This window comes from Rhopalosiphum padi, chromosome 2, assembly GCF_020882245.1.
Source record: "Rhopalosiphum padi isolate XX-2018 chromosome 2, ASM2088224v1, whole genome shotgun sequence".
In the NCBI taxonomy this organism is placed as follows: Eukaryota; Metazoa; Arthropoda; class Insecta; order Hemiptera; family Aphididae; genus Rhopalosiphum; species Rhopalosiphum padi.
The window spans coordinates 57,675,342-57,888,470 of record NC_083598.1 but is presented as its reverse complement, the minus strand read 5'-3'; the positions used below and the strand labels follow the sequence as shown (position 1 = coordinate 57,888,470).

At 30.3% G+C, this 213,129-nt stretch overlaps 2 protein-coding genes and 1 long non-coding RNA gene across 3 annotated transcripts; 1 reads left to right on the top strand and 2 right to left on the bottom strand.

The window, feature by feature from the left end:
* The first annotated feature begins 16,006 nt into the window (after positions 1 to 16,006).
* On the top strand, positions 16,007 to 170,972 carry LOC132923415 (autophagy-related protein 16-1). Its single transcript, XM_060987397.1, has 12 exons — positions 16,007 to 16,523; positions 16,614 to 16,866; positions 19,356 to 19,518; positions 24,269 to 24,357; positions 27,499 to 27,652; positions 27,995 to 28,100; positions 28,170 to 28,312; positions 153,712 to 153,832; positions 154,395 to 154,574; positions 167,711 to 167,795; positions 169,845 to 169,997; positions 170,552 to 170,972. Exons 1-12 carry the CDS (start codon positions 16,439 to 16,441, stop codon positions 170,643 to 170,645), a joined length of 1,626 nt encoding a protein of 541 aa, XP_060843380.1. The 5' UTR covers positions 16,007 to 16,438; the 3' UTR covers positions 170,646 to 170,972.
* Positions 28,379 to 62,516, bottom strand: LOC132923414 (uncharacterized). The gene is made up of 6 exons (XM_060987396.1): positions 62,102 to 62,516; positions 40,396 to 40,668; positions 37,135 to 37,336; positions 32,584 to 32,920; positions 30,398 to 31,069; positions 28,379 to 30,252 (listed from the first exon to the last, which is right to left on the bottom strand). The coding sequence occupies exons 1-6, from the start codon at positions 62,103 to 62,105 to the stop codon at positions 29,704 to 29,706; spliced, it is 2,037 nt and encodes a 678-aa protein (XP_060843379.1). The 5' UTR covers positions 62,106 to 62,516; the 3' UTR covers positions 28,379 to 29,703.
* Positions 89,696 to 127,893, bottom strand: LOC132923416 (uncharacterized). The gene is made up of 3 exons (XR_009661172.1): positions 127,645 to 127,893; positions 104,515 to 104,675; positions 89,696 to 90,020 (listed from the first exon to the last, which is right to left on the bottom strand). It is a non-coding gene; the product is annotated as an uncharacterized LOC132923416 (long non-coding RNA).
* Positions 170,973 to 213,129: the final 42,157 nt, after the last annotated feature.

The window sequence follows — 213,129 nt, the reverse complement described above, 5'->3', positions numbered from 1 at the left end:
ATTGTGTGCCTACAATTTATAGTGATTTAATATTTTTTTTGTGTATACTTTTTAATTTAAGTTGAATTAACTACTGTAAATAATTATTTTTAAGTGATTTGTATAAATACAACAAATATAATAACTAGACGGTGACCATTAAAATACATTAATAATAGGTACGCTTAAATCATCATAACTACCTACTACTTTTCATTAAAAGAAAAAACCGTCTCATAGATAGCGTAATAATATAAAACGGCTCAAGATTGACTTATTCCCGTTTACCCATGCACTATCCGATTTAATTTATTATCTATAATAATCTCGGAACCACTTTAAAAAAAAAAAAACAAACATAAAAGTGAAGGTATGAATACAGAAATAATAGTAACATATATAATTGCCATTATTTGTTTTCGTAGGTAAAATTTTATTTGTTTTTTATAGTTTATGATTTCGTCTCAAGATCTAAGGTCATCCTTAGATGCATATACGTATATACTGACGGGGCAATTGGGGACTGTATCCTGGAGATTTGTTGTCTTGTAAAATATAAAACGAAGACTTTTTTTTTATCTCTAAATCGTTAAAATAGTTAGTGATTGCAAAAAATCGAATCTTATTGTTATATCGTTACTACAATAGTAAAAACACTCATAGAATGCTGTGCAAACGATAAATAGCTATAATGTTATGCTAAAAGTGATCTAAAACAATGATTTTTGACTCCGGTGTAATGTAAATTCGTGTACGTCTGCTGCAGCACTGGACGCCCGCACGTACATAAATTTTTAAATGAACTCTGCGAGCAGACACTATTATATAATGGTTTTAGATAAGCACTAGACAAAACGACATCAACATAATATGCATTATATTAAACCGGAACAACAAATCACTGTATTCTGTGTATCAATATTGTATAATCCAACGTTGCATTGGCGTACGTTGCGTCAGTGACGGCCGCATAATCGGCATAGTCTAGAGTCTAGACAATGCGATTTAGAGCACCGGCGATGGACGTCAGATAGACTATTGTTACTCTAATTGGAAAATAGTATACATACATATCATATTATATGTATTATTTTTTTTTTTTTCGAGATGCATACAAATAATAGGTCTACCGGATGAAATGCGAGACGACGCGAGCGGACAATCGTTTCGATCGATATATTGAATACGTTGTGAAAAAAATTAATATTAATATTTAAAAAAAAAAAAAACAATATCACCAAGCTAGACAACGAAGTGGAAAAAAAAATAAAAACACGAATTATTACTATGAAATATAGGCGCTGAGATATTTTGCCCATTGACATCTAGACAACCTTGTCTGTTTACTTTCCATGACACTATTAAGATTTCAGTACAATAGTTTCTCTAGTCTGTATGGAACGCAGCAAATCTAATACATGCATTCCGCCACTGCCGTCATTTTGTTTGTCAGCAAGATCAAAACAATAAACAAATGATTATGAGAACTTTGAATATTATACTCATTCAAATGCATACTACCTGTAGTGGTATTATTTTTCAGCCGTGCTCTCGAGATCCACAAAGCGTCGTAGAAGAATTATTGATTACCGGTCTTATGAAATTGTTCCATCTGCGTCAAGATCTAGATATGAATCGAAACTTGCGAAACTTCTACTTTACACATGCATTTTAAATTTGTCTATAAATTATTCAAAAAGTATAATATAAGTATTATAATAGCATCTAGTACAATACTGCCACAGAACCACAATGTAGATAAGTGTAGCATGTTTATTATACAAAACTTATCTATATATTCTATATATTATTCTTTACGATACATTTTAATTATAATTTATTGTATGCAATATTATATTTACATGTAAGTGTTGGTTTCGCAATGATAAATTAAAAAATATTCAATTTTGTGATTATTTTTAATATTCTCGGAAAATTGAACGTCATTAACGCACCAAAACTAAAATTATTGAAGCGAGACGAATATCTTACCCACTATCTGCAGTCTAGCTATAATTATATTTCCACTGTTTTTTGGTCGCAAAAAATTAAAAATAATGATTATTATTAGTTACACGTCATACACTGTCATACACTATGGCACTGATTAAAACTATATATTATAATATAATATAATAGTCGGTTTATTAATATTTCACTAGACTGGAAAAAGTAAAATGGAAAACGAATCCCTTACCAATAAATTTAAAATATAAAATATAAGCTGCGTACGAGTTGAGTGACATTCCGAAAGATTATTATATTTTATGGTGATAACTTGTCCGGCAGGATATTATAGCATGGCCGAGTAATAATAATAATAATTGTAATATTATTAACTACTATGAAAATCTCAGTTTATTTCTAAGAATAAAATAATTTGTTTAATATTAAAAATCTTGATCTGACTTCAACTAAAAGTGTTTTCGTATAAAGCTCTGTTACTTTCCAATTAATATTTAGTATCAACCACGAGACCATGCATGACAGCTGTACATGATTAAGAGAAAAACGAGTATATAAGTATACGTATGAGTATATATTGTTATTTTTGTAAACATCAAAGGGCTATTAATATTTCTTTCGGCTAATACGGTCAAAGTATAAAACACGGAGACGTAGAGAAGAATTGAACATTATTTTATTTGGCTTTATTTTTAATAAAAGGATTTTATTTTTACTCTGTATGAGTTTTTATAAATAGCTTTATAACAAAAAGTAATACTATATTTTATGGATAATATAGGTGGTCGTTATTATAGTCTGTAACAATAACGTGAGTATAAATAATAGGTCATTTTTAATACAAATAAATATGCCGTGGCAGCGAGATCAAAAATTGGATAAATGGAGAGACAATTCATAATATGGTTACGAAATGCATATTGCATTTTATGACCTTATCAGAGATTTAGCTGCATTATACTATACTATGTGTGTTTTTTACCTTCCCCTTGCACAATACGTCTTAAATAATCAAAGTGTTAAGGACATAAGTACATATTTTGTTTTTAAAAGTATTGAATGATAGGATAAAAAAAAATGGAAAATAATTTTTAAGCCTGAATAATATTATATGAGTACGTTTATATATATAAATGTAAGCGCACGTGTGTACTATACAGTACTTATCTAAATACAATATTATAATTATTAATAATTTTAAGTTATAAATAATTATTATATTGTGATTCACCAAGTATGCTTAACAAGTCGTTATTCAAATTTCAAAATCAAATTTTTCGTATCTTTAAACACATTTAAAATTTTAATGATAATATTTTCAAATTCTTGAGAAATTTTTGTGTTTCTTAAAGAGTGCGCATGGAGATCTAAATTTACAAATGAAAGTCCCCATTTCTGCTGCCAATTATTATTTAGCGGATAGTTTTTTGTGAAGTTAATAGTTTTATATCAAAACCAAAATTCGAACGACTAGTTTAAAACAGAAATTGTTATCGCCATAGGACACTATATTGTTATGTTGTACCAACAATTTCAATTTCATATTTGAAAAGATAACTATTAAGTATGTTTCAAAAATTAATTTGAATTAATTCATAATTAGAGGTGAAAATGGGGATATGAACATACTTGGTTAATCACTCTGTATAAGACACATTTACATGTACGAATTATTATCACTTTTAAATCTGTTTATTCTATTTCCAGCTTATTCAAGCTTATTTTAATTAGTGAAATTTTATTATTTCCTTCATTGTATACTTTTAGACGTACATATAAGTTATAAAAATATGAATACATATGTCGTAAGCATATTATAGTCAAAGAATTTAATTTTTATTCTAAACGTTTAGTTAAATGCCTAATTTAAGTCAGAAAAATAATAAAAATGAAGAAATTTGTATTATTTTAAAAATGTAACTATATTTTCTTATTAATTATTTATTGCCAACTATTCTATAAAAAAAAACTATATATTATTTAAATATATCAATAAATAAAGGTAGTTACTATAGGACATAGGTTAACTGATCGGTATTTTTGTTTAAAATTTTTTTTTAAATATTCCAGAAAATGTCACCAAAGAATAATATGTTGTTATATGTTAATATACCTAACAACAAGTAAAAAATAAAAATGAACAAAATATTGTAGTTAAATATAACCTTTTTGTTCATTTATTATATTCGTACTATCACACTTAATTAGTTATAACCTATATTTATTTATAATTCAAGTTTTAAAACAATAGTAACGAAGGACACTAAATTAAAAATATTTCATAACCTACGTGTTTTACATAAATAAATAATAATTCATGATTTTTTTATATACATAGAATAGCAATAAATAATAAATAAGAAAATATTATAGTTAAATTTTTAAAATAATACAAAATGTTTCATTTGTTTAACTTGAAATAGGTATGTATTTAGTTAAATAACTAGACTTTGAACTACATGTCTAGGTGAATAGTAAAATTGCATAAAAATTGAATTCCTTGACTATCCACCTAAATATTTAGTAAAATGTCTGATTTGATTGTATGGCCTACGGCATATTATATAAAAGAAAAAAATCAAAAATTAAACAATAGTATGACAATACATTTTTTTTTAAATAAATCAAAATATAACTACAAAATTAGATTTTAATTTTTTGATTTATTGTACATATAAGCTTTAGGTATAGAATAATTAAAAGCTAATTTATATTATAATACACAACAAATACACTAAAAAAGCTTACCAAGCACTATATTCCACTGCAAAAATATTTCTTACATTATGCAAAATGTGTGGAGTAAACAATTGAAAATCTCTTATCAAAAATAAATCGTATCGATCGTAAAAGGTCAATAAATTATAGGAACATTGTTTAACACTATGAAATATAAAACAATTATTAATTATCAGCATTTTCGATTAAAATGTATTTAACACATAAAGAGCCAAAATGTATGAGATTTTTAAATGTATGTAAAACAAAACGATTGCAGTCAATTACAATTTTTTTTTTTTGAATCAAACCGAATAAAGTCGAAAATATTTTTCGACGAAATTTTAATATTTTTTTCCATGAAAAATGCTGAGGTTGATTAAAATCGAGACAGACTTTAAATTTGCATCCGGTGTTCGGGACGTCCTTGGTTGATCGGGTTTCTTGAACCAAAAATTTAAAATTCAATATAATAATAATTCTTTCTAACCAAACCAATATTACTCTAATTATTCATATTTAATCAGTTTTAACATTTATTAATGGCTATCTGAACATGTGTAATAAACATTTATTAAATAAATTTTTGTTTAATACAGATAGTGTTTTCTCCCAATACTGATGACTTCTTACACATATTTATTATAATAGTTAAATTATTGTAATGTTACCCAATGAATAATGACTATTAAAATAAAAAAAAATATATATAGTTGAAGTATTTAAAATTGTTTTATTAAATTAATAACGTATAAAAGTATAGTATTTGAATAGTTTTGAATTAATATAGCAATAATACTCGTTATACTAAAACACATTACACATTAGATATTAAACCATGGGTGATGGGTGTTGGAAATTAATAACTTGAATGAATCCAAGTGTAGATGACACTGTAAAATTATAGTAATACAACTATTATATGTTAAAGTTTAAAATCGAAATCAGACATACGAGTATTGTACATTTGTTGTATTCCTATTTTATAATGTAAACTTAATTTAAAAATATTAATAGGTGACGAAGTTATCTTCACAACTCTTAATAAGACTCTATACAAATTATTAAAACTTATTAAAACTGAATTTATTTTTAAACTGTACGTTAATTTTATGATCCAAATACGGAGATTACTTAGGTATATTATTTATGAAAAAGCTAATTATATTTAATGAAATTTAGTTGTATGTTAATTTAATTAATCAAAATGTTATATATTTTGATTTTAAAGGGAGCAAGAAAAATACTATTCGTTATATTCAATGATACGATTTTGTAACACGTATTATTATAGGTACTAAATGTAGCAAGATTTCATACAGATCTTGTTAAGTTATGAGTTAGTATATCGAAACTGAACATGCTTATGTACACTCGTATGGAATGATTCATTTAACGTAACACGCTCATTGTTAATTCAGAGAACAATATTTGTCTTATATAATCATTTCAAATCGTTACAAAACAATATTTTTAATATTTTTTATCTTTATCTTTTTTAAAGATTTATACCCCTTTGAATGAGAACATATTATATTTTTATTTTTATAATTATGTAAAAAAAAAATTATTTTTAAAAAAGTTAATAGTTTGTATATAAATAATTTAGTTAATATATAAATGTATAAGCTATTATATCCTTATTAAAAATTAACTTTTTTTAAATGCACCTTGTTAAGTTTTGAATAAACGAATAACCCAAGTTTAATAAATGTAATGAATATTATTATTTTTATTTATAATATTTAAAATTTAAAATAATTTTACACCATATTATTAACTGTTGATAATAACTGACCATCAAAAAGTTGTATACTCATTAGATAGAATGTTTATAAATATAAAGAACCTATCGTAGCCGGTAAATCACATAATTTGAGTATAATTTTGGAATTTTAAGGAATTAATACTTGTCTTGTCTTTGTCTTGTCTTTTATTATAACAATTTAATTTTTGATAAAATAACCTAAAAATTAATGTGGTAATAAGACTCTGCTTTGAATTTCATCCAGTAGTTATGCTGGAAATGAAGACCTGTCTTGAATGGACATTATTTTTTTTTAGTCCTGTCTCAGTGTTCGGTTAATGGTGGGTTTCCTGTATAGTTTCCTGTATAAAAATATACAATGCAATATATTATCGGGCTTTTCTTGGGAAAGAGAAATCACAATTGAATAAATAAGTTCAGATTTTAGGTAGATAATAATATGTGTACATCATCTGTACAGCATTCAGTTAATTTTGAATAATATCACTAAATTAACATAAAAAAAATGTCGTTTCGCAGTACTAGCATACAGTAACAGACAGTGAAAGACTATTTTTATTTTTTATGCACCGTGTAAATGTAAATATGATAATAAATCATTGATTCATATACAGTCATAAGTGTATTAATGTATAGTAATTTAAAATATTAAAATAAGTATAAATGTATAATATTAATACTTATACAATATTATTATAAGTACAAGGTGATTCACCAAGTATGTCCGACTCCATTTTTTCTTAAGTATAGTTTGGTAGTGTTACCGAGCTATAAAAAAACTTCCGGTGTTTAATTAGTTCTTTAATATTGTAGAAAAATTAAATATTATATACCATATGAGTGTGTATACATTTTAATTTGTTTATTTTTGATATTGACCAAATTACTTTGGATAGTGTCAAACTTGGGACAGTCACTCAACTATTACATATAATATTATATACGTATATTATAAATGTTCATAACTAACTATCAATGGCTATAATTAATCTATTGCTCTATTTATAGCAATATTTAATTTTAATTTTTTTTTTTATTTGTATAATTTATATGTGAATATGTGATACAACTTTTATTTGGAAATTAAAAAGTGATAATACATTTAATATAATAACATTCCTTGTAATATTTTCATAAATCACTACAAAAAATATCTAAAATACATATTAAGCACAATATTATTTTCATTCATGATTTTTCATTGAATGATATTAGTAATTTTGTTGATATTCAATAAATCTTTAGATGTAGCCATTAGCAGAAACTTGTAACCTTTTTTTAACGTAAACTATAATTTTCTTTGAACAACTAATTTTTTTTTTTAATATATAGACATATACGTGTAACAATAATATGCAAACACATATCTTATACTTTATAGTTTATTCAATGTTTTTAGAAAAATTAGTTTAACATAATATTGTATTATCAATAAAAAATAAATTACCAATAATAATATTAAAAAAAATATAAAATATCTTTATAAATAGACAATAAAATATTTTTGCCTCAGAATTGATTTTCGTATAGGTACAATATTATAATTTATCATTGAATTCAAATTTAACACATAAATAAATTATAGTGACCTACTCAATGGTGACGAGGTATATTCAACACAAATTATACAGCAGAGTAAGTTGACCGATTTTTTTTAGTGACTGTGTATTTAAGAACTTTTTGTGAGAATATACGTATATATAGCATTTTCATTCATAGATATAATATAGGTTATCCTATTTATGTACTTATAAAAATTATAAATCGAATTATTATTATTATATTATTACCAATGGGTGGTGATGAATACATTATTCAACTCGATATAAATTATTGTAATTTAATGTTCAATTCCTTATGAAAATAGGACACAGGTGCATAGTGCATTCATAAGTCATAACTAATATTGTGTTCTAATATCATTCATATATTATAACTTCCTGTTTCTATATTTTATATTTATGAAGTACATTTAAGAATAAATGACCCACCTAACAATGAATACAACTATAAGATATTGATTTATTTTGAACATAAATATACGATTTGTAAAAGTAAAATACACTAATTTTCATTAAATTTATAAAATAAAATATGATTAAGAAATTATAGAAAATTTTTAGTAACTTGGAAATTAGAACTAAACAAATAACCAAGTGTGGTTGATAAATGAAAATATATACTTAATCGAACTGTGCAAATCGAAAATATTCATCAACCTAAATCATACCATTGAAGTTTAAGTATCGAGAGAAAAAATTGAAAAAACTTGATAAGTTATTTTGGTGTCTACGTGTGAAATTTAGAATTATTCTTCATTAAAATATGTTTCACCATATTCTCATACAAATGGAAACATTATTGTCGAGAAGTGAAATATATTTATAGTGGATAAATGAAAAGTACTATTATGTATATTGTATATTATGCTGTCTGTTCATGGGTCGAGAACTCGAGAATCTCCTCAAAAAATTTTATCTTAAAAAATATACCAAAATATATTTTAATGATAAACAACACAGAAATAATTTATCAAGTGATATTGATTATAATTGTATAATAAAAATTGTTTTCCTTGAGATATTTTTTAAGCTTTTTAAAAATTGATATTAAGTTGACATTATTATGAATTTATTTTATTCGAAAATTTATTTTAACATAATAATTATTTAGTAATTACATTAATAAGACATTAAATAAGTATATTACATTGAACATAATGTTTAAACTTAGAGAATGTTTTATTGCTAGCTTTAAAATTAAAATCTACTTTATATACTGTATGTTTTATTGTGTTGATGATTTGTAGCGCAATGCTTTTAAAAAATCACAGTTACATTTGTTTTAATATTATAAAAATAAATAGTTATAGTTATATATTATTGTGTATTTATATTTATTTATTTATAATAATAATTAACGATTTATAATTGCGGTCATATAGCTAAATAATAATTATAGTCTATAGGTACTGTATTAATTTAAATATTGACCCTAAATTGCCTACCCGGAGCGCCGTCTTCAATTATTACATTTTTTGGTATTGTACAGAATGTTGAATTAATGATTATTTATTATAATTATTATTATTATATATAATATATATACATAAAAAAATAGTTGCAATATATATCTGAAAGTCTAAAATAATATATTTAAACTATAGTGAATAAAAATAAAAATGAATAATAATGAAATGCATTACAAATATTATAGCAATATAGCCTATTGGTATTATAGTTAACATATGTATGTACAATATATATATTGTTACATCATTGGTTGTAATCTTGTAGATAGTATTATAAACAACTGTGATTATAATCAATAATGAAATAATATTTTATATCATGTAGTAGTATTTGCTATAATTTTAGTTTATATAAAAAGATGTCAACTGTAATCAGTTTAATGATTTTAATTTAAATTAAAATATAATAGGTAGGTATATGAGTTAATTATTTACTTTATATTAATATTGTGAAAATAAATCATTAGTAGATCACATATGCACATACGACTAGATATAGTATTTGAAATTGATTAAAATAATAAATATAATTTAACACTTTTTACGTGTAAAATACATGTTTTTTATTTAACATATAGTATATATATTATATAATATATTTATTATAATTATTATTGATATCGTATATTATTGTACATTGATATAATAAGTAATACTTACCTAGGAACATTTATTGTTTGATAAATAATGTTATTATATTAGTTATTACATCATACCTACATGTATATATTCAAAATTTAAATAGGTCATATTATTCTCCATGTATACGATAAGATTAAACATTAAATATGAAAAATATTTCAGAGAATAGTATTTGACATTTTCTTGGAATATTGGTCTCCCATTCACAATTATCGTGTTAAAAAGAATAATACAAATCAAAATTATTGAAAACTAATTAAGTTTTTAATAAATATTATTAAACGTTTTATGATGTAACCACGTGCGTAGTGTTTGAATACATACATTTTTAATACTCATTATAATATAAAATGCATTTTATCTTTGTATACACATTAAATATAGGTTTTTTGCCTATATGTAGCTTATAATTATTTATGTGCAAATTTTTTCTACAAATATTGAAATAATCATTAAAAATCAAAACATTACTTAATAGTTTGATTATTATTTTGAGCATCACTTAAAAAAAGACAATACAGAATATTTATTGAGTAAATAATAATATGAGAATAAGTAAATTTAATAAATTAATATAAATAACATATTGTAAATGATTAGTATAAGACTTAAGTTATTATAATATGCAATTTTGAATACATTTTAAATCTGAAAGCTATAAAAGATAAACTATCTTATAACTCATATGAGTTAATTAATTAATAATATTTTGTACATATTAAATAAATTTAAAATTATCATTATCACAAATATATGTTATCTTTTCATCATTAAGTATTGTTTAAATTACATTGCAATACATTTCCATTTCAAATAGCCTATTGATTAATAATTAATTTAATTTACATTATTAAAATAAAACATACTCAATGTATTGTGCATTAATACAATTTATAGATACCAATGATACCATAACATATTAATATATATTATTAAATTTAACAATTTTATTCAAGTAATAAATATTTAATTTTTTACTTACATATACTTTTTACTTTAAATCTCAAGAAAAAAAGATAAAAGTACCCGTGTTATTACAGTTACTTCTTATAATCTATATTATTATTAAAAGTACATAATATAATAACAAACTAATAATTAATTTAAGTTCTAAGTGGAGCAAAGAAGGAATTGATTTTATAATGGTCTGTGTTTTATTCTGTTCATCGTCATTTTTCAGGGCAGTAAAAATGCTTGGATTTTCAATTTTGGAGGTAGTTTTTTATGGAAAATATATCTACTTAAATTTGGTGGATCAAAAATAAAAATTTTCTTTAATAATCAGGGGGAAAAAATTAAAAATTAACGAAAAATTCAAAGTTTTACGCTAAACTAGATTACAACAAATTTAATTAATTTATTTTGTCATAATAAATTCAAAAACAAATGAACAGAAAAACTTAAAATTTTCAAAAAAAAATATCTATATTATAATTTAATATAGGTATATGGTATTATTTTAAAATAAAAACTTTTTTTGAGCTATTTATAAACAATTGGAATTTTCGATATTATTTTTAGTTTTTTTTTTTATATAAATACTAATAAAAAAATAATCATGGGTCATAGTTCTCGTAAATGTAATAAAAGATCTCACATAAGTTGTTCATATATTTATATAAAATTGTTAAAAATAAATTGTGACAATTTCACTTTATATTTATTTGAAGTTGAAATGCTTACAAAATTCGTAACAAAATACTAATAACAAAATATTACTATATAGTATTTCGTAGTCAAAAATATAAAAAATCATAAATTTATATAACTCAGGTATAGCAATTTAATAAAATATTCCTTAAAGTATAGGATATACTAGAACTAGAACTAAATATAAAAAATATAAAAAAAATTATTTTTTTATACTTATTTGTAGTTTATTTTGGACTAAATTACATTTTTAACAAAGAATAACAATGTTAATTAGTTTGTTATAATTAAAAAAAAATATTCGTGGGAACTTAAAACGTTTATGCATATTATGAATTTTATACTTACGCAATGAAATACTCTAAATATATAGATTAATTTTAAGATATGACCTATTTATAGTTTTATAGTATAAATGATGTACCTTTTCACAACATTTTACAATAAAGCTATGTTGACTTAAAAGTTAATAACAATAATATAACACATGGTATAAAAAATATATATTATTATAATAATTAAAATACGAATGATAAAATAAACTAATGGTTTTGGGTAAGACCACAGATATGTATAATTATACATATCTGTGGGTAAGACTTAATCAACCTATCATAATAACAAATGTAAAATAATAACTACTATAATAACTATATAAAAAAAAAGAACATATTAATATTATACTAGTAATATGAGCTTATTGACCGTCTCCGCTTAAAATAGTTTTACTTAAAAATATAATGATATATCATTAAATTAAAATTTAATACGTTCATTACAGTGTCCCCTTGACACCTTATGTACAATAAAACAGTATACTTGTCTATTATTTTAATAAAACATATTATATTAGCACTATTACTTATAAATTAGATATTATTTTACTACACATAATATTTAATTAGCTATAGATTTTATTATTACTAAATAGAGTTTATTAAAATATATTATATTAATACAATAAATGAAAAAATAATATATTAATATTTTAGCGGTTATTTTTAAACACTACAGAATAATAAAATAATAAAATCAACGGTTAGCGTGACACAACAACGACGGATACAAGTAAACTGATAAAAAAAGATAAGTAGGTACCTATTAACTTTGTTAGTTATACCTCTATAAATATATATTTAGATATTTAATAATTTAGCGGCAGTTCAATATTAGATAAGAATTAATATCTACGTTTCACGAAAAACATAAGTAATAAAGTAAAATACAGATAAACTTTAAATTTTTATAAAATAATTAAAAAATTTTCCACGGGCCAGATAAAAAAAGATACACAGATTGCCAGTTGCTCATCTTTGATATATATATATATAATTACATAAAATTGTGTCTACTAAAAAACAATGAACTGTAATAGTGTATAATGTAATCTACTATTTTAATTTTAAGCTTAACATTTTACATTTTTTGGTATTATTTCTAATGGCCGTTGATGACACTAATGAATATTTAATAATAATCATTTTTTGAATGTTTTAAGGAATATTATAAATTGTATAAATGACTTACAAGTTACTTGTGTTATAGAATTTTTTATTGATAAAATAATAATTAATACGATATGCAGTCATACAACCGATAACGCAATATTATACAATATATAAAATATATTACATATTATAACAAAATTGAATGACCCTAAATTGCCTATACAATACGCCGTTCGATAAGTACTTAAAACAGTTATAACTATAATACATTTGACGTTACATGTGTAAAGAGGAATAAACAAAAAATGGTCTATACAAAAATTAAAAAAAAACTGTTTATGTACAATAACATTCAGCTAAAAATGTTTCAAACAGAGTTAATGATTTTTTTTCTGTTCTGTCCGTTTAAAGTACATTTTTATTTTAAATTTACATAGGATATTTGTCACACATTACGAATTAATATTTGCAGTAGTCCACACTCACATATCTTGTACATGGTTTAAGCCAAGATAAAACCACTCTTGTTTGGAGTGTATAATGTCGTTTAAACTATAATAATATACTATGTAAGCACTTTGGTACTTATTGTTGTTTCATTTTGCACACACATATATTATATAATGTATATATGGTATATTAATATGGATATTACGAATTTACAATTGCGTAGGAATACCGAATAACCTATGATATTTCAGTGTTACGCTGTCATAATATGGGAAATGTTTATAGGTACATATTGTAATACATATAGTGTAAATATGAAAAAAAGTTGCAGTTTATTCTGTTGTTGGGTACTTAGGCACGCGTTAAACAATTGCGATAAAATTTGTATTATTTATACGTATATTAAATAGTAGGTATAGTAGGTACTTACCTTTATATTATGACTGAATAAAATTGGATTTATGTATGAAGGCTATTGTTTGAAACGTGTAGTTTGCTACTGGACGCCGAGAACTTAACCGTTTATATTAAAAACTACATAAATCCGTAACTGACTTCTTTGGTTCTTGTATTTCATATACTAATAATACATAATTTTACATTTTAGTCCTTACTACCATAGCGATGAAAATCGTGTTTTAAACTAATAAATACACCAATACCATTTTTTTTTATTATTCCAAATCGCTGTTTATTTTATTGCATTGAAAACAATTTGAAACAACGAACATATTTTAAAATTTTTGATTTTCATGAATTGTCGTAATTGTTAGAATTACCTACTCACGTGTTTGTGAATCGATAAAAAACAAACATAAAATAGTACATTTATGTATAAAATATGACTTTATTGCTGAAATATTTAAAAATATTTATTTATTCTAAAATATTTAAAAATATTTAAAATAAAATGTAGGCATGCCAATTTATTCATAATTTTATGAAACATATCCAACTGTATGATAAACTTTTTGATATTCGAACTACATAAAAATATTTATTTAAATAAAAATTCGTCTCATACTAATACGTTTTACTTGGAAAAAATACTTGTTAATTTGCGGGTAGACATCATTCATGTCGCATGATAATAATATGGCATTGAACAAATCAAATGACTTTCACAAGAATAAATTATATTAATAATACAAATTGGTTAATGGTTCTCTGTTTATAATAATTAATGCGACCCGTGAAAATAAAATAATTTAAAAAACACAAAATTAATTTATACATATTAAATAATAATAATAATTATAAGTTATTATTAGTTAAAAGTTCGGTATGATTTTAATATAGATTTCGACAGCCCACTCATTAATCCAATTATGGAAATCACTAACGATTGACGTGAGAAAAAAAACGGAACATTATATCAACATTAATTTTCAAACATTACGATGTAAACTTATTTATAATACCGATTTTACAGTTTACATTTTTTATCGTTTGAGTGGTATATTATTGTATCGCATGTTGTAAAATATACGAAATGTGTTGTGTATAATAAAATAGTAATATTAAACTCGATACTTGTTTTATAATGTGAAGGTAATCCGCGACGATGGCTTAATGCCAAAACCGGTGGCTATCACTTATCAAACAATAATATTATTATTACTCTCATGTCTTATCGACGTGAATCGTACTTACGTTACGCGTTTCTACTACACCTATAAATACCATTACATTTTAAATATTAATATTAATATAATACATACTTATATTTAATGATTATTTAGATATTCCGATCGCCGGATGATAAGAAACAAAAGAATCGTAATCGTTGGCGGGGGAAACTACATATTAAACCCTATAGGCTACATCATTAAGTCAAAGACTAATGATCAATAAATATTTACCTACCTACTTTATTTTTCAAACACAACATCGTAATATTATAAAAACAACGATGGGCGGGGGCGCGCGGTTCTTCTCCGCAAACTGCGAGAACAGAAAAATTGCATTCGCGACGTCGTAACAGAAAATAAAACGCAAATACAAATTTACAGTATGATAGTAGGAGGTACTCGTGAAATTCTACACATAACATAATAATACTATCATAATATTATTTTACAATATATTGTATTAATTATAGCAGACTCATTGAAGTACCCGCTGGCCGTTGTGTATTGTGGCCACTGGCCATTGTGCAACACGTTTTGAGATAGCGTCGCGCAGTGCGTTATCACGCCATGTAAACGCGGTAACTGTACAAAAGGTAAATCGATCGGATGAAGGTTATCGCGCGCACTGGCCGTTGCTGTTACTATCTCAGTTGGTAACGGTGCGCGGTATAAACCGCCGTAGACCATCCACGGTACCTATGGCTGGTCTGCCATCGCGGACACAAACGGCTCTTATCATTTATCATTTTTTTTTTTTTCAAAAATTTAATAATATTATTATTGTTCACTACCTGTTACTATTTTACTAATATTATTGTTATTATTCGTTATTAATTATTATTTATCGAGATTTATACAAATCTTCGAGGACCTCGGTCAGCCGCGTTCAACGACGATAGTACACGACGACGTCAAAGAACGTACTAAATTAGCAAATCGCTTCGTTTTGTCTATCCAACACATTGATTAAATTACAAAAGCATTAATTTCCCACGTTCAGGGTTTTCGGGATTGATATACGCCATGTACAGGCGGTGGTGACGTGTTTAGGTCGGATGCTGGGACGATATAGTCTCTATCATAATTATTTGTCCGGTGGCTGCTCGTTGATCGAGGTTTGCACAAAAGGTTTTGTTTGAATTGGATACTGACCGTCATGGATTGGAAGGCAGTCATATTCCAACAATTGGAGAGCAGAAACTCCAGGGAGACAACTAGCTTTCAAAACTTGATCAATTTCTGTGAGTTTCCCAGTTCTAACTTGATTTTGTTGCAATTGTTATAAACAAAAATTCTTTAATGTTTTTTTTTGCCATTTTGGCCATTTTCAGATAACAAAATCTATGACAGTTCACTTTTGTTAAGAGCACAAAATATTCAGCTTGAATCTCAAATTATACGTGGTAATACTGGTGGTGATTTTGTTTACTCTGAAAAAATATCAGCTTTAGAACAAAAATTGCTTGTGCAACAAGAAGAATTGACTGAATTACATCGTAGACGTGGAGAAAATGCTCAAATGATTATAGATTTAAATGCAAAATTACAATTGACTGAGCAAACACTTGCAAGCAAAAACCACAGGTCTGTGATCGTGTATCAAATTATTCAATACTGAAATATTAACTGATAGTTGAAATATTGGTCTAACCTAACTGAAATTTATTTTTATAACTTAACAGTTGGTTTTTAATTGAAGATTATTTTATCTAAATTATTTTTTATAGTAGTAGGATGATATTATAGTAGCTATAAAACTATATTTATATGATGTTTTTAACTGATGTATAGTAACTATGTCCTTAAATTAGTGTAATATAATTTAAGTTAGTAAACATAAAATATATTAAATTCATGTTATAGAATTTATATTATAATTTAATATATCTAGTGTTCTATAAGTGGTGATTGAAAATTAATTTAAATAATAATTTCTGTTAATACAAAAAAAAAAGTCTAAATTAATGATAAAAAACATTTTTTTTTTTTTTAAAACTACCTAAGTTATTGATATTTACCTTCAATATACCAGTCATAATATAATGTATTTTTATTTGAGTGCCATATTTTATATTTTTAAAAATAATACAAGACTATCATAATAATTTATTTTACTGATTTTAATAGTTATCTACCTATTACTCTATAAATTTTGTTTTATTCTATACTACTATTATTTAAAACTTTAAAAATTAGAAACTCAATAATTTTCCAAAGTATAATGTCAAGTTAGTTAATTATATATATAAGTTAATTCTGTAATCAAATATTATTTTAAAGTGCTCACGGTTATTATTTTATTTTATAACAGTGGATATATTCTATGATTGTTAATAATTATAAGAATTATGTTTATAATTATATAGTTCTTTATTTAAATTTAAATATTATATAATAAATATTTTATTACAATTCTTATTTATGGAAACCAAATGTTATTGTAGTTAATATTATTCTTCATTTAGTTAAAACTAAGTTTTTAGTTCAAATAAATTGAAAATATTTTGCTTATTTAACTATTTTTTTTTTTTTTTTTTTTAAATTAAATCAAACTAAAATTGCAAACTTAAGGTGTGAATATATTAATTAATTATTATTACATAATAATAAAGCAATTTTTAAATAAATTTATGTTTTAAGAATAATCTTTTAAAATATTTTAAGTATGGTTTTATAGAATCTTGTGAAACATTTCACTAATATAATTTATGTACTATTTTATTTAATACATTTAAGTATGAGATATTTTTGTATAATTTTTTAGAATTTAGATTTCTTTAGTTAATTATAATTTGAAAAAAGTTAAGTTATTTATTTTTCAAAACTGTATAAATAATATAAATATAATTTTATTTATATTTTGTAAATTTTTGTATGTATAGTTGATAATTTTTTTTTATAGGTTTAATGAAACTGTATACTTTAAATTTTAAAATATTTAGAAATTTGTTTGTTTTTAATATGATGATACTTTAAAGCAACATTTTATATTTATTTAAATTTTTTTTTAAATATTTGTAATTAATATTTCATTAGGTATATAATTTGTTTAATGTCGCTGTTAAATTAAACCAAAATACAATGTTATAAATATAAACTAAGAAATTAATTTTCTATCAGTAACTTTTAATATAATATTTTCTGTTAAATAATCATGAGAAACTCAGGAGATTGAAATTATATATAAATAAATTTACATTGAAAATTCATAAATATGTTAAATATTCTAATTATAACTTATTTATTATAATTAATTCATTTGTAGTTTTATTTTATATAGCATATTAAAAATATTGTAAATATTATAAATAAAACTCTATAGAAAAACATTATTTAATCGACACATAAATAAATTATTAAGTATACCATTTAACTTAGATTGAAATTAGAGATTAAAAATAATTAGTATTTAACTAAAATGATAAATACTTAAAAAAATAGTATAATAACTTTACTGCTATTATAATAATTTAATATTAGTATTAAAAAGTAATTATTAATTTGTTAACATCAAGATTTTTTTTTAAATTTACTTTTGATATATCAAATTTTTACACAATATATTTTTATCAAATTTAGAAATATTTTTATAATTTTAAAGTCACATACTTCTTCTTTAGTTATAACTCAATTAAAAATCAAGAACTTCTCATTCATTTACATACTCTTAAAAATATATTATATTTGTTGTATACTGTTGTTAAAAATTTTTTAGTAATTTTAATATAATTATTATCGTTATAAATTTGCATTATATAAATTGAGTACTATGTTTTGATGACCAAGTCAAGGTAAATTTAAAAATAATGTTTAAATTTAAAATGTGTTTTAATATTTTCAGTTTGTTGTTAAATTTTTAATAATATAGTTGTAAATATTTATATAATTATATTTAATTTACAATATTATGTATGTATAAGTTTAACTTTTAGTTAAAATTATAATGGTACAATTGTTTCTAAAAATGTATATTTATCAAATATTTTTATGAAAAAAAACAAGTTTCTTTATAGTACTTTTAATTGTTATATGATTTATACCATTAAAAATTGTGTAATATTTTATGATTGCAGTTTGACTGAACATATGAAGTTAGTTGCTAGTTTGCGAGCTGAAATATCTTTATACCAGAAAAATAACTCTGAACTAAAACAATTAAATCAAGTTCTCAAAGATGAACACCAAGCACTGCAGTTGGCTTTTACTAAACTTGAAGAAAAATTACGGGCATTTCAAGTAATTGTTTATTATTATATTATAGTTATTAATATATTATTTTTTTAAGATTTAGTAATTTAGTAAATTTAAATTTAAATTAAACTAATACATTTCAATAAATTTGTTTTATATTTTTATATACTATTTCTTTTATTTAGAACATTTGGATTTTATATTCATAGGTATAATTGATAAGAATTATAATTTTTTTCTAATACTATCCATTCCTATTGAGTAACAATTTATTAAAAATTGTTACTTTTACAAACATAACTTTATAACAAAAGTAATTTAATACTATTTAAATAATGTACCTAATTCTATTTTATTAAATTAAATTTGTATGATTTATTTGTTATACATGTGAAAAAAAAACATTTTATAATAACTATTTACGTATTATATTATAAAAAACAATGAACTATTTAAGGCTATTCAGAAGTATTAGAAAGAGCATATTTGCTTATTTATGAATACTATTCTAAAATCTAAGGTTCTAGTATATCTAGGCACTCTTCTTACATATAATAAAACAATATTTTCAGTAAAAATTACATTTTTATTCAACAGTGTGATAATAATTAGTTATATTAGCTAGTTCTATTTATATATTGCACATTTTTTAGTTGTAAAATATTTAAATGGCAGTTCAAATAATTATTATAGTCCCATGTTTTAGTGTTAGTAAGGAATATATTATATATGAGTATAAATTTATATGTGTTGTAGTTTCTGTGTTCTCTCTGTATAATAATATGTACTCTTAAAAAACTAGTTGATCATAAATCAGGAAATATGACATAAAGTATTACATTTTTATGTGAAAATAGACTTTATTACAGTTGCTCAAATGCAGTTGAATTACAACATAATACTTAGTATTTTTTATTCAAAATTTTTATTTGATTTTTACTTAAGAAAACAAGTATAAAGATGACCCTGACAAAATGTGTTACATCGTGATACTACGTCATTTCAAATGAATAAATGTAAATATTATCCGAAATAAATGTGTAAAGGAAATCATTCAGCCTATTTTTAACTTAAAACAAACAAACATACATTTGATTCACGTATACCGCGTGTTGAATGACATAATAAAGTACCTACCGTAAATTAAAATGTTTAAATATTATGTCGGTGATTATCAACTGCCTGCCTATATGGTTTTTATGGAAACGAATTAATACCTACACAATTATGTGTGTAGGTATTATAGGTATTTGTAGGTATGTGTGTATTATATGTGTATTATATATAATTTTTTTTTCTAAGTTCCTAATATTGTTTTAGAATACCTACAATTTTTTTAAAAATTATATGTTAATAATATTATCGCTCATTATTCTAAGAAATCCCACAATGATTATGTCTTATCATTAATTATTCTCACGTCATTTTAAAATTAATATATAATTTTTATAATAGATAGATTACGTTTTCTTTTTATTTTAATATGTATAATAAATTATATACATGATATAGGACACAGGTGTTATGTATTATTATAGTAGTGCAGTATATAATTTACTAGCATTACTTTAGTTAAAAGGTACCTAATAAATAACCCTAACAGTGGTCTTCAACCTTTTTGGACTCGTGACCCACTTTTTAGGCCTATATTTTTCGCGACCTACGTAAGCTTTGTAAAATAGCTAAAATTGCTTAATGCTTTACAGTAGTACTATAAAACATTTCTAACTGACTAAATAAAAATTACATTTTAGTAGGTATTTTCATTTATTAATTTTCTAAGTTTAATAATTATAAAATTATTTTTCTTATCGCAACCCAATTTTAAAGCTTAGGCGACCCAAAAATGGGTCACGACCCACCGGTTGTAGACGACTGCTATAGAATATAATGAACTGATATATAGAACTACGCGGTAGATAGGTACTTTATATGATGACTAATGGGTGATAGTTTTATTGTGCGGAATCGGGATCTATTTTACTGTAATACCTAAATTTTCTCACCGATTACTATGTAAATTATTTTATTATTTTTTTTGCACATAAATATAGCTAGTAATACTAATGTGGAATATCCAAGTATAAGATTATAATTGTATGTTAAAAACGTTAGGTTTAAGCTAAAAATGTAATTCAACTATCACATATTCACATATTGGTACTTCCATCGTTATTTTATTATACATGCTTAAATACTATAATTTCATGTTTAAAATCATTTTTACTGACATTTGATTATTTTATTAAACCCCAAAACATATAGACGAGCAACATACAATTTATAAAATTATGTTCTATTTATATTCCTTTACATCTCGTCATTTGTACATGTTTAATTATTTTCAATATATTATAATATTTGTTTGCATTCATATGTAAAAATTTGTCTCGGTTTGTGTAAACAATAGACATTTTATTTAATGTATATACAGATGCGACTGTAGAGCAAATAGCGATGATAGTATATGGCCGTTTACATCATAAAATGATAAAAAAAATGTATTACACTATGCATTTATGATAAATTGTAATTTATATGAATATGAAGACCAAGTTAAATGAAATTGCCAGCAGTAACACATTTTACGTTAAAATTTTATTAAAATTAAAAATTTAAAAATTAAACTATAATATAAAACTTAAAAATTTTTATAAAATTTTATTTTATACTAGGTTTTTATACCTGTTTCTCTTTAGCCTTCTTTAAAGGATTTTCTGGTATATTTTTGTAGTTAAGAACTAGAATCAGCGAGTGAATGATTTACATGTAAATACAAACAACTAAGACATAATCATAACTATTTATTTTGGTTTAATAATGAAAAATTATATAGATCGGTTTAATGAAAATGTGTTTCTAATGAATGGTTTTATCATTATGTTATTATGAATTGTATTAATCTTAAAAATAATCATCGAATCAACTTTTGTTATCTCATTAAAATTATTCTAAATTGTTTTTGTTTTAAATAATAATAAGAAGAACGGTGTCATTGAAATTAATACAAATTATTTTTTTTTTTTTTTAATGGATGCCGAAAACATTTTTGAATTTAACTTTTCCTCTACATTTTATAATTGCTATTTAATAATTAGCTATAGCCTATAGGATAACAAATAATGCGTGTAAAACTATTTATTATGAGATTGCAATTTAATTTTTGTTTTAATGTTTACACTAATTTTCACTCATGAGTAATTCGCGTTATTTGAATCTAGCTTCAAATCCATTCATAATATCATGTTTTTCAATCAAATTTTAACTGCTTTGTTTTTTGGTTATTTTTTTGTCTCTATAGTTACATAAAATATTTTATTTTTGCACTAAGAACATTGCAATTTTTTGTGTAGATACATTATACAATATGCCATGAACATTATATATTATTTTCTTCTGTAATATTTATGTACAATATACCTAAGCTCGAATACAAATATCTACATAAAAAATATTTTTGTTCAAATAATATTCTTAACTTCTTGTATAACATGTAAATACAGATTTTAAATATATTAAATTATGTTTCAATAAAAAAAAAAAAAAAACTTCTTGTATTAAAAATTATGTTATATCAGGTTATTGTAGTTTATCAGTTTATTAGGTACTTACCTATAAACTTTATTTCATTAATTCTGAGCATTATATTTTTAATCAAATTTTCATTTTAAATATTTATCATACGATAATGTACTATGTATATTATATTGGATATTAAATAAAATGGAGTTCTTAAAAAAACATATAGAAAATATTCATTTATTTATAAAAAACTTAAGGTTGGTTTTTTATAAACTATTCAAATATATAATTTATATTATGCAATTAATAATCAATAGATTATGGTACTTTTCACTTTCATTATTGTACTGTTATGATAACCAAACTGCTTTTCTTAAGTATTTTAATTTAATTTAATTTATGATCCAAGAACAGGCTTGTTATGAATATTTATCTATACTTCTGCTAAATGTATTGAATATACAGTGAAACTTCCATGTAACGAACTTCCATTTTACGAAAATTTCTGTTTAACGAAATATTTTTAAGAACTATGACCTTCATTGATAATAAATAGGTACGTAATTTTATTGAATGAATTCATCTATATTACACATTTTTTTTTTTGCTTATTCTACTTCGTTACATGGAAGTTTTACTGTAATTGGAAATAGCAAAGTTACCCTAAATAATATTATCGTTAACTGTAAAAACCATTCACTTATGGGTTTTTAAAATTATCTATTTGTTTGGAATAACGTCTGTCCATTCATTGCCTTTCTGGTATTAATGATGATGTGTTCAATAATTTAAAAGTTGTATTTATATCGTCAGGGCGGACATATTTCATAACAGATTATTTATATAATTATTTATTATTATCGGGATCTTCAAATATTACCCGTATCGGTTATGTCCCATCACATTTTAATTAATCAATAGTTGATTTTTATTATTATGGTTTGGTAAGTAGGTATAGCATATAGTTGTGTTGCATAGTCTAATGCTTACCTTGACTCTAGTGAGTTCGGAAAATATTTGCACTACAACAATTTTACTTATTGTAAATACTTTTAAAGATTGTAAAAATTAAAATTAAATAAATAAAAATAAAAAAAAATAAAAAAAATTCTCTGTAATGCCAATTAAAGACCTAAACCGTGGCGCTTTGAGACGGGTCTATTTATAATATTGCATGAGAATATGCCCCCACTGGCGTGCCAGTCAGTTGACACACGCACTGTACAATCACAAAATGTTCGCTAAGCTAACTCGTCGTCGATTTTCATTACAGGATGAAAACAGAGAACTCGTGGTCAGGTTAATGACTTATAAATCTAAGGACGCCGAGAAGTTGAATGAGGAAAACGACCATCTAGTCAGGTAACAATTAGCACTTGGTGCATTTAATGTTTGCGCAGGGTACCTATATTAATTAATTAGATGCAGAAACATTATTATGGTTGTTTGTACGATGATAAAACTACATTAACATGCATGCCGTAGTATGACTATTACTATAATGGTCTATTACAATGATGCTTCATATATTTAGAATTCGGACTGCAGCATGTCGAAATACTAACTTATAATTAATTTAATTGAAGGATACATATTATTTTTAACATTAACATATTGTTATTAAATAAATATATTGAAATACTCGATGATAATAATAAACTTATTTATTTATTTAGATACAGTTGTATTATTTTTAAGTACTTCAAAACAATGTGCTACAAGAATTAACAAAAACAAAAAAAGGCGTTTAATTGTCTTTAAATATATCACGACAGTGTTATTTATCTAAATTATAAGGCTCTAATATTTTTTTTTTTTTTGTATACAAGTTTGAACATAATATTTTTCTAGAAAACAAAAATCTATATTGAGGGTTTTTAACCGAGGCCATCAAAAGCTGAACATTTACTATAAGACGTGTTAAATGATAATTATAAAGATAGGTAACTTATTAGGTATCAGAAGAAGAGTTTGTTTTTAAATATTTACTTTTAGTCCATTTAATTAGATAACGTGATTAAAAAACACATTTAAATTATCATATCCTATTATTTATTTGATACAATTATGTATCATAAAGGTTTCATTATACTTGAAAGTGTATAGTTTTAAATTATTTAACTTTATATTTAAGTAATATTTTTGGTATATTTAATTTTTGTAATTTATAAAATAATAATTAAATAAACTGGAAAATCGTACAATCGTATAATTTTTGAAAAAACTTTTTTTGTTGTAGTAACTATACATTAACATTAATTAATTATAGACAGGTATTATTCTAACTGTACAATTTTAAAGTATAAAATACCTACTAATGCAATATGATATATATATATATATATAATTAGTTTCTAAAATATCTATTAAATTTAATTGTAATAATTTGCATTAATTGTTAAAATAAATAACTGTGGTCTGATGGTTGATAATAATTTATACCTTAGGTTAGGTTAGGTATGTATTGGTTTTCCAATGGTGTATATTTATTTAGTCAGCTGTTTTTTGAAGCAAATATTTCATACATACTTCAATCTTTAATTTTGGCGGTAGTTTCTGGGGACGTCACCTAATTGTGACACAAAGTAACCTTTTTACCTATTCACCTATTGCGGACCGTACATAATAGGTAGGAAATACTATTTAAGTGTTTATCAAAACTAAATAAATATCCCGATTTCGTCCGATACGTATTTTGATATAAATATAACTTTCAACTATACACGATTCACACACCAAAGTTTGGCGTAGTAATTCGGTGCTTCCATAGATTTAGCTTCTATATAACCTTCAACGACTAAAATACAAACATTTTGTGATTATTTAGTAGACATTTTTATTGATGATGATTCTGATTTCCCCCCTGAATATAGGCTACTATTGTAGTTCCAGTATGTTTTTGACAACGATTGTGTCTGAAAGTTTCTATTCGAAATTCAATTCACTATTTTATACTTCACATCCAAGTATATTTCAATTTTTGGAAATTATGAAATAATGCCAAACAGATGCTAAAATAAAATTTCAATCTATAGTTTTTACTCTTTGGGAAACAACTAAAAAAATTAATAGAAAAAAAATTATATAAACCCTAATTACAAAATTAAACAACTTATACCTAATTTTAATTTTAAAAAATAATGAGTTTTAAAAATTTACCTTTAACACTATTACTATTTTACTATTTATTGACATATTAATTGTATTTCATATTTTTATAATTTCAATTATAAATACATCCAATACAGTATTTAAAATATTTACTATATTTTATTAATCATAAGCTATTTTGTGAACTAATGTATGTTTGGAGTATTTGGACGCAATCGGGATACCTTTATTAAATACAACTAACTGAATTCGGGCCGTAATCGGGCTGGTAGTATGTTATATATTGTAGGTACTTTTAGAGTAATGGGATGGGTACCAATTTCCAAGTACCAAAGAAACAAACGAAACAACACTAAAAAAGATCACGGAAAAGGGGAATAATATGCAATTGCAAAAACAGATTTAAAAAAAGTCGATTTTGTTTTTTATTTTATTTAAAATAATTAATTACTGTTGAATCTTAATATTTTCACAAAATATTTATATCATCATTTTTTAAAAATTGTATACATCGTTTAAAAATATTTTGGTTTTTTATGCAATTTATTAGCATTTAAAATTTTTGAATTTTTATTTTCTATTCACAATTAAATTTCAAAGTATTTAGACTAATTTTCAGCTATATGCACTATTTACACCGTTTTACAATACATTTGTATTGATTTATAAGTAATAACAACAATAATAATATGTGATGTATAATTTTATAATAATTAATAACATAAAATATATGATATTTTTACCAGAAATTAGTTCAACTTACCATAATTTCAATAGAAAAATAAATAAATTATAAAATATCCTTAGATATAGTAGCTTACGTTTTCGCTAAGAATCGTTTTTTATATGTGATGTTTATTATTGAACTCATATTTAAGTACTTAACTCATTTATTCCAGTGATGAAGGTACACAATGCCAAGGGACCTTCGAAATCTATGTACTATGCACGCAGCAGAGCTACTTTAACGGTTTTTAATTTAATTCTGCATATAATAGATTATAATTTTAGTATTTTAATTTTTAATACATAGAATATTTTATCATTGCTTTCAAAAAATTAATATTATTTATAATATTCTTTCGTGATAAATTAAGTGGGTTGTTATTAGTACCTAAAAATTTAGTCAATACATGCTTTTACTTTAGTTTTTACCTGAATATTGCATCACAATTATTTTTTTTTGATTAATTATTTGGAATTATGTCATTTTTTTATAGTAGGTAATATTTATCGATCTTTCAATTTCTTAGCATCTAAAGATAATATAATTTTATTTATTTAATATTGTACCATTAATTGTATATAATTAATAGCCAATAGTTATTATTGTTTTATAGAAGAATAAGTATACCTATTATTAATTATCACCTATGTTATTTTATTTTATAGAAAACGAAATGCTATTATGCAAAATGAACTTAAAGAAGCAGCTAATGACATGCGTGGTGTAACCGCAGAATGCTTGACAACTGCTGTAAGCAATAGTATTGGCCCAATTATGACATCTCCGTGTGCCATGCCTAGCAAAGCTACCATTCGATTTGTAAGTATTTCAAAATACATAAATCACATAATATTGTACTCATTGAATTTTAGAATGTTTATTGATCATTGAATGCCTATTATTAATATATTAATCTGTTATATTAGAGTTACTGTATAATAATTTTTGAATAAATACTTTAAATCCCTAACTAATAAGTAATAAATATGAAAAAAAAACAATTTTTAATTACAGTTATTTTAAGTTATTTCGTGAAAATTTGATTATTTTAATTTTTTTATTATTTATCAAGATAACTAAGTTTAATAGTGTTAGAAAAAAAAATATATCTTTTTTTAAGTAGTTTCTATTAATAAAGTATATATTCAAAATATAATTTAGGACGCTCATGATGGTGTTGTAAGCGCTGTGAAGTGGAGTCCAGTAGATCGAATGGTAGCAACTGGTGGAGAAGACCGTAAGGTGAAGCTGTGGGATGTGTCTAAAGGTATATAATAAATAGTTAAATATTTTGGTAAATCTTAAAATTGTATAATTGAGCAATTTATTTTAATAGGTGTTGCTGAGTGCAAAGGGATGTTGATTGGAAGCAATGCAGGTGTTATGTCAGTTGAGTTTGACAGCACAGGTGGGCAAATTGTAGCAGCATCTAATGATTTGGCATCGCGTGTTTGGACAGTAAATGATCAACGACTTAGGGTAAGTAAATACGATTACGATTATTTGGTAAATGAGTGACTATTCAAAAATAATAACACAACATAATAATGTTTGTTCATTTTTTTTAAATTTAATTTCACATTATTTTTTATTACCATATAAATATTACTTAAAGCTATTATCAATATATATATATATTATAATTATAATTAATAAATAGAAGACTATATAAGACTATATTATATAATATTTATATGTATATATTATTTTAATAATATTTTAAGTAAAAAAATCTTAATTTATAAACGAGTAGTTACATCTCAAAAGTACTACTTAATATTAGTACTCATCTTTGACTTAATATTCCCGTTTCTTGGTTAATTATCACTATGGTTATTGGTTAATTTAATCATATATGGTAAAAATATGAAAGATGAATTATAAATAAAAGCTATTGAATACATTTTATGCCACAAGAAAGGGAAAGTTGTCATAATTTAGCTTTGAGAAACGTAGACAAGACTCCAACAATTTTGAGTATTATATAAATTTTGTTTGAATGATTTCAAACATACATATTATGTTCATCGTAGGAAAAATCGTCTACGTTTCAGCTCAATAAATACTTACATGTTAATTAATTCTAAAATAAATTAAATTGGTTGGCTAAACCGTATTATTGATTATTAAAATTAATCTTCAAAAAATAAAAAAATAAATATTTAGAATTGCAATAATTTATAGTGAAAACTAGTGAATACTATCATGTTAAACGGTTGTAAAGTACCTATTTTTTATTATTATACAATTGAATAATTAAAATGAACAATTTTGCTAGAAATAATTCAATAAATTATACGTATTATTTATTTATAATACAAATTTTTTATTATTAGTTGGTACCTAATTAAAATATTGAGATAATTTGAATTTATTAATTAATTTAAAACCTAGTTTTTATTAAAATTAGTTTTTATTAGGTAGAAAAAAATAAATATTATTTCAATATTTTATTTGAAATATTTCTATTTTAATTTCTTAAAAAGTATTGAATAATCGTTATGATATTTATACATATCATTGTACGTATATAAATAGAATTGTTACTAGTATAAGACTTTTTAATTTCTTATTTCTTATAAGTGATCGAAAAATTAATTAAAAATTTTTTTTTTGATTATAATTATAATCAGATAAAAAGTTTAAACTTAAAGTCGAACTGTCTAGCCTAAATATAAGTTAACGGTCTTATAGATACTAACATTTTTTCTATTTATTTTGACCGTTAAGGCTATTTGAGCGCGATGTCACTTTAAAAAGATTGTTTATCAATATGATTAACAAATTTATAATTTGTATCTTAGCTAATCTAGGTTAAAAAAATCTGTCATGGCAAACTATCTCATTATGGATCATTAAAAGTTGATCACTCAGTATCGTTTTGCGTACCCCGTATCGTACAGCTTGCACATGCTGTCCGTTCGTCCTACTGGTATGCTCATACTCACAGACAGCCCATCTTGTTGATGGTACTTGTCAACGTGTCTTTTTTTGTTCCAAACGTACGCCCATGCTATTAGCACGGCAACTTGAACGGCCAGAAAAACTAGGCATGATATTATAACACCGAATAAATTAACGCATAAACTATCGATGTTGTAGTCGTGGTGTTTTATGCTGAAAGCAGTTGTGTCCGTAGGATTCATTTCCGGTGATGCTTGTTGCGCGCCGAATCCGAACTTATCGGTGATTTGAATGCTTTGCACGAGCAGCATGTCGTCTCTGGCGTCCGATGTACTTTTGGTGGACCTTCGCCGCCTTCTTTTTCCAAATGAGTTTACGGACCTCAGTTCTCCAGAAGCGTCTTCTTGGTCGCACTGAACAGGTTCGCAGGTTGGCATGCAAGGTGTAACTAGAGCTCTAAATTGGACCACCTCGGATGACGGGAATTTGAACGCATCAAAATATGATAAGAGAATCTGAAAAAACGAAAAAAAAAAAATGAAATCGATTATTCCATAAGTTTGATTTGACATGCTCGTTGTAGAACATATTAATCACATGTATATTACATTTTTTAATATTGTATAATATTATTTAACGAACGTAGATTGAAAGCATTACCTTTCCACTTCCCGAGTCTGATGATTTGTAAAGAGGACCCATGATAAAGTGGTCAGTTGGACATCCATCAGCGTCAATTAGCACTATTTCACTTGAGTCCACTCCGTCCATAGCTACCAATTCTCTGACAAATATCTCGTACGGGCTGTTTGGGTCCAATATTTCGAATCGGAGTGCCAGCGGATCTCCCACTTCGGCCGTAGGCTTAACGTCAGCCCCTTGCCGGTCCGTAATCTTCATGGCGACATTCGGGGAGTCCACAATAACTTCCTCCGTCATGGCTGGCTTCAAATCACCCTGTATTCCTAGATCTACTTCGTTTGAAACTGTTTTATTTGTCAAGTCGTACTGACATGTAATGGCCACACCAAGATCGGAACTAGTGATTATGGTGTCGTGGTGTTGAATAATCACGTCGTTCATGTATCTACCTAGACCTTGTTGTTTTACGTTGCACTCCACATCATCATAAGCCATTTCGAGTTCGAAGTCCAAACTTCCGCGTACATCTTGAACACACGAGTTTGGATTTCCTTTCGCATAAATTTTGCCATTGAATAATTTGCTGGTTTTAATCCTAGCCACCATGTCACCTGAACGACACTCGATGCTTATGTTGTAACAAGAATTGAGCTCATAAGTTGAAGCTTCTGGAACTTCTAAGTAGGGGTCCTGAAACATTTTAAATGATTTTATTGTATTAGATTATGAATAAATTAGTATTATTTGCGCCCGTAGATTTAGAATGATGTGTACATATGTCATGTAATGTCGTTGACCTGCATGCGGGTCGATAGGTTTTTTTTAAATATTTTAAACGATTCAAAAAGTACTGTTAAACTTATTATTGTTATTATAGAATTTAAAACAATCTACTTAAATATTTTTAACGTAAAATGTATGTGTTTTTATTAAATTACTATTTTGTGTGGGTATGAAAAAAAATCGAAGTGAAAACAATTGCGTTTAGAATGACGGGAAGTTAATACGTATTATTATGTTTTGAATATTAAAATTAACATAACCTGACAAATATTATTGTCACATTCATAAACTGGGTCCTATATTTTCCGGAAACTTCCTATCATCAACTGTCTGGACATATCATACCTAATAACAATATTAGAATGTTCTATCAAAAACCGCGAAATTGGAGTTAGTTGGCTGTGACTTTTTTATAATTCAGATGTTATGTGCTAAATCCGTTTTGAATGAAAGTACTTATTTCCTCTGCTCATAAATCCATGTACAACGTTCAAGGTTAATATAATATAGAGAAATCGTTGAAAAATGAAAATACTGTGATTCATCATCAGTCGGCTGGGTACTTAGCGGCGGACACCTTTAGAAAAGGATAATATTTTAGAATTCTTTTCGGAAAATAGCAATATCAAAAATAAATGTTCGTGTCATAATTTTCATCGGCACACCGATTCTAATCAACCGAAAACTGGGTCGACATGTATAGAAGGCCCTCACAACACCGACATCCCGGGGATAACGTACCGTGGCGTTGGTTTGTTATTATTACAATTATTATTAGTATTATTGTGTGTACGATGTGTTTGTGTGTGGAAGGATTCCGTTTTTGGCACCACTCGAATGTGGGTTACAACAACTAAACGTGTTTGGGAAAGGATACGGCACACAGTAACACACACACAAATAATAATAATAAAAAAAATATATATATTTATGTGTTTTCTCATTATTGAAGTTCACTCAACAATCGAATCTTATTTTTCATTTTCATAGAGTACCTACATTTTACACGGATGTAAGAATAATATTACTGTGAAAAATAGACCTGACGTTGTAGTCGCCGTCTTTTGTATTTTTCTACGGAAAACAGACATTTATTGATAAATACGATAAAGTCTATATCAGTACGTAGATCGTTAGTTTATTACAGCTTATGCGTCAAGATACTATACTATACAACATCATATTTTTTATTATTATTTATAGATTCGATAGTAGTGGTTTTTATGGTAACTGTCTAAAAAATATCTTACGCAATTATCGAGATTATATTATAATATTAATCTTATGGACGTAATGATTTCCGATTGCAATTATTCGCGTTATGAAGTGTGAAATAATGCTTTAATATAACGCAAAAACCAAATACACGATCTACCTATGTAATATATTTTATATAATTTATAATATTTGTCTATCGTCACCTGTATGTCTGCTAATGTAGCCCTGGAATGATGGCTGAGCCGGCACACGAGTTCGCCGGTATCGCCGTAATCGTACGAATGACACCTATACGGTGAGTTAAGGCACAGCTCCCGACAGTCATCTAGAGAACCCACGTCCTGGTACACCGAATCGACGGTCTTAAGTATGCGGCCTGGGAACTTTTTAAACTCGCACAGCTTGACCGGCTCATCTACGCAGTTGTTTTCCAAATAGTCAATGCCGGTGGCCGGTTCGAATGCCCCCTGACCGGCCACTGTCAGTCTGTCCATGTCAGACATATCGCATTCCGCCGTACCGTTGTTGTAGTTAGCTGATCTATAATACATAATAAAGTTGGCGACTTAATATTATAATAAATATAATGTTGTATTAATATATGTTTGGATTGGTGTCGTCGTTAATAAGTGTCTGTGTGTGCATGTGGTAGCATGTAGGTCGTAGAGGGGAAGAGTATTTTTGCCAATCGAAGTAATTGATTTTCCTCTAAAGTGACAAGCAAGTTATAAGTAAGACAAACTTTAATTTTCACTTAAAAGCTAGTTAAGACCTGAAACAATGAAAATGAGGCTACTTAGTTGAATACCTATGTATATATAATATCGAATTTACTATATTGGTTTAGTAGGTAGGTACAGTTTGTTATAATTATTTTCTCTTGATGATTACAAAAAATAATATTTTTTATACTGAATCTACTTTCCACACGTCATATCACGACCCCATAATTTGTATAATATATAATTATTAGAAACATAATGTTTAAAAAAAAAAACCTCGGTTTTTCTAGTCGTGAACTATACGTCCATCTTCGTTGTGGTGAACTTAACATACCGGTCGGACTCTGGAAACTAAACGATCTATCTAACCTACGATCTAAACTATCTATAAAATATATTATATATAATTATATAATACACTACATCAATTGAAGATAAGTGCTACTGTTCGCTGTATCAAACTGAATGTAGGGAATAGTGGAAAACACGATCGTATAAACAAGAAAATTATACACTGTGCCTGCTGGTTCTGTTGACGTATACGTTAGAAATTTCGAATTTATTAAGTGTGGTATGATATAAACCTACCTAATATGGACGACATTATTAACGTTGCATAATATATACCTATACCATGTTTTAAATTATTCCATTAGCGCGACGGACGTTTAGTTTAGCTATTGGTCGTTTTTTTTCAATATAACATATTATAATATATGTCATAAATATATTTTATTGAGCCATCGCAATCTACTGCAGCGTGTGCATGTCGACGGTTCGTTATCTGACGATGGCAATGGTCCATTTTTTTTGTTGCAACTACTTGGACGGCTGCCATACTAGGAGTTTGCCTATATTATTAAAATGTAGTGGCGTATGCTTATCATTCATATACTATATTATAATAATGATATGTGTCTAATTATGTGATGACTTTGCAATATAATATAATAACATGTTTCTATATATACGCACTTATTATTATATAATTAATATTTCAAATATATATTTTATCATTCGGCATGATTTAATTCCGTAAATAGAATTGCAGGCGTATTGAATTATCCAAATTGTTGCCATCCATAAACTAGTTGACATGGATTTATCGAGATTGGTCGTGCATACTATTAGGCGTTTGGTATAGGCTTGTATTAAAATTTGGATTTGTTTTAAAAAATTTGATTATTTAGACGTATAGGTCGTACTAGTTCTAGCATTTTTTTACATTCATAATTCTGCATTTTTAATGCGAAAAAAATGGAAATTATTTTTTATGACAGCTGCCTAATTGGTCTGAAAAATGATGAATACTAATGAATGGTTCACGAAGTTGTAAGACATTGAGTAAGAACACTATAAATGTCGACGATATTTCTGAGTAATTGTTTAAAAAAGAGTAGGTAGGTAGGTAATAATAAATAAATTATTAACATCTTTAGTGGTGAATCACATGGTATGTATACACAGATAATTGGCTTCCACATAATAATGCCGTCGGATGGACGTAACGGTTAAATAATAACCCTATATAAGTTTTTGTTATGCGGAACTGCTATAAAAATATCATTGAACAGTCTGCCATTCATTGAAGTATTCCGACACCTCGGCGGCCAAGGAGTGATCGTAACAACGAATTACCGTTGAAAATTCGTGTTGTCGTTAATTTACAGACGAATCGTACTCCTACACGCGTGACGTAGGCCTACTATCTACTATGTATTTATAAGTTTGCCGTGATCAGACGATTGTGATTTTAAACGTAAACGATAAACATTCCGATGAATTGAATTAAAACCATCTTGGAAATTCGTGTTGAACTTATGCATATATGCGTAAGCTGTGAATAATGAAAAAGGAAGAAAACGACATTCCAAAAATTCCGGTTTACAGTAAAATCGAATTTTCGCAAAACACTTAAAATGTCAGAGGATATATTACAATACTATAATAATAATATTATCATACTGCAGCACGATATTAAAATGTGCGCCAGTAGGGCAGCAGAGGTAGCACCAGTAGGTGAACAAGCTCCGACGACCACGCAGATTACGATTAACCGGTTTGCGGCAACGGTCGTCGTGTCGCCCCGAGAAGACCGTCGACGCAAACCGTTCCGTTCCGTGCAAATCCATCGTTGTGCATATCACCGGCAGTCGTCGTGTTTTGTAGGCCGATAAACTCATTAATATAATAATATTATACACCCAACACAACGGCGGCAAATCGGTTGTAGCGAAACACTATCACACACGCGGCATATGACGCAACTCACGTGTATATAGTAAAGTATAATATGTGAATACGAATCGAATACGCAGAAATGTATTATAATAATATAAAATGATGTTATGTGATATTATTTATTTGAATTTTCTATTGGATTTGTCATGCGGACGTCCCGGCGAGTCAATGACACGTTTTAATTTCCATTATCCGCACGGACGGCTGCAGGATGGGACGGTTTTTTCACTCCTTATGATCCGATTCGGATACTTAGGTATATATAGTATATGTTATTATCATAATATGAGAATACCACACGCTACAGGTGAATCGTAAATGTATAAAATATGTACGCGACATCAACTACAACTACAATAATAATAATAATCCGTCTTCATTTTCATATACTATTCGGTCGGAGACACATTTATTTTTTTTATTCACACATACAAATATATGTGCGTATAACAATATGTCCGTGAATATTATATACACGTATTAAAGTGACCGTCGTCGTACCTATAGTCATCACATAGGTGTATTGGAATGTTTCCAACAGACATTATTCCCGTTTTAGTCGTTTTACACGTATTCGTTACATTTTATTTTTTATTCCCAGTGGATTGCAAATTCAGTACAGCGATAATAATAATTAAATTAAATCGTGCATGGTGGAAATCGATAGGGTTAATGTGACACAATCGGGACTGATGGGTGGTAGATAGTGGTACACACGATACACCTGTGCATATTATATCGACCTGATGGAATGTCAATTATTGCCTTTTCGGATAAACGTCGTGTACGTCTATAGACCTATATGTGTGTGGGTGAATGGACTGTTATATTATAGTCATACTGTTTGTAGAGTAAAATATACTGTTATTATAATAGATATGATAATGTTATTAGTTTATCGTGTAAAATGTACCTATATACATTATACACGTTATTTGTTTTTTATCTCGCATAAACTTACGGAATTGTTATTATAGGACCGTTAAAATAATAATATAAATATTTTTAAATTTGTAACACGTGACTAATCCTATCACTTTTATATTTTTACGTGCAAAACGATTCGTTTCAAAACTATTGTTGAATATGTGTGCAGGTGTACGCGTGAAAAGAAAAACGATATTCGTTGGTCCATGATATAAGTGTAAGATCTATAATACCTTCTTTTCATTGATTTGAATACCGTTAAAGAAATGCTTGCACGTAAAGAACTTTAAGTGTTGTTTTAAACGTTCATTGTTTGTCGATCGTGATCGCGGAAAACAATGCGATCCCGTCCGTAGTTGATTAAGCGAACTAAGTAAATTATAAAAGAACTTTTTAAAGATCAATTAATATAAAAACGTATTTTTCATACGACAATAAAACGAAATGAGGAGGTGCTATAGTTTTATTGTGCGTAGTTAATGTTGGTTTGACGTATTATATTACACTCGTAAAATAGACTTAATCAACAGTCAGAATACAATATGTTTGCAGGTTTTAATTATAAATTTACTTAAATTTTAACGTTTTGTAAAAGTTTGAACAGCAGATAAATTTTTAATTAATTTGGGTTTTTTTTTTGTAGTTTGAATTTGTATTATTATTTTGAAGAAAATAATATTTAAAAATTCTAAGTTATTTTATACTGATTAAGAACATCATTAAATTTATTTGAAATTTAAAGAATGTTTTTAAGATTTTTCACAAGTTTATATTTCTAAAGGTGTATTAATAAATTGATCTAATATCAAAGTAAGGTTACAGTAATTGTTTTTAAGATAATGTATTATTTTGAATTGTACTTACCGACAAGAGAATTCTCTTTCTCCCAGACATAACTCCAAGCAGTCTTGCCTAGATGTTGCGGATAATTTCTTCTTGCCAAACCCTTTGAGCTTGTAACCTTGCACTCGGTCGAAACACCAGGCTCGTTCACATGGCTTTATGCCCAAACACGTTTTTTGTGCGTATATCGTAAACACCGGAAACTGTGACTTGCTTAACGCTCCTGCAAAAATAAAGCGAAAATGTAAATAAAAAAAATCGTGCGCATTAAGTATAATAGCATGGGTACTGAATATAGCTTTTCACTGGCATATCTGAATGCGCATCTTCGGGGCTCATAAACGTGACGCGTATTTTAATGTAAAATATCAGTTGTTTGGAAAGCTCCGTGAGGCACCACCTATCATTACAATATTATATAGGTAGTTATGAATAATGGTGTATCGAATAAACGTGATGTGCGGATTAGCCGAGAAAATTCCACGGAAGACAGAATAAACACACACATGGCTTCGATTTATACTTTGCGTAGTATAATTGAATTATATAATTAATATAATATCGACTTTAATATTAATATAGGGCGGCATCTCTTTTTTTACGATGTATCGTAATTTGTTATAGCGTTTTTTTTTTTTTTTTTATAAATTAATTTGAATTATGAAAATAAGTCAATGATCGTGCGGCGTTTTGGATAGGCTATTCAGGTACATCACTGTCCCAAACCTTCATTTTTGATATCTCGTTTAGTATACATTTTTTGTGCAATCTATTATAAAATAAATTATGATAATATTTTTCTATGTGCGTAAATACCTAAACTAACGTTAGTTAGGTCTAAAGTTATAGTTACATCCAAAACATAATTGCATACCGGTTAGTATACAACTTGAATTATTTTTTATTAATTTTTGTTAATTATTTTTTATTAATTTTTTTTTTTATTAATAATATTATGAGATGTCTCTGCACGCGATACCACCCATGTTTGTCGTTGTAACATAATTGAATCGTTCGTATAGTATTCGTTGGTCTGTGAGATGGGTGGGGAGGCACCGATTATCTCGCCTATAATCGGCTGCGCCTGAGGTACACCGCGCGGCGTTTAGGTAATAATCAATGATTGGGCAAAGGACACGTACAATTGATAAAGAAAATCCGCGCCTGAATACACTGAGCCGTGTATAAATATTCGTTTATATTTATAGGTATATATAATAATAATAATAATAATAACAAAATATCGTGATAATAATAATAATAATCGCTTCGGTTTAAAGCGTGTCCGAACATGACCGTCGGCCGATTATCGCGTTATCCCGTTTTTCGCGCATCTCGCGGTCGTCGACATCCTACAAAAATAACGAAATATTATCGAAAGAGCGAAAAAACCCCTCGACGGCCAATGTCATAAATCGCCTGTTCCGCTAAGATGCATAAGGCCAAATACCGCTCCGCCCACTGTTGCAGTTACTCTGTGGTCGCGCATTTATCATCACCAAACTTGCCAAAATCCCATCTGTTTACATTTTTTGTTGCCCAATCATCGCATTTTATATGCGAATATACCTCCTAAACATAACGTGCTTACTGCTTAATGTATTTTTACAGTTATTATATTATTTTCTGAATTTATACAATTATTACTATTAATATTTTATTTATTACATTTGGTCTACCAATGTCTGTGTGATAATAATGAGAGATTGTCACATTGTGATATGTGATATTGGGAAATTGTTTATTTATTTATTTGAAAGTGAAATAAGTCTAATTCGTATAATCTTAAAACCATTTTTGTAAAAAATAATATTTTGAAAAACTTGTATATCACTACTCTGGGAGGTTATAGTTGCCGTATATATAATATAGTAAAGTTTAAATTCGTCTGATCTGCAAACGTTAACGACATTGACAATAATTCAACTGTTCGTAGCTTCAAGAATTTTGTGAAATAAATCCGTTTTGTTTTCCCGTAGGAAAAATATTTGTTCGTTTATTTTAATGTAGTTAAGTATTCATTCCATGAAATTGAGTCATTTGTATGAAGTTCAATGTCAGAAAAAATGTACCACCCGTAACGTATATTTAGTTTATTTCAATCACGACCCAGTAAATGTTTCGCCGTGCTCCGTCATCACTGATAGTTCGCGTCGAAGAACCGTTTTATGTCTGGAGAACGCGAAGAGTACGAGTATATAAATGTATTACACTGCTTATCGTTTAATCGAATATATGACCCAATACCGGGTTATAGCCGTGCACCTATATACAATATATGTATATACATACGGATTTTTGGTTTTTACAGAGACTTACAGCGAAGGAAATATTTGAATTGGTATTATTGGAACCGATAGAGGGTATACTTCCACTGAGAAAATGCTCGTAATATACTATTTTATGCATATTTTGTATAAAAAGCTCGTGGGGTTAAGATGACTTTGGTGCATCACGACGTCACGCCACTATCTATTATGTATAATATATATGGCGCACGTTCTTGCTACCGACCTATAACCGGAAAGAAGCAGCATCGCAACACTCCCACGATATCCACGCCCGCGCACCTTCTATTTCCACTCCACACCCTCGGCCATATCGCCTCAGAAGATACATCCCAGACACGCACCGCGCAATGTTTGCGTGTACTCCTATATTTATATATGCATCATGTGTATGATATCGTGTTGTTATTATTATGCGTGTAATTATCGTAATACTTGATATTATTATCATTATTATAAGCTTAATATAATAATATAATAGGCTTCTGGCTTATACAGGCTAATTTTCTTAATACGGAATACTCGTAGCAAAAACTTTTCGTGTGTGTTTTCTCTGCATAAACTTGTACGCTTACTATATATTATGATATTATATAGCCATTTCAGAAAAATTTAATTTTTGTAATTGTGACGAATTGTTTAGGGTTTTTTTTCAACGAAAATGATTCGTTATTTTAATTTTTAACATTGGAGCTATTTTCGTTATGTACATAATGAATATTGAATTGAAGTTGTATTTTTATTTAAAATTACGGCATGGGTATAGTAGTAAAATCTATATGGTTTAAGATACGAAGTAAAAATGTATTTATCTTTAGTAAAAACGAAACAAAAATATTTATTTATCTATTGTAATAAGTTATAACTTAAAAGGAACAGTAAAAGAATTGTTTATTGTCGTGAATAAAAGTCTAGTGTTTGATATAATGTGGCATTTATTGGGAGGTAACTTTTTAAATATTTTTCCAAAAATGTCAATCATTTATTATCTTACCTGGATATGCGTCAGCGTTGGACGAGAACATCACACACAGACCGGTCTCGTAGTTGACCGATTCGCATGTGTCGTTAGCGTGGCAAGCCTCCAGGCAATCGGTCAACATCAGCGTGCCGGGTATGCTGTCCAGCAAGTCATCGGGTGCTGTGAACACGTACCCGGTAACCAGCTCGAATCCCGTCATGTCAGCCTCGCAGTCTTGTAAAGACGTGGCCGATGCTACCGTCAGTATCATGATGCACGCATATAGCGCGCTCACGCTGGTCTTGTCTGAAAAAAAAGAAAAAAATGTTTTTGTAAAAACTGTAAAATAGGCAGTACTGGAGTGTATTATAGGTTATCGTCGTTGCGGTCGGCGGCCCACACATGTCGGTATATTAAAAAATAAAAACCCATCCCGGTTTAATAATGATACTATCACGCTGTGTATGCGGGTGTATAGAAAACAAAATTCAAACGCAAATTGGTACCGCACGAAAAACGGAAATACGAGCGCAAAATTAAGCCATATATTACTGTATTATATATTATATCCAAACCCATATACTATAATATGTAATTTATATAGAATAATATATTATAATATACGTTTCGTTTTCTATGTACAATCCAAGCGAGAACGTTTATTACATGCCTTCATACGTATTTACTGTACTGCAGTTTCATGCACTATTTACCTGTGCAATATATGGTTTAAAATAATATATATAAATAAAATATTTATTTTAGAGGGAAACGGAAGATTACAAAGTGATGTATAATACAAATCTGATGAATATTAAAACCTCTAGAACCACTACTGTCGTTTTCTCGTGTGTTTCATTTACATACGTTACACGCCATATATATATTGGATTTACCAAAATTAAAATAATAATAAAACAATCTGGAAACAAAAATGTTGTATCCATAATAATGGTGGTGATGTGTTTACGGAGATACTACACCCGGGGGTAATACTTGACCCGTTTTTGGGAGGAGGGGTGAAAAACAAAGGTTTAAAGTCGATCTTTGTATACGTATACTTTTGAATTGATTATTGTAAAATATATATTTTTTTTTCAATGAGCTAGAGTTTGATGAAGACTTAAACCACGAGGTTTACATAATCGGTTCATGAACAGAGGGTTTTTACTATATATTAAGACAACAAAATATAATATACCTACTACCTACATTTTATTAAAATTTAACCTTTTGTATTACTTATTAATTAGAGTGCATAATAAATTCATATACATTCAATTCTATTAATATATTTATGTATATCAACGAAAATTGTGTAGTTACAGATCAATTAACTATGAAATTTACTTGGCCTTTTATCCCTCTCCTTCTAAGACGCCTCTAATTGTATTGGATAAAGCTACAGCTTATTATTTTTAGTAGGTTCAATAATGATCTAATGTATGATTGTGTCGTTGATTTTCAGCAGTATATAATTTATTGCAGCAGTGGGCGTTTTGGCTCTAGTAAATCGCTTTCCGCGATCATTGTTATGAACTCGTTTTTGTCGCGTATTCACCTCTGCGTGTCGCGTATTGCGCGAAAATAGCTGATTTAGTGTGATATATATATACTTGGTCACCGCGCTATCCATCGGTAGCTGTCGATGTAACTCGTGCGAATCGACTAATATCTTTCCCTCACTCCACCGTCTTAGTAAACACATAATAATAATAACATAAGGATTTGTGATATACGGACATACCATACTCATTATGACATTATATATATTCATGTCGCCATCCGGAGAAATGGTCGATTAACACGTGTTCACCGCCTCTGTCGCTTACGCCCTTCGACCGTGCACCGGTGCATAACTCTATATCGCAAGGAAATTTTTGTGGTCAAACCATGTGACACATATATTTTTACACACATAAACAAATAAAATAAATAAATATACACATATATATATATATAATATGCGTATAACGGGGATTTCGTAAAATAATAACAATAATGTAATGAGGATGCTTTATCGTGTTCAGCGGCCCGTTTTAATATGCACTTCGATGTTAATACGAACACTAAAACATTAACCAAACGACGGATATGATATTATTATTTACGTACGAAACGATGTATCGTATTATTTATAGTATTGTTTGGTGCACGAGGAATTGAAATTATATTAATGCGTAATTATAATTAGAGCTTGTTAATAATCCACTTATGCACTAAAAATCTAAAATTATAAATTTTAAATGTGTGCAGTATAATTTTAAAAATCAGATTTTGAAATAACAAGAAATATCTATTCATTTTTAAGTTTTATTTTATTTCCTGTGATTTTATTTGATAGTTTGTTTTCATGATATTGTCGTAAAACAAATAAAACTCATCTAGACATCTAGTCATACATTAGAAAGATAATGTATCTAAATAAATATATCTCAATAAAATAAAATGAAAATTAGATAATACAATATGTGCTAATCACTCCAAAAAATCTACTTATATTAAACCAAAATGTAAATAAATATGTACTTTTGAAATTTACACTCTTATTACTTTTGTTACGAAACATATTGTACTTCATTCAACTCATTTTCCTATGTAGCAAAAACAATATGTAAATGCATAAATTTACAAGCCCTAAATTAATAAATATGTGTCTGTGTGTGTGGGTACAAAAATCCACCGTATACGTTTTATAGTTAATAAAACACGTAGAAAAAAATATTGTACCTAATAATGCAAAATAAATAGCTTGCAACTACTATAAACGTCCAATACCTCAGCTACAGTTTTCGTATAATCAAAGAGATGTTTTTAATATTTTTTTTCATATTTTACGTTAGAGAATTTTTAAAAAACCGCAGTATTCAATTTCACCGACGGTGTCCTCTATTATATTTTATTACATATATTTTATTTATTATTATTGCATAATAATATATATTATACTACATAGGTTACGCGGATACGTGGAATATATAATACGATGCAAATATTGTTAAAAAATAACCAATAACCGAATTCTGTTATAATTTATAATTATCATTTCTCGGACATAATAAAAAAAACCGCGTACAGAAAAAAATATTCGCTTTACCTATTCTATTGTAGTATGTTTAATTTCATTAATTGCATATTTGAGACATAATTACGTTGAAAACTTATAAGTGTAGTAGGTACACGTACAGTGTACACATATATTTTTATATAATATATACATTTTAATTATATTTGCATTTTTTTATAAGCTTACATTATTTAAGTGTTGGTAATTGTTAAAAAATGCATTAGAACTGTGTAGAATTTTCGAATCTTAAAAAACTATACATTTAACGACACTTTACATTTACATTTACTTTTGACGATACGTCAAGGTTCTTTGATAAAAGTGATTCCGGATTAAATGTGATGATTATCAGTTTCAGTTATTTTTTATGACACGAGCATAATAAAACTGCCGTTATTAAATATTTCAGTTTCGAGTACCTAATATTCAAATTATTTGTAAAATATCCCCTAAATATTAATAATTATATTTTGTATAATAATTAGTTGGCCATATCATACATAATAATTGTTTATTGATTTTTTTTTTAAATTAGACTTTACCCGAGAGTACAATATTATATTGGCACAGTACAACGGTGTATGCGAGCGACATATTAAATTATACTCTTTATGTTCGTTGAAAAATAGCTGCGATATATACGTGCGTTGTATGGTGAAGGGGAGATATCTAGGAGCGCGGTACAATAATAATAAAAAAAAAAGTTTAACTAAATTTAACAGTTTACACAAATTCATGTATATATTATAATATGTATATACGTATAGTAGATATAGTAGTGTATAATTTGTAATAGTTTACGGTTTAATGTATGTATATCAGTAAAACCGAACGCGTTTTTAGTTCGGTTTGAGATATTATTATAATATATATTATATATCGTTTGCGGTCCGCTAGATTCCAAGCAATCCTGCGAGATTGATTAAAATTTTGTATTTTTGGTTCATGAAACATGACGTATTATTATATTGAATTATGTTACGGTACTGTAGATAATCGCTTGTCTTGATAAGTATACACATTAATGGACAGTCGACGTATATTTAACGAATGTTCTTAGAAAATTTGTTTTTACCCATTTCTGTTAACATTTTTTTCTTCCGAGAATTGTTCTTCAACATGGACATCGAATAATTATACCGACTTTAGTCCTCTTCCTCCAGAAAATTGTATTATGTGACGTGACGTTTTAATTTTTTGTAACAACTTGGATTCTCTGTTTCTCTGTTTCACATAATAATGCAAGAAACTATTCGAATGACCTGACAACTAATTGTATTACGTGGTTTGTGTTTGTTATGGAAAAAATTAATACTAAAAAAATTGTATTTATTAATATTTCAAATTTCTTATTATATTTTATGAATGCACATGATGGTGTACTCATAATAGGTATAGGTAGTAGGAGCTTGGTGAGTTTTTGATCACAAAACGAATTCTATGTACCTGCAGCTATGAATACTCGTTTTTCACAACGTTTGCATAATATATTATAGTTTTTCCTCGCGGATTTTTATTCGCCTATCGAACCCACTATAAATATTTTATTATTAGTCATCGCTACTTCGGGAGTGCACGTTTATATATTATATTATTTATACCATAAACGATCAATAAGAATAACACAGCATAATATTATGTTATAAAGTAATATATTTATACCGCGTAACGGCAAGTTTGCGCCAGAGGCGCACGCTATGTCTCTTGCATCTGTATATATTTTATAATATTATTATCGTTCGTGTGTGCGTCAAACCAGTTTTTTGTCGGATTTTTTCTATTCTGAATATGTGTTTTATTTCATACATATATGATATTATATTCCGATTTTAATGAGACGCGCGCTTCTCGCGAACGGCGACGACCTGATCGTGTTCAACACGGCCCACTACAAATAGGTACTTCATAGGTGGATACTATGTAACTACTGCTGGTTGGCGGAAACAGAGGATATTCAGGAGTCGGCGGCGGCGGTGTGCCGTACAGCTATTCCTGACCTACATTATTATATTCGTGGCCCCATGCATAGGACGATTGTTAATCGGATCATGTGTTTCTGTGTCCAAAGTATAACGTAATAATTGAAAAAAAAATAATAATAATGAAAAACGTGAAACAATCCGTTGCTCTCCTGGTCGCGACGAAAATAATAATGGACGGGTTAAAAAAAAAATATGTATAAAAACCGTCCGTCTCCGACACGTATATTGTGTCCCGGCCTATATTATATTATATATATATTATAAGTAATAACGAAAATGCAATTAAATAAATCGTGGTCATCCTCTGTTTTCGCGCTGTGTGTTTTCGTGCGCACCCGCCGCTGTTTTATTATTATTACTGTTGACTTTTTATATAATAAAATATATTTTCTATACGTTTTTTTCTAATTTTATTTACGATCACAGCTGCTCGGCCCGCTTTCCTATAATTATATATTCCGGGAAGATGCCATTGTTGCGGACGGAGACATTCGTGCATTATATATCTTCGCGATCGGTTCAACAATATAATATTATATATTATAATAATAATGAGATGATCTCGCTCCGGTTTAAGAAACGGACGAGAATTATGTCCAAGGAAACGATGTATTTCGTTTTATTTTCACGGTGAAGACGACGTCACTGTTGTGTTATGACAAAAGTATTTATACATGATTATGTGTGTATACGTTTCCATATCATATTGATGGGTCGAAATATTGTACAATTGTTGGATTTCATCGAACGTTTCGTCGATATTGGTCACCTATTTTGTCGTGATGGCGTGATGCTGTATGTATAAATAAACACTGTGTTTGAAGTAGGTTTTCTACGTATTAATTATTTTCTATTTGTATTCTTAAAATTCATTTTGTTCGCGAATTTTAAAAACATACACGGGTTTTCCATTCAAAGTTGTTGAAAGCCTGGCGTGAATATGACTTTGCAGAATTAATTTATACATGTACTGTATTTTTAAAATATCCACTAAAAACGTGCATTATCAATCTCCAGTCTACGTATATTGAGTGCGAAAATTGTTGGATATCGTTGGCGGTTTTCATCGAAATTTTTTTTGCATCATTTATAGATACTGATGAGTTACGATACATATCTATGATAATGAATCATACTATTTTGGCAGACAACCGACTTGCACGTTCTGTTTTATTTAGCGAAATGTCATTTTGATAAAATATTCTATTATAATATTATATTATGTTCACAACAACGATGATAATTGTTTTATGACGGTTCTCCCGTGACCGTCCATGCGGCGTCCGTGGGAAATGAGTTTTACTCGGATTACACCTAATAATAACTGTGAAACAGTTATAATAATAATTAATAACAAACAGATAGCCGTCGACCAGTTGATTCACCCACAGGCGACAGTATTTTGACGTTGAACTGCGATATGCGCAGATATGTTTATTTTTCCGTTTATGGGTATGCACAATACTTATATATTATACCCTAAGATTCGATTTTGAAGAAAAATATTATAAATTATAAAATTATACATTTGCGAAAACAATACGTTTGTCGCCAATAATAATAATAAAATAATAATGTGTTTTCTGACCGGAAATATTTCGTTTTTCCACAACCTAATCAAAACGGCATTCCATTATAGAAGGGAGATTTCTCTGGTGCACTAGAACGTGTTCGATTCGTTCCGAGAAGAGAAACAAAAACGGTGCGGAAACAAAAACGGGTGCACGAAAAATAAATAAGAAATGCTTCTTTTTACATTATTATCGAGCAACAAAAGGAAAATTGGCGCGCGATGAACACAATGAGTCGCTGCTGCCGTAAGTGTAAAAAAAACAAAACGTACATACTCTCAAACTTCTGCAACACGCACGTTGTATACTGCACAGGTACACGTATAATAATATTTAAAGAAAAAACTATGTATTAATATGTAGACGCGCTGTGCATCTGACTACAATTTATAATAGTGTGTATCGCAAGAAAAAGTCGACGCGTGTGCCTAAAAAAAAAAACTATTTCTACAGTCACCTATTCAATTCGTTGAAATTAATTTTCAAAACTTCCGGATTGTCAAAATCAAATCGTCCTAATACTTATAATATGGTACGTCATCGGCATTTATTGACGTTTATCGGTAATAGTATTTCTAATCACGTTAATGCAGTGCATATGCAATCCAGTGGATGCAGTTATAGTTGTCGGATCGACTTTAACTGTAGTAATTGTTAATTGATGATAATATAATAGATCCCAAGTCACCGTGATTGTATAACTGTAGTCTGCAGTGATTATTGTTTATAGTATAATATATATTTTTATATCTGAATTGTCTTGTATTATCATTGTAATTTGCATTACCTTCATGCTTAGCCGATTATATTTGTCACCATGTAGTTCTTTATGTACATATTATTTAAAATTATGATATATTTTTAATTTTTAGGTTTTGAGTGCTAATTGATACATTATAGACAATAATACTATTTAAAGTTTAGTTAATGGTACTTATAAATTATGTTTTATACTATGACATAAATTGTTGGTTAAACAAACAATATCTAATAAATATTCAAATTTGTTCTTATGTATGAGTTGTGATTGACTTTTTTTTAGCTCTTCTGTGGTTGTTAATAATGGTAGTTTATACAATCTTCAATATATGCCTAAAATACGTAGTCATATATTTTAATTTTAAAATTAAATTGACAAGGTGTGTACCTATTACAACGATAATATATTTTATATATTATTATTATCATATCGACTATCTGTGCTTTCGCGTAAGTCGTAAAAACGGTTCGTCCGCCACGACTGGTCTCGCAGTATGTAGGTACATTCGGTGTATAAAATCGCGCGCTCGCGACCGGAAAACACGGATCGCGGAGAAAAAGACATCGCACAAAATATGGGTCATTATTACGTTATTATAAATTTTATTATAACCATCTTGTTATTATTATTATCATTATTATTACTATGTATATTTTTGTATATTTTCGACGTTTGTGAAGGAGGCTTGCAGTGGTCATGTCGGCGGGCGCGTCGTGCTTCGGCGCGGTCGTGACAGCGGCGGCGCGCGCGCACAACGTCCTATTGTACACGCCAACGGCAAACAATGACGACAACGACGATGATTTTATCGTACAGCCGTTCTAAACTAGACGTCTCACTATAATGTATCGTATTATTGTGTATATGTGTTGGCGGTGGCGGTTCAGTGATGATGTCGGCCAGACGATCGCCACCGCCGCAGCAGCAGAATATATAGACTCATCGTCTCTGATCGTCTCTGGATAGGTTGGATATAGAAACAATAACACAAATAACACGACACATACACACACTATCGTACACGGTGGCGTGAGTGATCGGAGTCGATCCTGCGACAACGCCCATCTATGTGTATTTGACTGATTAATTAGGACAAATGTCTTGGATGCCTAAAGTATGTCTATTTAAAGTTCCGAAGTTCTGGACGTCAGAAGTAATTATATATGTAACATTATCGGAATAATATACGCGAAACTATTCGTAATCTTCGCGGAAAACGATTACATTTATGCACCGACGACGTGACGTTCATTTCATCCATCGTTTTAATAATACGATATACCGTTAGAATAATTCTACGATGTCGTTTTCGTCACCTATAATACCTACAAACGATATTAAATACACAACTTAAATTGTGTGGCCACGTGAGTACGTGCGCTAAGAGAGCTCTTTTGTATTTTTCATTTTAATATTTTGAGTTCATTTCTGTATTAATTATTTGTATATCAACTAGTGTTTTACGAAATTTTTTTTAACATGGGTACATATTTATTTTTGTTATTTTGTTGACACAAAATTGTATTGGATAATGAATTAATGAGATATTAAAATTTAATGCTTTGAACTATATAACTTATTTGTTTTATGATAATGCATATAATAGTCGTGAAATATAATTAATTTACAATTTAAAGGGTATGAATAAATTAATATAGCTGGTTTACTTCATGTATAATTAATTAAAATCATTTTTAATGTGAATAAATGCCCTTTTCCAGAAGTATTTATTTTAATTACTTATAAGTATATATAATTGTTACTTGAATTAATGCTTGTATATTTTATGTATTAGTTGATGATTTATGTTTGGAGGGAAGCTATATTTTTTAAGTCCAAGAGACTCTATTTTTTATTTTTATTTTTTTTTACGAGAACTGCAGACGCCAGACATATATATATTATATAATCATAGTATATTTAATATGCATATAATGCACCTAGGTGACGCGTATGATACAAATAGCATGCTAGTATTATAATAGAATATTGTATTTGGTCGAATATCGTCATTACTGCTGAAGTGTGTGTGATGATCCGACGCGTCGCGGCGATCCACGACGGCGTATCGACCTACCGTCGACGATCTACAGTTATGCGCTCTCTGCTCCTCCTCCATACGCTCGTCCAGCAGGCTGGTCGGTCGGTCGGTCCGCCGTCATACGTGACGATATGTACGAAACGTTTTTCACGTGTGTGTGTGTGTGTGTGTGTGTGTGCGCGCGCGCGTATAAACGTCCAACATCTTCGTTGAACAAAAAACGGGGAAAAAATTACACAGATCGATAAAACGAAAGAAAGAAGGAAAGAAATACAGAAATAAAATACGTTGTGTGTCATTTATACATACGTATATATAATAGATGTGTGTTGTACGTCCTCTCAAAGGTTTTGACTGTGAGAACCGTATACCACCACTATAGGTATATACCGCACTATTACCACCATATACCACGAATACATATATATATACTGTTACAACAATATAGTATCTATGGCACAGATGCATGTATTATACCATCTATACGTCTCGACTTCAAAGGGAGATGTAATATATTGCATCGTTAAACGTTTTCTGTGTGGGCAAACGGCGGGTCCCGTCGTCGGCCGCCCACGGTAATTCGCACGGTGCGCGAACAGCACGCTCACAGTCTACGCATTATACTATAATATGTTGTGTGTATATATTATGGTAATATATTATGGCTCGTCGGCCGATGAGCACTGAGCGCAACGGTATAACATAATCTAATATACACATTGTATCTACCCGTACAATACTGACAGCAATAAGTAAATACAAGTGGAGAGTATATATACATATATTTGGTGGGAAGTACCTACGCCTTATACGGAAAAAACGACGATCCGAAGTCGCGCAATCGCGGTTTTTGTAATTTTTTTTTCCAATTCGCGTCTGTAATAATCACACAATATTATTGTATATGTCATGTATAACACGCGCGTATCGTATCATCTGCGCGCGATAGTAGGCATATCATGTTCTATGTATGCGGAGGACGCTTTTTTTCCGTGATCGAACACCACGCACAAACCGGTCGCCTATAGATACATGTATAATGCGTATCAGCTGCGGATGATGCAACCGGTTTTTCGTGTACGGTTTGCTCCAAATCGCGATTATCTGTAACCGTCGTAATACTACGTCTATTCTGCACTGCAATAAATGCACTATCGTATTCGTAATACTAATAATAATAATATATTATTGTGTGTCATAAAACGTTACGATCGTCTCTTCTGTGTGTGTATGTGTGTACCTACATATTATTATTATATTACACGTATGTATACGAAATTCGGTTAATCGCCCGTGAGAAACGCACAACGATATTGTACGCGATACTACCATCAAGCCATATTATAACAATCATAATAATAATAATATATAATTGAACGGCGGCGGCGGAGTGTTCGCGACGAATGGAATCTCGATTAGGTTCTGTCCGATTCACACATATAATATATACGTGTATGTGCGCGCGCGACCACTACCGACCGTATGTATACACCGTTATTATAGTATAAACCATCGCGGCCGACCTTCTGAGGACTACGTTATTTTCCGTATACTCAACAGATGGTTTTCCTGTTTATTTTTCCAGTATATATAGTCCATCTATTATTATTATTATTATTATTATCATCGTCATAATATATTGTAACAGCATTCGATGACGAGTTGCAGCGGTAGGATGCATTAATGAGATAGCGGTGGTGATTATCTCCCCTGCGACGGTTTCTCATAATATAATATGGATAATTATTTATTAGGTATATTGGATATTTTAATATATGCTAACTAACTACCGTTGAAACGATGTTTTCCGGTATGTATATCAGTCTCGAATAAGGTCTTTTAAAAACAATTTAAAACCATTTATTCTATGCTCGTATCATCATAATATTATCCCGGTTCGTCCGGTTCACTCTCAGAAATCGACCGTACGATAATTTTAAACAGATTAAGCGGTGCGCACATACTTGTCGAATTGTAGTTTGAAGGTTCTTGTTGTGGATGGTTGGGTAGGGGGAAACCTCGGTCGAGTCCTTATCCCGTTTACTTATTATCGTAGTAGGTATATAATGTTCATATATTATGTGTACGGACCTGGTAGATAAATGCCATCATGATGTGAACTTATCTGCCGCGCACACACGTGTTAAACTCGTGGATTAAACTGCGTGAGATAATTATAGGTGTAATGGATTATTCTTATTTAATTTATTATGAAACATGTATACATATATATATATATATATATAGGGCACGGGTGTACTACTAGAATATATATAATTGTTATTATAAAATCGCGAGAACAGACGACCGAGAACGGCAGCAACGGACAAATTGAATATACCTAACGTAATCACAGTAATCAATATACTATCTTATAGAGACTATATTATAATATGTTATAAGATACATGAACGCATTCTCATCGTGCAGATGCACGTGTATAAAATAATATATACAACAGCTCCACGATGATTATCCGAAAGCGGTATTTTCTTTGTAAAATAATTGTAATTTCTTAGTGATTTTTTTCTGTCAAAAACATTCTTGTCTAATTCAGTAGACTGTGGGAAGTATTATTATGAATTTTTGCAGTGGACGGAGTAAAAAACCTCTTGTAGAGCCAAAAATAAACAAAAATATGCAGTTAATTTACTAGATAGAAATATCGCGTGTAAATAATTAACTTGCAGTGTAGATATAAATTATATATATTATTATATTACATAAATAGATAAGAGTTTTCAAAAAAAGTTGTGGAGATCTGAAAATATATATGTTGTTTATATATTATTTCAAAGGATAAGAACGCCGAAATAATGAATGCAATATCGAAACACGAAGTTCAAGTTTGCAAATACGGCGCTGCCGTTACCGCCGTAGCATGTTACACCTGTAGTGCACATGCCGAGGTGTTAATGTGACGTTGATTAATAGTTGCGACTGATTATCTGACAAACGATAGTCGTCAGCTGGTATACATACACACGGTAATGATGATAATGATAATGTACACGCTAATTATTGTTTACCGATCATTAATCATAACGCGTGAAACCGAGTAGGCATCTAATATTGTGCATCTATAGTGAGTAGCACGAGTTGTCGACGAGTATCTTCTTATAAATATTATATCCACCCATGCGCCTACCCGTGTGTGTCATGTCGTATTTACAGATCTCACTAGGAAATATAATAATATATAGTTGTAAGATAGTCTTTCGCAGTATATGTATCGCTGTTTAGATTTTGGTCAGTGGTGGTCTGTCATGAGTCTAATAATAATATGTTGAAAAGCGCATTCGGGGCGTAAAAAACGGTAGTTCGTGCAAATCGTTATATTTATCATCTGTTGTCATAGTTATTTTATTCGTACTCCAGTGTATGGAATAACGAGTGAAATAACAAATGAAAATCATAAAGCGACTAAGTGAATTCGTGTTATGTGCTCGCAGGCACGTAGCCAGGAAAGGTGTTATTCCACCCGCTACCGGGTGTTATTCAAAATTAATTGACAAAATTATATACATAAAATTAATAACTTTACGTATAATTTATTGTACAAACGCATTACAAGTAAATGGATAATGGTTTATGAGAAAAAATGTAAATATTATTATTATAAAAAAAAAAAATGTAAATCTATGAGTATACCATGTCTGAGAGGGCTACGCGGCTGTGTTCTCGTGTTAGTTATAAAACGTTCACGTATAAATATATTTTATAATATATTGGTATCGGAAAAATTTGGAAAGAACAAACCGAGATTCTTCTTCATTTTCGTTCAAAATGTTTATGTTTGTATCGTGAATGCATAGATGTGTGGTTAATATTTAAACAAGCATGCATATTAATATATTATGCTGTATAATATTTTGTTATTTTGAAAAAAATCTACGCAATCTAATCACCAAGAAATTGTAAAATATTTTTCATCTAAAATTTAAAAACTGACTAACCATGTAATGATGAATAGTTCAGGTTCAAAAAATCATCTCGTATACATAATATTATATGACCTAATTAGTTTGTTGATTATATACAAATTGCCGTGCATCGTATATATAGTGTAATGATATTAATAATTACGACAATCGATCTGTCAATCTTGGTCGGTATAGGTAATTGGTATTATAATTTGGCGAGTACCTACAATTTCAGCTCGTATGTTCACCGTTATCACGCAACGATCGATACTGTTTTTTTTAAAAATTTTTTTCTTACCGCTAAAACGTTTCAGAAATGTCGTTTTTTAACGCCGTAACGGAGTTGCGTACGCGTGAGCGCAAGTATATATCGTAATATATGTATATATTGTTATTATTATTCACGACAGAGTCAGCCACGCGACCGCGGTCGTCAATTGACTGTGGGTCAATACGGAATTGGGTATTGTTCGATCTACTGGCCGTACGGTAAATCGTTAATGTAAAATAAAAAAAAAATAAAATCTTAAAGAACGAAATTCAATTTCCATACCACCGCACATTGCGCGCTCGTACACACATATTATAACATGATGCAGAGTCGAAATAAATTGCCAGCACGTGCATCAGAAGAGACGGCGAATATATCGTTATTATATCGAGCAGCATCGAAGACAATTATTTAACGTCGTCGTCATTTTTTTCATTCTTATTTTTTTCTCCGTAAAAACATTCACAAAGAGCAACGGGACTCGCGGACAGCGCGGAATTCATTTCATTCCAGCTATATAAGTGTATATATAATAATAATATATACAGAGTGCGTGGCGGCGGAGTCTCCACTCTGGATGGCCAAATTAGTATCATGTATATATAGGTAGGTACCTAACCTACCTACCTATACTACGTAGCCGGTGGTGCGTAAACGTTTTTAATTGTTGGTCCGTTATGTACGGCCACTTTTGCACTATTTTTATAATGTTTATATATATAATAAATATATGTGTTAGTGTAGATTCCATCTGTTCGTTTAGGAATTATTACGTCATGTAGTACAATATCCAAGTGTTATGCGTACATTTTTGATAAAAATATTGTGAATTAAAAAAAACCAATAAATAGAAAATGTACGAAACGAGACGAGTGCTGTGTATACTTTATTATTTTATGCGGACGGTCGTTATCGTACAAAATGGTTATAACCTATGTGTGCATATAATATTATATCGGTTATTAATAAGTCATCATATGGCCGTTGTATCGGCACGTTTGTTGCCTAGCGTTAAAGTTACCGGTGACGCTGCGTGCCGACAACGGACGTCTGCGAAGATTGACCGTGAGACCAATGGGGGGGCCCGCTGATGTACATTTAACAGGCTCTCGCGTGCTTTTTCTCACGCGAGTTGTATGTATAGTATTTAGGCGTCCGGATGTATCGTCGAAATCGGTGTTATAGAAATTGAATTTGTGACCCTAATTGAAAACGTCTAATATACACTATATAGCTATAGTTGCGTGCTTTCATACTTATAGTAACCGACCGATGTGCGTATGTTTTGTGTGCGTACGAGGAACCTTTTGTAAACTATCGATAAAGATGTAATCGGTGAAATGATTACCGCAGGGAATAAATTGGACGTTTATACACTCCCTCATGTCTATATCGATTTTCTTCCATTTCACGTGGAGATCGGTCACGCTATAATATAGTTTATATATAAAATAATCACATGATTATGATATTGTAAAGGTATATTAAAAATGTCCGTCCGCATGCAAATTTTCCGTCACCAACACATACTTGCCATATAATAAAGATAGGTATACGTGCACGCTGCACGCGATGAGAATGAAAACGAAAATCGGTGACGGAGGTATCTACTTCGGCGACTAAGGACGAGCATCATCTGTCCGCATCTACATATAATAATAATATAATATGAAATTTATTCCATCATGAATACCGCCGTTTTGTTTTCGATCGGCCGACCACGGGTCATTATATAACTAGATAATAACATTATCTCTGCAGGAAACTGGAGTCCGAATGTTCGCAATTCGTATTAAAACAGTTTACATCCGCTGTTCGTCGTATACGCTGCATAACGCGTATCAATGTATAACGGATACAACTACTTTATGGACCATGCAAAAATAAATTAATGTACCAGAGACATAACATATATATATTTATTTAGGTATATGATATTTTCTCTCTTCATGAAAAGTATAAACGTACAAAACATACAAATATATTATGTTTAACAATGCGGCCTTCGCGTGAACATAATTTAATTATTATTCGTTTTTTTCTTCTTTTACGCATCGATATTAACACAGAGTAAATTCAAACATAATGGTGTTTTTTGTGTACATCTCGTCGTGTCGAGGTCGAAACTGCACGTATTCGGGAGAATAAATATCGATTTATCATCAATATATTAGTATTAATTAATAATTATACATTTATATACTGCGATTACATTGAATAATTGCAATTTTCATGGTACAATTAAAAATTTACTGCGGAGGTGCTGCAAGCTTGTCGTTGATGAAAATATAAACGCGTTGTGTGAATAACTATATATTATAATCCGCAATAATTTCATATATTATGCAGATGACCACCGTATCGATTTGGACGTGAAGGTCGACTCAAGGAATTAGCCACCGCCTGGTGAAAAATTAATAACCTTCGGCACTTAGGAAAACTGTGCATTATTAGTATATATTTATAAATGCAATATGTATAATTTGTATAATTGTGGGGGAATACAGTTGTTTAGAGGATAATCCGAGTGCACCTTCCTAATAATTTTGACTTTAATTTACAAATTATCATTCAGACTAAACGAAAATATGAATCTAGGTACTATTATGTACTAAGTACGATATATTATTATTCTACAAAATACAACCAGAACACACATATTCTTAAAATGTGTATATTTTTTTTGGTCTAGTGACTGACGCATTTTATTATTAAATTACCTAGCGGATATAGTCAGATCACTTAATCTATAGATTATATTTTATCTCGTTATGTAATAATTATACATTGTATATATAACATCAAAATAAATAAATAAAACTAGGAATTGGTCGCTTTGATTTTTATTGATAACATGATTTGTCGAAGATTTTTGAGTTTTTCGTAATTTTTAGCAAAATCATTCTTATTTTTGCATCCTACGACATATGCGAACGTTCATTCCGTAGTATAGGAATATGCGATGAATCACTCTTATAATCGTACCCCACGGTCGTAGGTCAGTCACGCGATCACTATTATTATTGTTGTTTAATCATGTATTATTTTGGAAAACGACGTGCGTGTACAGTCAAGTGGACGAGAGTGACTGTGTGAGAATCGGATCAGTTGACGACTACGAGGAACCTCGTTGACACACATATTATCGGCATGTGTTTGGCCTTGACGACGATCTGTTTGCCATTACAGTTTTATTCGTTATTATTATCATTGTAGTATTATTGTTATTATTACTACTATATTTCGGTCGGACGTGCAGTCGTCATGTGATACATTCGTTAATGGAACGTAATGACACTCATTATACGCCGCACTGCCGATCTCGTTCAATTGTCTACGCCGGGTCGTCCCTCGACGATATATTTTTATTATATCAGGTGAACGTATCAATTACAAACCGGCTCCAACTCTTCGGTCCACTCGGTTTTTTTTTGCTGATTTTTTTTTTTTGAACAATTCCTGTCAAAAAGTTACTTGTCGTCGCGTTCACCGTTTCGCATCTCGATATAACAATTGTATATGTTCACATTGGATTATCTTCTATATAATTTTATTATTTATTTACACAGACCAAACTTCTGGCCAATAATACATTATCCGATAAGAAAAAATAATAAAAACTAAAATGTTGAATACTTCTTGACACTTATTTATTATAACTACAAATAAGTAGGTACTTCTAAATTTAAGAAACAATTTTGAAACATACCAGTTTTTGATAATTTTGTATACGTTGTATCGATCAAAATAACGTTAATAGCAGAACCTATTAGCACAGTATTCCTACGAACTGCGATCAGTGATCACCAATTAGGTATACCTTCGCCATTTTTTTCTACATTTTTCACATAATCAATCTCGAAACCAAGTCTAATAACCAATTACCAATTTTTCGTAACTAAAATTTCCTGTTTCAATGCACCGCGATTAGTGTTAAACAAATTGAAAGCATAAACAAACACTTAAACATCATTAAACATTTAAAATATATATTAGTCTTGCAGTGGCATATAAAATGATAGTAGGAAATATTTTCATGATTCGTTCATACAAATAAACATCTTACTAACTCAGTATTTTTTATATACCAAGATAGTAAGAGTTTTAATAATCCCTTTGTGAAGTTTAAGCCTTTGCCTATAATATTTATACCTACACTTACTGTAGAAATTTATAATATTATGTTATTATTTTTAATCTTTTAAAATATTTACCGTTTGCGTATAGGTAGGTAGTATATAGTATATACTTGCCGTATATAGTTATATGACCATGTACTAGAAGATCGTATTATGACTATAACGGTAGACTTCACCGCGTATTTTAATCGTCGTCAATAATTATTGGTTTATATGTGCGCGCGTAAAATATCATAAAATGCTGTGACGTCGGCGTGTCATTACAAGTATATTATGTGTGTACTATCTATATACGTGTAATAATAATTATATTTGATATTGTGTATAATATATTATAGTATGCATGTAAAAAAAACGTAAAATACAACGATGACTTTAACTGCGTTAATTTTTTTTTTTAAATGACTAGGTAACTGGTTTATTTTTAGTATAAGAAACAAATAATATTATCGAGATGAAAACAAACATTAAAATAACATTGGGTGTATCTGCCTCAGGTTTGTCATTAAATGCAAAATAAAATAAATTTTGTAACGACTAAGTCTATCTCATAATATTTTACTAGATCATATCATACTCTTTTTAGTAGATAAGTATTAAGTATGTAATTACAATTCAATTTTCATGAAAATTGATATAGTTGTTAAATTTAAAAATTAATCTGATGATTGGATAAAAATACGTTGTCATAGGTATACTTACAGTTACTAAAAAGGTTCATTTTTTAAAGTAATTTTAAAAATGTAAAACTTTATGTTACATTTCAATAGCTACACTTTAATATTGTGCTAACAATGTTTATATTACATTTAATTACTATCATTTTATTACTTAATTCCTAACAACACTATCTAAGATGATTAAATACTTTCTAGTGTTGATTGTATGCTGTAACATAATGATAATTGTATCATTTAAATGAAAACGAAGTTTAAAACAAAATTTGACAATGATTTAAGAAACTACAGTTCTCACTTTTCAGTGCTAATATTGATCCTTACAGTTATTCCTACACTAACCACTAAACAGTAAGCTTATAACGTATATAATTAATAATGTTACGAACATTTTTATTATTATTATAGTTTGCATGTTTGCGAGAGGGTCTAACCCGTCGGCTTCTGCGATATTTTGGTGCTTTATTAAATCGGTGACAAAACGATAAGTGACTTTTATATAATTGTTGTTGTTAATATTATTACCTAAAGTGCTTATTATAATCATATCATACCTCGACCGTGAATGATTTGTAGGTATGGGTACTGTCGCGAGAATAACTATTATTATTGACGGTGATAAATTCTATCGATTTTTCCTCGTGAATCTACCTATACCTGTTATATGCACACTGCGCAGCAATGAAACACAACTCCCGTTATTAGGAAGTTACGAATAAAAATAATAATTAATAATGAATATTCATGCCGTTTTATTTTCGCATATATTACCTGTACTTGAATATAATATATATGTATGTCTTATAACGCGTTTTCGCAATCGTTGTAATAATATGATTATAATATAATACGTACGCGGGCAATTAAATAACGTTACGTGTGGCGTTTTAAATGCCTATTATTATTAGGTATGACATCTTTGAGAGATTACAGTTTGTACAAATCTCGAAGCACGTTGAACCTAATAAACGTATAACAGCGTGCGAAACACTTCGATTTATTATAATTCTGTGTGTGTGTGTGTGTGTGTGTATTTGTGGGGTATATAGGTAATATAAATTAAAATAGTATATAATGTGCGTTGTGTTGTGTTTAAAACTAGTTCCGCGTGTCGGATAACTCTAAAAGATATACAATATGTATCCTGTAAGGCTCGCTGTTTTATATTATGAATTTTTTTTGGTTATGTATTTTAAATTAATTCCTCGCAAAAAATCGCGTCCGTCTTAAATAAAACGGTATTAGCCAAGGGAAATCAAGAGAGCGAACATGTTTTCTCGGTATAACGGCGTGGTCGTTCAGCACATGACGTAAAACAAATGAACGCCACGCGAAAAAAACTCATGAGGATAATCAAAACATAAACACTGTGATGAATTGATCAGTTGGCGGAAGAATAAATCCGCGCCCGAGCTCGAAAATACTTCTGATTATTATTTTTGTCATCGCCTATATATGTATTATATATTTAAAAATAATTTAATCGATGTAATTACGATACGATGTAAGAGCCACAGCATCGCTTTCGCTGGGCGTGAAGACTTCGAGGAAACGAACCCGTGTAAAAAATCGCGTGATTTTCACCATCTTTTTCATTTGCCGGCCACGATTATTTCTATAACTGCGTTTTCGAAACGATCGCATTTTATATGTTCCGTTTATTATTTATATATTACATATATATTGTTTACTTAATATATTGTAGTAATATTCATTATATGTTATAGTGTTATACACTATTGTGGTGCTGTGCAGCAATTCGTTTATCAGCCTCCGTTGTACGCCCCCTTAATTATTATTCATAAACTTTGCACTGATCCATATTCATACATAGTGTTATAATAATATAATGTGTGTAACTAAAACGATGATAATTTATCTACCGAAATTCCACGCCAAAATCTATACTTCGCGATGCGAGTTGTTTGGTGACCGAGATAACCCCGAAGTTGAAAACGTTTGTCGATATTATAGGTACTATTATACGTATATTATAGAACAGCCACACGTTTCTGAACCCGAGTGTTACTCCGCACGTCTCATCGCATACCTCCCATATAGGACGAATATTATAGACATCGCAGACTGACTGACGGACGGGTCACGTATATTATTATGACGTGTTCGATTGTTATCCGCGGCGCGCGCGCGTAGACTGCAGCTGCACCGGCAGCAGCGACGCCCGTGTATCGTGTGTGCATAATATTATTCCATATTATTATTATTATTATTATAGGTATATACTGTTATATATGACGGTTGTTCTCGTCAAAGCGGTCGGTTTGAGTAGGCTTTTTTTTCTCTTTACGCTGTACGCCGCCTAAAAACCGAAATACGGAAACGTAATTTGACGCGGACTATATAATTATTAACACACGAATAGCGTACTTGATTTTTTCAAGTGTATATAACGCCGTACCGCCATACAATTAATACGAATATTTCGGACGATGCCTATGGTTTGCGCATATACAGCTTATAGATACGGTCTTGATACGTTTGTATATCATATTTTTAATTATGCACTACATCAGTATAAACAGACATGTGCAGTTTTACATTATATACTTGGTAGTGATTTATATGCGATTTATACAATCTATTATTACGGCGTGTATCTTTTTTAGATTACGAGTGAAGCGGAGACGCGTTGACAATTGGAATTACTATACCAAGAGGTTTTGAATAGGTAGCCAAAACTATATATCTATCGAAAGTCGTGTCCACTGCAGTTACACGTATTTCAAAGTGCCCATTTTCCGATTTTATCAGTACCCGAGAGCGAGGAAAAAATACAGAATGCGATGGGTCTTGACCAAAGTTAAAATAGGTTTTTAAATTCAATATTACACTATGTATATATTGGATTTAAAAACTATTCAAACTATATATACTACACTATTTGTATACTACTGTACTGTGGTGAGTGAAACGAAATGAGCGTTCCCGACATCAGTTCTCAGCTGTACGGCTTTATTTTTTTTCGAAACATAATATTTGCCACTGATGAAATATATAATTTTATTGAAAAAAAAAAATACATATTATATATACAAATATACTTATATGTATATTATTTCATGTAACGGAACAATATCGGAGGAGAAAGAGAGAGAAAAAGCTATAAATATTGTTATTACTATACTACGTGTATTGACCGTTTCTGTAATAATATATTTGAACGATCGAAAAACCGCAAAATGGCACGTAAGATGATGTTGCAGTGAGATAAAGATTTGAAAATTCGCAAAACAAAAAAAAAATTCTTTTTAAAGAGTAAGGTCAAAGACCTGTCAACAAGTTCTTACCCATTTGAAACGGCGGTAGTCTTCGTGAAATGACGTCAGAAGATGGTGCTTCCGTGTAGGCGGTGTGGTGTTGTAGCGCGGCGAACTGGACCGCTCCGCGGCTGGATACAAATACGGCGCACAACAAAAAAGATTAAAAAAAAACGAATTTTGGTTCAAAATTTAATTTAAATTTTTTTTACGCAAAAAACTGCACTCGCGCGGATGAGGTGTGCGCGGCAATTGGGGAACGACGGCGATGAAATGTGAGCAATTTTTAAAAACTGTCGGAAGAAATTTTATAGTGGTGTTTCGTCGGAAATATAAAATATAATTTTAATGTTTATGTTTTACGGTGTGCAAATGTACGAAAGAAAAATATCAGACCTTGGCCTTCGCCAGTCCACTGGCAACGGACTATTGAAGAACCGATCGGAGACACCGTTGGCCGGCGGTCCATCCGGAGCCCAGGTGCCCCCTTCCACGCGACCGCGGTGGCCACTTCCGACGGCGGTGGCGGCGGCGGTTCTGTGACGTCACGCTGCGAGAAACGCTTCCGCGTGGAACGGAGTGGTATGGCAATCGCCGACGACTTCTTCTTTCCCCGCCGCCACTGCGTCCTATATATACAGTATAGGCGACGGCACACGACACGACGACCGTCTCCCATAGTTTCATAGTATAAACAATATTATATTTTATAAATATGTTTATTTATCTATTATATTTTTTTAAACCACCGTAAAGTCATAATATTTTATTAAAAATGCCCCCGACAGACTTTATCGGATACGATTCACGCACCTACATAAGATATATTATTATAACATATAATAACAATACTATATAAACATAAATCCGATACAATTCATATACCATACCCGTTTACGGCGTTGCTTTGCAGTAAAAAGACTTCCGACGTAGTGTCTCCAGATTTATATTAAGACTATGTGTATTATCAGTTATCACGTATACTTTACTAAATCGTAGGGCTTCGGTGGTTGAAGACGTCAGAATTATTTTCCTTATTATTTATTGGTTATTTATTAAAAACATATGGTTGTTTATAATATGTATATTATAAACTAAAATATTCATTATAATATGTTTATATAGTTTCATTTAATAAAGCTAATATAAAATATGGATAAAAATATCATATATAATAGGTATTTATAAAAATGTATTTGATATAACATACATTTAACATAATATAACACAATAATATATGAATTGAAGTTATAGAAAATTTTATGATTTAAGACTATCTTCCGAAAGTAATGCTTTGTCTAAGTTACTTGTTATAGCCCTATAATATGGTATAGCTATAGGTAGTATAGTGTGAATTTTTTTGAATTACAAAATATATTGTGCATTTGTGCTGTAGTATCTACTTGACATATACTTTAAACGACTCATTAAAAATCAAAATGCAGTTTGGTGAAACCATGCAAGCCCGTTGAAATCTGCCCCTGTAGGTTAGGTCGGATTAGGTTTTATAATTGTGATCTATTGCCGGCCTTGATTAAGTAACCATATTTATATTTATTAATTTAAATGACGATGATGCTTATATGTCCGTGTAAGACAATGTTGTCAGTGGATAACGACTACATGTATATATGATGGTTCGATGAGACTGTTGTTGTTGTAGTGATCCTATTGGCTATTGGCTGCTAAGCTGTGCGCACTGAAGTCAACGACTTAGTTTTCTACAGTATAAGACTTTAGTCCCGTTGTTTTATTTATGGAGACACCGCGGCTTATGAGTAAAGGTAACTATCGAAAGGAATAGATAGTTGACGACAGAGACAATATAAGGTTAGGTTATATAATGTATAAATATAAATGTATATAGTATTATGTATATATTGTAAATATTATATATATTATATATATTTGCGCGAGTATATTATGTATGCAGTCTGTCGCCTTCTATATTTGTATTGTTTATAAGGTGTGTTAGGGTGTAAGCATGTATGAGTGTGTGTTTTAGTCGAGATCGGCTCCGGATTCGTCAGCAGTCAAAATAAATGAATGAACGTCCGTCACCGCGCGCCCAGAGGTCTACCCGGAGGTCGTGACCAAAGTGGGTGATCTGAGTTTCGACCCACCTATACCTACATGTATATTCTGATCCAAATTGTTTTCACATGTATTATGATAATATGATATTATATTATTATTATTATTATGCGTGCGACGGCTAAGTACGCAATTACAGTTGTGAAGTTACGCAATAATAATATTATATTATATTATATTATATTATATTATAAGACAACGCGCGGTGCTACGTTTGGTTTGAACCCGAGAGTGATTTTTTTCTTTCGATGAATTTTTTAGAATTGTAAATCCTATCCATCTTACGTGCCATTCTTTTAAACGTAATTTGTGTACCCACTTATCAATTTTTTTTATTTCGGAACGTAATTCGTGTTTAACCACGCATGTATAATATTATATTATGATGTTAAATCGTATAATTTTCTACACGTTCTTAAGGTGCGTGGGTAGGATACGGGAAGTATTTCCGGAGTTCCGGACGACTCTTTTTGCCAGAATATATAATATCATGATTAGTAATATTAATAAAAAATAAGATTAATTAACCTTTATTATGGTTTTATTGTGATTATTGAGATCTTATCTTATTTAATAATAACGAGGAATTTATTTTTACTAAATACATATTAAACGTTTAATTTATTTATATTTAATAATTTATGTATACTTTTTAAGTTATGGCTATTGATTATCTACTACTGCATATTAAAATTTAGTAAATAAATATCTATATGATATACAATATATATAGGTCATAAAAATAAAATATAATATATATTATATACCTACCATAAAATATATAAAATACTTCAGGTCCAACTACCCTCTCCTTTGTAGGGAAACTGTAAGTAACTGTTCGTTTTTCTTTGTCTTATTTATTTTTTTATTTAATTATATGTAAATCAACATAATATTACGTTAAAAAATGTTTTACAGCAAAAAGTTACGTTTAAGAGAATTTAAGGAGGGGTAAAAAAATTAACACCGGGTGCCGAAATTCTAAATAAGTCTCTGTTTGTGCGTTCATTCGAATTCAAAGATGCGCGTGTATGTTTGTTCTCTCCATATCTTCAAGCCGGTTTGACATTGAATTTTTGACTTTGAAGAGTTTTAAAGCAGTCTGCGATCGCGTTTCTCGCGTGGGAAGTTATATATTTTAAACCTCGCCCAGAAATTTGCACACATATTATATATTTCTATAGGTATTGTGTATACTTTGTCATACCACCGCCACCACCACAGCGTTTAATTGCTCTAACACAATGCGCAGGTGTTTTGCTTTGTGCTGCAAATAGTTTTCGATACCATAATGGAACTTCCTATAAATGACCGACAATATCAAGGATATTGATCGGATCTCGCCAAGAGCTTGGCCAACTATCTACGTAGTCTTACAGTGGTTTATCATTTTAGATGTTCTTGATGAAATTCAATATGACGTATTTCTACGCTGCCATGATTAGAATGCAGTTGGATTGAGTTTTGAAGTAATGCATAGGTCGAGAGAGTAGGCATAATATTTTCCGATGAATTATTTTTGGTGTTAAAAAAAACAAGTAGCGTAGTAAAAATCATTGTGAGACTAATGATATCGTTGTCTTACTTGTAAGTTTTAACATAATATCCAATTTACAAAAATAATCATCGAACGAAATTATGCTATACCTATTATTATATTGTACGTTTACGAAATTGTTTTCTGTCAAAAACTTTATTTATTATACCTTTAAGTTCACTATTTTTTTCATATATGTATAGCGACTACGCAGATGATCATTATTTTATAACGATAATAATTATCAATTATTTTTGTTAAGAACTATAATTATTTTCAAAAAAGAGGCGGATATACGTTCGGAGATCGCGTGTTTCCAAAAAAAAATAAATAAATGTAATATATTCATAATTTAGACAGGCTACTATTTTTATTTTATTTTATTTTTTTTTTTGATGAAGAACACCAAAACCCGAAATGTGAATACTTATATTAACTATCGATGATTGCTTTTAAAAACAGAAAGTGGGTATAATTATGATTATTAATACTTGTATATATATTATATATTTATTATTTATTATTATACTCGTGGGTACGTAAGCGATTATGGCGGGTAGGTACCTACTAACCTACCTTTTGTTTGTACATGTAATGGTATGGTATCTACAGACTACAACATGATAAATAATGACAGTACAATCCAAATTAACTTTTAAAGAAGTTAACAATTCAGAGGATTGGGGTGTAAACGCCTACAACTACGTGATTGTCCGCAAAACATCGAAAGTAATAGAAAATTACGAACAACTACAACTACATTACCTAGCTACTATAGGTATACCACCTGCAAGTACACGATATATTTATGTATATTCTGACAGACACACACACACACCAATATATATATATATATAATATATCAGTACGATCATATGCGCAGAACAATCAACACTGGATTTCCGCGTATTTTTATATTGTTTCGTGTCAAGTGGAATGTCCAAAATGATTGCAGATCGAAAGGGTCAATTGTTACTATTATTTTCTATTCTCTTCCTTACCCCCTCCTCCAAACGTCATATATTATATAGGTCTGTCGTGATTTTTGGACAATGTATATAACACGAATAACGCGGCCGCCGTGTCTTTACACGAGTGGGATATATTATTTGTTTTGTTTTCTTCAAGTTGACCAACATTCGTCTCGTATAGGTGATATTTACAGCGTTATTCTGCTCGCCATGGCAGCATTTCCGGGCGTATCAATACGCAGTAGGCAAATAATCCCAAATGAATTAGAACAAAAACATGTATCATGCACTTAAACGCACGAAAAACACCGGTCCGCCTGCACATCCACCTCGGCGTGTGATCGGGCACAAAAGAGTTGCGGTGACTATATATTACATAGTACATGTATAGCATATTGGTACTCGTTTCCCGTATATTATAATGTATGTACGGGCCGAGGTCCGTTATACTCATATAATGTACCTATCAGCGACACCGGCGCATTGTCTTAAAGGGCTTTCGAGTATCTCTACGCATGCGATATACATAGCGCCGCGCACACATACATATATTATACGTATATGTACACTGTCAGCTCGTATTGTAATTATTGTTGTTTCGACACATTTTAATTGTAAATCGGAATTTAATATATACGTATACGCCACACATATATATTAGACGTATGTGTCGTGCACCGTTAACCGATTGTGTACTTAAATGTGTTTGTGTGTGTGTGTGATGTGTCCGCCGAAGAAACACTTAACGTAAATCGTGTTGCCCACCCCCGTTCGTCGTATATCAAAATACACATGCATGGTGTTCAATAGAGCGCTCTCGCGACCGACTCACAAACCGCCTCGGTAGGTACATGTAATATATATTACCCATAAGCAAACACTGCGTCAGCACGATATATACATCTTTATAACATGTTTAGCCCTCTTGAGGATACCTCACAATGACTATTTATGTATAGAGACAATTTGATGTAAGACGTTATAGCGCATCTGCAGTGGTCAAACGAACGGCGGTTGGTTTTTATACATATGAATTATTGTCTTCACTGTGGTTTTACAAAGAAGTTCTGTTATACTTCGGTAAAATGTTTTGTTTTTGCCAATATCGTTTCATTCGTTGTGTATAAAAAACAAAGAATGCTGTTCAGTTTAAATATTTGTTCGAAACTTTTTAAATAGGTAGTCAAAAGATAACATACTACGAGTAACATAATATTATATCGTATTATTGGAAATCATTAAGTTTAGATCATTAGTTATTTCACTAGGATGCATCAACAAAGTACATGACATGTATTTGGTCTGAAGTTTTTAACGTTTAAAGTTTTTGTCACATTTTTTGGACAATTTGATCTATGATGAGCAAGTTAAAAAAAAAAATGTTTTGACAAGCATCAAAAGGTGAAAGGTTACCGGTCGATCGAATGTCGCCAAAATAGGACTGACTCATCATTTCTACCACATTAACGACATATTTATGGTATAGAATCATATTCATCATGGTCACGCGACAAGTGGAAATGGACTATAGTACTATACACACAATATTATATTTACATGTACTCATTTTGTATGCTACCTGCCGCATCGCCGTTAGTGCAATGTGTGTTGTCAACCAACAAATTATAAATCGTGACTTATAATTCTAACTAGACAAAAATCTTCATTTGTATTTTTACTACGTAATTAATTATTGGTTGTTAAGATAAATATCGTCAGAGTATAACCACAGCTATATTCTAAGTTCTAGAACTCTATCGACATTATATAAAGCAAATAACTGAACAAATTCATTAAGTGCATTGTGCACAGCATAGCATATTGAATGTTTATAGATTTTATGTTTTTGAATTGCACTGTAGCGGATTTCTTCTTCGCAATATGATAATAAATAATAATAATAATATGATACTCTCGCTGACATTATAACGTCTCATAAATTATATTTATTGTTTATCACATCAATACACCCTACAATATAGGACTTACTTTGTTTTTCGTTCAGTGTTAGATCTGAGCCATAGAAAGCCGGGGAGTAACTAATCTACCGACGACTGCGACACGTACTATGGTGATGATATACGCTGTAACGTTCGCAAAGATTAATAATTTTCACGACCGACCCGGTTTTTAAAGTTGTGTATGACCGGAGTGCGTCCACGATCTGCTACAGCACAAGCCCTTCCATCACGCCTCGTGGACTGCGGCACGTCCGTCGTGGCGTTTGATATTTATTTTTTCTCTTTTCCCGCGATCCATCTACAAAAGTCGGCTCGACACGCGCGGAACTTCCTTCGTACAGGGAACACAACACGCGTTCCCGTGTTGGCGACCATGGGAGAATACAATATAAGATTTCAATGCACGAACAGGCTAGAGAGTATATTATGGGCAGTGATTCGGCGGCCGGCACAGCAGCTCCTATTCACGTTTATACATTTTACAAGCAAATACGTATATATATATAAAAGCCTATCGTGTGTATGCGTATTTATTTTTTTTTATTGACAAGGAAATCGTTTGTGTACAAGTGCAGTGTGTGAGTGCGTGTAACGACGACAATATGTCCGCGAGGCCTATGGGATCTAGGACGTGCTTAATAATCCGTTCGTATGGTAATTACCTTCGTACACACACACACATACACACAAACACACACTCGTTGCAGACTGGCGTTCGCGTACACTACTGACCCATAATATTGTATACAACACGGTGTACCGACCGTATTATAGATAATATATTATGTGTAATACATGTATTATTATTATCATCGTGTGCATATTATAATAATATAGGTACGTATTATATCCGATGTGCGGCGAAGAATGTGTCGTGGCGGGTGCGCGCCGCACAATGAGATCCTATTACGTATTCACGTTCGGGTTTAGGCGCGGGGAAAACCGCGGTCGGGTTACTGGCGGCGGCGAGATATTAATATGATGATATAAAATCCCCGATTTGCTCATGTCGTCTGCTGTTATACGCGCATAATTATATATATTCTTCGCCAATTAGCGTACGTGATGTAATATTGTAAATGTAATTTAATATATATAATTTATAATATCGCGTTTCGCGACGCCGCCGCGCACCGGTAAACCGACGACCGATTGTGTTCGCGACAAAAATACGACGCGTTTACAGCTAGAACAGAGATCATGATGGCAGACAGTGACTTTAACGTTCTTATATTATGTATATAATAACATGTACCCTGTGCATCCGATTAAATCTTCCCGTCCACTTCCCGTGACTCTCCGGCGTCTCGACGTGGACTTTTCCAGCCCTTATGTATTCGCCTCTCGCGAATGCGCCATATGGCTCGTCGGCGACTCTACCATACTATTGTAGATATCATATTATTATTGTTGCTGTTGTTGTCATTGTCTCCGCGTATAGCGGACTCAAACGTTCGATAATGGTCGCGGTCACTATATTATTATTATCGTCGTCGTCATCGTGGTTTAGTCTTTCGCGCTCGGTCGGACGCCTCGTATATGGGGTTCTATGTGTACTTATAAATAAATATGTACACAGTATACACCGTCTAAGTTGGGTATACTATGGATATTATAATATACTTTTTGTGATTTATAGCGTTTCGCAGGACGACGACTGTTGTAAAATCGCAATCGGCGACGGTGGATGATAAATTATCCATATATATGCATACAGGCAACATTTTAAGTTTAATACCACAAAAAATAATAGAAACTGTTCTCTCATGTGATATTGTAACGGACAACTATTGCCTATCTGATTTTAATCATCGGTTTACTTTAAATTTCATATCCAAAATGGTTAGTTCAGTATTTGGAAAATTAAGTTAAAACGGAAAATGGCAATTACATAGTTAATGGATATTTAGAAAGTTGAATGTATGATGTACATTTTATATTATATTTAATTTTATTATATTTATATATTCAATTCAAATCATGTCTGTATCAGATAATAATATGATTAGTTTAAACGATTAGGAAATTTCATCTCAGTTTACCCGCACTCGGCGAATGTCAAGTGAATCGAAACGAACTTGAATCGTAAACATTATAGAAAAAAGGTTAAAGATTCCAAATACTGCACACGCACGTCGTATATGGGCTGCAGTACGTTTCGGCTCCCGCGGGGATAAAGACCCGCGCATTAAATATACTGTGTAGTGTATATATATATAGGCTAGACACGATAAACTATTTATACACGCGTATAAGGTTCCTATAGGTGTCTACAACGCACGAAACCATTTTAAATGGCGCAGCGTTTAAATTTCATACAGACCATTATATTGTATAATTCATATTATATGCGCGCGTCGCCCATGGCGTACGGTTTGTAGTACACATTATAGATACATAGTACCTATATAAACCCCGTCTATAAACGACTGTTTATGTACCCATACATTTTATTAAGTGATGATGATTATATAACTGTGTTTATGTGTATGTTTATACACACCCGGCCGAGACTAGCATTTCGTGTGATAATTCGTGATTATAATATGTATACAAATGTATATCTGGCAATTATCGCAATTGTTGCTAATAAAATATGCGCTATATATCCCGTTATAATTCCCTGCAGTCTACTTGTATTATATAGAAGTCATCGTTTTCTTTTTTTTCTTTTTTAGGGGAGCAGTGGACGCATTTATCCTGTACGGGATTTTTTGTGTGTATAGTAGTTCTCCTAAAACCTTTTTTGTTGCAAATAGAGGGGATGTGTTACTCACGCGTGGTGACATGTGACTACCAATTTACTGGTTGATACATATTATTATTATACGGAGCCACGGAGGAGGTATGATCGATGATATTAATGTTATGATAGTGTGATTATTTAATAACTGGTCAAATAAACTATGTTAGGTAGGTATACCTACACTCAGGTCGTGAGGATGATTTGGTGGCAGTCAGGTCGTGTCGTGTTTATTCGTATACGGTTTTTAGTTTCCTCGGTGTGTTGATCGTCGGGGACACCGGGAAACGGTCCGAAAATCGGTCGGAATTGGGTCAGTACTCTTTGACAACAACTACGACGACGAAAAAGGGAAAAAATAGCGGTCAGCGCGCCGAACAATGGCCGGAAGAAGACACACTCGGTCGGCAGCGGCGGCGGACGCGTATTCGTTGTTAACGCGCGCCCGACAGACATGAGCTCTACATACCAATATATATATATATATATATATATATATATATATATATATACGTGGTCTGCACTATCCGTCGACCACCCCGCACCACACCGCGAGTACGACTCTCGCCACTGATTTATCGGTTTGTTGGTCGCAATTATTAAACGGTAATATGTACGAACATACATAAATATACATCGTGGAAATGTTTATTTTTTTATTTTTATATATAATTTAGTTCGTTGCCTGTTGCACTTACTGCGACGTGTATTACGTTTTGCCGAGAACTGTGCAGAAACGAAAAAAAAATGCCATACGCATATTATATGTATGTGTAAGAATAGCGTGTCCTCGCGTCGAACCACTTACAAGAAAATATCTGTTAAGTTAATCTCAAAACGTAAATTATTTGCGTGTCTTTATTTTCAAAAGCTATATTATACGCATGCATAGTTACAATTAGCTATGTCTAGTTTACTGTAGTGTGTAAATATTAATATTCCATTTCGTATTTCACTGTTGAATTATTTAATGCGGTAGTGATTTTCATTGATCGTTTCTGAATAATTAGTTAAATTTTACGTATTTCGCACAAGTAATTTCTATCTCATCCCATAAGAGGAGTATAGTACACATTTTACTTTCCTCGCCAAGTCTACAATAATATCGTATCGTATTAGTTTTAGAAGATTTCACAGAAATGTATATAAAATAATTGGTTTTTTCAAAATGTTGAAAGTGTCCTAAGATCTGATACAATTATAATCACGTTCGAATACAATTTCTATTATGTAGAAATTGTCAATCGTCCGGTCTGCGTCAGACTTAATATCAGATATTGTAAATATATTTTCTCATATTTGGCGGACAATGAAATAATCACAATATTGAATTTTAAGTTTTTGGTGGTGAATTATTAATACACAGTGTGTATGGAATTCCTCTTGGATTCGTCTCTAAAATTAAATTAAAAATTGATCTTTGTGCGCGTGTCTTACATAATATGGGAACATCAATGCACTAGGTCGAGTTAGAAACAGTATGGTTTTTTATTTGTGCCACAATTCCCGAGCCCTGCAGCGAATAACGTATTTCATATCACGAGCGGGTATTTAAATAATTATACAACTCTTATTATTATATTATAATACCCGAGTAGAACAACACTATAAATACGTGCACTTATTGTATACTATACGGCGTTTGGTGCTAAACTCTTTTATAATATATATATATATATATATATATATATACAATACGACGCTTAACAGTACTAACCCAACAGTCGTACACAGTATATATTATATATAACTTAAACGCACGCGGGTTGTCCAGGTGATAATTTAATTTCGACATGTGTCTTTGTGCGATAAACACTGGACGTGTGCGTGTATCTGTGGACACGGCAGCAGTAGCACACATACACAGACACACACAGACACACACACACACACACACTCACACTTACACATAATATATATTATATTCATGCTTCACAGATTCGTTTAATGCCATTATTATCGTCTCATGCATTAGGTACATAAACGTGCGTATATAGTATATCAATATAAATATATATATTATAATATAGGTATACTTACGACTGTCGAACGACGCGATCCGTTATACTTTAACGTGTATTTTTGTTGAACTATTGAATGGAATAATCTGTTATATTAAAAAATCGATATAATAATAATAATAATAATATGCATGTACTGAGTATTCAACGCAACTCTGCAGACATCGGAAGACGTGTCGAGTCCATAAGTAAACAAAATAGGTGTAAGTTAGAAAATGCTTAAATAATTTATGTCACACAGATCCACTGAGGCTTGCGCTCTCATCAACTCGTATACTAATTATATACACGCATTAATAATAATATAATAATTTATTGGCGATTTAAAAGTGCATTTAAGTAAAAACTACAAAAAAATATTAACAATTATACTCCAAATTTACTAATTTAATAGACTATTAAAAGTCTATTATAATAGACTTACTTGATTTCGACATTCGGATAGGAGGAATCTCCGTGTTTTTTCCTGCTGTATATTTCTAGTATGTTTGTTTAAAATTAAATAAATTCAATTTATATGTAAAATAAAATAAATTTCCATGAAATATTTGTTGTACAGAGAGAACAAAATTTACTATTTGGATTCATATCCAATTTTGAAAGACGTTTTAAGCTGGAAAACTAGTAAAGTGAGAAAGTCGTTATCATCATCAGAGTTCAAATATCGTTATTAACGATGTAAGTAAATCTGCGCGTGTTCGCGAAAAACATTCTGCCGTACGCACTATCATCAATTTACACAGTCTATGTATATATATATACACAAGTAATAATTTAGAGTTAGTAGTATACGTATAATATTTTGTATTTATAACATTCCACGCTGAAGCTAAGAATACCGCTGGAACGCTAAATTTTTATATTAATTATATATCGGCATAGACTGTTTGTTTTGTAACCATACGTCTATTATTTTTATTTATATTTATATATATATATATATATAATTTAATACGTATATAATAGAGACGAATATATGTATTTTAGAAGAAGGAAAAATTAATAAGACCTAACGATGTAGATAATAATATAAAAAAAAAAAAAAAACGGCTGTGGTAAGAATGAAAAATCATTAACTCGGTTGACGCGGATGAGTCGATAATTGATAATAATATAATAATACACAACTACGATGTGTTGGGTGGGGGAAGGGCGGTAACGAGAAAAAAAAACGTATCACGACGGTGTTTGTAAAATATTGTTTCGACCAGAAGAAAACTCGCACTCATTAACGGTATTTATCATTATGTATATATATTATACATATATATATATATACATGTATTGAAACTAGGAAGATTTATTCGTGGACCGTGCGCCGATTAGTGGAAAAAGTTTTTATTCAAATTGACAGCTAGTGTGTTAAATTTGCGCGATATTATTCATCGTCGGGCACTTGGGAAATACATACACATGTTTATCGTGTAATGTATACCATTATATATCATTATTGTAGATGCGTTGTGGCATTGCGTTCGGCGCAGGTTCGAGCTCCGTGCATGCGTGAGCTCGGGGCGCGGGTTAACGGACTCATCGGAAACGGAACGAGCGCGCTTATTACTAGACGCGTACCTTTCTGTGCGTTGTGTGCGCGTGTGTGTGACGTCCGAATCTGCAGTAGGTCCGTGCACCGACGACGGTGAAACAGCAATAATTCAAAAACCATAAAGGTGTACATAATAATAACATTATTATTATTATTATTATTGTTGTTGTCGTTATCATTTCTAAATCGAATATTATATACCTACGAGTTTGTAAAAAATCGATAAACAAAAAAAATCTTCATGCGTCTGATGCGAACTATATGACGTACACCATCGTGTTATATCATATTGTGTAGCATATGGCTTGGGTTCAACCATATTTGAAAAAATTCTCCGCTCACGCCCATTCGTCTGTCTATATTACATTTTTAGATCTATTTATACACATGATAGATGTGTGTACCTATATTACACTTCTGTACATATTATAATATTATTATGTTTGTGCGCGTGGTATATACACTTGGCATGATTGTATTGTTGTCGGGTTTCTTTTCGCGTCATTCCAGCAAATTAAAATCGAATTTTCTTCGATTATCACTGCACAGTTTTTTTTCATTTTCATTCGATTTTCATAATATATTCTATACGATATCATTAAATTCGTAGAATCACCGCAAGTTTAATTTAACTTCCTGTGTTTTTTTCTCATTCTGTTGTATGTATATCTACTGCTTTCGCTGCAGTCAATTTTAGTTAGTTTAGTTTTTTTTCGTGTTTTATTGCTTTCCTAGGTATAATGAAAAACCGGTAGCGCGCACCTCTCGTTTTTTTCTCTCGGGCATTTTGGATTAGTGTGCTGATGCATATTTCACAGCGTCATCTCAGCTCTGGTTTTTATTTTCCTCTTCATTTGTCGTCGACCGGTAATCTTCATCTCTCTCTCTGTCTCTCTCTAACTCTTTTTTTTTTGTTTTTAATATCAGTGTACAGTATATAAACGCAAATATAGCGGTCGGTTGTATAACAAATATTATATCAGCGTATACCGACAGTTTAATGGAGATGACTACGAATACGAAGCAAATAAACAAATGGTTCGAAAACAATTGATGAAAAGACACTGTTCGTCGCTTATTTTATCTCCTACACTCGTCGGTTTGAGCCAACGAGGTATCCATAAGATTTAGTTGATGATGAGGTATTTAGTATTATATATCATATTATAAATACCCCTCATTATAGCAGAGGAGGTGACATATATTTTTATTGTTCCATTTTCCATCGAGAAATTTGCGTTTCATTGTTTGAATGAGCTCGTTGACATTGCTACGAGATTTAACCAAGAATTTTTGATATCCCCTGGCTGCAGCGTCTGTTATATTTTTTAGCTAGGCTTTGATTTTAATCAATGCCTGTCATTTTTTTATTTCGGATTTTTTCCTCGTTTCTACCACCGCCGGAAGTACTCGCATCATATATAATACATATTATTATATCCGTATGCTTGCAGTAGGTATAGTGGGTATAACCTCTCTGTAGTTTTCGATGACCTGTAATTCGATTTTCTATCGTCCTTAAGATGTTCACTCAGCCACGGTTTTGCGAACGTTTATTATATATTATATCGCCCGCGCGCGTTTGTGTTTCCGAGTCATGGTCATTAAAATGCTTGAACATTGTGACGGCGCGCGGCATGGATGTGATGCAGCAGCGCGGCGGCGGCAGTATGTTTGTGGCTAATCCTCTTCTCCGTCACAATATATCAGCGTCAGTTTTATTCTGTCTAAATATGTATACACAAACATACAAATATATACAGAATCATTTGTAAATATGTGTCATCGTATAGGCAATTTGGAAAATTGGTCTTTTTGGTAACCGCGAGGAGTTTGTTCAACTCTTTCTATTCTTATACGGAATTTATAAAACAGCTATTAGTATTGACGAAATAAGTATAAATTAAAGTTCATAAAAATAATAAAGGAACTTAAAAGTATTTTTTATTACATTATGTTATAATAGCTGCGTAGGTATATAGATTTTCAAGCTGAACGTTTAGTTCTAAAAATCGGGAAAATTTTCGTTCAAATTCAGTAAAAAAAAAAATAATAATCTTGCAGTGTTGCGATCTTACGACGACAGAGAAAACTGAAAACCAAATTAAGGTTGTTATAAATTATTACTTATACTATATAAATATTTTAAGGTTATAATAAATTATAAGGAAGACGAAGACCTATTCAATTATTGTACTCTTGTTGTATAATAACTAGTTATCTGAACAAATCTGTAGGAAATATACACATTTATAGCTGTATATGCACACGTTGCGATGTCGGGTGGAACGGGATCTACTTCCGCAGAGTACCTACTGCAAGATAAAATGCAATTGTACCTATGACCAGATTATAAGCACGAGGACACGGACTTCTTGCTCTATGACTTTATAACATTAAGTTATATTAAATTATATTATACGCTTGAATGGTTAATTTGTAAGACATTGTGTAAATCGTAAAACGATATTATATATGTATATTATAATATTGCTATTGAATAACGACGCTGCACATTAAAAGTGGATTTTAATTATTCGTTCATTGAATCATCTCGACGAAGCCGGTTTACGAGCACATCGTCGCCGTCCACAACAGACTTACATATTATTATAGAGGTACACGAGTTGTACTCGACGGTTAGGTTGTGTTGTCTTGACGAGATATACGGTTTATATCTAAGCAGTGTTTTGCGCGTACTATGTATATGTACGCGATGCATTCAATTGCTATACATAATGTAATATAATATATATAAATTAAATAATATACACGTGTTTTTAATGTCATATTGTACATTACATTAATCATCATTTTTTATGTTTTATTTAATGTCCAAAAGTATTTTAACTAATGCAAAATTGTAGGTATCATCAGAATTCCGATCGATTTTCATCAAGCCTTTTCAGCCGCTGTTTTTACGGTTTATCGCGCGAACGCGCGCGTGAATTTGATTTCGCGTAATTTATTATTCGCATACTTCGCTACTATTAATCATACAAAATAAGTAACTTCGAAACAAGTCATTATTATATACTATTTCGCACGAATTTGCGGAAACAAATATTTAAACCTTTCAGCGTATAGCGATTTTAAAGTTATACTCGAGCATTATAAAAGTTATACCGTCCAAATAAAATACAAGCACGCACATGCGTACACACACACACACACACACACATAGACACATAAACTTATACATACAGTATAGGGGGCGGAGGTTAAAACTTATCACGTCGGGTGGTAAAAGTTTTCCCGTACACAATGTCTCCCGTCGACGAGCTCGTGTTTTAGTCGCTCGCGTTTATAATCGCGTTGCAAAACTTTTCCTGGCCTGGCCGAGTCGAACGTGCGGTTTAATAAATACGACTTAAACAATGTTACTGTTGCGCTGTGTATATACGCTCGACGGGTTGATGACGATTGGAGTTTATTAATTAAAAATAAAACTAAGACTATATAATAGATACATATATGAATGGCGCGATTTGCGGACCGGCAAATCTTCACCCCCGCCGCCGTCACACTTATACTAGGTACTCGTGTACAAGATATGATGGTATCATTAAATAGGTATTTGTGTGTGTGTGTGTGTTTTTTAGACGCTTTTTGCCCGGCGGTAATTTTTTCCCCTATTTATTATTTTTTTTTTTTGCATCGTCGTGTCGGTCAACGGTTCCTCGGCGGGTCGTGGTTGTCGTCGCTTTATAACAATATATCTATATATACGAGTCGAAATCACGTGTCCTACTTGTGTACGCACGTCCCAAATGCCGCCATTGCCTCTTCCACCGCTGCCGCATTGTTGTGTTGTAATTACCGTTTATATATTTTATATACACTCGATGGTTGTCGTAGTCGTCGCCAGTATGGAACCTTCGTCGTATAATATATCGTCACGACCGTGACCCTTTGCCGTTGCCGAAGAGTGTGTGTACGCGCGTGTATGTAGGTTTTCTCAAAACGAAAGAATGGTAGAAATAAATAAATAAAGGCAGTCGTCGTGCTACAAACTCTTCCGGGGGCATACCCCTCAACCCATCCCCCAGTGTTATTATTCGTGTATATGTGCGCCTATTTATGCGGATAATATAAATCTATTATTATAAATACGCGTCTGCCCTCGTGTGCGAGTGTGTGTGTCCCGGCTATACATATTCTCTATAAATTATTTGGTCTCCGTATTGCAACGTTCAATATACATGCGATTGAATGCATTTATAAAAAATAATAATGCGATATTCGTATATATACGTATATAATCATAATATTATTTATACACAGAGACGGTACAGTTGTATGTATGTAGAGAATTAAACTGAATTCTCGATCAACGCGCGAGCACGCAGAGTATGATGATAGTAATGAGGAGGGAATGTCACCACTTTTATTGTCGTTTGTCTTATCTACCGAATACACTTCTCTAACTATTTGACGTTCAAAGTTCATTATATATACATATATTAGCGCCCAAAAAAATCCAACTGAAAAATATCCGTCATTAAGTACGCAACAATGAAAAAAAAAAATATCACAATTTGAGTTTTTCATATCGTCTACGGATTTGTATTATTATATCGCGTCCGTACGCAAAACGGTTAAAAAAAAAAAAACTAAAAATTCCAACTCTCGGTTACTCTCGCGAGCATCAATAGTGCCATATACGTATAGAAACTGCACGCGCCCGCGGTGTGTCTTAAGAGAACGGAGACGTATAAATTATTTATTATTAATACCTAGGTTTGTCTCTATTTTTTTTTTCGACCATATAAAAATATACGATAACAGCGTGCGTGTATGTATACATTGTTGTTGTCGTTACTGGCCGCGTTTCGTATTAGGTATAATATACACTGCGTGCATTATATACGTATACTATATGATGTACCTACCGATGATACACGGCGTATATTATTATTATTATTATTTATATTCTTTCCGTTGTTTTTTTTCATCCCGTCTAATAATACCCCCTCCCACACGCGGGCACCGCGAAAGAAACGCCGTGATGTGGTACAGATACACGCGGTGTATATAATACAGGTATATATTGTCTTCTGTGTAATATATAAGAAAAAAAATCGATTTCCACCGGAGAGCTGTCATCACCATATTTGATCTAAACTGCGGCGCGCGTAAACTCATGTGGGAACTCAGCAGCAGCAGCAGCGTCGCACAACGACGACCATAAACACGCCTTTAATTGCGCTTACGTGTTTAATGCGTTCCGATCTGATATTGAGCGAGCGCGCGCGAGCGTATTGCAAAGAGAGGATAAGCCTCGTGGAAAATAAAAAAAATATATATAATAAACGTCGTATGTAAGAGTCGGAGAATGAGAAAAAAATACGTACATATAATACCGTATAGCGCGTTTTAGCGAACGACTATTATATTCGTACACGACGACGATAGACCGTGTCGTCGTCTTCGTATGGTATTTATGCGAATTTTCGATATCGTCCGAGTTCGTGCTCCCGTATAAAATATCTTCAGCCATATGTGCGCGTATGAGTAATCGCGAAACGAGAGAAACGGTACTTAAAGAGCGGCGGCGGTGTTGTGTACTTTAATCTCGCATTATACTATAGCCAAAGCTGCGGACACTTGCACAGCACCTTTGGCCGCAGCGCAAATCTATAATGTATAAATATGTATACGGTCATCTGCGACGTATATTATAATAGCGTAAAGGAAAACAGCAGCAACGGACACAGTAAAGGACACTGCAGTTTCATGACCACCGGCGGCGACGGCGGCAATGTCGTCTACAAATATAATGTATATTATACAAATATGGTAGTGGTATATTGGTCGCCCGGTATAAACCATATATTTATATGCGTACGTGGCGTGTACGTTACCCGTTCGCGCCTTCTCCGTGTACAGTCGTGTGTAGTGTATAGGTACCTATCCATGTACAATATAATATACATAAAACGTACGTGTAATGCACCTATATCGATCCGGAGTTTTTTTTCCCGAACGTTTTTCGCCCAGTTTTTATTTGTCGCGGTCGTATAAATTATGTAAATCGATTATCGCTAGACCCCTCAAGCCATCTGAGTGCGCACGACCGGTCAACCCTTCGGCGAAGTGGATGCAGTGTACTTACATTCACTTATGATTAAAATGTCTAGATGTGCCTACTATGTATGCTTACTCAAGTGCAGGTCGACCCGGAGGAGAATTGTAGTCCAGAAAAGTGTCTGCTATAAATATACTATATATATATATACATATCGCCGTTTTCGCTGTATAATTATTTTCGCACTTATCGTACTCTACGATTCGTTTAAAAACATTTTATATAAAAATTTTAGTAATTCTTATTTAGTAACAATTTATTTTAATTATATATTAAATAAATTAATAAACTATAGAGGTCTGGTCCGTCATCGCGCACTCTTTCCACCTTCCTCTTCGTCTCAATTATGTACGCCTGCGAATCGGCCGGATGCCGCCTGAATTGACATTTTTCCTTTTTTATATCCTGATAATGGCTTGTAAAAAGTACGAGTAAATATTGATTATTGTGGTTTTTAAAGGTTAAAATTAAATAAATACAATGATAGCGTTTTACATAATATTATTTATATGTAATATGTATCACATTCGCACAATCGAACACTATAATATGAATAACAGCTAATGCCTACTTATAAGCAATAAACTAAACAATATCTTATCAAATTTAAAATTTAAAAACTTAATTATAGATTTTTACTATTGAGTTTACGAAAATATTCATAAAATATAATATTGTTTTAAATGTATGCCATTTTACTTATTTTGCCATATTATATACATAATACAGTAGGACGGTATATAATGCATTATAAATCTTTTATACTTTGCTCCACAAAAATGCATTTAAAATTTTAACCATCATATTACTGTATTATTTTTATTATTTAATTTATCTCTAAATCTTCTAAGATTAACTAAAATTTTATAAACTGATGTTTTGTGCAATGCAATTAATAAATATTATGTTTTATTTATACGTTATCTTCTGAACCAAACATCATGCAATTGGGCATCTCCGGTACGCGCTACAGTAGCAGCTCATATACATTTTTAAATCAGTGCATTCATAAATGTTGGCGCTTATATATATATATACATATATTATTTATTATTTTTGTCGTTGTATATTGTTACTCCGCAGAGCGAGGATTTAATAAATTGAATATTTTTGAAGAAAAAAAAATCACATTTCATGGTTATTTTAAACTCTGCCGGTTGCGTCTACTATAGATCTGGTCATCATATCGCAGCAGCTGCCTGCGATGATTGGCCGTGACGGTCAGGCGCGCGTTTTTAACAGTAAATGTATAATTTGATTTGCCCGTGAACACCACAGCGGCGCGATAGTGGGATGCATGCGTTTCGGGGCAAAGAATCCGTGTATAATATAATTTCGTTTTGCTCGCATCTCGATATCGACGGTGACGTGAGAAACGCGAATTCGTCTTCGCTGCAACGAGCGCACTCCGTATAGTCGGTCGACATATAATAATAATAATAATAATATTGTGCCACTCGGCGACCACCGCGGGAAGTCGCCCGTATCGGGATGTAAACCCGCGCGCGCGCGCGATTTATAATACATCACGACACCAGACGACGAATGGATATTATATGCGCGCCGCATTAAATTATATCTACAACGTATATTATATATATAATATTTGTATGGTATTGAACTTATTTCACATATATGTTTATATAAACAGTGTACCTACGATACCTATACCTACGTCGTCGTTATATAGTTAGTTTTATCATCGTGAACATGTTCGGTCGTACGTGGTCTATAGTAATCCGGATATACGTAACAAACTATATATTATTGTATATTACGTATATAAATGTACGACTATTGTTAAAATCAACACGCGTGTTGCTCAGTTAACACCCAAGAATTACGAGACCAAATAATAAACCGAGCGTACTAGCAGTCTCGCGTCGTCAGAAGACATTATGGTCGTGCCGCCGATTGTGTAATGAAAACAGAGTTTTATAAATAATAATGAAAAATACATACTGACGGTGATAGATATAAAAGCTTGGGCGGGGACTGTTATTCTCTTCCGCATGGAAAAACCGATAAGCATCACTTAACTTTTTCTGATAATTTTAAGTTATGAAGCGATTCCTGTTCCGAATCTTTTTTAAAATGAGATATATATTTGTTAAACAGCGATATATTTTATGTATTATGACATGTATAGTTACTATAGATCTAAAACTACATAATAATAATATATATAATACGTATTCACGTGTCTTACCGAGTAAAGATTAATGAGCGGGACTGTGGCTCAATATTTTGCGGGGTACTTCTGCGTCGTTTCACTGTTAGATCATCTAAACATCATCAAATACTTAAAACGATAGTCATCTGAATTTGTATATACTGAAATACTCCAAATAACATTTTATTTTGAATCAAGAAATTAAAAATGTATTGTCACTAAGAAAAAAGAAAGTAAAACACACAAATAAATATAGTGAATTATAATTTGTAAGTGCTATTTTTTTTAATTTTTTTTTAATTGTATTCGGACGAATTAAAATCACGTAAAAAATATATTTTTATAAACGTCAATAGTCTTTGAAATAATAAGTGTTCTTCGGTAAATGAATCACCCGGTAGGAAAATAAATATATTTATCTATATTATAGTGATCCCTGACTAGACAGCTCTTTTTTACTGTGTGAATTAATAGTGATGCTCGTACGTGGATTTATTTTATTTTCAAACGTACGCATATAGTATATCGTTTATATAAAAGAAATAGTTACTTTTTATATTATATTATATGATTATAATATATTACTAAGTATTTATTCACGCAAGATTTGGCTCAATAACCGAGTGACGGGTACATCGAACCCATGAAATCTATTCAATAGTTTTGGAGGATTTTCTAATTGGTCAACGTCAAGTTGATTCCCGACAAAACCGTTGTATACGAATCAAATTATTATGGCTAAGTATAATATCATAACAAAATATCGTTAAGTATATAATTAAATTATCATTTGTTGGTTTTATACTTTTTGTTGTCCCCTTATCTTTGTATTTGTCAAAAAAAAAAAGTTTCCTTTATCTGCCCCGAAAACTATGATTGCATTTTAAAGGATTCGCAACGATAATGTTGCTTTCACAACTGTTTTAGTTTGTTATAAACTATTATTATAACTATTTACCAAATCAAATGGTATAAATACTATTTAATATAAACATCGGTGTATTTATCTATTAAAGTTATTAGAAAACCCAACCCGGAATATTTATGGCATCTAGTATAATGTTCAAATAATTCATAGACGCGGATGGAGATTATTAGAATAAATTATATAACATTATTATTGGAAAAGAGGATAAAACCGCGAGCATCGGTATTGTTCTGGAGGTTTATTAATCAGCTCGTGGACTAACAGTCCCGCGGAGACTTAGCGGAACTAAGTAGTATTTGGCCACGCATAATACGCCCTGCAGTGTTAAGGCATGGTCGGAAATGGTATACAAACTTTGCGAAATGTTGGTTAACAGGAAACTCTGCCAGTCATTATATAGGTATCCGACAAAATAATATCATCAGATATACCGCTTCGGGACTAAAATATAGATAGTACATAATATAATATTCATCGTCCATAAGATAGTATCTGATTCGGTCAGCAATATGCGAATTTTCGACCGTTATACGATATAATAGTAGTTACTCACTCACATATTTATGCCGCAATATTACTTGTGTTAAGTTTTATCGTAATAACGACTTGTTCGCTATTGATACTTTATATTTTCATTAACGATTTACGATTTATTTTTTTTTGCCAGTACACGATTGTCACACGAATTATAATAATAATTATAATACGTTCATATGCCACGGTTACGTCATTTTCAGCGCGTTTTAGTCGTATAGTATAATATAATAAAAGTATAAAAAAAATTGTTTATAATGACGTTCATTAAGGACAAATATATCATAACGACCATAATTTAAAAAAAAGGTAGTATAAATCAGTAGATGCAAAACATTTTATTAGATTTTAATCACAAGATGTGAACTTTAATTATCTATATTTAAAAAAAAAATAATTTGTTTTTAATTATTTCCATTTTTTCAAAAGTCATTTTTGTACTTATAATATTAATAACCCAATTTGACACTGATTGTTAAATATTTAGCCTCAGGTATTTTAAAATGTATTCTTATCATAACTCATAATCCGTCGATAATCTGACTATGTATGTAAACGGTTATTACTCATTATAGATACAATATTTTGTCTAAATTCATAAAAAAATAAACATGATTATATTCGTATAGTAATATAGTATCATAACAACCTATATAAAGCATATAACACATAAGACAAGAACATAATCTAGACCTTAAATTGTAGATCATTAAACCCGATATGTCACTACAACCGATGCCATTAAAACGATTTATATCTGAATACTAGCTATATAGTGTTAACCCAATTTATATTATTATACACTCCGTGTTTGTTTTATAAATATTTTCATATAATTTAAATTAATTTCATAACGGTTCGATAGATTATAACTACGGGGTGACGATATTATCAGGAAACGGGCGTTTATGTACTATGCTTTGAGTATTATTATTATATGCAATTTTAAGTAAAATATCAAACAGCAAAATTAGATAAAAAATGTTTTTTAATTTATTTTTTTTTATCACATTAATATTTTATGATTTGGAAATTTTTCTGCAGGAATTCCTATTATACTTACCTGTTTTTATATATAAATATCGTTTTATCAAAATACTTTTCATATTATATTTAATGAAATCATGATCTTATATCACTATTTTGAAACCTAATGTTATTTCATTTTTATCTTGATGAGAAATTAATAAGTATATTCTCATTATTCAGTCTAAGTAATTTTTAATTTATTTTTGTATATTATATCTGCAATGCTTGTTATTTAGTAGTTCTTTTATTGTCTGTTTCATATAAATCGAGGGTTTTTGTTGTCATCACAGTCACGACAAACGTTTTATATTATTTTATAATCGGTAGTTATATATATACATGTGTGTGTTTGTGTGTTTACATAATATTATGAATATTACCTATATTTTTATAATTGATAAAATTATTTATTTTCAGTATTTTTATAGACCTTCAAACGTCAGTCATACCATTTATCAATCGACCTTTGTTCATTGAAATTTTTGCAATTTTTATTGCGTATTTCACGATAATTAAGGTCTAATAATTATTTAATATAAGATTTGTACACATTTTAAAATTGCTACAAAACATTAATTTCTGGTTAGAATTAATGAGAAAAATTGTTAAAATGACGTTTTCTTGAAATAAAAATAACTTGTCGTAATCAAACTCGTGGGCGGAAGGAAAATTCGATAACAATTATTCAATTAAAATCTCCGCAGAAAAAAAGCGTTCGCCGATGTAACAAATGTTAAGCTTATAATATAATAATAAATAATATTATTATAATAATAATTATTATTATATAATATTATAATATTATGCAGATATTATTATTCTCATTGATTGGATTGGTCATTGGTTTAATTGGTTATTAAACCGACGGCCGAGTCACAACGCATTAGTTTTTGACAACGAAACGAAAATAATACAAAAAAAAAAAACCTCAATGTATTATATATACCTATGCATGTGTACACTGTCATAGTGTAAGTATATATTTTATGCGCGTGTATATATATGATTGACGTATCTACCTATAGAATTTTCATCTGTCGAAAGGTAAAATAAAATTTGAAGACATTTAACGTAGAATTTTGTTTTCTTTTGTTGAAAACGGTATGGACGATGTGGAACAATTGTAAAAAGTAACACGCGCGTCACATACCTATATATATATTACGCACACTTACATTTATATGTCCGTTCCATTTCAGTGTATATATGCGGGTATATGTATGTATATTCTCTATTCATCGAGTGGTTAGTGTGCAGAAAAAAATATCATGTCCATTGTGAAATGCTCCTAGAAGATGATATTACTATATTTATATACTTCATACAAAGGTCGTGTATTTCTATATATGTGTGATTGACAATTTATCTAAATGAAACGCAAGCGATTCGTTTTTAAATTTTTTTTTTTCGTTAACCTTATTAAAAAAATAAAAACGAACAAGCTAAAATGATAATAGTAAGGAAACCTAAGAGAAATTTGTTTTATCCTTTAATATATATTTAACTTAAACAAAATTTTTGTTTTATGAATCAGTTTTTTACATGTTACTCAAGTGTCCACAATATTTTCATTGATTATTAATTACCTTTTATTTTTATTAAAAAATAAAAATTTGTTTTGCCCCATTTGAGCCCCATTGTTTGGTAAACCGATGTAATCGGTTGGATAAAATTATGGGGTAAATTATATAATACCGATTGTTATAACGCGACTTTTTATAATAATTCGAGGCAAAATTGTTATTAAAAGATTACAGTGTGACTTGATAATGACTGAAAAACGTTTTGCCAGGCTACTCTATTCTACTCACCTCTTCACTATGTAATTATAATGTTGCAGTGGAAGTGTTGGAACATACGTTTATGATTACACTGTAACTATACTTTCATTCAAACGTTTATTATATGATATATTATGCATTAAATATATATTAATTAATACAATTATACCTGTATTATAATATTATGTTTATTCATGGATACTGAATTTACTTTATATACAAATCATATTGGCATTTCAAATTGATCTGCGACACGAACACCAAATTTGGTTCAAGCATGTTTTGTCCTATAGTGCGTTTTTTTGCATGTATATTAAAAATGCTAATATGATGCAATTGATACACTAATACTATCTTTACCTACAATTTGTGTATACATATAAATGTCTTGTAATCGTTAGTAAGTTACAGTGTTACACTAAAAATTATAAATAATAATAACTTTCAATTATGAAATTGTTATTCAGATTACAAAAAATAATATCGTTTAATGAATTTAAAAAAAATATTTATTTTTTATTGGTGCGCATACTTAGCTATTTTTGGCTTGGGCATTTGCATCATATTAAATTTTTAGTACACATAACTCCGGTTGCATTGAGAAACGGATTTACGAGCTATTGCGCTGTACATATCGTTATAATAGTTATAATAAATGACACAATGTCGGTTGAAAAGCCGCTGCCGCGTTGGACTCGTGCCAGAAAACCGTACAATAATAGAGTAGATTTTCGTAGGCGTGTGTGTGTGTTCAACAAAAGTTCGGGATGATATTATTATTATATCAACGCGGTCCGTAATACATACTATTATGTAATTTGTAATAATTATTACGCGTTTTTAATATAGTAATTTGAAACATTTCAACCGGATGACCTTAGGTTAAAATGGAACCAAAAAATATTTTTTATCCACAAGAGTTACGCTAAATGTTAAAGCATTAATCAACCGAATTCATACGGATACATTTTGTAAGGCCATGAAGTGCACGGGATAGCTAATACATTTTATAAATTGCAACACACATTATTAGTTTTATTATTACCAGAATGTATCAATAATTTACCCCTACTCTTTTTAAGAAACTTTGACGAGTAAACTTTTTTTTATATCAATGATTGACTGGCTTACAGTTCTATTGAAAAATTCTGCTTTTATTCTATATAAAAACAAATAATGAAGAGCCAACGACAAAATATAATGGTCATTTAAACTGTTTAAACATTTTTAAAAAAAGTCATACTTTTTTAACCTTAAATTACTGTAAGTTTGTTACTTTTTTATATTCTTGAAGTAATAAATATTAGCTCTCCATTTTATCATAGTTACGCTCGAAAAAGATATAAAGCTAAATTTGTAAGTAAATGTGAGTTGATTGTCTAGCATAATTTTAGTGGGAAGAGCAGAGAATTGTTTAGTTAGCTCCCAGTTAATTTGGTCCATAGCTTGAAACCGACAAACTTACAAACTTCGAAAACCCAATAAAAATTAATTGTACATTTATCTCCAATATCACTAACCATTTATTCGGTGTGATTTGGATTAAGTGAAAGAGAGGTATGCACAGGCATGTCAATATTATCGCATGTGTTCTATTGAAAATGTGGTATTAGTTTATATTTCATCGCGGTAGCGCTACCAGTGATTTGTATACCTAGGTACAATATTATTTTATATCCGGTTGTGGAAAACGACCGACGAGTTATACAGATATTCTGGCTGTCGTACATCATTCCTCGTCGCAAAAATAATAATATAACACAAAATATGTATTTCGTTTTATTTTTAAGTCACTGGAGCCATCTATATGATTTCGTCAGGTACCCGTATAATAGTCGTATATTATTATTATATACGTTTTGTATATGGTTCGTGACAGTATTTTTACACATAAATATAATAAATATATATATTGCATGGGATGAGAAAGGAAACGTTGCGTCGGTACAGAGATATGTATAGGAATGTCGAGCGGAACAATAGTAGGTACGTCGTAGTCTGTATGTACGACCGCGTGTGTATATGTGTATACATACATAGACATCGTATAGTAATATAAATTACACGATACATAATAATTAAGAAATACGAGAAAAACGGAAAGACAAAATTGTGTCAAACTCGCGATGGATGAGAATTACAGTGAAAACGCGAGAAAAAAAAAACTACAAACGAGTATACAACAATATTATTTTATAGGCATTATATATTATTCGCATACGACGGGTACGCGTCGCAAATTACTTTTTTACCAACACAGATATATATATATATATATTGTATTATGAGGATACGACAACAGTATAATATAGTATGTACCTACGCGTATAATTATAATTGACGTGAAACTACATATCGTATATAATGCACATAATAATATTACACACGTGTATATTATTGTGTATAGCGTTCATTTCGATGGTCGTTGGCGAATATCGAAGAACAATATAATTGAACAATTTTTAATAGTTTTTCGCATCGTCGGGAATTTGCTGTCACTAATGTTGTTATCACTTGTCAGCATATGTGTTGCAGTCCATCATCTGAAACACCACGAAACTCGTTGATTCAACGTAGTGGTGGTATAATATAATTACAATAAAATCGTTTTAATTTTTTTTTAAATATTCATCATTGTCTTGACCATTCTATATAATCGATCGCGGAAACTGTCATATGATGTGTAGCAACAAGCGGGTATAAAAAATTACGTTAAAATGTTGAAACCGGTGAAGTGTATATGTATACGGTATATTTTATTGTGTTACCGATAACAACGAGAAAAAAATGGAAAAAAGAAAATAATCGAATACAATATAATATATATTAATAGGTTTTAATTTTATTACGTAGTTAGAATCCTTTGAATAAAATATATTATAGAGTAGGTTACTGGACATTGAAGCGTAGGTACCTATATAACGGAATAGTCAACCAACTTCTATTGTTCGGCCTGAAAAAAAATTGTAATCGGTTTTTAACTATTTTTGGGATTTAATTAAGAGAGCTCTAAATATTGTAGTGATATCATACACCGTATATAGTATATATATGTACGATTCAGGTACGTGTTATTTGATAGAAAAGCTGATGTCTATCAATTAATGTTTACCTCGTTTAATTGCATTTTTTTTTTTTTTTTTGTAATATCAGCTTATACTAAATTATAATAATATATCATTATAATATGCTTATTCGATGTCCTAAATATCGTTATTGTAATTGGTGGGAGCCAATCCAAAAAACATTGAAATATATTTTTATGTAACCCTGCATGCCCCGTATAAAATGCATATTAAGGTCCGTTTAGTGTACACATCTCCGCAAAAAAATCGATTAACCGGCCGATGAGATCTCAGCGGTTTCAGATAATATTGTCGTAGAATTAAGGAAACTCGCGTTTCAGGCGCGACGGTACATCGCGATTGAGATGATAATAATAGTATACCTATATATTAGATAGGCGTACATAAAAAATGTGTATACGCGCCAGTGACCTTTTTACGATGGGCGCGGGCGAGCGTGTGCTCGACGACATCGCGTTGATGGCGGCCATCCACGAGGCCCAAATCGTCGTCGCCGTCGTCTTTGACGGTCAGTTTACCTAATTACGTTTCCGAAACACGCGCGGCGGTGGCCTCGTCAACGACCTCAACGGTGAGCGCGCGCGCGATAGTTCGACTAATAGACCACCAACGCCATATCGCCTGCGCGACGATGATAACTATCGGGTATTTATACCATCATCGTCGATCAACAGTCTTAGCCCGAGACGCCTGTGGCGCGAGATCGACGGATCTCTTTGCCGTATATAGACCTATACACTGAAATCGGGACGTGTCAATATTTTTAAGCGAAAATCTGGCCGAACCACGCTGTGCTGTTCAACTGTGCACGGTTGAATTTCCGGCGAGACAGATATTATATATACATTAAACCGTCTACCGTTGCAGACGAGTGGACGGATGGTGTTCGAATTTCGAAAAGACGACTCGCGTCATAAAACTTGGATTTTTAAACGGCACTATAATATACAATATACATGCATTCACAATCACTGCTGCAGAGCTGCAGTTTTTTTTCCCGTTCCTGTCGCTGGACGTTTTGTACATTTAAATAATAGTGTTGGTATAAATATACCGTTGTTGTTGGTAAAAAATAAAATAAAAAACGAAATCGAATAAAAAAAAACGACCACCGGACCTTGGATATTGCTGGACGATTGAGCGCACAACGGGAGGCGAGAAAACAATTAAAACCATTTTGTCGGTTATTAAATGTTTTCCGCGAGAGTATAATATTATTGTCTGGGAGCGTCGCGGCGGGGTACGTGCCTGAGATCTTATCAGCAAACGGCATTCGCTGTCTTTATGAAAAAAAAAAAATCGTAATTAAAAACGAAAATACCTAGAACTAAGTAGTTGTATTATGGTATACGTGTTGGCAACGCGCCGTTATATAATTGACCGATAAAATGAGATGTAACTTTTTTTCCCGCGTCAACAGTCGTCGGAGACTTTAACGCCTTTTTTATTTTTTTTTTTATTTTGGTATCTCGAGAATTGCTGTTGGCTACCGCGCCCCATTACGCCTACACCTAAACGGCCAACGTTTATACTAGTATAAGTACATTATACAATTGTATTACTTGCATAGCTTGCTAAGACAGTAACGCATAACACGGACGCTTATTACGTGTACGCTGTGAGACCGACAACGTCGTCTCCCAAAATATGCTCATCAAACTTAAACCCCAAAACTATACGTCTACACCACTTTTTGATTTTACGTCTGATTTCGGCGTACGGATACGCATGACGTTATAAAGTGTAATCTAAATTTTATTTATTTGACTTGGATTTTTTGAGTGAACATTTCGATGGCGTGTAATTACCGACCTATTACGCAGCTATACCAAGATGAGTTTCGATTCTCGGAGACTCAATCAGCTATCGAACTCATGATTCTCTCGTCATCAAACGACCGTCGGCGGTAAATACCTCATCGATTGCGCTCGCGCCACCGGAATGCTGTTCGACCATCTACAGCTATAAGAATACCGGCAAAAATAAAAACGTTACATCGTGATACTGCCTGCGTGTAAATGTACATATATATATTGCAAAAAAAAAAATAATAATAATAAAAATTGCAATCAAACTCGGACGAACAAATAGGATCTTACAACTCCTCTCCGTGCCCATGCGCATCGTCTTTTTTTATCCTGAGTTGATTTTCATGCGTCCTTCGGGCGATCGATGATCGATCGTTCGATTTGCAGCCATTACTTATACAGCAATTTGTTTCGTGTCACCGTTGCGCGTGTCGTCTTCGTCGTCGTCGTCGGATAAGACGTTTACAAGAAAGAATTATATTATTATAATTAGACATATAATATAGTTTATACTTATACATAATTACCGGTGAAGATAAATTTAGTGATTATTATTTCTTTTTGTTTCTATACATCTTTCTTTAGTCATGACTTTACCACCGGACATCCATATTTTTCTCGTCTGTCGCTATATTGCACGTATATGAATTACTACACATAATAATAATAAATATAATATCGTTTGTTCTTTAAATTATCCTGTTTTACGCGGCCACCGTCCCGCGGACAGTTGCAGTCTACACTCATCTATAAACATTATATATGTATAGATATATATAGGCGGGTTATTCATATTATTGCGGTTTGTCGGTCGAAAGTGAAAAAAAAAACGATGATCGATGTACACAGGTATACATATACGTACACCGTCTAGCGCATCACATTGCTGTGCACTTTCCACTGAATAATAATATAATGATACGTATAATAATAAGAATATTTTTTCGTACGCACTACAATACAAAATCTCGCTGCGTGCGGCGTGCTGCGATCTTCGCGTTTTCGTTATATTGTCGTCGTGGCGCGCTTATCGCCTTTAAATTTTTATCATCTCGGACGAGCGCGTGGAAATTGTTTTGTTTTCGCACGCTCTAAGACAAAAATAAAGTACCTACATATATGCTGAACCTCTGCAGCACGATCGTCCTGTGCCGACGGCCTGCCATTGTGCGTGTACCGTTATCCCACGTCGCCTGCCCTATAGGTACTGCTGTAATGATAACCGCCGCCTATTATTTTATTTGCTTTTTATTGCGTTTAAGTGTTATTAAATTTCCACGCGATAATCGTACGCAGGACTTACACGGTTATTGCTATTATTTTTTATTATTTTTATTATTATTATGATACGCACCTCCTGCGCGGGTCTGGCATCGGGACTGCAATCGGTCGACAGAATCTTTCGGATTCGTGTGCGCTATCCGATTCGATCGACTCGCCGGTCGGTTGTTCGTTTCGGCCGAAGGGTGTAGAAATTAAAACCAATCACTTAAACCCTCGCGGTCTACAATATATCATAATACGAATATTTATTCGTGAGTTATATCTTGCAATACCTACAAATATACGTATAATAATATATACATATTTATGTGTCTATTTTTATTTCTGCTACATTATTTTGTCGTGTTGCATAGACCATATTATCGCTAAACATTTAATGAATTAATTGTGAACTTCATATGTTATTTTTTTCTCTAAAACGTGTTTTAATGGCTAACAGTTGGTTTATTATACATGGTAATAAATATTTTATAGATTTTTTTCCTTGGCATTCTTTCTTCATATCGATTTAAGATGCATTTGTTATATTATTATTCTAATTGTTTTCAATTGGGCTAACACGTCTTCCCACATTTTTAGATATATAATGATGAATGTGTATACTATATATATATAGTACACATCATATAGATAGGTACTCAAACTATCGTACGTAATACATATTGAAATTGAATTAGTTTAATGTCTTGTTTACATGCATTCATATTGGTGCATATAATATCGTACAGACCATTTCAAGACCATTCAAATACGTATATATGAATTATGCGATGAAAACGTTCCGGTTTTCTCTTACTCTGTGTGTAAGAAAAACGAAATCTAATACAATAACAATAATACAACACGCCCATGTATGTATATATTATATTATATATCAATATGTGTTATTGTTCGTCACACTTATTAGCATACGACTTTTCAATTATTATTCTCCGCGTACACAATCCTTTCGTTGTGCACTGGTTATGTGCAAACAAAAATGTATTTTCTACGGGTCACCCCCATATGGCGTGCACTATATTATATTATTATTTTATTATAATATATATATATATGTGCGCGCGTGTGTGCGTACTACAGACGTCGCCGCCGCGTACTACTATTGCAGGACGTCGATAAAAGCCAGTTTGTCGATGTATACCGCGCCCGAGGGCATGCTGTGATATACATTTGTGTACACGCTCATTAGTGTCATGGATACATAGATTTCGTTTTTCATTCGACGAAAAAAAAACAATAAGCGATACTTTGTGCATATATATATTATATAACGACAATCGTCTCAACAGCAGTTGTCCGGCATCCTATTGGTGCCTTTCGATATTGTATATGCATAGTCGTCACTGCTGTCATAGCTATAATATATACATTCAAATAATATACCGAGTGTTTTTTTTTAACAGTAAACACTAAACACTCATTTCCTGAAAAAGTATTATAAAATATAATACAGTTTTCGATTTTGAAAAAAATTATAATTCTTATTAATACCAATTTCCTAAATAAATTTATTTTTTATTTTTGATTAATAACATATTACATAATATACATTTTGAAATATATATTATGAAAGCCTAACTTTCGTCACTCGTAGTTTGTTGGTATAACGTATTTTAAGTTTTAATTAGCAAAGTAGCGGATCAACATTTTACGGGTCACCACTATACTCAGCTTATTTAGTCCTTAATTAATCCTTTGAAGTTATTCTTTTAAATATAAATTTATAGAATAATATTCTACTTTAGGTCATGAAATTAAAAGTATTTATTCAAAAAAGTATATAGCCTTTATTATTTTACAAATAACGATAAAAATAATAGAAAATATAAGTTTTTCCAAAAATGTTGTTTTGAAGATTTTGTGCCGTCTGACTAATATAGGGTTATTATAATCATACGTGCAGTACAATATTACCTGATTATACTTCATAAAATAATTATTATGTAACGACTAATGTTGGAATAATGCAATTTAAAAAACAAATCATTTTGACAGTTGAAATTATTTTTCAGCTTCACCGTGTGTAAAGTGTATATTGTAAAAAAAAATATGTATAAAAACAAAACTTATAATATATTGCATTATTACTTTACCATGCGATTATGGTTATTACTGCAATTGAAGATTACGCGCACGCGTAAATAGCTAATTGCGATTTGTTAATTACACACATATATGCTTAAACCTAGGCGGTACCTTCGTAAATAGACTGACCGAGAACGATAAAATAGGTTTTTACATGTCATATTATATGTTATTTTATTAATAATATATTCACTTATATTAGACTAGTCATTTCTATTATATTTTTTTTACATTGTATTTTATGATTTCCTGAATATAAATACAATAAAAATAGATCACTTCTCATCGAATGAATGCCAGGATGATTCCAGTTTCGTATAAATAAAGTTTGAAATTAGTAAATAAGACCTACCTATTAGTTTTCCTTTAAAAAAAAAATGGTAATAAAGTGGATACCGGTCGGCTTTACATTAGGTACCTATTGAGTGAAACTTATTATTATTGAGTAAATCAATATAATGGATTTTAATAAATTTGAATTCAATGATAATAACCCATTAATATTTATATATATATATATACGTCAAAAACGATTTTGAACCAAAACTGTCTAAATTTTAGATTTACGTAACAATTTCTGTTTTTTCTCAATTTTTTGTTTATTTTTCCCAATTATAAAAGACTAAAATACTGGGAATTTTGAATTTTTATCTCTCCGAAGTAGGTACTAATTAGATCCATTTGCTATCCAAAATCACTATCAAAGTGAAAATTGAAACATTTTATCGACTATTCATCGCTATGCTAGAAATTTAAAAATATATATATAATAATTTACTTGTATGATTTTTCGTGAAATACACACGCCTAGGTATTATAATAATTAATATTAATTCTGTTAATGTATAATTTATATTTTATTTATTTGTCATTTCTTATTCTTAATTTTGTAGTTCTGTCCTTCCGGTTCTGAAATTCTATAATGCAATTTGACAATGACGATATATGATTCGTCCTCCGGAGACACTTACGATATTTGTTAATAGATATGTACTTGACAAAATAAATTTTAATTGTATAAAAGTCATAAGTTATAACATACAAACTCATAATCTATTGAGTTCAGTATCCTATTATTCTACAGTAAAATGTAGTGTAACGTGTGGAGTAGTAGTGGTATACGTATGCATGTAAATGTAAAATAATACCTTCGACACTGATTTTTTGTTCATTTTTCCGTGTGCCCGCCAGTCCGACTGAATTTTGCAATAAAAAAAAGGTAAAAAAATCTGACGTTAAAAACTACGACTCATTGTTCCATTTGCTCAGTGTGGTATTTATATTATATGTAGGTAAGTTACATACTCGAGTGTGTTGACGGCATGTGTGTGTGTGTGTGTGTGTGTGTATATACTTCTCATGCAGCCGTGTAAACATTGCTGCAAGTAAAGAATATAATATATATAGTACATATACGTACAATTGTTGAGAGTCTGAATATTATACCTTCGTAGATTTTGAGGATAAAGAGTTAACCGTATACGATGCCAGAATAACGAGCAGTGACTGAACATAATTCTGACGGGGGAAAAATAAAATAAAATGTAGGCAAACGACGACCGCGTGTGTGCCATATGTGACGGCGAGTGTTTCGGATCGTAAATATACAGCGAACCGTTCCGCGCAGGCAAAACGGATATCTGCCGCGGAAATCATGCGCTGCACTTTTTATTGATCTCTCGGCGGGGTAGTGTATATAATAGCAATACAATGATAATAATATACTCGATTCGATTGAGCGGCGCCGGTCTTTACGTACTATCGTTCGGTTAGTCGCGGATCCGGGCTGGCTATACGCTGTCGCTGTTGGCATCGTCATATATAACGATATGTGCTGGCAGGATGACTTCCGCGAAGTCGGGTCTTAATATAATTCGAATGGCCGACGACGATGCGGCGGCGTTACGTCGTCCCGCAGAATGTCGTTTCTCGACGATCAATGCGCACGGCGCAGGATGTTTGTAATAATAATAATAATAATGTTTACACGTCGAGAACAGCGTAGTAATATAGTTGTTATCATATTAATCTATTATCTATCGGCGTTTGACGTATATCCAAATCCGGAATCCGGATTTTTGTTTCGTAATCGCGTAATACGAACACGCATTTTGTTGGCACATGATTACGAAATCCAAAACGAAAACTACGAGATAGAGGACGTGGCACCGGTCATGCAGTTGATTGATAACACGCGGGCCGACCCTTCGTGACAGCGGTACGGCGAATCTCGCGCGTCTTTGTAATATAATATAATATATTATATAGTACCGTATACCAAATATGGAGTAAATAATAATAATAATGATACATACGAAACCTTGTGCGGTCATACTCCGTCGAAAGTTATTTTTATTCTAGTGGCAGTGGATATATGGTTCACATTGTTCGCCTATACTTAATCCTATACTTAATTATTATTTATACATCATAATATGTATATGCGTGTAGTAGTAGTTGAGTGCAGAACGAGCTGTATTTGTTTTCTTTAACAGGACTGGCCCGCGGCGACGGTGATGGCAGAGTCCGGTGCGCTCTTTGACCCACCCCCCCACAGCCGTTCCATCACTCTCGTCGTTGACCGAAGCTGCCGATCTCATCCATCATTGGCGGTCGCGGCGGCAGATGAACGAAGTCGACGAGTCGCCTCATCGCATATATATTAGGAACTCTTCTCCGCGCAACATAATATATTATATATTATGTCCGGTGGCGGCGCCCGACCGCAGAAACGCCTAAAAACCGCGGCCGTCGGTAGCCGCGAATCGCGCAATTACGTCCTAATGACGTGATTCCGTCTAATTATAGCCCACACGTATATACACATCATGCACGCACAGAAATGTACAGAGTGCAGCTCCGTGATCGACCGTGTGCTCGACGACCTTGAACCGGAAAAACGCTGCAGTGTAGGGGCGAGGTTGCGAAGAGCAGAATAATATTCCACCGTAACTCTATTTCCCCCCGCCCGACGCCCATCCTGGACTCGGTCTCTTTGGACGCGTTCGCCGGTAATGATCGTCGTACAGACCGGAGACCGTGTAATGTTATCGTCATTATAATATATTATATTATTGAGATTCACTTACAGCTGGGCGGCGCCCTCGGTCGAATTTTTTTCCGCAATCGTCCCCTCGGGCGACGCGAAGGTCGTGGTCCATTTCCCGCCGATCTACATTATATCGATACCGGTTTACGTCGTCGTCGCGTGTTTTACGGTTTGGGACTTTGTCGTTGCTGCACATATACGGGGAAGCGTTGTTCCGGTGTATAATACTGTAATAGTGTGTATACCGTGTGCGAGTGGATATTACGACGACGACTGCAGCAGCCGTATTATTACTATACCTGCCTATAAATTATAATATTATGTACCGACGTCATTTGCATTCGTAAACATCAACTTCCGACGACGTCTGCTGCCGCGTATGTATGCGCGTGTAGAACGCGCATGCCTGATCGCTGTTTATTATAACGATAAAGAAGAAAAAATAAAAAATAATCTTCGTCGTCACTATTCTCGTATAAAACGTATACGGTAAAAACGTCGTGATGGGATTAAGCGCAGCCCATATACCTACATATATACGTTATACTGCCATGTCAAATCGGCTCGCTTCGACGACGGAAAATGTGCAGCGGTCGCGTTTAGATGTTAATCCGCCGCCCGGTGAGAGGATATATTTTATTTATATATATTATGTATATACATGTGTACGCGTATAAAATCGCATTCTTCGGTCACTTCGCAAGACCCGCGCCGACTGCTGCAGCAGGATGCAATGATGTAGGTCCTCGCGTGTTCGAACGTGATTGATTTCGCCCCGTTCTCATATACGTCTCATGTGTGTACTACGTAGGTAGGTACATGTGTGACGAGACGTCGGACGACGGTTTATGATGATAAACGTCTTGCGATAACAACTGTCGGGAAATTATGTCCACCGTCGCGATGAATTATTATGTCCACTCGTGTATTATTGTCGCAGTTGTTTCAACTCGAAAAAAAAACCCACTTTTAAAATGCGCGACTGTGTGACATTCTGTCGTGTGCGATTGCGTGGGTCCTACGGGTAAACATTTACAACACTTTAATGGGAATAATAGTTGTGTTGCCGTCAAACCGAGCTACAGATTATTCTAAATCGCAGACGGTTTGCGTTTTTATCGCACGACAATCGTATGTGCATGAGATGCACAGCGCCATAATTGCAGGAAATCGTCTACGATTTAAAAAAAAAAAAAAACATCTGTTTTGTGCTACTCGACTGGTAAACTGAAATCAGTTATTTAAATCAGCCAGTGTCAAAACAGCTTATGTTTTTCGGAGTGCTGAGTCGATTCCGATTTTAAACTGTATAATAATATATTATGTTATACCTACGTAAAAAGGTTATACATGTATACATCATGTCATATTTAATATTGTTATATTTTATTCTATTTTCGATTGGTAAAGCTTTCCCTGACATTATAATATATAGTATGCTATCTCGTCGATGTAGCAGCGGTTGGTCAGGTGGGTTTCGAAAATGACTACATGTATAGACCGTCGTCTGAACAAATCGTGTCAAAAGTGACATCAACACACTCGCATTATAATAATATGTGATTCGCGAATTCCAACATATTTTGGAACAAAAACGCGTCGGATCGGTCGGCGAGACTCTCACATCCAGACTCCGGTCGACAATATACGCGCATACGTGTACAATATATATATATATATATACTATATAGGTATACCGCAAATAAGACTCCTCGTCGTATTGAACGAGCGAGTGTGCCACTCGGAGTCATTGTGTGTGTCCGAGTAGTGTGCGTTGCGCAGTTGTCCAGACAATTACCCGGAGAACGCATTAAGGGCACGCTGGAGATTATCCCGATCACACGCGGCCGGACCCAGAAACGGTTTCTAGTTTCGAATGCGATTATTTGTATACGTATAATATATAGGTACGTGTGTGCATTATACACCATACGCGCGCGTGTACACTGCACTGGTTTTTCACAATAGCTGCGTTAGCGCGTTCGATTAATCCTTTCTCGCCGTCCGACAATAATGATAATAATGATTATTATTATTATCGTGTCTGTCTGGCGATTGATGCACAGGAGACGTTACGTCTCGTCCGTCTGCAAAGAATAATACGCGACACACTGGAAAGTGGTCTACTATACACTCGAGCACGCGCGTCACGTCGTGTATCCTAATATAACAATAATTGTCTTGAGGTCGCGTAGTGGTCACAACTTTGCAAGTTTTCCGTTTCGGTGACTCTTCACCAGCAGACGATTATATGCAGAATATACTGTTATATTCAATAATTGAATACCAATATTTATGTTTTCGATAAACTACCCATCGTGGTTATTACTATTTAAATATATATATAATATATTATGCGTGTATGACTGTGTGTCCCTTGTAGGCATACTTATTGTAGGAAAAACATTTATGTGTAAATTATCATGGTATTATAAAATATCACGTTGTGTCATGGTGCAGTTTATTAATTTTTAGTTTCATTCATAATAATTGTATTGATTTTACAATGATTTTTTTTTTTTGTATCTGCAAACCTGAAAACACATTTTTAGCAGAACAATATATGAAAATTCTCAATAATTTTATATATATTAAAATAATCAATTGATGGGGAGAGAAGGATGAACATTTGTTAACATTTTAATATTTATTATTATTATGCAATAATTGTTTGAAATCGTTTTTCATCATTTAATGATCTACCACTAAATTCAAATTTTACATATTTATGGCAGTAATTACTCTTCAATGATGAAATACAATCGTTAATTACGACTATAAAGACAAGTGACAATTACTTTAATTTCTTTTTCATTATTTTATTTCCGATTAAATTAAAAGTATATATTTGATTAATTATATTTTTTATAAATTTGAGATAATTAAATTCTTACAAATTCAATACAATTTTTGAATTTATATATTATAATTTAGGATTATGTAAGAAACACATTTAAAATGTTAACATCTTTCAGACGTAATAAAATTTAGCTATGATTTTTTTTTTTATATTTTACTTTCTATATTTATCAAATAAATAACACAAAGTTTATAATTATTATCATATTAAATTAGATGTTTAGGATGTGTGACTATATAGGTGTTTAATTTGAAGAACACGGTGTTTATAACTTCAGATATATACGGTAAAACAATAATTCTTAATTTATTAAGTTTCAAGTTTACCACCACTGTCATCGGTATGTTGACTCTTCAAACATCCTTGACAATGACACTGTTCGGGAAACTTAAGAGTGTACGTTATTATTTTCAAACGCGTTTAAGCGATAGTACAACGTCGGAAATATTAGATAATATTATGTAATATGCAATCTATGAAATTTATACTGCATCCATATTCCATACACTTATTCGCAAGACTTTCAGATATTTGACAAAAATATCCGACTTTTTTAATTTGATTTTGTTTTTCGATCTTCCGAAATACACAGTTTCAGCCGTTTCAAGTATACATACCATCGGAATTTGGACGTTAGATGCATATATTGCTTATATTATATTATTACCATAATATATGATTACTAGTTATATAATAATATTATGTAGCCCCCTATACAAGGCTATGACCGCTTGCGCTTGATGACCGCAAGACAGTAATATATTGCAAGTTCACATGATGATGGTATGCAATCAAAAAATTATTTCGTCACGTCAAATCATATTTTTGTGGTTGGTTGTGTATAATATTAATACTATTCGGTAAATGTACAGTAAGCACACGATATTTTTGAAATAAGTAAACTTCTAGTATACGTGCATAATTTCTGTCGACGTCATTTACTCAAGATAAAAACGTATGTACTGTGGCGTAATCAAAAAATCAACAAGTAATAGAAGTGCTCGGATCTAAGCCACAATAACCCGGAAAATGTTTTTATTTTAATATGTTTTATTATTGGCGTTTTGACAAACTGTAGTAATTTTTTATTTATAATAGCGTTCAAAAGCTAGAAAAGCTAGTAGTTTGTGGCTTGACCATCCTTTATCACTTCCATTCTTCTTACATAATTTGAAATGAGAACACTATTGCTCCGATATTTTATATAATATATTCGGCATTCGTACCAATATTACGTACCTATTTGAATGTACAGAATATCGGTTAAGTATCAAAATGTTTTAATGGTTTTAATAACAAAAAATTTTGAGTTACAAAAAAATAAATACTTTTCGCAATAATGTGTGAATAATACACATTCACCGTTAAAATTATAAGTATCTCGTAAAAAAATTTTATTACGTTTTTTTCTCAGATCTGTAAATTAACTTAAAGGTGCCTACTTAAACAAATACGGTTTCAGAAACGTTCATATTCCGACTAAATTTCTCAAACATATTTATATATACCTAATAACATGTTTATGGTATGGTATATAACTGCTAAAGTACCCATATAAGTACAACTGCAGTCGCGTGGGTTTGGCGGCGGAATTGTTTATAAAAGCATTAAAAATAAGATATCAATTTTGATAACGATAATTACGCTCGTCGTTAGCCGACTTATTATGTATTATATTTTCGACAACTGCCGCGCGTACACATATTATATATAAATATAAAACCTCGTTACGCGTAGTATATACAATATATATTATTATGTAGTGCACATCCGAGTAGGATCGTCCGAAGCATAATAAACTTTCGGCGGCAGGCATGTGCTAATAACAGAGTGAATTATACGAACTTCTCTGTGGAACTAATCGGAAGGGATCGTCTTTGTATATAGCGTAATATTGAACGTATTTACATTTAGCACTAGTGCAGTCGTTAAGGACATTTTAACAATAAGGGCAAATATAATACAGAACTAACCTACGGTTACCGGGTTATTATTAATCAAAACACGGATATATTTTTAAAAAAAGTATATAATAATAACGAATTATACTTAATCTAGATCTAGAACATCCGACTAATCTCCTAATAACCCGTCCGTTATTATATTATATCCTTCCGTCACATAACAGGTACTATAATATAGTATATACTATAATATACAGTAGTAAAAATAATAAACCATCACGAGAAATTGGAAACTAAAAATAAAATAAAATTAACATATCATCTATAGTAAGACTAGATAAACAGCGTGTAAATTATAATGTATCATGTTGAAACTACCCGGTTTTGCCTATAATCAAGTATTTTATGACATTTCATATTTATAATTTTTTTTATGCATTTAATCAAAATCAGCATTTTTAAAACTATAAACTTTAATCCAGGACTTTTTTACGTTCCGAGACTTATCTTTGGACGTATGGCCACCCAATACTAATCACTCGTTTACAAATAAATTTATTTTTTTTTTAAATTACACATTTAATGCAAACATCTTTAATAGATATTTTACACACATTAAACTATACATGTTAACATATCGAATAACGATGTATATAAACATAAGTTCTTGCCTACTTGATGATGTATTACTTAGTTATTAATGTATGTGCAGTTTACCTCACGATAAACTCGACGCACACGTTTAAATTTGCATATAGACTATTATAATATTATATGCAATTCTTAATGTGCAGTAATGCACTTCTGCATATTATGTTATTTCGCTATTCGCTATACTCAAGAAAAATAAATAATATACAGAATATCAAAATATTTGAATTCCGACTCCAGAAATAATTATTATAATTTATAAGTAATTGAATCACGTCTACTAATAGTAATAATAATAAATATTATGCACCTTATGCGGGGTTCGTATCAACTTTAAACATATTTGCTCCACTGCCGTGTACATACGTTCAAGACAGACAATTTAATGATTCCAGAATCATTGGCCGAATCACTCAATCTGCAGAACCCCATTCTGTCTCCATCACTATTAAAATCGTTACGGATACCAATCTACAAAATAAAATAAGCATTTTCATATAGTTGTATCTTATCTGATTATTAAGTAGTTCATATCATCACATTATCATAATGTATGTGTATTATGTAATCCATTTGTATGTAAATATATCTGTGAATCTCAGGGTTAATTTAAATAATAATAATAATAATAAACAATATAGGATAGGCGTGGGTAGCAGAGATGTTAATAATAATGTCCGAAAACAATAACGACTAAAAAACGGCAATTGCAGTTTCCTTCGAATGTTATTTCAATTGCTTTAGTCTACAACACTATGCATAGGGTATTAGGCGTGTACTGTACTAAAAGCGTTAAAAAAAATTCATATTAAAATCGTATTAGGGTCGCCTCCTCCGCAGCGACGACCGGTATATACTGCAGCACATTCCTATTCTAACGGTACATATATAATATAATATATTATATATCGCCGCCGCCCCGGAGTCATTTCGAACTTGAAGTATTATTATATTATTATATTGTACCCGCGCGCTTGTTATATATATGGTTGCTAAATTATTGTTTTATAAGAACCGCGGTATCCGATTACCATATAACAGGTACACACTGGGTATGCCAACCGGTTGCAAGGAGATACTACGCACGACATCGTATCGACGTATAAGTTTCTGTTCGGTGGATAGACTTCCGAAAGGGTACGCCTTACAGCTGTATATGTATGATATCCATATGAACGGACAGTACCCAAAATATATACGTACTTTAGCGACCAATGATATATAAACGTATATATAGGTCAACGAATTGTGCGACGTAGGTATACTGCAGCAATTTGTGTAATCCGTCTAGTTTTTTACAATACTAAAATATACAATGTATTGATCTGTTCAACGCGCTTTAAGCCTTTTACTTGAACGCATAACAGGCAAAAGTCGTCTTTTAAAAATCTAAAACTTGTCATTATAAAAAAGTAAACCTAAGATTTATGGATTATATATGTGGCAGCCTTACATTTTAAATTGGTTATCGACATGTACCCCATGATATATTATCATATCATATTATTATAATGTATAATATTACTAATCATTATTCTTGTATAAAAGTGCATTTGATGTCCCACTATATTTATTAAATTTATTTTATATTAGGTGAATCGATTTCCTTCGTATAAGTTACAATATATAATAATCACGTCCGTTTTAATCGAATTGCATTCGAAGACATTAATTGTCTCAGTATAATATGTGTGTGTATAATATATTATTTTCTTTTCATTATAAACAGGTTAGTATACTTATGTTGGTGCACAAATACATGTGCTCATGCTATCGTCGTCGTCGCCACCGTCGCGTCGTCGTCGTCCGTATATAATATAATAATACGATGACGGTTGGTCGACGTAGCAGTCGCCGTCTCTGGACGAATGATAATGCATAAAACGTGCGTTTTATATTTTAATGCGGTCAATAATAATAATATAATTATTTCTCGACAAAAAAAATAACAAAACAAAACGAGTACCTATCCCGATTTACGTCATGTAATGAGATCGTCTACAGAGCTGCAGGTCAGTTCGATTTAATTATATTTTAGAACATGCATACGCGTAATAGGTAATAGACAATATAATTTTTTATTTTTTCAATAATATAATAATATTGCACTTGGTCTAAATTGTACAAATAATGTTTAAACACTACGCGTGGTCAATATGCATAAAATATTTCACGTTTGCGGTGTATGAAACTACTGTTGAATTTTTCGGACATCACTTTACGGTGATAAATTGTATAGGACATCGGGAAAATAAATTAACAAATATATAACCCGATACGTTTTAAGGTGTTGGATAGACTAATATAGGTAGGTTAGGTTAGGCTGTCTATCTATGATCGAAAGCACTATTGCGTCTATTAAATGATTTTGCGGAATAGATCGGGCTATCTCAGAAACACGAAAAATAATTTATAATGATCTTTCTGGAACGTAGAAAAAACCTGTATTCCGTATAGGCACTTACACAATAGCAAGGTTTTTTCCCCAATGAAAGTTTATCCCAACCATCTAAATTACTACTTAGATATTGTGTACAGTTTAAGCGAATTTAATTTCGCTGCAAATTACATGTGTTTGTCTTGGCCCAAATTACAGTTTTTCATAAATTCGTATTTCACATTACCAACGATTACATGATGGTTACACACATAGATACAACGTTTTGGTTTTGGGTCAAATTCGGTGCAAATCACTTGTGTCGAGTCGCTGTCGTAATACCACCAGTAGCCAGTAGGTGTGGTTGCGGAAAAACAGCTTTTCATGCGACGTGTACAGGTTGTCAAAGTTTCACCTAACCCTCGCCGTTTTTGTTTCCCATTATTTTCCCAAAATTGTATTTAAAAATTAATAATCCGTAAAATTCTATTAACAGGAGACTAAACTAATCGGTAAAACTGCACCCTATGGCCTGTACTGTAGAACCTGCCAATATATATTTGTGTTGCATTTGTTACCATATGCACACTTATCCATAGCTATATATATACATTGGTCACAATGTACATTGACTGTACACTGTATATCATGTACGCGAGGAGCGGAGCTAAACGGATAAATTGGTAGAAAAAATGTACACCACACGCGGCTTGTATATTGGTATATATAAGTACCTATATATATATATATGTATACAATATCGAGCTTAATGCCACAGGAGAGTCGCGTGAGAACGGCAGCGGTGTTCGCGAGCGATACCGATCTCATTATTAGTTTTTCTTTTTTTTGTCGATCGATCGTTAATTAAAAATTTCCCGTAACCGCGTGCGAAATAATATGCGTAAAAAACCCATAGGTACCCGTGCGATAAATATCCGTTTTTTTTCTTTTTTTCTTTTAGTCCGTCTTTAGACGTGCACGTGCAGTACACACACACACACACACACACACATTCTGAGCCGCCGCCGTTGCAAAGTCACACATTTTCACCGGGCACGCCCAAAACTATATGAACATTATATTTATATATAGAGAAATAAATACTTACAATGACCTAGTCTTGTTTATTATTATGTCTAGAAGCTTAACGCATTTATTTTACAGAAATATTGAATGACAAATTATTGTTCATAGACCATAAGAGCGAGACAAACTGCATGTATGTATGATTATATATAAGTGTGTATTGGTTGGTGCTGATGTGAACCTCTAATACAAAATAATATTTATTCTTCGTTTTTGTCACTGTCACATTTTTAAAGCGTAATAACACTATTTTAAGTCACAACGCAATTCAATAGTTAACAAAATGTATCGATTATCGACGATATAAATAGTTTGAAAAACAAAGAAAAATAATTATCTAGGTAATGGTTTTATTTTATTTATTGTATTTTGTTCTTTTTGTTTTTTTTTTGTTATATATCTGCAGCAGCAACGAAAATTTTAAATTATAAAAAATGCACAGCTACGTATGTGCATACAATTAAATTTGTAAATAAATTATTATTTCATATTCCTTTGTAGATATAGGACATCTTGTTGAATTTGAATAGTTTAATTGTAGCGATGAGTCCCGGACTGAAGATTATTTGTAGGCGAATAGAGGAAAGGGTTTCTTTCACTCTCTTCTTAGATACTGTGGCATTTGGTAAGGCGTTTTCCGTTTATTTTTCAAAAAATATGATATAATACATTAGTTTTCTTTGCTGCCACGCCCGTTTTAATTTCACTAGCAGTCCGATTGTATTCTTCTCATTTATCGCTATAGTTATTAATAAATTATTTTTTTGTTTTCATTTTAGTAAACTGCAGGAATTAATTGTGAAAGCAAAATTGTATTTATTATCTATTCCTTTTTTATGACTAAGCATTTCTTAACTATAGCGAAATTTCTTTTTATAGGTATAATTTTTCTAAGGTAACGCACGAGTGTGATTAAAAAATGAATTGAATTGAAATTTTAGCAGACAAAATAACAGATTTTAAAAGATGCAAACATATTTTTATAAATGATAGTTTATATTTGGTGAAATATGTATATATGTATGTGAATACTTTGTCTAATAGAAACGGAATTATTTCTTCAGAAATTTGTTTTTCACGTATTTCCATTTCGATTGAAAACATTCATACGATTTTCATTTACCTGATGCTTTCTCACGAATAAAATATTTTAGTCGTTTTAATCTCACGCTTGCATTTGAACGTAAACCAAATTTGGGACGCCTGTTGTACCTATCATACCTGTACCTATATAATATACCACCACGCAAGCTATTATAATATACGCGTTTTATAATATAAGATTATAGTGTTTCCGGAAATATATTTATAACGCTCGTACACACACTAAACAGTCGGAAGTATGTTGACCGCTCGCACATATTATAATCGCATTACAATCGTGAATGACCACGATGTGAACTATTTAGTATTATATTACCATTTACCAAGGATCGTAACGTGGTTATTACGGGCAATAAAACATAAACTAAATAATATATATATATATATTCATATTATGTGTATATACATATTATATTGTTAGCGTTTATGACCGTATGTATTTATGTGTACTATGTGTGTACGCACCGGTTTATATTGTTTTATCGAAAATTGAAAATTTCCATGGGAAATAATTTGCGTAAACGAGATCATTGCAATTTACACACACTCATTATACATTATGTACGTTTTTCGTTTATTATGCGGTTTTGGCAGCGGTGAGATTATTATATTATACGAATGTAATATATTTAATGTATCATCGTTTATTATAAAAGCGCATCTGAAAAATGTATACATACCAAAATATATTAGGTATTTAGTACGTAATATGGTGAAATAGCTGGCTAAACGTCATTAATAAGTCTTTGATATAATGACTTTTGTTCATAATAGATTTTTATTTTATTTTTATTTACAAGCTATATAAAGTACCGTATTATAAGCTATAAGTAATATATACATTTTATTTAAGAAAAAAATGAAATAAAGTACACATGATCAAAGAAGATATTCATTGATATAATTTTACAAATAAACATAGGTTATGTATGACTAGCTATATCTAAGTAATAGAAATAATATCAAAGTAAATTATTTATATAACTGAGTTCAATTACATTTATTTGTATATGGATAATAATTAGATAGATTCAAATTTTTCTAGATTATACTTGTTTTTAGTCGATACAACCCATAGGATACATTTTATTCAAAAAGGTTTGAATGATAATGTAATTTTTTATATAATTATTTTCAAAGTTTAAATGTTTTATAAAATATGGCTATTATGTTGAGGTCGTGAGAGAAAGTTCGATCACTAACATACCACAGTATTGGTTCTGAAATGTATCGACTGAAAAGATTAATTAGTTTTTACATTAAAATTTTTAGATATACTCTCCGAAATAGGATGCTATTATACATTATGAAGTCAAAAAGAATGATGAGTGTTTTTAGTTTATTTATTTATTTTAATTTTATTGTTTTACATATTTATAAGATTAGTTATATTTGGAAACTAAATTTAAGTACAGCGGATAAAAATAAAAATGATTACATAATATCAGTACTTATTATAGTCGATCACACCTGCATACATAAATCCACAGCATCCTACAATTTAAATTAGGTGATGATTATATTGCCGTTCTATTGACCGATGGTAGGCCACGGCCACAGCGTGTATTAGTAGATATGTGTTATCATAAAGAAATAGTCTATGGCGCTTCGAACGAATGACAGCACTCCAAATATATTGGAGCAGCAAAAGTGCGATGAACGCGTTGTTATATAGTATAATATATGTAGGTATATATACATATAATCATTTATCATATTATATATTTTATTTTTGGTGCAGTGGAAGAAAAATAAAACTCCAATGAAACGTTGTTGTCGCCCGATATTAATAATATTTTATTATTGAAAAAAAAAACACGATATAATATTATTATTATATATATATATATATATATATATATAGGTACATACACCTAAATCGATTTCGCCCATTGTGCTGTCCGTTTTGGAGACATCGCATCCGCGCACACGCCACACACACAGTGCAATTTCGTACATATTATTATAACGTGCGCGCATAATACGCCGCGACATGGCGCACACTCTTCGTCTCAAATATATGTATACATAATAATATTATTATCGTCAACGTTGCCGCCCATATTATTGTTCCGATTATTTTTATACATGCGATAATTTTTTTTTTCTTTCGTTTTCTCCGTCCATTACCTTTTGATATGCGCACATGCATATAATATAGGTATGCCTACTGTGTCTAGCGTATATTATATGTTATATATATATAAAGACGCGTGCGAATTGCCGACACCACGTCGGAGACCAACGCAGAAGAAGAAGAAGAAGAAAAAGGCATTCTCGGTTTATGTCACGCGCGCGTTCCAACACGCGCGTCCTCCGCGGACGACGACTATTCGATACCTATATTTTATTGATATCTATTATATTGGCAGCCGCCACCGCTACATACATACATGCAATAATAATCGATATTCGGTTTTACCACTGTCCGCTTATTTACGGTTCATTTATTCCTTCACGTTTTACATCTTATCATTATCCTGCTATATAGGTACGAATAAAAAGGGTGATGGTGGTGGTCAAAGGTAGACGAATGTACATATGTTTATACTATAATAGATATAGATGGTTTGGCCTCTATAGTTTGGAATAATATACAGACGGATTGTTTATACGCAGTGAACTTAACTCTGTACACAGTATATAGATATATCGTGGAGTGTTTGATGAGTTATCGCGTGTGGATCCGAGTATGTTCAAAAGACTTTAACGCTCGAACATACGCACTTCAGTGATCGGTAACGTATACACAGAATAGACGAAAATTCAAATATACTTGCGAGAATAACCATGTAACTAATTATTATTATTATTCAGTGAGGGTGGAAAGGTAGTTTTCCGAGTCCCGGGACTAACGTCATTCGGTGTGTGAGTGGGTGGGTGGATAGGTGACAACCGGTAAATGGTTGGAGTACTGGAGTATTATTAGGTACTATTATTACTAGTAGCAGTGTCTGGCGGAATAGTATTAATGAACGACTTAGATACTCATTTATGTACATTTTAAAGAAGGAGACTCATTTCTACAGGCTAGTTACTCTTTAACTTGGTGGATTGGTGGGTGCAGGATATAATTCTAACGAAACTCATTAGATAAATTTTATCTCACGCTGCCGCACTATTTTTTATTTATTGGGATTATAAGCTTCAACATTTGAGATCATTTTACCCTGCAAATGCACATATTAGGCTTAATGTTATGGGATTGAGGGATACCTTACTTATTAATTTATTAAGTGACACCCTCGAAAGGTAAATTTATGTTGAAAAGTTGAAGGAGTTTAATAGTATAATATAATATAATATTATAGCTAATATTGATTATTATTATATCGACAACATGCTTTGACTTTTAGGAGTATGGACGTATAATTATAATACTATATACATATATATAGTATGTTAGACAGTTTCGTTACGCATAAACCTTTACGAGTTCTAAGTCAAACATATATGCACATGAAATTTATAAAGGCGAAAATCGATATTTGAGATTGTCATAATTATTTATTAATACATGATTTATATCTACCGCACAGAATGTACAGCTCATAATATGAGTTCATTTCTAACACGTTATTATAATGTAATATATTATGTGTTATTGTACCGACACTCTCGTAATTATATAATTATAATGTATCATTGTACTTATGTATAGTTATTACGAATTACGATGCAAACATTGGACGCATAATAATTCTCATTGTATAAGACATATCATGAATTCACACACCATGTATATAACGAGCTCCTAAATTTCGAGCAATTATTTTGTATTTAACAAATTCTTTGTACCTATATGTATATATATAGTGTATATATTATGATACTGTGATGTATAGTTTCCTCGTGTCTTCTACCTATGTGCTCTGTTTTATAATTGTTTTTATGTATTCTACTTATATATATATATATACGTATTATATACATTAAGTGGTCAAATGTATTTGATAAATTCATACGCTTGAATGTTATACGCGAGCGTGTTTTCAGTTAATATATTTGCTGTATTTATTTGTATTATAGTGATGCAGCCGCCAAAACTTGTAGAATATTGTTATAGCAACCTGATTATTCTCTTATTTTTAAACATATTGTACTCACAAATACTATACACCATTCGTGATGCCGCGGTCTTGGCCGAGAAATTAGCAAAACTAAATATAAAAAATAATAATAATAAAACGAAGGAAACTGCGTCCGGACAAAATATAATGTGTGATGATCAGATAAATCAACGGGCTTCGTCGTCTCGCTGGTTATTTCTCAACGTTATTTCCCGTTTAAACCGGTGATTTGCATTATTGAAACGGAGATTTAACGTGCGGGCGTGCAGCGCAGTGTCTGACCATATATAATATACGAAAGCGTATATATTATAATATATGTTATGTACCTCTACATTAAGTAAGGTGCGAGATAATGCTCTGCGACGGTACAATATATTATAATATAATGAACGATGTCGAGTTTTTAAAATTTTTCTCTTCCAAACATGTAATATACCGCACGAGACGCGACCGAGGTATACCAATATATTATACTATAATATAATATATTGGTATGCGACAAACTCACGTATATATAGTTATAATAAATGTCGCACGATTTAAGTAGTATCACTTGTTTTTAACCGATCGATTGGCACAGTGCGCGCAAATTGCATCGTTTATCAATATTCTGCAAATATAATAATATATCATTCGATGGTATATATAATATATTATAAATATGGTTATTTTATTAGATGCGCTGTTATTGCTACGTATTAAATTTCAATGATAAATCGATCGATATTTTTCGTCGATCGTTTATCATTATAGAACGATCGATTGGCGCATTCACACATTCACGCTCGCGCGCGCGCTGGTAACAAAAGTGTTGATCAGCCGTCAGCCGGCGATGACTCGCCAAAATATCGCATATTATAATTATCGGATACTGCTGCAGCAGCGCGCACGTATGCAATGATAATATTGCCGTGCGTGCCGGAGTCGTTGTGCGAATTCGTGGTCAGTTCAAAGGTCCTTTATACGCATTCACCTCGTATGGATACATTATATATTATATTATCGTGCGCTCTTCGTCCGATTTAAATTATAAACACTGGACACGGCCAATTATTGTGCACGTCACCCGACGACGATGATTTGGCAATAAATCGACGCGTTCAATGGGTTTTCTATATTAAACAGTAGCGTCGTATATATATTAATTGTTACTATATTATTAAATACGTGCAGCAGGTCCACGCTAATAATAATAGTGTTATTATTAATAATAATGGACTCGAAGTCAAAGTCTCGATCGGTTCAAATGCCAGTATATGTCTATATATAGGATTCATACACGTAATATATTATTATATATACATTGTATATGGACGTGAATATATATTTTCCACTGCGATCCCGCACAGTATGGACGAATCTCGTTGATCTCTGAAACGGTTTTTTTTTTTATATTTTCTACGCCCGACGGCAGCCGAGCACGTGCAGCACAGCTATTATAATATTATGTATAATATATTGTATTATTACAATATTATCGTATAATATATCGTTACAGTTATCCGGTGCTTTCGTTCGGCCGCGGGAAACAGGGGATCTAGCCATATTCGGCGTTTGCGTCAAACTCGAATTGGCGAGTTAAAACTAATATAATAATATATGTATGCTCTAAACCCTGGTTATCGATGTGCACTTCCTAAAATCGTGGCGATTGAGGTTTTCCAAATGTCGATAAACATGAAATAATACGTTATACTCGTCGGAGATTTTATATTGTATACGGCACGTATATTATATATTATATCGTATAAGTATTTATTCGAGTATGGGAGACTTTATAATGTACTTAATTGTAGACGTCGTCGTCGTCGTCATAAAACGCGGTCAGGCCCCCCCACACACACACACACCCGCGCGTGAGCCAGCCGTCGATTTGTCCGTTATTCGGCAAAATCGCAATCGTAGTCACGAATTGTTGGTACCTCATATATGCAAACGGCATACCTATACATATTATGTCGCCGTAATTTTCCAGAATCGCTTTAAACGACTCGTAAAAAAAAAACTATTCCCAAAAACTTTACTCGTTTTGTTACTATAATTAATGATGAACATTCTCACCGGGCGTATTTAATACGTTCTCAAAACTAAATAGTAAATAATATATAGGTACTGGGTGATTCTTTCATCAAACAAAACTGGTTTTTTAAAAATCTATTAAATCTATCGAATTTTGGACGATTTTGAGTTCTTAGTAATTAAAGCTTGGGATACTTGTATCATTCCACTCCTCTAACTTAAACTGTAAATACATATAACTCATTAGCACTCACCCAAATTTTGTTTTTATGTATCAAAATACTCCAAAAAACATTTTAGAATATTAAATTAAAAATGTAGTTTTATTTTGACTGAACATTTTGTATAATTTATTTTTTAAAAACGTTAATAGATTTTTAAATAACGATAGTTGTGCGCGTGTAACGAATTATTATAATAATATATCAATGCATATTACAATATATACACACACACAAATATATATATATATTATATATATAATGCTGCACGTGCATTTGATATCTGTTTTATACGAACGTGTACAATAATTTTTAGATGCTCGTAAAAGCGACTTTGTGTCACCATGTCCAGAAATGTAAGTCTATGTATATATCGTATGGTCGCATGTGAATATAATAACGTAAATAGGTACTACATATTTTAATAAAAAATCGTTAAAAAATACATAAAAAACGTGTCATGTATACCGCCGATACGACGACATCGAGTTTTTTCCACCGTGTTTATCACATCATGACGAGCCTCGTACTTAAATATATAATAATATAGGTACCGTATATTGTACACTGTGCAGGTACACGCACTGAAGTCTTGTACGCCTCCATACTTTCATACATGTATGTATAACATAATATATAACAATAATAATAATAGTAATAATGTGTATCGTCGAGACTCGGTCACGAAATTAGGTCTTCTACATCTCTGCCCACGATGAGACGCACATTAGACGATCGACTTTGATGGGCCGCGATCCCGAGACCGTTCTTATATCTACACACATAAACACGCGTGCACACATTTAATATATTTTTTGTGTGGCAGCCGTGTGCGTCTAATATATTTGTATTATCATTATTGGCTGTCGCGCACGCGACATTAATATAATAATAATAATAACACGCGCGCTTCTGTTTCGACACGCGTCACGTCGAGTATCTGCAGCGCACAGACTAGCCATGTGTGTATATATGTATAAAAAAAATTCTAAAATTACTTTCAGGTTATCGTTTGCGCGTGTCTGATGTTCAACGTCTGGCAAATTTGTCGCCGTGTATGGTATCCACGCGAAGTTCGTGATTTACGAATTTCCATTTTCGTAACGCGTACCTAATCTAATTTTCGAACCAGTATGTTTTCAGTTGATAAAGTGTTTATATCAAATATCATAGTTCTTAAAAATGATTTTAAAAACATTTTAAGTACAAACGATTTAACGTTTAATAATTATTATACCATGACCATTTTTATAAATAATTAATATTGACACTTAGGTATATTTAAATTACTAAAATGCTTAAATTAACATAATCACTATATATTCCCAATTAATTATCGTGTACAATATATTATCTTTAGTACACATAGTTCACTAAATAATTAACTGTAAAAAGAGAAAGTTTTAATTTGAAAAACAAAAGGTTATTGAATTTTCACAGGGCACTTTTTTTAAAGTATAAAAAATGTTAAGAATTTAAAAATATAATCTTTTAGTTTATTAAAAAGTTCTGAAAATGAAATTTTGAATAATTTCGTTATCGAAGAAGAAATAAGTGGATCATGCTAGGTGAATCACCCTGTGTATAGATAATACATATTATAATATACATCCTAGTATCCTACATCATTACTGTTTTATTAAATCATTTTACGCTATTTAAATCGTTCGTTCTATAGTCATTATCATCGTATAGTTTCAATTTTATATTCACCCATAGGCTATAATTATAAATGTATAATGTTATGAAACGAGTAAATTGTCCGGTGTTTTAAACTATATGTGTATAATGTATTTATAATATATATGGATATTTACTTTATTAGTTTTTAACAATAAAACAATATATTTAAAAAAAAAAAAGTTCATACGAATAATATGAATATCGATTTATGTAAAATATAATAATGTGCAGCAGCAATGATACAGAGAAAAAAAAAATTATATTTGTCGCTGACCCGTCCAGGTGTTCTAATTTCCTCGCCCACGCCACGGCCGCTACATTTTATTTGCTCCCGTACATATATACGTATATATATATAAAATACATCAGTATCGAATTATACGTGTACATGCGACGACAATATCCGTACTGTGTGTGGGGATATGGTTTTTACATACTAAAATCGTTATTATATTATATTTTATCAGTCGGTTTGCTCACATTTCTCGTTGTTACTGGACATAAACTCTTGTAGTAGGTACATAATTTATAATAATATGATTTATACACGTATAGTGAACATAACGCGTAGTACGTTGACGGTTTGGCTGTTTTATACGTTCGTTAATGCATTCGGATATCGTGTGTACAAAAACCCGATTCCGACGGGGCCGTGTTTAGCGAACCACCCACTGCATATTTCCATTATTATTATTATTATTATTATTAAAATAGTATTAATAACTCGACCGCGGGCATACGATGTTTATGATATAATAATATAATAGTATATAATCGCATATTATACGTGCTGCGTGTGCAATCATCATGCAGCACGTGTCCCGCGACTAATTAAAGATTTGTGTAAATGTGTAATTCCTATGATGTTTATAATTGACGCGCTGTTGCAGTTGTTTGTCGTAAAAGTCGAAGTGATCAATAGTGCGAATTACCCCGAATAAAATAAAGCACTTATAAACAATTGTTCACATTTTAAATGTTTTGGTGCAAATTTCTATTTTTTTACCACGAGAAAATTGTGAAAAACCATTTCAGTATGTATAATTTTGGTTTTAAAAATTACCATTTGTTTATTAAACAAGTATATATTGTAGGTATATGAATTCAATTGTTTATAAAATAATTGTTATTTTTTTGTTAAAAAGGTTTAAATCAGTATTTCTCAGAACAATGATTATGTGACTCTACACTAAAACAGTTAAGTCTACACTAGCAGTTTAGCTATTTTATAACTTGAAAAAAGTGACGATATCGTTAACACGTATTAAACATCATTGATGAGTTTAATACAATATATTAAAAATATAACGTTGTTGAATCGAATTAAAATAAAAATACGTAACATTATTTTTTTCATTTCTTATACGATCTATTTATACATATTTTTTTTAAATAATCAGTATTTTAGATTTTTATTGATTTTGACATATAGGTAACGGTGGTATTACGTGGTGTTAAATTTAGTATTTTATTTTGATAAGTCATGGCGCTATTTACTTTTGGGAATTAATTGTTTATAAGAAAGAAAATTACCAAGAAATGTGTAGTATCGCGGTGCAGGGTTTGATATCTAAATGCTTTTCTACGTCATTAGAGATTGAAACAAATTTAAACCTCAAAAAGTACTCATTCAAACTGTATCGTTTTTTGCTCTTTTTACTACTCGCGCGTTTTCAATAGAAAATTCGCGATCTTTGTTAAATATATTCCGCAGATTTTATTGGATATTAATACTATTATGTATTTATAGTAGTCGATGTTGCATCCACATAATTGCATATAAGTATTATATACTTACATACACTTATAATCGTATAACAAGTACACCTAGCTGTACTGCATTCCTCTTCTTTTGTACACGATGATTGCTTACACCACCTGACGCCGTACCGATATTTATTAATTACGCGGCGGTGTGTCAAAATGCTAAACGTATTCGCAGATATAATTATATACATATTATAATATTATACATGGCGGCGCCTTGTAATAACTATTAGTGCAGTGTGTTCGACGTGCTAACGACGCGTATTATCCATTGATTATAAATAGTATTAATAATCAATGGTTTTATGCGATGTATAATATTATGCATTACACTTCACTGAATCGTATGGACGTATGGACGAATGCAATGTATGCAAATAAATTATTTTAATTACAAAGGAATATTCAAGATTTTAGTTTACAAATCATTATTACGTTACCGTGTCCACTATTAAATACTGTTATTATACACATTTTATGTACGCCTAACACTGTATTTATAACCGATTGCGCGGAACCACAACCTATTACTGGACACCGGTATATTATATAGCAGAGGTATATAATTCGTTGAATTTAAATAAGACTTCGTATTTTTCCGTTTATAAACAACGCATATATGGTTCCTCGTCGATTAATTTATGAATATGGGAAGTAGCTATTCGGTTACGAGTTTGTACACTTTATTTTTTTTTTTTTACGATACATCATACTTATTATTGTATTTACTTGCGATGTTTGTGCGACTTCCGAAAGTATGTTAGTACATAATAAAACGTTATTACTATATAATAACGTAGCTACTCGACTGACGTGTTTGTTATCAGTTCCGCCAACAAACGTGATTAATATGATGAATAAAATATTTAAAAAAAACTGTCTTACTAAATTTTGTAATTATGCATGCGCCTTAATAGTATTCCGAAAACACCGTTTGTCATTTGATCGCACACATGCGATAATTGCAGACGTATATAATATATTAATAATTCAAATGTTTTTATTTTATTGCGTTTGACCTTTCAAACACGTTATATTTTATGATTTCTCTCTTATTTATATAAAAAAAAATATGTTTAAAAATAACGCATACAAAATACGGTATTAAGTCTAGTTTTGTTCGTGTTATATACGTACATTTAACTATACATGAATATTAATTGGCGTAATACGAAAGAGTCCGCGCCCTGTAAAATAACATGTGACTAACCATACTTCAGGTGTTATAATATAAACGTTTTTACAGTCACTTACTGTACGCATATATCGTAGTATATTTTTTTTAAATTTAAACTCGTCTCTTGGATTCTAGTGCGAATTAAAATATTAATCAGATCATTGGTGTTTCCGCGTACCTATATAATATAAAATGTACACCAGTTTATTGCCGCTTGTATATTATTATATAATTATCACCGCACGCATTATTTCGCATTCCTAGACGAGCCTATATATATAATATACACAGCAGATGATGCGATAAATATTTTTTTTTACTTCGTTTTACAGTTTATAGGCGTATTATGTATAGGTTAAGGTTACTTATATACCTTCTCGGTGAACGACTGGAGATCGTGTATAGTTTGTGTTTATTCCGAACATGTGTTTACAATCTCCGAGCCGTCATCTCTGGCTCTTTGCCGCTATATATACAAGCGTATTGGTCTTGAATACGGTAAAATCGAGGCGTCATTCGAACTCGTGTGTGTAAGACGGCTTTAATTCAATGGCAGATAAATAATAATATTTTATTTCCAGTAAGTTAACTTCGGAGCATTATAATGATATGTAAAATGTTTTTTTTCGATCGATTGTAATTTGTAATGTAATTGTTCGCCTACCGGAATCGTGTTAATGGGCTTTATTTAATAAGTGTATACCTACCTACACAGTGCTCCATTTTTAAGGTTTCAATTAATTTGTTTTCCCGTACACTACTCGCCACCCGTTTATGCGCGAGACGCACCCGTGGTCCGCGGGCCATAGTCGATCGTCATTCGAACTTAATATAATATTGTGTGGTTTTCTTTTTATTATATCGATATATTATGCATATTATATACAATACAAAATTCTATTTCAGCTCCATCATATTACTTTTAAATAATAACTTATATGTTCATCTAAACAATTAGTCAGATTGGCGTAGGCATTTGGACATTTTTGTAGATATTATGAAAATAGTTAGGTTTTAAATTAATTTTATAAAATTACCTTATTTAACTTTTAGTTATTAGTTTATTACTATGCATGTTTAAATAGATTATGTTATGTCTATAGTAAGTAGGTACGTTATCATAGTTTATATTTATATTTTTCGTAATCAAAATAATATAATGTTTTTTTTTTCAATTTACATTAATCAGTGGATAATCATTATATTATAATATAATATATAATAATGTTTTAGATTTCAATCGTCTATTATAAAAAAAATAGGACTTGTAGTATATGAGACAGACAACAGACAGAAATTATGAAACAAAAAATAATAGGAGTCCGAGGGACAGCAACGACAGTTTACACCCTCGTGTGTGAATACCCCAAAGGCTTATCCACTATAATTATATCCAATAGTCGGTCAACCTGCAAACCTGCAGTGTATATACGGACACTAATATAATAATATGTATTATGTGTCGCGGCAAGCGTGATAATAATATAATATATCGAAATAATGATTTGCGAATATTCAGCAGTGTAAATCCGTGACACTGACGGGGAAATTATAATATAATCATCGCAAACGAGATTATATTATGCACGGTATAGTATAGTATACAGTGCTGGGAAAAAAATTAATATAATGTATACCTATATGTATTACACATATGCATGATATATGGGCCGATCGAATATTAAAATATAATAATACATATATATATATATATATATGGACGACGTGTCTGTCACTCGTATTACACACATACACACTTGCATATGTATGCACTGCTGGATGAGTATTCGCATCCGTATATATTATATTTGACACGCAGTTGTATTAATCTTCGATTTGCTCCAGTTTTGACGACACCGCTTCCTACTGCATTTACTTTATACCATTCGTATGTATGTATTTATGTGTGTGATATGTATGTATATTAGTATATAATACGATATCATGCAGATGCGTGTGGAAGATTTATATATTATAAATATACATACACAGGGTGGTTCATCAAGCACGCTCACTCCCATTTTTATCTTGAATAATAATAAATGTATTCAAATTCTGATTTTTTAGAAAAAATGTTAAGTATGTAACCTATAAGCACTACATTTTTGAATACTTTGATTTTATATACCATTTATGGAGTACTCTGTGATAATGCAATTGTTTTCAAAAACTTATCACCTATTTATCCTTATAAATTGATTTTTATAGAATACAGACGCGCGAATATAAATCAAGATTCGAAAAAGTAAATTTTAAGTTATTTATCTTTATGCATTATAGATAATAGGTTAAATGGTTTAGAAAATAATATGATGACTGTGATGATTTTAAAATTATAATAATTAATATTAATTTATCAAAAAATATTTTATAATTTGTAAAAATTGACTGTCCTATTTTAATAAATACTAGATCGAATATTAAATCTATTATATTTAAAAAAAAAAAAACATTTTTCAATACTATTAAAGGTAAGTGTTATCCATAATATAAGTATATATATGCTTATAATTTGGAAATTACTCATTAAAGATTTAATTTTAGACGCTATGACTTTATATATTCGTTAAAAAAATAATAATAATAATACAAATAACTTTTACTACAACTTACAGGATCGATTAATTTGAAATACGAATATTTTGTATTGCCAAATTTACGCGTATGGCACGATAAAAAGATTGAAGTTATTTAAAATATGGTCCTCTAAATTCTACTCATTGTCATTGAAAAAAAAAAAATTAAGTTGAACACATGATTGGCGAATCACCCTGTATATGATATGTATATGACATTTTATGTTTATCACACGACACGTATTAGATCGGTGGCGTTTAACGTGCGCAGCTTCCGCTGACCCACTTTTTACACACATATTCGTTGCTGAGCACACCGGCCCCGCGCCGGACACCCGCTGAGCTTTCGCGAGTGGTGTCCTCTTCCGTTGGCGCCGATTTGCGACGCGTGCAGTGTATAGTATACGGTGCGTATATAATAAAATAATAATATAATACTACTAGTGTATATACATGCGCATATATCGTTTCTCATTGACGACGAAATAAATACACTTTATTATTATTATTATTTTTATATTAATATATATATATATATATATATATATATATATATTACCTATGTAGTTTTGTCGCGCGTGTATTATTGTGTCGGCCGTGCGCAGGCGTCTGCTGCGATGTACATCGTTATTATGTTCATTGTATGGTTACTTTTTTAGCCCTAATTAAAAATAAAAAGAAGAAGACAAATAAATGAATTGAAATAAAAATCGACGTTCCCGTGACGATTCAATTTCTATGTGATTGATATATGTACCTAAGTAGGTATATTATATGTGAGTTCACGTTAGAGACCGCCTTCGAATATTTTTACCCGTAGTGTATGGCACGTACTCGTGGCAGTAGTCTTACCGGTTTTAAATTTTTCAGAAGATTGTGTTATTATTTTTCCAATGAACTTATATCAAATGTATGCTTTTACAATTATGTTTGGTGTTTAATTCTCGATAAAAAAAAAAAAAAAAAAATCAATAATAATAAGAAAAAACAACTGACGAAAATTTTGTATATTAATATTGTCAACTATACGTTAGTGTTAAATCAATTGTAAAAATTGTTTTTATTATTTTACTATACTTTAAACATAAATATTTAGTTTTAAAATATTTTCTTTAGATACGATTGATATTGTAGTCATTACTCGTGTCCTACAATTCTGACAATTCTGTCATATCATATATACTATAAATAAATATAAAGATCATTGTTTGTATTATGTGTTAAATAAATATTGCTATTTTAATTAGAATCAAAATGAATTGTATATAATGACTGGATACTATAGATAATCTGCAACATTTAGTAAAAGTTTAATTACCAGCATTTTTCTATATTTCTTTGTATAACTATATCGTTAAGTTAATAGTACTACGCAAGGAGATGGATAATATGTCGTATAATCGCATATTATAACGAAGCGCATTCTAATAATTGATTTTAAAGTCGCTAGTACCTATGTTATAAAAGAAGGTACACCGGTACTCAATAGTAGGTTATAACCTGTGTCTGACCTTTTAGATCAGGACGCAATAGTAATATAATGCTCTGACGACTCTCTGATGCGCACTGATGTATTGTTAAACGCCGTAGTCTCATTCTCCCATAACAATAATTAACCGATTTATATTCATTTGCTAGGGTCGGCTATTATACGAGCTTGAGTCTGTGTCGTGATGCTATATATATAAGTAAGCACGAGTTCGAAATTTTTTTTTGTCCTTTTTTTTCGCAAATACTACGTTTGCGCGCACTCACACACACACATATTCTTAAGCACGTTTTTACTATGTGAAAATACCTAATAACAATATAATATACGAGCGACTCAAACGTTTTACAGCGTATGCGTCCCGTTGTATATCTGCTAATTATTATTATAAATTTGTAACAGTCTTTGGCGCGTTTCCTGCAATGGCACGTCTTAATATGTATATATGTATATTTACTACGATTCACGTATGCTCTCATTATATTATTATGTATACACTGCAGTACATTTACACGAGCAAATAACCCAAAGTGTTATTAGGTATATGTATACATAAATGAGTGCAGATTATGGTAAATCTACCCAATATAATATAAACATAACATATGTAACATATTATATATATATATTATATAATATGTACATGTTGTGTGTACTTATTTTTATTTCCCTGCCAAACGTCAAAGTCGGTATGCGTGTCAACGAGATTCGTTGACGTTATTATTATACGATATGCCGATACGTATTTCAATAATATAATATATAGAGTCATTACTCTTGTTTATATTTGATTTCCGTTGACGGACTTGAGAGGCGTGCGTTTATTATTCGTTTGTATGGTGTAGATAGAAACAAATAATCATTTATTCACTATAAACTATTATATTTTTTACTGAACTACGAACTAGTACTTATTATTTATTTATACAATTCAAGTATTTCGATCGTTATTGTCATACAACAAATATACGTAATAAAATAATAAAAATTATAGCTAATACAAATAATATAATGTCAATAAACGCGTCATATAAAATACTTGTGCTTATATATATATATTATATTGTGTTTTCTATTTTTTTTAACGTCGTGTTCTTTCGATTAGAAAGCTAAAAAAACATTATTATACTTTTACCATATATATATATATATATATATATATAAATCCATTATAAATAACTTATTTTCTTTAAATCTAAACAAGTAATATATGTACACATCACGGTACGTCTGCAGAATATTATGTTATTGTATACAAGCAAACACTCTTAAATCAGATTAGTATTTTTAAATGTTTTTATATTATTTATAAGGGATTACAACGATGATCCAACAACTAATAGGCTGACACGTGTTATTACTTATTAAATAATAATTCTAATTTATTCTACCTACATTTTTTTAACATCTAAATACATAATTATTTTAGGAATCTACTTAAATGAATCAAACAATATTTTAATAAATTAAAGTTAATCTATTTTTATAATAACATGAACATCTTATATTATTATCTAATACTAAAAATAATTGATTTAGTTAAATTATATTTCGTAAAAAAGAATTTTTTACTTTTTATTAATATAAGATACCTTTTTATCGGTTATATTTAATTTATGATTTAGAATATCATTTAAATGTTTATATTTTATTTCAAATAATTGCTTTGATAAAATATATAGAAACTATTTAAAAAGTTTGATATTTTAAGTTATATTCAAACAATGGAATTTTGTATTCAACAAACTACTATTCAACAAAATTCTTTAGAGGTATGTAACGAAATATTTTATGGAACCATAACCTTATTCAAAAATGTATCTATTTAACGAATTTATTTTGTGTTATTTTTCTACAAAAAATTTAAAAACTATTATATTATTACATATTTATAAAGAACACTTATCAATAAGATTTATTTAAATAAATACGCATTTTTATAGTCAGAATGGTAAAATTGTTATACAGGATATCAAAAAATTCTTCAAATCAAAGAATAAAAAAAATATATAATTTAAATATATTTTATTTTATTTTATTTTTTTATTTTAAAGAACCTTCAAGTACGTTAAATAGAGTTTTCACTGTATATGTATATAATATTGTATTTGTTATCACAGTAAAAAAACCTGAAGTCGACTCATCGGTTTATTAGCCGTCAGCTCACAGTCCCATTCCCAGTTTAAAGTATTATTATAATAATATATACGATCTTAAACGGTTTTATAATTGCATTAGATTTTAGTTAATTGAATAAAAACTCATATTTTAGATTTGAAATATAATACAAATAAATTGTATTTAATAATAATAAGTATTTTGAAATTTAGATAACAGTGCTCTTCTATACTTTTATGGCGTACCACCTGGTTTCTCGAAGTTACTATTCGTTACCATTCTTCTGTTATTGTATTAATTCAATTATTAATGTTTATATAAATAATAAAACTATTCTTTAATAATGTATATTTATAATTCATCAATTCCTAAAGTATATCCTGCTTAATATATATTTAAATTACATTAAATATAAAAAAAAAAACAATTTAAAAATCTAAAAATTACTATTTATAGAAATGCGATTTTATTTTATACCTACACTACTAGACAGTTGATTCCATTCTGTATTGGTTAAAATTACAATATTATGCTCTAAATGTTATTTTTAATTATCATTCTAAATTGAAATAATATCATAATATGTGTATTGTTCACTATACACAGTCGTATTATTTTAAATTTTATTATCGCCTATGTATTTATTTACTTAACAGTTAATGGTATTATATTATTGAAGTAGACATAATTTCGATTTTCAATATAACTTTTTTTTATAGTTTAATACCTATTCTACAACCTACTCATGTTTTATAGCTAAAAACGGATTACGTACATAAGATAGTAATAATATACCATTCTATTATTTCTTGGTAATATGTTGCGAATATATATTGTTTCCGAGTAAAAAGGATGCGTAAGATAATTCGATTTTTCCCTCTTAACTTAATGGAAATTTCGATATCATTCATATTTACAATCACGTATACGATGATTTTTTATCATTTATGATACTATACTACCTATAATATCGTGAATAATTAATAATCATAATATTTCATATACTTCGAAACCTCACACACTCAACTATTGTTATTTGTCAAAGTACATGTATATTATAAATATGTAAATAATACAGTATAGCCATAGCGTTGAAAGTGATAATCAGTAAAAATATTATATTAAAATAATTTGCATATTACATAATCTTATGTGATAAAATAATGTTTTTAATTTTAAAGTTTATAAATAGGTAGGTAAAAACTAAATGACTGTCTCGTCCAATTTTTATATTATGATCATAACATACATTACGTGATCTTAAAATCGATTTTATTTTCCACTCTAACGGGATTATTGGGTTACGGTTATTTAAGATGTGACATTGGACGTAATACTATCATTATCTTTGATATAAATAAGTCTCGGCATTATTATATTGCAAAACGTCAATCAACTATAAATGTGTACATATCACGAATAACGATTTCGTCCGATATAATTTAAGAGCGTAAATTTGAGGCACATAATATTATTATGATATTACAATTTATTCATTATGCGGTCAACGAAACTTAATGACATAATACTATATATTCGTATATTCACAGTATCTGCGAAATGCCTTAGGAAAAAATAAGCGCGATTTCGGTTTAAGCCCTGTATACGAGTATTACGTGCACTACAAGTATGGAACTTTTTATTTTCGCGAATGTGTCGGATTGATTGAGTTTAATACGACTCGTATTTCTTTAATTTTATTATATTTTAAACTATACTATTTACTGTATTATTATAATATTATACTCACGAATCTAATTCATGGTTTATCCACGACGCATATAAAGTCTGCAAATTAAATTTTATTCGTTAATTTGATGTAATCGCTTGTTATTGATTTGGATATTGAAAACGACGTTCGTTCGCAATAAACGAGCTATGCGCGGTGAACTATTATACTATATAATAATATAATATAATACGCATATAAATGGCACTCATTACTCGTGTAGTATACAGGTACGCATGTATCTGTCGCCTCGTCAATCGCAAACGCAAAAGTTAACATTCCGATTGACGTAATACATATATTATAATAACATAATAGATTGAGGTTGTATAATATTATTACGGTAATATAATAATATAATCTCGATAATAATTAATAATCATCTATAGCGATGTACAGCGCTCATCGCTGTGTCACACACAGGTCTATACCGTTTGTAAGCACTCGTAACCTATTTAGGTTTAATGTATGACAATTGATAACGTACCGTAATCTAATACACACACATATGACAAATTCGCGCACACACACACACACACACGATAAAATGCACATGTTTGTCGTGTATGGCGTACATCCGTCGCGTGTCGCTTTTGAATATTTTATCCAACTATAAAACAACATACCTATATATTTTAATTGGAATTATAATTATTATTATTATTATTATTATATAAATGTCAAAGCGCCGCACGTGGCTCTTTGTGTGGGGTGTGGGGTGTAATACTCGAGATGTTTAATATAGTTTCGCTGGAATCACCGTGACTCGACGGTTCTATTAGGCGAACGCTTTTAACGGCGCGTAATTAAAAAGGTCTTGTGGTCGTCTCTCTCTCTCTCTCTCTCTCTCTCTCTCTCTCTATTTCTGTATCTTTTATCTCTCAGTGTGACAGCATATATATATATATAAATATAATATATTATTATAGTGAATAACACAATTACACCAGCTGCAGTATTCCGAGCACAAGCGTATACGAATGCCGTCAACGTTTGTTTTTATATTATTATTAAATTCGTGAAATCGTGAGATGAATCTATAATATCTTTACAGAACGCGTGGGCAGCGTGTTATACTTACAACAGTAATTAAGATCATTAATTTACGTGCTTGAGAAAGTGTGTACTGTTATATTGATATTGTATTGTAAACACCTCGGAAGTTTGGTTTAGTTTTAGATTCCGAGCAAACCGTTAGGCACGTTATATTGTTTTAATCGTTAATGGTTGTATAATCGATTTTTTAATAATATTAACATTTTAATTAATTTCTGTAGACATTTCTGTTTGGGCACAAATCTTCAGAAATATCAAGTATAACCTACCTATTGCTTATACTTATAAATTGCCGTACACACGTATATCGAAGAAGTCGTTCAATGTATTTGATTCAACTAGGAAAGTCAATTTGTATACACAAAAGAAACAACACTATATGATATACTGAAAATAAATCATTTTTCAAATGGGATAGCTGATTATTGAAACGTACAATTGTATAATAATGATACACCACTGTCCTGCGCCGGAGTGAACGAAGCGCGAAGAACTTCTGATAGCCTCGTCTTCTCTGCATCCTGTCTGGCGTCCGACCTCCCGCCGACCGTTCGAGAGTATTTGCCGCGGGTTCTGTAAGTCCGTGCTTCGTGCGTATTTTCAAATATATACCATCATAGTGATGTAATCTGATCGCGGTCAGACATATACAGTGATGTCTAGATTCCGATTGGGGGGGACGAACGTCTCTGGCGGGTGTCGGCCGTTTTTTTCGAGCATTGTACGTATATTATAATGCGTATAAGTATTGGTGTAATGAAACACGCAGACAATTTTGTCTCGAAGTAGACGCAAATCCCACTAAAAAGAAATCACGTCCGCACAATATGTATATAGGCCCTGTACAGGTATACCTACGCCTACGCGCGTGATATTTTACGCGGTGGCGGCTATTATAATGACGGGTTCGAAAGATCCGTTAATATTTTCCCGTAATCTCGCATAATATCTGTACGTACGAGAATAATGATTCGCGTACGTTATAATAAAAAAAATAATAATATTATGTATATATATCGGTGTTACGCGCATCTGTTTACGACCGACGGCGTGTTCGCCCACACGCGGTTTTCGGGCGAGACTTGTACATGCGTTGCATATTATATTATTTGTTTACGCGGTCGTGTACACTATATATATGCATATACATGTATATTATAGCACTGTGCGTACCGACCATTTTCGCGCGTGGTCTTAAACCGATCGTTATAATATTATTATGATATGGCATGATGTACGCGTCCAAAAATTACCCAGCTACACAATGTCTATGCGTACGCGGACACTATTAATATATTGATTTATATAATATCGATACGGAATGTATAATAATAATAACATACACACGCACGCATATATATATATATATTTACCGACCAGCTAATAGTACGTGACTTTTGTCGTATATTTATGTATATACGATATTATAATGTTATACTATATTGCATTGTAAATGTGAAGTAAAAAACAAAAAAAAAAAAAAAAAACAACAGATGTGTGTATGTTCGCGCGTATAAAAGGATACCGCAGCAAAGAGCCCGCAAGATCTTACGTAATAATACTTAATAACAATAATAATATACTGTACCGTTATTGTTTATACCATTCTCGGAAGACTGCTGCAGTAATATCGTTCATCCATCCGCCACCGGAGATAACGCTCAGCCACCGCGCCACAATGTACCAATACATAAAATATAGGTATATGCATAATACTCTCTACAGTCGCGCGTTGTTATATATTATATTATTATTATTATCGTTATTGTTGTTTACGAATAGGCGGTATTGCGGCGGGGGTAGAAGAGATGTACGCGTGGAAAAAAAATGAAAAATTATACACCTGAAAAACACTGGTCCGCTCGCGGTCGTCACACACAATTTAATACACCACCGCCGCTGTTTACCGTATATTATACATACCGCATTGTAATAACGTTACGATATTATAACGTTTCGGCAAAAAAAAAGAAAAAAAAACAGTTTTTGCGCGCTTTTCAAAAAATTGCGTTCAACACGAGCCGCGACAGTTGCGGTCAAGTGTCCAGCGGTGGCAGACTCGGGGGACACCTCAAGTATGAATTATAGATAATATGCTATTTGACGTATAAATCAACACAATGATATACCCGCATAATATTATACTCAATACTGCGAAAAGCACACACTACGCGGATGTAAATATTAAATCATATAATATTTACGCGTTTATGTGCGGTGGTGGACTATATCGGCTTATAGATCGCTCATAACATAAATAGTTATAATAATAATTCCCATAGTTGCAGGTTTTCAACATCATTGCGTGAGAGGTGTCTATCAAGTCGATACGTTTGGCATAAAATAAATCGTATATATTTCAAATTATAGTACTATACTTTAGATGGTTATAATAACGGTTAGTGGAAAATGTCGAACTAACCGCAGTAGCCGCGTGTCGTTTTAATAATATTTTGTAATTATTTATACTGAGCAAAAAAAAAAGCGTGGAATGTGCGTTTATAATGTATATAGTTTATAGTAGTGTTTATAATACACATAGTCATAATTATAATAGAGTATAACGAATGATAGAGACTGTACGTAATCGAACAAATAAACAATATAATACGTCGATCGTTTATGGCACTTGATGAGTATATAGTTCTGAAGTTTGGCGTAATAACTATTATAATATAGTACAATACTTAGAATTAGCTACACAAAATTATCACATTATTAATATTCAAATAGAATAATATCAGATTAAGAAATAGACCAATGCGGTGCAAGGTTCTTGCTGCATACTGTAATCAACGAGTCAACACACAACTTCTCCCCGCGCAATCGGTCAGACGTTTATGCTCATAGTAGAGGACATTCAAAGCTTCCGGAATCACTGACGGAATCTCTGAATCGTCGACCCCATCGACTCTATTTCCACCTCTATTAATCCGTTTTCGTAGCCAATTCACACTGTAGCAAATTATTACTGTACTTTTCTTGTCTAATCGTTTATAGTCGCTTATACCGGATATAATATTTTACCAGTATTTATATAGTTTTTCGATGGTGTATTGCACACGATTCACATGTAAATTAACATATTCCGTAAAGTCCTTTCCCGATAATCACTTCTAACGAGTTTATCTTTTTTGAAAAACTGAGAAATAAAGTTTTAGTACATTTATATAACAGTGTATATGCGTGCGCATCATCACAACATCAAGAATACACACGTCTAAATAGATTATGTTTTCCGTCGGCCTCGTAAAGGTCATTGCCGTGCTGCTCGTGTAAATATTATATGTATGTGTTGTATGTGCAAAGATCCTCAGCGGAAAACCTGTGAGAAAAAATGTATATATTTGTGTGGTTTTTAGGCGAAAACAAAACACATTTTGTGCCGCATACATACGCCATGAAAGTCAACCGCATGTCAATATTTTATTTTGTATTTTTTATTTTACTAAAAATCATACTCAGATATATGATTTATATATATAATATACTCTATGCGGAGTCACTTTATTGAAGTCCGCCGAACAACCATACATAAACGTTTCGTAAAAAAATCCATCGAAAATTCGTAGGTAATATATAATTGTACACACATAAAATTGCACGTTTAACATTATTTTACAGAAGTCCATTAGGTTACCTAAAATATAATACAAAGTACACATACGTACTTTCCCCCCTTAGAATAAAATTTTGGAAATATTTTAATATTTTTTACGTCAGCTATGTTCATTTGTTTTACAGTTTTTAGCATTTGTTTAAAACTATTATTCGAGTAATAATGAAAATACTGAAAAAAGGGATCGTATTTACATACTATCCTATAATAGCTCCGTTTAATGTAATAAATTTAGTATATGTTAATCAAATGCTTGTAAATGGTGAACACAATATTTGAATAAAAGTAGTCCAGAATTTTATTGGTGGGGAAGGGCTTACGTGCGTATAAATTATATTATAATATGCGTAGCTTATGGACGGCAGAACAATATGATGTATAAGTATTTAATAATATAATAGAACAAATAGTAAATTTATGTGTCGCCATTACACAAAGTTAATAAACACTGTATTATATGTTATCGTTTGTTGTTATTGTAATTAAAAATCTAATATAACCCTAAATACTTGAAACTTTCTATTATATAATGAAATCTCCAAAAAAATTTAACTTATTTTGAATTGTTTAAAAGTATGCTAAATTTTGCAATTTTTTTTTTAGTTTTTTTTCAATCATTTTGATAAAAATTTCATAATTCTTAAAAATATAATAAAAGATTCCACATAAGCTGTTTTTATACCTGTATAATATAAATATTAAAAATAAATAATCACAATTTTTTTTTAATTATGCAATTGGAGTTAGAATTTTAATTAAGTTTGTCAAAATCGCAAACAATTTTAAACTATTTTTTAGATAAAAATTAATAAAAACTTTTATTTTAACATCTAAGTTTTGATACTAGATTCCTCATAAGTAGTTCATACTGAAACTATAAAATCTAAAAATATATATGTAAAGGTGATTATTTTTTATAGATATTTAAATATTTAAAATTTAAATTTTGATGAAATTACTTGTTTAAGCAATAAATAACGATGTTAACTACTTTGTTATAATTTAAAAATATTATTTGTGGAAACTTAAATTTTTTATGTATATTATAATATTATTATGAACTTTATTACACCCAATGATAACATTTTAGATTTAATTTAAGATAATATCAATTTATATTATGAATCTGTTTTTACTGTTTTACGGTATTTACAAAAAGATAAAATTGAATTTTGAGTTGTATAAATTATTATAATATGGTATAAATATATAGTATTATAATTATTAAATACTTTGCATTAGCTAAGAAAAATTATATAAAAATACCACAATATTAAAAGTAAAGATATACATTGCTTTGATAGCTGTACAAAAAAAACAAATCACAGTATAAGTGATATTATAATAAGCTGAAAGACCATTTTCTCACAGAATCGTTTTTCATATACAATGATATATCATTGATTTCGAATTTAATACATCCATAATAGTGATCCATTCGACACCTTATGTATAGCTAAACGATTATCACTTCCTTACTTTTTTGTTTATGAGATGAGATTTATCTGAGATGAGTTATAGATATAGGATTTCTAGTTGAACGCCTCTATATTATAATGTATTAATGTCTATTACCACTGTAACCCAAATGGCGTGTATTATAAACGACTTTCAAAGAATTTCAAAACTTTTTAAAAGTCTTACAGAGAAGTTGGAATTTTAAATTTAACACTTTTTACTTTGCACCAAATATGTTTATTGTTACTCGTAGACGTATATATTATTATTATATATTATAATTTATGCATAAAGTAACAATAATGAACAAACCTAATATTATAATATGTTGTGACTTGTGTCGTTACTAAAATACACGTTCGTAAAGTTCATACATGTACCTACATATTATTATATCTGTTAGTATTGTCGTATTGTATATTTTCGAATAATACTAATAAGTAATAAGTACATATTATTATGTATATCTGAAACAAGTCGCACGCTGACTTCCGGGTGGATAAAAGCGATTTTTTTTTCCAATGACCTATTGTATATCGTGCAGGCGCTGCTTGGTAATGAAGTTTTCTTTTTTATAAATAACATAATTAACGCAGTGCATTATTGTCTGGTATAGCTCATGGCCCCGTGGCCCATAAATCTATCTATAAGTATCATATTCTCCTCTCGATCGTGCAATAATTATCGGGATCGTGGCTGGAGCAAAATACTAACATTATGTCGTTTGACACGTAAGAAACCAAATGTTTTTTTATGTCATAATATTGGCGGACGATAGTACATTGTCCAATCGTATTTTATAGTAATCGTGAGACAAAAATATACAATACGATATTTATGTAATATATAATCTGATATTGCAGATTCAGCTGACTCTTTGCGGTAATAAACCGTTTTTATTGTCATTAAGTTTTGAAACAATATACGTATTTTATATAAATGTACAGTTTAAAAATATAATATTATATGCACGCCCCCGCGCACTCTAAAAAATGTACAGATAGACTGATAGACTTCGTATAATATTATGCAATTTAGCGACGGACAAAATTACATACGGGACAGCTGCTGCAGTGGAGATAAAACTTGACCATATTATGTTTAGGTACGCTTCGGTTGCGGGTACCGCAAAGTACCTACAACATCATATATAAATACATATTATATACATTACGACCATAATAATAACGATTCATTATTGAATATGTTCCCGATTTAATCCCATCTGACCTCCGAAAACCACCTCGTCTGCCTCACACACACACACACACACATACACACACACACACACACACATAAGTTATAGCGTGTGAGAGGCACTTTGGAAACAACTGTTATTTGGTTTCGCGTATAAACATTTATAGGTATATATTAAATACATTTATATAGATGTGTATCTGTATCATATACGTTTTTTTTCTGACCCTCGTCTGTGGTAAAAACTCGTTTTGCGTGAAAACCTTTTCTTTCTCGACTTATGTTATTATAGCATAATGATTTTAATTTTTAACGAATGAAAATTCCGGAAAAAAAAATAATACAAACCAGTTCGATCTGAAAATAATGTTTTTTTTTTTATTTTCCTCGCCTCCAAAGAAGCACTTTGGTTTGTTTCACTCAAAAACGTATCTAACGTTATAATTTTTTTTTTTTGTCGTAATAAGCAGGCCGAATCATTATTACTCAGTTAAACCATCGTTAGATCTACATATATAATAGCTGTACATCAACATTTTAATAATATTTTATATTTTATGTGCGTTGGAAATACGCCGCCACCGCGTCCGTTTTTCCGTACAAATAATAATTAATTATGTTATAATATGTATCGTAATCGTGGCGAATCGCGTCGGTGGATCTTATACCATATTATATTTTATGTGTACGCGAAACGAACAAATTATAAATTAAGTTGTATACGCATACATATTTAGATCATAAATATTATTATTACTATTATTATATATTGTATACACAAATAATCGTGTGTATAGCACGGACATAGTATTATATAGTGCATGAAGGCAATAATGGTGTATATGCATACGCATATATACAAGCACACACACGCGATGACTTTACATAATATTACCATAAATGTCATGTTTAAAAATGTCAACTGGTTTGTGATAGAAAAGCCTATATACATACATCTAAAATAAGTTAAATTGAAGATATATAAGTTTATAAGCTACATTTAGGTATGGAAATAATTATTTCCTAAACTGAGTATATAATAATTAATAATATGTAAAACACAAGTAGAAAAAAAAACTAAAATTAAAACATACATTTCAGCACATAAACACCTAAAATTAGTTTTAAAGATATCGTCTTGTTACTCCTTTATTATATTTATACATACTATATGTCTAATAATTAGTTTATTAGTTTATTAGTTAAAAAATAGTAATAAATATTTCAAATTTTGCTTGAGTTAATAAGTGGATCAACATATTTCAGAGTATCACATCATTCAACTATTTGATGCTTTAAATAATAATAATAATAAGTTTATTACAACGTCGACAATTTTTGAACATCAATATTTAGTGTACGTGTACAATATTGCATTATTCCCAGTAATCAAAGTTTGTACTGGGGGAGTAGTTCTTAAAAATATTATAAAATAACAGCAGTTAATAGAATAAATAAACTATAAAAAAAAAAAATAAGATCTTGAGACAAATATAAGAATATAATTGTATTTTTCCGTTTTAAAGTATCGTCTTTAACAAGAATAAATTGTGTAAAATTAAAGAAATAAAATAATTATAACTTACTGATGGCTATAGCTCATAGAAGCCAAGTTTTAATCAATACAAATTAAAAATCAATTACTTGAACAATTTAATCTGTTTTAAAACATTTTAATTCTATGATTATAAAACAATATAGGCTTATTTTCATGTATTTATTTACATGTACTATTTACGAGTACTTGCTTTATGCTATATGGTTCATATCATATCTATCGTATTTTGGAAATATTTATTTTTAAACTATTTACGGGACCAGGTCATGCGAGCTTCTCTTGGTTTTTTTTAGTAGGGTAATTTATTACTGCTTTCAAATGTATAATATAATAATGATGCGACACAGGATTGCGACAAAAAGAGTGAAGCACAATAAATATAGTGCACAATACCTAATCTTAGTATCTTAACTGACTATATTTTTAATTTTGGGGCGACAAAAATTCTCGTAGGTATTCGTAAAAAAAACCCGGTTTTTATACGTTTAAGATTTTCGGTTAATCCAATTCTTGCGATTGTATCATTATAATTGTACTATACTATTATTATTATATATAAAAAAAAAAAAAATGCGTGCCTTGACAACTATATACCAATGTGTATCTCTCTCAATATAAATATTTCTGTTTTGTAAAAGATGGTAAACCATTTTCAAGCCCAAGGACAGAAAAGCAGGAAATGCATTATTTTGTATTAACCGTTAATTAGTTCGCAGTAGTTTAATCGCACTAACCATCGTCGGTGGCGTAGTTCAGTTATTATAACGCAATAATTAAAACGCGTTTTTTTTAACACGTAATATATATTATAATCACAGTGAAAAGTCCCAGGCCACGCGTGCGAGTGCTTTTAGCATTGTATGCACTATAGTGGTTGATGAATAACTATATATTATAATATAGCAGTGACCCTATCTAAATCAGTTATTTTTACCGTGTCTAGCGTGGTTATCCGTGTCCACGATCCCATCCGCTCATTCCGAAACGACATACTCGTATAACATAATGTACAATATATATATATATATAATGATATAGTTATAATAATGTTTATTGTGTACGGTATAAACCCGGTGATTCGAATACAAAATATGACAACTATGCAAATTCGTTTGTGGATTAGGCGAACAAATATGTAATTCTTGTATTGTGGTGAAAGACGATTGGGTAAACACTACACGGTAACATTTATTTTTTGTTCTGTTAAGTTGTATTGAAAAACTGCGGTTTATGTATAAAAAGTACCCAAGCACGGTACGGTGTACACGTCTCATGAAACATATTATAGGTATAGTGAATGTATCATGATTCAATGAGTTATACGTACAATAAAATTCGCATATACGTACTATGCGAGCCTTTAGATTTTGAAAAAAAAAAACGTTTTGAAAAGTCACCGAACGCGTTTTGTTGAACATTTAATATTAAAATATATCTACCTTTCTTATATCCAACTGATGTAAATATGTATAGGTAAGAGTCAATACTCAAATATTCAATGCCTCCAAACGGCTTTAATACTATATATATATAGTAATTGGGCATTGGATATTTTATATTTCTATAATTCTATGTTATATTATTATATGTGTCGCGTGTTCGTACGACCATAAACGATTTTTTTTATTATTATTATTTGTCGAACATCAGTCGGTTCGGTCGCGTACCAATGGATACGTTCTTATGTTAAAAATATAAAAATTCTGTTAAAACGTATAATAATTGTACCTAACCGTTTTTTGTTATGCCGCCGACGCACGTGCGTATAGGTACTCGTTTAATTATATATATATACACTATTTTTATGTATGACGAACGAGCTATTTATTGTTTAATAACACCTTTGGGAAATGTGAAGAATCTCAATAACTCGAAAAACGCGTTTTAAAAAGAACAAAAAAAAAAAAAAGAAGAATGTCAATGCGTTCATTGAATCGACCATAAAATATAATACGTACACGGTTATGAAAATTAATAGCGCGTTGACATCAGAAGTACGGTATAGAAAACATGATTGCAAGTTTTTTATGCTTTTTTTAGTTTAGTTTATTGTAAATTGTTTTACGCCTAAAACAAATGAGGTTTATTATTAATTTCTCGCGACGTATGTATCCCGTACACAGGTATCTACTTCCACGAATATTTTGTATGTATTTAAAATTTAATTTTTTTTTTGTTCGGTATTTGCAATTTTAACCCTAAAATGCATGCAGAGTTAAAAGATAACCTTAAAATCATAAAATTTACCTTAAGCTGTATCACATCATGCATAATACAATTTAATGATTATAATAATTTTTTTTTTTTGTCATTTACCAGATATTGATTATTAATAAATTATTCAGCAATTTAACGCATTATATTTCGATGGAGGTTATTTGGGCTATTTTTGCTCCGGTGTGACAGACGTGAGACACTATTCTAAAAAATATTATTCACTCTTGAATAATGTTTATAATACGATATATTAGCTAACTATAAATATTGTTGTTTTGCAATAATAAGTAAAACAAACGCCTTGGTGTGTGGGACCGCAGACGAGTCTGTTTACTGACCCGCGCAAGACGTGCATCGCTTCGTCGTCGTCGGCCTGAACACGGTGTATAATATTTACTACTACTACTATTACCACTACAACTGCTGCTGCTGTTGCTTCTACACAGCCACTTGGCAGCTTATAAATATTCATCATGACCATATTATAATAATATGGTATATCTATATATTATATATTTATGCGATACGCGTAGGGCACCGAAGTCGCATGCATATGATACGTATATATAGGTATATGTATACATTGGCTCGTATATATTTTAATGACGGCGATCCGATCTTTAAGAGATTTATTGCCACTTTTCGGATCGGGCAGCATGCGGATATACACTGCCACACGGTGTAGGCGACGTCGCTATAATAAAAGCAGTTATTATATTGAATTTATTGGAAAATATCGAGCCTGCCTAGGGTTGTGTAGTAGGACTAATGGGATAGTTCCATGACGATGTTCAATTTTTTTTTTTTTTTTTTTATGCGATATGCATTATTAATTTATACTTAAGTATTAAGGTGTAACACAGTAAAATAACTTTAAGTATATAATATTTTCATATATACTCGTAGGTACTAACTAATCGTAATCGCTGTGTATACACCTAATAATAATCATCACAATTATTGACATTATTATGCTCACCTATACCTATTGGCTGTTACAATACAATATACTGTTATAATAATGTGCATATATGTGGAATTTTCAGCCAAATTTATTCTCACGTTAGGTTCTCACATATAAATTAGTGCTAGATACATACATAATTTATGATATACATATATTATAGTTATATACTTATATATATATACCCTTTACGTAAATTTTATTAGTTACATACCTAACTTAATTAATATATTCCGTGGAAATTAATAATAATTTCAATAATTTAGCTATTAAAATTAAAACGTATGCTCAAATAATCAGTTCTGAAATGATTAGTATCTAAGTTTTTTATTTTTTGTTTTACCTAGCTAGTAAACTAAATACATTTTATGACAGTTATAATAATCATTTTAAAATTAATTTACAAACACATAAATTAAAAATAAATAAATTCGAAGGAGTCAAACAAGGTATATAGGTACATGTATATGCTATAATTGTGGTGGTAATGTTTATAAACTATATAGGTATGTCCGAAACTTGTAAGTTTATATTTCTATTAGATTATGTTTTATAGCATACTACATAATTTGTTTACGTTCATCAATATGTATTTCTTTTTTTCTTTTTTTTTGGGGGGGGGGGGGAGGGATACGTGCTTATTGATATGATAATTACTCATGTATATGTTATATACATTATTTGTAAAGATTGTCATTGCTTTATTTTTTTTACATAGAAATGGTTTTGTGATTTTGGATCTTTATTGTTTTGATGAAATAACGATTTAATTTTAATTTTCATATTATTTAACAATATAGTTTGTCTCATATATGTAGGTGACCTATACTATATTACACTATAAACTACCTTTGTTTGATTGTGTATTTTTTGAACACCCATCGCATCGCATACATCAAAATAAAATAATGTGCTAGAGAAAAAAAACAATTCAAATTAATGCACCATAAAGTCTGCTGCTCTATTATTCAAAATTAAAATATATTTTTTTAATATTTCTGAATATATTTTTTCGTTCTTTTGCTAGTAAATGTTTAGTGATCGTTATAATAATATTATAGTGGTCGGAAAAATATCAAATGACGAGCATATTACAAATTAAAAAAAAAAATATAGGTATATGTGATCGTATCATTTTTTTCTATACGTACATAAATATTGTGCAGTCGATGTATTTCTTGTAAAATCACTGTGGTTACAAACAAATTCTAATTTAATATATAAATCATCGCATACATAGATAGACCATCTACTTTAATATTTTTTTTTTCATCCTATTACGTATAAATGAAAAAAAAATAAATAAAACGAGCTGTAATAATAATAATTATAAAATAATATATTATAATATTATTATACCTTTAGTGTCTGAAATTCAACTGTTTCAGATTCTGACATATTACATTTAACTATATTATCGTGATGTTTCTTAGTTAATTTTTTATGTGAAAATTATTTCTTATATTAGGTACATATTTATAATTGCACCGTGTAAACGAAAATGTTCTACTACTCACATTCCTTTAACGTGCACCCACAAATACAAATAGTTATATAAATTGTATTTAATATGTTAAAAGTTGGTCAATTCGTACGTGTCTTCGGATTTTTTTGTTATATAGTATCGTGGGCTACGTGTAAAACTCAGCCGTTTTATTTCGTAGTCAAAAATGTCTTCGCTTTCGTTCAACATTAAGTAAACAAGTATTTTGAAATTAAAATATAATATTTAAACGTATTTTTTTTATTACTTATAGTAGTTTGCCGGACTCGACATTTTTCTAATTTCGGTATACGGGACGCACACACCCCCTGGGATGTAGTTTTTCCGGTTATATAATACGTGTTTTTACCATTTCACAACAATTATATAACGAACGTCGGCAATCGTTATGGTTATAATATTTTAATATCAGCGGTATAATGTATGGATGTATGATATCATAACGAATGCGTGTCACACACACGAGACATCATGTCTTAGCATCTTGTTCAACAATAAACCCGGTATGGGTGGAAAAAATACCGTTATTACGTTAATAAATAAAATCACACCCGTCATGGATTTGCGTGTTTAGTAATTACAATAAAAGTCCGTTATTCATCCGCGCCGAAATCAACTATTTCCAATTTTGGATGCGATAACATTTACGGATTTAACGAAGACGTAAAGTTATATCTCGGTTGAAAATTGGTTGATGTGAAACACATCATTTTTTTTTACGAAAATTGGTATTGATTTTTATATCGTCAAGTGTCTCTTATAAAAATGTCAACCTTATATTTATCCTAACACGTACGCTCTTCGTCGTGGATTCGGTGAAAGTGACGTCTGTGGCAAACGTACGACAGTAATAATATTATTAAACATACGTCGTGCGTTATTGTATGTCCTCCGCGAACGTCTGTAGCAGTTGTCGTGTCTAATCGCGTAGCTGGTGTACAATTTATATAAAAACATTAGAAACTCTGTAAATTGCAACGAATTTTTTCCTGGTGGGTATACGACGATAAACTGCCGGTTTTCATAGTGCTCGCATTCCATCGATGATATTGTATAGAAACCTGCAATATCATATGACACAGTCACACGTATATTGGGAAAAGAAACTTTGATAGCGATAATCGTGACAGATCGCTACGCGTTATTTGGGCCGATATACGATTTGAAGACTCTTAAAAAATGATATTGCGGTTACACCTGTTTCACATTTTAATCAAATACCATATTATACATCTATAGAAATATTGAAATTTACGACGACTAAATAATCTATAAAAACGTATTGTTTATTGTGTTGATATTATTATTTCATAGACAGATGTGTATATTATAATTCCAAAACGTGAAAATGCAACGAACTCGTGATTGTAAACGTTCGGGTTTTTGGTTTCCGACTAAATAATATTCATAGGTTTAATAAACCAACAGAAATCGTTACCTACGTATCACAGGCGACTATTGTAATCGAAATTTCGTCAACCGTTAAATGCGAAACGCATCTACATATGAGCATTCCTATACATATTATATATCAGCGCATAGTTGTAAACTGCAGCGAAATAACTTGCGCGCAACGCTGCGGCCGATTCACATACCACAATGTACTTAGGGTTATGCGTATGTATATATATATATATATATATATTATGAAATAAAATGCGGAAAAATGTATCGAATTTCAGCCATTTCCCTCTCGGCTGTTTTGTTGTTTGTCCCGCACATTTGCATTGAATATAAAACCGAAATTGCGTGAATCGTCTGATGCGTATTCGTTTAACAATAATTAAACTGCCGCAACCGTGGCATTTGCGCAATGTCGGTGCGACGTAGCGACGGAAAGTATTTAGAATCGATTAATATCTCATCTCGGAAACTGTGGCGGCGTCGGCGTATAGGATTATTTATAGGAATAATAATAACGAAAAAAACAAAACAAAACAAAAGTAATCCTATGAGTGTATATTGTTATGAAACGTGAGCGTTGTAGATGCGTATTATTTCTGTACATAATATATACCTTTAGAAAGGTTTTATAGATATGCCATTAAAAATGTTAATCGATGGAGATTTTCAAAAGATAATGGCTACGGTCGTCTCGGCGCGCTGCGACAGGAGCAGATGAGTGCGTGCGGGTTTTTTTTTTCGTATACATATCTTATACGTATTACCTATATAAAGTATGTGTTTGAGGCGAATTCGAAGTATTCGAGGAATTCATCAATCATTATGTATTTTATTATTGTTATATATGCGGCAGAGGCGGCGGCGACGGTGATCGAGAAACGTGCGATGCGGACGGACTGCAAATACGCGTTTCGCGCGATCCGTATAATACAATATATTTTACACCGCGTTCCAGCTACAGTAGACGCGACAGTAATCCACTGCACTCTCTCGCAAAATCCGAACCAGCGACCACGATACTTGGTTAATATGGTATAGATGAGCACCAGTGTTTTTGCATCGAGTTTGAACTTGCACGAAAACTGGTATATATAATACTAGTACCTATATATACTGGTGTATGGTACAATATATTCAACACCGCGTTGCAACGAAAGTTGCTACCGAATGATATCGCTAATCTAACAACGCTTATATTACTTATATTTTATAATACATAGTATAATTATTGCCTTAAATATGGACCTATGAAAAGGTCATCAGTTAAATGCAAAAAGCAGTCTCCGCAAAAGCCAGTATAAAACTTACCCTTAGCCGGATAATAATAATATTATGTAAATAATGTAAAATTATGTTAATATATATCCCGACTAAATGTTTGGTTTGTATCGATGACGACGATGCATGATTTGTGCACACACAATATTATTATTTATTACAATTTCCATCCGTAAAATCACGTGTAGAACCTATTTGTAAAATACCGAACCATAACCATGGGAGGTCTCTGGTAGCAATAACTTCGTTTGTAATAATTAGTGTGTCGCCGGAAAACGGTGTTAATATTCCGATACGACATATTTTATTTCGTCATTTACAATACCTTTAGGCCTTCACATTACTACAATAATATACATATCGTACTTGGATGTAATATCAACAATATCGTATATATACGTAATGCATTAAAATAAATACTTGCTATAATAATAATTAATATTATTACGTTATAATACAACTACGATTTTATTATAATACAAATTGCACTTCATACATTTTTGGGAACGATCTTGACAAAGATTTGTTTATTGAATGGCCAAAAAATATTATTCATCTAGTGCAGAGCTGTTATAATATTTTATTTTACTTAAACTGGGAAAAACATTTTTGGTATAATTATCATGGAATTACTACTCCTTTACGTTCTACTACTAATCTTAACATTTTTTTTTTTAATTACTGTATACCATACACAAAGGTCAGTGCATTAAGTAACGCACGCTTATGATGAAAAAACTTAATCAATTTTTCAAATAAAAAACGAATAATCAACAAAATAATCAATAATTATAGCGATAAGCGATAACAAACATTTTGTAAACGAGAATACAATGAACGAATTGGTCAACTAATTTTAAAATAGAGTTCGTCGTCCAATTTTAAGTAAATCAGCTTGATTATTTTATCATTTATCAGAACGGTATATAGCTTTTTCGAAAAAGCTAAGTTTAGTAAAAATCAAATATTATCAACATAAAATTTCAAGCATCAATAACTGAATAACCTATATACCCGTAAAAATTGGCCCGTTTCAAAACGATTAATACTATATTCAAAACCAGATTGTGTTTTATTTACTGTATTTGTAATTGAAATTTAGCAACAACAAAAAAACTTGAATATTTAAATAAAAATATATTATATTGTTATTTATAATCTTATGACGCGTAGTATACTATAATTTGTTACATCATTTGCCCCCATAGTTTCTATGTGTTTACAAGAATTACAGGGAATTCTTTAAAAAAAAAAAAAATAGGTATGTATAATATTGTACAAGCACGTGTGCAGTATATTATGTTATATCGTTTCGCGCAGCCGTTCGTGACCACGGCCGGTGCGTCGTCGATCGGGCATCATAAATTTGTCGCGAGGCGCGGGCGCGCGCGCGATTAATCGCCGCGACTAATGAAAATATGCGAGCGCGGGGGAGGCGTCTGCGGAAAACACGACCAGAACGGGATAATTTATTTGTATTATATTTATATACACCGGTACGGAGTCATTTATCGTACACGCGCATAATATAGCTACATCATAGTGGATTGTGGCGAGAAAATATGTATATTATAATAACGCATATATATATATACCTACGTATTATTATACATACGTACGTGCGGTGGTGGCGGAACTGCAGCGAACACAAGTTCAGCGACCAGTCGTGAGAAAAGTCACTGTATATACGTATATTTATCTATTATATATATATACATGTGTGTGTGCATATATGCGCGTACTCCGATTTGATTATATCGTAATAGAATGTGTGTGCGATGTATTAGATATCATTATTGTTATTATTATATGCCATCATCGGGTATTCAGGTGTTCGGCCTCCGCCGAAAAATGTATAAATCGCAGACGACCGCAACAACGGAGATCCGCCGAAAACTCTCATCATCAGATCTCTCGAGAGACAGACCGCAATACGTTCGTACGGTACACCTATACGTACACAGGTATTAATAATACCGTATATTGTATGTATATATATATATATATATATATTATGTCTATCGCGCGGTGCATAATAGGATTATTGCGTGCACAGAAACAATACGAACAGCGTTCGGAAATCCGTCACGTTCGCCAGACAGTTATTCGCGACCCTTCGACGCCCCTGTGCATGCACTGTACACATTTTCCGTCGGTATTTACATCGGTTTATGCGGATAAACGATATATTATTATAACGCCGTTGAATGGGTTACGCGGAGATCTATTGGGCGATGATCATCACGCCTTCAATAATTGTACTGTTATACAGGATGACTGTATACCTATAAGTTTGTTTGATTCGTTGTTATTATAATATCATCACTTTGCGAAAACAATCGCGCGCTTATAGTTATTTTTCAAGGGCGAACGACTGCGTTAAACGTCTAAAAGTCTGCGCGTATTTTCATTTTTGTTTTGTCATTTCCCGACCTATCCACTCGTTTACCGTCCGAGACGACTTCAGCAGCAGTCTACGGTGGACCGTAGTGCGCTCGAATAGCGGTTAATTCTATGTCCGTTTGATTTTATCGAAATACATAAAATAGCTGTAGAATGGTGACAATAATTCGAGTTTTTGTTTAACATTTTTGATTTAAACCGCTATACGCATTGTATAATCGAGTTACGGTCGACTGGATCGCCACTGAATTTATGTTATGTACCAATGCAGAATGTATATATTTATACTATATAGAATATAAATATATTAATTTAATGATCGTCTGCGTGTATCGTCGGTTGTAATTATTTTCCCGTATACTCGCGATGACGAAGACTGATGATTATTGTTATTGGTACGAGCAAATCCGAATATTTCTCCTCTGGCTATTTGCTGTTAAAATCTGGACCGTCGTTCGTTTCGTGAGTAATATCATAATTACGCGCGTGATCTGCAATCCGAATGACGACAAACGCAATTATTATTCGCACTCTCATGAGTATTTTGTTTTTTCCACGACAGTAAAGTGTTTTTAACGTTTTTAGTCACATTTTTTGTCTACATCGGTATTAGGTACACAATATGCTGCAGGCGTTACCTACATTTATTAATCTCGTGGAATATCCTACGCAGGTGCCGCGTACGATGCGTAAAAAATGTAAATAAATAAAACACGAAACTGGTTTTTTCGTCCCGGGAACACGGCGCACGCGGTTCATTATGGGACGACAAAAAATAATAGAAATGCCTCGCGCCAACGGAAATTTACTGCGTCGGCGTGTACTGTAGTGTTTATGCTGCACGCGACAATTATATACGTACATAAACGGAACCATCGGACCTGCAGTATAATACACATAGGTAACGAGTACGTAAATCGTGTTTGCGCGTATTATATTATACGTCGCAATAATAGTGTATACGTATAAGTCGCCGCCAACAGAAGAATGCACCCAGGAAATACGATAGTCGTCGTCACCCCCCGCGTGCGCGTAAAACCTATTCGTATATACATAATATAGGTAAACATTATACTTCCTATTCCCGTTTTAGCGGTCTTATCGATCCGCCTTTGGTCTGTCCTCGGATTAGCGTCTATATATAGTTTGGTACAACTGCAGTAGATTCGTATTATATATATATATATATATATATACACACGTATAGTTATACCTAATATACATCCATATGTACGCGCGTGTGTCAACTTTATAGGTTAGGTTAGCGACGATAATAAAATGCGACTGTTCCGGAAGTACAAAGGCGACGCCGCCGCTGTAGCGTAGTTGAACGTATGTACGCGATTATATACGTTATTATTATTATTATTTCTTGTCGTACCTACGTGTATAGATACACGCGCGTATATGATATATTATTATAATATATGTATACATATGGGCAATTGCAGGACGTTATTACAACGCGTGTTCGCATGTATACGTCGCTCCAAAGATCCGACACCAAACTGACACAATGAGGTCTCCATTGGATGGTCGTGCATATATACGTATAAATATTATTGTATATTATATATTATGTATACATGTATATATATATGTACACTCATCGGCGTCGGCAGCGATCGCTTTCGTATATATACCGTTTTGTTTCGATTGAAAATAATATCATGTGCATGCGCACGTCGGTTGTCGTATATGCGCATTCGTATATGTATATAGATATACGTTTTAATTAATTCCTTCGCCTTTCATGTGTCCGCCCGTCGTAATGGATTTCCGCGGGTTTGAGACGGGTATCGCGAAAGTTCATCGGACGTCGGACTCGAATCCGCAACGAGTTTTTGCCGCGGTGCAGCACATTATACATACTGCAGTATTTAATAGGTACAAACCTATATATAGTACATAATATATATTATCTACGTATATATATATATATATATATATAGGTAGCTGATATAATTATATAATATGTATGTGAAGCGTCGTCGTGGTATATATCTATATATGTATACACTCCCGTGCACTCTTGGTCATCTTTGACCGCGCGATCTTTCAATTTTCGTTTGCGCATTCGTATACGATACTTAAGACATTTGTACTATTTGCAATAATATTAAATCATATTAATATTATTATGTATGCACCTATCTACGTATATAAAGCTATAAACCGCCGTAATTGCGTTATATGCATTAGGACGATCGATTTCGCGGTGACTTTAATGCTGGGCGGATTGCAATGATAATATGTACGCGCGATATATTTATATATAATATCATGTTGCGGGTAAATTATAAACTATATTATGCATTATAGGTATAATAATGTACTTTGTAGTATCTTATAATTTATTGTCTCCGGGTGAAATATGACTTACCCGTCTGTGACTAGTAGCTGCAACGTGGTATATATTTATGATATTAATATATTATATATGTATAGGCGCATAAAATATAGTGCCTATTACATTATATTGTATCCGAGAGATTCGATTATTTAAAATACTGCCGTTGTCCTAGAAATTTGTAACCATATACCATATATTGTATAATTTATAAATGCACGTTGCTGTGTCCACTGACAGTTCGCGGTAAATGCCAATACTGTTGTAGTCATTAAATAGGCGTGTCTGAAATTAACCGTATATATATATCTTCTAGATATAGCATTCTGTACAATATTGCGTTGCCTACACAAACATTATATTATTACATACACAGTCGACTATGGTCGAGCCGATGATTATACATACAATATTGGAGTATGTGTACCTTATATACCTACCCACTGTACCTATATGGGGTTTTGTTATAACATTATTTTTTATTATTCAAAACCATTCAAAGATATCATATATAATACTATATAGTTTTTTTGTATAAGCGGGCAAACCTCTTTGCGACGACGTCCGTTTCCGATCGTTTACATAAATATATATACACCGTATATATAAATTATATTGTAAACATTGTGTATGCAGATATAATTATATTATGTGAGTATACCTACCTGTACTTGCCTATAATATATATGATATACTATGTATACAACATGATTTGGAGCCGTACCTTATTATATAGATTATAGGCGTATAATAATATTATGCAGAACAAGTACAGTACAATACTATGTTTTCATACATTAAATATAGCATTTAATTATTATTATTATTATATGTTATATTTTCGAAAAAAATTGCATTCTGCGGTCGTATATAGTTTTGAAATTGAAAGAAATTATAAAAATCTTAATAGTCTATTATCATAGTATATAAGTATTTAAAATAGTTATCTGTATAAATATGTGTTAAATATATAAATTAAATGTTTAGGGCATAAATGTATTAACTGTTAAGTTGCATACTACATATTTATACATTTTATAAAACATTAAATCTGTTAAATCAGTTTTCAGAAATACACAGTCGAATGTCGACAAAGGAATATATCATAATAAATGTATTGGATGTAATATATAGCTACATGAGTTTAACCACTTAATATAAATGAATATGTTCATTTTTGGACTATGACACTAAACAATTTAAACAGTTTTACTCATTCAATCCTTATTGAGTTAGATATACTTTGCGAGTGTTTTACGTAAATTACCCTAGTCCATAATAAGATGGCTGTTTTATAGTGAAAACTTTTTATTTCGAAAAATGTTAGATTTTTTTTATCGATATTTTATTTTAAGACAATTTAAGATATAAAATGTTAACGTTTTATTTATTAAAAATATTAAGTAATACATCATGATAAAATTATTATCCTATTTATTTTAATTTGTCTTAAAAACAATAAATATCGATTATGGGCTTAGGTACTTATTATAATTATTTTGTACCTGTTTTGGCAGTTCATTTTCAGCGCAAATTGTATATAGGTAATACTCTATATGCACGACCGACGACCGGTATACGGTATAGGTATTTACAATATTTCTAATTTATTATAATATTAATTACTATAATATATATATAAATTATACATTTTTCGTGTTAATACACTAAAGCGAATATCTTGTATGGGTTAATGACGACGAAGTACTGGTCCCAAAACAAGTTTTTCATTAGACGCGACAAAAAACTGATAATGGCTTATATAGTGCGCCATATATAATGGACTCATATCAAACGAAACGTGCACGACCTGGTCCTTAAAACATTTATGATAGTCGTCGTGCCCTTTCTACGACCCGACCACCCAAGTCCGTAAAAAACAATTGCGGCAATCAATTATAAATTATACGTGTAATGTGACTAATTTTTTTATTATAAAAAGGTTAAAATTTGATCATTTTTTAAAATACTTATTACTGACTCATTTATAATATAAATAATTGTATTATATTTTTAATTTTATACAAAATAATATTTTTGGATACAATTATATATTTTACAATATTTTTTGTTTCAAACATTGCGGCAGTAGGTTGTCTATAATAATTATCGCGTGTAGATATAACGAAGACCGTATAATATTGCGCACTGTAGACGTGTACCGAGGTCCGGTGGTCCGGTAAAGCATTACAATTTGATAGGTCACGTTATATTATTATAATGTCGCATAGATAATAAACGCGCTGAACCATCAAGCTACAGCGTTTGGCCAGTGTAGTGAGGTCGTAAACATACATTATAAACTCGAAAATGTTTCCTCTCGTAAAAGGAGGTAATATATACATGATTGAACCGCACACCGGTTCGTGCCTGCAGTTCCTATATGGTTTTTTATATTGTTGGTATGTTTTTTTCGTTTATTCACTTTTTCAACACAAATTATTAGAGTCCACGAAAACTACTGTTACGATATATTATATTTCATAGATTCGTAGTGCATCACTGCAAATTTCGGCGAAAGTATGACGCTCGTGCGAACTAATACTTACCTACCTACATAATTAATTTCAAACGTATTATATCGAATAATTTCTGTATAAACTTACTTCGTATACGCGAACCGCTGCTGTATTCGATTTTGGCGCAGTAGTTTAATATGTATATCACCGTGACCCGGTTTATGCGTTCGACATAATCATTTCTATTTCCACCGTCGGAACGGGGAAAGATAAATAATATATTATTGTATGTTATGACTTATGAGTAATAAGTATACTATTTGTAACATGTATATTATAATATATATATATGTTATATATACACGTCTGTCGGATAATTATGAATACGAATACGTACACATTGCACAAACTATGCTAATATATTATACATAAATATTACATTGTACAATTTATTATTATTATCACAATACACAGCGACGCGTCATAATATATCGAAGCATAATCGTGCCGGTACCTCCGTGTTAACCGATACGATTATATATTGTTGAATATCTTAACCCAATACACATACACGTCGTAGGTTTATATGTACATTTTTATAAGTACATATACTGCGGATTTACATTATAATGGGAAATGTAAATGTGTATTATAATAGTTCACGAGTGTCTGCAATGTATACGCGCATTTACAACTGCGGCCGTCGCGCTGTCGCCTCGAGGGCCTTTGCAGCTCGTTCGGTTCTTATGGGTATAGGCGTACTATATTATGTCTGTGTTTTGAGTTGATGCGCTCGAAGAGACGCGCCAAATGCCAAAAAAACGATTTTTTTTTAATCATGAGACTAATCTCGAAAACATATTATATAATATAATACTTCGGTATTTTCCACGGTGTACCATACTACTGAAATACACAGATTATATTATAAATGCGCATTTTAAGAATCTCATCACGTATATATTCCCACCAATTACTTTATTTTTAAATTATTATTTGATTAGTATACATTCTTGCAAAAAAATAAATAAATAATAACTATCAAATTAGAGTTAGAGATCTACAGATACTATAATCTATGATCAAAAAAATAAAAATAAATTATCCAGTTTCTGCAGACAGCCAATAATAGTTACATTACAGTGTCTATATAATTTATGTAAATATTTTTAAAGTTGAATTTCTAATTTCCATTAAACATTCTAATAGCTGAAGTGTACATAATGGTGGTCGGATGATCATATACGAGTACAAAAATGGTGAGGTACTCAGTATGTAGATACATATATGAGTGTGTGTGTGTGTGTTTGTGTTGGTGTCGTCTGTGGGGACTTGCAGGGTAGTTCTATTAACGTGTCCATATGGTGCATAATGTAAAATAATAACGACGTATAATACTGCAGTTATATCTGCGTCGGCATTTTCCGCCAGACTTATCGCATCGCCGTATATTATTATTATTATTATTATTATAATAAATGGAAATTAATTCCATTCATCGGCCAACGATGGTATAAATACGTAGACGCACACAAACATGACGATTGAGCGCACGAACGGCAGATATACAAACGCACGCTGAGACGACGACGTGTATAAGCACACACGAGTGGGTTATGATTGGTATATAAATATATAATATATCGGAAAAAAAAATGTTTAAAAATTATTCACATTGTACACATATTGTCGTCGGTGGATACCTATTATAATATAGGAAATATATATATATATATATAAAGTTGTGCCGATGGAGGACGTAGGTACCTATAATAATATATTACTACAATACAGTTAGTCTGACGACGAAACGCGTGTATACGAGCCTACACATACATATTATGTATATAATATGTATACTTGTAATTTTAATAGGTATACACACAACGGTATACACATAGGTTATAGTCGCAAAAGTATATATGACGATGGTTGACGGTGCTTAATATACTATTTTCTTGGTCGTGTACTCGCGGTAGCAACTATAAAATATGCATTGTCCATTGTATACCACACGGGGTGATTATTATTATTATTATTATTATTTTATCACAGAACACTCGATGTTCCTTAATTTTAACATGAAATAACTTCAGTCTGGTCTGGTTACTTATTTATATAGTGGTTGTAAGTTCTAGCACCTCATTGCCACTATCGGTTCGTCGTATTATCACTGCGAATTAACCGGTTTTAGATTGGTATTCATGAAAAAAATAGAATAACATTCAAATTAATGGAACAAAATACGGTTAGAAACACTTTTATTAAACACACATGCTAATAGGATCTTCCGTCCCCGTGGTCTGTCTCTGATAAACGGTATGTACGACAAGTGCGTGCGGTACATACAACACACATTCACCGTTCTTACATTTCGTATCATGCGACAGCGGTTTTAATTAATATTTACATTTCTGTGGACTGAACTTCGTTGGCCTGACCCACTCTAACTACTTATTTTACTTAAATTTATGTTTTACCAAACTATCTGTATGGAATGTATGCGCATATACTATACCATAGTGATATAGTTCGCACAACCTTATTTGTTTATTATTATTAATATTATAGTTGTTGTAACGTTATAATAATACGGTGTTTATTTATTGTCGTTGTTTCAGCACACGTTGACTGGACATTGCGCCAAAGTGATGGCTGCCAAGTTCATGGGTGAACCCAACAAAGTGGTGACCGGCAGCCACGACCGCACGCTGAAGATATACGATCTACGCATCAGGGCATGTGAGTATATATAATATTATATTTATGTACGTATAGTGTATACTCATCGCGAGTCCGTCGTGCGACGATTAATAAACTGAGCCAATATATCGTACGAAATTGTATAGTATATTATAACGTGGCTTTGTGTAGTTGGTGGCGGTCCAATAAACGACGTCGATGTATAATTTATACTTTGATAGCCAACTATGCAGTAAATAGCATCGTACGATATGCATAATATATTTGTTTATTTTATACAGGGTGATTCTTTTTCGTATATCGTGAGATGTTCAATAAATTATCTAATTTTTTTTTTTTTTTTTTGAGAAGGAGAAAATGTTTTTTTACATTTGTTTACGATTAATTAGTATATTATTTTCTATAATTAAATAATAACAAATACAAATAAATGTTTTTCAAGAAATTTCCAATTGGTTTAATGTGAAAGAATCACCCTATATGTATGTGTGTAACGGTTGTGCAACGTATTGTACCAAGTATCTTCAACACGTCGCTGTTGTCGTTTTTATTATTATTAAGCTTTTTTTATTATACGCAATAATAATATTATGTTGTGTAGGCGTCGAGACCAAGTTTGCCATGTCCAGTTGCAACGACCTGGTCACATCGGAGACTGTTGGCACGACCATCATGAGCGGCCATTTTGACAAGAGGATACGATTCTGGGACACGAGGACCGAGAAGCCACATACGGAGATCGAGGTCCAAGGACGGGTCACGTCTTTGGACTTGTCCAGAGGTAAGCGTATAACCTATACATGAATACATTCATATATATATATATATATATATATATATATATTATAGTGGTTTCTTATAGTTTCTTATAATGTGTTATTATATATTACGTGGTAAAAAAAGTCACGCCTACGCAACCATTTCCGGCAAACGCGCGTGTAGTGTGCTAATAGTTCTTATAAGGGCTGGCCTGCTAACCACCGTTAACATTTCTACAGATTTAAACTGGCCACCCCGTCACCGGGAAAACGCTCGAGGTCTTGTAAGCAAAAGAGTCAGTCTTTAAACTTTGTCATATATATATAATATATATATATACGCAGTAGGCGATAGCAGCAAAAATATTACTTTCGCAACAAAAATTAAAAAACTAATAATACATAATATTTAGTTCTATGCAGCGGTCTTAACGATAATTTGGACTAGGATACGAGATAGAACATAATAGTTATACTTACCTAAACTGAGGTCGATGTGGTAACCGTGCCATGTAAATATTAAGGTTTAACCCGCTCATGGTTATAAGTTATAATATACTATTCCTAAAGGGCGTGTCGGTGATAATACATATTATGCATGGAACCGCGTGCAGTATACACGCGGTCAGATGTCATCATAATATTGTCTATGTATATATTATTAAAATATATACGCGACGTGCACGATTTTTGTCTCTTCATAACGCTACACCAAGACGAACCTATACAGCGCAATGAGGGTACCCGAGTACCGCCGCCGCATAATATAAAATGTATCGATCTCAATCGATCGCGATGTTTTGCGCTCGCGTGGTTTATCCAGAAATTACATCTGCACGCCGAGAAGGCGCGACTCTATAAATAAATATAATATTATACAGTCGACGCGCACAACTATTCCATCAGCTATATTATATACTTATAGCTTCCGAGTCATTAAAATCTACCGAGATGAATTTATCGATTTATCGCCCACCCAACCGGTGGCAATATATGTATATATTTGTATAGCACGATGGTCAACCACGTGTCTGCGTATAATGCGTGCTCAATCTTCAGGGGCGCAGCTTCAGGTTTCCAATCTATAATGTGATATGCGTGCAATAATGTATGCGTTTAGGGGTGTGGATAAATTGTATAAACAGACAGGACTTTTTCCATCGACAGCAATTTCTGTGGAAATCGCATATATACGAATGCGCGACGTCGTAAAAATAATTATCGCTCCGTCATCGGTATAAAGATAAACTATATGATTTTTAAACCATTTATTTATTCATAAACGACACGACCTTATATCGTACACGTATCGGTGGCTCATATTATAATACCTACGTATATGGATAGTCGATATGTAGTTTTTCTCCGGGGAAATTTCTAACGGACTTTAATATACAGGACCGTCGACCCGATAAAAAAAAACCATACGATCCCCAACCAACACTCTATCACTTCATTATCGATCGACGCACCCGAAAGTTACGTTAAACATAATATTACAGTTGGTATAGACGGAACATACCAAATTATATAGGCATTTGCCACCCGTAAGTATAATACTTATATATATATACATCGGTGCATTAATTGCTCTTCGATTTCGCACTATTACATTATTATCACCATGATATATGTATAGGTATTCGTTTTTACGGGGTTCTATTCAAAACTCGTTCGATGCAATTTTTTTATCAGATGATTTTGTCGATAATACCATATCCGAGTCCGGTCAACTGGTGTTGTGTACAAAACAGTTACGATCCGCTAATGTACTGTTATACCTGATACTGTGTTATGCTCATATTATAATAGATGCAAACATGCGTAATACACCGATCTGATAAAACGTTAGCTTTATAAAGTATATTATATCGTATCGATTATATATATAAAGAACTGCGGTGGTGTGTCAATTAGCATACGCATACGCGCGTCATTCCAAAACTACATTTACAGTATAAAACTGACAACATATGCAGGTAAATCGTGAAATCTGCAGTACCTATAGATACGTCGCTATACATAAAATATAATAATATAATATCAACACGGTTGAAAGTTCGATCGAGTCGGGGAGATTGTGTTAACATGCGCGTATGCGAAATTAGAACATTGGATGACACACAATATTGATTATAATATTCAGATAAGTCTTAATAAAACGTATTAGCTGTATTGTTCGTTTTGCCGTTTTAAATAAACATATCGTGTAAGTTATGTTAACAAATTATCAGTTGTACATTATCTATGCGTTTTATGATAATACTGCTACGTCATAATGATAAAGTTGTTATTCGGGACTGTATTTAACGTTGCAGTTGTTGTTGCTTTAAACACAACCAGTCTCGTTCAAATTAATATAATATTAAACTATTAAAACATTCAATTTGCATCGTTGTATATACAATTATAATATTATGTATATTATACGGCTAACGCACATATTATTATGAGCGACTAATGCTAATCGTATAATCAGCACATCGTAATTCCACGTTATTACAAGTACAATAATACACTGCAGGTTTAGCATAAACATTCTTAACATCATTACGCGGAGTAAGGAATTATGAAATACCTAAGCAAAGTAACCTAAACTGTGATCATATTAGAATTGATCAAATTTTAATTACCCATTTAATATAATTTGTAGTAATAACCGATAAGTACTATTCTCTGGCTTTTTAATATTTTCAACGTAAAACTGAAACTAAATATGCAATACTATTCTATCTTATTCTAATTTTAATCTATACTTGATATTATTTTTTTCACTATCGGATTATTTTCATAATATTTTGTTACCAGATACCGGATTTCATATTAACTGTAAATAGTTATCATCATTTATTTAAACAAAACTATAATATTATTTTATATATTATAATATAGTAACAATATTTCAAAATGTCATACTCATATAATTTTAAGTACTAATTATAACAGTATGTTTTATTTAAAAGTAATTTTAGTTGTGGTTAGACAATATATTAATATATTAGTACCTATTTAAAATCATCTTAAAATATTTGTATTAGTTTATTTACCTATATAATATCATGTTATAATGTTGTACATCCGTTCAATGATTAAAAACATTTTGAAAATATTAATTGAAAAAAATTATAACTCATATTGAACAATTATTTTATTTTTATGACGAACATTTTATCACTAAGAAAAAAAAATATTGGAAAGTTATAGTTTCCATGGAATAATATTCAAACGTCACCGACCTTAAACTCATTCATCCGCATGTAGGAAATAAAAATGCAACGCTTTATATTATACTACACATACAATACACATCAAAAACGGTACATTTTACGGATACATAAAATAGAACAATTTATTATGTACATTTATACATATTACATTATTACGGATAATGACTTAAGCTTTAGATAATTATTCATTATAAAAACAATTGGCTTATTATACAGTGTATAATGATAATATATACAAGAGCAAATTACACGTCTTACACATATACATTATATATATATATTGTCTGCCTATACATATTTATATGTATGTACATAGCATACAATATAATATATATTATATGCATGTAGAGAAATAAGCTCTCGGAAGTAATTGATCAATTATTTAAATATAAAGTACTCGCTATACCAATTGCACTCTAACATGGTGTTATAGAAAAGAAAAAACGTCTTTTTTTAGCATTTAAACACATATAATAATATAATCGACATTAATTAATACGTCGGAATGGCATTATACGCTTATGTGCATATATGCATTTATGTGTGTGTATACATGTATACATACATATAAAAGTACGGTGATACGTGTTTGTGCGTCTAGTAGGTGTACACACACACACACACACACACACACACATATATAAAGTAATAATAATAATAAATCGTAGCATTGTTGTCTGACCCGCAAACTATATAATATAAAAGATCTTCGAATATATGTAACGCGAGCGATGACTATCAATCATTCGAGTTTCATTATTAGTTGTATTATTACTATATTATTATTATTATTTTTTAAATAATCGAACTAGTTCTCCGCCTTGTATTATTTTTTATTATTATTATTATTATTAACCGCACGCGTAAATTAAAACATACCCATATTATTTTATAATGTGTACTTAATGATAATAATTTATCCGAATAAAACGTTGCAGTACGATTCGTATAATACTTTATCGGCGTCCAGCCGTCGTGGTGCGGTGCTGCATGCAGTGGGGTTGTCGGCCCTATCTATACACAGGTAGTTAGTAAAACGTCGTCGCTCGGGTATCGGCGAATTTTCATTCCATTACGATGCTGCACGTGCGTTTAATTTATCGCCGTGTTGTCGTCGGCGTTTGTCTCACCGAACTGACCTCAATATTATATTATATACATATTATTATAATATGCACTGGCAGTGTATATCTGTGACTTCGTTAAGCAAAGGTGGGTATGCGCACGCGTCTCTATATCGCCGGTGCTACAGTGCTTCGTATTGTGCTTGTACAGGTACATAATATATATCATGTTATTATAGTGGGCGGAATTCGCTTTGTGCAAATTATTCGAAAGAATAAAAATAATAATGGGTACGAAAATCCGAAACCCGTCTTACCAGATCCGCGGTGAAAATCGTGATTTCAGCTGTTATTAAAAAAAAAAATTATTATTATTCACCTGATTAATGACTTATTATATGTTTGATGTATAATATATGTTTATTATGCCGGTCGATTATTATACAAATTTCCTTATTGGACTACCACACTATTAATTTAATACGCACGTTTTAACTACTATATTTTATGTATGATGATTGCAATAGGTAGTCGTCATCCAGCCAAGCACTGCTGCATAATCATATTAATATGATAATAAACGGGGTCCCCGCGTAGTATAAAATTTACAAATATCCGGTCAAAAAGCAAAAACTCAAACATTACAAGCCGAAAAAGTAGCATGAACGATTATAAAAAATTAACGACTGTGCATATACGCGCAGTCTGTGGGTATTCATAACTGTATATAAAATATTACTCTCCGAATCGTAGTAAAAATTAATAGTCATAGAGTTTTTTCTTAATATTTTAACTGTACTGAAAATTAAATATTAAATGTCACGAAACTAATACCTTAGTTAAGTATTTAAATATGTATTTAGCTTCACCATTATGATGATGATATAATATTTAGTGATACGTTTATAGAGTGGTGTCTACCTATATACGTTCTACATACAAATCTATGTTCCTATATACCATATTTTTAGGAAATTCGGTTAAAATAATCAACTTTAATATTTAGGTATGCTTGAATATTTTCTATAATATTCCTACAGCTACAGCCACCACAAATTACCTGAGCAGATAGGTATTAAGGTGACTATAATGTCTTATGAGCTATGAATTTACGACCTTTCCTTTTTGAAATTAAATTTGTAGTATTATTAAGTTTTTATTTTATTATTTTTTTTATTTGTACATACGACATTTTTACGCTTCTCTACGCACTCTAACACCACTGATGCGACCCACCGAACGAAATATATTTAGGTATTTTTCTCCTCGTCTTCAAGACTATACACACCGGTCGTTTAATTTACGTATTTACTGTCAGCTAATTCTATTTGACCTTATAATGTAGTATTTTATCGGTTGTAATTTCTAATAGAAATGCTGCATTGCATGTATATAATATGTAATATTATGTATACATGTAAAGTAGACATGAAGTCCAACGTAATTACGGCTGGTCGCGGATGAAAAGCAGATTTTTAATGAATACAATATAATCCTGTAATGCATTTGGATTGGATGGAAACAAAACCCGAGCCGTTGTCGAGAGGAAACGCTCTGGCTTGCATTCTATTAAACCGTAAATTATTTGTACGGGTGGACGACAGTTTACCGTTGCTCAGTTTTTTCTCCCGCTTTCCCGTGCACGCTAACGATTTGGGAAATTTTAATCTTGTTAATAATTTAATAACAATATCAACCATTTGAATCGAAATCTGAAAAAAATCACGTGGATATTATAATGACAAGGTTCGACGTTGCCCGTATTGTGATTTATGACGTGTCCATTATTGCCGTTGGCTCGAACGCGACCGCGTGTTATCTATGTATATGTGTATATGGCAATACATTATGTATAGGTAATACAAATATATCAGACTAGACTTGACTGAAAAGTATTACGAATATATAATTTAATTATTATTATTGCGTTTTTCACTCATAAATATTAAATAGATTATAATAAGCGCGCTCGTTCGACACGGCCTATTATCGCATAATGATAATCCTAAAAACAATAAATTCACGGACGATGTTGTTCTTACGATCATTGTGGATTTTGAGAAACTCGTTTAACCGATAGAGCATCTTTTGATTTTTATGTATAATATTATAATGTATTATAGTCGGAACGAAGGATGGAAAAAACTGTATTTTGATTCATATTTCTCCGTATGATATGTAAAAAGGCCTCCATTAATATTTATCAAAACCGATCGATAAGCTTGCAGAACGATATACATTTTTACATAATATCGGTTTGATGGTAGGATGATTGTAAATATTTACACAAAGTCTGGACGGTTTGAGAATTGCTCCTTTTTTATGCAAGTACACATTACACTAAAGCAGTGTCCGGCATACGCTAACGTTCGTCTGCAATAATACATCCCCGTTTTCCCTGTCCTGCATCATCTACCTGCACCCAGTGGTTCACATAATATGTTGTTATGTATTCGAAAAATCACGCCTTCGCGCAGTCGCGTTATGTTAGGATAGTCGACGTCTAAGCAACTACAGCCGATCTCGCGTTGTTAATTAATTGTACATACCTGTCCGCGAATCGCGACTTCAGTGTTCGTTTTTTTTTTTTATATATATATATAATACTGCAGTCGTTATTGCAGCGTCTCAGTGGGATAATTATTATGAACACGCGTGATATATCTATATAATATGTGTGGCTGCGTTCTAGGGATGTGTGCGTTTATATATGCATATATGTATATAGATAGATAGGCGTATATAATATACTGGCCATCGCGCACGACTATTTAATATAACAAGCGGCGGCACGTATAATAATAATATAACACTCTCGTTAGGGCGCGAACTCGCATAATAATATGTGCGCGTACGGAAAGCCGTTTCATTATATTATATTATATTACGTGTAGAATGGCACAAATCCGGTGCCGCCCGGCGACACGACGGAGGTTAGACCTTTTAGCGTTTTATATGTAAAACGAAAACGCGCATATGGATACGCGGGCACCGGCGGCGGCTGCCGTGTAGGCAATACATTATTATAAACGCGTTATCGTGTCGGCCGGATCTGCGCGGATGATATGCAGCGACTATATAATATATATATACATATAAATCCGTGTATTGGTATACAATACGAGCGAGCGAAAAATAAACTGCAGTAAGCGTCAGGTCAGTATCATAATAATAATGTATAGAAGTGCGAACAGTAGTGATTCACGCCGCCGTACGGTCGGTGTTTGTCGTATAATAATAATAATAATATGATGATGATTATACGTGTCGCCCGTAATGGCCTATGAAAAAAAAATACTTAATAATAATAAATAAATAACGAATAACCGAAGACCACCGAAGTACACACGTCCAATATATTATAATGATATTTATATGCGCAGTATAATATACACGAGTATAATAATATTATAATAGCACATTATATTCGTCGTTTAAGTGTACCTATATATGCGCGTATAAGTCGTATATTAAATAATGCAGTGCGGGCAACGTCAATACGCGCCTCGATGACGCGTGTCGTTAATATATATTATATGGTTTTTTGTTTTTACGACGTGTCTTGTAACGGTTTAACGGCCGAACGCTGTCTGCGTGTACACCCGCCGTGATCCCGTCGGCGCGTATAATATTGTACTTTATCATATGACTTTCAACCCTCGTCGTACACTGCGCCTAGAAAATAATTTGTTCGATCTCCTCGGGGTTCACTCGACTCGTTCTCGCCCGTGTACATAAAAAAATGTACGCGTTATAATAATTACCAATATTATTACTACTACTATTATTATTATTATTATTATTATTATAATTATTACTATAGTATTGCCCTGACGCGTTACGCGTTTACGACTCCCGTAATCCGGTCGTGTGAAAATCGTAAAAAATTGACGATCGATCCGATTTAATACAAACATAATATTACCTACGGAGCGTTACATAAATATACGTAAAAGTGTACCTACGTGACTGGACATCGCGGCGATATTGCAGACTTTTAGTCATGGATACTGCTGTACATATGCACAACACCTATTACAGTATAATAATACTAATGTCTGGTAAACGTACGATTTGTCACTGGACAATGATCCCTGCAAAAAAATGAACGAATTATTATGCGGACAATTTTCGCGCGTTATAATTTTTTCCACGAACAATTGATCTCCATTTTTTTTTTTTTTTTTTTCATATGATTTGATAAGTAATTTAAAAATAATAATAATATGAATAATTTAAGAATACATCTATAACAGAATATTTTTGAAACACAAATAAATATAAAAAAAGATGAAGAATTGAAGTTTTTACCTTTTTATATGCACGTCAACCTGTTCCCAGAACAATACAATCTATAATATTTACTAAGGGATGTATTGATTAAAATAATAAGTTATTAAGTTTAACCTACATTTTAGAATTTTCATTTGGATTCTAAGCCGGTCGATAAATGTTGTAACATGAAGAGGGGACGTTAAAATATGATGGTTTTATACATAATGATGAGTGTTCTTTTGTGTCTTTATACCTACACCTCGATAAGTTTCAAATTTAATGATTGTTTCAAATAAAAAATTGGATTTATTTTGTACTTCAAACAGGTCAAATTAAAAATTACCAGTGTTTTTCATATTAATCAGGGCAATTTTTTTTTTTTATCTAACTCGTAAACTAAAATTGTATATACTCGTATATGGGTACTGACAATTTTCAAAAGTATTTATATGGTTATCTTCTATAGATAATACAATTTTCAAAATATTTTAACACTATGAGTTATTCATAGGTATTTAAAATTGTTTTTTGTTTAAATAACTGTCGATAAAAAATTATTTTCTGCTTAAAAATATTTAAAATACATAGATATAGATAATTTAATTTTTTTATAAGCATTATTAAAGTTCAAACTTTGACAAAATTCCTTTAAATCGTGAAAATATATAAATTATGTTGCAGTTGAAATTGTTATACAGAATTCCTCATAACTAGTTCGTACTGAAACCAAAAAAAATCAAAAAAGATATAAGCACAACATTATTTTATTAACATTTTAAATTAAAATTTAGTCGAAATCAAATATTTAAACTATATAAATAACGATATACATTAATATAAAATATTAATTAGTTCATAAACATTATTTGGGGGGTATATAACTTTTACGTATAATATTATAATTCACACACACATTGATATTTTTAAATGTAATATTATTGTACAAAAATTATTTCAACATATCTTATTACTAATACTAAAATTAATTAATATATGAAATACGTATACTTAGTGATATCGGCTGATAACTTGTCTCTGTTCAAAATCGTTTTTTAGGTATATAAAATAATATATTAATTAATTTAAATTTAACACAGTAGGTCCAAGTGACCTACTCAACACTTACAGTAAAGCAGTGTGATATACTTCCCACCTTTGTTTAATTATTTTTATTAATATAATGTAGATTATGGTATATTTAAAAACAATTCACTGAAAATAGTTATTAGAATCATAAATTCGTACCTTATAGCTTATCCTATTTTAAAATATACTTCAACAGCTGAAACACCGTGTTAATGACACTCAATGATAGCACTATACAGTCTTTTAAAATTAAGTTTTTTTTTTTTTTTATGTAGTCATTATGTTGTTGTAAAAATTATTTTCAATATGTATCAATAGAAAAACAATAGGACGGGGGACCAATTGTCCGCGTATACGACTATTACGGTGGTCAATTGTTCGCATACGACGATTTTTCGCGGGACCAATTGTCCTATATCCAATATCTATCGACGTTTTTTTCGTTTCACCGGAATAGTTTTTGAAATACTCCCAATTTATATGGTGGCACTGTGCTGGCTCGTGATTTCTGTGACGATAATCATTTGGTCTGGTTTCATCTGATTTGATAGTTTTCTATATAGTAAAGCCCTATTGATGACGTTTGCATTTCGTGATTTTTCATAATATTTTATGAAAATTTAAAAATGTTCGCGTTACAATAATACATACAATTACGTGTATATATCACGTAATATTCACGTTCAACTGTTAACTACACGGATGTTTTAATTAGCGATACGTTAAAAACCGCAAGTTCTCATCGGTGCACTATATAATTAACGTGACGATTAATATAGGTGCTTAATTGGGTGAGTTTTTGTCTCGATTTTTCATTACCTACGACAAAATCGACATAGCATACGCGTTTTTAACGGGCACTGAACACTATATTATAATTATTATTATTATAATCGTCGCCGCGTTAATACTTTATACTTTATTATATAGGTACAGTATATATGTATATAATAACATACGTTCGCACTGTTAAAATAAGAGTACCTATACCTAACGTTTATTATAGATGGACACTTTATTCTGCACGTAGTACGTTATTATTTACGATTTAATAGTTATTATACACGTCCTGCAGTTAATTACAAATCGTAAACATTGGTATACGAGTGATTTCTCATAGAACATTTCTTCAGTTTATTACATCCGTATACCTTTATATAATAGACGCTGCTACTATAGTGGTACAATAATATTATACGTGGTCGCCCAACACTGGTCACATAATATCGTATAGAAGAATCGAACTTGGACAGAAACATAACTGTACTTGCAGAGTGTCGGTTAAAATATTATAATAGTTTGTCTCGTACTCCCACGCGAGGATTCCATCAGCCACAGCGCTGTATACTACTGCGAGCGTTTCCGACGATTGACGCCGCGAGATCCCAGATCATGTATATTACTTTAATGATATGATATTCACGTCGACTTCGTCACCGTATAGTGTGCGTTTCCGCGCGAACATACCTATAAAATTGTTATCGTCAACTGCGCGCCACGCGATTTACACACACTGCGAGACGATATTATCATTAGATTAGATGTATTACGCGCAGTGTCCCGGAAGAATACCGCCGAGTCAGTCGGTCGGATGGACCGCATTTTTAACGTATGATGCATAATCCACTGCAGACGGGAATAATATTTAATAATTATTATAAATATATATATAAAGGTTAGCGAACGCCACCTATTCGGGACCACATGTCATGACACATAATATATAATGTTTGCGAACGGCCGAAAACTAGTTTTGGTGACCTCCGTCCTCGTTGCTTACATATTTGTCGTGCACAGTCGAAACAGAACAAAATACTAACAATCGCAGTAATATTAAGTATGTATATTATTAACCCGCAGCCGTGCTGGTGAAGATGATTCGAATTGACTAGGATGGTCGTCGCAGGTACACATATACGTGAATAGATTTGAGCACTCTATCGGGCGTATAGAATTCCGCAAATTTCGACCGGCTCGAAACATTATCCTTGTAGGCATATACGTATTTATACGTTATGTGCACCATAATAACATAATATATAATGTGGTTTTGCTCGCGTTTATCGTTCGTCCTGATTCCGAATGGTATATAGTCTTATGATTTTGTAATATTATAGTGTACGATTGTGATTCATCAAGTATGAATATATATATATATATATATATTTAAAATAGGTAATAATTATTGAATTTTTCCCGTCTACAGTGGATTATGCATCATATGTGAGTAATGCGGTCCATCCGACCGACTGACTCCGCGGTATTCTTCCGGGATAGGTCTAATTTCTGTAATAATCAATGCATTTAAATTCGATCTATTAAAACCGTTCAGTATAGTTAAGGTATAAGGAACATATTTCTAAGTAAATTTGTATTTATAGATTTGTATGCAACTTGCAGATGTCCTTTTGAGTTTTGGTGCAACAACAATTTGATACACCTAAATTAAAATCCAAACGAATGTCTTCTAAGTTATTAAATTATATTGACCTACTATTGATAATATTGGTTTTTAGATCGTATAGTATATTTCTTATATAGTTAAACCGTAATTATTATGGAATATTATTTTTAGTATACTTATATTCATACCTACATACGGTGTAATAATTCAAAAACTGCTAAACAATTCCTTAAACATCATAAAAAAATGTAAGTTTTATTTCATAATATGTAGTATTATATAATTTCCAAAACCCAGAATTTTATAAATTCATTATTAAATGAAAAATGGGAGCGTGACTGGTAAAACACTAGGTGTATACATTTTTCTTAGCGAAAACCAGTCCGCTAAAGGGTATTATAATAATAGGCGTACCGTCTAAAAACGACTTACGCGATCTTTTCGATTGTCTAATGACCGCGTGTTATATTGTTTTATTACGCGTGCGGTACTGGTCAATAAAAAAAAAAAAACATGCCTAAATAATGCCTATAATGCATGCAACTCGCGGTAAACGAACGCGCGACCGTTTAACCTAAATCGGATATTACACGATACATCTCCCCGAGAGTCACACATGCACCGTTGCAACGCATAAACACGTATATTGTACCTATACCGATAGGGTACGATAAATAATTATACGTTTGAACAAGTATAAACACAAGTGCAACGCGGCGTTTGGCGATCGCGTTAGATTTTAATTGGCCGCACATACCCGTCTGGATGAGGTATATTCGGCGTGAACAATATATTAGAATAGTTCGCGCCGAACATAGCATATAATATATAGTATTATAGTATAGCGCCCACCGCCGCCGGCGAGTCGTGTCTCGAGAGTCGACGGCGATCGACGGTAATATAATATAATAATATATATATACTATATTGATAATAACAATAATAATTCGACTCCTATACGGTCCGCCGACCGTGCGTCTGTGGGTTTAGCGGGCTGAAATGGACCGCGGCGGCTTGTGTACATTGGCGTTTATGCGAATAACGATATTGTTATTTGCACAAGTCGACGAACAATAATTATATCGATTACGGTTGTGTTTCAGATTGTAATTACCTATTGAGCTGTGTCCGGGACGACACCCTGCGGCTGGTCGATCTCAGGACGAACAAAATAATCAACACATTCGAGCAAGTCATATTTATTTAATTTTTTTTTTCTACTTACTATTATTGTTGTTATTATTTTTATTATTATTATTATTATTACCATTATCATTATTAACTCAAATCCATTTGCCGAGGAGGAGATCGGAAAGCCAAATTATACGGGAGTCGCGTGAATAAAAATAACTCGTAACGAGATAAAACGGTTTTATACGGCTCTTTCTATATATATATATATTTTGTTATTTTGCATAACGTATACGTTCACTGCATCACTCGCAATTGTTTTGTATATATGTACGTAAGTACACTTCTATATAGATAAGGTTTATTATTTTTTTTTTTTTATGTATATAAATATATATACATTTTTTTAGCACGCGCCCCGTAACGTTTAGTTAGATCTTTTTGTGTTCCGAAACTTTATTTCCGACAACGATTGTACAATAGCTGGTTGGCTTCACGCCTCATAGTTTGGAGTACAATTTCGTTTCCTTTTGTTGCAATTTTTTTCACTCCCTGTTAACTTTCCGTGATATAATTCAGACGTTTTTAATTTATTTCAAGTTTGCTTTTTTTTTTAAAAAAAAAAAAAAGAAAGTTTTTCCAATCTCTTAGGTTTAAATTTATCAGTATTGAACAAATAGCCAATGTGCGTAGTAAAGTTAAATTTAAAAGCTTTCTATATAATTAGGGAGTGTGGGTGGGAAAAGTATCTCGAAAAGACTCAAGGTTCTCGTTATAAATATCGTCTTTTGTTCTTTTCGTAGATTTTTTAGTAATACTAATAATAAAACAAGTAAAACAAAAAGAACGTATAAAATAAAACTATAAAATAAATGTATATAAATAACCCCATGGCACCTGTTATATTATTTTTGCACACAAAATAGACGATATATTCACTTAAAATAACAAATTGTATGTTCCGTTATTATAATAGTTTTGCTATTAAAATTTAACAATATATATATATATATGTATGTATGTTGAATGAGCACATGATATTCTTATAATAAGCTTATGATTTTACATGGACGTTTACGAAAAAGTAAAAACCGTTATACGTAGGCATAAAATCAAATCATGTTTAAATCACTGGACGTGCGGTTAATATTATTTAATTTCAAACCATCTACTTATATCATATTACTGAATACTGTTATTATGATTTTACCAGAGTTCGGAAATTAATTTTTTAAACAAATATTGCGGAAGGTTTTTTTTTTTTAAATTCATTGTGATTCTTTAGTATTAGTCAAAAAGTTGAACGATTTACATGGACAATTACGTTTTTATGGAGAATGATTTAAATTAATATATTAAACCATAATATTTATTATACTAGTCTATAAGTGTACCTGTATACCTGTTATTATTGTCCATTAATTTTATATTTATAGTCCTTTTTCGATGATTTGAATTTAAGACACAAAATAATAATACACCAAAATTAATTTTCAACGATAAATTACATCGATGACGTATATACACATAATATAATAGTATTATAGAGATGGTATTTTAATATACTTTTATCACCATTTTTTGAAAATCGTTTAATCGTAAAATCATAATATTATTATAATCATTTTATCCCACACACGTCATAGACCACCAAAGACTGAGACGGAAAAACCAGAGACATCTTTGGTTTTACGACTAAATGATTGGTAATATATTGAAATCTACAACTGCTATATAATTTTGTTTTAAACAACATACTTATATTTTGATTATTTAAAAGCTCTTTTAATTCATTTCATATTTTTAGAATTTTTTTTTTATGTTATATTATTGTCTACAATCGTGTAATATTTAAATATGTTTTTTTCTTTGTTTTAATAATTATTTATATAGAATTTATATTCAATGATAACTATAATATTTAAAATATTTTTTTCTGGTAAATAAAATTGGTAGGTAGTAGATACCCATATAACAATATATACCAAAATCTGATTTGTGCTTGATAAAATATTGTGTTGCACAACAATTAAATAAATAAAGTTATTGTGAATAATAGCGTAAAATAGATATTCTCATATTGTTTTTTACTATATGTCCAAACAGGGCTGACGGATTTAAAGTGGGTTGTGATTGGACAAGAGCTGTGTTCAATTTAGAATATGATCATGTGGCCGTTGGATCCTCTGAAGGTTCGGTGTTCATATGGGCCGTGTCAAATCCCGAAAAACCACTTGTAGTATTGAAGAACGAACACAGGTACGTATTATATTACACGAGCTGTAAAATATTATTATACATAAATATTACACATTTATAATATCAATGGCATGACTTTACCATTTTTAATAATATTAATTTAATATTAATCTTGTTCGATACAATTTTTGGTTGGTACTAATGTGTTTATATGGTTGTTCCCTCCAATAGTCAGAAGGTTTGAACTTACTATAAAAAAAAATCGGTTCATTCCAATTGTTAGAGTCGATAGGGAAATCCTTTAAAACTACAACTTGCAGTGACTCACTAGAAAATAATAAATATTTATCCAATCTTATTTTACCATTACACCTTTTTAGTGGTATTATAATATTGTTAAAAAATATTGACAAAATATATTTTTATTGTATTATTATATTTTAAGTGCATACTTAATAAACATGATATTTATACACTCTTAAACTCAAACGATCGACAATCATGTTAAAAAAAAATGGTCTTGTAAAGTTTACGTTAATTAATTTTAATTTTGTATTTATATATATATATTTAAAAAATACGAAATAATTAAACTGTTGTTTTCGTCTACACAGCGCACCGGTGACAGCCGTGTCTTGGCATCAGTTTACCAACAACGTGGCCAGCGTAGATCGATCCAGGAGGGCAGTGGTCTGGGCAGACGTTTGACACACGCTGTGGATCCGGTGGTTTGTTTTTTCTTATTACTGTTCACAGTATACTGTTGCAACGTATCGCGTGTATTTTCCTTATTTTTTTTTTAATATATTTACCATTTAAAAAAATTAAAAAGAAAAAAAATTGATATATGTATATTTTTTATTCTATGCATACATATTATAATAATTATATTGTTGTCGTGCGTGTGTGCTTGTGTGTACAATATATATATTATACATATATATATATTATTATTTTTAGACTCATTTGATGATGTGAGATTATTTTATATATTTCATGTATTATGTGTTTTGAATAATAAAATGTTCCAATTCATTTTTCTTCTCTTTGACATCTCATCCAGATTTTCTCAACAATATATACTATTTAGTATCTGAAATGCCTCAATGAATAAAATGTTTTATCAAACACATATACATTATCAAGTACACTATTACTAAAATATTTGAGGAATATCGATCCTGATATCCTTGTTGTAAGACAATAAAAAGTAAAAATCTTAAAAACACAATTATAAAACTATTTCGAGTATTTAAATAATGAATAATCTAAGTGTCTAAAGGTTGCAATGATCGCGTAAGACATGTATTTTTAATTTTCCGATTTCATATTTCGGCCGCCACTGTCTAAGGTACCTAAGATTAAGAAAAACCAAGTTATACTGAATATTGTATTTCAAGCTTAACTAATATTGTAAGTTTGTTTTAGTAATGAAAAAGAAACATGTTTATTTTTACCTTCATAGTTTTAAAATAATTTTACTGAGTAAATAAAAAATATAATCTTGTGATACAGAAAAACAAAATTCAATATACTGTGATTGTTTGAATTGTCCTTCAATTTTAGACTTTTTAAATTTGTTTTTGCGTTTTTAATATGTAATAAGACAAGTTAGTTTAAATGCGATATAAAGCTTCGAAAAACAATGCAAAATGTATCAAAATCCTGTCCTAATTATAATATTATACAAGCTGTCCCTACATGAGTACTAATATATTCAATAAATGATATTATGTAGGTATTAATGGACAAAAACTGAGCTCCGTCTTAACTAAAAACGTAAACAATTATATTCAAATATTTTGGTTGAAGACACCATTCATTGGCAAATATGGTTAATCATCATAACTATCTGATACATATAAATCATATAATACAATGTGACCCGCTGTATTATCATATTTTTTTTTCGTCCATTCGTACACGTCGCGCGATCTGTGGACCGTTAACTGCGGAAGTAGCTCAACAATTTAAACTAGATGGCAAACTACGTCTAGAGTCGGGAAAAAGTAAGTCGATGCTGAGATAAATTGTCAAAATTGAAACGTGTATAATATTATAAATTATAAGCGTCATCAACAGAAAATTAAATTTACAATAATATATTTTAAAATATCTGTACTTATAAACTATTTACTAATCCGTTTAAAATTTGAGCGCTGTTGATTACTAATGTAAGTACCTATACTTATGAAGTCTAGACATATTATATTGTGTACTCGATTAATTTGAATTTGTCTACATGCTGAAAATATTGTTCTATGGTCATAATTTCTAATATTTTACGTACCATATAGTACGGATATATTTCAGTATACCACTTCATATATGTGTCCGTAACATTAAAACAGACGGTAAGTGCATTTTTTTTTTTTAATTTCAGAATTTAGTTGTATTTTGACTTCATATGACGTTTTTATAATCCTTAGACATATTTTATCTATAAACTCATAATAACATTTCATACAATAATTAATATACCGGTTATATTATAGGACGTTGCATAAAATAAAACTAACTACATAAACTTCAACTGCCTACTTAAAATGTACTATGCTAAATTATTGATTTACAATATTAACCAGTCATCAGCATGACGTATGATATGCATAATAATACAACGCATTTTAATTTAATGTTTGATGATTGTAGCAAACGCCGTGCACCGGACGATATTGCACTACGCACAATCGCGCAGTTGAATTGCCTGTCTATAACGCCCTGTTATGTATAAAACGGGTGTTTTTCGGTTTACGTTACCGCGGTATACCGTATACCTCAAACAATTTTAAGGTCGTCTACACAAAAAACTAATAACTGATTTAAATTATTGCTAAGGTATGTTTTTCCGCGACACTGTGTGATACACGAATATTCTGGAAGTATTCAATTGTCCGAATCCCTTCAACTATCGACATAATAATATCAAATTTACTATTATTTGTAGGAATAAACTATTTCTGCGATTAAGAATCGTTTGGTCACGGACTTACGGTCGACGGAGTCGACGGACTAGACACACTCGCGACCGCCACTCGGATACCGTCACACGGCGAATTGGGTTCGGGCGAATTTCTCACGACTAACGCCTGAATAAGGCCGCGCTACAGTGGTAACATGAAATAATAATATTATATTTTATAATATATCGCTTGTTGTTTCGCCCACTACATTACACGATACATAATAATAATAATAATAATAATATTTCGGAGGACCGTACCGTGGCCCGCACAATTATAAATTCTCAACGGACATAGTTTTCCACATAGTTGTCGACTCGACCAACCTCCGCCCTTGGACCGACTACCACACACCGCCCCGACCATGATTCGCGTATCAAATACGAATCGCTCACGTACAGCTTTCCCCGGGCGAGTGATGGGTTTTATCGTTACGTGACCTATTCCACGACAGTGGTGTAGTATAATAATATATATATATATATATATGTGCGAGTGTGTGTGTTTCCGTGCGGTTCGATAAACGTTTCGCGCTTACGGGAGCTGTTTTCGGCGCCCGTTGATTATGGACCACAATAATGTTATTATTTCGCCCCGCGAAACCGAATCGTACAGTGAAAGGGGGTGGGGGGGTAATATTGTTAATTGGGCCACTGACATCGAATTATTATTATATTATCATCGATGGCGATATACGAGACACGCGCGCGCGCAAACACCAATTTAGACCGGAACGCAGTTTAAAATCTTAGGATTTTTTTGAACGTAGTATTATTAGAACTCTAATACAATTATTATAATAACGACGAAATATTAAAAACAAATGCAATAAAATGTACTCATCATACAAATTATAGTCATACTGCATAGTATCATGTGACAACTCATAAAACGATTTTGAAAAAATTATACTTGTAAACAACTTTTTTTAATTCTTATATATAGCCACATAATTGTTGCAAATGTCGTTGACGATTCATCATGGTTTGTATTATTACATATAGTATTTTTTTTATTTAAAACTGAGTACATATTTACGGTATTTGCCTAGCATAAAATATTACTTATTAGCATTATCATTGATTATAAATAAATATACTGTATTATTATTTATTAGTAGATACCCACTATATGTAATTTGTTTTTATATGCGATGTTAACAACAACTGGTATCTATTATGGATACCGAATGAACGGATGAATTCGTATAGGTTTTACGGAAGTTATTTTTATGTGTTTCGATTTTTATCCGACCAGATGACGAGTGAACATATCACTCTAATGGGTACTGTATGCCGTATGGAAACGACGGCGGTGAAATTGATGGATCCCGACGGAATCGCGAACACAATGCAAAGCAGTGTATACTTTATTATATAATTGGAACCATCGAGATTAATGTTTAAACCGTGGACGAGATATACCAAGGACCGGGTATGGGGCTCTACAATACTCTTAGGTTACCTCATCTCTGCAGCAAAAACCAATGTTTTATTATTATGAATTTTAAAACAACGATAAATCATTGGAATTTATTTGAAAACGATTTTGAGTACAGGTTGGGTTACTACGAACCGGGTTGTATACACACTTCGAATATTTATATTAATATTATTAAATTCTTTGATAATATCAGTTCGGCGTTTGGAAACATACCTGGAATTTCACATTTTAGCAAAAGATTTGACAGAATAATACATTGTTTTTAAAGAAATTCAAATACTTTAAAATAACTTAAACTTTTATAATTATAAAATATAAATAACAGTTGATTCGTGCAATTTTTATAAATAGATTTTGTTTCGTGATTTTTTTACTAAATTATGTAAATACTAAAGGTGCAAATTTCAATTTCAATTCAAAATTATTTTATTTGTATTTTAAAATAATAAAAATAAATAATATGCATTTATAACCTAGTGCATATATAAAATAACCAACCTAGTTCAAAACAATAAACATTAAAAATATATTTTTTAGTTTGATACATCTAAATGCACTTTATTCAAAGTTTTCAGCTTTGTTAACTTACTATATCTAAAGAATATTTTTTGAACTTCAAAAACATTTTTTTTCGGCCGTACCATTCGGTTACTTTTGATGTACTTTCTTAATTCACAGGTTTTTTTTTTTTAGTTTTTTGCAATGTTCTGGGAAACCATGCATGAGAAATTCTAAAAAATGACGTGAATTGAATTCAAAATACACACAAAGGCGTTTGATTGCCAATCTGAGTACGTCGACGAACCAAAATAATGTATACAATAGTTAGAACAAAATCATTATTATACAAAACTAACTCGCCCCACTATGAATCTAAAATCTAAATTCGTACGTAAGATTGTAGTAGTGGTTTATGATATGACTTGTAAAGTTCCTAACAAATTGCACATTATAATAATATTATGTGTAACAAATTTATTTTAATACTTCTTGTTTTTAATATAATTCAGTAGCCAATTACTGGCCATGGTGATGGTGGTGATGGGATGGTGATATACATAAATGATGTTATATATATAAAAAAAAATATTAGTGGAAAATGAAACAATTTATTTGCAAAGAATAGTGCATAGTCACAACAATGACGGTTATGACAAGATATTATATAAGTTTTTAAAAAAAAAAGTTTCGTTTCAAGAATAAAATTAAATGAAAACGAAATGTATTATATTTATTATATTTGTATACAGACAGCCGGGTGGAAGATTTTCCCGGTACCTACATCAAATTAGTATAAGTGAAATTGCTCGAGGACGAATAAACCGACAGTCTATGGATATTGTTTTCAAGTGTCATTTATACGCTCAGAGTTCGTAGTGTTATATAATGTTTTTATATAACAATATGTGTGAATAAAACAGTAGGTAGATGTTTGTTTTTGATTTTACACGTGAAATATATACATCGAACACCAGCACTATCAAATCGAGGTCGTGTATTTTTAGACGTTATAGCACACGCTATTCGAATTTAACTGTTCGTCATATTTATTGGAAACTGAAAATACAGGCGGTCAAGGTTTTGATTCTAAAAAAAATTATTTGTTTCTGAAATACTAAAGAATTTATCAAAACTCATCAAACCGTCCATCAAAATAAATGATATAAAACTTTTTTTTTTACATAATTATTTATTTATTTTAGCAATCTGTTACAGTTTGAATTAATAAGCTTAATTGATAAAATAATTATAAATTATGCACAAGAATAATATATCGAAGAGATCTTTCAGTAGAGATACTTCATTAAGAGATAATAGTTACACTTAACTTACACACTTTTAATTTTTTTTTTTTTAGTAGACCACAACACTACTGTCTTTTAGTCTCTTTCGTGGATTTTTTATAGAACGGTTGAAGATGAGGTAATAAGGTTAGCATCTTAGGATGAGGAGAGAGTTGGAGATATATATGTATTATTAATAATTTTTGTTTATTGACAGTTTAGATATTACTGTGGACAGAAAAACAAGTAGAGGATTAATTATATTAACTTAAAATCATCTAAGAATTTATAAATAAAATTTTCTAGGTTGGAGGAAGGAGAGTTGGTATTTTTATTTCGAGTAGTATCATTACCTGTAGATCTGTGTAATTTGTCACTTGTGATCGTGTCTGAACAATCTGTTGGTTATCTGCTGGGCTGAGTATTGAGATGTCGGGATTTCTGTTGGTGTTGCTGTTTTGAATTGGAAGAATGCGTCGTTGATAGAGTTCTTCATAAATAGTGCATTCCTTTTAAGTTATATTTATAGTAAGATAATGGCGCGTTAATATCAGGAGACTCGCGTGATTTGGTACACGATGTTTTGAGATGATTTCCATCGCAATTGTATCATTGAAGGTAATGGAAGCAGTAGCTTTTAGTATGAGCATTTATTGACACTTAATGCATCGAGAAATTTTTCATTACTTGTATGGCTCTCCTATTTTTCGTCTGGTATGAAGTATTGAAGTTATATTGAAAACATCATGTGTTCATTGGACCGAGGTCATCGAACAACAGAGGTAGTGGTTTATAGTTTAGTAGTGCAGGATATATTAATTACTTTCTTTGTGGACCCGCCAATTTTTTTCTTATAATAAACTAATTTTTGAAACAAGAGACAACCACTACTCTACGAATGCTTTGTAACATTTTAGTTTTGTGTGAAATGTAGCATCGTTTTTATATAAAAATTAGTTTTTTATTGTTTTCTGAAGTATTGAAATGGAATAAAATAAAAATAAAAATAATATAAAATTGTAAAAAAATAACAATATATATCGCTGGGAGAATAAATAGTAATATAGCAATGTACAATTTGTGCATGGATTATTCTCACGATTTTTTGACAGTTTATTCGCGTGTTTATGCATTGATGTATAAATTAAAATTACAATACAGTTGGGTAAATAATAATTTTCTAAAGTGGCCTTAAGTAAATTTAATGTCTGGCTCGGCTGTATCGTTAAAATGCTATTACAAGTACATAACAAATTAATAATGATCTTACCAAAAATATTTATAGTAAATACCCAACAGTCCCGCAAAAACTCTGTGAAATTTACGATTATTTTTTTGTTTTCAGGATTTTTGTTGGTATTATAAGAATTTGCTAACACAATAAAATAATTTCAAATAATTCATAATTTATTTTTTTCAGTATTTAGCATTGCAATCAATTTTTACTATATACATACACTATATTCATATAATTATTAGATGTATACAAAATATGCATTCAGGACAAGAAATAAAAACGACCACTCGAAGACGAATATTTTAAGACAGTTTATATTAACGTCCGAACGCTAAATAATATTATACATACCACAATATGACTGACCTAATGGATCGTATGCATTATTTGTATAATACATAGTGCTCGAAGTATATGAGGGCTTTCCATGCCGTCACAAAATATTATAATATTATCATGATAAATAATAATGATAAAAATATATTACAGTCGGACTGTCGTCGATATGTTGCTGCTACTCGTGTCATACTCGAGTATATGGGACGTATCTGTATGCGAATCGATCACGGACACCGGCGGTCGGCGGTCATGTTATATAGTTATTATTATTATACAGCATTACAACTCGGTGAGTATTTTAATGGTACGTATTATTATAGTTGTAATATACGCCGTTTTGCACTGAAAAAAATAAATAAATAAATAAACCGATCGGTTTTATAGCTATTTGTATCGTAAGCCCATTGGTTTTATATTTCCAACAGAGGTATAAGTCTTCACGCGCAGCTGTCGATTATAGCGCACTTGACAATGAGTACAATGCACGTGCAGTCCGTGTATAATATTATGTACAATACACTATCGGGCCGAGTTTATTGTGCGGTGGATTATTCGACGACGGCAAAAAATATCTCCACAATATTTTACGCCATCTAAGAACGATAATAATAATATACTATCGTCGTGCAACGGACCGCCATCGGACGTCGATAGGTCCAAAACCCTAGTCGATTTGAAATATTATAACCGTACCGTATATGGTATGTATATATATATATATATGTACGTATATCGTGCACCACCGCGCCCGTTGAAAACGCGTGTTCACACTCGACGGAATTTATTATAATCAGCTGCCCCGCCGTCCCGTATATCGCACGCCATCGGCGGCCGCGCATACAATACACGCGCGCTTACTGTCTGAACTTTATATTATATTTATCGCGCAAAAGGCATAACGCAATCGTCCGTAATTTCGGGATCTTGTTCGAGTACCTATCTCATATTTTATTGTCGATTGCACCGCAGACATTACAATATTTTATAAATCATTGTGTGCCCGTGCCGTCGACCGCATCTTCGGGGACCGTAATTAAATAAGCCATACCCGGCCGGCTTTATGTTTTGATGAATCCTTTTCTTTCATACCGCTTTATTAAACAAACGATAATGACGCGATATAATGGCATTGTAATTACTGTTATGCGTATATATGGCCTGCTCTCTTCTGCGCGAGAGTACCCGACGCCGCGCGGTGTGCTACTATACCGCCAATACGCACTTATAATAATATATTATATTATTATTATTATTATTAATAATTAATTATAAATTTATAACGTCGCGTGGAGGTTACGCGACCGGTATTGAAAATATTAAAATTGTTTTGCGATGTGTTTACGCAATAGTGCCGACAACTAGAATTGTATTTATTTATTTTTTTTTAATTATTCTTCCGAGTTTTGATTTGTATGAGAATTCTGAGTCGCTGTACAAACATTGAACTTTCGCACAATGTAATTATTATCAATGCGCACTAAATTCAATCATAATAATAATATGTATTATATTGGTTGCAAACTGTTCGAACGATTTCGAATTATTTTTTCGGTCTGTTTACAGAATTTCTTAATTTCGCCGCCGTCCTCGTTTTTTTTTTCATCCTACCGTGGTCTCCTGTATATACGGTTTCCATATTTTATACACGCAATTTACGTTTTTTTGCTGTTGTTGTTGTTGTTCCATAAGTTTTAATTGGATTTTGGGACGACAGGATTTAAAACCGAAATAGAAACTGATCGAAAACTATGTCCGTTTGGTGCGAATGGTGCGGCGGTACAGTACGTCGTTTACGGCAAAATCTTCTCCGATTAAAAATAATCGAAATCAGATGTGCCGGATTGGATACGTTGTATTTTATCCAATCTGTACTAAATCAAACCTATATAACCCACGAGTACATACCAAACATTCCGCGTAGTCGCGTGCACGGCGGAGACAGACTTAACGATTTCGTCCATCTCACAGTGCATTGCCCATCGTAGTACATTATTATATAGCTACAGATAATACATATAGGCAGTAAGTAAAGACTAGAGATTCAATTACGAACCGAAAGCTATACATTTAATTTCTATTCGTATTAACGTTGTCCCGATTCGAAATAAATACGTTTTGTTATTTTCTCTGAACCGTTATCGATTTGTTTTCCTTTTATATAATTTATTTCATACCAATACTGTTTCTGCGTAATAGACACGTTCTCATATAATTCGATCACTGAAAAACTCTCAAATTATTTAATATACAATACGTTTTATTTGTATTGCATCCGGCCGACTTGAAGTATAAAATCTGATAGTACGCTGTGAACTGTAATCACGAATTCCACGCCTATAAACTCACGGGTAAATATCTACAGTCATTGACCATTGTGCATAGGCTCAACGCCACTGTATACACGAGTGTATTGGTATTACGAATCAATAACTTCGATTAAACTGATTTATTTTCTGTAACTTATCTGTTATTTATATTTTTATTTGTCGACGATTTTAAAATTCTTAATATTGTTTGCATACGTAATACGTAATATACAAATGTACTTAATATGTATTATAGTAAAACCCTATACGCGGAGAACGCTTAGCCGACAATCAGCGAGAAGCTCGTCGTTTATGACATTGTACACGATCCGACTACGATTAATGCACATCATCTAAATAGCGAACAGATAAATACGAAAATAGTGCAAGTACACTCGCCTTGTACACGCAATAATATTATTATAGTGTATTCTACGGTAGTCGTATGGGCGTGCTCGAAAGGATCTACGCGAACAATAAGACGTATTGTTATTATTTTTTATATTTTTAGATCTCGAGTGGTATATTCATATTGTTTATGCCCACGTTGTACACCGGCCACTCCCTAACATATCGTTCGCACGCCCAACACCGTTTATTTCAATATTATATAATACATAAACGTATATTATTTGATAAAAATCAATAACGAAAAGAGGATGCGGGATCGCGAGCGGATGTCACTGTGACCGCAAGCGCGAAGATTATATCTGTGGTCCAAAGTTGTATAAAAAAATGTCCAACTACCCGAACCAAACGGCAATAAATAACGTTCTTTTAATCACCAGGTGCGTTGAGGTTTCGCGTTTAATTAAAGCCTGTTCGGTGTCCAGTGCAAACGGTCAGTGTGGCATGTGCAGTATTTATTCATTTTATATTCTTCCTCTCGTTAAACCAATAACCATGTGGCTAACATAACCGTTATGTATAAATGCGACCAAGGTAAAATGTGTGCGTGTGTGTTCCCGTAATAATATGATATTATTAAAATTTGTATAAATATATCGTGTTGACCCGTTATTGCGGCAGTGATAAGCCGGATCTGGGACATTTGTGAGATTACCACATTGAAAATATGTAACGAGCACCTGGTAATATTGATATTTTAAAATAATTTTCGTCTCTGTCCGTTTTATAATTTTAAAAATAACGTTTTCTCTACAATTTTGAAAATAATAAATAAGTACTGATTTTTCAATTTACTCATAATCATGATCTTATGGTTTTTTTTATTACTATTTTTTGATTTATATAGTAGCTATATTTGAATCTCAGTATCTAAAACAGCTTTACAAAAACGTACTCGTAATCAATGATCATGATGTTATTAATATTGAAATAATTTATTACAAAATAAAAATAATAATACATTAGGAACTGGTATGTAGCTAAATTGCCTATACAAAACGCCGTGTAATCATAATTGTTGTTGATTATTTTATTATAATTTATTATTATCAAAACGGTATAATGTAATAATTAATATATTATATTCTTAATAGGCATTTAGAAAATTATATTAACCCAATTCGTGTTCAAACAAATGACTAGACATAAACAATAAAAACTTAAAAATTGGCATTACACGGTCGTGGTATTTCGCGTTTCATTATAAACGAGTATAAAATCATATGAACAGTTCATATAGTTACATTGTTACAAACATCAAAGTTATAACCTACGCACTATAGTTTATAAACAAAGATCATCATAAAAAAAATAATCATTAAAAAAAAATCAGTAATCTCCTTTCTATATTAGGCACAAGTGACCATTTTAAAACACATATAAACGATCATAATACATTTTCACCATAATAGTACCTCGTTCTTTTCCACCTAATGAGGTATTGACCCATTCCACGTTTTTAACAATCTTACAGAAATATTTATTTTAGAATCTAAAGAAATATTTCCCGAAAATAACATAAATATTGACATTGTATGTTATATATTTTATTAAAATAAGTTATCAACTTTAGTATCTGACCGTCTCTTGAATACAATCCCGGTACAGCTTGTTATTATTATTGCTCGATTACTTTGAAAATATAAAACTGATTTTTATTTTGCTTGATGCAAGTATATTGCATTTATAAGTATGTGTATTAATCTACTGATAAATATTTTATTGTATTTTAGATAAACTTGATATTTTATAAAACTTTTCAAAAGCTTATATATTTTCTGAAAAAATATTGTTATAATAAAGAAAAAAAAACATGATTGTTAAATAATTAAATACAAAACGAGTATTAATGGTAATTATTTTTTTTATGTTGCAACATTAATGGAAGATGGTACATTTTTTGTGAAAACGTGTATCCCTGAATAATCATACGTTTATACCGATATAAAAAGCTAGTAATAAAAAAAATAAATAAATAAATAAAACAGAATACAATAAAGGTAATCACTTTGTATATTATTATAATAATGGGCAAGTCAAGAGTCATGGGGGGGGGGGGGATTATGGGTGTTATTCCACCCGTCTTCTAAAAAAAAAAAAAATTGTAGTATACGTCTGTTGAGGAAATTAAATTTATCAAAACAAATTCAGAAATCAGAACACTTATAAATATATAGTTCTTGTTATACATTATACATGATATATACTCGCACGAAAACAATTTATTCCCTCACACCCCTTCCTAATATGAAAAATATCGGGCACGGGGCAGATCTATGATATTTAACGTTTTCAGGTACGCGGTGAATAATATTATAATAACGACGATAATGATTCTGATTATTATTAATACAATTGCATTGTATCGTATAGCTGTGACATTTCGCGCGCGATGCAGTGTTATTGACGTATTAATAAGAATCCGTCGCACGACATACGAATAACTGTCTACGCGCGTATACACACATAATAGGATTTACACGTACAGTGTATGCGATGATGATAATACTTCGAGATTGCAATGCCGTCGGGGATATACGGAGTCGGCGAAAAACGTGACACACAACAGAGTTCTCCACGGATGTTGTTGTTAATAATAAGTTCCGGTTACCAACGCTGTGCGTATTACACACCGACGAATGCGCGTCTGTGCATAAACGTCATCATCGTCGAATCACTACAAGAAAAAAATAATAATAATCTCAAACACTATAGGTCTACGCGTTTTGTGTAGTTTAATCGGTTACCGTTGGTGGGTGTGCGTTAATAATAATGTTAAAAATATGAATTATTAATATGTGCCTTTATTTTTATCTGCTATAATAGCACGCAGGAAAATTTCCCGGAATCCCGGAAAAATACCACGTCGTCATCATCAGGCGCACGCGGTGGCAGACAATGTACGAGTAATGAATCGAGCCGAGTGTGCTGTTTTCGAAATACTCGCGCCAATACATTTTTTGTTAATTATTACACGTCCGCATATTAATGCATTATAATCAATCATCATATGCATCGGCAAACTTTATCGTAATTACGGCAAAGGTATGATATACCCAACACAGAATATATTATTATAATATATACCGCGGATAGTATAACATAATATACATAATACATATTATATTATGTATAATATGTTATTACGTATCTATCTATATTTTTCGCAGCATAATACCTTCATGTTCAATAAACATTATTCGATAACGAACGGGCGAACAAAAAAAATACTGTCATCTCCCGTTGTATGTGTACAGATGGTATAAATGCAAATATTATAGTCGTTCTGTAATAATGTAAAAATAATAGAATAAGATAAATGACTATGGTAAAAAGCTAAAGATAGCTGAAACTCGGATAAAGAGACTAAAGGCCTAGTAAATTATTTCTCACACATAAAAGTGCTGAATAATAATATAATCATCTACCAGATAAAAATATTGAATTCGCGCTATTACTCCTGATCTTTCTCCTGATCTTTAGGGGGATCCCGAGGTCGTGTATTTATCAATATAAAATATATAATAACAACGTATCTTAGCTAGGTACTTTATGACACCTCATAGAATATAATTATAACATCTGTTGGAAATCACATACCTAGTAGTAGTTATGTTATGTCACATTTGAGACTTATAAATACAATCTCTGAAATATCAAAATCACCTTTATGTACACAGGTCTGGCTCACAGCTGTCTATATATTTTTCTGTAGTATAGTAAGGTTACACAGATTAAGAACTTTGAACACGTTAAACCAAATAAATACAACATTGATTTTACTCGTTTAAAAGAAGTCCAGTTTTCGCTCGCAGGATCCACTCGTGAAATAGACGGCATGGTCATATTGACCTGAGAATGGCTAATGGCTTTACCAAAGGACTCTGTGTTTCCAAGAAACTTGTTTTATTTTTTTTCTGCAGAAACCCTCATTTGGCCATCCCTTGTCTCTGATGGTACATAAGAAAGTCTTGTGTTTTATTGGAACGAATGAAACAACGAATGAATGTTAGTTTCTTCATAACCTAACAATGCAGATCGTTCTTTTCTTCAATATTGAATATTTATATTGGAGGCAACTGTTATCTATATTTCATAACTAATTTTTAAATTAAAATATAAAAATTAATTGATGTGAAGCCTTAAATAATATTTGTATAGTTTAAAAAAACGAGTTAAATAGATCGATTCACAATAATATTTAAAATAGCAAACTAAAATGGATTACATTGAACAAACTATTTTGAAAATGTTATGGATTAATTAAATAGAGGCCACACATATAGCCCTAAACAATTAAGAGGAGAGACTATTTCAATCACACGTTGATGCAACAAAATACAATATACCTAAACTAATTGAAATGTAACAATTTAATAAATTATTAATAGTAATATTAGTACTTGTGTTTATGCATTTCTCACTGATATATAATCTTATTAATATTAATGCAATACAAATATTATACATATAATTCTATCGCGGAAAAATTAACTATTCGAAATTATAACACTGATAGCCATTATTCCGTTGTATAATACTGTTTTATACCATATTTTCTACACTTGAAATATGGTTGGTGACTTGATGAAGTATTTTTAAATATTATTCAAACGCATTAACATTTCTATCATAATATATTAATAAATTAATACTTTGCCGCTATTATCAAGTAAATACAAAAGGTATGTTACTATATTGTAATGTGTATTAGCCATTTAAGTGTACTTAGTACACTGCAGTACACCCTCACTTCATGAATCTAAACTATACTACTATATATTAATATAGATTCTCGTATCAAACAAACTTATATATTATACACGAAAATCTGGCGGATTAGTAAATACATTTTCGGGTAAATTTTACTACAAATACGCATTTTTAAAATAAGTTTAAAAATAAATGTTCTCGTTTCTCTTAAATTATGTTCTCAAAATATTTTTCAAACTTTTTTTTTTTTTTTAATACAATTTAAACTTTGATAATAACATGGAAAATTACCTTTTAAATTGTATTTGCCAAATACGTGACAATTTAACTTTATTCATTCTCAACATGATTTTATTGTTATAATAACACATAATACTTCAATAATAATATAACAGTTTATATCTTATGCAATTATTTTATATTTGCTGCAGTGTATATCGAGTTGTATTAATGTTTTGTAGGCTAACAAAACGTGTACTAGTATACACCCAATTAATTTAAAACAGTAAGTACCTATGTTCCGATAAATTATAGTGATATACTTAAACCTAAGTCAATTTTATGTGTGTTATAGAAATATTACCGGTTTTAAAATGTTGAAATAATTCAATCAATAATAATATAATATAGGCAGACATTATTTATATTTATATTTTATTATCATGTTATTATGTCATTACTAAGTATGTACTTATACTTTATGGAATATTTTATTCGAAACGTTTAATTAATATGAGGATATATTTGTATAAGCTTTGAAACGAAATTCCTTATAGATCAATTTAATTTCACGTACATCAAATATGTTTAGTAGTGTATTTAATTTTAATTTTTACATACTTACATCAAATGATACTTGAAACTACCTGTGTCACTACTTTGAAAATAGTTTATATTATAATGATATTCTGGAATACAGTCTCAAAAGGGAAGTCAAACAAAACGCTACCATCTATATATATATTATGTTTATTATATACGTTCAAAACCGAATATATTACTACAGCTGGTAGATGACTAATAAGTGCAGTTTATATGGTAAAATACAGGTAAAAAACAAATTAATATAGTTTTAAAAATACTTCTTGTTTAATTTTTTTTTAATTTTTCAATAACAAAAATATATAGTATATATAACACAGTTTTATTATGAAATAACTAAATTAAGAATGTATAGTTTACATTGTATACTTGTTTTAGACCATTAGATATAATTACGCAGTAAATGTAACGCTCTTAAATTTATTTTCTCTAGTTACGTCCATTACCTGTTGGTCAATAGTAATTTTTTATTAAATAATCATTTTAATGACACAAATGCTTTTTTGGTAATTATACAATAAATACATTATTAACGATAACTTAACATACTATTTTTTCTTTATAAATATAAAAATGTATAGTTTTTGCAGTTCTTAATTTTAAATCTTATAAAACGAATTCAATGTTAACCATAAACTATTATAATCTCTATATCTTTTTACGATAACAAAATAATGTATTATTAATTTTAATCACAGAGAGTATATTATAAAATACCATACTCAAATGAATAATACTTCAGATAAGAGTCAATTATAACACTTACTAACCGAGAAACAATATTTTTAAAATTTAAAAATAAAGTAGACTATAAAAGAATAATAAAAAAAAAGGTTAAATTAGTCAATAAACATACATGATCGAGTTAAAAGCATTACCTTGAGTCAAAATATACGCCTTGTAAAAGCATTAAAATTAATATAAACTTTTAATTTTGCAGCAAATAGCAAAGTGTTGGTAATTTTTTAATAAAGATAGGTTAAAAGTTATAATAACAAAAATATTCAATTAATTAAATATCACACATAACAATACATTTAATTAAATTTAAATTAAACGCAATGTATTTATAAAAATTGATTCAATAATTTTACTGCAGACCACATTAGCATCAATCATACATTTAGGTAGATATAATTTCCACTACCGAAATAAAATTTATTATTTTTTATGATAAGAACAAAGTTATGATACGCAAGAATTAAAAAAATAAAAACTTTTCGTTTATGAGTTATTGATAACTTACATACAATATTTCAAAATCATTTCTTAATAATATAGGTTCTTTTGAATAAGAGATAAAAAAATTAATATATTATATACTTAAGTTTGGACTAAGTTCATTGTCCGTTATTAATAAATTGGAAAGAAATATTACCGTTTATGTCCGTATTCCGTAATAGACATTTTAATATTGTAAACAGTTCAAAATACACACACACACATATATATATATATAATTAATATTTTGTGAAAACCTTAATATTTTGACTGAATATGTGTCCGCTATAATATATAAATTTCTGTTAGAAGACTTACTGTAGTGTAAATTGTATACTCTCAATAAATATTATGTATGTCTATACGGTTATAAATAATTATGTAGAAATCTAAAAAACGTTAATGTCATCAATATCTAAATTATTATTATTTCGATTTTATTATTATTATTATTATTATTATTGTTATTATACATTTGTGTCTATCGTTACAGAGGTAAATTGTTTTTTCTTTATATCGGTTTGTCATTTCCGAAAGAAATGCGTATAAAAAAGTTATAACCGGAAATTTGTAAAAAGAAAAGTAAATTCACCGTCTATATACGTACCGACAAGAAATACCTATATCATTATTATTATACCAACAAAAAATCCTTAACTTGTGTTTTCGGTGTTGTTATTATTTTATAATTTACAAAGAGAATTTTTTTTTTTTTTAAAGTATTGAACACATAATAATAATGTAATATTGTAATAGGTATCCTTTGTTTGATACTATTCAGTTTTTGATTAATACACTGGAAAAAAAAATGTTTTACAGTTAGCGATGGCAAATATTTAATTATCATAATTTATTCGTGTTCTGTTGCATACATTTTGTACAACTTTAATTATAAATACACATAAATCATTTATTTGTTTACTAATAATATCAATAAAATAAAATATAACACATCTAAATATAATAAAAATTATAATATTATAGTATAATATTTAGTTTGTAAGGACAGGTACACACATAATATTATGTAATACAATCGTTACAATTGAAATAATACAGTCGATTTTTCCCGATACAGACTGTGTAAGTGTATATTGTCGCGTAAACGTAAATTTGTCAGAACGTTTCAAATGTTCTAATATATACTAAAATAATAATACGACAACTGTGAATAGTAATAAAGTGGAATGACTAACTGAATACAATAATCTCCAGAAATAATGAGTAGAACCTTTACTCATCTTTAGTTATTAATATTAAGCTTAGTCCTTACTGTTTGCAATAAAACTATTCAAATACAATATATTAAGATATCTCCTATAAATATAAAATAATAATATACACTGTCTACTATTTTGATTTTAAAATTATTATTGTGAATTTTATCATACTTCCAATAGCTGTTGCTGTTATATTATACAATATTAAATAATAATAAAAAAAAAATGGAATCTATATTAAGTTCAAATATATATATACAAAAAGTCTATTAACTATTATTATTTCAAACAATAATTAGTATATCATACCTGCGTATCGTATGCATGCACCGATGATTATATTGCACCTTTAGAGGAAAATAAGGTCAGAATAAAAAAAAAAATAATAATAATAATAATGATAATCATGTCTATTTTTGTATAATAATATTACATTTTATGTAGCTTCTGTATATTTTTACACCGGACGATGGCCACATTTTTCATAAAATTTCAAATTAATAAAACTGTATGATTTGTAGATCTTGGATTCGTTATGAAACATATTATCATTATATTAACATAATTTACACTATAGCCATATCAGCTACGTCGTAAACTTTATTATATTCGCGTGGAACTTAGACCTTCCATGTTATACAATGGTTCTACGTTGGTTCCCCGTGTGTGTGTGTGTGTGTGTGTGTGTGTGTGTGTGTGTGTGTGTCTATTATGCACGTCACGTTTTTCATTCGTTTGATTTTGATGATGATTATTATATATATAATATATATTGTACACAATATATATATATATATATATATACACCAATTCATACTATATAGTATGATGAAGACGATCAAAAGGGGCTTATGCGATACAAAATATATAATTAAACATGTACGACGTGCAAACACAATTTTACGACGAAAACGATATTTTTGTTTTCGTAAAATATAAATTTTATGCTACATACCTATGGTATTCCGGTATACGGGAACCTAACGATTTTCAGGTTATATTAAATAGAGATAATGAAATATAATATGTTAACGTTTTCTTATATTCATCCTTCCCTTTCCTCGCCGATTATTGAAATTCGATTTTTCGTGTATAGCCATGTATATTTTTAAAATAAAAAAAAAACTTGTCTTCAACTTGTATGATCTTTTAAAATAATACGGTCCATAGTTTACACATTGATAAAACATGACTTAATATAAAATTAATAAATATTTATAAAATAATATATTATATAATATAATATATTTTTTCGTTGGCTTATAATAAAATATTGTATAAGGTATGCGATATGAGTAAAAGTTAATTTTTAGTTGAAATATATGCCCAAAATCGTTTGATAATATAAATTTAACTAGATCGCTTAATATCGTTTTTGTTTTTTTTTTTTTGTGATCTGAATAAACTTGTTTAAAAAAATGCTGAGAAAATATATTTTTGTATGAATACCCCTGCAGTGTTGTTTATTTATAATTTTGGTGCTAAATATGTATACAAATAAGGGAAAAATTATGTAAACACTCAACTTTAGTAGTAGTCGAGTGTACCCTATCATTAAGTAGGTTTCATCTTGTAAATAATTACACATTGAAAAGTTAATGTGAGTAAAGATGGTATAACTTGTTCGTAACCAAACAATTTTTTAATATTAATGTATATATATATATTATAATAATATTAAAAAGTTAACAAAATATGTTTATATTCATCCTCCTCCCGTTAATAATTATTTTAATAAATAGTGATAATTTTCTAGTTAGACCACCAAAAGTATTAATTAAATCCAACTTTTTATCAGAAACCTCAAACCTTTTTTTAAACTAAAATAAGTGTCTTTAGTCACAAAAAAAAAATATAAGAACACTCATCATAGAAAATCAATACATTCATCGTACCGCTCTGCTTCAGGCTCTATTATAAACCTATACACTAATGGCAAATAACATTACATTTAAGTTGTCTCTTTTTGCGAGTTTATAGTTTTATTACTTCAATCAAATTATTCAAAAGTTTATTATAGTAATTATATTCTATACATAAATTGTATATTTCTGTATATTATTTTAATCATAAAGTTGTAATTATTAATTAAAAACATAAATATATTACGATTTAAATAATTCAAATGATTTTAAGGGTATGTTTTTAGGTTAAAAATTAATTTTTTAAGGACATTTTTTATATTTTTATGGATTTTTTTGTGTTTTTTACGTCATCAATGTTCTGGTCCTAATTATTAATATGGGTTGTATGTCTAACAAGCAATGCGTTTACGGATATTAGACACGGGAAAACAAATCTGAGGGAAAAGGTCTAAAACCCGAACGGTAAAAAAAAACATCGTAATTATTCCGTTGGAATTTCGTTTTATTTCATTTTAATGTACATTTGAGGTTGTCCTTATCAGCATCGGCTTTAATACGGGTACATGCTGTGGCAAGGGAGTGTGGGATTACACATTTACTTGCGCGGCGAATCGATTGCACCAGGCTCTGTCTGATTAAAAATATTCCACTCGGCGTTTGACTCCCGTTTTATAGCATCATGACGGGTTTTATAACTTCCGCAGACTTCAAACTGTCTAAAAGGCACAATGGGAAATCACAAGCACAAATTCTCTTCTAAGTCTCATGGTCTGTAGACGGCGATTAGAATAATGTAAAGCGGAACAGTCGTTTGAGACTTGTTGGTAAGAAACGTTTAATTATTATGATCGCGATTTAAACATAAATCACTTACGAATATATAATATATAGTGTATATAGTGGCCAACGTTACAACATTATATGATTTGTCTTCGAATTACGCAGCTATTTAAACATTTAAGTTTCCAATAATACTTTCAATAATAATTCAATAAGAAAAAACTATATATATATTATATTATATCGTCCTGATTATTATACATAATAAGTAAACAAATCTTCTCAATTTATCGGTTTGTCGTTTTTTTATGGACTTTATTTACTTTATTTCTGAAATATATTTTATCGAAAACATAATCTTAAAACCCGATCACGTCAAACTGAAATGTTAAATTATAATAATATTATACTCTTTAATATTTTAATAATCAGTGAATTAAATTAAATTTAAATAGGTTATTAAACATATTTATTTTTTATGAATTTTTTTTTTGTTTTCAGAAGAATCTATGTAAATGAATAGGCATGTAAAGTATATTATAGACTAATGTATTATTGTATATTATAATTATAACTGATTGTCTATTATTTTATAATATCGGTATAAAAAATGTCATGTAACGTAAACATTATAAATAATTGAAACATTTTTTTTTTTTTAATTTAGTTATAGTGCTTTGATGAGGCAGTATACCTTATCCCGCAACCATTTTATTCTCGTTTTAATTTAAAAGACATTTAGATGAATATTATGCATGGTACTCTGGATTATTAAATTCAAACATATAAGCTGTAAAATGGTCATAAATTGTAGTGTAAATCCAAAAATCCAATAGGTTTTTTTTTATAATCGATTATAATTTGTAAACTATTGATTTATTAGATACATAAACAGAAATAATGAGTAAATTAATTGACAATTTCGCTTATTATTTAATCTTAAATAACAATTATTAGGCTAAAAAATTGTCAATTTAAAGTTGGAAATATTAAATCATTGTTTAATAATGTATTTTTAATCATAAATATAGTTAAATTTTTAACTATTTGAGTGGTTTGAATTATGCATAATAAGTTTAGTTATCTATGTGAAATCGTGGTCTTTCCTATATTAAACGTCTTGATTTAGGAAAAATATGTGTAGTTAATTTTTGATTAATTTGGAATTTAAATATTATGTTTAAGATTTTATTTTAAAATGATCTAATATATTAATAATTTAATATCTTTTCACTAAAACGGGTGACCAAATTCAATTGTTTTATAACCTTCTTAATAATATAGTGTTACAAACATCAGTAGAGCATAGTTGTAAGCTTAAAGGAACAAAAAAAAAAAAATATATTTTTATTAATCAAATGTAATAAAACCATATTATTATTATAAGAATGTTTAGTTGAAATAACTTTCAGGTAAACATATTTCAAATGTATAATACTCGCATATACTATAAATTCCGTGTAATATAATATAGTATCGCCACATAAGGTACGAAAATAATTCCCGTAATGTATTACTTTAGAAAGTAACACAACTTGTGACGGAAAAGCTATACGTTTTAAATCTATTTATGTTGTTTTCTGAATTTTTTCTTCTCGTGTTATTATTTAAAGCGACATGTAGTATTAGTATGTAAACATGTAGTAGTATCACACTATATTATACTCGTATAATATAGGAAACGGAAAACCGTTGAATTTAATTTCACGAGACGAGTATCGGAATCGATATTCAATTTTTTTTTTTTCGTCGACACCTATGCGCGTACAATATTATATAATATACATAATATGTATAATTCATAACATTATGTTTTTGTTGTTGTTATTTTATCACGTTGTTTTGGATTTTGCGAGTAGTAAAATTTCACGAACAAGGCTGGGCGGACTGAAATGTACTTACTGATTTAATGAAAATTTCATCAGGTAGCCATTAGACCTTACAATACGACGTGTGAGTAAAGGAATTCGGGGGCCATGACAATAATACAAATGCCCTCGAGGGGACGGAATGACCGTTATAAATTACGACTGTATAATATGTAAATGTTTCCAGATAGAAATCTATTTACAAAATTCTTGCACGACAACGTAAACATTATTCTTTGGCGTGATTTTCAATGTTTATAATTCTCCTTGTTATTTTTTTTCTTTGTATTACACGACTGTCTTGTAATTGACTTTCAAAAGACAATAATTTTTTTAAAACCGTTCCTGTTTTACTGCAACTCGGTAATAATTTATGAATCATTGATTTTAAACATCGAAATGACACAAGTAAAACGTAATACATTCGATATTAGTTCTATAGTTTAAATATTTTAATAAATATATTATATGTATAGCAATATAATATTATAGCAGTGATACATTTTTTGGTTCATTTGTGTTTCACCTATACTTTTACTTATATTTCTTTGTTGTTCAAAGTTTGGTTAGTGTTCAAAATATTGTTGTTTGTCGTATGGTTTTTTAATCTGTTTTCTTTTTATTGAACACAAAACACTAAGTTCTATTTATCGTTACCATCAGTGAAACTTAGGTCGCATCCACATATTTTTTTCCCAAGAGTACCTCTTGTTATGTTTAGACCTATTGGTCTTACTTATATGGGAGAAAATTAGAGAGCATCTCATCCAATCTCAGAAGTATTTCAAGTTTTACTATTTAATAATACATAACATTACCTACTCCAAATAAAAAGTTACCCTTAATATTAATTGTAACACGAGATTTGAATAATAACCATAAGAATTATACCACTGTTAATGCAATGCGATGAATATCTGTAAAAACTTAACCATTTTTTTTTTTATCAAAATGTGCGAGTTATTAGTACTATAAGCTTATTTACTGTAGACGTACCTTCCTGTGTTGCATATAATATACGAAATCTTAATACTTAAAGTACGTATATACATAAAAATGTTTACTTCCGCCTATTGTTTACGTACACTTTACTTTGAACTAGTTCGGTAGTTCGGTCTTCATTAGAGTACGGTTCCGTTATTATGAGTCCTTATCTGGCTAAAGATCAATCAAGACTGGAACACATTCAAAATCTCATCTTCCAGTATGCTACATGATGATTATTTATAATTTACTGCCCACCTCACAATTACTCCGGTTTCACTCGAATTTTCTTCTTCTTTCATCGTTCTGTCTCCGATACCAAATTCATTTCTTCCATTTATAACGACCCCTTGGGTATACCCGATATTTTATCAAACACACGCTTTTGTACTCCTCCTACCTCCCCCTTCCCTGAAACCATACGCATTTCATTATTGTTTTTCATTCAACATCTTACGAACATAACCACACTCTGCGTCGTATGCTCAGTTTCTTTAACAACGAGACCTCAAATAAGTTTTAATCTTAAATATTAATAGTATTTTATGTTTTCCTTTCAATAACTATATATCTGATATATTATATTAATAAGTTTTTATTTCGTAAGCTATTTTTTTTTTGCTATTACTATTAAACTGCCACTGGCGTTAATAAATAAATAAATATTATTGAGAAGTGACTACAAACTGTATAGAAATAACGAATATTATTATTGATTCTGCTTCATACGAATTGGCATGTTTCTAGTTTAAATTGACAAAATATTTTACTCCATCCCAGACAGCGTTTGGGAAATAATAATATTTTTAAAATATTTTGGAATGTTCTAATAATGTGAATTAAAACGTTTATGGAATATTTTCAGAACATATTCGTTGAAAAATATTTAAAATGAGTCAATAATTTTCTAACTTAAATATTAATATTTAAAGTTAATAGTTTAATAATATACTCGTGATGTCTGTAGGGTTTTTCATTGTTTTTGTGAATGAACATATTTCAAGTATCAATTTCATGGTAAATTATAATTGTTATGCTATTTTGTTACATTTATATTTGCATTATCACTTTGTCTGCATTATTTTAATGGTATTTTTTTTATTATTATTATTCAGGGATTGTGATTTAAATTTTAAATGTACTGAATAAATTATTATTTTTAAGACGTATGGTGAAATTTAAATATATGGGTTTATATTTAGTTTGATATCTTTTATACCAATTAATTCATCGTCATTAAAATATATTTTATTTTTTTTTAATTTAAAGTTGAAGTCTATGACTTTGGAGAACTTTTTTTGCCATTTATATTATTATTATCTTACCTGTTATGACAGTTTCGTTTCTTTTAATTATTTTGTATACATTGTTTTCACTATTAATTAACAGTTATAACTGTTTCACATTAATTATGTTTATTATTTATATTTTATTTTATTATACGGAGGACAAATATATAATTATAATAAAACGTTTAAATCATATTTTATATGTTTTTTTTTTTAATAATACAATAGAAAGGTATCATCTGTTTATAGTATACATGTTTTATAAATATATTTTTTAGAGCTCATATTTTATCAGTAGAACCGGATTGGTATTTTAGTTAAGGACTTAAAAGTTAAAATAATAAACACTAAAAAGTTAATAATAAAACAGATTTTTGATTTTAATTTAATATTTAAAAGAAGAAACTTATGAACTGAACTTTTGTTATATTATGGATACGATATGTATAACAATTGAAATTCTATTTTTAATATAAATTTGAATTTAATATAAATCATATCGATATTACATAAATTCTTATAAATTAAAAATATATTTTGGCAACATTTAATAGATTAACCTTCAAATTGAGGAAAATAGTTTTTGTATAAAATACTAATAAACTTAAAAGTAATATTTTAATTTACATTGTCGTTTAAATTATAATATGATATAAAAATGTAATTAAGTTAGAATCAGTTAAAATTATAAATATCTTTATATTGTTCTAATTTGCAAAATTATATGAATATAGAATAATAATGATAAATGGAAATTAAAATACAATTTTATTGTGCAGATGAGAAAACTATAATCAAAGGCATGTCACGTTAAAAAAAAACAAATAATCAACTTTTTAAACAATTTATTAAGGCATAAAATATATATATATACAGTGAAACTACTAAATGGTGGACACTCTCGGTCAATGACATTTAGTTCACTATTCAGAGGTTTCTGCTATTTAGGAAAGGGGAGGTAAATTCTTGAAATTCAGAAAAAGTAAATCTCTTAAAGGAAAAAATATGCACTATGTTAAATTTAATTATAGTGTTTGAACAATTGACAAATTACTCAAATAAAATATAAACGGATATTACTTTTAATGTTTAAAATAATATAATATAAATATAAAACCCGGTTTCCTTTTAAAGAAAAAAAAAAAAAAAAAAAGGTGGGCGATTGTCGAGTGGACCATTGTAATGGATGTATTTAATTAAAAGTAATTGTTATATCATTTTATATGAAATTTTGATAAATTAACAACTTATAAGGAAACTTATATTCAATTTTTAAACATATTGAGTTAAAAAAAATTTATCAACATTTAATTTAAAAAAATGTATTCAGAAAATATTATTATTATGTCTGAAATGCTGTTAATGGTTTTTTAGTTATACTAAAAAAAGAAAACTGATTTTGTCATATACTGGTTTTGCGTGAAAATTCCTATTATTATAGTTTTTTTTTTTTTTAAATAAACATCCGCTGTTCGGAAGTAGTTACATTTAAAAGTAATGAATATATACAGGGATTGTAATAATTTACCATAAAAACAATTATAATCAATTTTAATTATATATGGATTTTTATAATTTAATAATGTAAATAATTAAGAAATATTTTTATACAATTAGACAATTAAAAATATTAAGTTATAATATCATTTAATAGTTAAAATTTTAGTTGACTTTGGTTTTGGTAATGCAAACCAACAACATTATCGTTTTATATTTTCAAAAAATTGTTTAATATTTGGAATATTTTAAATAAAGCAATTAAATAACAAAAAAAAAAACTATTTGAATTTTAATTAAAATTATTTGGATAACAAAAAATGTAGGTTGATTGAAAATGTAGAAATTAAAAAGTAAATAATTAGTGATCATAACATAATTGATGATTAGAAAAAATTAAAAAAGAAAAAAAAAGTCGAATAACAGTATTTAAAATTAATTGAATTTTTATATAAGTACCTTAAATATTTAGCAATTATTTTTAGGCCAATAATGAAAATTGATATAAATTATTTTTGTAATAAGGTAATATTTATAAAATTACTCTATTATTATTTTTTATTTTATTCGTGATATTTAAAATAGCACAATTCATATATTATTACTAAATAGTTAATGCTATATAAATAAGTATAATATATAACATATAAATATGCATAATATTCAAGAGGTATTTACTGCTTTATATAAAAGAAAAGTATGATATTTAAATTTTAAACTTATTAAAACTTTACTATTGAGTTTAAGAAGAGAATAAACTATTAAGTAAAACCAATAAGTTTTTATTTAAGTTAAAATAGTTGAAGTTTAAAATTAAACACCTAAACATATAAACCATTATTATTTATTTATAATATATTTAACATTTACAGAATCATACCAAATAACAAACTATCTGCTATGTTTATGATTTAACATTGTTATAACTATTTTCGTTTTGTTATTTACTGTACTGTATTATCTATTAATTTTTCAAGTTTATTTATATTTGAAAAAATTGCTAAAAAATTAGTCTCCACACTTTTTATTACATAAATAATCGAGCTTTTTTCAAATAATATAGTATGCCAAATGGCTATAATTTTTTTCATTTTTAACATAAAACATAAAATGTATTCTTGTATTCAAGATATATACAATTAAGACTTATTTGTACTTAGTACACCAAACGCTGTGAATCATTATATTTATTTTTATTTTTTGCAATACCTAAGTATTACAAACTAATAAACAATAAAATTATTATTTAATTACATGACATTATTGTACATAATATATTATAATATTATTGAACCCAACATTTTAGTATTTAACGTTTAAATTACTAATTACATTTAATTATTTTTTAACATTAATAAATAATTGGAAACTTTAAAGAGGTAACATTAATTTCTTTATAATGTTAAACAATATATTATAATTTGTATTTGAGTACTGAAAAAAAGTTATTATTTTAAAAACATTCTTTTTATTTAATTTAAATAAACCTATTCTTTTTTTGAAACTCTAGAGTCTAGACTTATATTAGCTAATTTAATTTTAAATAAGCGAAGTTGCCCAACGTTTTATAGAATACCGCTCAGTAACTACACTTCAATCTAAATGTTTAATACGTAGGTATATAACTTATTAGTTCACTAACTAGATATTATACTATAGTTTGAAATGCAATTATTATAACATATAGAAATACTCATAGACATATTCTGCTTTGAAATTTGAAATTAAAATTAATGAAATAATTCAAAAAAATAAGACTGGTAACGGAAAAACATATACACTTTTTATACAGACATTTAGAATCAGTAATAATTTCTTCAATTAATTTTTAAAGGAATTATTTGAATGGAAATGATGATTCAAAATTGTCTATCTATTGCGCCATCTTATAGACCAGAAAGTCATAATTTAAGTTATGACCTGCAATTATTGCTGTGCGCATAGAGGGTATAAGTATATTACGTTGTATGTTACTACGTTGTCTAAACGACAATAACAATAAATTATTCGTCACACGTAAGGCAATAAAATTAAAAACATAATATAATCAATAATCGATGTACAATTAAATTAATTGCAAAAAACATTCAAATTATGTTATACGGAATAAAGTCTAAGTATTTGAACTTTTTTTTTATCATTATCATGAACTATATAGGTATTATATTTATTTTTTGTATTATATCAATACCAATCTCAACCATGTTGTTTTTTGTAAAAAATAAATTGCAATTCTATTATACTTAGGTCAACACCGAACGGTGTCAATGATTATAAAACCTTTTTTTTTGTCTCGTAATATTTTATTCAATACAAAATGCTATTTTTTATGCATTCCATTTTTAAAAATAAAAAAAGTATGTAGTTACATACATAATTTAATATTTTCTTTGTTCATAAATTTATAAAACATAATCTTTCCTTAATTAAAAGTTAGTGTTTTACTTTGTCTTACTTAATATTCTACCCGCCTATCTTGGTGACCTCGTCGTGATGTATATCTAACCACATGTATATGCATATCTTTATTTATTTCGCAGAATGATAATATCGCTAATTATGAATTGGAATAAACTTTCTGTTTTTGGACGTGACATTTCGTTATCGGTCAATACAATTATGTAGGCAATATCAAGAATGATGGCAGTAATGCAATCCAATCTTTTCTTGGTTGTTTTTTCAACACAACCATTTATTGGGCAGAACTTTACTAACGGCGATACTATTGGCATTATTTTTTTTTCCGATTTCAATTTAATATTAACTGTATGGATATAGCATGCAAACGGTCAGTATTTAAAAATAACCAATGAGGCGTGGCAAATATTTGGACATCTATTAGTTGTTTGGGCTTTAGAACACATGGATAAAAAAAAATCGCTCAATTTATTTACAGTTTTAAATAACTTTCCTTTTTAATTTCAACAACATAAACGTAATTGGATAATCATAAAAAAAAATAAGCCTAAAATGTAATTTTAATTCATAAATACCAATATGGTTAAGTTATTATGCCGTTCTAATTAGTTTAAAAACGATTTGTAATGAACGTTAAAAGAGTTATGGGATTACTGTTAAATGTATTAAGCATTTAAAGATCATATTTAATATGAGTGGTTTAAAATGGGTGTAAAAAATCTAAAATTTAAAACAAACACCTTTATTATATATAAATACTAGATAATAAAAACGTTAACGGTCTAAGAATATAGATTTTAATTTTAAATAATCATAATAATAGTATTTGGAAAAATAAACGGGCTCGCAAAATCCTATAATATCGGCCGATTAGAATCGATAAACGTAGACACTCGCTGACCGTACTCTTCGTCTAGGCGATTTTCTGTCACGGTGTCCGACGATATTATAATAAATAAGTTGATTTCCGATCTAATAAGCTTTGAGACGCACGCAATTTTCAACGAAAAAATGGCTTCTTCGGTTGAAGATAACGTTACCAAAAAAGCTATATCACACGATGACAACATTGATCTCGATTCCATCATAGCGGACATATTTGACACCATTGTCAACAACGTCACAGATCATGGAGACGAGACAGTAGAAACCGTGATCGCTGACGTTATGGAGCTGGTGCAGTCGGTTTGTGGGTCTTCGGCTGACGGAAACGCCCTGTCTGAACAACTGCAGTCCGTCGAAACCTCAGACACCGGAGGACGGCTGCAGTCGTGGAAGACTGTCTTCGCTGAGGTCACTGAGGTGAAAAACAGTTTTTGCCTGGAATTCGTTTGGCTCGAGCCGGGTGCATCACCACACACGCCGCGCTTCCCGAACAGTCAAGCGCTTTGTGTTGGGCGCGTGTTGCATCCGGCGCGAGTAGCGTCCTGAGCTTGGCGGCCTCCTTGGCCGGGACATCGGACGAGACGACGAGTATGCTACAGTTTCTCATTGAATTCAAATTTTACACATTTTTACAGATTACAATTATCTACTCCGTGACAACATTTAACAATGTATAACGTACAGTTATTAGTTACTGTAGTATTCATTAATTAATTTCGACAGCATCTAACTTAACATAAACGCACTTAGCTACTCGTGCTGAGATTTATCTAACAAAGATAGTTCTTAATATTAATTTAATAATTTTATAGGTCTTGGTAAAGAAATATTAAAATTTATACTTTGTGATTTATCTTTTGATCTAATATTTGAAAAATTATTTACTTTTGCGGATGATGAACATTTCTTGGTTAATTTAAAACGATATTAATGCAGTTGAAAAGTGATGTTTAGAAGCTTATTTGAACTTAAACTTATCTAAATGTAAGTCCATTTAATTTTTTCGTATAAAAAACCAATAGTGTATCCCTATACAGTATTAAATTTTGAATTACTGGTCGTTACTCATATTAAGGATTTAGGTGTCATATTTAAATCTAATTTAACTTTAACACACATATCGCTATAATTGTCAATAAAATTGCAAGACAATTAGACTATTAAATTAAATCAAAAAATAAACTATGAAATATAGGTACTTAGTGATATAGGTTGAAGACCATTTTCACTCGAAATTGTTTTTTCGTATGCAATAATATCATTAAATTCAAATTTCACACGCCCATTACAGCGACCCAATCGATACTTTCTGTACAGCAGAGTAAAATTTTAGTTACCCTGTTTAGTTTCCTAATTTAACGTATCAAATTTGCATATTTTGATACTTAATGCTATTATACGAAACATTTTAATGTTACGTGGATTAAAAAAAAAAAAATTAATGAATATATCATAATTAAAACAGACATTTCACAATTTTAAATTGAATTATTATATATTTCCGTATTTTTTCTAATACCGTTGGTATTATCCAAATTAATGGTTTATTGTAATTCTGATGTTATAATTAGCAATAGTAGTACCGTTTGCCACAACGTTGCTATTATGCAACATCGTACTCAACGTCGAAAAAATGCAATGAGTATCATAAAATAATATTATCTACCTACCATCATACAATATTTTCACGTTTATAAACAACGTAATATTCAATTTAATTTTTTTTGTTATTTATTCTTTCGTGTTTGTTTTTATTATTGATAATGCGTTGTGCAGCAAAGTGTGTTATACGATGTTTCCCAATATCAAAACCGTTACAGATGATTATCGCGTACTAGACGCTCGTACGCCGCCGTATTGGTAGTATTGCTTAAGCTTGCCGTTATTGGCGTTATAAATAAAATAAATCTGCACGTTTTGTACAGTCGTTAACGATATATACACCACACGTACACAATATGTAGGTACTCGTGGTAATCCTGGTCCATAATCTTATCTGTTGTTATCGGTTGAACACATCTAATATAATTTAATTGATTAACAAAATGCGTATAGTTATTTCAGCTATAACGTTTTTCACACATAATAATCGTATTTTAGGAACGCAGTATGGTATAATTATTATTGTATATTAATGTGCACATGCGTATGTACTAGTACGGTTCAAGTAATTATCTGGAAAGTATTATACGATATATTATGATATATAACCTATATAGGGTGTCCCGTGATGATTTACCCATTGCGATATCTCTTGAAATGATTGAGATATAAAATTGTGTTTTTAAAAGACACGACGACAAGGACGGACTGTCGGACTATAAGTATTTCTTATTTAAATTATTTTCAAAAATTCGACGATAACCATTTTGTAGAGTTTATTTTTATGAACATTTTGACATTTCAACATTTTATTTTTATTGGCATCGCGATTTTTAATATTTTTTTTTTTTGTTTTAAGAATATTTTTGTATTACTATACGTTCATGAACCAGTGGGCCATATGTTTGATAATACTGGCATATTTATAGTATTAAATAATTCACGATTTTTTCGAAACTATAAAAAATGGTTAAAATCATGGAATTAATGAAAATAAAATGTTGAAATGTTAAAATTTTCAGAAAAATAAACTCTATAAAATGGCTATCTTCGTTTTTTTAAAAATAATTAAATAAAAGATTACTTAATCAAATTTTTTACCAAAACATTAAATTAAATTAAATTATGAAATACTTATAGTCTTCGACACTGTCGTTTTAAAAAATTTAACTTATTATGATATCTCTATAAAGTATAATTTCAGGAGATATCACCATCAGTAAATCCTTACAGGACACTATATATAGGATGGCTGAAATTCAAATGATTTTTGAATTTTTCACTAAAAACTATTTTGACTTTTGAGTGAACGAAAAACTCATTGAAAATTTATCCAATAATGGTTTTTTACGTGTAACATAGATATTATTTAGTTCTGTTTGAAAATCAATAATCGATACTCCACTTGTATATGTATACATTTTAAAGCCATAGGTTGGTGATTTTAATTTATACGCGTTTTATTATTACTTTAGGTTAGGTTAAAAATATTTCCATGATAAATTGTCGTTGTTTCATTTGCACAATACGCTTATTAAATTATGAGTACGGATTACGGATAGTTTGGCGCTGTCCTTGGCACTGCGTTGTTTAGGTAAAACACCATATTATATACAAGGTATTTTACAGCGTATTCCAAAATAACTTAATTTTTGTAATTGGTGTATATTTTTGTTTATGACAAAATTTGTCAAAATTGCAAAAAATGTTTAAATAATTTGTAGTTAGAAATGTATAAAAAAAATTATTTTTCTATCTTAGTCTTGAAAATTTAATATAAGCTAGATTCCTCAACATAAATAGCTTAAATTTAATCAATAAAAATGTATAAATATATAAAGGAAATAATTACTTTTTTATAGGAATTTCACGTTAAAATCTAAACAAAATTACTTAGTTAAACATAAATAACATTGTTAATTATTTTATTAATTTAAAAACATTATTTGTGACTTCGTGAGAAACTAATACTTTTAAAATATATGCAATACATTTTGATTTATTTTATGATATTATAATTATACGAATCTATTGTTACTGCTTTAGGATATTTACAGAAATATGTTATTAAATATTGAGTTATATAAGTTGATATAAATTATGGTATAAATATATTTTATTTAAATAATTATAAATACTAATATTATAATAAATACAATGTTTTCGAAAACATTTATATCAACCTATTGTATCAATAAAAGTAAAATAAATTACTTTAACATTTATATAAACGAAATATACAATTAAATATTATTACAGATATAGACCAACAGATCGTTTCTGCTCAGAATCGTTTTTCATATACAATTTTATAATATCCCAATTTAACACACCAATAATAGTGACTCACCTTATGTACCTACAGCAGAGTGGTATCCACTTACCTAATTTTTTTTCAAACGATTTTTGAATATTATTACCGTATTATAAATGTACAATATTATAAAGATTGATTGATTGATTGATTTATTTTTTAAATAAATTCAATTTTTAAGTTTTTGATCATATTCAGTATTTAAATAGTAACATTTAAGTTTTAAGATTTGAGCAAGAGGCAGATTTTTAGGATAAGAAGAAATAAAATATTTATAAAATTTGATAGATAAACATAATATGTACGTGGACACACACATGGTTGACAACCAGTAGAATATAAAGCTTATATAATATGTATAATATATAATATATTTCTAATACATAATAACTAGTGAGTGGTAAAGATTGAGTTATAAACAATAAATATGTCATTTTGACATAATATAAGTTTTATTTTTAATAAATCGCCACTTCTATAAAAATTATGGCAAATTTGTATTTGTTATTATTATTATATTCGTTATAATTTCCAATAGTAATTAAAATGTTAAATATTGCGCGAATAAATTTAATAATATAATATTACATAAAAAGGACCACGTCAAACGATTGTAGTGCGCATTATTATTGTTGATATAATATTATTACCAATGATTTAATAATATATTTTCTGCAAGGAACGTAGTAAGTTATACACACATATATATTATGTGATAACACGCGATCGCGTTCAGATGCTCAAGATCATGAATTTATAAATGATCGTGAATGACAACCTATCTAACGTTCGTGCACTCTTTTCATTGTTCGGAATAATACAGCAAATATATCGAATAACGAGTATATTGACGTTGAAGAATGCCTATATGCATATTATTCTGGATTATCCGTGTTCAACAATTTTTGAATAAATAACTGTACAATATTTCTCATTTCTAAAATAATATCATAAAATATTTTTAGTAAAAAACAATACTTAGGTACATTGCATTATAATAAATGAGAAGTTAATGGGATAAATTTAAAAGTAATATTTTACGGTACAATAATTTACCAATTTACCAATTTACTATCTATTTTATCATTTTTTTTTTTATTTATATATAAAATGTTACATGCCATTTTAAATTAACTGTAATTCATCTAATGATTTATGAAAAATGTTATAAATTTCTCTCGATTGTCGCTGTTATAACCTCAACTACCATACTATGGCGGTGGTACTAAAATTAATTTGTAGTCAACTATTACCTACTAATTACTAACAAATTAACATATAACTATATTAATTGTTCTTTGTAATTTCGAATAATTTGTTAACATTTTTTTATATATTTAATACCAAAGAAATATTTACAAAAAAATGCAGGTATTTTACATTTTTTTAATAATTTTACTGCAGTTTATTTTTTCGTAAATTCTCCATCTCTTATTAAAATTCTAAATTTCAGTGCCTCAAAAAAATATAAAATTTACAATATACGTATAGTATTTATATTATACAAATTATTCGCTATATTAACAATTTATTATTGTTTATATTTTATAATATTTTTATTTACATTTATAATAAAACAGTATGTTAAATTTCTCCGATTTTAAATTATTATTCTTACCTGAAATGGGTTTTATATAATTCATTATAAATTGGAATTATTTAATTAATATGTAGTTAAAAAACTTTTTACAATATAGTTATTTAAGTAAGTGGTTAGTTTTTTGGTATTTTTTATTTTTCATTTTATAATAATATATTTTGTCAATATTATCGCGTATATATTGACCAGTTATAGTTTATTCGATTATTACGTTGTATAGGTTTATGATCTAAAAAATAGCATTCGTATTGTAAAATGTAAATGGTATATAATAATAAAAACAAAATTAACTTTTACGTAATATCCCTACACAATATTACAATTAAAATAATAATAGCATTTTATCACTGCGCTGAAACTAATAAGTTTTTAGCTTGACACGCTTTCCGAGATAATTATTGCGAGATATTTCAGTAGGAGCCTACCTATAGCTCAAAAATTAATAATAAAACATATTATTTTTCTCAACAAACGCAAAAATTAATTTTTCAATTTATTTTGCACGAAATTACAAAATTTAAACACATTTATTTAACCATAATATACGATATATAAGGCAATGATGAATAGACTAAAAAGAAAATCCTATAAACGTTTTTAAAAGGCCACGTAAACTAAGCCACGATAAGCGAAGTGATTTGTTTTATCGTTGCAAATACATGTTCATTCATTTTAATTAAAAACTGGAAAGAGCTTTTTTTCTAAATCTATCTCTAGTAGCAACTACAGTTTGGTATAAACATTTATGTATTAAATTATTGAACAATACCATTTTGAAATCACCATAATTGTTAATGATAATAAACTAGAATAATTTCCATAAACTTCGTAGTACAGTTTTAAAACATTAACGATTTGAACTTTGTAAGTTTGTTTGGTACGAAATTGTGGCTACAATTTATCATTTCTATAAATTATTGAGTATTAAAAACCGGGCAGTATTTGTTATCAAACACTCACTATTCAAAACTGTGTTTTACATTTGCTTGCGTTACAGTCATTAGGAATACAGTGTTGAAAATAAATTATTTTTTTTTTTGTTTTACCGTCTATTTATTTCCTATATATTTATTTCGAAAAAAAGGTTCTATTACTTACTAATAATTATTGTGTATGGGAATAAGTGTTGGCAATAATTCACAGCACGCGTACAGGCCGGATACGCATTTATAAATAATAAATTACGTTTCCCACGTACATCGCAACGATATAATATTATAGTATAGTATATTATGGTTTTTGCAGCAATTGATAATGAGTTAAACCTAAAAAATAAAAATCATTTTTTAAACCAAAAAAACATAATATTTATAATATAATCCACGCTGGCAACAAGTCAAAGGTCACAGTGTATACAATTAATAATTATAAAGACCGTTAGTATACGCGCACGTTTGATGTTATTATTATTTGTTTCAGGTACGGTGCAGTATAAAACGTATAAAACACCGAAAACGTTAGTGTAAATTTATTCGATCCACAACATCCTTGGCTAACCGTCCAAACGAACCCGAGGAAAAATATAAAAGTAAATAGCTCTGATACTGTACACATTGTGCTGATTCAATTTTAGATGCCGAGAGGTGCAATAAAGTAATTGCTTTCACAATATGTTGTTTAGTATGTGTGTATCAAACAGTTTCAAAATAAATTAAACCTCCCGCGTTTCGTTACCGATCTACAAAGAAATTGAGCACGGGATGTGGCTTATAAAATGTATATTAACACATAATAATTTTTGTTTTTAAAACAAAATCAATATTTTGAAATTATTTTTATGTACTAGTTAAAAAAAATTGAAATATATAAAATATGTATAATAGTGACATGCCAAAGTGAATGATATGTACATTGTATGTGGTATAATGAACATATTATATTTATTAAATATTTTTTTTATATTCTGAAGTTTTTTTTTTATAATTTTGTAGTATTTAAAGTTCTTCTATAAAATGTTTCCTAGTAAGGTGATAGTTTTATGGATGACGTGTAGTTCTAGTGAAATGATTTTAATATTATTATATTATAATGATCGTAAACATCTATTCGGAATACTGATTTTGTATATTATTATAATAATAGTAGAGTCACCTTATGCCTAAATTTCGATAGCACAATATAATGTAGTACAACAATATATTATCGTTACGTCGTGTGGTTGAGACATTTCTTTTAAAAGGCGTAATATAATAATAACAATATATTATATGTATCTATATAGTGTTATTGTGGGTCGTGAAATTTAACGGTCCATAAACGGTAGATCGGTGTAGCACCCTCTTAGGTCTGAGTTAAAATAATTATTATCGTAGCTTAGATAATATACGTATATATATATATAATATTATTACGTCGCTACTTACTGTTGTTTTTGCAGATAATATCGTTCCTCGCTCGGGCCCTTTACATTTTTCGGTCCCTACACCTAAGCCCTCGTTCTCTTCACCCACCTCGTCATCCATCCGTTGTAACTTCGCGGTCGTCGTTATCCCGTTTGGTTGCAGTTTTAAAAATACCGTATATACGTTCGTGTGTGTGTTTTGACCATACTTGTGGTATCATCGTTACGGAACTATACATATTGGTGTATCCGGAAAAGTCCTGCTGCAATAGGATCTACCCGCAATCCGATCGAGACGTAGAAATAAAGTGGTTAAGTTTTATATATCCATATAGATAGATAGATAGATAGATGCTGTATTATTATTATTATTATTATTATTATTATTACTACTACTATATATATATAGTCAGTGCGTTTTTTATTTCTTTTGCCCGGGGTTTTTTTTTTGCCGACCATTTCCACAGCAGCGTCTGTCGTTCTATATTATATAAGTATATCCAATATGCCCAAGTCCTTCGGCTCAGAATACGTCTTCCGACATTGCACACAAACACAATGATAATACACATCGATCCCCGCGTCAGTTTGATTTTGAAACGGAATATATAACAATCGTCCATGCCCACCGACCTGGTATTATATATTTATATTGATGATGACACTAACACCAATAAATAACAGCAGTGGTCAGCACATGAACTTTTTTCTTAGATCGCTAACCCTATTATTATAGCTACTTCCAAAGAGCAGTAGGTAAGTGCTTTTTTTTAATTATATTTTTACAGTTTTTAACCATATTTTTTCATATAATATATTTATTTCACTTTTTGAAATTTATATTCATTGTTTACGCTTTTTTATTGTATTTTTAGATGGCAGGCTTGTTTGGTATATCTCTGTTATGTATTTTTCGTAAGAACTAAAAAAAATATTATATATTAAAAATGAATAGGTAGTTTGTATATTGACATCTGGTAATTGCGTGGGATGCGACTAATGAAGAGATTACAAAAAAAAATGTGAGCTGTACAACATTTAAAAAAATAAAAGTTAGTGACAATCATATGTATCGTGTGATTACTAAATAAAAAAGAGTATTATTTTAAATCGTATAATATTTGTTATTTATAATTTCTTTAATATAATATAATTTGTCATTGTGATACACTATACATTTTTATTTATAAATGTATAGTATGCTATAGTATTTTGCTAAATTGCGTGTGCCTTATCAGTTGCGTATTTACGGGGAAGCTGAGGGTTTCCACCCCCCCCCCCACCACCGGATAGAATTTTTTTTAAAACAATCGTTTATTTTAAACTTATTGAACAACATTTTTAATTTGTCAAGATAACTTTATAAAAACAAAAAATAATCCAGTAAAGTATAATAATAAATCAGGTGGTCACGGCCAGAGCTAAACAAGTCATGGAAAAACATATGAATAATAAGCCTTTTATTGAAACCATAGCTTATGCAGAAGACAAGACCTAGCACTTAGAGGACACAGATATTCTGGTCAACTGATAATAGAACTATCTGAGAATGTTAATGAAGGAAATTTCCAAGAGATAGGTATTACGATACAGGGCACTTTGTGATACACATAACACATTTGAGAAATGTTTTTGAAAACCCAGGGCATCGAAATAAATACGAGTATATTAGTTCCGTAAGTCAAAACGTTATTATTGATTCTTTTAACAATGTATTAATAAAAAAAATTGTATCTCGAGTAAATTTAGCAAAATGTTTTACTATTATTGCCGATGGTACCACCGATATGGCGATATATCGTATGTCAAACAAGTTTCGTTATGTGCTAGATATGTAGATTTAAAAAAAAACGAGAAGATTTTTTACAGATTGTTTTTACTCATGATTTATCCTGAGCAGAAGTAGCAGATTTGATCGTAGAAAATTTATAAAAAGTTGGTATCGAAACAAAACGAAAAGATTTAATGGCCTTGCTTTATTACAATTCACCGACAGTTAACATTTGAGATCGATGAAGTGATTGATGATTTGGCAAGTAAAAACAGAAAACTTACTACATTTATATACATAAATATAATAGTATAATGTAATAAACTGTTCATCTCCCTTCCCCCCCCCAAAAAAAAAAATAAAATAAAATAGTTGTAAATACGCCACTATGTGCCTATATTGTTCTAACACTATGTTAATCGCTACAACGCTACAATTACCGTGTTACAGCTGACCTCTGAATAATAAACAAACACATAATATTATATATGTGTGGATAACTCTGGTCAATTTCGAATCTGATGATATGAACGCAATGGTTTTAAAAAATAAAATATCTAAAACCGTGTCAAAATTTGAATTTAGAAAAATGACCCACCATACATCGTATAGATAGGGTTGCGGCGGTTAGGTTTCTAAATCAGAAAAACTAATTGTATGTAGTGTAATATCTATAAGAAGATAATTTACATAATTCCCCCTCGTCAACTTGTTATCTAATCATTGGTGGAGATTACAATATTTTCATTTTTGTTTTTATTTATCATTTTATTATAATATCAATAATTATGTTAAGATATGAGTGCTAGATCCTTTAATTTTACAAACACAAAGTTCCCTCGTTTTTAAACCCTGAAAATATTAACACATTTTCTGGTTATTACATATGCCTTATTGTGCGTGTGCGTATGTGTGTGTGTATATTCCATTGTTGGTATTTGCGAAGTCGGGCCGTGAGATTGGTATAACGATCGGTATGTTTTTACGTCATAATATTTGTGTTGGCGAGAGTAAAAAAGTTTATGAAATAATATGAACGTTTCGCTAAAACATATTATATTTGTGTACAAATGCAATATAATCTGTAATGTAAAATTATTAAATCTTTCAGATGCACGATCTCGTTATGACATAGAGACATCATGTGAATAAGTGTGTTATATTGTGATACGTTTTTGTAAACACACAATATGACGATATTATCACTATAAATATGTTATATTATGATGATGATAACAACGCAGTATACAGTTGATGACGATAATATAATCACATCGCATAGCCGAGCAAATGGTCCGCGTAATAACGTTTTCGAGACGACGCTCTGCTGAAATTGCTATGCGCAAACATTCGTTCGTTAATTTTCACAAATACATTAAAATATGTTCATATTACATTATCATTGGGGTACTAATTAATTATAATAATATTCCGGCGACGTCACAGAACTCGAGCCGGCAAGAACACCTAGTGACGTCACACTCAATTTATCGAAACTCCAATACTCGGGCGGAAATAATTATCATCCCGTCGACGCGGCGGCGTGCCGACGTCGCCAATGTGTAGTGCATGCCTAATATATACATACAATAGATTCTTCTCTTCTCATATTTTCGTGATCAATATTTTCCGTTATAAACCAATCTTGAAGGATAATTCGCGGAATTGCTGCGACGTGTGTTTTGTGGCTGTGTCACGCGTTGGATAAACAAATGTGAGGGTTTGACACTTGAGACATTGAATTTAAAAAAGAAAATAACCATCGAATATTACCACGTCGAACACAAATAATCCAAATTGGTGCCCAATCGATAACGCTTTTTTTTTCGTACTGGATGTATTTTTTCCAACCCATTATTCACACGAACTGTTGACTTAACTGTTTTTTTCGCGGGCAATCTGCATATAGGTGACTACTTCATACTTTAGTTGTCGGTGGTTTTTGCTCGTTATTACTGTTTACGTGTATAAAATATAGCTATACTACAATGCATGCACGTGTACGTGAAATACTAGTTCAAAACAAATCACAGCTTATGCGGAAAAACGATTTTTTTCCTAAACAATACGAGCACAATTACTACGAGCTTAGTATGAAAACCACGTTCGTAGAATAATACTCGTCATGATTTTTAGTGTGACTGTGTTGTGTACCGTTTCCTCGTATTTCAAGTAAAACATATTTTAAAGGTACGATTTTCTCATTAAATTAAACATGCACTTCTATACCACTAATGACAATCTATTACTTACTTATAATTATGCAGTTATAATATCTGCACTAATAATATGTATATATACAGATATGGTATTGGTATTCATTTTGGATATTTCAATCAATTTAAGATAACTTTAGTGTATATTATTATGTATACTTATCAATTGAAAATTGTATTTAAAACTTCTGGGCCGCATACCAGTTTTCTCGGTGGGACTATTCTCAGTTATGAATAGTACTGTTCAGTGTTTCGGGAACCTGTTCGATGTAGATAATTAAGTGATAGATTTTCAGAAACCTTTGAATTGTAATATTAACTATAACGTGTGATCTTCGGGGAAGATGTTCAAATAATACGTTTTAGTTGATACATTCTACTGGAAGTAAACAATATAAATTAAATAATACATCCATTATTCGAATGCCGTTCTTCAGTGGTGCTTTTGTTATTTTCCCAGAACTATTGAACTTGACTTGACGTGTCTCATATATAATATTATATTTATGTGTGTGTAGACTATGGATAACTACTGTAATATGTCTATTAAGCATTGTTATTTTCCATTCACTTAGTATAAGGTATATATTTTAGGGTTTATAAGCATATCAAACATTTATGATTCGATAGAATACATTATTATTATTATTATTATTATTCATGTAGTAATATTTTACATTCTACAAAAGGTTCAAATATAAGTATGTAAGATACTGGTCATTGTTATAAATCATGTACGACTTACATCACAATATAACACACGAATGATTCGTGAACTACTTTAATTATTACGTGATCAATTATAGTATAATTATTTGGCTGACAATATAATATCTCATATTTTTCAGAGTTTGAGAGAAAATAGTTTGAAAATAACTTTAATTAATTGTTTATGCACATAACTTGTATAATTATTCACAATGCAATAAAGTTCTAATGTTCTAAATTTAAAGTATGTATTCGCATATTTATAAATTACGAGTTGAAATAAAGACAAATTAAAAAAAGTTATGAAACCATTCATTATTAATATTCTACATAATATAGATTTTCGTGATCATGCAAAATAATTAAAAAAATCATCATACCATTATTCTCCTCCCCCCCCAATATCGATAAACATAATTAAATATATTAAATATTTATAATAATATGGTACACATAAAAGCTATGTTCGTGACTAGATTATTAATGTTTATATTTTATAAACGTGATGAAATTGACAATGATTTTATGGAATTTTGAAAATGTCAATAGTTCATAGTGTTATACATAAAATTATTAGTTATTTAGTTTATAGGTTACG

Coding starts and splice junctions, on each gene's coding strand:
- LOC132923415 (XM_060987397.1), top strand. CDS start 16,439: ATGGATTGGAAGGCAGTCATATTCCAACAATTGGAGAGCAGAAACTCC. Junction 16,867..19,355: donor CTTGCAAGCAAAAACCACAG/GTCTGTGATCGT, acceptor TTATGATTGCAG/TTTGACTGAACATATGAAGT. Junction 153,833..154,394: donor CGATCTACGCATCAGGGCAT/GTGAGTATATAT, acceptor TATGTTGTGTAG/GCGTCGAGACCAAGTTTGCC.
- LOC132923414 (XM_060987396.1), bottom strand. Junction 37,337..40,395: donor CAACGCTGACGCATATCCAG/GTAAGATAATAA, acceptor TTATTTTTGCAG/GAGCGTTAAGCAAGTCACAG. Junction 30,253..30,397: donor CAGACTCGGGAAGTGGAAAG/GTAATGCTTTCA, acceptor TCGTTTTTTCAG/ATTCTCTTATCATATTTTGA.